The 284,491-nt window shown below is 37.9% G+C and overlaps 2 protein-coding genes and 1 long non-coding RNA gene across 6 annotated transcripts; 2 read left to right on the forward strand and 1 right to left on the reverse strand.

The window, feature by feature from the left end:
• Positions 1-13,923: 13,923 nt before the first annotated feature.
• LOC116422584 lies at positions 13,924-25,046 on the reverse strand. The gene is made up of 3 exons (XR_004233247.1): positions 24,814-25,046; positions 14,505-14,606; positions 13,924-14,014 (listed from the first exon to the last, which is right to left on the reverse strand). It is a non-coding gene; the product is annotated as an uncharacterized LOC116422584 (long non-coding RNA).
• A 78,172-nt stretch (positions 25,047-103,218) lies between these two features.
• On the forward strand, positions 103,219-241,141 carry HRH1 (histamine receptor H1). Of its 4 annotated transcripts, XM_031955233.1 has the most exons (5): positions 103,219-103,612; positions 104,653-104,762; positions 177,569-177,678; positions 190,343-190,450; positions 238,984-241,141. In XM_031955233.1, exon 5 carries the CDS (start codon positions 239,049-239,051, stop codon positions 240,501-240,503), a length of 1,455 nt encoding a protein of 484 aa, XP_031811093.1. In that variant the 5' UTR covers positions 103,219-103,612; positions 104,653-104,762; positions 177,569-177,678; positions 190,343-190,450; positions 238,984-239,048; the 3' UTR covers positions 240,504-241,141. The 4 variants fall into 4 exon arrangements, with proteins under 4 accessions (XP_031811093.1, XP_031811100.1, XP_031811107.1 ...); XM_031955240.1 differs by lacking the exon at positions 177,569-177,678; XM_031955226.1 differs by lacking the exon at positions 190,343-190,450 and having other exon boundaries at positions 103,220-103,612.
• Positions 241,142-256,292: 15,151 nt separating this feature from the next.
• On the forward strand, positions 256,293-273,352 carry LOC100933118 (zinc finger protein 420). Its single transcript, XM_023498186.2, has 5 exons — positions 256,293-256,611; positions 260,082-260,208; positions 260,814-260,909; positions 266,524-266,630; positions 267,017-273,352. The coding sequence occupies exons 1-5, from the start codon at positions 256,582-256,584 to the stop codon at positions 269,138-269,140; spliced, it is 2,484 nt and encodes an 827-aa protein (XP_023353954.1). The 5' UTR covers positions 256,293-256,581; the 3' UTR covers positions 269,141-273,352.
• The last annotated feature ends 11,139 nt before the right edge of the window (positions 273,353-284,491 follow it).

Genomic DNA, 284,491 nt, shown 5'->3' on the forward strand with positions numbered 1-284,491 from the left:
TGATCCACACTTATAGAACCCCATCCCCATTTCTTTCTTTTTTCTTTTTTTTTTTTGCTGAGGCAATTGGGATTAAATGACTTGCCCAGGGTCCCACAGCTAGGAAGTGTTAAGCGTCTGTGAACAGATTTGAACTCAGATCCTCCTGATTTCAAGGTGCTGTATCCACTGCATCACCTAGCTGGCCCTCCCATCCCCATTTCTAAAAAGAAAATTTACATTCTACAATACACGGTTTTGGCACTTTACAAGGCAGATTTTTCTTCCTATTTTACTGTTGTAGAAACTCAAGGCTAGAAGAAAAAAAATAGAAACTTTTGCCAAAGTTTACATAGTGAGTTGTTCATAAAACATGGACTCCAACCCGGCATTCCAACTGCCATCCTGGAGCTCTCTGTGAGTGACTCCAAAGCGGGTACCCAGCAGAGACTCTTCAGGAGATCAAATCAGCCCTGCTTAGGCTGCTCCTTCCTACCCACCATGGGGCTGCTGCTGCTTCCTATAAATCACAGTGACTTAACTTACTATGAAGAGAAATCAGAGCAGGGTGCTGAAGGGTGAGGGGAAACTCTCTCCCTACCGTTCCAGAATCGTTCTGCCAAGGAGGAAGATAGACTGTGCCAGGAGCATATCAATCCAACTAATGGAACAAAAGAAAAGCCTCACTCAGGGCAGAACTGACTGAGTCTGAAATTCATCTTTCCCAAGTTCTCCAGGGGCCAGCCAAGCCCATTGGGTATTTAATGAGGGAACAAATGAAGTTGCAGCAGGTTCTTGGAATACCAGCTGTTGACTTTCCCTCTCCTAGCCTGGCCTGCTTTATGAGCCATGATGAATTGCAGTTCTACTGCCTTCTCCAGCTTCATGGACCACCTGGGAGACAGGCAGGGCTCTCCAGCTGCCCTTCTGAGTGAGGTTATGGCACCAGCAACAGAAAGGGGGCATCAGAAGTTCACAGCTCCCCCCCCCCCGATAAAGGGAGCTCTCACCCCTACCACTGCCAACTTGCTGACTGACTCCATACCATCTGTTCTTAACCTAGAGTTCACACATGTTTCAAAACATTTTTAATAACTATATTTCAAAATAAATGATTTTCTTTGTCATCCTCGATGTTTCATTGTATGCATTTAAAAACATTATTCTGAGGAGGGGTCTGAAGGCTTCACCTGCCAAGGGAGACATTGACAATAAAGTTAGACCCTCCTGACAGAGAACCTCATCTCTCAGAGTATCTCCCAGAGTCCCTCTATTTCCCAAATCTCCCTATACCCAAGTCCTCTTCCCCATTCTGTATTGCTATGTTGACTTCCAAAGCACCCCCAACTCTAATAGACATTCCATCCTGAACCCTACCCATGACTTCCTCCACCTAAGACTGTCCCTCTCAAATCTTCTTCTCTATCTAGGATGCTGCATAGAACAGCAGTTATCAAACTTTTTTCTGTAAAGATCAGCTATTTTAGGCCTTGAAACCAAAAGACAAAAATCAAAAATAGAATGAAGATACTTATAAAACAGGAAAGAAAGCAAAATTTCACCAAAAAGTTTACTAATAAAATTCAAAATATAGTAATGATATATTTTTGATTATATATAAAATACAATAATGAGTACAGTTTTTAAAATACAGGACTGCTAGTGAAAATTGAATTCTTTTCATGGAATATTTCATGGAATTAGAGTTTAATTATCAAAACTAATTATCAAAAATGATTTACAAATGTTCATCTGTTAATGCTCTTATGTCATGACATTTTACATATTTGACATTTTAAAATATCTTTTCACACAGATTGGTACTGCCAGCTATTGATATCAACTCATGAGTAAGTGATTTTGTTTTGTTATATTCATCATTTATGGAACTGCTAGATTCTTCTCTTGATATTTGCTTTTTAGCATGTCCTTACATTTCAGATTGATTATTTGAATTTTAATATTTTGATATTTTAATTCAATATCAATTGAATTCAATAATTTGAAGGCAGGTTAGGTGAAGGCTTTGTCAAGTGAATTGTTAAGTGGATTTGAAATATAGAAGTTTGTTTTGTACTTACATTGAGGGCTGAAAATATGCTATGAGAACTGTAGTTTGAGCTCAGAAAATGTATCCTTTTCAAATTTGCATGGAAATGGAGAGCTAGCTTCTTGTTTCAACTCCAGCAGCACAGGAAGTACATAAAACAGTAAAATATTAATAATAAGTAAAAAAGTGTATAAATGGAGTGAATGCTAAAAATTATCTTTACATGTATTTTGAAAAATAAAAAGATATTACTATTTTATATAAATGGCATTACTTGTAATTCAAACAATTAATTATCAAATTGACTTTGCTACACTATGTTTCTCATATAACTATCATTGTAGTAATGTAATTAGAAATGCTGAGAGAGGCAAGTGGCTTGTCCCATTACTCCTTCACTTAAAAACAAAATCTTATATTTGCTTAATTCTTTGTTTTTCTCACCTTTCCTTAATATCTCCCTTCCATGTTCCTTGCTCCCTCAAGTTCAAGGACATTTTTTAGTATCAATCCTGCTAAAGTGCAGAGGGTTTGGGGTTTCTCTTTAGATGAAATCTGTTCAGTTTAATTAAAAGGAAAACATTTATTCAAAGATCCCTCTCCTTCCCCTTGTAGAAGCCTTCTAATTTTAAGTAAGAAGCATTATCAATTTTGCAGCAAAAGCTAACTTCCAAATCAGTCAGTGTTCATAACAAGACAAAAGCAGATCTTCATATTGAGAAAAAATTTCAGTCTCAGCCTTGAGCTCAAAAAAATCACAATAAATCTTTTTTTCTCTTATTTTCTTATTTTGACATGATGGGTTTGCACAGGTGATTTTTAAAAAGTAATATAAAATGTCACATTACAATAGCTATACTTGGGGCACTCAGCACTATCCAGTTATAATTACATCACTATGATTTGGAGGGCACCAAGCAGTAGTGCAATGTAAAGAGAGCACCATATGTGACCTCTATTGAAACTACTCATTTTTGCCATTGTAGCTCAAATGTAGTCAAAGACAATAGGGAAACAATTGAACATGGCTGTGTTCCAAGAAAACTTTATTTATGGACAATGAAATATGAATTTTATTTCACTTTCATGTGTCATGAAATGAAATTCTTTTTTTTTTTTATTTTTCCAATGATTAAAAAATGTAACAAACATTCCTAACTCACAGGCCATACCAAAAAAAAAAAAAAAAAAAAAAAAAAAAAAAGGTGGAAAGCCTTCTTTGCCCCCATGAGTTTGTCAACCTCTGGTATGGAGGGAAAGCACTGATTTGAGAATCAAGAATTCTAGTCCTGCATCAGCCCCTACTTTAGCTATGCAACTAACTAAATTGTTTCACTAATCTGAAGCTCAGGTTCTTTGTCTGTAAAATAAGAATGAGACTTAAGGTGGGAATGCTTAACTTTACTCTCAATGTCCTCCTTGGCAGGTGAAGTCTATAGACCCTTCCTCAGAATAATGCTTTTAAATGCATATGATGAAACACAGAGGATGACAAAGGAAATGGGATTATCTTGAGGAATAAATGATAATAAGATTATAGAAAAACTTGGAAAATCTAATTTACTGTGCAAGTGTGATGTTTTTAACCATCACAGAGCTGGGATTTGGCTCAACTCAGACCCCCAGGAAAATAGACCTTTGGATGGCAAACCTTGTAGGTAGAGAACAGAATCAAAGTTGATCAGGAGACAGTAGGTACAATCTGGTTTTCCTGCCCATTGACTACAAGCAAAAGGCTTGGGACAGATATTGGGCCTGATAAAGTTAACATCATTTCCTTTTATCATCCTCTCTCCCCAGAGCTACTGGAATAGTCCAATGAGAAATTCACAAAACATTAGGTCTGGAAGGGACTTTAGAGATCATTTGGCCAAATTCTTTTGTTCAATAGAAAAGAAAATGAAGGCCCAGAAATGGCGATTGATTCTCCCAAGATCACAGAGTTAGGAAGTAGCAGGACCTTCGAATGCAAAGCTTTCTTTTCCACTGCCCCACAGATACTTCCTCGTTGCCTTCTATGAGTTTACCATCTCCCCTTCCAAACCAGCCTGATCTGGGATAGAGGTGCCTAAGGCTTGGAGCAATAGGCCTGAAGCTAGCGGTGCCAATCCCAACACACAGAATCTCACTTTATTTTTATCCCCATCCAAAAAATCAATCAGAACCAGAGAAAGGGCCCTGTTCTCTTGAAAAGAAGAAAAAGAAAAAAAAGAAAAAGAAAAACACCATATTGTGTCTCTCCTCATTACCTTCTGAAAGGCAAGCATTGGAGCTCATCTGTAACTTTCAATTAACCAGACCATAGGCTCCCAAGGAGTGATTTATCAAACAAAATGATCCTTCTGAAACAACTGCTCCCAGATGGGGAGGGGAAGGAACCCCCAGATGAACGTTTTCTTTTTAATTAAACCGAGAAGTAGATTTCATCTAGAGACAGCACTCATTTCTTCTATTTCTCAGAATTGATGCCAAAGGATGCCCTTGAACCTGTGGGGGCAGGGAATATGGAGGGAAAAATACCAAGGGCAGGTGAGAAAAACAAAGGATTAAGCAAGCTCAGGTCTATTTTTTTTTTAAGCAGAGGAGTGATGGGACAAACCACTTACCTGTCACGGCTTTTCTAATTACACTCCCACAGCCCTGGTTGTTCCATAATTGCATTAAAGAATGGCTGTTGATTCCTTCAAATAGTGCCCGTTAATTAGCTCTCAGCATCATTGTTAATAATAGCTATTAGCATAGCTAGGGAATGAGAACTCTGCCCAGCTCCTGAAGTCTGGGCTGTTGGGGCTCACTCAGATAACCCCCAGCTTCCACCCCAAATCCAAGTGAACAATGGGTCTGGTATTTCAAGTTCCGTATTCAGGAGGAGAGGGGGCAAGGAAATGTTGAGAGCAAATTCAGCTGTCCTCTGCTTCGTGTTTTTGGAAAGCTTCCCATAACATTAAAGGAAGTTTTATACGAAGGAATGGATACAATTCTGTTTCCTATTTCCCTCTCAGAAAAGCCAAGTTCACTATTGGAAAAAGACTCCATACTGCCAGTGGGGACAACAGACACTACTTGGCTACTGTCCTTTGGCCCTTGTTCCCAACATGGAGAGGAAGAGGAGAGCTTCCAGAGGAGGGTGACCAGAATGATGGAAGATATCAAGAGCTTACCACATGGGAATGAGTTGAAGAATGAAGAATATTTAACCCAAAGATTAGGAAGGTTTTTAGTAGGAGAGTATTTGAAGGGTTTTTAATGTAGAAGTGGGATTCGGTTTCATCATTATCATCAATGTGCAATTTTTAAACTCTTACTTTGTACTAGGAACCATGTTGAGTGCACAAGAGAACAAATAAAGGCAAAAATGTAGTTCCTGCCCTCAAGAAGCTTATGTTCAATGAGGGCGAAAGCACATGTTATTTACACATGGTCCATGGTCAGCTAGGTGGTACAGAGCATAGAACACTGAGCTAAGAGTAAAGAAAATGAGTTCAAATCCAGCTTCAGATATTTACTACTGTATGACCTTAGTGAATTACTTCACCCCATTTGCATTGGTTTCCTCATCCATAAAATAAGCTAGAAAAATAAATGGCAAACCACTATAGTATCTTTGCCAAGAAAACTCTAAATAGGGTCATGAAGAATCAGACACAATCAAAATGACTGAGTACTAATAACAATAACAAAATAAGTAACTATGATAGATACAGTATAAATGGAAAGTAATCCCATAGACAAGGCACAAGTCATAATAGGGTAGGAGGAACTGAAATCTTTTTACAAAAGGTGGCATTTGAGCTGAGTCTTGAAAGAAGGCAGGAATAAGAGGTGGAAGTGAGGAGAAAGAGAAGACAGAACTAGGATAATAGGTAAACATCATAGGAAAGTAGGTTTGTCCTCATTACCAAGAACAATGTCCTACTAGAAGGCAGACCGGTCCAGATGGATAGTACTCTAGCTCTGGGATCAAAGAATTTGCATCCAGATATTACATGTGGTGTTTAGTACTCCATGCCCTAGAGACAAAATAGATGCCTGTAGAATCCCTTCTGGCTGGATATCCAGGATCCGCTTTGCAGAAGGCAAATGGGCTATTTGGGGAAGGGGGGTTCTCTCTCACAGGAGACCCTCCAGCAAAGGCTGAATGACCAATTGTCAGGTATGGCAGAGAGGATTCTCATTTAGCAATAAGTTGGACTCGATTTCCCATGATTCTGGGAAATATTGGAGTTTGCAATTGGGGCTTGAAACTATCTTCATTGACAACTCTTATGAATAAAAACAAAATTGCTTTTACCCTGCCCTCCCATGCCTCTAGTGTCCCTTTACTTCATAAATCTTCCATGTTATACTCTGAGACCAGCCCTCTGAAAAACTGGAACATCATCATGCCTCTTATCACCAGGGTACCACATCCTCCCCGTCTGGAGGCTCCTGGCCTTGGAGGCTCTGCCACTGCCCTGCCTACATGTAGAACTTGGAAGAGACTTCCAAGATCAGACACAGAGGCTTAGACTCCTCAAGAAGGTTTTTCTTTTCCTCAGTCTGGACTGAGCTTTCTCACTCTCTACTTATCAATGACATCATCTTGCTTCAAGTACCATCTTCCTCCCTATCCATGATCCCAAGTTGAACTCCCTTCCCACCTCTTATTAGAGGAGTCTCTCTTTTTGCCAAATTACTGTCATTCCTCCTCTGTTCCACTCAACTATTCGACTCTCTACTCAATTAAAACCTGATTAGAAAACAGAACCAAGGAATTTAGGGGTAGAGAAGAACAAGGAATCTTAGAGAAAGATAAAATCTTGGTTTAGTAAAGTTAAAACTAGATACTTCAATCCCATATTCCCTTTGGCTCTCATAAGCAATATTTTCTTTTCTTTCCATGGACTAAGGGAAATAAAATCACAAAAACAGAAAAGATTTTAGAAGCCAGCTAGTCCACCTACACCTGAAAAATAAACCCTTACAAAATATCCTTAACAAACAATCACTCTGTCTCTGCTCAAAAGCCTTAAATCCACATGATAGCACTTGAAGACAACTCTCATGAGTTCCTCGACCTTCTCTTCTCTGGGCTAAGTACCCTCAGTTCCTTTCCCAATGCTTCTATATCGTGATATGCAGAATCTTCACTATTCTTGCTGCCTTTCTCAGACACATCTCAGCTTGTCTCCATCATCACCTATGCTACAGCTTCATTAAAGGGCTATTTACCTCAAGCATATTGAAGACTTCCCTCCACAAAATGGGTGCTTGAGAACAATTTGCTCTAATAGCCATGAAGGTGACTGAAACAGACATTGTAGTGGGCTTAGAGCTTAGTCTGACATCAAGGTCAGTCACTGCATCCTAGGCCCTCACCAGTCACCCTGACTTTTATTCTGCCCCTGGACTTCAATGCTTCTAAAGAGAGTAAGTCTGGTGACTTTGCATAACTCTAACTCCCTTTAATCCAATTCACATGACACTCAGCACATCACTTGCAATGTCATCAGTCCTTGAAAAAGAAGGACCAACAATAGCAACAATCATCACCCATTTGCTACTACGCTACCTGCCTTTTATCACACTCTAGCCCCAAATTTCCTCCTAGGACTATTTAGCTAAGAGCATGCTTTTCCCTTTTCCCAGGGTAAACTGGGCTTTTGTTAGTATTCCCTCTTTAGCCTTCTATCTAGAGAATGAGACTTTCTCACTTACTCTCTACAAAAGAAATTATTACACGGTGATTTATTACTGCAAGATCTCAAATGTTCCTATTTATTTTTCTTCTTTATCATCAAAGCACTTGTGTACCTACCACTCTTTAATTTATGTTTGTTTCATTCCCTGCCAGAACAGGTTTTCCTTCCTCTTCCCCCTCCCTATCAATGTCATTAACTAGGAATAGTCCTTCTTGGTTCCCTACTCCCTGTTTGGAGATTCTACACTCCCTTCCCTTGAAAGGGGCAATGGTATAATGAAAAGAAAACTGGACTTTGAGTCTGGATTGAGTGCTGAACCCAATATTTCCATGTATTATATGACCCTGGGCAGGTTGTTTTAATCCTCTGTTAAAATGATGATACTAATACTGCCTGTCTCATGATATCATAATAAAAATGCTCTGTAAGCTTTATTGTTATTATTTAGTCATTTCAGTCATGTGTGACTCTTTGTTGACCCCTCTGAGGTTTTCTTGGCAGTGATATACAAGAATAGTTTGCTATTTTCCTCTTCATCTCATTTTACAGATGAGGAAACTGAGGAACACAGGGTGAAGTGACTTGACCAGCTAGTAAGTGTCTGACACTGGATTTGAACTCAAGTCTTCCTAACTCCAGTTCTAACACTCTAACCACTGCACCACTTGGCTGCCCCTATAAGCCATAGTGTCCTATATAAGCATGAGCTTTTATTAATCCAAGAATATTAGACCAATGGCTATCTCCCAAAGAGATCTTGGCACTGGGTGATCAACCCCAGGTCAGTGGTAAAAAGCCCTGGAAGAGATCTGAGTTTGAATCTTGACTTTGCTACATAATTAGGTTCATAATCTTAAATAAGTCCCTTTGCCTTTGGGTGCCTCAGTTTCCTCTTTTATGAAATGAAAGTTTGGACTAGATAATGCCTCGGGTCCCTTCCATTAATGGGAATCTTTGATTTTTAAATAGTAGTGATCCTTGAGGAAACAGTTGGGCTTTTAATGATGGCCCTCCTAAGCCACCCAGCTCAATTTTGTGTGTTATAGATGGGGAAAGTGAAGTACAGAGCGGCATACCCCAGGCTACACACTATCCCTAGTATGGATACAATGTCATCTTAAGAATCACTTTATTAACTCTCTACTTGTTTCAAAATAATTTAGATACAAGGTGTCCTAAAAATCGTGGTGCAGTATTAAGCTACTGAAATTTATATCCACACTAATATTTTTGGGACACCCTGTAATCTAGTTAATGGCAATCTTCCTTTATGTTGACCATAGAATCATTAGACTTGAAAAAGAGCACAAGTGCCATCTAGTCCAATTCTCCCATTTTCCTAATGAGAAAACAGAGGCACAGAGTGACTTTGCCTAAAAGTGCACCTCATTAGTGGAAAAGGCAAAACTAGAAACCAGACCTCCAACTTTTTGTCCAGGGCTATTTCCATCATGCTTTACTTCTCTCTTCATATTTATTGATAGCAAGTTGGGTGTTAAGGTGGCTAAAGCACTGGACTGAAAATACAGAAGATTTGAATTTGAATCCCGCCTCAGACATTTACTAGCTGTGCCAATCTGGCCAAGTCACTAAACGTTTCCCTATCTCAGTTTACTTGTCTGTAAGATGTAGGTAGTAAGGGCCAGCTATGTGAATTGTAGATAGAGCACCAGCTCTGAAATCAGGAGAACCGGAGTTCAAATCTGACCTCAGACACTTAACACTTCCTGGCTTGTCCAACCCTGGGCAAGTCACTTAATCCCAATTGCCTCAGTAAAAAAACAATAATAATAATAATGTAGGTAATAATAGTGCCAACTTCACAAGGTTGTTACAAAGCTCAAATTGATATGATTATTTGTAAAGCATTTTGTAAGCTTTAAAGTGCCTTATAAATGACATCAAATATATTATCATTTGTTTCATGTATATAAGTATATATATACACACATATGTGCATATATATAATACACATACATATATATCCTCTTCTCCCCTTCCTCCCTCCAATCCCTCCATCCTTTATCTCTCTCTCTCTCTCTCTCTCTCTCTCTCTCTCTCTCTCTCCCTCACCGTCTCTCTGTCTCTGTCTCTCTCCATCTCTCTGTCTCTGTATGTGTGTGTATGTCTCTCTCTGTCTTTCTCTGTCTCTCTCTCTGTCTCTCTCTGTCCCTCTTTGTCTCTGTCTCTCTGTCTCTCTATCTCTGTATCTGTGTATGTCTCTCTCTCTCTCTCTCTCTCTCTCTCTCTCTCTCTCTCTCTCACACACACACACACACACACACACCCCAATTTCCCCAGACCATTCTCCCAGCAAGGGTCCCCCCGCCTACCACTTTCCTACAAGCATGCCCACAACACACTTCTCTGCCTCAGGGATGTGATATGATGTGCACTTCATGCCCCATCAATTTGCATTATGCTGGGCTCAGGACCCTGCCGCCTCCTTATCATCACGTGCGGCCCCTGGGCTGTGCCCGTGCAAGAAGGTGAAGTTGGAGGATGCAGACACAAGGGGAGCTAGCCCAGAGCCTGGCGACTCAGCCGGAACAGGAAGTGGGGAAGGTCCAAGTGCCATTCCAATAGATGCCTCCCTTCTTCTTCCTATTCCCTGCCCCCACCCTGTTAGAATCTTTTCCTTTTACTCAGTAGAAATGCTACACTTGTAGTCACTTTGATGCTATATTTGAGGGAGCGTGCCGAAGTAGAAACAGTTCTGAACATGTAGTCAGCAAATAACTGAATTGGAAATCTGCCTCTGACATTCACCAGCTGTAAGACCATGGACAGGTCATAACATCCTGAAAGCGGGGCTGGAAAAGTTCTTGAAAAATTCAAATTCTTCAGTTTAGGGATAAGGGACTGAGACCTAGTCATTTTACCTATCTAAACCTCAGTTTCCTCATCTGTCAAATGGGGATAATAAGGTTTATAACATCTGCTTCACATCAAGGTTGTGAAGATAAAATAAGATGGTGTGTGTAAAGTGCTCAGCAAATGATGGATCTGTGGTTTCACCTATAGTGGTACTCCCCCCAATGGTTCAGATAACAACCCATATCTGTCCCTCATTCTTTGTGGCTCTCACAAAACTAATCTCATAATTCCTCCAATGGAGACACATGCACCTCACTGGAGACCTTCTCCTATAAATTTTGGTGTTGTCTATATATCATTGAAACATGTGGACTGCCCATAGGTTATCCCTCAATATTTATAAATCACTTAGCAAAGTGCCTCACACATCACAGATTCTTACTAAATGCTTGTTCCCTTTCCCTCTTGCTATGTGACTGGGCTTCCTCCTTTTCCAATCATAAATTCTTTGTATTACACCACTTCTCCCATAAAAATTTAATGCGACAACATATTGCGGTCTACCCACATCCACCACGTACCTTTCCATTTCCCAAAACTAAACAGTTTTCTGAAAGGAAATCTAACTTGCTCTCTTTCTCTTGTTCAAATCTGGGCACCCATTTCATTGTCCCTCTATAGTGTCTGTGCAAAAGGTACATATAGAGGGACAAGCTTTATAGTACATCTGTAAATCTGCATTCCTTATCCATTTATTTTTTTCTGAATTATTGTGGAGCTTATTTAAAAGGCTTCATAATATTTCTGGGGTTTAATGCAATTGATCATCTAAAAACAGAAATTTCTGGAAAATTTTACTATCTATAAGAAATTCTTCTTTCATTTTGTCTCTGCACTAGGCATCCTCCATGACAGAAGATTTCTCTAGTGATCTTAAACCTCCCGGATTTATGCCTCACATGTCATCAACAATCTTCAAGCAAAAATGTCCCTTTTGTCCCATATTTCAAGAAATTTCACAATCTCTTTATCTACAGCTCCTTCCATGTTATCTTGGGATAGGTCCAGATCTACCCCCATCTTTAAAAAGCTTCAGTCTATCCCTTCAAGCTATTATCCTGTATCTTTTCTTCTTCTAAGCTAAATTTCTAACTTAAATACATGACTTGTGTTTTCTCACCACCCACCCATTTTTTACCCCTTTACAATCTTGTTCAACTTCACCTCTAGACTTAAATTGCTCTCTGTAAGGATACTTATGATCTCTTTATTGGTAAATTCAATGGCCTTCTTGAATTTTTTGAGCCTTTGACTATCCCCTCTTCATGGATGCTCTCTTTCCCTGAGTTGTCATGATCCTACACATTATGATCCTCTTTCTACCTATCAAACCAATCATTCTTGATTTCTTTTATAGAATTAGTATCTATATTCCACTGTCTGCACAGGATTCTTCTCTGGGTCTTCTTTTATTTTCTTGACTTGACTCTCTTGAGTAATTTCATCAGTTTCTATGGATTCAATTTTGATCTCTAGCCAGATAACTCTTAAATCTACCTGTTCAACCTTCATTTTTCTCCTGAGCTTCATTCTAGCATTACCAATTACCTGATTGACATCTAAAATTGGATTACTAAGGGCAATTTACATTCACTGAGTCCAAGAATGGATTCATCATCTTCCCCCCTAAACCCACCCTTCTTCCTCATTTCCTTATTTCCATCAAGGCTAATACTTTCTTTTTTTTCTTTTTTTTAAATAGCCTTTTATTTACAGGTTATATGTATGGGTAACTTTACAGCATTGACAATTGCCAAACCTCTTGTTCCAATTTTTCCCTTCTTTCCCCCCACAACCTCTCCCAGATGGCAGGATGACCAGTAGATGTTAAATATATTAAAATATAAATTAGATACACAATAAGTATACATGACCAAATCATTATTTTGCTGTACAAAAAGAATCGGACTCTGAAATATTGTACAATTAGCCTGTTAAATAAATCCAAAATGCAAGTGGGCAAAAATATAGGGATTGGGAATTCAATGTAATGGTTTTAGTCATCTCCCAGAGTTCTTTCACTGGGCGTAGCTGGTTCAGTTCATTACTGCTCCATTGGAAATGATTTGGCTTATCTCACTGCTGAGGATGAAGCCTAATACTTTCTTTCCTTTCACCCAGGTGTGCAACATCAGAGTCATCTGAGACTTTCAATTCTCCCTCACCTTCCCAAGATCCAACTAAGCTGATTTTACTCCACAGCCATCTCTCAGTTCCTTCCCCTATCTGTAGAATGTAAACTCCTTGAGGACAGAGATTCTCTCACTTTTGTCTTTGTATCCACACACTAAACATAAAAACTGATAAACAATGGATATTCAATATTCAATAAAAAGCTTGCTGACATTAATTGATTAAGCAAGGAAAACTTCCTGAAGGGAGGTTTCTTTGGGCTCAAAATTGGTAACAATGATGAAATCTTGAAATGCAAATGGCCCCCATTCCTGGGCTGCCAGTCTGTCAGGATTGGTCCCATCTATAGGGATGCCACATCTATGTGAGTCTCATGCTGTGGGGTGCTGAATGAAGCAATAGTATTTGGAATATACACTAATGTCTTCAGACTTGTACCAAACAATGATTTTTCCACCTACTCACCAGCAGCCATGAGAGGAGCTGATGTAATTTTCAAGGCCTGTAAATTTTCATTTTCAGTTTTTAGTGATTTTGTCAAATTGAGTGCTCTCTCTTTACTGATGCAGATTACAGCCAATCCCTCTATGACTTAATGATCCTTGAGAGTTGCTGGGAAGAAAATTCATTCCCATAGGGTCAACTTCAAAATTCACACCTCCAAACACAACTAAGTCAATCCTAGATGTGTTCAGCATTGACACTGGACCCACAATGCTGAACACATACCTGAAGCCCTTCCTATTTGGTAGGATCTTTCAGGGCCTGTGATTAGCTGTCATGTGCCAAAGCATCCAAGGTCACCTTCCCACTAGGAGGAGCCATTAGAGGAGGACTTTAGTGAAGGGAGACAAGGGCAAAAAACAGAGTCAACACTTTCTCCTTCATTTCCCCATCATTTCATTCTCTTCCTTCCTTTCTTCCTTGTTTTTCTTTCTATTCTTTCCCCTCCTTCCTTCCCTTTTTTCTTTCCTTTTTTTCTTCTTCTTCTTATACCACCTTTCTGTTCTTTCTCTTGTTCTTCTTTCTCCTCTTTTTTCCTTCTTCCTTTTCTTCTTCCTCTTGCATTTCTTCCTGTTGCCTTTTCTCTTTTCTCCTTTCTCTCTTTTCTTCCTCCTCTTTTTCTTTTTCTTCTTAATCTTTTATCTTTTTCCTTATCCTCTTTCTATTCTTTCATCTTCCATTTTTTCCTATTCTTCTACCTACCTCTTCTTTTTTACCTTCTTCTTTCTTTTTTTCCTTTTGCCTCCTCTTCTCTTGCTTCATACTTTTCCTTCATCAGCTTGATGTTTTCCTATATTAATAAAATCAAGCATTTATATAGTGTTTTACAATTTTCTAAACACCTTAAACATATAAACATTACATATAAACACCTTACATATATAAACATAAACAGATAAAATGCTTTGCAAACCTTAAAGATCTATATGATAAAAGCTAGTACTTTGCAAAAAATCATCGCATTTGAGCCTCACAACAACCTAAGGACTATTGTTGTCCCCATTTTACAGGTGAGCAAACTGAGGCTAAAAGAAATTATATAATTTTCCCAAATTCACTGAAGTAGTAAGAGTCTGAAGCTGTATTTGAACTCTGTTCTTCCTTTTTCCAGATTCAGAGCTCCTCCCTGTGTCACCTAACTTCTGCCTGTTTGTTCACTGTGACTTATTCAAACCATTGATACTTTATGCTCCTAATTTCAAAGGTCGTCTTCAACTCAAAATTGATCTTCACTTCTTTTTTACTCCCTCTACTATCTTTCTGCCCTCTTCTCCACATACCTATCCGCTCTTCACATTTGAGCTTCTGCCACCAGTTGGAAATGTTTTTTCTTAGAGCTTGGCTGCCATCTGGTGACTATCTCTGAGGACTGCACACAGGACCTAGTTTGAAAAAATTACAAATTCATAGCAGAGACTCAAAAACACATCAGGAGATATGTGGAGAGGGAAGGCACAAGGGAAAATTGAGGACCAGAAGGATAAATAAATTACCAATAGGAAGAAAACTCTTCAAATGTTAGAGTCAAGATGGACCTGAGAATCCAATCTCTTCTTTTTAGAGTTGAGGAAAATAAAGTTCAAATACATTAAGGGAATCACAAAGTAAAAGCTAGAATTAGAGCCTGGAATGGACGATTCAGTTCATCAAACTGGACAAAACTAATTGTAGCCTCTTTCTCTTAACATGAAAGTCTCTGGTTTGCTTTGGGGAACTTTTTCCCCCTACCCAGATGATCTGAAAATTTCTGTGTCTGAAATGTCCCCTTCTAATCACATGGGCTCACAAGGCTTCTAGATTTATTTAGATATATAGGGGAGCCAGTAGAAGCTGTCAGATATGGAAAATAACAATACCTACCAAAGAATCAAACTATCCATCCCCTTCCCTCCCTCTACTTCTCTCCATCCCAAATAAGCAAACATTAGATCCCTCCCCTGGCCTCATCCTCTTAGCATCTCAAGTACTTCGCTTACTTCCAGAACTTCAGCAAAGGATATTCAGTATAATTCATCAAGCATCAAAGAGACTACTCTGTACCAGATATTGTGCTAGGCATTGGGAATTCGGAAATAAAATGAACCTTGTCTTCAGGAAGCTTAGATTCTTACAGGAGGATGGTGGACTGGGGAATATTCAGATAAAAATATACAAATATATCAAGGAAAGACACCAGCAACTAGGGGCTTCAGGAATGACCTAATGTAGGAGATGGCATTGGGGCTGAATTTTGAAGGGAGCAAGGGATCCTGAGAAACGGAAGTGAGGGGGGAGAGAGTGTGCCAGATATGGGAAGCATCAGCCTAAGTAAAGGGAGGGATGTGAGGAGTCATGCATACAAAATAGGGGAGCTTGTCTGGAGAATAGAGAGAGAGGAAATAACAGGAAATCTGGAAAGTCTGGAAGCTTGGAAAGATAGGCAGAGCCAAGACCTTTCATGCAAAGCAGAGGACCTGGGATGTGGGAGACAGAAATGTAAGGCTGTATATATGGAGGATCATCATCCGGTCAGGTTGTCTAGAAAGGAAAGTTCTTGAAGCAGTGAAATGTGAAGGAAATCTGGAGACAAACTGGGATTTTTTTTATGGGGAGGGAGGCCTTCAAATATCAAACAGAAGAGATTGTATTTTATTCTAGAAGCAAGATGGAGGCAGTGGAGGGAAACTGGTTTAGGAATATTCATTTAACAGCTGTTAATTGATGGTTCTGGAGAAGAGGCAGGGAGGAAAATAAGGAGGCTTTTCTAAGCTTGAAAATAGGGAAGAAAATAATATTGATATAATACTTACTGTGTACCAAGCAATAGGCTGTGCTTTTTACAAATATTATCTGATTTGTTCTTCACCACAGCCCTGAAAAGTAGGGGGTATTACTATCCCTATTTTTTCATTGGGAATCTGAGATAAACAAGGTTAAGTGACTTGCCCAAAGTCATACAGCTAGCAGTTATCTTAGGAATACAGGTCTTCCTGACTCCAGACCCAGCGTTTTATCCACTTATATGTCCTAAATTTCACCAAAATTAGTGATACCTAAAAAGATGCACATTCTGCAGGTAGGTAGTTCTAGTAAAGAAGAGTTATGGCTATCTCTGGAGCCAGATATATGCCCAGATATTTGTTTAGAGGGTACATCTCTTAGACATGGATAGAGTAACAGCTTCAAGACCCAAACGGGACCTACTTTGGTGGAATTCTCCATCCCCGCATCAGGATACAAGCTTTGGGGTTTGGAGGCATCACTATTGATTAAGAAGGTGAAAGTCTTATGGAAACTGGCAGGTTACCATAAAACGTACATATCTGGACCCTTAACTTCTACAGATTTGTGCTTGTGCTGCTCACATAGAACAATACAGGTCAGAATTTTTGTACCCCTTTATTCTTGAAAAGTTTAAGAATAAATTGATCAATCTAAAGTGTCATGATGTAAATGACCAACCACAATTCCAGAAGAGCAATGATGAAATATACTACCCAACCTAGAAAAAATACCAATAAAGTTCATATGGAAAAACAAAAGGTCAAGAATTTCAAGGGAATTAGTGAAAAAAATCAAATGAAGGTGGCCTAGCTGTACCAGATCTAAAATTATATTATAAAGCAGCGGTTACTAAAACCATCTGGTATTGGCTAAGAAATAGGCTAGTTGATCAATGGAATAGGTTAGGTTCAAAGGACAAAACAGCCAATAACTTTAATTATCTAGTGTTTGACAAACCCAAAGACCCCAGTTTTTGGAATAAGAATGCATTATTTGACAAAAATTGCTGGGAAAATTGGAAATTAGTATGGCAGAAATTAGGCATTGACTCACACTTAACACCATACACCAAGATAAGGTCAAAATGGGTTCATGATCTAGGCATAAAGAATGAGATTATAAATAAATTGGAAGAGCATAGGATAGTTTACCTCTCAGACCTGTGGAAGAGGAAGGAATTTATGACCAAAGAAGAACTAGAGATCACTATTGACTACAAAATAGAAAATATTGATTATATCAAATTGAAAAGTTTTTGTACAAACAAAACTAATGCAGGCCAGATTAGAAGGGAAGCAATAAACTAGGAAAACATTTTTACAGTCAAAGGTTCTGATAAAGGCCTCATTTCCAAAATATATAGAGAATTGACTCTAATTTATAAGAAATCAAGCCATTCTCCAATTGATAAATGGTCAAAGGATATGAACAGACAATTATCAGATGATGAAATTGAAACTATTACCACTCATATGAAAGGGTGTTCCAAATCACTATTGATCAGAGAAATGCAAATTAAGACAACTCTGAGATACCACTACACACCTGTCAGATGGGCTAGAATGACAGGGAAAGATAACGCAGAATGTTGGAGGGGATGTAGGAAAACAGGGACACTGATACATTGTTGGTGGAATTGTGAACACATCCAGCCATTCTGAAGAGCGATTTGGAACTATGCTCAAAAAGTTATCAAACTGTGCATACCCTTTGATCCAGCAGTGTTTCTACTGGGCTTATATCCCAAAGAGATACTAAAGAAGGGAAAGGGACCTGTATGTGCCAAAATGTTTGTGGCAGCCCTGTTTGTAGTGGCTAGAAACTGGAAAATGAATGGATGTCCATCAATTGGAGAATGACTGAGTAAATTGTGGTATATGAATGTTATGGAATATTACTGTTCTGTAAGAAATGACCAGCAGGATGAATACAGAGAGTCTTGGAGAGACTTACATGAACTGATGCTGAGTGCAATGAGCAGAACCAGGAGATCATTATATACCTCAACCACGATACTGTATGAGGATGTATTCTAATGGAAGTGGATTTCTTCGACAAAGAGAAGATCTAACTCAGTTTCAATTGATCAAGGATGGACAGAAGCAGCTACACCCAAAGAAAGAACACTAGGAAATGAATGTAAACTGCTTGCATTTTTGTTCTTCTTCCCGGGTTACTTATACCTTCTAAATCCAATTCTCCCTGAGCAACAAGAGAACTGTTCGGTTCTGCACACATATATTGTAACTAGGATATACTGTGACATATTTAACATGTATAGGACTGCTTGCCATCTGGGGGAGGGGGTGAACGGAGGGAAGGGGAAAATTGGAACAGAAGTGAGTGCAAGGGATAATGTAGTAAAAAATTACCCTGGCATGGGTTCTGTCAATAAAAAGTTATTAAAAATTATATATATATATATGCACATATATATATATAGACTACCCAATTCCTGACAGTTGATCAATTCAGGGACAAGATAAAAAACTTAAGTATGTGTGAATGTGTATATATACACATTGTACACATACACATATGTATTTATTTATGTGAGTATATATATTCATACTTATAGTTTACATGCATGCAGGTATGTGGGTGTATATATATTTTGGACATGAACAATACAGGAATCTGTTTTACTTGACAACACATATTTATTACAGAGCTTTTGTCTTATTTTCTAGTGGCAGTGAGGGTAGAATGGGAAGGTGAGAAGAGAAAATAGATCTTTTGTTGCTGGAAAAATACATTAATTTTTAAGTGTTATAATGTAGTCTATTTAATAATTAATGAAATTTTGATGTTTATTTGCAGCATAACAAAGTTATGCTTCAAGCAGTTACATCCCATAAAATCACAAGGGAAAATTAGCAGTCATTTAACTGACATATAATTTGTCCCACTCTCTCTGGTCAAATATGATCTGGCTCTCTATCCACTCATTTTTTGTGTTTTCTGAGGACAACAATATCTCAGAATAGTACTCTATCTCCTCACTATAAATCCAGGCAGCAACCTGTAGTATAACATTGTTGTTCCCAGTGTTGAGTCCATGGAAAAGAAATAGCTGTCTTTCGACTGGTCTCTCTGTCAAGTGATATATTACTGATCATCAGTCTCTAGATCTCCCAAGGCTTCTGCTGTGCCAAAACAGAGATGAATGGGTAGTTGAGATTTTCCCTTAAATATTATCAACAGAGTAAAGTGTCATTCCTAATAGCATTAAAAGTATGTGTCATAATTGCCACATGCTAACTGCACTGAGCTTTGACTCTGACCACAATGCTCATCATCAATATAGTCTGTGTGTCCACACCTCCCAAAACTATATAGTTCAAGAGCTCCAATAAGTAAGCTTACATTCAATAGTCAGGTAGTATATAAATTAAAGTAAAATCACTGATATAGCAAGAGTAGTAACTACAAAATACCTTCTAGCCTAACCTGGGATACATTCTCAAATGCAACACCAATGAAAAGATTGACCCACAATGTTTGTAAGCTGCACATGTGTGGAATATATATATAGCCGTGGCAACTAGAACTACAGGATCCTAATGTCCTATCTCTTCTCGTGGAATCCTTAAATTGCTCTCCTCTGAACTCACTAGTGTTTTCTTCCTGTCTTGAGCTGTGCAATTCTCTGAACAGCTCTTTCCTGTATGAGATCCTTCTACTGAGTAACTCAACTGGAAAATAACAAGGCCAATGGGAAGAGAGGGGAAGAGGGAGAAGGAGAAAAAATCTCTTCTTTTCCTTGATGATCTCATAAAGACCCAGTCAGAGGTCACATTCCACAAAACTATTCCCTCCTCAAATGCTGATTTTTTTGATTAGGTTGACAACTAGAATTGACAATTTTTAAAGACAATTGCAAGCTCCATTTATAGAATGGAGCTCTATTTCTACATTTAGTTTAACCTTTGTAATCGGTCTCTTACTTTCTGTGAATACATCTTGATTACCCTTTTCCCTCTACACATAAACTGAGAAATATTTCTAATACTTTTCCCAGATGGGTGGGTGAGTATGTGTATGTAGTAAGTGACAATGATGGTGGAAGAAGACTGCCTGAGTGCTAGGAGATGCAGACTGTGAGGTCACCATGTACCAGAATGGAACTGGGCAGAAAGTACTGCTTAAAAGATACAACTTGTCATATAAATGATATTCTAGAAGACAGTGAGGGGGAATAGTGTCTCCCCCAAAAGTTCCTTTGACTTTAATAAACTTAATGCTGAAATATGATTCACTCTTAGTGACAAGCTTCTCAGGATGTGTCTGGATGAATACTGAGACCATAATTTGAAAAATTCAGGCTCTAAACCAGTTCAATTCAATTTAATAACATTTCTCTGACAGAGATCCTACCCTCAAGAAGATTACCTTCTCCTCAACTTGGGCAATTATTCATACAGATAAGCAAATACAATTTGTGGGAAGAGAGACAGGAAATTAATAATTAAAAGGATCAAGAAAGGATTTCCATAGGAATTAATCCTGAAGGAAGAAAAGAATCTTTATATAGAATGAAGAAGGAGGAAAGGGAGGGAATAAGCATTTATTAAGTGCTTATCACATGCCAGACATCATACTAAGTACTTCATAAATGTTATCTCATTTGATCTTCATAATAACCTGTGAGGTGGGTGCCATTATTATCTCTATTTTACAGTTGAACAAACTGTGACAGACTTTCCCAGGTCACAGAACTACTAAGTGCAGCTGGATTTAAATTCAGATCTTTTTGACTTTAGATCTAGTGCACTTCTTACATTTTCACTTAATTATTAGAAAGTATATTCCATCTAATTGTGTAGGACAGCCTACACAAAAGCACAAAGGTGGGAGGCATAAAATACTGAGTTCAGGGAACAACCTAGGTCATTGTGACATATTTAAAGCACACAAATGGGAGAGGGAAAGTAAAATAAGTCTGGAAAGGTTAGATTGAACCTAACTATGGGCTCAAGCTGGAATCAATGTGTGAGCCAAGAGACAGTAGGGAGTCAGTGATGATTCTTGAGCAGTAGAGGGAGATGTCAGTTCTGTGTTCCAAGAGTATCTTTCAACAGCAGAGAAGAGAATGGATCAGAAAGGAAGGAGGCAGAAAATAGAAACAGAATCAAGACTTTATTGACTAGGCCCCAGGAAAATGTGCTAAGTGCTTGAAGGCAGAACAGTGGACATATAAGTAAAGAGGAGATAGACAAGTGAGGGAGGATGACATAGATTATGATCTAATAGTCTGGACAGTTTAGCCAGGAATTACAAGATAATGTGCTTGGATGATCTAAAAAAAGAAATCCCTATTTTCTGTAGGTTCATAAACAATGTCAATACAAAATACAGCAAATAGAAAACCCAGGCTTTCTAAGGCTGCCCACCCAGATGAGAGCCCCTTGATACATGCATTCTTTCCATTGACCATTAGAGGGCACTACATTTCATCAAAGAACATTGCAAAGTGGCCCCAGGCTCCTTCTTCCTCCCCCATCTTTATATTTACAATCAATTCCAGGAGCAGGTTAGACGTAGAGAAACAAGAGCCCTCAACAACGTGACAAAAGCATGCCCCAGTGAAGGAAATGCCAGGCTCAGGTGGAAGGAGTCCATTACCACCTTGCTGTGGCTGTGGCTGTGGCTATATCCCTTGTTCCTGGCCTCTGTTACCTGTTTCTGCAAAAAGGTTAAGGTGAAGGGTGGGGATGGAGGCAAGAGGAGAAGGGAAAATGGAAGGGAGGAAGAGAAAAGAAGAAAAGAAAGAAAGAAAGGAAAGGAAAGGAAGGAAGGAAGGAAGGAAGGAAGGAAGGAAGGAAGAGAGAGAGGAAGAAAGAAAGAGAAGAAAGAAAGAAAGAGAAACAAAGAGAGAGAGACGAAAGAAAGAGAGAAAGAAACAAAGAAAAAAGAAATCCGAGAAAGAAAGAAGAAAGAGAGAGAAAAAATAAAGAGAAGAAAGAAAGAGAAAAGAAAGAGAAAGAAAGAAAAAAGAGAGAAAGACAGAGAGAGAGAGAAAGAAAGAAGATAGGAAGGAAGAAAGAGAGAGAAGAAAGAAAGAAAAAAGAGAGGGAGAAAAAGAAAAAGAGAAAGAAAGAGAAAAAAGAAAGAAAGAAGAAAGAGAGAGAAGAAAGAAAAAAGAAAGAGAAAGAGAGAAACAAAGAGACAAAAGAAAAAGAGAAGAAAGAAAGAAAGAAGAAAGAAAGAAAGAAAATAGGAGAGAAAAGAAAGAAAGAGAGAAAGAAGGAGAAAGAAAGAAAGAAAGAGAAACAAAGAGAGACAAAAGAAAGTGAGAAAGAGAGAAGAAAGAAAAAAGAAAGAGAAACAAAGAAAGAAAGAAAAAAGAAAGAAAGAGAGAGAGAAAGAACAAAAGAAGATAGGAAGGAAGAAAGAAAGAGAGAGAAAGAAAAGAGAGAAAAAGGAAGGAAGGAAGGAAGGAAGGAAGGAAGGAAGGAAGGAAGGAAGGAAGGAAGGAAGGAAGGAAGGAAGGAAGGAAGGAAGGAAGGAAGGAAGGAAGGAAGTCTTGGGTTTGATTGTTAGCCATTGTGGGCTTCAGTTTCCCCAACTGTAGAATGAAGGCGTTGGACTAGAAAACCTACAGATGCCTTCCAGCTTTAGACCTCTCATCATATGACAAAAGAGACCTGGTTGTTTTTATAGCAAAAAATTAAAAATAAGTAAGGGTGACATGGGGCATGAGCCATGTCTGTCTTCACTAAATTCAGAACCTATTACGGGAAATGACTCCTGACTAATAGCCAGACCCCATCTCAGACCACACAGACATCACTCTAGGGTAATGGGTCCTTGTCACAGAGGGTAAGGAGATAGCCATGGGATGAAAACCAGCCCCCTTTGCCGAACACACTCAAGAAAGGTAATACTGATTCAACAACTCACTCTCATCACCTTAAACTCCCCCTGGACAGTCCATGAGCCAAGGGCAGTGTGGTTGGCATTTCTCCCAAGGCTTAAAGGACATGTAAAGAAATGAAAAGTTTGAAATCAGGCAACCTTCTCCTGGGCTCTGGGCGGTGTGGCCTTAGACACATCCCTCAATCCCTCTAAATCTCAGTTTCTTGATGTGTAAATGAAGGACTACAACTCCAAGGTCTTTTCCAACGCTGGGACTCTATTAAGTTGACTGGAGGAAGATTTGTCTCCAAATGAGGGGCCACAAGGTGTCACTATTGCCTCTGCCTTCATGTAAAAAAGTGCTAGAAGCCAACTGGAGAGTGGAGAAACCTCCCTACTTTTCACCTACCACTTTTGAAAAAAGGAAGAAATATTTGGAAACTACTAGAACTATATTTAGGTTTCCCCTAAGAGTGAAATTAGCTTTGGACTGGAAGCAGATGACCATCCATCAGGGACATTGTAAAAAGGGGTTCATATACAGGGCCAGGGGTTGCATGAGATGTTTCATTTCTTCAATTCCTTTGATCATTGCCTCTAATTTGTTATGGGATGGCAAATTACTTCATTTCTTGCCTCTCAATTTCCACAAATGATTGATGGGAAGCATCTTTTCTGACCCTCGGGAGAAAAGTGATAGAATATGGATGAAGAATGACCATGTATTTTTACACAAGACCTCAGGGATGATTTGTTTTGTTTGCTCTATGAATTTGTTACAAGGGTTTGACTGGGGATGAAGGGAACCACTGGAAAACAATAGTGATGCAAAAAAATAGACCTTCCATAAGATATTTAAAAGATAAAGGAAGAGCCTTTCAAATGAAGATGGGTTGAAAGAACTAGGAGAGAACCATGACAGCTATCATCATGTATCTAGAGATCAGAATCTATAGCCCAAAACTACTTAAGCTGTAGATTGCAACTCCATATGGGGTCATGTAACTGAACATGAAATTATGATTTATTATCAGTAAATGTTTGATTGATATCTCTTTTACATATCTATATATCTGAGGTTGCCTAAAAGTTTCTTGGGTAAAAAGATATCATGTGTAGAAAAAATTTTAAAAGTCCCATAGACCATAGGACCATAGAATTAAAACTAGAAAATTTCTTAGAATCCAATAATCACATTTTACAGATAAAGAAACTGAGACTTAGAGAAGTTAACTGATTTGCTCAGGATTATACAAAAAAAATTGCCAATCTGAGGCACACATATTTGAGTCCAGGTCTTCGAGATTTTAAGTCTAGTGTACTATCCTCTAAATTAAATTATCGCTCAAGATACCAAGACGTCGATGGAAAATGCTGGAGCTTTAAATCCTTTGACCTAGACAGTAAGATTTCCTAGGTACAAGGAAATCAGATAAAAATAAGAAAGAAAACCAAGAATCTACAGTCGGGGATGGTCTGCCAGTCAATTGAAACCTCAAGGAGAACATAACTGGGAGTCTGGGAAAAAGAAATTAAGTTTGAATCCTATCAACTCTCTCTTAATGAATCAGAAACTTAATTGAATCACAGAATCTTGAAAACAAAAGAGATAGCCAAATCTACTTAGTCCGACTGCTATATTAAAACATTTTCTCCAACAGTTCAGTGCAATGGAAAGAATTTTGGCTGCAGAGAAATAAAACCAAATCCCAGTTCTTCCCCATACAGTGACCTTGGCCATTACTTGACCTCTCTGACCCTAGTTTCCTCACCTCTGAAATGAAAAGAATTGATCTAGATCCAGTATTCCTAATTTTTTGTGTCCTAGATCTCGTTGGCCATTGGATGAAACCTATGGACCCTTTCTTGGAATATTATTAACTATGTAAAATAAAATACAGAAGATTACAAGACAAACTGGCTATATTAAAACACAGTCATTGGAATATCTTAAGAAAACAAACTTACCATTCTCTCCCAGCTCTAGTTCTATGGTCTGATGACAAGGAGTTATCCAGCTTATGATGACTTCCAGAGATAGAAAGATTCTTAAAATTATAGGATTTTAGCACTGGAAAGTGTCCAATAGCTAAGGAAATCAAGTCTTGCTTAAAGTCACATAGGTAAGTAGCAAAAGCCAGATTGGAACCCTGTTATGACTCTACCTCCAGATGGATGCCATCTGCATCTAGAGAAACAAAAAAATGATAAATAGAAATATGTATACAATGACATCATCCATCCAGTACCATCCAAAACCATGCTGTCTTCCCATATGATACAAATGAGGAAATTAAAGTTCAAAGTCAGGAAATCACTTATCTAAGGTCACTAAGGTATTAAGTAACAAAACCAGGATTCAAAACTCATGTTCTCTAACTACAAATCCAATGCTCTTTTTATGACCTCAAACTGTCATCCGCTACCCTCATGCATTCACAGCCAACTCACCTTACATCAGATGGAGAAAGATCAGACTTGGCAGTTTAATTAGGTATTTATCCTAACTTACAGATTCCCAGTTCCTGTCTCAGATCCTAAATGTCTCCTACTGTAAATTACCACACTGTGCCCTCACATCCTCAAGGGAATGCTTCTTTTCAGTCTTCCACTTCTATAATCCAAAACATACATTCTGTTATTTAAGAACAGAGTTCAAATCCTACCCCCAATCCTGACATTCCCAGTCCGTAAATTTTCTGTTCTCTGAATCCTTATTGTTCGCATGTCTGTAGCACTCATAATACAATGCAATAAACATTCATTAAATGCCTACTATGTGCCAGATACTGGCATTTAGAATTGATTGATTAATTCTGTTATCTAATTCCTTTGTTTAGTATTTTCTCTTTATCCAGAATGTAATCCAGGACCATGTTCTTTTTTTAATTTAAAAAACAACACAAGCATTTCCATAACATAGTAGAATTTTTTAAAATGACAATTCTATATAAAACTGAAAATCTATTGTGTACAATTTGCTATTCTTTTAAATATATAATAAAATTATCTTGTCATGTTCATTTTTTTCTTTTTTTCTTCCCTCCTTTCTCTCCTGTCCTGAAGATGGCTACCATTAGACTCATAGATATAAATTGATAGATATAGATATAAATGTGTGCATATATGTATGTGCATATAATGTGTATTATATGTGAGTGTATAAAATAATTCTATACATACTTCTATTCATCATTTCTTTCTCTGGATGCAGACAGTATCTTCTTTAATATGTCCTTTGTAATTAATTTGAGTATTTGTAATAGGCAAAATGACTTAGTTGCTCAAAATTGTTTTTAAAACAATATTACTGTTACTATATATAATCTCTTGGTTCTCATTTTTCTCTTCATTATTTCATGCAAGTCTATCCATGTTTTTTCTAAAATCAACAAATTCATCATTTTTATAGCACAGTAGTATTCCATCTCTATTATATACTACAACTTGTTCAGACAGGGACCATAATCTAAGCTTCTCATATATTCCATTTATCTTAACACAGATCTGCATAAACAGTATAGACTCAATAAATACTTTGTTGTTTTGGTTGTTTAGTCATTTTCAGTCATGACTGATTTTTCATAATTGTTTTTGTAGGTTTTTCACAAAAATACTAGAGAGGTTTGTCACTTGCTTGTCCAGCTCATTTTACAGATAAGGAAACTGAGGTACACAGGGTTATATGACTTGCCCAGGATCACACTAATAAGTGTCTCAGGTCAGATTTGAACTCAAGTTTTCCTGTCTCCAGGCCTGACACTATCCACTACATCCTCTAGCTGCCCATATAAACAATCAGAACATTAGAACTAGAATTTGGAATTGCATCGAAATAAATTAGGACTCATTCCCTAACAACTAGAGCTATCCAAAAATTGAATAAGTTGCCACAATGTGCAAAAATTCCTCTTCATTGGATATCTTCATGCAAAGTCTGGAGGGTCATTTATTGGATATGTTATAAAGGATAATCTCAGTACAGTATGACTTGGACTAGAATGTTTCTGAAGTTCCTTCCAAGTGACAACCAATTTTGTCATTTTGTAAATTCCCCTTTGAGTTCTTGGAACACTCCATTGGAGAGCTCCTGCGAAGCCAATCAATGAACCTCTAAGTCTAACCTTTCAACCACTTCTGAACACATCTAATTGTATTGGAAGGGAAGGAGTTGCAATGTCTCCAATCTAGCCCACACTTTTAAACCTTTTCTCCAAGAATAACATGGAACACTCTATCAAATGAATTCATGTTATATCTTTGATGAAGATTGATTGGCCTGTTCATGACAAAGTCAAGTAGACTCTTTGTCACCCCTGCTTCCTTTTCTAAATGTTCCCAAAAGGGAACATTCCTTTAGTGATCCATTTCATAATTTTCCCAGGAATCAAAATTAACTAGAAGTTTGTAGGATCTATCCTATTCTCTTTTTTGGAAAACTAGAATATTAGCCCTTCTCTAGCCTTTTTGATCACATCTACCAGTTCTTTCAGCCCCCAAAAAACATAATTCTCCTGACCACATGACTTGAATTCACCAAGGTAGAAAGGTGGTCTCCTTCTACCTTTTCTGGGTATCAATTCCCTGGACACAGATAGCATCTTATTTAATATATCCTTTGTAATTAATTTGGGTATTGATAACAGGCAAAATTATTAGTTGCTCAAAATTGTTTTTAAAACAATATTACTATTGCTGTTATACAGATCTGTATTAGGTTAAATGGAATATATGAGAAGCTTAGAACATGGTCCTTATAGGAACAAATTGTAGTACATAATAGAGATTAAATACTCCTGTGCTATAATAAGTGATGGATTTATTGATGTTAGAAAAAACCTGGATAGATTTGCGTGAAATAATGAAGAGAGAAATGAGAACCAAGAGATTGTATATAGTAAGCCATCATCCTTCTTGGCAGAGATAACAGAAACAGAATATTTGAGTTATTCTACGTGCTCTGTTGTCCATTATCAATGTCCCATTCTTACCAAGAAGTAGTTCTCTTCTCTGATCTTCCTCCTTTTAAAAACTACCTTTTTTGTTTTCTTGAGCTTTCTTTTTTAACCTAAGCTTATTCAGAGCTTTAGCATTTCTGACACTACTCACCCAGAAACGTGCCATACTTCTGTATTTATACTCAATTATCTGACCTTGCTTCCATCTCTTGTATATAAGAATAGGAACAGGATGTGAGATTTCATTATTTTAAGGAACACTCAAGTTGGGAAACCCCTTCTACCAAAACAGGTCTGTGCTGACATTACAACTTATTCAGGTTACCCAAAGAACTAAACAGTGAAGTGACTTGCCAAAGGCACACAGTGTGTGTCATAAACAGGAATTGAAACCTGGTCTTCTTGGATTGGAGTTCAGGTCTCTGTCCAGTTACACTTTGCTGCCTCTAAAACTCCAAACTTCTAAAAAGCTAATTTCCAGTGAATTTCCAGTTCATCATCAGTTTCTTAAGATAATTGACTTTTTATCTCTTCTTTGAAATTATTTCCCTTTCTGTACAAAATTTCATTCTTGTGAGTTTCCCATCCCTTTTTGTCTGACTTCTCCTATAAAATTTTAGTCCATTTAGTCTATATATCTTTCCTTTGAATCTTTTGAAATCTACTTTCCCAAAATCTAAGGCACATATAAGAGAATACCAGGCTTTCCTGTCTTTCTCTGTCAAACTCTCAGAGGCTGTCATCACTTTGCTCCAAAGTTCCCATCTTTTCCACCTTTGCAAATTGTTCCTTCTTATTGGTGTAAATTAGAGTCAGAATAGAATTCTACTCTTTTTTGGCTCCTCTAACCTGTTGAAGGATGAAATTATCATTAAGGCCAGTCAAAAACTAATTAATTAGCTGCTCTGATTTTGGCAGAAAGAGTGCTTCAATATATATCTGGATAATTGAACTTCCCCATCACTTGTGTATCAAGTATCTGTGCACACTTAGAACTCATTTATTCCCCATCTTTCTCTCTTTCTGTGTAGGTTTAAGATATTTTGAATGAATGTCAATCAAAAAAGAGATAAGACAATTGCTTAGGATCAATGGGACAACAATCACTGCCAAAAGAGCAAAGGAGGTAGACTACTAAAGAGAGTGACCTTGATATTAGAAAAAATACAACAACAAAAAATGGCTAACAAGGTATTGATCACCCCAAGATAAGTCATGACATAGTAAGAAAGCACCTCACTGATGAATTCCAATCACCTGGTCAATGTGAACAATATTCCAGTGACAAAATCATTTCTTTTTTCCTTCCATTGATAGTCACCCCAACACTCTATCATGCTTTCCTTTCTCATATTCCTGGATTTTTTTTCACATGATTATGTCTCCTGAATATGTAATGTTATTTAATTCCACCCTTTTACCAATATCCTGCTTCTTTTCAATAAGGTATAACCATCTAGGACAGGGGTAGGGAACCTTTTTTTGACCAAAGGCAATTTGGATATTTCTAACATCATTTGCAAGCCATATAAAATTAACAACTTAAAAACTTAAGCAGTGGGAGGTTTTATACCTAACTTTCAGTTCTTCATCTCCTGCAATTGCCTTGACAGAGAAACACACAAATGTTATGGCCCACAAGCCATTTGATCCCCACCCTTGATTTAGAGGCTACTGAGTGAAGAGAGCACTGGGTTTCTAATCAAAAAGTCTCCGTTTCATGAGTTCAAATCTGTCTTCAGACATTTACTAGCTGTGTGAGCCTGGACAAATCACTTACCTCTGTTTGCCTTGGTTTCCCCAGTCAACCCCAATAAAATAAACTGCAGGAAAAAATGGCAAACCACTCCAATAGATCTGCCAAAAAGCACACAAGAAAACGGAGTTACAAAGAGTCTAAAACAATGCAACAAAAATATCTATCTAGAGTCACTGGCCCCATTCACTCATTAGAGTCATCCCACCAAGCATCAGTGATACTTTTGTTGTCGAATTTCCCTCCCTGTTTTAGGATGGCTTCTTTACCTGCATTGCTGTCTCAACTTTCAGTATTTGTGTTTAGACATTTGAAGACATGGTTTTTAAAGTTTACTCCTTTCTTAGATGCTATCTCTTCTGAGCTTCTGGGTGTCTCAAATGCCATTCTTCTTTATTCACTCGAGTATTTGCCTCATAAGTGGTTTTCTGCCTCCCCTTTTCAGGAGATAACTAGATGATGGAAGAGATAGAGGCTGAGTCTGGTGTCAGGAAAATCTGAGTTCAAATCCAACCTGAGACATTTACTAGCCATGTGAACAAGTAATTTGATATCTATTTGCCTCAATTTGCTCATCTGTAAAATAAGTGTGATAATAATAGCACCTACCTTCCAGTATTCTTGTGAGGATTAAATGAGATAATAATTATAAAGTGCTTAGCACATTGTCTGGGACATAGTAAGAGCTATATAAATGCTTATTTACAGTGATAGTAGCATAGTAGTAGTAATAGTAGTAATGGTGAGGGTGGTGGTGGTGATAGTGTAGTAGTATTGTCATTTTCAGCGTAAAGCCTTTTTGGATAGATTTGCAAGAGGCCAGTCAAATACATTCTGGTCAGCCTTCGTTAGATACATTCTGTCTCTGGCAGAAAGAGCCTTTCATACTTATACTTTAAACCATGATTCCAAAACCTGAGTCACAGACACCATGGTTTTTGTAGACATTTTCAAAGAATAAAATTCTGAAACCTGAGAAACATGATTCTTCCTGTCTGTTTTGTTTTAAAAATTTTGTTCATTCTTGTTTAATGTTGTATGACCACCTTTTATTTTCATATGGATTATTTCTGGAAATACTACAACCTTCTCCCCATGCATTGTCCCCTCCCCTTCCCACTCCAGAATGAAACCCTGCTTAAAACAACATTAAAAACAACTAAAAACCACAATTACCAGAAACACTGGATCCAGTGACCTTGTCTAATAATATATATACCTTTCTGCCTTTAGCACATTCTTGTCTCTCTGCCAAGAGAAGGGAGGCATATTTTATTATCCATTTCAGGACTATTACAACTTTTTCAGTTAGTCAAAGTTTAACTTTTATTTAATAAGCTTCCTATATTTACACAGTTCTGGTCATCGAACAGATTGTAAAGGAAATCATTCTGATGAGGAGGAAAATAAGGAATTGGCTAAATAATGCCCATGTACAGAAAACTCATCAACTTGCTTAGATTTCAAAAAGACTTGTATAGAAAATGGAAGCAATCCTCTAACAACACAAGCAGATGTGGTAAAGTTCAGCACAGAATGAGCTGGTGGGGTCAAGAATGGAGGGGGAAGGATAGTGGGGTGATGTTTTACATCAGATTTTAGATCTATAAAAAGATCAGAGAATAGATAGGACTGATGTTAAGGATGGATGGGACAATATTTAGAAGGGAATATAATAGATATCCAGTTCAGTCTCTTATTTTGGAAGAGGAGAGTTTATGGCAGAGAGATTAACTGTCTTGCCCAGGGTCACACAGCTGTCAGAGGACAGACTTGGATTGAGTTCATCCCAACTCTGTGTCCAACACTCCAACAGCTGCATTCTTTCAATGGCCTAACACAGAAAATATTTATAGAAGTAAGAGACAGAGACAGAGACAGAGACAGAGAGAGAGACAGAAACAGAGACACAGAGACAGACAGAGAGAGTGAGACAGAGAGGCAGAAAGACAGAGAAAGAGACAGAGAGAAACAAAGAGAGACAGAGACAGAAAGACACAGAGAGACAGAAAGACAGAGAGAGAGAGAGAGAGAGAGAGAGAGAGACAGAAAGACACACAGATAGAAATAGAGACAAGAGAGAGACAGAAAGACACAGAGAGAGAGACAGAGAGAGAAAGAGGAAACAGAGACAAAGACACACACACAGAGAAGTAACATATAGATAGATATTGATAGAAGTAACAGATATAGCTAGATAGAGAAAACATAAATATATAGAGAGAAGTAACATAAATATATAAATAGAATTAACAGAAATAAATATATACAGAGTTAGAAGTAACATAAAAATATGTAAATAAACATAAAATATTAATAAAAGTAACATATGTTGATAGAAGTAACACAAATATATTACATATATATTTTATTGAAATAACATACATGTGTATGGACATATATACATATACATAAGTATAACAAAAGTTCTTTAGGATCTCAATAATTTTTTAGAGTGCAAAGGGATCCTGGGACCTAAAGATTCAAACCTGTACATTAGGCTGGGCTTGCTCAGGGCTAGCAGGAAGAAGGCAAACTGATCCAGTCTTTTGTTTTCTATGCATTGTGAGAATGAATGTCTAGAACAAGACACTTACTAGTTGTGTGACACTGGATAAGTCACTTCATCATGTTTGCTTTAGTTTTCTCATATATGAAATGAGCTGGAGAAAAAAATGGCAAACCATTCCACAATCTTTGCCAAGAAAACCTGCTACGGGATCACAAAAAGTCAGACATAATGGAAATGACTGAACAACACTCTATATTTCTGCTCTACCTACATATTTGCTTGTTGTGTCTCCCATTATAATCTCTTTCTAGTTTTATTGCACATTGCTCCCCTCAGCATATGCTACATTCCATCCAAACTTACCTTCTTGCTGTTCCTGATCCATGATCCACCCCCAATCTCTCACAATCTCCATGCAAAAGCATTGACTGTTCCCCACGCCAGAAGCACACTCTCTCCTCGCATTTATATTTTAGAATCCCTAATTTTCTTCAAGGATTATTTGAAGAACCAACTTCAACCTGAAGCCTTACTAACCTTCCCTTCCTCAGTTGCTAGTGCTTTCTTCCCAAATTGTCTATTTTACATATCCTTAACTCTGTCTCTTATAACTAGATTGTAAACTCCTTGAGACCAGGGACTGTCTTGTATTCCCAGGACATAGTTTAGACCTTGGAACACATTTAGTGTTGGACAAATACTCATTGATTGGTTTTTCTTACCAAAAGTCTTTAAGCAAAGTCTAGGTAATCAAGATACTACCTAGTAACCACTCGTGTATATTTTGTAGAAGCAATTTCTGTTCATATATGAGTTGGACCAGATGACCTTTTTTAAAGCTGCCTTTCCTGTTTCTCCCAGCTGCTAACATCCTCCCCATCTCCAAATTGCTTTTTTCATTTTTCACATATAACTTCTCCACCTCTTCAGGATTGCTCTTTGTAGAGACCAAGACTTGGAAATTAAGGGGATGCCCATAAATTGGAGAGCAACTGAATAAATTATAGTATATTAATGTTATATGATATGATTGTGCATTTAGAAATGACAAAAAGGAAACTTTCAGAGAAATTTGGCAAAACTTGTATGAACTTTAGGGTTGTCAGCAGAACTAAGAGAGCACATTCTACAATGACAGTGTGTAGACAAACAAACTTTGAAAGATTTAAGAGAATTTGATGATCTAATGGCCAGCTACAATTCCAGAAGTCCTATGATGAACTATACTAGTGGATCTCAAACTTTTGTTCTCAGCATCTTTATAGTATTAAAAATTATTGAGAATCTGTCCAAGACTTTTTATGTAAATTATATTTATAGATATTTATCATATTAGAAATAAAACTTAATTTTGAATTTATAGACCCTCTGAAAGAGTTTCAAAGACCCAAGGATTCTCTAGAACACATTTTGAAAACCATTGAAATATACTATCCATTTTCCACCAGAAAAGTGATGAATTCTGAAAGCAAATTTTTTCAAACATAAACAATGAGAAAATTTGTTTTTTCTTATCATGAATAATTTGTTATAGAGGGCTTTTTCTTTTTTTTTTAACATGGAACAGAAAAAAATAGATTTTTGTTTGGAAAAAAAATAAAAATTAAGCCTGAATGTTCATTTGGACCTGAATTCACTTAGACAACCATGCAGGTCAGGAAGAGTAGTGTCCTCTGCCCTGTGATATGACAAAGGGGTCATATATCCAAGAGAATTCCCAGTCGAGGGATTAAGCTGAAGGCACAACAGACCAGTACAGTCAAAGGCTCACATCTACAGCCAAAACTTCACTGATATTTCACCAAGGAAAGAAGAAGAAACTAGCTTCCATCTCTCTCCTTGTGTTCAACTGTATTAAGGATTCTGGAGAGATTGAATCAGTCAGAGTCAGGCTGCAGAAGAATGGAGTTGGATACCCAAAGGTAGTTGCCATGGCAATGCAGGCACTGGAAAGCCACCATTACTTCTTGGGCTGGAAAGAAAAAAATCTGTCCTTGGGTGCTGTTGATTTGTTCCTTTCAAATAAGGAAGATGTGTTGTACAAAGTAGAGGCTGGGGGCCTTGAGGGATATCAGATATTAGATCTAGATAATAGGGGCTTAGTTCTCAGGAGAGACACAAACAATCACTTCTAATCAGGTGGGCCCATATCCCATGGGCAATCTAAACCAAGTTCCCCAGAGCAAGCAGCTCTAGTTGACCTAGCAAAGCTCTTATGATTTAAGAGACACTGCAAACCTTCCTCCTTCTTCATTCAAAATATCTCTTCTATCGCTTTGTCACATAGTTCCTGAAATTCCCCTATTAGAAAGTTATTGCTTCTGGTTAGGCGTTGGCTTTTTTTCCTCTCCAGGACTTTTCTTAAAATTGAAATGTTTCTAGACGTATGTCTTTCTGCAGAAGGCCCATCTCCTTTTCTCATGAAGCCTACAGGCTAGTATGAAGTCAAGACACCAACTAAGATAACATATACAGTACTACACGATCAAATTTACAGTTTAAAAATTAAATGGCACCTCAGTGGTCATCTATTCCAATCCAGACCCAAAAAAGGTTTCCCATAGTAAGTCTGCCCACTGGTCATCCAGCCTCTGTTTAAATACCTCCCATGAGGGGAAAACAATTAAATATCAGGCAACACATTTTACTTAGGGATAACTCTTCATTGTTAGGAAATATTTTCCTGATATCAAGCCAAAATTTGCCTGATTGCAACTTCCCCCCACTGCTCCTCGTTCAGCTCTCTGGAGCCAAACAGAATAAGCTTAATGTCTTTTCCACATGACAGTGTCTTCAAATCTCTGAGACAGCTATTACGTGCCCTGAGACTTCTTGTCTCCAAACAAAATATTCACGACTTTTCCAACCTATGTCCAAATATGCAGAATCAAGTCCTGTCTTCTTTCTAGTTGTCCTTCTCTGGATATTCTCCAGCATATCAATGTTTTTTCTAGAATGTGGTACCTTCAGATATGATCAATCCAACCAGCACAAACTATCAAGACTATCATCTCCTTATGCTGGATAATCCTAACCCTAACCTGGTCCTCACAGGCTACCCTCTCCCCAATTTTATCACCCTTCTCCAAAAATCCCCATGAAAATTTAAGCTCCTTAATGGTACAGATAGTCCTTTCTATATTTATATTCCCAGAAGGAGGAAAAATACTTGATAAATCTTTATCTATCTCTCCATTTATCCATCCATCCATCTATTCATCTATCTCTTTCCATTCATCTACCTCCACATCCATTTATCTGCTTCTCTATCTAGTCATCTATTTATCCATCTACCCATCTATTTATCTGTCTATCCATCCATGTATCTACCCATCCGTCTCTCCATCCTTTCATCTGTCTATCCAGTCAGCCATTTACCAATCTATTTATCTACTTATTTATATCTATCTTACTGTAGTGTAAGATTGCATCAGGTAATTTGGCTACCACATCACATTGTTGACTAACATAGATCTTGTTGTGAACAAAAGTCCCAAGATCTTTTCTAATATCACTCTCTACTCAGGCATCACTAACTGTGTATTTATGAAGTTGATTTTTTCATCCATTACATTTATCACTATTAGAGTTCATCTTCTTCATCCCAATTAGTCCTTCAAGACTTCTTTGGATTCTGACTCTGTCACCTTGTGCAAATTTGATAGCTATGTCCTCTATATCTTTATCCAAGTCACTGATAAAAATTATTAAGTAGCTCAGCACCAAACAGAGATCCCTAGAGCACTCCACTGGAGACTTCTTACATCAAATAATCAATAAATACACTTTCATTTCCAAATTCATCTAATTATATTTTTGTCTAGCTCACATCTCTCCATAATTGCTACAAGAATATAATGAAATATTTTATCAGACACTTTGACAAAATAATATTCACAGCATTCTTCTCATCTAGACTAGTTTATTGATCTTGTCAAAAAAAGGAAAGAGACAGACACAGGCAAAGAAACAGAAAGAGTGAGGAAGGGAGGAAGGAAAAGAGGGAGAGAAGAAAGAAGGAAGGAAAGAAAAGAAATAGACAAATGACATTTTTGTTATTTGGCAAATAAAATTTATTCTGAACTTTAGCACTCCAGATACTATTCTTATACACTCTTCCTGGAATTTCTCTCCTGTGAATTTCTAGATGTCTCAACCACTACTCTTCTTCCTATTTTACAGTTACTGTCTGTGGTTTCTTGCTTGGTGTAGATCCTGTACATAAGCAGTTTCTTCTTCTTCCATCTTTTCTAGTTTAAAACTATTTTGCTTAAATATGCAAGGCGCCAAACCAATACCTTTTAGTAGCTATTGTCAGGTGCCCTCCAGTCCTTGTCAAGGACCTTTCACTACTGCATTTTGAACCATGGTCCTGAAAGGCAGCTCCCACTCTTATCCCATCACCAGCTGTCCCATGTCTCCCTATTGCTTCAATTCTTTGTCCAAGACTTGATAGTCTATGTCAGTGCTTTCTGGTACAGTAGAAGGATACAGAACAAAGAAGTATTTAAGGAGTTCTTAAAGGAAAGGAAAATAAGTAATGTATCCCTTATTAACATAGGGATTGGTTTTAACAGTGTAGGCTTCTAAGTGGAGATGCCATTTTATTTGAGCTCTAAAGGATGGGAAGAAATTCAGCCAGCAAAGATGAGGAAAAGAGACATTCCAAGCATGGAAGACACCCTGGACAAAGGCACACAGATAACAAAGTAGAAATTAAACTTTTTAAAAACAAGGATTTATTTCATTTGTTAACTTTGCATGGTACATTGCCTTGCACATCATAGACATTTAATCAATGACTGTTAAGTTGAATTTAAGTAAAAGCACAGAGTGTGTTCCAGGAGAACAGCAATCAGGTTTTCCTGGCTTGGAACATGAAAGACATGGAAGACGTGGGGTGTAAAGGAACTCTGGATTCTATTTTTCCTTTGACTAATACCAGACTCAAAACCACAAGTAACACCTAACTGTGAAGTCTTAAAAGCCAGGGAAATAATTTAAACTTGACTTGATAGATAACGGGAAGCCATTGGAAATTTATAAGCAAAGAAATAGCCTGACTGAACTGATACACAAGGAAGATGAGACTGACCATGAAGGATAAGTTGAAGGAGGGAGAAAGAGTTAAAGCAGGGAGACCCATTAGATTGCCCAATATCCCCTCCTTCTGCTCCACAAATGAACTCTCCTACAGAAGAGAAACCCAGAAATGAGTTGAGAGAGTTGATGCCCATGAACAGATAAGTTGTTATCTCTCATTATCACTCATGCTACCCTGATCTTCACTGGGTCATGAGGGCAGGGGTGCAAGTAAGCCATAAGCCCTAACTGAGATTTATACTCATGCACACACAGCCCAGTCCAAAACATGATGATCATAGCCCTGAGCTTCTAGCCTCTACCCTTGTCTACCACACTCACTCTCTGGTCTCATGACAAAGTCTATCACTACTGCTTCTCCTTTTACACTCTAGTGCTAGCTGCTGCCAGGCTGACATCCAATTACCCTTTCACTCATATACCCACAGCCCAACCATGACCATCCCCATGCCCAATGAATTGTGGGAGGTGGAGGGGGGAGACAGTGCACATGGGAGAGATAGAAAAGCTTCTCATGCAAGCTGCAAGTTGACACAGTTGTACCACACTTCCCCTTTCAGCCTTCCTGACAAATCTAGGCAGGTACTGGTAATGACCTGAACTAATAAATACTTAGAACTAAGGTATCAGCTATATTTACTCAGATATTCCTCAATGGGGAAGAAGGGGAAAAGATCTTCCCCGGTTGCTAGGCTCTCTATTTCTCCCTTTTTTCACTTCCAAACTTTCTAATGCATCTACACCAGTGAAAACAGTCATTTTCGGTCAAATCTGACGCTTCACAATCCCATTATATTCTAGTTGCTTATGGCAAGGGTGTCAAATACTCTGACCCATGCTGGGGGCAAGAATTCTGAGCACAGAGAGTCAAATTAAAATATAACTGGAAGATACTTAACAAAATCAATAAAATTTCAATAGAAAACAGTTAATGTTAACATGTGGGGTTTTTTTTAGTAGATATACAGTCCTCAAATATCCTTACGTATGGTTTGGTGGTCCCTCACTTTGACACCACTGGGATAGTTTAATGACTTGCCCAGGGTCATGGTCAGCATATGTCAGATGTATGACTGGAACCTGGGGCTTTTGACTTTTAAAATTTTCTGCTTTTACTTTCTGGGCACTATGTTGTCTATCATCCCTGGCTTTTGGGCTAGTTCTGTATGGTGAAAAAGAAGGAAAAGGAAAGACACAGAGGTAGAAAGAGAGATAGATAGAGAGATAAAGGGACAGCTAGAGAGAGGAAGAAGGGGAGAAAGACAGAAACAGAGTCAGAGAGAGATAGAGACAAAGACAGAAACATAGAAAAAGAAAGAAACAGAGAGGAGAGACAGAGACAGAGACAGAGAGAGACAGACAGACAGAGACAGAGACAAACAGAGACAGAGACAAAGAGACAGACAGAGAGACAGGCAGAGACAGAGACAGAGATAGAAACAGAGAGACAGAAACAGACACAGAGACAGAGATAGAAAGGACTGGAACCTGGGTTTTCCTGGCTTTTTGAACTTAAAATTTTTTACTTCCTAGGGGATATGTTGTCCCCTGGCATTTGGACTAATTCTGTATGGTAAAAAAGGAGAGGGAGAGACACAGAAATAGAAAGAGAGACAGAAAGACAGAGACAGAGAGAGACAGAATGGGGCAGATAGAGGAAGAAGGGGAGACAGAAACACAGAGAGAGACAAAGACAGAAACACAGAGAAAGAGACAGAGAGGAGAGAGGCAGAGACAGAGAGGAAGAGAGAGAAATCACAGGGTTATAATTATCAGGAACCTCAGAGGTCATTATTTTATAAAGAAGTAAACTGAGGCCTGAAAAGGGAATTTAAACTTGCCCAAAATCACAGAGGTAGAAAAAACTGCAGGTCTTCTGATTCCAAATCCAGGTTTTTTCCATGAATATATTATGCTGCCTCATAGTTTCTTCTTTAAAATGAAGATTTTGGACAAGTCAGAAGGAAAGCAATAAATTGAGTTATCATTTTAACATTTAAGGGTTCTGATAAATGCCTCATTTCTAAAATATATAGAGAATTGATTCAAATGTATAAGAATCCAAGACATTATCCAATTGATAAATGGTCAAAGGATATGAACAGACAATTTTCAGGTGAAGAAATTAAAACTATTTCTAATCATATGAGAAAGTGCTCTAAATCATTATTGATCAAAATTTGATAAAAATAAAATTGATCAAAATCGATCTATTGATCAAATGCAAATTAAGCAACTCTGAGATACCACTACATACCTCTCAGATTGGCTAGAATGACAGGAAAAGATAATGATGAAGGTTGGAGGGGTTATGGGAAAACTGGGAAACTGATACATTGTTGGTGGAATTGTGAATGGATCCAACCATCCTGGAGGGCAATCGTTATGCCCAAAAAGTTATCAAACTGTGCATACCCTTTGACTCAGCAGTGTTACTACTGGGCTTATATCCCAAAGAGATCTGAAAGAAGGTAAAGGGACCCACACGTGCAAAAATGTTTGTGGCAGAGAATGGTTGAACAAATTATGGTATATGAATGTTATGGGATATTACTGTTCTGTAAGAAATGACCAGCAAGATGATTTCAGAGAGGCCTGGAGAGACTTACACAAACTGATGCTGAGTGAAATGAGCAGGACCAGGAGATCATTATATACATCAACAATATATGATGATCAATTATGATGGACGTGACTCTTTCCAACAATGAGATGACCGATGCCAGTTCCAATGATCATGTGATGAAGAGAGCCATCTACACCCAGAGAGAGGACTGCGGTTACTGAGTGTGGATCACAACATAACATTCTCACTCTTTTTGTTGTGATTCGTTTGCGTTTTGTTTTCTTACTCATTTACTTTCTTCTTTTGATCTGATTTTTCTTGTACAGCAAGAAAATTGTATAAATATGTTTATACATTTTGGATTTGACCTATATTTTAACATGTGTAACTTATATTGGATTGCTTGCCACGTAGGGGAGAGGATGGGGGAAAGGAGGAGAAAATCTGAAACACAAGGCTATGGAAGGATCAATGTTGTCAAATTATCCATGCATATGTTTTGAAAATAAAAAACTTTATTAAATTTTAAAAAAACTAATAATAAAATAAAATGAAGATTTTGGAGTAAGTATTTTTCAGACTTTCTGGTTTTCTTCCTACCTATCCAACCATTCCTTTTCCATTTTCTTTGCTAGGTCCTTCTCCAGATCATGGCTTCTAATCATAGGTTATAGTCACAGCTCTCTTCTGAGTCATCTCTTTTGTCTCCATACTACTTCATTTGGCAATCTCATCCAAACATCCTTTAACTCCCAACTCACCAAACTCCAGTGGCTCCCAATTGCCTCTAAAATCAAAAACACATTCAAAACCCTTTTTTATCTAGCCCTTTCCTTCCTTCCAGTTTTCTTATACCTTCCTCCCCCACATGCGATCTTCAGTTCAATGACACTGGCTTGCTGGTTGTTCCATGAATAAGCATTCTTGTCTGTCAGTTCTGGGCACTCTGTTTAGCTGCCTCTCACTATTGGAATATTCTCTTTCCTCATCTTCAACTACTGGTTTTAAGTCTCAACTAATATTTCACCTTATAAAAAGCCTTCCCCAGTCCCTCTAAATTCCAGTGCCTTCTTTCTGTTCATTATTTCCTATTTAACCTGTATTTAACATGCTATAGACACACACACACACATACACACACACACACACATATATATATATATGTTAAGTACAGGTTAAATATATATGTATATGTATCTGCATATTGTCTCCTCCATTAGATTGTAAACTCCTTGAGATCAGGAACTGTCCTTTTTGTATCCCAAGCATAGTGCTTGGGACATGCTTAGTAAATGCTTATTAGTCTGAGGATTAATTTACACACTTAAAAATTATTTTGGATCACCCCCAAAGATTTTGCTTATGTGGGCTTTATCTGTCAGCATTTATAATATTAGAAGTTAAGATGTCTTTGTATTATTAGAAAAGTAGCTTTGGCCTTGAAGAACTTCTGAAAGTGTTTTAGTGATGCTGGAGATCCAAGAGAATCTCTAGATTAGGTAATCTTCAAGATCCCTTTCAGCATTAAATCATAGGATGCTATAAGTGCAGAGGCAGCCCTGATCTTGGAGTATCAGAGAATGCAGCTAAAGATTATCTGGACCATAAGAAAAAAGCTTTATTTGGATAGAGAAGAAAGAGGGTCAATTTTACTCCAGAGGAAAAAAATAAGAGATGGAAGTAGAAAGATATTCTATAAAATACTTATCTAATTTCCTCTCAAGAACAAAATTTAAATGGAGTTTTTAAAATCAGGTAAATATTTTACATGAAATAGAAGACTTAGCATGTAGAGCACCATTAGCTTTGTTAAGCAGTCGGCTGAAGGTTTAAAGAATCCTTGCCTGTCAAAGCTAGAAAGAGCTTATTCATTATTTAAAGGACCTTACCTGAGGTTCCACACAGGTGGCTTTAGTCAGGTGTCCTAAACATTAGAATGCGATCTCCTTGAGGCAGGTACTGTGTTTTTACCTTTCTTCATATCCTCATCACTTTGTACAGAGCCAGTACACAATAGGTATTTAATTAATGCTTATGGACTGCTTATGGAAGAAAGACTAGTCATGTCCCTTTTCAGGGTCTTAATTACCATGTCATAAGTGATAGTGGTGTTATCAATAATATTATCATCATTAAAGATAATAGTTGTCATTATTTCACACATAAAGTCCCTCCTCTGAACACAATGGCTCTTTGACTCTAAACAAGTCACTTCACTTAGTGAACACTCAAAGACTATGTTACAGAAAATATAAAGGCTTATATTGGTGGAGGAGATTTCTTCATCCTCAAGAGATCCTGAATCACAGGTCCCATTCCTGTCCCTTTAAGACTCACAAATTGTTTTGTATAGAATATGTCAATCAAGTCTTACACCAACACTATGAGACAGATGCTATTATTATCCCCTTTTACAGATAAGTAAACTTAGGCTCCTAAAGGATGCTTGCCTTACCTAGGGTTACACAGCCTTATGAAGTGTCTGTATCCCAATTCACACCTGCCCTCTACACCATTCTGTACCTCATATAACAAGAGAGATCCACTAAGTCATCTCTGAGGTATCTTTCAGTATAAATCTGACAGTATAAATCTTTCAGTATAAATCTTCCTGTCCCTCCTGAAAAAGGATCTGCCAAATTTCCTTCATTTTCAGTGTAGCCCACACCTTTCCAACACTCCTTTCTTCTCCTCTGATCTGTTCCGCCATGTTGCGTGATTAACTTACCAAATTATCACCTCAATTTCCAGTCTCAGGGAGAAGACCAAGGTTGGTCGCTTCCATCCAGCTGGACTCTTTGGAGTTCCTCTCTGTGGCCTGCCCCATCTCCTTCTTTGGAACCTATCCATTAGGGACAAAACTGCCTTAATCCAAATGGCCTTGCTGGGAAACAGAATAGGAATATTCTGGACAACTCTAGAATTTGCTTTAAAACTCCCTGAAAAAATTTTCCTCTAAAATGCTATAAACCAATACTAATAGTTGGCATGTATATAGTGTCCTCCGTGTTCGATATATTTTATATCTAAACCTTTCCATAACTTTGTAAAGTAAATAGGGCAAGTATTATTATCCTCAGTTTTACACATAAGGAAACTGAGGCACAGAGAAGTTACCTATCCACACAGCTGGCAAATGGCTGATGAAACTCTGGGTCATTGTAATAAATTTTCTTTGATACTCATCCACTGCCTTTTTCATAGCTTCTTTCCATCTTCTGCCAACTCTACCGCCTGCTTCCTGATCTCAGCTGCCCAGGATCTTTATGTTGTTTTGTGGCTGTCAAGCAGCCCTGGGCAATCCATCAATCAGTCAATAGGCATTTGTTAAGTGCCACCATGTGACAGACCCCATGCTAAATGGCGGGTACAAGACTGTCCCTTCCCTCAAAGAGCTAAAAGTCTAGTGAGAAAGACCACATGCAAACAGTGAGATAGAAACAAGTCATAGACAAGATAATGAGAGGTAATCAATGCAGAGAAGGCCCTGGCATTCAGGAACATTGGGAAAGGAGTCTTTTTAGAAGTTGAATTTTTAGTTGGGACTTGAAGGAAGCCAGGGGCAGAGATGAGGAAGAGGATTTCAGAATTGAGAGATGGCCAATGAAAATGCCCAGAGTCTGGAGGTGGAGAGTTTTCTTCCAGAGATATGGGTGAGGGGTTGGAAAGGAGAAAGTAGAGTAGGATATAAAAAAAATTGGACTGAAAAGACAAATATTACAGGATTATCCACATTTTACAGATGAGGAAACTGAGTGACTTGTTCTTGCTTATATCAGGGGCAGGATTTGAATCCAAGTTTTCCTGATTCTAAACCCCCCCACCCTGTTTGCTCATTCTGAACAAACATCCTAACTGGTTTATATGGCATTAAACTCCAATTTTGTGTTATGTTTTTAACCAAGAGCAAGTTTGGAAAAAGTTAGGAGAGAATTAAAGCCTAAAAGAGAGATGAAGAGGAAGGGAGCTCTCCCAAAGGGAAAGCCAGGGGCACTGAGGAGACCCTGGCTGATGCTCACAATCAGCTCCAAATGATTAAAAATCAAGAGATGGTTTCTTAGTGAATGCCAAAGGTAATAAATATGCTCCAGGAAGTGTTTGTTGGGTCTGGAAAATGAATCAGCTCATGCAGATCCCAGACAAGCCAGAGAGCTTACTTTCATGTTCCTTCCTCTCTGCCAAAATATTATTCCCTGGAAGGAGAGATGGTTAAGGGGGACCTTATCCCTAAAGACAAGATAGAGATCTTCCCCAGATGAGTCCACCAACAGCATCCTTAATGAATCCAGACTTAGCTGTGTACCATGGGGGAGGAAGCCATGACTCGTCATGCTCTTATGAAGCAATCTCTGCTAGGCAGCAGATAGCCTGTCTGCCCTATGAATCATCAGTCTGCTGCCTACCTGTTGGTAAAAGAGAAGTGATATATCTCCCAGTCCAAAACTGTGTACGATGGGAGGAGGGAATGTAATCTCTGTGTGATAGGAGAAAGGAGGCTCAATGCATGATGGGTAAAGCAAAATCCCTGTGTGATGATCCAAAGAGGCCTTTATGGTAGAGAGAGAAAAATCCAATTGCCCATCTGGAAGATAGGGTGATAGAGTCAAAAGAGAAATGGATTTGGAATCATGGGCTGGGACCCCTAGCTTAGTGGGCAAAATATTTACTTTCTCTATGATTTTAATACCATGGCTATAATAGAATGCTGGACTTGGAGTCGGGAAGATCTGCATTCAAATTCTGTCTCAGACACTTTCTTGCTGTGTGATCATGGGCAACTAACTTAATCTTTCAACCTCAATTCCCTCATCTGTAAAATGTAATTAATAATACTTCATAGAGTTGTTGTGAGGACCCAATGAGATCAATACCTGAGTTTGAATCTGGGATCCTCCATTATGGTCTTGAGCAAATAAATCCCTAAAACGGGCAGTCCAAAGACCCATCTGATTCTATAATCTTAAATCTATTTCTAAAAGACTGGGAAATGGAGGAGCATATGTGTGTGATTGGAGGAGTCATCTGCCACCCTAAGAAAAGAAAGAGGAAAACCCTATTGCCTGTGTATGTTAGAGAAGAAATTCTGTTTATCCTTCTGTGGCAGGAGAAAGGCAATATCTCTGAATCTAGTTAAAGGCCCCTTAAAATGATCACAGCTGTCGTTCTTTGTATTGTCAAGGGAGTAGCTGCCAAAGTCTCTATAGCTTAGAGGGACAGGAGGAAGTTTCACTTCCTGGCTTTGTCTGTGACATACCCAGGAGCCAAAATGATTCCATCTGGCTTCCTCAAACAAGCCAAATCCAGGCTCTGTGCTGGTTGGGCAATCAGAAGCCGAGGCCCTTATCTCTTGGCTTAGTAGCCCACCTTTCTGACCACAGTTGACAATAAAGGCTGGACTGTCTCATGCTACATCACTACAGAAGCCTATCAACAAAGAACTAGGGTCTTTGAGCAGCCCTCTTTAACACTTAACCCCTTGCTAGAGAGAGTATGGGTAGAGAAGAAAGGAGAAAGGAAGGCTTCCCAGATTATTCTGGCAAGCATTTTAGGAGATTCTGCATAGTTGGAAGGAAAAAATGGACTGATAGTCAAGGTCATTGGAGAATCATAGGTTTTAAAGCACTTTCTATGTGCTCTAAGAGATGACTTAATGTTCTAGTCCAATCTTTTCATTTATAAGTCATCATGGAATAGTAGAGATAGTATGGAACTTGTCACAAGACCTGGGCTCAGGGGCAGCTAGGTGGGGCAGTGGATAGAGCACCAGCCTGAAGTCAGGACGACCTGAGCTCAAATCTGGTCTCAGATACTTAACACTCTCTAGCAATGTGACCCTGGGCAAATCACTTAACCCCAATTGCCTGGGAAGGTGGTGGGGAAGAAGGTCTTGGCTCAAACATTGGATCTACAATTCACCATCTGTACGTACTTGGACAAATGGCATAATCTCACCAGACCTCAGTGCTCTCATCTGTAAAATGAGGAAGCCATACCAGATGTCCTCTAAGGTCACTTCTGGATCAACTCCTGTGATTCTCCTAATGAAGCCCTGAGTAGTGAAAAGATTTGTGTAAGTTAGGCAGAAAGTAATGGTCAAACCCTGGTCAAGTCAATTCATTTGTTAAAAAATATATATATATTATGATAAAAGGTGAGAGCCCTGACTTATTTCTTATCTCCCACTATTGTTCAACATAGATGCTCTTCATGCTGGCCAGTCTGTGCTAGCCTCCATATATGTGGTAGATAAATGGATGGATGGGTAGATGGGCAGATGGAAAGATAGATAGATAAACAGACAGATACATAGAAAAGAGATTAATTAGCAAGATGATGGAGTGATAGAGTGATTGATGAGAGAGAGAAAGAGAGAGAGAGAGAGAGAGAGAGAGAGAGAGAGAGAGAGAGAGAAGAAGAGAGAGGAAGAGAGAGAAAGAGGCAGATAGATGGATAGTTGGATCAATAAATAGAGATAGAGATAGAAAAAGAGACAAAGAGATAGTCCTGATTCCCCATTGAATTATTCACCATCCCACACCTATCCCTTCTACCTGGACATCATAACCACACCCATCCTTCAGGACTCGCTTAGTTGTACAATGGATAGATTTTTGGACCTGAAATCACAAAAGACCTGGAGTTCAGATTCTACCTTACAGAGTGATTAGCTATGTAACTATGGACTACTTGCTTAATATCTCTTAGCCTCAGTTTTCTCATCTGTAAAATGGGGATAATAATAGCACCTACTTTACAGGATTGTCACAGAAAATCAAATAAGATAACATGAATCCCTTTCCAAGTCTTAAAAAGTTCTATAAATGCTAGCGATTATGAAGCTTTTTTCAGTAGGTATAACCCACATTGATCTCCCTGCCTCCCCCATCATCAGAGTATTTACTGTCCTTGTTATACATACAGAATTTGATTTATTCCATTTGCCACTTTCTTCTCCATTGTCTTTTAACAGTCTTTAATTGAGAGATAGCAAGGCATGGAGTTCTGTGCCTGAAGTCAGGAAGATCCGAGAATCTGCCTCAGATACGTGCTGGCTTTGTTATCCTGGGCACATCATTCACTGCTCTGTGTCTCAATTTCCTCATCTGTAATATGGAAAGTATTAATGATACCAAGTGAGATAATGAATGCAAAACTACCCTGAAATATAATATTCTTATACAAATGTCAGTTTTTAATATTTCTTCTTTTAATATTTCTTAAAAATATTTAATATTTAATAAAAGCATCTTCAGATGCTTTATGTGTCTTCCTAGAAATACCATGAATTTTTTAAGGGCAGGAATTCTGCTATATAATAATAATAATAATAACTGCTAATGATAGTTACATTATCCAATAATAATTACATCAACAATAACAAAGGCAGCTAGATGACACAGTGGATAGAACACCTAGTCTAGAGTCAGGAAGACTCATCTTTCAGAGTTCAAATCCAGCTTCAGACACTTTCTAGTTGTGTGACCTTGGGCAATTGCTTAACACTATTTGCCTCAGTTTCCTCATCTGTAAAATGAGCTGGAGAAGGAAATGGCAAACCGCTTAAATGTCTTTAATAAGAAAGTCATACCACGGTCATAAAGAGTGAGACACAACAAAAACGACAACCACAAAAACTAGCAACAACTAGCATTAGAATAATACTTTAAGATTTTAGAAAGGGTCCATAAAGGTTGCCATATTTAACCTAGATCTGACTGCTTGCTGTCTTGGGAAGAGGCAAGAGGGAGAAAAATAGAGAACATAAAGTTTTACAAAAAAAATGAATGTTGAAAACTATCTTTACATATATTTGGGAAAATAAAGTACTATTAGAAAAAAGGGCTTTATAAATGTTAGTTCATTTTATCCTCACGACAACCATGGAAACTTTTTATTATTCCCAATTTACCAACAAGGAAAATAAAGCAAATGAAGGTTAGGGCCAGCCAGCTAGTGAGTGCGGGAGGCCATATTTGACCTCCGGTATTTCTGACTCCATTCATTTCTTTGTGTCCTATATAGCCATTAGCACAAGGCTGGACTTGATCGCTCAGGGAATGAATGTTGGCTTGGGACCTTGGAGATCACCTGCTTTGATCCCTTGATTTTATAGGGAGGAAGCTAAAGCCTAGAGCAGGAATGCACTTTGCCCAACGTCAGTAATAAAGGAGTAGCATTGGGGTGTGGAGCAGGTTCTTCGAATCCAAACCCAGCATTTCCGACATTGCTCCTGCACTTCTAATAGCGAGATGGCAGGAGAGGAGAGTTTCCTGAACAAGGTCCAGTTCCCCAAACAGCATCACATCAACAAGATGCTATTTCCATGTCTCACATTCAAGTCACAGCTCCTCTCTCTGCCTCTCTCAGTCATTCTATAAAAATATCATTTGGTCTCGTCTTAAAAACACCCCTTCTAATCTACTGCAAAGTGAATCCATCTAGGAGGAAACTGATCTGGTCTTTAAGTTTCATTTATCTGCAATCAGTTAATTGGCAGAATTGAAGAGTCAAACACTTAATTCAGTGTCATCTAAGGGTTTCACAACCTCCCAAGATAGAAATGAAAATTTCAGCGCTGGAGAAAGATCTGGTCAAAACCCAGGGGGACCTTTCTGAAAGAAAAGCATAGAGGTAGCTAGGTGGCAGCTAGGTGGTACAGTGGATAGAGCACCTGCCCTGAAATCAGGAGGACCTGAGTTCAAATCTGACCTCAGACACTTAACACTTCCAGACTGTGTGACCCTCGGCAAATCACTTAACCCCAATTGCCTCAGCAAAAAAAAGAAAAGCATCACCTTTTTACCCTGTCTATACCCCAAAGCTGCCCAGAGGCAAAGAGTGCCTCATTGCTTCCAGTCCTCCTAAGTGCAAAGATTCCCCCAAGTACCAATAATGTCACCCTACTAAGGGATGAGTGGTGCACAATTGTTGTTGAGCCGTTTTAGTCATATCTAACTCTTTGTGATCCCATTTACGGTTTTATTGGCAAAAGTACTGGAATAGTTTGCCATTTCCTTCTGCTCATTTTATAGATGAGAAAACTGAGGTAAACAGGGTAGTGAGATTTGCCCACTTTCAACGCAATTAGTAAATATCTGAGGCCAAATCTAAACTAAGATCTTCTTGATTACAGGTCAGCGCTCTCCCACTGAACCACCTAGCTGCCCACAATAAACTTGGATTCAGGAGAGCTGGATTCAAATCCAGACTCTTCCACTGACTAGCTGTTAAACCTATCCCATCCTTCTTCTGAGCCTCCCTCTTCCTATCATGGGGACCATTATCCTTCCAGTCAAAATCACAATCTTATTGTCATCACAGCAACAAAAGCAACCAAAGTGTGGTAGTGGCTAAAGCATTAGACTTTAGTCCAGTCAAGAAGACCTCTGGTTTTAAAAACTTATTATCTCGGTGACCTTGATGAATCACTCAGCCTCAGTTTCTGCATCTGTAAAATGGGAACAATCACAGTAACCACCTCCTAGGATTGTTATGAGATTTAAGTGAGATAATATATGTAAGGCACATTGCAAACCTTAAGAAGTTTTATTGATAACACTAGCTATTTTTATCTGTGATCTTTTAAAACAACTTCCCCTCCCTCATTTATCTAATCATTCAGCATATTTTTTTTCATTTCTATCTTCACAAAAACTTTCACATCCACCCCCTTCTCACTACTTACCCAGCCATCATGTAAGGTCAAGCTCTCATTAATTCTTGCCTGGACTATTGCAATCTCCTTGTAACTGGTCTCCTGTCTCATCTCTTCCTACTGCAAACTATATCTAAAGAATAATCTGGTTGTATCCCCACTCAGGAAACTCTAGGAATTCACTGTTATATCCAGGATCAAATATAAATCTCATTGTTTGGATTCCCAGTCTGGACCCAAACTGACTTCTCAGTATTGGGACTTTCATGGGATTTTCAGTGTTTCCTTATAGCCAATCAGCCAACAGGAATTTATTAAATGTTTTCCATGTGACAAGCACTCTACTAAGAAGCAAGGATGAAGATATCCTCAAATTCTGCAGCTGGGCTTAGAATATATGACCTCCTCACTCCTGCCTTAATCCCCGGTATCCATCAAGACTCAACCTAAACACCACCTTCCATATGAGACCCTTTCTGGATTCCTCTCAATAGGTACTGCCCTCCTTGTCTAAATTCCATTATATTTATTCTGTTTATATCTATATGAGTAAATGTTATCACCCCTAATAGAATGTTAGCTCTTGAGGATAGGGACTATTTCCCCTATTTGTCTATCTCCAACACTACCACAGTGGTATATAGTTGGTGCTTAATAAATGCTACTTGATTGATTATATATGGACAAGCTGTGATCTCACTGGACCTCCATTTCCTCATCTATACATCGCACTGGGCCTCCATTTCTTTCATCCATAAAATGGAAAGGATAAAATTGATACTGCTTACCTTACAGGGTGATGTATAGACTGTACTTCACAACCGAAATTTGTTGTTGTTGAACCATTCAGTTATGTCCAATTCTTGGGGACCCCACAGATGTCCATGGGGTTTTCTTGAAAAAGATAGTGGAATGGTTCACCATTTCCTTGTCCATTATGTCTTCATTCTACAGAAGAACACTTGAGGCAAATAGGGGTTAAGTTACTTGCCCAAAGTCACACAGCTAGTGTCTAAGGCCAAATTTGAACTCAGATCTTCCTTACTCCAAATATAAAAAGACAAGTTGTTAATTGTTCTAATATCAAGGAACTCACTGGACTCTTAGAGGTTGGCAATCTGGGCCACTTTCTGTTCTGTACCCAGGTATGCAGTTCGAATGAGGTTTAGTTGCAGGGATCTTGTCCTCTGATGAAAGAGAACTTATTCTTTGATTCATTAAATCACATACCTTCCTGGTGTCTATTGAGTCAGTTTTCTGGATTTTACCTCAGCTTCCTGGAGAAATTTTAATTATAGTAAATTGGGTTATAGATCATAATTCTAACTCTGAGTTTCCCAAAGAAGGGGAATAAAAAGAGATATACAAATCAGGTATGGGATGGCTAATTTATTATTATATACACAGGAAAGGCTAACTATGAAAAGAAAATTTCACAAGCATGCAATAACGGAATAGGATTCAGCAATTTAATCTAATCTACAGCCACAGTTACAGTCTACAGGGAGTCTAAAATTTAAATCTCATCAGTACATAAAGCAGTTCTGCAAGACTGCTAATTAGGTATTTTACACCTCATCTCAGATCTGCACTGTCACTTCTCTTCAAATCTGAATTTCCTCTGAATTCTGCACTCAACTCCTTCCATAGTCAGCAGTCCCTAGAGCTGTCACTGCTACAACCCAAACATTCTGGATATTCAACTGTTGCTGTGGATGCTGTATTCTACTCTCTTGCAACACAAAGAACTTTCAAATCCATAAGGTCACTTCCAAGTCTGGATGTCCAACTTAAGTTTGAAAAGTAACACAAAAAGGCAATTTTCCAGGGACTCTAACATAAGCTTGCCTAGCTGAACATTCTGATGTCTCCATGACTGTCAGTAGAAGGTTGAGAAAGGCTCCATCCTTCCCCAATCTTCACTTGAGTCACACAATGACACCTGGAGACTAACAGCCAAGACATCCCAGATGGAAACTGTCTCTTCTTTTCAAAACTCCTCTGATTATGCAGTCAATAAAGAGACTCATCATGGACATCCATTAATTGGAGAATGGCTGAATAAATTGTGGTATATGAATGTTATGGAATATTATTGTTCTGTAAGAAATGATCAGCAGGATGACTTCAGAAAAGCCTGGAGAGACTTACATGAACTGATGCTGAGTGAAGTGAGTAGAACCGGGAGATCATTATACATGGCAACAACAAGATTGTATGATGATCAATTCTGATGGACATGGCTCTTCTCAACAATGAGATGATTGATGCCAGTTCCAGTGATCTTGGGATGAAGAGAGCCATCTACACCCAGAGAGAGGACTGTGGGAACTGAAGGTGGACCACAACATAGTATTTTCACTCTTTTTGTTGTTATTTGCTTGTTTTCTCATTTTTTTCTCTTTTTGATCTGATATTTCTTGTGCAGCATGATAATTATGGAAATATGCATAGAAGAATTGTATATGTTTAACATATATTGGATTACTTGCCATCTAGGGGAGAGGGTTGGAAGGAAGGGAGGGGGAAAAAATTGAAACACAAAGTTTTGCTAGGGTGAATGTTGAAAAATGCATATCTATGCACATGTTTTGAAAATAAAAAGCTTTAATAAAACCAAAAAAATGAGGAGACTCATCTCAGAAGCCTTGAGTTGCACATCACTGGTCATGGACACACAGATCTAGAAAAGAGCACCTTAGAACCTTTTTCTTTGTTTTTGTCATCATTACTCTTGAGGGAGCATTGAATGTTAGATAGACCCTACATTCCATGCATAATCTCTGTGGCTTCACCCTTCTTTGGTCACTGCATCTAAAAATTTGCTATCTCCTCCTATCAAAATGTAAGCTCCTTGAGAGCAGGAATTGTTTTATTTTATTTATGTCCCCAACACTTAGTATAAGGCCTGTCCCTTAATAAATTGTGTTCATTTTATGTGTTCACTCTAAAGGCCCTCCCAAGATGAAGCACTGAACAGTGGAATGAGCACCGGGTCTGAAGTCAGAAGATTCAAGTTCTAAACCCTTTCTGACATTACTATTGTGTGACTATGGGCAAATCACTAAATCTATCTGGGCTTCAGTTTCCTTAGCTATAAAATAAAGAACTTGCACACTCTGTTAACTTGGAGGAATAGAGGGAAAGCCAAAGTAGATGGCCCTTAGGTTTATATTTAGACTATTTCCTGATGCTTGGGTATTGGAGTGATGAATGAAAGAATGGTGGGATGAAAGATATGAGAGGAGAGTCCTTCAGAAAACTGAACCTGCTCAATATTCTATATAATCTGACCTTTCTTCTAATACTAACCAAAGTCTTATCCAACAGACTTGGACTTTCCTCACCCCTCATCTTCTGGACCCCTTCCTTGAAGCCCTATAGTGAACAAAGAGGAATGATAGAAATTTAAAGACTGTAGCAAGCCAGTGGAGAAAACTTTTGGTGGAATGGAGCTGACTGGAGTTCCTTACGTGCTAACCCACATAGTAGCTGCTCACTGCCCACATAGGAGTATGACAACTTTTCTCTGACACTCCATCCCTGTTCTGAACTCACATTATTTTTCTTCCCATGGACTTTTAATAGAACACCCCCAAAAAAATGACTTTCTTGTTTGTGCAGCCCAAAGTTCTAATAGCAATAGGTGGTCATCTGATCTCTGCTTGAACTCTTCCAGGGACAGAAACTCAACTGCCTCATGAGGCAGCCCAGTCTGTTCCATTGCTGGACAGCTCCAATCACTAAGAAATGCTTCATAATTGGGAGCAGAAATTGTCCTCCATGTTAACTTCCTCTGATTAGTTCTAGTTCTGCCCTGTGGGGAGACAAAGAACACCAGGTGAAAAGGGGACCAGCAGCCATGGAGTGTAATTAGAGAAAGACAGAAGTCAGTTCTGTTAGAGGTCAGTACCCCAGGAAATCTGTTGAGAGAAGTCATTTTTAGAAGAGGCTGAGGGAGTGGCTAATGAGAAAATAGAGAGCATTCAGGTAAAAAAAAGCCAGAAAACTGACTCAATAGATAAAAGACTGGAGCAAAACAGTTCACTTGTCCGGATGTGTTGTATATATGTGTATTGTCTCCCACAATAGAATCCATATCCCCAGCACCTGTCAGTGCCTGGCACACATAAGGCAATTAATAAATGCGTACCGCTTGATTGGCGTTGAGAAATACTCAAAAATATCCAAATAATTAATTGACATTTTGCAGTTTTCATCCTGGTGTTCTGCAGCCCTGTGGGAGCAGTCTCGGGTCTCACATGGTGCCAAGTTGAAAAAGCTCAGCAGTCCCAGCAGAAACCATCTGCTCCTGCCTGAGCGAGCTACATTTGGGAACTGTGTGCTGTCCAAATGCCCAGACAGTTGGTAGCAATTCTAAATCTGAACCAAAAGAGCATGATTTTGGCCTCCTCTCAGGGGAGGGAAATTAAAAAGCGATAGCTTTTTTGTGATGGAATTGTGAGTTTTGTTCTGGTACATTGGAAAAACACTAAGATTCTCCACGGGGTGAGGGGTGGGAGGACAGGGGGAGTGACTTGTACATGATTATATGGATGGTGAATGAAACTGCAAAAATTTCTAACTGTGGCATGAGGGATCATTCTACCTCCCAGGCTGCCCTGGCCCCTTGTGTCTGCTTTAGTCCTTATGGTCCTCACTCAGACATGTCCTGCTTTCTGCTGATACTTTTTCCACAGTGAGGGAGGACTTCTTTTCCAGGGAGACTCAACCTCTTGGAGAGAGTATCTGACATTGAGGTGATGGCAAGAGATTATATCCTCCCGAGTGAATAGCACACAACTGGGAACATAGAAGGAGGGAGTAAAAGCTGGATGATCTGAATTCTAAAAGAGGAAGCGAATCTCCCTCATTTCCTATAAAGAGCAGAAGGGGAGTAATTAGAGGGAACATAGTAGTACTCTTTAGAGATCTGTGGCCTTCAAGACAAAAGCTAAGTCAAGGAATACTCAAGACATTGTCCTATGTCAGGAAGGCAAAGACTCTGGGACACTTGAGACTGGTTCTTAGAAGAGAACCAAAACAGATCTCATTTTGCTGAGATATTGCCACTGGACTAATTATTCTTGCTAACCAGGTAATAAAAACATATAAGTTCCATTAATACCCTCTCAACTTTTATGCTCTTGAACAAAAGTTCTACTGGCACCTGCCAAATATAGGTCAGAACCTTTATAATTTATATGGCTAAAATAATTTCCTAAGGCACTGAGAGGTTAAGTAACTTACTCAGCATGTGTCAGAAACTTAAATCCAGTTCTATCTTGGCTGGAGCTGTTATTATACATAGGAGTAAGCTGAGGTAAATTGCCCAAGATCACACAGCTAGTATCTAAGGCTAGAGTTGAACATAGGTTTTCCTGACTGTCGGTCCAGTACAGTACTTCATTACTCTGCTGTGACAGCTACCCCCATCAAAACCCAAACATAAACCAAACAAAATTTGCCTTCATTATACCATGAAACAGAAGCAGCTTAGGAGTCTTTGTTGCCTTCTGATCCTTTACAAGAGTGTGAGATCCTAGTATGTAGTTAGGCTGAAAACAGAGAGATCACCAGTTTCTAAATAAACACCCCAACTGCTTCCATTTGGATCAATACTCGAGGCACTCAGAGAAAAGCACTATTGTCATTGCTCCAAGTCAGCCGAATAGAGCACTATCACCACTGGGGCTTTCTATGTCCAGAGGAAAGGATGTTTACAAAGGGTATGGAGACTTGTAAAGGCTATGTGCCAGGAATTGCTTTCACTCTTTAAGTCATTTAGAAGGAATTGACAGAAATTCCTTAAAGGGATAATTATTCTAAGCCCTATGATTGGGACAGTGATTCCTTATATCTTGCTCTTCAGCAGAGAAATGGTCTAGTCATCACACAATGCCCAGTGTCTGGCAAATTGTGGGTACTTAATAAATTTGTATTGATTGATTGGTTGGTTATTACCATGTCAGAGAAGCAATACTATATGGTGGGAGGAAAAGCCCTTCCTTATACTAGTCAGATGGCCTGGTTTTTTTACACATTTCAACCAATGACTTTGTGCCAGGGACCTTGTGACCTTGAGCCAGTGATTCAAATTCTCTGGGCTTCAACTTTCTCATCTTGAAAAGTGAGGTTTGCCCATTGCCTCGGAGGACTGTTGTGTGGGTTATATGAGATCATGGCGTAAGATTGTTTGGGCAAAGAAAATGCAAGGGATAGTTCTCATTTTTTCTTTATAGCAGTTGCTCTGCTGGTTTTCAACCCAATTCTGACTAATGTAAACACAAAAGAACCAGGCTTCTCAGTTGAATCAATCGATTGATCACAGTATAATCAAGGTGTTAAAAAAAAATCAATCAATTTGAGAGGAACAAAGTACTTTAATCATTAAATGAAAGCACACAAGCATCTTGATGCTTTGATATTTATGTGGGGGCCAATTAAGAATTCTCAACTATCTTTTTTGTATTCAGAAAGGTAGGCACTATCTTGTGACTGGCTAAAAAGACTCGGCCATGTCTGTGGAGCTACAGAGAAATAGCAAATCAGCCCAGAAGTTCTACCATTGCAACAATAGGCCAGATAAAGTGGTAGACCAGATGATGACCTTGTCAACCTGGAAAGATCAACAGCTTTCCCTCGAGTGACCATGAGTAGCATCCCCAGAACCACAATGACTGGCAGCAATATACATCAAGAAAGAGGCATCTTCAGGACTCTTCCAACTTGACTCTTGGAATCTAGCAGAGAGTTCCACCCAAGGGAAAATCATGAAAATGCTATGAAGAGAAAGGAGAAATTCCAAAAAATGTCCTTTGAAGGTACTCTTCAATCCAGTGATACAGGCTTCCTGACTATTCTTTGAACAAGGCATTCCATCTTTTTGCTCCAGGTAATTTTCTCTGTCCAACTCCTATGAATTAGTCCAAGCATTCCAGTGAACAATTTGGAATTACGTGTGCCCAAAGGATTATAAAGCTGTATACATCCTTTGATCCAGAAATACTGTTACTAGGTCTATTCCCAAAGAAATCAAAGGAAAAGGAAAAGGAGATATAGCTATAGATAGGTATAGACATATATAATATGTATAGTCTAGATAAATAGATATACAGATATAGATATAGTTCTTTTTATAAGAACAAAGAATTGAAAACTGAGGGGATTCCCATCAAATGGGGAATGACTGAACAGATTGTTGTATATGATTGTTAAGGGATATCATTGTGCAATAAGAATGATGAAGAGGAAGGTTTCAGAAAACTCTGGGAAGACTTAGAAGAGTTGATGCAAAATATAATGAGCGTAGCTAGGAGAACATTGTTTACATCAATGATATTGTTACTGTATGATGATGATAATCAACTGTGAAAGACTTAGCTACTCTGATCATTACAATGATCCACAACAAAACAAAACAAAGAGACCCAAGTTAAAGATTGAGAACTGATGAATTCTGAGTATAAATTGAAGCATATTTTTATTCCTTTATCCTTCTTGCTTTGCCCCCTACAACACAGCTAATGTAGAAATATGTTTTGTATAATGAGCATTGTATTTCTTGCCTTCTTACCTGGTGAAGGAAACAATAGAGGAATGGAGGGGGAAAATTCAGAACTGAACATTTAAAAATCAAATCAAGTAAAGAATTGCCCTGAACATCAAACTCATTTATTACATCTCGGTTTAGCAGTTATACAATACATTTAATAAAGGTCTTTTATGCTTCCAGAATTTTGCTAGACAATACCAGTGTAACAAAGACACAGATCTACCCCCAAGGAATTTAGAAAGTTATTAGATAAGTAAGAATCAAAATTAAAAAATAATTATGTATCCTGTTATGTGGTTACCTAATTGTTTCATGATGTCAATTCACTGGAAGCAACAACTAACTGTCTTAGTGTTGACCATGGTTTTGGTATGTACTATCAGTGCAGGTGGAATCTAAAGGAAGAAATTTTGGCTACTATATTCAGAGGAAGCTTCATGGAGGAGGTAAAAGCAAAGTTGGATCTTGAAGGATAGATTACATTTGGATTACAACAGCCATATTTCGTTTTATTGAACTTTACAGATATTTCTTTTTTTAAAAAATTGAAGGTCTGTGGCAACCCTGCATTGAATAAGTCTATTGATGCAATTTTCCCAGCAGTATGTGCTCACATCATATCTCCACATTACATTTTAGTAATTCTCACAATATGTCAAACTTTTTCATTATTACTACATCTGTTGCGATGATCTATGATCAGTGATCTTTGATTTTACTATGTTGTTACTTCAGTGTGCCACAAACTACACCCATATCAGACAGCAAACTTAACTGATAAATATTATATGTGTTCTGACTGGACTATTCCCCATCTCTTTTTCTCTTTTTCAGCTTTCCTATTCTCTGATACACAACAATATTAAAATTGTGCCAATAAATAACCAGGCAATGGCTTTTAAATTTTCAAGTGAAAGGAAGAGTCAATCCTTGCAACAAACTTCATTGTTCTCTTATTTTTTTAACTGTCATAGACTCCAACCTTCGTTAGCCATTGCCCAGATCAGTCAGAAGTCATCAATGTTGAGACAAGATCCTTAAACAGACAAAAAATTATAGCTCAAGGGTAAGATGATGGTTAACATTTTTAGCAATAAAGTATTTTTTAATTTAGGTGTAATCCAATCACTAGTCCTCTCTCTGCAATTGAGAAAAAGAAAAAAGAAAACCCTTTTAACAAATATGTATTGTCTAATCAAACAATTCATTCCCATATTGGCCACATCAAAATTTATGCTTCGTTCTGCATGTTAAGAACATGATCTTACTCTCTCTCTTAGGAAGTGGGTAGCATCATCCTCTGGAGGTATGAGTAATAACCCTTTAACTTAGAACTTTAAAGTGTCTACTATGTGCCAAGAATGTGTCATGTCCTAAGGATACAGAAAGATCTTCCTACATTGTGCATCTATAATTTGCCAACCAGAACAAGTCTATATACTCAAGTATACTATATACTATAGTATATACTCCAATATTATCTATCTACCTATCTATATCTATATCTAGGTACAAATACAGATATAGATATATAAAACTATATCAGGACAAAGTAATTTACTGCATTCTGAAAACATGGCAGAATCAATATATCTGTTGACTTGCTGCTGAAGGAGGATATGAATATTCCCAAGAGCATGGAAAACAACAGTTTTTCTTCACCACTACCCATCTCCAATCCTGTATGTAGCCCAGCCCTAGTCCCCCAAAGCTATATTCTTCCTGATCCTGCCTCTTCAGAAACTACAGCTCCAACCTTCTCAGCAGCCGCAGCAACTGAAAAACCTAGGAAAGAAAGTTACCCACACTAAAATCCTTGACATTGTGAAAGAGTTTCACATCAAAAATGGATATGAGCTTTTTAATCGGAATAACACTAAATAACACTTTTAAAAAATGTATCGTGTGAAATGTACACATTTAAAAACATTTCCACTCCAATTATTCGCGTGGACTATTTGTGTCCAACCTATGGTAGAACCTTCCAAGCTCATTATTAGATTGATTAGTCATAGTCAGACACACTGTACCTTCACTCTAGACAGAGTGATGTCATTCTTTGAAAATAAAAGACAACTATTGCTGTACCCTCTGGACCACAGAGTCCTGCTGTATCATCATCATCACCACTACCACAATCATCATCATCATTATCATTACCATCACCACCATCATTGCTACTATTTATATAACACTGTGAGGTTTGCAAAGCATTCTTCAAATGTCATCTCATTTGATCTCCACAATAACTCTGGGTAATAGATTAGAGTATTGTCTCTGTTTTACAACTGAAAAAAACTGATGAGAGAAAGAAATCCATCTCACTCCCCACCAAAGAGTTCCGCCATAGCCAGCTTGTCTCTCTACAGCCAAAGCTGAGTTTAAATTGGCTCATAGGGTCTTAGAATTTGAGTTTAAAGAGATCTTGAAAGCCATACAGTTTATTTCCCTCTTTTTCTTGATGAATATTTAAAGTAGTCAATACTACTACTGGTAAAGTAAATACTTATAACCACTAGTGAGTGTTTGAGGCTAAGTTTGACCTTAGGTCTTCTTGACTCCAGTCCCAATACACTGTACAATTCATCACCAACTGCCAAGAATTATCAAACTTTCAAATTGAGGCAGGAGCTGCCAAGGCTCAGGAATACAATCCAATTTTCTGTGCTTAGGGAAAGAAACACAAAACAGACGAAGCAAATAGGAACTGAAGTCCAATCTCAGGTTTGTTTAAGCAAGCCCACAATCTGGTTGCCATGTATGTGTAGCTGCCATTAAATTGAGGTTGAACATCTGCTGAAGGGGGAGAGAGAATCACAGTGTGAAAGAGGGAGGAGCAGGTGGTATAGAAGACTATCAAGTGAATAACTCTTCAAGTATCATCAGGATCTTCTGGACACACATGTCCTTTAGCAAGGGACCAGAATCCATATATCACTGAAAACCCCCAAGCACACTCAAGCCCATCAGTCTTATTGCAATTTTTTTAAACCAGATCTATTATTTCATTGGTTCAGAGAGCTCCTGGGAAAGACCTTTTCCTCCAGCAATGCAAATTGATTAAGCAGCTCACCCAACATTGCAAAGCTTCTGTGAGGTTTGTCTTTATACCAAGGTCTTCCTGATTCCAATGAGCTTAATAAATAGTACAGTGGATAGAGCTCTGGACCCAGAATCAGGAAGACACAAGTGACAATCTAGCCTCAAACATTTATTATCTGTGTGATCATGGGCAAGTCACTTTTCCTCTATCTGCATTAGTCCCTATCTTCCAGGACAGGATCAAATGAGAAAATATTAGTAAATTAATACCTGGCACACAGAAGTTGTTTAATAAATGCTTGTTTCTTTCCTTCCAAATCTGGCTTTCTATTACTATACCATGTTGCCTTTTCATAGAAATGTCATAATAATTATTATGTATTATTATCCCCAAATACTAGAATCACTGTTCAAAGATTAGCACTTGGGCCTAGGATCTTTCTGGCCAGCTTCACAGGCAAGGAACATTTACTTCTAAATGTCTAGCCCTGGGATCCACTCATCCCACCACATCCATAACTGAACCCCCTGGCAACACAGAATTCCCTCGAAAATATTCTGTTCTTGGCAATCTGCTCTAGATCAGAGCTTCTTAATCTTTTTCCATTCACAATCTCTTTTCACCCAAGAAATTTTTAAGTGACCCCTGGTCTATAGGTATATAAAATAAGTATACAAATCAAACATTTATTGATCATAAATCATAATTTCACTACATTCAGTTATGAGACACCACAGTTTAAGAAGCTTTGATCTAAAGGGCACACTCTTGTGTCCATCCTCCCTCTACTCATTCCCTAGTATCCTACTCCAATTCTACAGGGACTCAATAGGGCTTTCTGTGTGTGTGTGTGTGTGTGTATATGTGTGTGTCTATCTGTCTGTCTGTCTGTCTCTATCTCTCTCTCTCTCTCTCCTTTTCCCTTTCCCTTTCTTTTTCTCTCTATTTCTCCATCTCCCTTCATTTCTCTCTTCTTCTTCTTCCTCTCTCTTCCTTCTCTCTTCTTCACTCTCTCTTTTTCTCTCTTTCCACCCTCTCTTTCTGTGTGTGTCTATGTTCCCCTCTTCTCTTTCTCCCTTCTTTCTCCCCAGCTCAGTGCCTATTCCATGGTCCATCACAAACCCAGCCAGGGACTAAATCTTGACCTGCTATGACAAATAAGAAAGAATTTCAAGAGAAACTCTTGACATTTTGATATAGCTTTGGGGTTCTATGAAGATTACAAACAGCTACTAGCATTTCATTCCTTCCCAACTGTCTTTCCATAGATTTCTCAACCCCAACAGAAGGAAAAAAGTGATGGTTCTACCCACAAGAGAGTCACAAGAGATCATGGGAAAAGAACGTCTCTTCATCCTTCTGAACAAATCTTTAAGTTATTATACCTCTACACCTTCTTTTGTTTGCATAATGATTTTGGGAGATATCTGTAAATTCCAATCCTGCCTAGAATGGTTTTTTAATCATTTTTATTTGAGGGATAAAGTCAGTTGGATGGCATAGGAGAGAAAGGAGAGCCATTGAGCTGAACATTCAGGTCAATTTTAGCAGGTTCTGAACTCTCACTTTGACTGTGGAAAAAGAATTTTTGAATGAACTGGTTCTTAAATTATCTAACACATTGAATAAAAATTTAATTATTCATTCCTCTTTCAGATGAGTACATTTGCCCAGGAAAAGCTGAGAAAAGGCTTTTTAAAAAAATCAAATTATGTCTCATCATTTTGGCTCCTATTTTGTGTTTTTCTGTATTTCACTTCTCTAGTATGGGAGTGTGTGTGTATGTGTGTGTGTGTGTGTATGTGTACACAGCTCAGGGCCTCACAATCTAGAGCACTACTGGACCTGTGAGAGAGTCTACCTGAAGCATTATCATAGTACACAGAGTTTGATATCTGCCAATGGTTGCTTGGGTGGAAAAATCCCAGGAAATGAAGAATCACCAAATGCTAATTTGTCCATTTTTTTAATTCCCAAAGGCTTCTGAATCTACTCAGACACATTGCTGCTCTGACTAAGGTTTTCTGGCCCATTCCAATTGAAAGCACCCACACCCATCAAATCATAGAGTTTGGGGTTTTGAAGCATTTGAATTAGTAAACAAAGGCTCAAAGCAAATAATAAGCTAGTGTACTGGAAAGACTGTTTCATTCTTTCTACTTGTATCCCCTGTGCCTAGCATAGTGCTCCGCAAAGAGACAATAAATGCTCATTGAATGATTAATAAATGTGTAAACTATATATCTGTGAGCCTCTGATCCCAGAACCTCCCCCTTAACTTAACAAAGAAAGGATTCCCCTTCAGTTCTTTGATCTCTTTTCAAGTAAGAGCAATAACTCTGGACCCAAGATCTACAACAATATTTATAACAAAAACACAAAAACTACAACAGCAAAACTAGATTGTAAGATCATTGAGGGCAAAGATGTACTATCTAGCTTAGTATTTCTCCCAGTCATTCAACAAGCATATATATTCTTCACTATATGTCAGTCTTAGAGCTAAGGACCAGAAAGGCAAAAACACTGTTCACCATGCAAAGACTTTTGTAGCCAACCAGCCCACTAGACCAAGAAGCTCAAATCCCCTTAAGTCATTGTGTTAAAGGAAGACCTCCAGGACCTTTTCCACTACTAAGGAGTTTGAATTTCAACTAGCCATCAATCAGTACCCCAGAAACACCCCCTGCCACCTCCCCTCTCCCATTTTGAATTAACACAAGCCATCCAGGGGTCTTCTAAGGCCCGCGGGCCAGATGCGGCAGCTGAGGACAATTATTCCCCTCACCCAGGGCTATGAAGTTTCTTTATTTAAAGGCCCACAAAACAAAGGTTTTGTTTTTACTATAGTCCGGCCCTCCAACAGTCTGAGGGACAGTGAATTGGCCCCCTATTTAAAAAGTTTGAGGACCCCTGGCCGACTCAAATCTTCACCTGCAGGAGCTCGAGCAAAACATCAAAATCTAAGCTGAAGGGTTTGCATCTTGAGATCAACAAATTTTTATTAAGTACTTCACAAAGAAATCCCCTCAGTTGGCCACTGAACAGGAAGAGCTGGTGACTCAGTTCATATTTAAGTTGTTTCCTGACAATTCCCATTCTCTTTTCTTCCTATCTTAAAAAGCATGATGGGAGTCTTCAGGCTTCTCTCTAGATGGGTGAGAATAGAGATGAGGTGAGTGTTCTTCTATTGGCCTGGTGGAAACTTCAAAAACGTGGAAGCTCCAGCAACTATGAAAACTTAGTTGATCCTGAGTCATGACTACTGCTCCTATTATATTTCTTTCCCAAATACAAGTGAACAAACAGCAAATCGAAGAGGCTTGTGCCCAACCTTAGAAGCACTTGTGAAGGAGAAGTTTCTTCATCAGAGAATGACTACCAGCAGGCTAAAACTCTTATCCTTTTATCTAATTGTCAGAAGATATGGGTGTGAATAGGGCTGTTTAGACAGTCAAAAAAACAAGGTAAAATATAAAATGCCTATTCAGCACTTCCACAAACTGTATCATCTTTACATCTCAATTTCCCAGAAACTATCACAATAGTATGTTATTATTGATGCTTCTTAAGTTATTTTTTTCTGAATGCTTATCTTTTGTGTTTAATACTTCCTGTGTTTAAAGGAAATATATAGCTGATTTGTATCTGATCTATGCTGTACAGCGAGTACCTTTCTGCTTTCATCCTTCAGGAGATCCTACCAACAAGTCAAAACCTAAGATTTAAGCCCCAAGAACTGAACACCAGAGTGGAGGTGTCAAGGGCAAAGGAGTAAGAGAAAAGGGATCCAACTGCTCTCATTAAAAACTAAGCTTCCTTAGGACTGAACATATTTCATATCAGAAGATCCTCTTTGTGGAGAGGGTAAGATTATGGAATTCTAAGCCCTTATCCTCAACAGGAGGCATTTTTATTGTTAAACTTATCTCCCCTGATAGAGCACAAGCTCTTTGAGGGCAGGAACAGTTTCATTGTTGACTTTATATTACCAGTGCCAAGTATAATGCCTGACACGTAATAGACAATTAATAAGTATTTGATTGGTTAATTATGAGACATGGATCATCATTTAGAAAAAACAGGATACCTTCTCATAGGATGTAAATAAGCCTGCTAGAAGGGTACTTGAGGTGGGGTTAGAGACAGGGTCTGCCTCTTATGAATTGGTTCATTAGAAATCAGTCCTTTTGGGGGCTTTTTTCAACAATGAGATGATTGAGGCCATTTCCAGTGCTCTTGTGATGAAGAGAGCCATCTACACCCAGAGAAAGGACTTTAAGAACTGAGATGTGGACCACAACAGAGTATTTTCACTCTTTTTGTTGTTGTTTGCTTGTATTTTGTTTTCTTTCTCATTTTTTCTTTTTGATCTGACTTTTCTTGTGCATCATGATAATTGTATAAATATATATATATATATATATATATATATATATATATAGGATTTAACATATAACATTTTAACATATACTTGTAACATGTTTACTTGCCATTTGGGGAGGGGATGGGGAGAAGGGAGGGAAAATTTGGAACACAAAGTTTTGCAAGGTTCAATGTTGAAAAATTATCCATGCATATGTTTTAAAGATAAAAATCCTTAATAAAAAAAGTTTAAGAAACCATGAGCGTATGGACTCCTATCAATCCTTTTTACCTCATGAATTTTCTTTAGTGTGAAATCTAAACTGTCCTATGCCCAGAACCCATCAAGTACCCTGAGTGCTTATATAGAAGTTAAGAGCCCTATTGCTCACATTTAGGGAAAAACTAGATGTGAGCTATGCTCAAGCTTTATTTGGGAGATTTCCTCACAAAAAAATTCTTTTGGTGATGACCTTGGAAAAGCTTGTCATTGTCAGCTGAAGAAATAGGGCTGAGATACCAAAGGTCACAGGCTATTACCATTTCCAAAAAATGCCAAAGTTGAGGCAACACTGAAGAGTGGATTTGAAAATTTCAAAGAAATGTGAAGGATACTAGTTGAATCGGGGAGATCTAGTATTCTTGAATATCCATGAATAGTCTCCTTTACTATGCAGACTAAGAAGATTCAGACCTGTTTCATACACTCAGTGGTTCTGAGACCCTGTACCAGTTGCTTGCTCAGTTTATTCATCTACAAAATTGGGATGATAACACTAACCCTACCACACTTTACAAATCTACAAAATAGGGATGATAACACTAACCCTATTTCACTTTACAAATTAAATCCTGCTTCATACATTCAGTGGCTCTGAGACCCTGTGCCAATTGCTTAAGGTCGCTGAGGCTCAGTTTATTCATTTACAAAAATGGGATGATAGCATTAACCCTGTCTCACTTTACAAATCTTAATGGCTCCATAAATGTCAGGTATTATTATAGTCAACTATCCTGCAAGCTAGAGAAGATGTGGGAAAGGGAGCATTTTGTCGTGTTATATATAATGACATTAAATGTATTTTTTCTTTGTTTCATGAGTTGAAGGGTATGATTAGGTTTTACCCGATGATTCTAGAGAAAGTAGATTACCCACCAGAGATTTCTCAGATTCTCCCAAGTCTTAGAACATTTTCTGTTAACCCTGTCTGCTCTAGGCATGGAGAGGGCGACTCTGAGGAACACGGTGTACTGGGAACCTGGCCAGTGATTGAATGGAAGAGAGTCAACAAGCCTACGAGAAAGGACCATGATCCAAGTGTAAGGCCCATTCCAGAGATTCAAGTAATCACTAAGTAATTCCTAGGTCAAAGATCAGAAATTTTTTTTAAGGTTTGTGAATTTCAATTATTCTACTTTATTTCTCATTACTCATCCTTATTGAGGGTATTTCAGGCCACTGGATACATATTCTGTTTCTTAAGGTGCTTGACAAACATAGGAGCTGACCCCAGGAAAGATGGTCTGGGGACAGGAGTCCAAAGCCAAACAAGAGAAAAATCAGGAGACCTTGGAGGGGGAAGAAGAGAGAAGAGGGGAAGACTGGGACCAATAACCATTCTTTTTTCATGGGGGCTGTTAGCCACACTCCCTCTGCCTCAAGTGAAAACAATGCATTGCTCACATTTGCTCTTGGGAAGTTTTTCTTTTAGCGTTACAGATCACACACAGCTCACACTCCTTCTGGTTGGTTCGTGGTGTGAGTTTACTGTCAAATAGGAACGACACCCTTAGCATCTGCAATTCTGGACCCAGCATGTCTAAATCACCTTGCCCTGTTTGGTACTAAAGTGCCAGACAGATCCCTGCTGTCCAGCTAGATTCCCAGTCCTGACCCCTCCTTGCCATCCCAGGCTTCTTGGCACCTACCCTGGGGTGTGACTCAGTGCTTCCAGATAACAAGAGTTTTCTCTCAATCAACTAAATAAAAGAAGGAAGCCACACTCTGAAGAGTAAATTCCTCTAACTTTGAAGATCTGATTTCTCATTCCAATTTTGTTTCCAAGAAGGTATCCCCAGGGGGACTCACTGCAATCAGAATTAGCTGACTCGGCTTGGCTTGGCCAGGAAAATTCTCAGTTAATCCAAAACTGAAATAAAATGGTAGGACAATGCAATGAGTGCCCTTGGGGAATAATGGTAGTAAGGCTGATAAAGAAATTGCTGTCCTGTTAGGAAACTAAGAAAGAGAGAGATGTAAACTGGCTAACCTCCTCGTAATCCTTTTGGGGGTTTGGTTTGGTTTGTTTCCTGGGACTTGAATTGGATGTAGTTAAGGGGCAGTGGAAAGAATGGATTTGGAACCAAAGGATCTGGGTTAAAATTCTCTTTTATTTGCTTTTTTTTTTTTTAACTCAAGGGCATCACAAAATTTCTCATTTTCTTCATCTGTAAATAAAGAGATTAGACCAAATGAACTCTAAAGAACTTTCCTACTATAAAATAGATGTGATCCCATGAGGGGTTTTTTTTTGGGGGGGGGCACAATAAGGTTCTAAGGAAGGGAAACTAGGTGATACGGTGGATAGAGTTCTGGAGTCAGAAGGACCAGAGTTCAACTCTGTCTTCAGACACTAGCTGACCCCGGACAAATCACTTAATGATGTTTGCCTTAGTTTCCTTGTCTATAAAATGGGCTGGAAAAGGAAATGGCAAGCCATTTAAGTGTCTTTGCCAAGAAAATGGCAAATGGGATCATTGAAGAGATGAACACAATCAAACAACTCTCCAACAGATCCCATGTCTCTCTGCCAGAGCCTAGTTGAAGACAATCAAATCAAAAATAAGAAAGAGGAGAGGTAGCTAAGTGGCACAATGGATATAGAACCAGCCTTGGCCTCAAACATTTGACACTTACTTAACAGTGTCACCTTGTACAAGCCCCTTAACTCCAATTCCCTTACAAAAAAAAAGGAGTAGCCAAAGCTGATAGATTTTTTAATACCTCCAAAGACAATCAGCACCCACTACAATAGGCAATTAGCTGAGAACTAGATATTAGTCCACAAATGCTCCAGACTTTCCAGTGTACCTCTCTTACGCATCATCATGATTCTCACAGAAGCACCTTATTAGTGTCCTCCACATAGAAAAATTCCATTTGCTTCTGAGTATCCTCATGGGAAGAAACCACTTGAATACTCTCTATGTACACCAGATCCCAATTATGAGCACATTCCTTCAAACTGTGTGACCTCATAACTAATGGACCTCCTCAACTCAGAATGAGGAAGGCAATAATACCACTGTATTCTTTTCTGGTCAGACCTCTTGTAGGGTAACACAATCAATTTGGGGCACTGAATTTTAATACATCGTTTGATCTTTACAACAATCCTAGGAAGCAGATGTTTATTTTTTTATTATTATTACCATTATTATTATTATTTCACTGAGGCAATTAGGACTTGCCCAGGAACACAGGAAATGTTAAGTATTTGAGGCCATATTTGAACTCAGGTCCTCCTGACTTCAGGACCTGATGCTATCCACTTCACCATCTAGCTATCCCTGGGGCTGAATTGTAGAAAGGATCTTGATAACCTGAAGAGAGACCAGAGAGGAGCAACTAGAATTGTGAAGAGGCTCAGAATGGTGTCATAGAAATGGATTTTTAAAAACTAGGCTGGAAAAGAGAAGACTTATAGATGACAAAGTTGCTATTTTCAAACATTTGAGGGGCTGTGTTTAAGTACTTTGTATATATTGGTATTTATTAATTTTTTTATACTTATGTGTTCATTATCTCCCAGATTAGAATGTAGGGTCTTTGTGAGTAGGATTTCTTTCATTCTTAAATTCACATCGCCTGTTCTAGCATTTGTATCTCATAGCACAGTGATTGACATATGAAAGACTTTCAATAAAGTTTTCTAGATTGGTTTTGATTGATCGCATAAGAGAGAATTAGGAACTAACAGTGGAAGTTGCACAGAGAAATCTTGACTGGGTAGTGAGTCCATCCTCCACCCATCTGCCAAATTAGTGCCAGATGTCCCAAAAGTATTAGTGCCATTTATTTTAGATTACACCTTAACCTAAAGTTTCAAATGAGACCCTCTGAGTTCCTAAAACACAAACTTGACCGTATCGACTCCAATCAGGCAGCACTCCAGTACCAGTCATTCCCAGGCTATTAAGCAGTGGTATTACTGACAAGCCAGCCACATATGAGTTTTGTCACTGGCAGAGCACGATGGGGAAGCAATCATGCTTGAAGCTGCCAGGTTTATTAGAACCAGGGAATAGGAAGAGAAAGGAGCATGAAGCAGAAAAAAAATTCTTTCATTGTTCTTTTAGGCAAGTCATCTCCCATGCTTTTCCCCTTCTCACCCCCAACATAATAATAGCAACTATTTCCATAAGATGTTAAGGTATCCCTCATCAGAGCTCCATGGGGAGAAGGAACATGGCTGATAAAGACTTAAAATGGATGTGATTTCTCTTCTTTTCCAGGAAGCTTTGCATGGTCTTCTAGGGTCTCATTTTATTCCAGTTCTGAATCTGGAGTATTATAATCCTTCTCTCAGGTCAAAACTAAAATACTAATCAGGCTTTATCATCCTTCCTTCTTCTGTTCCTAGTGTTGTAAGTGACTAGATGGTTTCTGGTCCATCCTTCCCAGCGGACGAAGAAATCCATTCTATTACAACATGTGCTTCTTCAGCTTTTGTTAAAATAGTTCTAGCAAAAAAATGCCTGGCATCATACAAAGTATTTTACAAATATCTCATTTGATCCTCGTAACAGCCTTAGGACATAAATGCCATTATTCCCATTTCACAGTTGAGGAAACTGAGGCAAGCAGAGGACTTGCCCAGAGTCACATAGCTAGTTCATGTCTGAGAATAATTTGAATTCTGGTCATTCTGACTAGAAGTTCTGGCTCTATCCACTATGCCACCAGGATACTTCACCTAAATCTTCTTTTAACCAAGTTAAGCATCCCCAATTCTGTAATCTATTCCTGAACGACAAAGTTTTTAATTCTTTCACAAGCCTAGTTGTATTCTAAGCTGGCTAATGTCCCTCTCTTTCCCTATTATTCCTGAATCACTCCTTTCTTCCTTTTCTTCTTCTTCTTTCTTTTTTTTTACAGTTTCTCTTCTTCCTCTTTGAAGAGTAAAACTCAGATCTGAGGTCTTCTTCATGCAAATAAATTTGGCCAATGGCTTATCCTGTTTAAAGAAAGAAACTCTCTTTTTATGAAATTTGGAGGAGTAACCTGTGTATCAAGTTGTATCTCTGTGACTTTCAATGTAAACAGGTAAACTTTCATGGATCACTCTCTTTTTCCTCCCTTCCTTTTTAGCAAAAGGAAGATAGATGTCTTGATAAGCTAGATTGAAAAGTAACAATTTGAATGGGTCTTCAAAAATCACCTATTTATTCAGTAGGTTTCTTCATCAGCCTGGGAGAATCAGAGACATAGGAAAGATGAATGAGTTTGATCCAATGAATGAAAGCTAGCAAGTCCCCAAATGGGTCTGGAAGTCATTTAGGGAAGAGGATGCTATTTTTTATTAGGGCCTTGAGGAAGTTGAAAACTTGCATGGACAATCATGGACCAGGCTAGAACTATAAGACATTACTTAAGAATTAAATTCAATTTCAAATAATATATCCCTCTTGTTTATGCCTTGACTAGCTTGGTGAAGTGCTTTTTTTCAGTTTAAAATCTTCAATTTAGATAGAGACTTAATGGTGAGGGAGAACAAAAGAATTTAGAAATGATGGGGTAAAATCAAATGATATCAATAAAAATCTGGAAGGAAAGATTTTTAGGTTCAAAAGTTTCTGTGCCACTTCTACTGAAAATGAGCATGAAATCACAATGTGGAATCATATTAGAAACCAAAGAGACCTTAGAGATCATTTGCTTCTTTCCTCCCCATCAGCAAGTTTGGGGATTGTCCACCCCAAGCATAGAAAGACTTTCCCTGGCAGAAAAGGCAGAGGAGAACAATTTGTTCCAGTGTCCATGACCTGAAGCAGCTGAGGTGGAGCACTCAGAGCTTGGCCAGACATCTAAGATACCAGGGTCATCCACCGCATCCAAGGCCATCATCATATATCTTGATCTTTGTCTTGTCACCGGACTTGGATGACTCAGGGAGAGAGAATAAGGCTGACGCTCTGAGCAACTCTGCCTCACTTAAATCTAAATCGAGCACAAGTTGAGACATCACTCTGCGATGACATTGGTCCTCTGAAAAAATGAGGGACAGAAATGTATATTGTCTTTTTCTTATAAATAACTCCCAGAAAACACATTTTATGATTGGAGTGTATGAACAGAGTGGGTGGAGGAGAAAGAGAAAAATATGAATATTAAGAAATACTAGCAGTAATCAGGCAAAGTACCTGGGGATGGAGTACAAATCTACGAATCCACAAGCTGGTTAGGCTAAGGCTCCCCAGCATAGCTAAATATGCCCTGCTTCTGATGGTAGTAGGATCATTTAGAGCTGAAAGAAAACTTAGAAGTCATCTAATCGAACCAGTATTCTACAAAAGAGAAAACTGAGATTCAAAGGGGTCAAATAACCAGTCAACTAATATTTATTAAGTACATATTATATGCTAGACATTATGCTAAGTACTGAGGATACAAAAAAGTACAAAATAATCCCTGCCCTCCAAAGCTCATATTTTAGTCTTGAGATAATTTGCAAGTAACTGGATGCATGCACAATATGGAGAGGGGAAATAGAAATTAATCTCAGAGGGGAAGACAGCAGCTGAGAGGACCTTACTGGAAATGAGTCCTGAAGGAAGCTAGGAAGTCAAAGAAGTAGCCATGAGGAGGGAAAATAATACAGGCATGAAAATCCAGCACAAAGGCATGGAAATGGAGCTGTATGTGTGTATGTGCATGTGTGTGCATTGTGTCTGTCTGTGTGTATTGTGTGTAATGCATGTTTGTGTGTTTTATGTATATATTTGTGTGCACACATGCATGTGTGTATTGTGTTTGTGTATTTTGTATGTTTGTATTATGTTCTGTGTTTGCACACATGCATGTGTGTGCACATGGGTTTGTGTATCGTTTGCCTGTGTGTTCATTGCATGTATGTGTGTTGTGTGTTTGTGTGTGTTGTGTGTACACACATATGTGTGTGTATTATTTATGGGTGTGCACGTGTGTGTGTGTGTGTGTGTGTGTGAAAGAGGGCAAAGAACACCACCAGAATTCTAAGCCAGGTCCTTTGAGCCAGTCCGGCACCATTCAATGTAGACTGATCAGGAAAGGTTTAATGAGAAGCAAGAATCTCTGAAGGGGATGTGTCCTGGGTGAGGTCCTAACACACTGAGGGTGGAATCCTTTCCTCAGAAGCTGGGAGCAAGTCTTTGCATCCATACCAAAGGAACTCAGGATGCTCTTCACCAGCCCCCACCCCCACCCCATCCATTGTCTAAATAGAAATAAACATCAGAGTGATGGATGGAGGCTGGTGGGTGTTGTTATGGCAACTGATGAGCCTTTTTGTATCTCTGAAGGCAACTGGCACTCTCTGAAAAAAAGAAGTTTCTACTAATTCATTACAGGGGAACCAGGAGGAGAGGAAGAGAAGAAGGGGAGAGGAGGAGAAGGGGGAATGGAGGGAATTCCATGAGCATACTGAGCAAGAAATCAGGGGGTTTGACCAAAGTGAAAGCCAACTCTGACAGAGGTGACTCCCTCTCCCTGATTCATAAGTGACCAATCAGCTCTTTCTTCCAAATGAGTAACCCTCAAAAAGTTAAACCTTATCTTGTGTTCCCAGAAGTGAATGAAGGATAGGATGAGAGAGTCAGCCAAACTAGGCTTCTTGCCTTGGTAGGTACACACCATTTCATTTCCTGCCTCCCTGCTCAGAACCTACTCTCTCCTCACCCCTGCCTCTTGGAATCCTGCTGCCTTCAAAGGAGTAGTTCAAGTCACTTCCTGGACTAGGTCTTTCCTGCTCCCCCACATCGTTAATACTCCTTGAAAAAATGCTTGTTGATTTGACTTATTAGTCACATCTCTCATTTCCCTCTGGTCCTCCTTTCTCCAGAAAAGGCAGGAAGGGATTATGGGTTAGAGACTAAGGATTCTACTAAAACAGGGTGTCCCAGATCCCTTTGGAGTGACTTCTTAAATGCAACCCCTCTTAATTCCGGTGTCTTCCCTCAGTTATTTCCTATTTATCCTGTAGACAGCTTATTTTGTATATATCTGTTTGCATGTTGCCCCCCCCCCCCTTTGAATTGTAGGCTTCTTGAAAACAGGCATTGTCTTTTACCTTTTTTTGGATCCCCAGCACTTAACACAGTGCCTGGAATGTAAATGACAATAGATGTTTATTGATGGATTTAATTGATTAATTAATTGAAAGTAAAATGCTTAAGATTATTTAAAAAATTATATTGAAAAACAGTTATTAAAATATATTTTTAAAACTCAAGTTTAAGGACTCCAGAGCCCTTGTAGAAGAGCCTGTCTCTTGTATAGAGAGTCATTGATCCCTCTACTTCTAGTAAGTGCATTATAAAATTAGGCTCAGGGGGAAGGGATAGCCTTCTAAGGCACAATGAATGACTCTAAGCACAGTTAGGAACACCAGGATCAGGGCATGGGATAGTCAGATCTTAGCAGGCACCAAGCCCCCAGACAAGGGTTCCTCAGGAAGTGTCTGAGGAAAATAAATATTTCACCAAAAAAGGAACATTTATGTGAAAGTCCACAAAAATAAAGGTTGCAGGAGACCTGAGTTTCTTGTCACTCACTTCTTGTACAACTTGGAACAGGATTTTGCCTTTCTCTGGCCCTTACTTTCCAGTTTGCAAAATGATCTTACATGATCTCTAAGAACTAGATTCCATGAGAATTGAAACCCCACTTTGAACTAGTGTTCACTAATCACTGTTCCATCCATCTCCAAGGACTTTGAATTACCTAACTCTTCTGAGACAGGACTATCCCAAAGGGAGTCTTCTGCCCTATGTTTGCCTAGCCCTCCAAGGCTTAAGACAAGGAAAGGTTTTTGTGAAATTGTTAGCCTTGTCAATGGTTATTGGGTAGGAGGGATTCTTTTGATGATTTCCTAACTGAGCCTTGAATTAAGTCCTCCTGTAGCTCTAGACATACCTTCTTTGATACCTGGGAAGGGCAAAGTCCCTGTTGAGCTCATGAAATCTTCCCTTAAAAGAGAGATGAGCCTTGGGCATCTACTCAGAATAATCAACCTATCAATCAAAAAATATTTATTAAGCACCTCCTATGTGCCAGACAATGTATTTGGTACTGGAGATAAAAAAGTATCAAAGAACCAACCCTTGCTTCCAAGGACCTTGTATTCTACAGGGATGAACTAACATTTCATGGGGCATTTTTAATTTTTAAAAAAGGAGGAATAAAAAGAAGGGAAAAGAACCCACATGTGCAAAAATGTTTGTAGCAGCTCTTTTTGTGGTGGCAAAGAATTGGAAAATGAGTACATGTCCATTAACTGGGGAAGGTGAATAAGTTATGGTATATGAAAGTAATGGAATATTATTGTTCTATAAAAAATAATGAACAAGCTGATTTTAGAAAGGCCTGGAAAGATTTACATGAACTGATGCTGAGCTGTATTGTATACAGTAACAGCAAAATTATGCGATGATAAACTATGAAAGACTTAGTTCTTCTCAGTGGTTCAATGATCCAAGGAAATTCCAAAAAATTTTGGATAGAAAATGCCATCTGCATCCAGAGAGAAAACTATGGGGACTGAATGTAAATCAATACATGCTATGTTCATTTTTTCCCCTTTTTATTCTTTTTTTCTTCTGTGGTTTTTCCCTTTTGTGCTAATTTTTCTCTCTCAATATGATTCATAAAGCAATGTGTATTTTTAGAAAATAAATGTAACTGTATGACCAGAAAAATGAAAATAATAAAAAGGGGAAACATAAAAATTAATTTATAGTTAAAATAAATAAATAAAAAGGGAGAGACCAAGAAGCAGAAAGGATGTGATTTATTGATGTAGGAAATTCAATCATTGAAGAGACAAAAAATATGATAGCAATTATACATATAAAATCATGTAAAATGTTAAATATTAGCCATATTGGTGGTGGAGGAAGCAAGAAAAATAGAGAAAAACAATATCCTTCAATCTGCACTAAAAGTTCATTGGATCTCTATCTAGAGATGTACGACATTTTTTGTCATGGGTCCTTCAGAAATTATATGAATCATTGTACTGATCCAGGTTGCTGTTTTTCACAGTTGATCATTGTTATAATATCACTATTACTGTGTATAATGATCTGGTTCTCTTTGCTTCACTTTGCATCATTTCATGTCTTCCCAAATTTTTCTGAAATTATCCTATTCATTTCTTATTGGGCAATCGTATACTATAACTTGTTCAATTATTTCCTAACTAATGGCCATTCATCAGTCTCAGATTCTTTGAAGACACAAAAAAAAATGTTATAAATATATTTTGTACAAATAGGTCTTTTTCCCTTGTCTTTGATCTGTTTGGGATACAGACCTACTAGGGATGTTGATGATCAAAGAGTATCACAGTTTTATAACCCTTTGGGCACAATTGCAAATTGTTCTCAGAACTGGTTATACCAGTTCACAATTCCACCAAGAATGCATTAATGTACCTGTTTTCCAAATTTCCTCTAGCATTTGCCATTTTCCTTTTCTGACATCTTAGATAAATTGTGAGTGTGAAGTACCTCAAAATTGTTTTAATTTGTATTTCTCTAATTATTACTGATAGATTTGATTTATTCATCTGAAAACTATTCATATCATTTGACCATTTATTAGCTGAGTGGCTCCTATTTTTGTAAATTTGACTCTGTTCTCTCTACATTTGAGAAATGAGAACTTTATCAAAGAAATGTAATATAAGAATTTTTTTCTAGATTTCTGAACTCCTCATTTTGGCTGCATTAGTTTTGTTTGTGCAAAACCTATTTTAATTTAGTAGACTGCCTTCTTTCACTTTTATATTGATGCTCTCAATTCTTGATCATTTGGTCTTTCAGTTAGATTTTTTATTGTTTTTTCTAGCTCTCTAAAATAATTTTTTGGTGATTTGATTGATATGAATGTCAGATTTTCTATTCAGCTCTGGCATTTTCATTAGAAATATTTGGAAGTCCTCCATCTCATTACATATTAAGTTTTTCCTTGTAGGATTACACTCAGATTTATTATTTTTTATTTTAATCCTAATTTCTTTCATAAAATCACTTTTTAAATGGTTCCCAAACCACTCATCCATCTTAGTTACCCAAATTTCTTCCCTTTTCTCATCAAGCTCCCTTTGCTATATCTTAAGCCCCCTTTGCTATATCTTCAGCCTAGGCAGGAAGGAACAGCCTCCCCCAAAAGGTTAATCTTGACCAGCAAAGTGTCTCAAAGAAAAGTCTTCTAGTGCCCAGAATCTCTGCTCAAACCCCAGAACTCCTTAACAAATTGTGTCTGCCAAAGATCAGCCAGTATTTGCCCTCTGACCTCTCTAAAAGTCATATCAATCTTTAGCAAAATGGGAAAGTAGGACCCAGCTCATAGAGAATATCAAAAGGTGGTAGTACACAAAATATGGATCTCTTCTGATACAAACTTGGGGATGGTCATCACAACCAATACATCAGTGGGCAGCAGAAAAAGCAATTGCATTAGGTAAATTAGACGAGCACTTATTAAGCATCTGCTATATATACTAGGCACTCTGTTGCTATTAATCATAACTAGCCATTTTGCTCCTGTAATAAATTGGGGAATAAAGTAGGCTCAAATAAATTGTGGCTACTGAGAGAGATAGCCAATGTATCAGGATACCCCAAAGTTTCAAAGCTACTAAAGAAGCAGGAGAGGAATAAGGGGAGGTTATCACTGTTATGTGGGCAAAGCCAACTAAAAAGGAATAGCAGCCTAAGATGGAGTTATAAATTTGTCACCTTGGGCAAAGTCCCCATCATCTCATCCTAGTTATGGTTTTTTCTATGGATCTTTAAAAAGACGTTGGGCCATTCTCTTTCAAGGAGCCATGTGTACCTCACATGGTCGTTGTAGGGAAAACACTTAGTAAACCTTAAATTGGTTGTATAAGTGGGAATCGTTGTTGCCAAGTCAAATGCTTGTTAGAAATCAACAATTAACAGATACAGTGGGTCTTCTATTTGCTATGGCTGAGAAGATAACACTTGATCTCCTCGCCAAGTGGAAAGACACAGCAGCCAAGGACAACATTGATTTAAAAGTACAAGCTCATTTGCAAAACATTACAAAAGCAAATGAATTCAGATTACAAGAAATATTACTTCACAAAACAGCAGAAACCAATAGAGGGGAAAATGAGCTTGCAGAGAGCTTGGCAGGAGATCCAGATCATTTCAAAAACATTTGCCCCCTCTGTAATCTACTAAACTCTACTTTCCTAATCTTCTCCTCCTACAAAGGTACCTTAGGGTACAATGGCAGAAGAGGAGAAACATGGGCAGAGCTGGTACTCAATCCCAGTTCTGTCAGGATATCACAAAGAGTCACACAGGCAAGGGAAGGTATATGGACTACATGGTAAATAGATGCTTCTCCCCTCTCCTGGGGACTTCTACAACAAGGCAGCATAGCAGTTGAAAGAGCATTGGTGCTGAAGTCAAAGAATCTGGATTCAAATCCCACCCTTTCTCCAGTGAAATGAATAAACGGTTTGGGTTAAATGTTCTCTGATATCCTTTCCAGTTCTAAATCCAGTCATCTAGTGGATAGCAACCCAGATTTCCTGAGCCTCCACATCCCATCCCAATTTACTCAATAGTAGATTATTAATGCTTCTTGACTGATTAGTTGCATCCACTTTCCAGACAAATTTTCTTTATGAATAGATTAAATCATATCATTATTCTACTCAAGGTATTTCAAAAATTTCTACTACTAGTTAAGATCCAGTTCAAAATTCTTTGAAGACCCATCATGACCTAGTACTAACCAATTTCTCCAGTTTTACGTACCACTATCCCTTCTCCTCTAAATTCCAGCTAAATTGGATTATATTAGGTGGTTTCTCAGATCTCTGATAGTTCTGGAGATCCTTATTTCATTGCTTTTGTGTGTGTGTATGTGTATAAGAGGGGGGAAGGAGAGAGAGAGAGAGAGAGAGAGAGAGAGAGAGAGAGAGACAGAGACAGAGAGAGAGACAGAGAGAGAGAGAGAAGAGAGCATGCTTTTGTATTAAATCTAATTTGTTGTTATTCAGTTGTGTCTAACTTTTCATAACCCCATTTTGGGTTTTCTTTGGCAAACTTAATGGAATACTTTGCCATTTCCTCCTCCAGCTCATTTTATAGATGAGGAAACTGAGTCAAATGGGGTTAAGTGACTTGTCCAGGATCATAAAGTTAGTAAGTGTCTAAAAGGTGTGTCTTCTTGATTCCAAACCCAGTGCTCTATCCACTGAGCCCTCTAGCTGTTTGATTAATTCTAAAGAATAGAAATTTGAACCTTTAGAAAGCCTAAGGTCTTTTTTTTTCTGAAAAGAGATATGACAGTGGTAATGGGGGAACATGCATTTTGATTTGATTGCTAGTACAATCACACACACACACACAAACACACACACATACATGGAATACTAGTATGAAATAAGCTAGTAATGAGCTATATAAGATCATACTCTAACAGAATTTAAAATAGTCTGCTGTATTTGACTGGATCACATTCTCAAAGTAGCTGGGAGAAAGAGGGATGAGATAGGATAATCTAACTCCAGTTCCCACCTCCTTTTCTCTGTCTGTACTAGGTTAATATTGCCTCAAGCCATCTTTCTCCTGTGTATCCATGTCGCCTTGAGTGCCTTTCAAATGAGATAACATATTAGCATTAAGCATGATGCCTGACATATAATAGGTGCTAAATGTATGTCTGTTCCCTTGTTTTCCCTCCTCCACTTCCTCTGTTCCCCCTATATCCCAGTTTGTCAAGTTACCAAAGGAAACTATTTCTTTCCCATCACTACCAATTCTTTCTCTTTCCTTTTCTTTTCCTCTCTCTTTTTCCTTAAACCAGATAAATATTGAGTCAAATCATGGCAGATAAGCATGAGATCATTGTCAATGGCATCCTGGACTGAGGGGAAAGAGAGTCAAAAGTTAAGAAGTAAAATTAGAAATAGTTCCCTCAACCTTCAAGCTCCTATCAAGTACTCATAATTGCCCTCCAGATTCTCCTCAAAGGTTTCTCTTTCTCTCTTCATCTTAAACAGTCTCTTTTTATAGGTCTAACCGAGTGCTATGATAGAAAGAACAAAGGATCGAAAATCATATAACCTGGGTTCAACTCTCACTTTTGATGCTACCTGTATCAACTTAGACATGTCTATAAAATGATGGTATTGGACTCAGTTGTCTTCAAACTGACTTCAATTCAAATCTCCCCTGATCAGCTCTGGTGGATTATTGTTTCATTATGAGGAGCTTGAGGCAGTGGATAAGACATCTTTGTGGCAGGTAATTGGAATTATAAGAATGACATCATTTCCAGGAAAAATGAGGTCTGAAAACCAAATTAGAAATTATGTTGGGGAACACACATCTTTCAAATAGTTTGAGACAGTATGTACTTGGAAATTCGAGAGTTCCTGACCTCTCTTTTGAGCATGAGATTAAATTGCTTTGGATGAGATGACCCAGTGTGGGTCATAATAAAGACTCATAATTTGGTAGCCCTCTAAGCTTTGCAATGTGCTTTCCTCTCAATATTTCTCTGCTTGGAGCAGCTAGGTGGCACAGTGGATAGAGTATAGATAGATAGATAGATAGATAGATAGATAGATAGATATCTGTTGTTTGTGGTACATGGATCTAAAACATTTTAGAGATGAAGAAACTAAAGCTCAGAAAGCTTGGACAATTTATTCAGACTGACACAATTAGTAAGGGATTACTCAATCAATGAACAAGTATTTGTTAAGTTCTTACCATGTGATGGGTGTTTTATTTTCTATCATGCTACAATCCCCTGGATTTCTTTACTATACCCCCAGAAATCACCTCATGTGAGAAGAGCATGTCAGTCCTAGAACCTGGAAGTAACTTCTGCCCCTGGGGCCTCTTCCTTTGATTAAGAAGGCTGTTTGAAGACCTTCAATTCAAAGAGAACAACCATGTAGAGGACTGAAACTCTTGAGTCAATGCACTGAGGTCTGTTCAAGCACTTAAGGCTTATTACCAATTGGACAATACTCTATGAATATGTGCTTGGGGAATGGCCCTTCCAAGTATCTTGTGCTGGCTTGATAATTTGTGTATACAGAGAATTGTAGGAGAGACTAGGGGGTGGAGTAAGATAAGCCAGAGTCACTTTGGCAGTAGATGAGAAAGAATTCTGCTTCCATCTAATTCAATCCTACCTCTAAAGACCAAGAAGAAAGACAAAGGACTTTTGCTTATCCTGACTCCGATTGATTCTAAGGTATCCAGGGTGCTAACATGGTCATCACACAACCAGACTAGCCATTGTTTCACTTCCCAACAGTGGAAATGATCTGGATTTCTCCAGCATCCCCACACGCAGAGTATTTCCTCCACCCTATCCCAACTTTTTTCAATTTCTTTTTGTATGTGACCTTCCTTGCTAGAATATAAGTTCCTTAAAGGTAGTAATTGTCATTCCTTTTGCTTATATTTGTATCTCTAGAGTTTATCCCACTACTGGCACAAGATAAGTGCTTAATAAATGCTTGTTGACTGCTCCCTTGGAGAGAGAACGCAATAAATGAAAAAATTCCCAGTAAGTGATGGAACCAGGTTCAAACTCTCTTGCCCAAGTTATTCTCTTTCCACTCTACTCATGACTTATTTTGGTGCTTGCTTCCTTGAGGTAGCTAGGTATTGCTGCAACAGATAGAGTACCAGTCCTCGAATTAGGAAGAACTGAGTTCAAATTTGACCTCAGATACTTTCCTACCTATGTAACCCCTAGGCAAATCATTTAACTCTGCCTCAGTTTCTCCATTTGGAAAATGACCTGGAAAAGATCATGGCAAGCCACATCACAGAGTCAGACATGACTGAAACAATTTAACATTCTTGTGGTGTCTTTTTTAGTGTAATGGTTTATTACTCTGCTATAAAAATGAATGCGATGAATGCAGAGAAGCATGTAAAGACTTAAATGAACTGATGCAAAGAGAAGTAAATGGAGCCATGAAAACCATATACATGAAGTATATTGCAAATAGGAAGAAAACTTCCACAAAACAATCAAAAATGAAATGTTGCAAAATTATAAATAAAAACTTGACTCCACAGAAAACATTTTCCCTTACTCCTTTACAAATATGCAATATTCCATAGCATTGGATACTCTCCACCTCTGTGTATATGCAGAACATTACATATAATTTCATTTTTCTTTTAATGTGTTGATTAGCTTTACTGATTTTTTTCTCGTTTTTTAACCATGTGACAAGAGATGGCTCTCTGAGAAGGACAGAGAAATAAAATAGAATTCAAGGCAATGTAAAAACAAAAGATAAAAACATCTATTCTTATAAGAAGGTTAGTGCAACAATCTATGCAGAAGGTGACAAGGACCTGAATTAAGGTGGTGACTGTGTGAGTAGAAAGATGTGAGAGAGTCTGTGAAGGTAGAACTGATTAGGTTTAACTGGATGGTTATGTGGGTTGGGTGAGAATGAAGAGTCTAGGATGATACTGAGGTTGCTGATCTGAGTAACAGGAAGGATATTGTTGATCTCCCCAGCAACAATAGGGAAGTTCAGGCTAGAAACTTATGTAGTTCTTCAAACTTGGGGAAGGGCAGAGAAGGGTCAAAATAAGGAGTGCGTGTAAGAAAAGTATAATATATGAATAAGGGTAAAAGGAATTTGCTTTTAACTGACCACAAAGGCTTGAGAAATTACAATCTATCTCTTTTGTATTATTTATATTTCCATTCTATGGAAATGCAAGAGAGAACTGAAAAGTTAGAAAGAAGAACTAAAGAATCTACAATATACAAGGCATTGAGGAAAGTAACCATCATATCCTATATTTACAATCAAAGCTTCCAAATGAAATAAATATACAGAGAAAATTTTCGTGGACTTCAAGGCAACTAATATTTTGTCCCTGTGCTCTTCGCATGAGAGATATTAAAATTGCATATAACATATAGTCCCTGCTCTCAAGAAACTTCAATTGTGGTGATAGAAAGAAATATAAAATGTACATATGACCCCTGGCCTGATGTGCTCCTTCTCTGCTCTGCCAAAGATCTCAGATACAATATAGACTATATTTTATCCTGGGGCCATGGAAGTTAGTTTCTCTCTTAGCTCTTATCTTAACTTGGATTTCTCTGGGGGAAAAAATTCTAAACTAAAATTAGATATGGATCATATCTATGGTTTCCCCAAAAGTGGTTAACCAATACTCCAAATTCTAATCAATGTACTCTTTGAGCATCAGGTATGAGACCCCTTTTTATTTCATCCACCATAGAAAATATATAAAAGCCACAAGAAACATAAGCACAGAAAATGTAATACACTAAATTGTCCATTAGACTCATTAGCCTCTCCCTACCCCAGTGGAATTGTCAAATCTACTCATTCCCCTCAGACCTGCAATATCCAAACAACTCACAACAATATCATGTAGAATTGGCAAGTTATAGATTTCCTGCCCTGCCATGACATGGGTCTGGTCCTCCATGTGCTGAGCAGTTGTCTTTCATCTCCAATTTTCATACTGTTGAGGCAATTCCCCCCTGGGAGGTCAGAGCCTAACTAAAACTCAGAAATTCTCAAACTCAAGGGATTACCTTTGAGGTCACCACTAAGGTAGGAAATGTCCATTCTCAAGATTGTCTCTCATTTATGCTAAGAAAAAAAATAGAAAAGCAAAAGTAATGAGGAAACAGAGGCTCCTTACTTACGCTTGCTTTCATGAGTATTAGTCAATCACTATGCCCTTCTGGGATCCATCATTTTCTGTCTCTTGGTGAGGGAGATGTAAAGAATCCCTTCTCCTCATCCCAAGACTCTCCCCACTTTGTCGTGTTCTGGTGATTATAACCAAGGTGAAGATATCTCCCCCCCCCCGAAAAAAAAAAAAGTAAAAGATATGGGCAATGTCACAACCCAGTTTTATAGAGCAAATTGAGGCAGGTTCTTCCATTTTGAAGCATCAGACAACTAGCATCAGGATCCAGGCTCAGTCTCTAAGGACCAACTAGACAATATAGAATCATCTGCATCTTTTCTACAAGAAATATAGCAAGTTCTATAAGAGGAGTCCCTTTCAACAAAGCTCCTTTGTTAGTTGTCCTTCAGTCTTGAAAAGGACCCAAATGACATCACTAGGGTCAAGTATGTTCCATTGTGGAGGATCAGACAAATATAAGTTCAAAAGGCTCTACCACAGGATGGGCACAAATGATCCATATAAACATTTAGAGTGAAGCTGGCTCTGAATTTGTACATCTCACTTCCATTTGAGTTTGTAATATTGCTATGTCTATAGAGCACAACACTTTCTTTGAGATGGATATGCCAGTGACTCCCATGTCTCACAATCAGTTCCAAAAATTACAACAATAGAAAGCATAATGCAATAAGAGAGCTGGTAAAGGTGGGACAGGAGAGCTCCTTACACCCCAGAGGGCTTTGTAAGAACATTCTCTGAATGATGGAAGAGCACTAAATTGTGTCCAAGAAGCTCAGTTTTAATACCACTTCCCACCCTATCAAGTTGAGTAAATGTTGATAAATCTTTCAACTCCTCTATGACTCAGCTTCTCCTGTCAAATAAGGGGACATTCACTCTTAAAGGTCCTTTTCACCCATCATGAAGTCATGATGATTCAATTGGACAAAGCTGGGAAAACAAAGGTAGAAGAAATTGAGCTATTATAGACAGAGAACAAAAACATACATCAATGAGATTGGGTTCAGAGAACTGGAAGTGGAACCAGAGGAGTGGGAAATAATTTTGAAAAGATAAGTGTGAATCAAGTCAAGGGGGCTGGGCAGAATGCTGAATACCAGTTCAAGGAGGTTGGTTTTAATACCTTATCCGCTACTGACTAGTGGTGTAATAAAGAACAGCTCACTTTATATCCCTAATCTTCATATGTGAAATAAGGTTGGACTAAATAAACTCAAAGTTCCTTCCAGCTCCAACACTTATGATTCTATCATTTCAGTGAGATATGCCCTCCCTGAACCTGACCTAGATTGAGGAAAGGAGAAGAGCTAAACAGCACTCTGGAAATTCTAGGAAATCCCTCTAGTACCTGATGTTTGAGTTGATGAGCAAAGATAAGAACTATATCTCATGGTAAGATACCCCCTAAGTAGGATGTGATCATCTTATTTGTCTTGAGCAAGCTTGATTGCCAGACAATAAAGAGTAGCTTCTGAACCTCAAATGGACATTGGTCAATGATCGAAAAAGACTCAAGTTCCTATCACCTCTTATGCTTCTATGGGCAACCCAAGAGTTCTCAACAGTGCCTTCTTGAGATGAGCCAAGGCTGAATCAAATCAAATCCAACCTTCTCTTTCAGTCTTTGTCTTAGAAGCATCCACAATCTGATCCCATCCAAATCGATTTTGTTTCTATTATCTTACATAGCTCCAGTCAGTCAGGAGTACAAACAATAAAAGCTCATTAAAGGCAGGAATTATAAATTTTCATTTATTTTAATGTTTCCAATGCCTATCACAGTGTCTAGTGTACAGTAGGTACTTAATAAATGTTTGTTTAGTTGAATTAAACTGCAGAATCAGAGCCATAGATAATGAAAGCTCAAGGAGACCTTAGATAACAGAATGTCAAAGTCAAAAGAGACTTTATTGTTGAATGTAAGAACCAAAAGGGAAACTTAAAATATCGATTGCCAGACCTAGAGAGACCTTGGGCCACAAAATGTCATAGCTGGAAGCAAAAACAACTTGGAACTTAGATGGTTAGCACTGAAAAGTACCTTAAAGTGTAAAATATTTCAGGTAGAAAAGTCTTTGGATTATTGAATTCCAGCAATAAAAAGATTGTTTTTGAACTAATTTTCAATTTCCAATTCTTTCAAGAATGGGAGGACTAAGGATCTCATTTGAAGCAAATACAATAAATTTTGTTTTGCCCCACATAAGGTATGTGATGTTTATATTTCTGCCAACATCAAGTGACTATTCTTCATGATTCATGAGTAGGGTAGTCTCCTTCCGAGAAGAAAAAAAATGTTTAAATTGAAAAATGGTCTCCATGCCCCAAGTTACCAAGGAAAAATGATGTTTTCCTTTTTTAAAAATGAAAGAGCTTCAATGTGAAAAAGAAAAAAAAAAGGAACTGGAGTTGATTTCTGGGGGAAGGTTAGAGCATGAAAGAATGTGACAAAGAAAAGAAGGGGAAAGGACCAGTGACAATTTGGAGTTAAGCAATAGATATAATATAATAGGCTTTTCTTGAAATGACAGGCAGAAACTCTGAGAAGGAAAGAGCTTTTTGACATTCAAAGAATGGTGATATGGATTCACAGGTGGTGCTAGAGGACAGCTCTTCCGATAAGGGTCAGAGGAAGAGAAGAGAAATAATAGTGGTTAGTGTCTTTCTGAGAAAAAATGCTAAGAAAACTCTTTGTACCTGATAACAATCAAGCAGTCTGCCGTCTTAAAGAGGCATATAACCAGTTCATGACAGAGAACCTACTAAGACTCATCAAACCTCATAGCTATTACTCACTCCTAATGATTCTCAGGAGCACAGGTGATACTGCCAAAAGGAATCTGGAGAGATGATTGGCAAGAAACTGAAGATCTGTGGGACACAGATGGTGTTCTCATCTCTGCTTTCAAATGAGAAGGCAGGAACTATAAATTTCTAAACTATAAGTTTCTAAAGAGAAAGATAGAAATCAAGCTGGGGAGCTTCCTTCAGCTGAACCAACTCAGGAGACATCCTCAATGCATGTATATTTTTAATAACCTTTTATTATGGCTATGTAAATAACCTTTTGTCTACTGTTTAAAAAAATAAAGAGAAGGGCGGGAGAGATATTGGAAGTAAACAGATGATTACAAGGACCGTATCTGAGGGTAGGTTTTGGATTTTCATATCTATCAAGCTTAATACCACAGAGAATATCTATAGTTTGGGAAAGGGAGTAGTGAAGACACTCCAATATTCACAGGAGACAAAAACCAAGGAAAGTAGATAGCAATTAAAACCATTATCTCAGTAATGTATAGAGAAGTGCATTAAGTATGAGTAGCATTCAAAATGAATTAGACAACACAAAGAGGTTCATAGTTATCACTGAAATGGGCTAAGAGCCATAATCAGAATATGATTCTGCAATAATGTACCTTACTAAAAACAAATAAAAAAAATAAAAAGGGAAAGGGGAGGGTGGAGTAGTATTTTATGTTAAATATTTTTGTTACATATTAAAAATGTAAGAATCAGAGATAGTGAATGTTTGGATGAATATCAATGGAAAGAGAAAGAGAAACAAGGTAGTCATTGACAAAGATGTCCCATTAAAATGTGAGCTCCTTGAAGACAGGGATTTATTTTTACTTTTTTAGGTCTCGCATGGCACATAGGAGACATAATAAAAAATTTTTTCTATGTGTTTCTTTCTTTGTTTTTATTTTTGTTAAGGCAATCAGGGTTAAGTGACTTGTCACAGTCACACAACTAGTGTCAAATGTTGAGGGCGAATTTGAATTCAGATACTCCTGACTCCAGAGCTACTGTTCTATCCACTGAGCCCTCTGGCTGTATTGACCGTCATAAATTTTTATGGATTCAAAAGTTTATTACAGACCATCTACAGAGAAAAAGATAGTTTGGGAAGGAAATCACAAGCCATCCATGGAGGCATAGTATCCACAGTGATAATGCTGGCACAGAGATTTCCTAATGGAAGATCTCTCTCTAACAAGGTAAATGAGCTATTCATTTGTAGATTATTATCTTAGAGAATTTCTTAAGACACTGAGTGACTTAAGTGACTTGACCATGGTCACATAGCTAACATAATCAAATATCAGAGGAAATAGCTTAATTCTTGTCTTCATGCTTCCAAGAACAGCCTTCTAGGACATTGCCTGTCAACAGAAGTGAGGAGCTATTTCAATTATCTGACTTCTGATGGAGCTCTTTCTGCTAAGAGCAGAGCAGATAAAAATTTCTTGACTTGTATTAATGATAATTGTATCCTTCAAAAGGCAGAAGGAAAACCAAAGGAAATCTCTTTTGAATTTGCTTCTTATCAACAAGGAAAAACCAATTGCTGAGATGTAAATTAGGGAAACTTTTTGAGGGAAAGAACGTTCTTTTGTTAGAATTTGTAATATGGAAGAAAAATGTTCTTTTACCCTAGATTCTGGAAAAGCAGATTTCAAAACATTAATAGAAAATAGTTAACATAGAAGCTTCTGGTGTAAAATTTTACAGAGAATTTGAGAATGGAATATTGAAAAGTTGATTGGTGAGTATCTAAAATGGAAAAATCACAAAAAGCCAGCATTGCTTTTGCAATAACAGGCCCCCAGCCTGTAGGTTACTTACTGTTATACTCATATTTTGCCTAAATTTAAGCAAAGCAATTGATGATGTTTCTCATACTATTTGGGATAGGGAGGTAAGAGAAGGAATGGAAATTTGACCTAGCGAGTCCTTACTTAGGTGAACCTAGAAGTAGCTAAATGGCAAGACCCAACAAGTAAAAACCATTTGATGAATAAAAGCATTTCTATTGCAGATTTGACAAAACTGGGGAGGATAGTTCATAATGAGACAGTCAGGAACCAAAAAGATCTGTTAGGCTAGAAAAACTGGATCAAATCTAATAACATTAAATTTAAACAAAATAAATGTAAAGATTTGTATTTGGGTGCTCACTTTGGTATTGAGATCGTGCCAAAGATACCTTCCAATTGGTTGTAATTCAGGGGAGCAAGTGATTTGAGTACTCAAAGAAGACTAGTATCTCTGCTGTAAGGGCTTGCTAAGATCTTTCCAAAAATCTGTAGTTTGTACAGTGACCACACCCCAATAGACCATCTTGGTGAATGGGTTAAGATAGATTGAGGGTAACCAACCAACATTGGTGGATTAAAAGTGTGTCTGCCCTAAATATGTGAAGACTTCCTCCAGTGAAATGGCTGGATGACAACAATTTTTTCCAATGACCATGAAGCACTTAGAACTTGGTCAGACATCAAAGACACTGAGGTCATCCACTGCATCCCACGTCATACCACCAGTCATCTTGTCTTCTGTTTTACCACTGAATTTTGATGAATCTAGAAAAAAGAGTAAGGCTGAAGACTTTGTGTAACTCTCCCTCAATTAAATCCAAATCATGCATGAATCTAGAACTTACCCATGATGTCATTGGTCCTCACTGAAAATTAAGGACAAACAGCAATAATTTGGAGCATGCTGTGATAATTCAACATCTTCACTTGATGAGAAGATTATCATTGGAACGAGTCTAATGCATTCCTGTTTCTTTCTTTCTTGCCTCATTGCTCTTATACCCTATAACCCAACCAAATCTCTTCTCTTATGTTCATTACTCACAACACTATCTCTAGTATTTGTGACTTTATACTGGCTATCTCCTATTCCTTGGATATACTCCATCCTTATATCTGTCTTGTACAGGCCTCCTCTGTATTCACTATTCTGCTTGGGCACCATCTTTTATACATAAAGCTCTTCCTGATTCCTCCCAACTGCCAATGCCCCGCTTCTCAAAGTATTTCATTTTAAATTACTTTGTGTGTGTGTGCACACAAAATAAATATACATACATGCATGTATGTGTGTATAAATAATATATTTATGTGATATATGTGTATATATACATATTTGGCACTCCTATTAGAATATCAGTTCATTTAAAACTAGGATTGTTTCATTCTTTTTACCTGTGTTTCCAGTGCCTACCACACAATAAATTCTCAATAAATATCTCAGTCAATATTTGATTGATATATAAATTAATTTTCTGCCAACAGATGGGTTTCTCGCCTTCTCCCACATTCTTGGTCCCCCTCCTTTTCTCTCCCCAACTTTCTCCCTCATCTTCTCCTCCCCCACTTTCTCCATCTCTTCACAACCTTCTGGGCCTAACTTGAGTTCTATTTCTTCCATCTATCTTCCCTAACTACCTCAACCCAGAATGATCTCTTTCCCCTGAATTTACTCTTTAGATACTTAATCATATAGTATTATTTAATTTTTATTTAACTCCTTAGTGTATTTATGTTTTATGCCTAGGAAAATAGATGAATAAGTAGATAATACAGAACTTAATATTAGTAAGATCTGACAAGTTACTTGACTTTTCTTAGCCTCAATTTCCTTATCTGTAAAATGGATATCATAAAATAGTATTTACCTCAAAAGGTTGTTTTGAAGACCAAATGAGATGAGATGTTTTTTTAAAAAGAAACATTTTTGTAATTTCTAAGAACTACAAAAGTTCTAGTTACTATTATTTTCCAATTAAGACTAAACTCCCATAAGAGCAGAGACCATGTTTTACATGTCCCAGCCAGACCGCCAAGCACAGGGCTAGGTTCATAGCATATACTTGTTAGTAGATAGATTTATTGAAGACATATGAGCCATGAACATCATGAATCAAAAACATCAGATTTAATGGATGATGAGGATGAAGGAAAAGACCAGCCCTAGAGCCAGGGCATGTTAGAATTAAGTGGTCATTAATCCAGTCATCCTATTTTAAAGACGAGAAAAGCGAAGCCCAAATGGGGGAAATTGATCCAAGAAAGTCAACAGCAAATCCAAGATTTCCAAAACAAATGTATAACCCCTATGTTGACCTGATGCTTCCAAGTAATAAAAAGAGAATAACAACCATATTAAAAGATTAATAGTATGCTTTAAGATTTGTAAAGTTCTTTTCATCCATTATTTCACTTAAAATAGATTTCCCCTCTCCCTGCATCCATCCCATTTCCCCTTCTAAGAGAATCATGCCTTATAACAACAGTTATCAAACTTTTTGATTCAGGAACCCTTTATACTCTTAAAAATTAGTGAGGATCCCTCTTAAAGAGTTTTTGTTTGTATGAATTATATCTAAAGATATTTATTCAAAATTGAAACTGGTACATTTTTTAAAAAATTATTAATTCATTTTGAAATTAAAATAATGAACTCATTATATGTTAACATAATATATATTTTCTGGGAAAATAGCTAGATTTTCCACAGCAAAGAAATTAGTGAGGAGTATCATTATTTTACACAGTTTTGCAAATTTCTTTGGCTTAATGGAACACAACTAGATTTTCTTATCTGCTTCAGCATTCAGTCTGTTGCAATATGTGGTTTTGGTTGAAATGCAGGAAAAAAATCTGATCTTAAGCAAATGGTATTTGGAGTGTTTTAAAAAGCAAATAATGTCTCAGTAGCATTATGAAAATGGTTTGAGCTCATGAATCCCCTGAAAATGTATCAGTGGCCCCACTCCCATCCCCATGAGTCCATGGACCATACTTTGAGATGAACTACCCTATAACAACAAGAGAAATTTAAGAAAAAGGGTGAGAATAATTACACAAAACCAGTCAACATTTTTAAATATAGCATTATACATAATTCTCCATACCACTGACTACATAAACATACACGTATACATCCCCCTACAAAGAAACAGAAGGAAATATCTTCTCATATCTCTTCTTTGGGGTCAAATTTGCTCTTCATAATTTATCAACATTCATTTTCTCTTATTTCATAGTGCCAGAGTTCCACAGAACAATTATTTCATGGTTCTTTTCATTTGTATTGTTACAGTCATGGTACTTATTGTCTTCCTAGCTCTACTTACTTCCTTTTCTATCAATTTGTATAAGTCTTCCCAAGCTTCTCCATGTTCATCACATCATTTTTTATAGTGGATAATACTCCATTACATTCATGTTCCAAAATTTATTTAGCCATTCTCCAATTGATAGGTGTCTACTTTGTTTCCGATTCTTTGCTACTACCAAAACATGCTGCTATATTTTGGTGTGTATGGAGTCTCTCTGTCAATTACCAGAAGAACCTTATCCATTAATTCATTTTAGCTAGATAAGAAGGCAAGTGTTCTTAAAACTTCTTTTTTAAAAAGCTCTTTTATAATTTTATTTCAATATAATTGCTTTCCATTGCAATTTAACATATTTTTACTTTTTGGATTTAAAGCAGCTATTCTATGAAGTTCACAGGCTTCTCCAGACTATCATGACACACAGAAAAAAGTTAAGAATCCCTGTGGGACACAGTATTTTGTACTCTCACTCCCACTCTCAGCTAAAAAGACTTAAAAGCGAAGCATTTAGTAGATTCAAAGAGGACCCAAGTCTAAGACATTATAGGCATCAGGAAAAGATTGGCAATAAGAAGAAATGGCAGTTTTACTTAGCAAGTCATTAGAAAAGCCTTTCAACACATATGAACATGTCGCATATCATATATATACCTGAATGGGATATATCTCCCCCCACCAAGATTTGCATTCCCCTTTATGAGTTTTGTTCCCCTCTCACGAGGATTAATCTTATCCTCACAATGATAAAGTAATAAGGAGGAACTGAGAGCTCTTAACCCACCTCCTCATTAAAATGTCCACAAATTGAGATTGATTTACCTTTGCCAGGGGAGATCCAAATGAGATACTATCAGACCAATCAAAAGGAAGATACACCCTAGTTTAAAAGACACTGTTGGCTCTCACTGTGGGTCTTTTGGCATAAATAGATACAGATTATTGACCCCTTTACTATCAAGTTCCATTCTTTTGTTAACAAATTATTTCTTGCTCAGAGAATTGCCTCAGTTTGCTATTTTGTTGAATTTTACTTGTGAGAATATCTAGTTCTAAATAAATGCTCTATCTATCCATCTAATTGCATGCACATGTTTGCATATGGATCTCTGTGCATCCACGTGCATTTTATAATCTTTTACTATCAAGTTGCATTCTTTTGTTAACAGATTATATCTTGCTCAGAAAATTGCCTCAGTTTGCCGTGTTGTTAAATTTCACTTGTGAGAGTACCTAGTTCTAAATAAATGCTCTATCTATCCATTTAATTACGTACATCTGTTTATATATGGATCTCTGTGCATATGTACAATCCATCATTGTACTGGAAGGTGAGTTTCATCTCCAACCTCCCTTGGGTTTCGATTGACCATTATAGCATAGAATTCAGTCCAGTACACCAAGCATTTATTAAACATAACATATGCCAGGCCCTGGAGACACAAAGACAAAATGAAAAGCCATCCCTATGCCTTCAGGTAGATATGTAAACAGGCAAGCAGAGAAATGATTGTCTGATATGAGAGAGCCATTTTTCAAGGGAGAAGTCATGGATTCCAAGGGTCTAGGAAAAGAAGCAAGCATTCCAGGTATAATGAACTTTCTAGGCAAAAAAAAAAGTCAGAAATGATGAGTCCAGATCTCTAAGTTCATTCACTGCTCACCTGCGAAGTGCTCCAACTAAGGCATGGCTCTTCCCTACAATTCAATTTCCTTGTATGTAAAATGAGGGAGTTGGATTTAATTCTCCCTAAGGTCCCTTATAGTTCTAACATTCTATGTATGATTCTACAATTCCTCTGTGAGTCTCGTGATGCAGGACAGGGTATCGGTCTCTCCCCCATTCTCCATTGTCCCTCCCCTAATACACAAGATTGCAGAAGAGCCAGGAGTCAGCATCACATTACTCTATGTATCAGGACAACCTCTGTACTTGTCAGAATCATACACAATCACAGCTCCCTGGTGTACCTCCCATGCAGCCATTCATTCAGACACCAGTAAGGAATGAATTTTCTGGCAATCATCCATGATCATTAAGCTTCATCTTCTTTCGAAAACCAAGTATGTACTTCCTCCCTCACATCCTCTCACATACTCATTCAAAAATTATTTCTATCTAATCGTGCTTCAGTGACAAGATGATTGCTATCATCATGAGTCTAAGTGTTTTATAATCAACATGTGAATCATTCAGTCTATGTATGCAATAATCACCATTCATCATTCATTTTCAATAAATTATATTTCCACGGGCAGACATCAGTTTCACTTATGCCCACTTAAGAACTACTGAATGTTCAAGCTGGAAGGAATCTTAGAGTTTAACTCATCCAATGCCTTCATTAAACAAGTGATGAACTGGGACCTATGTTGACAAAAGGACAGCCCAAAAATCCCAAATCCAATAATTCAGTTCACTTCAACAAATATTTATTAAGTACTTTTTAAATTGTTTTTTTAAAAAATCAGACCTTTGATTTTATCCACTATGTGGATCTATATATAAGAATTCCCTCTACCAATGAAAATCAATAACTGTTTGAAATTTATAGTCTTAAACAATTGCTTGGGTGATTGAAAGATTAGGTGATTTACCAAGAATCATGCTTGCCAGTATAATCTTTTCCTATTCACTCTGCCAAGCTGACTCTCAGGCACTGGAAATAAAAAGACAATAACAAAAACAGTATCTTTGCCTTTAAGGAGCTATCATCTATTCACAAGTATTAAGCCTTAGATTTTATCCCAGTTCTTACTCCCACCAATATGGTGTACTCTTAATTATACCACAATGCCTCTTTTCAGATTTTTAGATATGCATAATCCCACACTAAATAGACCGCAAAGTCTACAAAGATGCATGTGTCTCCAGAGATACAGAAAACAAACTACACACTTATATGTATAACCTGAGCCCAAAACTCATTTGTAGGGAACTCTCCTCACTGGGAGAGATCAATGCTCCAGGCTTCATAAGGGTTGGGGTAGAGTTAATTGAGGAGAGATACCATCTTTTAATTTCTCCAGGTTTTACTGGCTTCAACATAAAGAATGAGATCATAGGGAATTCCAGTCTTTCTTCAGGACCAGGGAAAGAGATTATTCTAGGAAGAAGCTGACATGTAGACTCCAGTCACGTCCTTATCCTCAGCTTGCTACACTAAAGATGTCAAGCAATTTTCCCCTGTATATTCTCTAGAACTCTTTCTCTTAATTGAGCTGAGTTCCCTCATTCCTAAAGGGAAACCTCATTCATTCTGTACTGTTTGGTATATATTCTTACATGTATACTTTCTCTGATTTTAGTTTTGCTCCCATGATCTTAAGGAATTTATATCCTGAGGAGAAATAACACATATACAATTAAGTAAAATAAATACAAGCTCTTCTAAGGAGCAGTACAAAAGTACAGGCAACTAGGGAGCTCAAAAAACTTTATGTAGGAGATTGTAAGAAATTCTAAGAAAGAGAGGTAAGGAAGAAAAGCATTCCAGGAATGGGAAACACCTGGTACAGTTTTAGAGAGACTAGATACAAAGCAATTACAGAAGTTTAGGACTGAAACAGACTTTAGAGATAATTTTAGTCCAATCCCTTAATTTTGCAAAGAAAAAAAAGCTTTTTTGCCAAGAATCTCTTTCTGTAACAGTAAAAGATTCAACTACACAGCTATATCAGCTGCACAAGGAGTCCACAAACTCCTTTGCTTCTAACCTTCCCCAAACCTCTAAAAAATTAATCACTCCATCACCAATTATTCTCTAATTCAGTTAATATACTTATTTCATTTAAAATAAATACCTTCTATTTGAAACCAGAGTTTTATTATTTCAACTTAATTTTTTTCAAGCTACATCCTCTCTGACTCTCCTTTAAACAGATTTGATATCATCCTTTCCTAAGAAAACACTCATAATTCAAAGAAGGGGTCAGGTTGACTACCTAAAGTCCAGCATTTTGATCCCAGTCCTCTGACTCCAGAGGCAATGAGTTAAGGTGAGGTTCTGAACAGCGATTTCCCCCCTTGAAAAATGTCTCCCCTACTGCCTGAAATTCCCCTGTTTAGGGACTCCTTCCTTTTTAGTTTGGAATTATTTTCAATTATTCTGAGTTTCCAATTAAAAGAGAAGTTTCTTTTTTGAAAAGGAACCACTTTAAAAATTATCACTCTTTCTTTAAAGGGGATTGATAGATTTCAAGATATTAAAGGAATCAACATTGAAGGTCACAAAAGAAAAAAAATTAAAAAGCAATGAAGGAACATGGTGATGAGCCCTAATGAGCTGCAACACAGTGTCAATGATTTCATCAGAGTATGGATAGTGAATGGGGATGGTGGGGGGAGAGAGGAGTTAGTGACCGTCCCACTGTCCTTTGCCCTTGTCAAACCGTATTTAAAGTCTTGGGTTCACTTCCTGATGACTTTTAAGGAAAGATGTTGGCAAATTAACTCATGCAGTAAAAGGCATGAGGGGTTTTGAGGGGTTACAACAACCCCCTGTGATGGCTTGTTAAAACTAGAATCCCTAGTTTTCTTGAAAGTGGTTACCTCTCACACAAGATCTTTCCTGATTACTAACCTCCAAGTTGTTTGTTCCCTTCCCTTCCCTTTCTCTCTCCCACCTTCCCTCATTTTCCTCACTCCCTCTCTCTCTCTCTTCCTCTTTCTGTTTTTCTCTATATCTCTCTGTCTTTCACTATGTCTCTCTTTGTCTCTCTTTCACTCTCTCTGTCTCTCTGTGTATCTCTCTCTGACTCTTTCTCTATCTCTCTATGTCTCTCTCTGTCTCTTTCTCTCTCTCTCTCTCTCAATATATATATATATATATATATATATATATATATATATATATTATATTTCCCTTCACGGAGCTCCAGCCAAACTGATCTTCTTCTTGTTCCTCACCCACAACATGCCATCTCTCATCTCTGCAACTTTGCACAAACTGCCCCCCATATGTGTAATTTAATTTATTTTCAGGATCCTTTGTTTCTTTCAACACTCCATACAAATGTCATTTTTCATATGAGGACTTTTCTGATCTCTCTAGCTGATAGTTCCTTTGCTATCTATCCCCCACTCTCTACACACACACACACACACACACACACACACACACACACTGCCTTGTATTGATTTTTATGTACTTTGGGGGGGTTATGTTGTTTTCCCCAATAGAATGTAAACTCCCTGAGGTCAGAAACTATTTCACTTTTGTCTTTGTGCTCCTGTGATCTAATACAATGTAGTGTACATAGTAGGTACTTAATAAGTTCTTAATGATTTATTACTATATTCTTTAAATTAGTATTGAGCTTGATGTAACAGAACATTAGTTCTAGACTTGTACTAGACTTGGAACCAGGTCATGGCTTTGCTGCTCCCTTGTTAAGAGGCCTTCGGTGAGATACTCCATATCCTAGAGCCATAATCTATTCATCTGGAAAATTAGATTAATAATGATGCTACTACCTAACTCCCACATATGTTATGAGACAAGGGTTTGGGAACCCTAAGAAGCATAAAAGTCCTCATTGAAGCTGTTAATTAATTCCCAACAAAAATGGACAAGGAAGCTAAAGTGAGATAATAAATTATCCCATTTCCTTGGTTACACAATTTCAGTATTCTTCCATAAGCCACACTGCAAAGTCAACTTTGTCTAAGAGATTATCCTTTCTATGTCAACCTATAGATGGTCAGCATCTCTGTCAATAACCATAAGCACTATATTGACCTCCTTACTCTCTGACACAGTTTCTCCTGTCTCTCAGCTAAGTATCCTCGTATAGGCCCAGAAGAGTACTTCAGTCATGACAGCTAAGTTTCAGGATTTCTGGCATGATATTTTCTAACATTGAGTTCATCCATTTGGTTTCTTTAGAGATGGTTATTATCAGAGGCCAGAAGGGAGCAACTTATACTCAGGAAGTGAAACCTTTGAGACAAATCCTAAAGTACAGAGTTCTTACTGAATTGTACAAAGACTCAAAAAAGGAGGGGTGGTGTGGTGAGAAAAATCCAAACAAGTAACTTTTGAATCTTTTTTTTTTTTTTCACTTCTGTAATCTCTCCACAGCTGCACATTAGAAATGAGCTCATAAAGGGATCATAAAAAAGGGAAAAGGATCCACATGTGCGAAAATGTTTGTTGCAGCCCTTTTTTAGTGACAAGGATGTGGAAATCGAATGGCTGTTTATCAGTTGGAGAATGACTGAATAAGTTATGGTATATGAATGTTTAGAATATTATTGATTTATAAGAAATGATCAGCAGGATGATTTCAGAAAAACTTGGAGAGATTTACATGAACTGATGTTGAATGAAGTGAACAGAACAAAGAGAAGATTGTACACAGCAGCAACAAAATTATACAATGATTAATTCTGATGTTCGTGACTCTTTTCAACAGTGAAGTGATTCAGGCCATTTCCCAATGATCTTATGATAGAGAGAACCATCTGCACCCAGAAGGAGGATTCTGGCAATTGAGTGTGGCTCATAATAGTATTTTTGTGCTTTTGTTGTTGTTGTTTGCTTGCTTTTTGTTTTCTTTCTCATTTTTTTTTCCTTTTTGATCTGATTTTTCTTGTGCAGCATGAAAATTGTGGAAATACATATAGAAGAATTGCACATGTTTAACTTATATTGGATTACTTGCTATGCAAGGGAGAGGGTAAGGGAAAGGGAGGGAGAAAAAATTTTGGAAAACAAGTTTTTTGCAAGAATGAATGTTGAAAACTATGCATATATTTTGAAAATAAAAAGCTTTTTAAAAGATAAATAAAACTATTGAATGTAAAAGAAAATAAACCTGAAGCTTACAATAAAAAATAATGATGCAAAAAAAGAAAAGAAATTAACTTCCCCTAAACCTCATAATACTTATGATATATGAATCTAAAATAGTTCAGGCAATTCCCAAGACTGCATTAAGATATCAAATTCAAGATAAATATATAGATTGACATAAAGATAAAGAGGTGACTAAATTGAAAGATGATAAATGATAGAATGATTGAAATTGAAAGATTATAGATAATAAAATAGCAAAAGATAGATAGATGCATGATAGATAGATAGACGGATGGAATGGTAAATAGAGGGAGAAATGGGATAGAAATATAAAAAAGACAATCTTTCTTCAAGGAGCTCACATTCTAATGATGGAGAAGGGCAGGAGAATAACCCATAAAGGGGAGATGGAAAGGAAGTGTTTGGAAGAATACTCTCACTTATGGCAAGAGAAAGAAAAATCCAGAGATAAAGTTCAGGTGTAAGTGAGATGGAGCATAGCGGGAGTCTTTCCTAAAATGGTTGCCATGGGGAGAGAGTCACCAATCAGGAGAAGAGGGTCTGGAGGTGGTGATTTTCAGGGTGGCAATGCAGCAGTTAGGAAGGAAGAGAAGCCCATGTTGAGATTCTAAGACCGAGAAATGATGCATCTATCAGGGGAATAAGGAATTAGGAATAACATTAATGGATTTTTGTGATGGTTATAATCTAATGCTTATATTAGCAACTGGAGAAAATAATTTGTCAAGATAGCTAAAAGCCCAGAGAAACAATGAAAATTACTTGGTCTCTAGTGTGCCTAGAATTCACTTTGGGAATGATCCCAAACAACAAATAAAGTCTTTTAGTCAAACAAGATTGTCTAGGCTTTAAAACTGGACCACACATCAAATATGACAGCATTAAACTCTAAATGGTCATTACTAATGTCCAACCACATTAGACATTACTCCCCATCTTAAAATCTGAAGTCCAACCAAATTGGCCTTTGTACCCACCTCCTCAACAACAACACCCTACCTCTCATTTCCACGCATTTACCCTAGCCGTTCCAGGTGCCTGGAATGCACTCCCTCCTGACCTCAGCCTCACAAATTCCCTCTCTTCCTAAGGATACAGATTAATCGCCATTTGATGTATAAAGTCCCTCCTGATGCCCTGAATATACATATATATATATATATATATATATATATATATATATATATATATATTCATTTTATCTGTAACCTCAAAACCAAAGCCCATTGGTATGAGATTCTCTCCTTTTTTGGAGATGAATGCCCTGTCCTTCCGAATGGAAAAGGGCTAGCCTTCTTCAGCCTTTTTTTGTACTCCTCAAGTTTCAAGTCTTAAGTTTTGAATTGTTTTGGACTTCTGGTTTTCAGCTTTGGGAGAGGAGATGAAAGAGGTCAACCCCACTTCTGGGTGCTGAAGGGAAAGGCATAAGAGGCATTAGCAGTCTCCATCATGTCCCTATTCCCAGCTCAGTTACACATAGAGACTTCAGAGAGTTTTCTTTGGGTGAAATGGAGAACAATCTCTTTTGGTTGAGTTGAATTATCTCTCTTAATGGGAAAGTGCTTTCATTCTGTATTCAGGGGTATATGTTCTATTTAGACTCTCTGATTTTCACTCTACATATAGGCCTCTCCCTACACATGGGAACTCCATCCTTAGGAATATAATTGTTTTTTCTGTCCTGTACGTCTTCAATATTTCATTCTCTTACGACTGGCCCATTGTGTTTTAAATGGAGTCATTTAGCCCAAATTGCCTCGGGTCAAATAAAAGCCCCCCCCCCCCACCATGTATAAGGAAGATTCCCTGTGTAGAAAGGCTTCTCTTTGTCAAGGACTATCATTGTGTGGCTCTGAGGAAGGCACAATAGATATCTCTAGCCCTCTTTCCTCCCCATCCTTCTCCAAAGACCAAATCACCAACTTTCACTGGATTTGGAAAAAGCAAGGGAATTCCAAAAAAATCTGCTTTAGTTATTGACTACATTAAAGTCTTTGATTGTGTGGATCACAACAAAATGTGGCAAGTCTTCAAAGAAAAGGGAGTACCAATTCATCTCACTTGTCTACTGAAAAACTTGTATGCAAGTTAAAAAACAAGAAGAAGAACTAAACATGGAACAACTGATTAATTTAAGATCAGGAAAGGAGTACATCCTTTGGATGTATATCGTCCTTATTTATTTAACTTATATGCAGAGTCCATCATGTAAACACCAGGCAGGATAAATCAAAAGCTGGAATTAAGGTTGCCAGGAGGAATATCAACAATCTCATATATATGCATATATATACTCTGATGATAGGAAGTGAAGAATTCAGAAGCCTCTTGATGAGGATGAAAGAGGAAAGTGTAAAAGCTAGCTTGAAGGATAACATTAAAAAAAATAATAATAAAATCTTGTCAACTTGTCACATCACTTCCTGGTAAACAGAATGAGAAGAAATGGAATCATTGTCAGATTTCATATTCTTGGGCTCAAAGATGACTGCAAATGGCTACTGGATTCATAAAATTAAAAAACACTTGCTTCTGAATCTGAATAGCATACTAAAGGGTAAAGACATCACCTCACCAACAAAGGTCCATGCCGTCAAAGGTGTAATTCTTTCCAGTAGTAATGGATAACTATGAAAGTTGGATTATACAGAAAGCTGAATACTAAAGAATGGATACTTTCAAAGACTTGTCAGAGTCCTTTAGATAGCAAGGAGATCAAATCAATCAATACTTAAATTAATTCACTGGAAAGACAAATTTTGAAACTGAAGTTTCAATATTTTGGCCACATGATTAGAAAACAGAATTGTTTGGAAAAGACTTGGATGTTGAGAAAGATAGGAAGCAATACAAGAAGGGGATGGCAGAGGATAAAATGGATAATGTCAATGGAAGCAATGAACATGAGCTTAAAGTTAAGGAGAGGGTGAAGGGTAGAAGAGTACAAGGATGCAGCATGCTATGGTCTATGGCATCATGAAAAATTAGAAACAAATAAACATTCAAAGATTATAAGGCTATTATTTAGGCTTATTTATCTGTTTGATGGCTTAGAATGAGTATAAATAGTTGTGTTCTACCTTAATCTGAGAAACTTGGAGGATTTTTGCTCTCGGGCCATTTATTTTGTAGTGATGAATCCTAAATCCTTCTTCTTTGAGTCACTGTTTCATATAAATTCATTAATGCTGGAAAAATCTGGGTTTTTTATTTAGAAAAAATTTTTCTGGTATCTTTCTGTGGTCAGTTTTGTTTCAGATCTAGAATGTTAGCTTCTCCTTCTTGAAAACACTTTTTGTTTGCATTCTTTGTTTTATTTTTTTTTCTTCATGGGAAGTAGAATTTTTTAGAGCCACAGACATAGTTTCCATATATAAAGAAGACTCCCATTTATAGAAAGGTCTACCAAGGATTATCATTGTATGGCTTGGAGGTAGGCAGGATAGACATCTCTCTCCCTTCCCTCCCTCTCCCATCTTTCTCAATGAACACTTTAATTCGCCAGGAGAAGAAGGAAGCCAGAGGATACTACTCTGCTCTCCTCAGAGAGATGGGGTACATGCTTAAAATTATATCTGTCAGAATTCTTAAAATTTATTAGTTTAGAGGATATAATCAGGTTCCATCTAACTACTATTTTTATCTTATTATTATTGAAGGAAAAAGAAACCCACATCTATATTCAAGGCTTGACCTCTTCACAAAATAACAGTTCCACCACAAACACACATAATAAATAGCAAAGAAAATCCATTTATCCAAAACAGTAGTAAAATAGAAATTAAAGAAAATATAGATAGGAGAATGTATATACCAACAATATAGAGTGACGATTCTCTCCCACTGGAAGGGAGATAACTCAACCCAACTAAGAGAGATTGTCCTTTATCTCAACAGAAGAGATACTCACTGAAGTCTCTAGTGTAGCAAGTTGGGGACAATAACACAATGGAAACTGCCAAGTCTTGACATGTTTGCTTCCACTCAGAGTTTTTCCTTCAGTAACCTGAAAGTAATTGGCCTCTTTCACCTTCTCTCTTGAATTCCCTGAAACAACTCACATCTGGAAGAACTGAAACTTGAAGAGCCCCAAAGAAGACTGACAAAGGGTGGAGCTCTACACCCACTCAAGCAAGCATTCATGTCCATCAGAGAGTCCCAGACCAATGTGTTTTAGAACAAGAGTTGTATATTTATATATGTGTGTGTGTGTGTATATATATATATATATATATATATATATATGTTGTATATTTACACATTGCCTCAAAGTTTGGTGATAGGAAAAATTTTTCCTGATTTTATTCATTATATGTGTATAATATATATAATTATTATTTATACTATGTATTTGTGCTTGCAACTTTTCTTCCTTAATTGAATAAAACAATGTAGTAAGCATTTATGCCAGGTACTATGCTACACAATGAAGATAGGAAGACAAAAATAAAAGTCCTTGTCTTACAAGAGCACATACTCTTCTAGTAAAATACAAGATGTACATAAATGCAAAGTAATTTTTTGGAAGGAAGTAGGGAAAACTAATAAAGGGAAATCAAGAAAGTCCTGATGTAGAAGATAGCATCTGAGCTAAGTCTTAAAGGGAGTTAGGAATTCCAAGAGGTAGAAATGAGTAGGGAAGGCATCCCAGATAACTAACTATGCTCAAAGAAACAGAAGAGATGAATGAATGAACAGATGAAGCATTTATTAAGTGTTTACTACGTGCAAAGCATCATGATAAGCACTGGACGGAAACAGAAAAGTCAAATAGTCCCTGACCTCTCAGAGCTCACATTTTAATGGAGCAGATGATACATAGGGAAGTATTCAGCTGCAAGTTAGATGAAAATATTCCATGTTCCTTAGTGTACAGTGGCAAAGCAGAAGTAAATAGTATTCTTTTGATGTCACTTTCACTAATACAAACTTTCTTTCTGATGTTGAATTATTTGACTGTGACAAAGACTTTAGCAACAAGAACTCTCCTTTCTGGGTCTTCAGTAACTGTGGCAGTAGCACCTATAGAAGTAGTTGCCAGACTATATCTTCACATTTTCCCAGGATGATGGCTGAAAGCACTGAGCTGGAAGCATTATTCTTCCCAGAGCTCTTAGGTTCAGGGTTCTGAGGTAGTGCTGCTGGTGCTGGTGCTGGTCTGGTGCTAGTGCTGGTTTGGCTTGCCTGGCATATACTGCCTCTCTTTTCTCCCTCAGGGTGCCATGAAGCTTCAGTGAGGCTGGCTTGACTGCCCAGTGCGTGGTATGAGTAAACATTCTGACCAGGTCTCACATGCTTTCATCTCACAGTCCAATAATGAATTGAAAGTTAAGGTTACTTGGGTCCTGAACAAGTTCATTAAGGTTTCTGACTAACGGTGACCATGGAAACCAGACTAAAAGTGGAGAGCAGGAATTTCACTGGAGTCTTTCTATAGAGGGGGAGGGGTCTTCTCCCTATATTTCTCCTTCCCTATATTTTTTCAAATAAAAATCTATACGATAAAAGGAATCAGTCACCCAAAGACCAAGGGGAAAGGAAGAATCATTGAGTTAAAAAGGATCTCTGAGATCCTTTAGGATCATAGGATTTGGAGCTGAAAGGAACTTTCAAGATCATCTAATCCAATTCCCCCCTCCTTTTGGAGATGTAGAATCTGAGATAATCTCCCTTACCCCCCAGCCCTTAAATGATTTGATACAATGATGTAGGAGGCAAGATCTTTCGGTTTCAAATCCAGTCCTCCTATCACTCTACCTCAGCCACCTCACAAACAACTTATGGGGAGCATGGATTCCCCTACCATCCCAGCAGGTAGCCACCAAGTCTTTGCCTGAACCACCCTAAGAGGAATTCAGAACCTGGGGAGGCAGGCCTTGCCACTTTTGAACAGCTCTCTGATGGTTAGATACTGCTTTGCCCCCAAGGATGGAAAAGTAAAGAAACGCTGCTGGGGGGCAGACTAAAGAGACAGGTCAGTCAAGTGTTAAAGGCCAAGCCACTTCTTCCTATTTTTCTGTTCCCCTTTTGCCCATTCTCTCCTTCATGCCTTTTCCTCTGCGGGGTTCTTTATCCCTCTTCCTCTCCCTCCTCCTAACTCCTCCGCGGCTCCCCATTGCCCTCCTCCTCCTCACTCTCCCTCCCACACTTCCAGCAACGCCCGGCAAGGCGTAGAGAAGAAATCCTCTCATCTCCTGCCCCCTGATCCAAGGAGATCCTGAGTGGCCGCTGCTGGCATCGGGGCCCCGCTCCTCTCTACCCAGGGCCCCGCCCCTCTCCGCCTAAGCCCCCGCCCCCCCTGCCCAGGGCCCCTCCTCTCCCCCCCGGGTCCCCGTCCCTCCCCTCGCTTCTCCTGCGCACCCAGCCTGATCCGGCGCCCAGCTCTGGCTCGGGCTCGCCGCGCTGGCGTTGGCTCGGGCTGTAATCCCGCTCCGCTCTCGGCCGCTGCACAGACAGAGCAAACGGCCCAAGGAGACTCGGCCGAGCCGGGAAACTTTTCCCGGAGCCCTATCCGGCCCGGGGCCGCTCGGGTGAGTCGGTTCTGTCCCGCCGCCCAGGCACTTGCGGAGGCATTTGGAGAGGGAAGGAGACTGGCTTCGGGCACTGGGCCACCTTGGGTGGGATTATGAAGGCGCCCATTCCACATTTCCCTTACACACACACACACACACACACACACACACACACACGCTCCATCCCGGGTTTGCATGTACTTATAGACCCGGTCCCGGAGGGTCTCCAGGCTCGCGCGGGGTGGACAGAGCCCAGAAACTGGGGGGTCCATGGGGAATGGGGAAGAACCCCACTAGTTGCGGAGGGGAAGGGGGAGGACAGGGAGGATGCTAGTGAGCCGCAGCTGCATTCCAGGATCCTGGAGATCTGGACCGTGGGAGGAGGGAAGTGGCGCCAATAAGAGACTGGGGTACCTGTCTGCAGAGCAAGATCCGGGGAGACGCGGCGATATCCTGCCCGAGTCATATAGCTCGGGACGCGCGGCCGGAGCAGGGGGCCTCCGCATCCAGCTCCCGGGGCACCTGTGGATTCACCCAGGATCTATGGGAGAATATCAGACAGCCTCGAAAGCTGCAGTAACCCCTCCGGCTGAGGAATCTCAAAGATCCTACCTGCCTCTTTGGGATCCTTATAAAGGGTGGACTAGATAGTCCTTCGTGGACCTCCACGGTCCTGAATTTCTGAGCCTTCGGCTCCCTAAGCAGCCGGGGGTAGGAGGTGGGTGGTTTGTTAACAGGGGGACAGGTAGGAATGATAATAATAATAACTATTACAGCACTTGAGGTGCTTCACACACAGAGAGAGAGAGAGAGAGAGAGAGAGAGAGAGAGAGAGAGAGAGAGAGAGAGAGATGGGCGGTTTTAAGGTAACAGGACAAAGATGTGCCAAAGACTGGGAAGGCAGATGGAATAGTAGGGAGAATATTGAGATCTGGTAAAAAGGGAAGGAAGACTAACTATGATCCCTTGGAGTATGGGTTATTGTATACTGTGAATGCTCAATGCATGTTTGTTAAATAAATACAGAGGAGTTTTGATTCCGATCTCTTTTGTGGCAGGGTCTGAGATCCAGAAGCCTGAGAAGGGGCTGAAGTCTAGGGGGAGAAATTGATATCTAGAGGAGAGAGAACTGTGAGAATATCTGCTTTAGATTGCCTTTGGAATCCTGGTAAGTCTCTTCAAGAGCCCTGCACCTTCAAACATATCTGTAAATGGGAAGAATATTAATAACTGGTCCATCCACCTGTTGAATGTCATTTGAGAGTGGCAATGAAAGCACTTTAAAGAGTACAATGATATAGGAAGGGAGCAGCAGAATGGTGGTATCGTGTTGTTGTGTTGTTGAGAAGGGCTATCTATCCTTTCCCTTACATCCTCTCCCACCTCCTACTTTACCTTCCCAGATCCTTCTCCCACTCTGACCTTCTGTAGAAATGGTTTTCCATTCAAATAAGTCAGGGAAGACAATGGAAAGGAGGGAAATTATCAAGAAAATGATAGGTATTTTATCATACTACTCTCAGATTATCAGTTAATCAACAGGCATTTAAAGGCTTGCTTCTATATCAGGCACTGTGCCCAGCTCTAATAATATAAAGAAAGACAAAAGCAAACAAAAACAAAGTAGATAAAAAGAAAACACCAGTGCCTTATTTCAAGGAGAATATATTCTAATAAGAGAGACGATTTTAAATAACTAGGGATATACAAGATAAATACAGAGTATATGAAGATAATTGGAAAGGAGAAAACATCATCTGGGGAAGGAAGGAGCAAGGGGAAGAGCACAGTCCAGAAAAGGATTCATTAAGGTAATGTTCGTGCTGAGGCTTAAAGAGAACTAAAGAAACTAAGGAAGAGATAAGGGGGCAGAGCATTCTAGAAATGGAGAATAGCCTCTACTTCCCCCTGCATCTAGACTGCTGATTTATTATCTAAGAAGATCCTGCTCCATATTTTATCCTACCAACACTCTGGGAAGTCATAAAAATGAATTAATAGTTCTTTTTGCTCTCCCCAGCTAAAGAACAATCTCTTTGTTATATATAGAAATATATATATATATATATATATATATATATATATACACATATGTGTCTCTGTGTATGTATAGTAGTAGTTTTTAAAAAGTTTTTTATCACACATATATATTTTCCTCTTGTCTTTCTCAGCTAAGTTTATGCAGAGAAACATAGATCTGTAAAATTAATCACATTTGTCTTTGAAAACTGGTTTTAAGGCAAAAAGAAAATAAAATAAACAAATGTGTAAGAAACCTATTTGAAGAGATAATCACACTTCCTGGAAAAAAATGAAGCAGAGAGAAAAATGACGTGAGTGAATTAAATCATCTACCTTGATATTAGCACATGGCTCAGTCACAGTACCTGCCCCTCCCCCTCTCTCTTTCTGTCTCTGTCTTTCACCCTCACTCTCTCTTTTGCTCTCTTTCCTCCCCTCTTTTTTCCTCTGTCTTTTCTCTACCCCCATTTTCCTAACATAATACCAGTCTTCACTGTATTGCCCACCAATGTTCATGGCTCCTCTGATATCCAAGCCATAGCCAATTTCATTCTCAATCTTCAGTGAAACTTGCCCGGGCCATGTATATACACCAGTTTATGGCTTCTGACTTTTCTTTTCTTTGAGATAGGAGGAATAACTTATTAATCATAGTCTAGCCTTGTCAGTATAGGTCAAGGCTAATTTCCTAAGAATCAAGAAGGGGAACAAATCAATAAGCATTGGCCTATAAAATCCCTTGACATTTCTCCCCAGAGTCATAAATTTTCAGCCTCTTGCAAAATCAGCCAAATTATACTTGAGATCTCTAATTCTATATCATGCCATCAACATACCTATCACCACTTAATAGAACAAGGATGATTAACCCAGCATTTCATATAATCATCTCAGGATCCCATTCTCAACAAATACATATCATCTGTATAGACATATCACATAGACATATAGACATATGAAAAGACATATCGCAGTGACAGGCTGCTTCTGTGACTACAGATCAAATACAGGAAATATTGTAGGTACATATCAGAGTAGTATCTGCATATCTGGAGAACACAAGAAAATATGGACAACAACCAAGGAAAGACACCACATCAATAGGACTATAGAACAATAAAATGTCCATAATCAGAAATATACAAGCAAAAAAATCTTATTTAATTACATAGCTGAAATTTAATTGTATCAATGGCAGAACCACAGCAGCAAATAAAAAAGAAACAAAAAAATACTCAAAATAAGTTCTAATTGGCTTGTTCATCAATAATATGTAAGTATATGCAGGACACATATTAACAAGGATAAATATTATTGGTTACATTGTAATTACTTCTACAGTTTTCCCTGTAATACCATAAGTTAGTCTGGTCAGTGATCACATAGACCTATCTTAACTGTGATCTGCTGGCTAGCCTGTTCCTATAGCTAAGTTGCTTGAGGACCCAAGCTTACCATAGTCTTCAAATCTGACTTTTTAATGTGAACTTGAGGCATAGGGAACAGGGAAGGGCCAGAACTGACAGTGTTACTATGTTCTGTGGGGTATGTCTGTATCTGAGGAATCTCAGTAGCTGAAATTCTAGCCAAGAAAGTTATTGCCTTTGGATTCAATCCTTCCTTCTATCAGAATTGGATGCTCATTTGAAATATCTGTTTCTAAGCTATAGTTTAGTTCTGACAATTTTCACACAATTGGTTGGCAATTTCTTTTAATAAGTCTACTAAATTAAGTGCTCAACAATCTTTATCTGCTCATCAAGAAATCCAACTAGGTTTCCTATAAGCAGTAAATTGTTGTCATAAATTGTCTTTACAGAGTCCTTGATAGTCTGTGGGATTATTCTGTAAATGGAAAATTGTCCAGTCTTTCCATGACTATCCACTGATTGGTTAACTTGGAAAGCCAAGACCTCTCAATAAAACTCTCCTTAAACATCTTGACAATAAATTCAGGCATCATATCCATGTTTATTTCTATCAGAACTCTTCTGGGTTAAAGTTATAGTTTACTTAAGGGACCTTTTAATTTTTTTGCAACATCCTTATAATGTCTTTATTTTTATTCTTTGTTCATTTCTAAAATTAAGAGATTCCACTTCCTTATGAGGGCTCTAAGTTTAAAAAAGTCACTAAACTTTTCAAGCAACTTATATACCAAATGATCAATAGATTGATGAGTAATTGACAAAACCAAATGCAGCAGTATATAAATATGATATAATCAAACAATACTCTAAGAAAGTGATATATGGAAAATGTAGAGGGAAAAGGTTTTAAGTTTTTTCCCTCTCCCTTTTCTCCCTCCCTCCTTTTCCTTCCAGTTTTCTTTGTACCTCCTTCCTTACCTATTCATTCCTCCCTCTCCATCCCTCTTTACTATGTTCCTCTCTCTCTCTCTCTTTCTCACACTTTCTCTCCTTTCCCTCCCCTCTCTCTTCCCCCTCCTCCCCCCTCTCTCTTTCTCTTTTTCTGTTTTCTCCTTTCCCCCTTTGTTTTTCTCATTTTCATTTGCTCAAGTATATATAAAAATGCAATTGTCAACCATATGTATCTTAGAAAATGAATTTTTTTAAGGAAATAAAGCAAGCAAACTTTTTTTAAAATAGAGATTTGGGGATAGGCACACTTTTCTGAAGAAGAAAAAGGAAAGAATAGAAAGATGAGTGTGAGAAATCTCCAGCTTTGAATTTAGAAATATAAACAAACCCAGCAAACTTAGAACCTACCAGACCTGGCACACAGCTTGATTCTATAGTTCCCACCCCATACATAACCTGGCATTCTCTCCCCCATTTCTTTCTCAGGGGGGCATCTGTTCTACAGCATAGGTGCTCTAAGTGGCCATAGCAATGGGGATTCCTCCACTTCCTCCTCCCCAAGGCACCACTGCTCTTGTCTCATTCTTAATTTCCCATGTAGTTCCCAGGTTATTTTTTCTTCCTTTCACTCAAGATAGGAAGCACAGTTTGTCATTGTCTGTTGAAGGCTAATTCCCTTAGGGCTAAGGAGAGGAAGTGGGGGAGTTTTTATACCTGCTACTGGGCATTGACCTCTAGCATCTTGTTCTATGTAAATGACAGAGCTTCATACCAAAATAGCTTCCACCCTTCCCATGCTGGTTCCTTGCCGAGAAGCTGGCATGCATTCAGTGGCAGATGGCTGGCCCCTGTCATTCACTCAGTTGGAGTCAGTCAGTGGATCATTGGACTCTCGCTGATTGTGCTGAGAAAGAACATGATCCCTGGGCTCTTCCACGAAGGCTTTGCACCATGGTGCTCGTCTCCTACATGGAGTGGAAGACTTATGAAACACAGGAAAATCCCCAGCAATCCTACATAAACAAAGGACAGAAACACCCTAAAATGGATTCAAACAGAGGACCCCGGTTATTCTCAATGCTTTTACTAATTACAAAGGAATAAAAAGGGTTGAGGGACCTGGGGATCAGTTGGTGAGTCAGTAGAAATGTTAATAGATTTCACAATTTCTCCTCAGAGTCCAGAAGGTATCTGGGGGAACTGTCAATTATCTTGATTCAGAACCTGAGGTGGTGAGAACTGCATGCTAAGTGATCCCCTGGCAGAGACTGGCATTCTGAAGAGAAGATTAGGAATTTCTCTAACTCTTTCCCTTCCCTTTCCTCAGAGCCTAAGGAAGGAACAATTTATATCTGAAAGATAACCCCTATTTTCTCTTCTTGTCCATAGCTCCACTGTTGAGAAAGTATATCTAACCTAACCCCTTCAGAATGGAACTTCAATATACTTTTATTTTGCATCAATAAAAAGAGAGCCCAGTTGGTCTCCATCAAACAGAGTAGTGGTTGATATGCATTGTTTCCAGGCAGGAATCTGGCCCGGGAAAAGAGTTAGTTTGCTGCAAGAATCAGAGGTATGCTGGAGCCAGCTCCCTAAGATTCTTGAGAGCCTATTGTTAAATTTTCAATGTGTCTGTAGCTCAGAAATTGGCAAATACTCCAAACCAGGGCTTGATTTATTGGTCTGTTGATTGTCTAAACTTAAAGCATGGCACTAGATTTTAATGATTCGGATTAAGCTTAAAAATGCTATCTCTACTTTCATTTCTTGAAGAGCCAAATGTTAAACATTTACCATTCCTCTGGACAAGCTAGTTAATGGAATCTACTACTAGGGAGAATCTGGAATAGAAGAAATCTCCAAATTCTTCTTCCAAATCTATGAATCCTGTGAATTGGCTTGGTATGATGGAAAGAGAAATGGATCTTCACATAAACTGTCTAGTTTCAGATCCCAACTCTGAAACAAGGCATTCTCCCTCTCTGTGCTTCTCTTTCCGTATCTCTAAAATGAGGGGATTAATTGACTGAACTTGAATTTCTAGCTCCAAACCTGTGATCTTGTGGGCATAGACCCTAGACTCAAAAAGAGATTGAAGGGGCTGAATTAACCACTAGAGGAGCCCCTAGAGCCACCACTTTGTCTGCTGCCCTTATTGCCTTTCACTGATTTAGGGAAGAGGTCAACAAACACATGGGGGAGAAATAGACTTACCAGCTAACACACACACACACACACACACATTTGTAGTATGCATATTTTATATTTATTATATCTACATTTATTTATATATTATATGTATGTATATAATATAATATATAAAACATATATGTATATACCCATAAATAGTCATGCTGAAATTTTTAATTGACAATATCCTCTTTCATCCTCAATTTCCTCAGGTATAAAATGGGTCTATCTTCCAGAGTTGTTGTGAAGATCAAATAAGATAATATCTATAAAATGCTTAGCACAGGAAATGCTCCTCCCCTTTCCCAAACTCTTCCCCTGCCCAAACCTTACAAAAGAGAGTGTTCATGCTCATTTATACATACATACAGATACAGTTACCTGCTCAACTACAATGTCTTTTTTCCTTCAAAGCTGCCCTTGATATCAATTTAACTGATTTCACTTAGATAATTGACAATAATTAATAATAATAATAACAGCTAGCAATTATATACAATTTGCAAAGCACTTTCTATATTGTTATCTTATTTGATCTAACACCCTGTGAAGGTTTGGGGTTTTTTTTAGTATCCTTAAAAATAAGGATATTGTCAATTTACAGATGAGAAAATTGAATCTTAGAGAGTTAAGTGACTTTCCCAGGATCACACAACTAATAAGTATCTGAGGTTATATTCAAACTCAGATCTTCTTGACATCTTCCCAGTCCAACATTCTATCCACACTGCCACCTAAGTGCTTCTATATATACATTACAGGGAGTGGGTTATGGAGAAAGGGATTGAATGTATAATAAAACATGTTGGATTCAAAATCTGGTTTAGTTCCTTTAAAAATAACATATATAATATATTTCTAAACCTTAAAGCCTTTGGACAGAATAATATATATTAATGTTTATATAGAATATATTTATTCAAATTGAAAATTATATTATAAAAATAATATTCAAATAGATTTTGCTATATAAATTTAGAAACAAATATAAATATATATAATGTGCTATATAAATATATAAATGTTATCTATGCTGTATAAATATATATAGATATGAGCTATATAAATATGTATTATAATGTTGTTAATTAGTTTTTGTTTTTGTTGTTAATATTATCATCATTATCATATAATCCCTCACGGGGACTCAGTTTCTTCCTCTAGAAAATAAAAGGGTTGGACAAAATACTCCATGAAGTACCTGAGAAGGTACCTATCTAGTCAATATCTCCAAGAAATCACATACCAAGGGTTGGCTCCATCCCCAGTGCAGTACTATAATAATGAGGCATTTATAATTAATCACCCCACAGTAAGTATTCTACAGAAGGAGTGCTGGAATTGGAATCCCCAAGTCCACATTCAAATCCTGGCTCTGCTCTCCTGCTGGTTACCCATGTGAGTGTAGATCTCTGAGGCTCTCTCCTCATCTAGAAAATGCAAAGAATGATATCTGATTCATCTGTCTCCTGTGACTGTGATGAAGTCCAGGTGTGACAAAGCATGTAAAGAAATTTTTTTCAGATATTAAAATTCTAGGTAGATGTGAATTGTGGCTTTTGTATTATTTCCCCCAAGAAGCTTTATCTCTGAAACACATTAGGCTGAGTGTCATCTAAGGCTCCAGTTACCTGAAATTTTCCCTTCTCATAAAATCACTGCACATTGCCGAATCTCCATCCCTAATTATAACAAAGCTCTTCCTCTTTATTTATAAGTGACTCACTTCTGCCAGGGACCATTAATGGTGATGGAGAATTCTAACTCACACTCATTAGGAACAATAAAGCTGATGGTCTAGAAAGCCAGGACACCTTGCCTCTTTATCCATTCATCTCCTGAGATGTAATTCTCTGTATTTAATGCAGGAAGGTCACAGTGGGGCAGATTCAGATTGAGGCTGACAGCACCCAATTTGTACCTGTAGCTTGAATGACTTTAAAAGTGCTCCTGACAAAATTTGTTAGAAATCATTTCATCAAAGGAGAATGAAAGCTAAATGCATTTGGTATCAAGCTGGAGTTGGAGAAGTCTAGAGAAGATAGATGTCTGGCTCATTGTAGTCCAGGACACAGATTTTCCTCCTGAAAGTCCCTTAAAAAAAAAAAAAAAAAAGACAATTTAAAGTTACCTTTCAGGTAGATTTAGAGAATCCATCAGTTGGTGATAATACATGTAAAGTACTTTGCAGACTTTAAAGAGTTATGTAAATGTGGTTTGGTATTATTTTTATCATTGTTCCCAGGGCATTAAGCAACTGAGTCTGAAGAACATGGTTTAGAATGGGAATGGTGTATTTTCAAACTCTATTTAATTTTTTTACTTCCCTGAATCTGGGTTTGTTTCAGACTTGGACTTAAAGACACATGGAGGTAGGTTAGGCAGACGAGAGATATAGTATGAGAGTGATTTATAGACTACCAAAATGACAGAACCACCATTACTGGGACCCATTCAAGACTAGGAGAATCCTCAGGAAGACCTAATCTGGCCTCTCACTATTAGCTTTTGTGACTCTGGGCAAGTTATTTAAGCTCCATCTGCCCTAGTTTCCTTCACTATAAACTGGGGATAAAAATAGCATCCATGTCCCGGAATTGAGAATCAAATGAAATATTTGTAAAGTGCTTAGGACAGTGCTTGACCCTCACAAATGCTCATCTCCTTTCTTTTCTCTCCCCCTTTTTTCAAGAAGATACTGCTCAAGTACTCACTTTCCACTGAACCTCCTAAAGATGATGATGATAATAATCATAGTTCGTATTTATTTGGTTCTTCATAAACAAAGCATGGACAGAGAGACTTGAGAAGCTAGACAAGTATTGGTTGTGTGACTTCTATGTCATCCTTGACTGCTCATCCATTCTATATCCATCCAACATCCATATCCAGTCATTTGCCAACATTTGTCAATTCTATCTCGACGATATCTCTCACTTATGCCTTTTTCCCCAACTCATGCAGTCCCTCTCTCAGCCCCTCATCACATTAATTTATAGCAATGAGTTTCCAATTGCTCTCTCTGCCCCAAGTTTCTCCCCATTATGATTCATCCTTCATTTAATTCTTATTTTCCCAAAGAACATTGACCATGTCACTGCCATCACCACTACCACTCCACAAACTTGAGTGGCTCTCTATTATTTCTAGCAACAAATATAAACTCCTTTGGTTGCCACTGAAAGACCTTCATGACTTGCTCCTTCCTATTTTTGCAATCTTCTTAAATACTATTGCACCTTCATCCATTGTTTGAAGGAGCCATCCTGGTTTATTTGCTATTGCTCACACATTGTACTCCATATCCCATCTCTATCCCTCTACATTAGCATCCTCTGCCTGAAATATTCTCTCTCTTTACTAGCTTCCCTAACTTCCTTCAAGTCTCATCTTAAATGGTACCTTCTCCTGGAGGCTTCTCAACGCCACTAGCTGCTAATGCTTTCTCTTCTAAGTATCTTCCACCTTTTCTGTATCTTTCATATATATGTGTGGGTGGGCATTTATGCATTGTATATATGGTGTGTGATTACATGTAAATATGCATATGTGTCCTCCATTAGAATTTGAGCTCTTGGAAGACAGAGGATGTTTTTGCTTTTGATTTCTGTTCCTAGCACTTAGCACAGTGCCTGGCACATAGCAGGCACTTAATAAATTCTCATTGATTGACTGGTTGATTGAGCAAGGCACAAACTTTACAGTGCTTCTGGGTAGTTCTCCAAAACACAAGTTGCTGGCTGAACAAGAACCAATCTGCCTAGAGAGGGAGTTTCCTTGCCAGAAGTTCCTCAGGCTAATACTCACAACCAGTTTTAAAGATGGGCGTGTTAACCCTAAGAAGTAGGTACTAGATTTTACAGATAAGGAAACTGAAATTCAGAGAAGTGACTTATTTGGTTTCCACAACTAGTAAATGTCTGAATCAGGATATGATCCAGATATTTCCTTGTCTCCAATTCCATTGCTATACCTCTCCTTGGTACACAAACCTTTCTTTCCCTTCCTTTCTTTTCCCTTCCTTTCCCTTTCCTTCCCTTCCCTTTCCTTCTTCCCTAACTTTCCCTTCTCCTACTTTTTTCCTTTTTTCTTCCCCCTTTCTTTTCTCCTTTCCTCTCTTCTCTATTTTGCCTCTTCTTCTTTATTGTCCTATTTTGTCTTTTCTTCTCTTCAATTTTTAAAAATTTTATCTATTTTTCCTATCTTTCTCAATTTGAGAACTGGGCACTCTTAATTGAGCTATTTATTATCAGACCTCAAGAAAGTTTTGCAAATTCAGGGGTTTAATCACCAAAAAAAGAAGGGAATTTATAAAGGATACTGATGATTCTGATCAGAGCTGAAGAACATACCCTCAAAGAAAATTGTCCCTGGGACTCTGTGCCACCTCCTCCCTCTGTCTCTGTCTGTCTCTCTGTCTTTGTCTCTCTCTCTCTCTTTGTCTTTGTCTGTCTCTCTCTCTGTGTGTGTGTGTGTGTGTGTGTGTGTGTGTGTGTGTCTGTCTGTCTCTCTCTCTTTCTTTGTGTGTCATGTGTGTCTATCCATCTTTCTGTATCTCCTTTTCTCTTTCTCTCTGTCTCTCTCTTATACCATACCAAAGACACCAGTAATGTTAATTGATTCCCTATCAATACCCCTTAAATATTCTGAGAAGCCTAAGGGTGGGTGGGAAATGCACTCTACAATCCCAGAGTAACAGAGATCTCTTGCTCTCTTCGATTTCCGAAACATTATTAAACACCGAATACATACTGTAACATTGTTGACCTTGTGTTCTTTTTCACCTGGTCCTTCATCCCATAACTCAAGATCAGAGCATGACTTCTGATCAGAGATTTTCTCCCCAATGTCATCTCTCAGTCATTGCCACCTTAAAGTAGACTTTCTGATTCGAAGAGAATAAAGTTCCTAGTACATCTGATCTACTCACTTTACTGATGAGAAAACAATGGCCCATGATGATTATGTGGCTTGCCCTGGAGCAAGCCCTGGAGTAGTATATGGCATATGTGGAAGTAGAATCCAGCTCCTCGGACTCTAAAGCCAGCCAGCAAACTGTGCTACCTCAATGAGATGTCTCTTGTATTGTGTGACTTTGATCCAATGACCTTATCTAGAGTGTAAACCCTCTTTGCCTATCTACCATGATTCCTCAAGCTTGCCTTCTGCTTTCCAATTTTTCCAATATGAAGACAGTTTTTTATAATAATTTTTAAATTAAAAAGCATTTCTTTTTTCTCTCTCCCACCCATATCCTTGTAAGAAATAGGCACATTCACATACCAAACCCATTTTTATGTTGGCCATATCCAGTAACATGATGAGATCATCTTTTAAATACAAACAGTTTTGTGAACTGCCTACATGATAATCTGTTTATATCCATTCACTGGAGAAATACATGATGACCAAAATCTAAGAATGCAATACACATTAAATGACTTTGTCTCACTAATCCTAGCAGTAGCTACATGTTGTTCAGTCATTTCCAGTAATGTCTGATTCTTTGTGTCTTCATTTAGGGTTTTCTTGGCAATGATCCTGGAGTAATTCACCATTTCTTCCTCCAGCTCATTTTACAAATAAGGAAACTGAGGCAAACAGGATAAAATGACTTGCCCAGGGTAACATAAGTAATGCATGTCTGAAGCTGATTTTGAACTTATGAAAATGAATCTTCCTGATTCCAGGCTCAATGCTCTAGCTACTATGTTACCTAGCTGTCTGATCACTGCATATAGCTCAATGATAATAAAAATAAATTTATGTTCAAGACATTCAATCTCCAGAAGGCACATTTACTTCTTCATATTACTGAGTCATTTATGAGTCAATTGGATTTAGTTTCGTACTCTAACAAATTTGTTTGGTCATATCATCTTATCTATCTAGTCCTCAGCTTCCTTCTCTGCAAAATGAGGGGGTTGAACTAGATGACCCCTGCTTTTAAACATAATCAAGCCCCCCTGATTTAGGTTGAGAGAAAACTTTTCCTTGACCTTCTCTCACTATTTCATGCCTTCTATACCTGAACTTTGTAAACTCTGTGCATACTTTCTCCATTTTTCTTTCCTACACAAATCAAGCCAACAAACATAGATTAAGAACCTACTATGTGCCAGGTGGTATAATTTTCCCTTCCTTAAACTGTATAATCTGGTTTCTTTTCCCACTGATCTCTGTCATCAGTTACCATCTACCCTAGAATCCTGTTGTATATTTTATTTTCTTTTTGGATTTTATTGATTCCTTTCTACTTTGGACACATCAAGGTTCCTTATTACATCAGAGGCATTCTTCCATTTGGCTTTCTATTCCTTCTACCCATTCTTCTTAGCCATAGCCCTAGTCTCTGTCTTAATTCAGATAAATACAGTTTTCAACAGGACACTGGCTGAAGAGCCAGTAGATGGAAATTTTACTTCTAACTGTCACTTGTTAAACAACATTGAACAAGTTTTTTAAAACTATTCCATTTCTCCTTCCTTGTCTTTGCATGGGGCTAATTGTGAATCAGATGGTACTGGGAATGCAGAAAACCAGATCTTAGGCCTGATTTTTGTCTCTGATTTGCTGTGTGAGTTAAGGCCAATCATTTCCGGGAAGGCAATGTGGTATGTTGAATAGAGGCTGTGTCACAAAAACCGGTAGAGAAGAATGAAAGGAGGTGCTTTTATTATCTCTGATGTGGTGAAAGATATGTAAGTAAACAAAGAATAGAAGAAACCACAGATGCAAAATAAACAATTCTGATGATATGAACAAAACCCACTCAAGTAGAATAAGAAGAGAAACTATTGATTGGGGGATAGGGAGCCTTTCCCATCATATATTTCAGATAAAAGTCTGATAATATATATTGGAAACTGATATGAATAAATGACCAAGGACTATTTCCCTTTAAGTAAATAGTCAAAGGATATGAACATCTTCATTCCAGAAGATGAAATGATCAATAACCTCATAGAAAAAAAAAATGTTCCAAATCAGTAAATAGAGGAATGTATTTAATTTGGGGACCTGTATTCAAACATGATCTGAGACACTTAAGAACTAACTTCCAGATCACAAATAATTCATTTACATCCTTAGAGATTCTACTTTCTTACCTATAAAATGGGCATAATAATGCTTGTACTATTTTGCAGATTTCTCACTTTAAAGTGTTATGGAAATGGGAGCTGCTATTTTGGGGCCCCTCTGGTGTTCTAGCTATGAAATGGCAAGATAATAGATCAAACCACTCCATAGTCTCTTTTTTGATTTTTTGTTATTGTTTTGCAAAGCAATTGGGGCTAAGTGACTTGCTCAAGATCACCCAGCTAGGAAATGTTAAGTGTCTGAAGCTGAATTTGAACTCGGGCCCCCCTGATTTCAAGGCCAGTGCTCTAGTCACTGAACCTTCTAGCTACTCCTCCCATAGTCTCTTGCAGATCTTCAGACATAAGATTCTAATTCTCAGATTCGTTGTAAGGAATAAATAATGCTATGTGAAAGAGTCTAATAAAGGTAACATAAGGTATTATTATTCTTTTTATTAATAACAATGTTATCGTGTATTAGTTGTATTTGTTGATTCTTTCAAGAAAGGTCAGCTTCTCTGACTCTAGCTTCCTGTGGCACCTGGACTACCTATCCTACTATATTTCAGAAAGATAACCTTTACTTGATTTTTAATATAACCAACTACACCATTGAGTTCCTACAGGGAGGAAATTTTGACTCAGTTTCCTACTAAATAACTCCAGCAATTAACTTGGCCACCATGTTAGACAGTGAGTTCTCTTTCACTGGACATATTCAAGAAAAGCTTGTCAAAGCTTGTTAAAGAATAGTTACATTTCCAAAGAGGATTGGACATGGCTTAGTGTGTCTCCTACAACTCTCAAGTAGTATGATTTTATGAACTGACTGGAACTGGATCCTGTTTACTTCCTCTGTTGAATGGCTGCATACCCAGGTTCACTTTAATGTCAACACTGGGCAGCAGGCCCCTGCCTGATGCAAGTAGTACAATCACATTGATCCTGATTTGTGCAGTTTCACATAGATGATTACCTTTATTTTTTCATTGGCTGTTGGCCTCTTACTTCCTTGATTCTTATATTTTAATAAGCCAAAATTATATTTAAATAATTTAGGCTAAGTCTAGAATAATAAAAGGTTAACAGTCCTTCATTTAGCCTTAAAAGCAGAACTCCAAAGAAACTTTGGGAAGTTGGGCACTACATCTAGAATCTGTAAAAACAAAATTATGTGAGCAAACTACTCTAAAGTTCTAAAGGAAGGATCTCTTCTTTAAAATATCAATAGAGGAGGCAGGATGGGGAACAATCTGTTCTAACTTTCACAGGATTCTGGGATCAGAAGAGTTGTTGACCTTATTGCAAGACTCAATGACTATTTTTTAGCCACTAGGCTTTAGATCATATCATAGGTAATCCATTTGTAAAGCTCACCTCAATATTCCAAGGATCCATGACATCCCAGGATTGGGTCTTCCATGTACAAACACAAATTGTGGCTCTCTCCACACTTAGAAGATTTTTTTTTTTTTTTTATGAATTGATTGAACTTAAAAAAAAAAAAACTCATTACTTTATGGTCAATTCTCTAGTGATTATGACAAGAGCAAGCAAATAGTCCTAATTTTCTCAGCAAAAGCAAGAGGGAAAAGGGAGATAGGATGTGAATGATTTGAGGGAAGTAGAAATTTGGAATCAAATAGGAAGAGATAAAAGGAGCCCCTTGCTGTAGTGAGCACTTAATTGAAGTTAGATAACATGAATTACATAAACACTAGATTATCAAAAAACAGCCCTTCTTGCCAACAGTCCTCCTAAATGTGTCCTTGATCTTCTTCAGTGGATTGCATTCTCAGCCATTCCCATTCTCCCTTGAGTTTTCAATTTCTTTGTTCCTTATTGCCTTTAAACCTATCAAGTCTCTGCCATACTTAAAAAACCTCCCTAGACCTGCTTCCATCCACTCCAGCTATCATCTACCTCCCTCCTCCATTTCTCAGCTTTTGCCTCCACTTTCTCTTTTCTCACTCACTACTTCTAGATCTTTGCAATCTGACTGTGGACTAGAATTGTTCTCTCCAAAGTTACCCAGGATCTCTTCATTGCCAGATCTCAATTTTCATCTTGACCTCTCTGCTGCATTTGATACGGTTGATTGTCTTCTTCTTAGAAAGACTTTTTACTTACAGAGCATAATAAGGATAATGAGCTAGCAAGGGAGAGAGAGAGACAGAGACAGAGACAGAGACAGAGAGACAGACAGACTATGGAGTGGTTGGATTGGTAGACAAGAATCAAGAAAGAGTGTCAAAAAAAAACCACTTTGAGTGTCCCCTGGAATTTTGTTTTGGATTTTCTTCAATTCTCTCTTCATTTTCTTGGTGATCTCATCAGTTTCCATGGATTTAATCATCATTTCTATACCAGTGACTTTCAGATTTCTATGTCCAATTTCAGTTTCTCTCCTGAGCATCAAGTCCATATTACCAAATGTCTCTTGGGCATTTCCAACTGGATATTCTGCATACATCTCATATACAACATATCTGAAATAGAATTGACCCAACACTATCCCCAATCTTCCCTCTTACAAACTTCCCTGTTTCTGTTGAAGACATTACCATCCTTTTAGACCCTCCAGTTCTTAGTATTGACATTTTCTTTTTGTCTTCATTCTTAACCCGTATTTCCAACCATTTGTCAACTCTATTTCTATCTTCACATCGTTTGCATCAAATCCCTTCTCTTCACTCATGCAACTTAGTCTAGACTCTCATCATCTCTTATCTAGAGTATTACATTAGCCTCTCTTGGTCTCCCACTGATCCAGTCCATCCTATCCACCAATGCTAATGTAAACTTTTTTCAGCATAGATGTGACCATGTTACACTCTTACACAATCAACTCCAGTGCCCCAGGAAAAAATATGATCCTTTCAGTTTTTAAAACCCTTTACAATTTGGCTTCAACCTAGTTTTATTCTTTGTACTTCTATTCCCATCTAGCACAGTGCTTGACATATGTAGGTATTTTTAAATTGCTCATCAGTTGATTCGATGAGGAGCCTTTCTGAACATTGCTAGATTCCAATACCAATACATGGAAATTTTCCCACTTAGTTGGACTTAATAGAGCTTCATTCCTCTGGGTTAGCTTCAGTACCACACCATAAACAGGCATCACAATAGAACTATACAGAGAAACATAAGATGTCTTAATACTAATGCAAAGTAAAATGATCAGAATTTGGAAAACAATATATGCAGTGATTTCAATGATGTAAATGAAAAAGAAACCTGACACTGTAACCATAGCAACCAATACTGGCCCTGAAGGAGAGATGAAAGCATATATCCCACTTCTTTCTTTGCAGAAGTGGGGGACTTTGGGTGTGGAATATTATGTATTCTGTTAGATTTAGTTGATGTATTGGGTTTTTTTTTGTTTTGTTTTGTTTTTTTGCCAAACCAGATGTTCTCTTTCTTTTTCATTCTTTATCACAAGGGATGGCTCTCTGGGTGGGAGAGGATTATATTCAGAAATAAAAGTGATGGAAAAAACAACTTTTTAAAAGACAGTTTTAACAGAACAGTGTTTCATAGAAATAAAATGTTTATGGTCCCTAGCCAACTGCCCTCCCTTCACATACATAAAAACACATGTTGGATATATACAAAGAGACAGTTTCTTCCTCCAAAGAAATAACTGAGTATCTCATAATGTGGGAAGTTAAAAAGAAGCCTTCTTGCCCTTAAGGGAAGCTTTGGTATTTACCATTTCTGTCTCAGATCTCCAAATCTGAACTGAACTGAACAACAAGCACTCCTTATTAAAGAGTTAACTTTATAAAAAGGCACTAGGGAGATATAAGTGAAACATGACACAATCCCTGTCCCCACTTCCCAAGAATCCTACAGCCCCTTAGGGAAGATGACTTGTGCCTAGATAACTATAACACAAGTTAAACTTTGATACTTTAGGTACACAGGAAAAACCCAAATAGAATGGCATGACAGATTCCAAGACAGAATCTACCTTCACATTGGTCTTCTCCACTCACTTCGAGGACCAAATGGACCCCAAGACGGCTTCAAGCTCTAAATCTATGATCATCTAAAATTTTGAACAAGGGAGTAATATGAGCAGAATTGTGCTTTGAGAAGATTACTTCAGTCACAATGGAAATTCAGTTTGTTTGTTTCTTTGCCTCAAGTGTGTGTACAGGTTAAGCAATCACTATGAGGCAGGACATTAGCTACATAAATGTTATCTATTATTGTGCGCACCTACGGTTTGACCATAGTTCCTGTATTGAGGCCTTTAGTTGGATTAGAAATGAGGAAACAATGATGGAGGGAAGAATTTCTCCAGGAATGAGAAGAGTACCTGGCATTTACAATTATTCCGTGGTGGGAAAAAAGCTTCCAATTCAGAGATTGTTGGGGGTTTGGAGGAAGGGGCATGAAATCCTACCCACCAAACTCAACTAGGAATAAGTGACCTTGCTAGTGATAGCAGCAGAAATGTTGAGAAGATGGGACCAGTGCCATCATTATTCTGGGAGCTACCAGAACTCAATCCAATTCAAAATAATCAGCCTGATGGTTCCATTGGCACATGGTCCTCCCTTCTATCTGAAGTTCTGGCTCAGCTTCCTGAAAATGAATTAACTGAATGATTCTTTGTGCTTGGGTTCCTTTCCAGCAAGAGCTCAGTACTCAATGACATCCAGAAAACTCTTTTTCAGTAGAGAAGATAAGAAACATTAGATAGGGAGAAAGAGTTGTGTTATCCTAGAGAACAGAATTGCAAGATGAACTTGAAGTTACATAGAGACCTATTTCAGGTCACTATTTGGAAAAACTTTCTAACAAAAGTATTCCAAAAACAAAATGGGCTTCCTTGAAAGGTTGTAAACTCCTCATCATTGGAGGTATTCAACTGGTAATTGAATGACGAACCACACAAGACTATTGTGAAGGAATAAATGCTTTGGATAAGAGTGAGACAAGATCTTGTTTGATATCTAGAACTCTTCCAAATTGTTAAGAAGAATGGTGCAATAGGAAGAAGAGTAGATTTGGAATCCAAAGATGTAGGAGAAAATCCTGCCTCTGCCAGTTACCTGTATGACTTTGGGCAAATCTTAAAATCTCCATTTCCTTATCAGCAAAGTAAAGATTTGGGACTGAATGACCCTAAGATTCCTTCTAATTCTAAATCTATGATCCTATAAACTTTTAATATTCTGTTATTCTGGTTAGTAGTCCTGCCTGTAGCTCAAACCAGAGTGAGTCACAGGAACCTGGTTTCTTTTATAAGGCTTGGAAGGCAAAGCTTGGCGGTTTCCCAAACCACAGAAAATTCAGTACATCATAATTGTAGTCCAATGGTACAGATTTGGCTCTCAGATTTATAACATAAGGTTTTACTGGCATTCATCATCACTCTGACATTTTTAAATTTTGGCTGATCTCTCTCTCTACAGATTTTCTCTTTTATTTAAAATATTTTCCTGATAACTTTCTGTTTACATCATTATCACTTCTCAAGCCATCTCCAATATAGAATGCTCCCTTGTAACAACATTAACTTAAATACACCAACATTCTAACCCTATCTGGAAGTGTATGCTTCATTTTGCACCTGTAATATACCACCTCCTTTTTGAGGAAAAAAAAAAAAAAAAAGCCGTGGTTGGTCATCAATCTTTTGAGCAAAAATTGATCACTGCATCAGTCTTCATTCTGAAGCTTTTCAGTACTCTTTTCCTTTCCTTTTTTGAATTATTATATATTGTCCTTATGATATTGCTTACTTTGCCTTGTATCTTCCCATTTGTCTCTGGACTTTTCATAATCATTATCTATCACAGCCCAGTAATATTCCATCACATTCATAAGCCCATAATATGTTAAACCATTACTCACTTGCCAAATATCTGCTTTGGTATATTCATTGCTTCTGCAAAATCAGCTCTGTAAGTATTTTGGTACCCATAGGAACTTTACAAATTTTTCTTAGATTATTTTAATCTCTCATTTTCCCCAATCACATTCTACCTTGAAATCATATTTATCTCTGTACATATGTTTCAATACAGAATTTTAAACCCCTTGAGGGCAAGAACTGCTATTTCCTGTTCCTAGCACAATGTTATGCACATATTATTTCAACAGAGATCTATTTTGTGGGAACACTCCCTCTACCACTGCTGATCTGAGCTTCTTCACGACTTCTTATGGTATGACTTTTGTTCTTGTTTTGGCTTTGGTTTTGGTTTTTTGTTTTTTCCAACAAGCCTCCATAGAAGATAAACCCAAAGTATCAAAAGACTTCATCTGATAATTTTAATAGTCATGGGATGCTTATCTGCATATTGATTATTTTTCACTCTCAATTCATGAGTCTCAATTTTTCTTCCATGTCTTCTATACATCATTATTAATGCTATACTACACTCTACTAACAACCCCCCATGCATCCTCCCATTATCATTTGGACTATTTTCAACTTTGCCTATTTTAAAGGATCATGCTGTTCTGTGATTTTTCAGCAATATAGTAGGCTTCTAGTATAAAAAAGACAGGCAGTAAACATTCTAAAATATTGCACCATTTCCCAAATCAATTAATCAGTACTTTTTGGGGATGTACTGTGTGCCAGGCCCTGTGCTAGGTGGTGGGGGAATGAATCAATCCCTAAATTCATTGGGAGAAATAATTTGCACATATACAAAAAGATGCAAAATAAGCATAAACAGAATTACTACAAGGTAATTATGAGAAAGAAAGGCACTAGCATTTGGTGGGATCAAGAAAGGCTGCCTTTGATCTATTCCAGTGACTCCTATTTAGTAGTTTATAAACCCCTTGATGGTTTGAGACAATGGTCCAAGGCATTTGTGCTAAAAATTCTTAAATGGCCCCTTTAGCAGTAAATAATTGCCCAATTATGTTACAAATATATTTTTCCTCTGTGGCAACAATGATGTGCATGTTTGAAGTATTATAGATTTGTTTCTGTAGTAATTCAAATTATTCATTATCACGGACACAATAATTTTGGTGCTCTTGCAGCAATTACATCAATCTCTGACCACTTCTGACTAGATGAAATATATTCTTGCAATTTCTTAATCAAATTGTTTACAAACCATCACAAAGGTCAGATGCATGCACACACTCTTATTTCCATTTCCATATTGCACCAGAGAAGCTCTTTCATTTCCCTCTGTAACTCGGTAATTTCTCCTCATAAACTATTTACTCTCATGATCAAGATGTTATGAACATTTGTCTTCTTGTAACACAAACATCAGGCTATTGAAAATCATGATCACCAGGTTTTCGCATTATAGGTCATTTTGAAATCACAACAGACCATCACAAACATCCAACAGAAACAAACTTTATATTTCCTGTCATTGTAGTAATATTAAAGCTGTTTTCCAATTTAAACTTAAATTCTGCTCATGTTACTAAGCTTCTGTATCGCATATTTTCAAATGAATTGGTTCCAGAACTGGGCAGTTTCTCTGTAGAGTATAACTAGTAAACTATTGGGAGAAGAGAAGAAAATTACATCTAAAGAGATTCTTTCCTCCCAGGGGTTAGTTCACATATAACTTTTGTTGAAAATGAATCAATATACACAATTGAATTTTAAGTCCATTTATTATTTAATGTCAACATTTTTATTGGTTAAATGGAAAATTGACTAATTAAATATTAACTTTTCTATTGGCTAAAGACATGTATTTGTCTTAAGCTAATATAAATATTAACTTTTCTATTGAAAACTTATTATTTTAGCCAATAGAAAAGTTATTATTTTCAGACACATATTTGTCATTAACCAATAGAAAAGTTAATATTTTCTATCATAGCTACCTATTCATTTTCATCAGTTAGGTGGCTAAAAATTTTTAAATGAATTTTCACATTTCAGCAAAAAAGCTTGTAAAATTCTCTCACCATTTTCTACCCAAATATTTATGTGAGCATACATTTTCACTTTATTCTTGTTTGAAATCAAAATACAGAAATTAAGTAAAAACAGAACCCAGATTTAAAAGTGTCTAATATTGAGCAAAATATTGTAAACTTTTTTCAAATAAAAAAGTCAGTATTGAAATTAAGTTTATATATGATTATTATATTAAGTATCTTCCAAGCTGTAACTTATTTTGTTATAAATGCATTTGCATTCAACAAAATATATAAAATGAAGAATTTAAAATGAAGTCTTGCAAATAATAGTAAGCATGTGAGATCTTACTGAATTACTTTTTTGAGGTCACAAAGGATGTCCCACATAAAATTTTCATAATTATTTTACAGCTGGATATTATAATTTTGTATTTAGAGCTTGGGCAGCCAGGTCATATGGTGGATAGCGTGGGGGAGCTGGAGTCAGGAAGACTCATCTTCTTGAATTCAAGTTCAGCCTCAGACACTTACTACCTATATGACTCTCGGCTAGTCATTTAACCCGGTTTGCTTCAGTTTCCTCTTATGTAAAATGAACTGGAAAAGGAAATGGTGACCCACTCTAGTACCTTTGCCAAAGAACCAAATGGGATCACAAAGAATCAGACACCACTGAAAAAAACAACTATTTACAGCTATCATAATTAGTAGTAGAATAAATTTTATAATTATATAATAGAAATTTCAATTGTGATCTTTTGGGAACCAAGCCTCTTATTATAATTATAAGCATTTAATAAATATATCTCAGAATAGTATATTAAATTACCCTGGGATTTCATAACACATTTCTTGTTGCTATTGTTAAAAGGAGTTCATGGAACAAAAACACTGGGAACCACTGATCAATCCTAAACTGCTCCTCCTTTTTAATTTTTATCCCCTCTCATTGGCCACAACTACCTAAAATGTTCATTCTGATAGGACAAGTCAATAAACTGTCTCCATAACAGTGTGTTGTAATCTGCATAGCATGTGTGGATTTTTTTTTAAATCTATTTTTTTTTCCTTTATGGCTTGTTGTTGGGTCTTTTCAGTCACGTTCAACTCTCCATGTCCCCATTTGCAGTTTTCTTGGGAGAGACACTGGAGTGTTTTGCCATTTCCTTCTCCAGCTCATCTAACAGATGAGGAAATTGAGAGTTAGTGACTGGTCCAGGACCCCACACAGCTAGGAACTGCCTGAAGCCAGATTTTAACTCAGGAACATGACTGACTGATCCCAAGCCAAATGCTGTATTCACTGTACCATCTAGCTGCTCTCATTGTAGATGAATAAGCCAAAATTCTTTCAGTGAATATGGATTTCATTGAAGAGGCTTTTTAAAAAATATTGAATGAGATGGCTCACTATAATTAATCCATTAGAACTTTAGTGGTGAATCTTTCCATTTGGATTCTACACAGGACATACTCTGATAGCAGACTAGTAAGTATCTGTCTCCCTGGTTTATGCTTCACTTGCTGTTTGTGCTCAGAAGATATTTGAATGACAATGAAAAGCTATCAATGCAGTTCTGTCTATAATGGAATCCTGAATGATTTTAATAGAAGCATAGGAGACACCTTGTTAGAAAGGCAGTCTTTAAGATTATGCTTTTTTGACCAACTCAGATGCTTTTAAAGAAAAGACCATGGTGATGATGGTGGTGAGAGCCATCTACACCCAGAGAGAGGGCTGTGGGAACTGAGTATGGACCACAATGGAGCATTTTCACTCTTTTTGTTGTTGTTTGCTTGCATTTTATTTTCTTTCTCATTTTTTCCTTTTTGATCTGATTTTTTTTTTTGTGCAGAAAGAAATACAAATATTATATATATATATATTGTATTTAACATATATTTTAATATGTTTAACATATATTGAATTTCTTGCCAACTAGGGGAGGAGATGGGGAGAAGAGGAAAATTTGGAACACAAGGTTTTGCAAGAGTCAATGTTGAAAAATTATCCATGCATATGTTTCGAAAATAAAAAGCTTTAATTTAAAAAAGAAAAGATCAGCACATAAAACAAAATGCTGCCCTATAATTTTTGCCCATAATCTCCAAACCTTTGGCACCTTTGGTCTCTGTATTTCTCTGCTTGGTTAGAGTATAAGTTCCTTGAGGGAACGGATAGCTTAATTTTTGTCCTTCTCTCATCAGAGCTTAGCACAGGCTTGTATCATACCATTGATTTGATTGGCCAGCTTCAAGTATTTTCTATTTGATGTGGGATCTTTTGGCTTTCTCATTGTGATAACTTTTGGTTTGGTTTGAGTTCTAAGTAATAATGATGGAAAGAAATACTATTTTCCATTTTTGTCCATTTCTCAGGCTTGGTTAGAGAGATTATGATAGTCACTACATGCAGTGACTTCTCATCTTTTTTCTTTCTTGTAATTCAATATTGATTGATTTTGAGAGCCAAAGAGAAGAAATGGCATATACCCAAGAGAGGCTTGACAAAGTCCTATTATGCAATTCATCTGCTTTCATCTCTATGTATACAATTTTTGTTTAGGTGGTGGTGGACTGAAATAGGCAAATTCAATAGCCACATCAGGTGTTATTCAGAGTAAGGCTGATTATTATCTAATTAAGTGAGGCTATAAGAACCTCAGTTTCTTCATCTTTAAAATGGGGACTCTATTACCTGTAAATATCTGCCTCAGCATTTTGGTGAGGTTCAAATATGATAATAATCTCCCTCTTCTCACTGTAGTGACCACAGTGTTCTCAAGCCCACATTGTACAAATATCTTCGACAGAGCCGTGTCCCCTCAGGTTTCAGAGTTTTAAAAGCTCAGTTTGGTTTGGAGTTTGAATTTGAAAACTCGGCCAATGCATTTGGGGATAAATGGATGGGGAAAGGGAGGGGGAAATGCAGGTAGAGAGAGCTAGAGTGATTGACAAAAATGTGGAAGCGCCATCCCTTTCTTCAAAGAAATTCTAACAAAGCCTGAACTGACTTCCTCACAGACAGGGACCTGGGATTTGGTTACTTTAGACTGGAACATCCATCTCTCTTTATCCATCTCAATGTCAAATTTCACAGCCCCAAACCTCTGCAGATTGTCCAGCAATTGGGCTCATCTGTGTCGAGCTGACTTCCTAGGAGCAATTACACAAGTAGACAAAGACCAAGCCCCAGCAGGAAGCAGTGAGACAGACCAGGATGTCTCCTTCTCTCCTTACATGCGCAAGTTTGTCATGTTAGTTTGTATATTATTCGAAAAACTTGGTGGCTAGATTTAATGAGTGGAAGGCTTTGTCTCTGTTCCTAAAAACCCTGCCTGGCACTTAGTAGGCATTTAATAAATGCTTGATTAATAGATAATATGAGGCTCCATAAGGAATGACTTTGTAACTACAGGCTTTAAAATTTTGTTCATCCACTGTTCTCATCTTGCAGATACCCATTTTGTAACTGCTCAAATTCCCGTGTTTCCACAAAGCCTCCAGTGGTTAGTAGTAACGCAGCGTCGGTACATAGTTATGAATGCTTCATTCAGAAGTCTGCCGAGCGAATTTTGCCAGATGAGGTCATGTTGCCCTGTTCCAGTCCCACCTGCCTGTTTTTGCTACACTGGCACACCATCACTGCTGAATGGAAATATATCTGCCACCCCCCTCAGCTCCTCCACAGGGCTTTTTACATAGCAGGTGTTCAATCAATATTAAAATGAATGAATACGTGTTTATTGGAGACAGCTAGTAATCTCTCATTTCATCTGTTGCCATGAAGACTGAATAGTTACCTAAGACATAGCTAGAGCTAAAAGATATATCCCAAAACTGTTTGGTCCCTGATCTCTTTCCTAAAACCTAACTTGAGCTAAGCAAATAAACAATGGGATTCATCCTTCATTGCACACTGATCCTCACCCTTACATTTTGTCTGCTTCTCCCCTCCTTCTCATGGTTCCCAGTTGCCATCTCCATCTTCTTCTCCAGTGCCCAGCCCTATTTCTCATGCTCAGTCCAGATTCCCATAGGTTACCATCTCCACTTACCCACCTCATTTAGGTCTGGTTCCTGTTGTCCCTCCCTCCCCATTCATAGATCCACCGAGTTTCATCACAAAGTGTATTTCTGTCCCTAGTTCTTATTCTAATCTTCTTGGAATTTCGAGCTCCCTTCATTACTTTTTGCCATCTGCAAGGGGTCTTTCCTGATCCTTCTAGTTCTGAGTATTTACCTCTCAGAATTGCATTCTTATTGCATAATATTTTTTGTTCACCCATGTGTGCATGTGGTATCCCCTCAGCAGAATATAATCTCTCTGAAGATAGGGACTCTTTGTTTTTTGGTTTTTGTCTTTGAATCCCCAGCACCCAACACAGTGCCAGACACATAGTAAGCACATAATAAATACTCATGGCATAACAGATCCAGAACTGAAAGGGAGATATAGTGGCCAGATAGTCTAATCTGTTCATTTTGTTGCTGAAAAAACTGTGAGTGATTTAACTAGGGACATCTAGATTTGAACTCAGGTCCTCAGACTCCAAAGCTCTTTAGAGTGTCATTTTGACTTGAGGTCCATGCCAAATCTTAGCTCTGTGATTCTATATTTCTTTTCTTTTTTCTTTTTTTTTTTTTTTTTTTTTGGCTGAGGTAACTGGGGTTAAGTGACTTGCCCAGGGTCACACACCCAGGAAGTATTAAGTATTTGAGATCAAATTTGAACTCAGGGCCTCCTGACTTCAGGGCTGGTGCTCTGTCACTGGTCCATCTAGCTGCCCTATGATTCTATATTTCTGGGACACTTTGGGATCTAAAACTATACAGTAAACCAAAAATCAGGAGAGGTAGAAAGAGAAGCAGATGCTCCCCGGTGGTAGAATCCTGGGTAGGATGCCATCTCCTCTGCTCCCTAGCTGATCTTGGCCATTCATGGAGGAATCAGAAAATGGAGGAGATGACTAGAGGGATGTTCTGCTGGGAGGAGGAAGGGAAGATGAGACAGCCAAGGGAACAAAGAGGCTGCTAGCTTTGCTCATAGGGTAATGAGCATCATGATGACACACGAGCAGCTGATTATGCCAAATCATGGCTAGCTTCATGTCCTCATGCAGAGCAAGAAGGAGAGGGGAAATGCAGGGAGTGATTCATTTGCTCATATGCCAGAGTTACTCAGACAACACCTTTTCTCAAGCAACATTCAGAAACCAAATCTTTTATTATCCTCCAAAAGATTATCAAAGTGCTTCTCAACCCAAGATTCTCGGGGCACCCCCCCAGGATAAGGAACAAGCAACATCTCCCTTTCTATCTTACTCCTTTCTCTAGGGTCCAAATGGAATGAATGTCCTTTGGAACCACATCCAACTGAATGATCCTATTCTCCCCTCTGGGATCAAGCAGGGAAAAAAATCAAATCCTTCTTCCATATACTCCCCTTCAAATACTTGATGATTACCATCGGGTTCCCTACTAAATCGTCTCTTCTCAAGGCTAAACACTCCTAGTTCTTTCAGCCATTTAAATGGCATAAGACCCTTCATCATCCTGATTTAACAGATTTAGAACCTGAAAGGACCTTAGGAATCATTTGATTTTGAGTTGTAAAGGACTTCAGAAGAGGACATTTCTTTCACTGAGGCAATTGGGTGGCAGAGTGAATAGGACACTAAGTGTAGTGTAAGGAAAACCTGAGTTCAAATTTGGCCTCAGATACTTATTTACTATCTGTGTGACCTTAGAAAAATTATTAATTGCTTTTACCTCAATTTCCCCAATTGTAAAATGGGGATAGTAACAGCAGCTATCTCACAGGGTTGTTATTAGCATCAAATAAGATAGCACAGTACCTGGAATGTAGTAGCCCCTATATCCTTTCCTCCTTCATTTTACCGATTAGGAAACTGAGCACTAATGAGGGAAAATACTTTTGTCAACCCAAAGATCCATAGGCAGGTAGAATTAGAGATAGAGAATTTACACTCACGTCCTCTACCTCCAAATATGGCTCTTTCTATTGCACTATGTAGTCATGTCCCCAGAAATTTAGACAGAGATGCTGAGGACTGAACAGATTCCCAATCTTGGGGAGCTTCTCGAGGAAGAGAGGTATAGTTTGCATCTACCTTCAGGTGGAAAAAAATGCCTCTTGTTCCTTGGATAAGCAAACACAATCAACCAACAAGACACTCAGTCTTCAACAGGAAACATTCTTTGTACTATCCCAAGCATTTTGGGGGTGTTCAGATGAAAGCGCATTGGATAAGGTGTTCATAATACTCCATCGAGAGAACAGACTTGGTTTGTCTCAAGTCTGCCAGTGACTAGTTGCATAATCTTGAACAAATTACTTTCCTGCTTGCAATCTGTTTCCTCATTTGTTAGGAGGAGTTTGAGTGAGACGATCCCTCCATTCTCTTGCAGATTGAAGCAGATGGCACATAGTTGGAGCTTAATAAGTGCAGGTTTCCTTTTATCTTGAAGTAGAACTCACAATTCTCCTGAACTAAAGTTTGTAATAACAGTCAACTTTATACAGTACCTATTGGCTTGAAAATAACTTTATAAATTTGATCTCACTTGATTCTCTCACAACAACCTTGTGAGATATGTGCTTTTATTATCTCCATTTTACAGTTGAAGAAATTTAGGTCGAAAGTGTTACATCACTTGGCCACAATCACATATGTAGTAAATACTTGAGTCCATATTTGAAATGAAGTCTTCCTCACTCCAAGTTCGGTGTTCTAACCATTTACCCCCACACTGCTTCTAATCTAATTGGAGAGAAAATGGCAATATCCATGAAATCATTAAAGTACGTGACAATACATGCAATTGGATACTAAATTATAAAGTAGTAACTAGGTGAGGGTTTTGGACCACATGATGTCCAAGGTCCCTTCTAATTTAAACCCTGTAACCTTCTAAATTCTGAAGAAGTTCCCAGAAAAGGAACCCAAAAAGAGCTAGAATAATCAGAGAAGACTTCATGGAGGAAGCAGAATTTAAGCAGATCAAGGTAGGCCATGGAAATGACCTAAGCCATTGGCACAAATTTGATTTTTGTATTCCCAGAATAGGAGAAAGGAATATCCTTTCAATGAAATACTGAGTTGGGAAATAGGATTTCAAGATAGTCACCATGGAAGCAGCGAGACAAATGTGTCATTCTCCTTCCTGTTCAGCTTTCTGGGGAAAGCCAATAGGAACCAGGAATCTGCCATGTGCCAAGGGCATCTTCAGTAGGTGGGTCCTCAGTTGGGGCACGGAAATTCATTTGCCCACCAATTTGGCAAGATAACCCTGATCTCCTTCCCCCTGAAACTTGAGAGCAGCTTTTTACATGACTAAAGAACAGACCCTCCACTGAACACTCTCTAATGCTTCATTGTGCCTTAGAAACAACCTTGGGTGCTTATAAGCCATGAGAACAACATTACAAGGGCGTGGAGTGTCAGGGTAGAGGGAGTGGAGGGCACCAGGCTGCCTAAAGAAGAGCAAATTGCATGTTAAAGCTTCGATGTTGATCAGTCTTAGGACCTGGGAGTGGCCACTGGGAGTATCCAGCCTGAGCCAAATAAGGCAAACCAGTCAAAAAAACAACAACAACCCAAAACCCAACCCTCTCCCAAATCCCATTAAAAACAGACCCAAAGCCAAATGCAGTCTTTTATAAGTCTCTTAATAGTCCAAACTTAACTTCCTCTCTGGTTTGATTTTTCTGTTCCAGGAAGGATCAGCTTCCTTTCACAAAGGCTGAGTAGGCTCAGCTGTCTGGAGGGTATGTTCTTTAGTCATGTAAAACTGTTGTTTCAAGTTTCAGGGGAAAGGAGATCAGGGTTATCTGGCCCAGTTGGTGGGCAGATGAATTTCCATGCCTCAGCTAAGGACCAGCCCATAGAAGATGCCCTTGGCGCATGATCTGGGTAAATTCTAAACTTTGTAAAGACCCTTGATTGACCTTAACCTCAACTACTAAATTCCAGCACCAGCCTCAGTTTCCCCACTCAGAAGCCCTAAGAGTATGAGCCACCACACTCAAGCTTGTTGTTATTTATAAAGCCAACCCTCAGTAAATATTCTCCCTTTTCTCAAAAGCAGCCATACCCTCTGAGCAACAGCAGCAACTAAAAGATAAAAGGATTGTCTTAGAAACAGAAACAACAGTGCCCAACCTCCAGAGACGAAGGAACCCAGACAAAAGTGGAGATGGAAGCAGGGGAAAGCTCTATCTAAACATAAGAAATCTTTATAGAGATTTTGAAGGAAATTATTTTAATGATCAAGGTTCTCAGAAATGCTCTGCAGAGATGAAATCCCCTGAATTAAAAAACATAGAATAGTTAAAGGGAGATGAAGCTCTCTGAAGTGAACCACATTGATCTGCGTCATCCTGAAAGAGATTGTGGATTCAGAATCAAACGACCTGGATTCAAATCCTGGCTCTAACACTTACTAGCTGTATGACCATGGAAGTCATGTAACTCCTCCATTCCTCAGTTTCTCCCATCTGCAAAAGCAGAATAGATATGTGATTCAGAAAGTGATTCTGAAGAAAGTGCTTTGTAACACTTAATGCCATCTCCAAAATTATAAGCGTCTAAGATAAAATTTATTATTGTAATGTCATAAGTTTTTTATTGTTTTTATAATTAGAATTAGAGACAATTGGTACCACAGTGGATAGAGAGCTGAGCCTGTAGTCAGCATAGATCAGAATGCAAATCTGCCCTCAGATACTTACTAAGGGTGATCCTGGGCGAGTTCTCTAATCTCTGACTCAGTTTTCTTGTAAAATGGTAATAATAGTAGCACTTACCTTGAACAGTTGTGAAGATCAAATGAGACAATATTTATAAAAGGATCTTAACACAATGCCTGCCACGTAATAGGTTCTATAAGAATGCTTATTCCCCTTAGGATCCAACAGGGATTGTTCAGAGGAACCAAGAGAACCATTAAACCTCAGAATTAAGCTCAGAGGAGCCTCAAATTTCCTGGGAAAGAATTGTCACCATCCAATTATGAGAAAAGGACATTTGAGTTTTTTCCCTTAGACTTAATATCAATTGCAACATTGCATGAAAGCTAGGTTTGGGATTCAATAAGTCACCTAGAAAAAAAGGCTAGAAATGCTTTGGTGAATTTTTTTAGACCACTGAATATTTCCTCTTATTTCAGCACCCTATTTTATTTTCATCTTCTGCTTTTTGTGGGTTTGTGTCCAGTCTTAACACTGCAAATGCGGGAAGTAGTTCCAACCACTGAAAAGAGCTAAAAATAGGAAATCGGGAGAAGTGAATGCAAACATTAACTTAGTCACTTAACTAGTTTTGTGCTAATGGACTAGCGACTTCATATCTTGGATCCTCCATTTCCTTTTCTGTAAAATGGGGATAATAAGAGTTAGCCCTAGAGCTTTTGTGAGGAAAGGTCCTTGAGGAGCTACTTGTTATGAATAGGGTACAACACGCCCAATAATAAAAATAGGAGAACTTGAGGAAGGAGAGATTCCTAAGCCTTGTGGGCTTCAGTGAAAGTAGGACATAACACTGTTATGGTCCTTCAAGAAACAGAAAGTTTCTGAGAAGCAGAAATGAAAGACTTTTTCCATAGACACATGATTTGATGGTGAGCTCAGAGAATTCCCAGAATTTAGATAACCTGGAGTAAGACTGGAAATGGGAGGCTGGGACCAGACAGTAGAAGTCTGATGGGCTGAGGAATGTGGGTTTTCTCAAGGCAATAAGGAGACATTGAGGTTTTTTGAATATGGAAGTGATGAGTTCAGATTTCTGTCAAAGGAAAATTACTTGGGCGGTTATGTGGAGGGTGAATCAAAAGGGTATTAAGGAAACTAGAAGCTAATTAAGAGGTGCTTCTAATCACCATTTAGGTGGCACAGTGAACCCTGGAGTCAGGAACACTTATCTTCAAGTTCAAATCCTGCCTTAGATACTTATTAGCTATGTGACCCTGGGCAAGTCACTTAGTCCTTTTTGCTTTAGTTTCCTCATCTGTAAAATGAACTGGAGAAGGAAATGGCAAAGCACTCTGATGTCTTTGCCAAGAAAACCCCAAATGAATTCCTGAAGAGTTGGAAACAACAATAACGATGGTCAAGATGAGAGAGAGCTTGAATTTAGTCATGTGAATTGAAAGTAATGGACATGAGATGGTGTGGTGATGTCAGTGACAAGATCTGACAATTGAATATAAGGGAGAAGAAAGAATCTAGGTTGATTAACTAGGCTACAAAGCTGGGTCCCTGGAAGCACATGATGATACCCTCAACAGAAATTGAGAAATTTGGAGAAAAGAATGACAGTCATTTATGTGGTAGACATATTGAATTCAAGGGACCAATATGATATGCAGGTAAAGGTGTCCATCAGGCAGCTGATGATAGAGGAGTGAGGTTAGGACTGGAAATACAGGTTTGAGAATTGTTTTCATAGAGACAATAATTAACTTATGGTCATTGATGATCATGGGATCATCGAGAAGGGACCAGGAAAGAGCTCTAGAATGTCAGAAAAGGGATAATAAATCAGCAAAAGATTTGGGGAGAAAGGACTGATAGGTAGGAAGAGAACAAGAGAGAGAGACACAGACATAGACAAACCATTGGACAGACAGAAACAGAGACAGATGGAGAAACAGAGAGAGAACAGTGTCCTGGAAATCAAGATGGGGATAAGATGAAAAAGTATACAGAGAGTAAATGGCAAACAAAGTCAAAAGTTGCAGCAAGGATGAAAAATAAGAAATGCCATTCAAATTAACATTTAAGATATCAATGGTAACTGTGGTTATGTAGGATGGAAAGAAGTCTGGGCTAATGAAAAGAGAAGTGGATGGGGAACCAGAATAATGTAGTCAGAGTCAGAGTCTCTGGTGCTATTTCCTGGCTCTGTTACTTGCCACATGTGTCTACTACTTTCTCTCTCTAGGCTTTAGTTTTGTCACCTCTAAAATGAGGGAGATTAGACTAGATGGTCTCCAAAATTCCTGATAGCTCTATCTAATTCTGAGATCTTTACCCATAGAATGGTTGTGTGATCTTAAGCAAGTCTTTTTAATCTCCAACTCACAGTTTTTTTCGATTGGAAAATGGAAATAAAGATACTTGCCCCACAGTATGGTTGTAAAGGCCAGATGAGTTAATATAAAGAATATCTTGAAAACCTTAACATAGTATTTAAATAGGAGCTACACTTATTAATTATACTCATATATTACATATTATTGCATATTATGTAATATCTATTATAGAATTATGGTTATTAATTATAATTATTACAGTCATGTTGGTAGTATAAGGATTTGAGGGTTGATTGTATATATACAGTGAAATATAAGAAAAATATACAAAAATTCTAGTCTCCAAATTACTAAAGTTGTCATATTCCCAAAGGGCAATGATCTTTACAATCACTTTTAGCTCTACATCTTATGTTCTAACTAGGACAAGTCCTAAAGAGGATGGCCAAGAGAGTGAACTCATGAGTTTGGAAGCCGTGTGCATGATAACTAGCTGTCTTTGGTTATTTAAAGAAAAGTCATGTGGGAGAGAGGTTAAATTTGTTCAATTTGATCCAGAGGATAGGATAAAGAGCAGAGAGGCAGGCTTCAATTTAATATAATAAATAACTTGTTAGCATTCTGAACTGACTAGAAATAGAATGGGCTATCCAGTAAAGGGCCAAATTACCCACCACTGGAAATCTTCATGTAGAGTCTGCTTGGCCATTTGTTAGAGATACAGTCTCTAGATCTAACATCTTATGCAATATGAAGCTCATCTCTTGGTTTTTTGAACCAGATGACAGTCATCTCTTCCCCCCTCCCTGGCTGCCTCCTTCAGTCACTACCCAGGGGCTCCTGCCAAAGCCACAATACTTGCTATCCAACCCTCTTGCTCCCCGGGAAGGAGCTACCTTAGGGCTCCTCTGGAGAGCTAAAATTCTAAATCGTCCCCAAAAGAAAAAGGGTTGCAAAATCTCTTCAGGTCCCTGCTCTGATCAGATGTCTGGTGTCTAAAGAGAACAACACTGTTCCTTAGGAAACCTGTGATTGTTCTCCCTTTGTGCCATAGGAATGAATCAGGTTTTGTCTGATTACTCAAGTGTGCTATTTGAGATTTTCTGTGGGGTGTCTGAGTGCAGAGGATAGAGAAGACGAAAAAGACCCCTGCTGTATCTGCTACCTGCACAGGCTTGTTTGAAAAATAGAGACACAGACGTGAGAAGCATGATCAAACAGCCAAGGGAACATGGTGAGCAAAGTGATCCTGCAGTTCCTTTCCTCAGGAAGAACAATAAGAACCATAACCAATGGACAGGGCCCATTTAGTCCAATCTCTATCCTCACCTGGAGTCCCTCCTTTATCCAGCTGTTACTGGAGCAGCTCCAGGGGCAAAGAATTCACTATTTTTCGAGACAAGCCATCCTCCTGCTGGATTTCATCCCTGTGGGTTATAGATACTTCTAACTTTCTTTGCTTGGTATTTAAGGCCCTCTAGAACATGACACCATCCAACATTTCCAGCCTTATCTCATATAACTGACCTCCACAAATTCTGCTTTCCAGTCAAACTAGGTTAAATCCAAATAAACCTAATAATTTCACACCTCTATTTCTATGCTAACACTCTTCCTATACCTGCAATATCCCTCTGCCAATATAGCTGATATGTGTGTCACTTATTGTGAAAAAATGAGTGGGAAAACATTAAGTACTGCTGTATATCAAGCACTGTGCTAAGTAGTGGTGGTCTCTGGAGGGACTTACCCCGAGGATGGCAAATTAGAACAAATAATGTTCTATGAGTTCAAAAAAGGAAGAATTTAATTAGTATCTGATTGAAGGAAGAGCGTAGAGAGGATCAAAGAAAGTTTTATAAAAGATCTTGAGAAAATAAGCAAAAGTAATGATTTTCCCCAAATGAAAAGAGTCCCATATCAAGGATTCAAGCCCTACATATAACATTTACTACTTGTGGGACCCTCCTCTTTCCAAATGTATCCCTTCTGTAAAATGAAAGGTTTTAAATCAATAGTTTCCAATGTCCTTACAGAACCAAATCTGATAGGAACAAATCATCCTTATAAATGCTCAGAGATTTTCAAAGGTTTCAAAAACCCTTCCTTTACAACAACCAAAGGAGTTTGGGAGCACAAATATTGTTCCTAGAGGCAGAGATCTGAAGCTAGAAGAGATCTCTGAGTCCATCTAACCCAACCTCCTCAAAGGAGTGTCTGAGGTATGATTCAAATGAACCTAGATGTATCCTGACTCCATGTTTGGCATGAGGATGCTTCTTTTTGTTCAATTTTTTTAAAAATATCTCTATTTAAATCACTTAAAGTTTTAATCATTCTCTCCCTCCCCTCCCCAAGATGGTAAACAATTATCTTATATATGTGTTATTATATCTATGTTTCCTTATTAGTTCTTTTGTACAAAAATACTTAGATAAGAGAAAAAAAGAAAGAAAGTAAAAAATAGGATACTTCAGTCTGTATTCAATCAAAATCAGTTCTTTCTCTGGAAGTGGATAATTGCTTTATCATCAGTCCTTCGGTATTGTCTTGGATCATTGTATTGCTGAAATAGCCAAGTCATTCACAATTCTTCATTGAACAATATTGCTGTTATTGTGTACAATGTTCTGGTTCTATTTACTTCATTGTGTATCAATTCATATGTCTTTCCAGATTTTTCTGAAATCATTCTGCTTGTTATTTCTTATAGAACGTAACGTAATATTCCATTATAATCATATACCACAGCTTGTTTAACTATTCCCCAATTGATGGGCATCCCTTTGATTTCCGGTTCCAATTCATAAGTACCACAAAAACAACTGTTAGAATTATTTTTATACAAATAGATCCTTTCCCTCTTTTTGATCTTTGGGATTTAGACCTAGCAATGGCATTGCCTTATCAAAGGGTATGCACGGTTTTTTAGCCTTTTGGGCATAGTTCCAAATTGCTCTCATGGGGGTGCTTCTAACAAGTGGGTGGGAGAGATTGTTGGGAAGCAGGCAGGAAATTGTGAGGAAAAGAAGGGTTTTTTGCATGTTGATGATTTGAATTTTTATACCACGAATACCAGCTGGACATAGGATATTTCCAGAAGGGAGATGACATTTAATTTAAACAATTCTTTTCTTAGGAAACTTGCTTAGTTGTTAGAGAAGACTATTTTGAAATTATTAAAGTCCATCAGTATTTCCATCCTTTTCTTCCTGCTAATGTGGATTTGACTGAATCATAGGATTCTAGCTGAGAGGGATCTCAGAGGTCATCTATTCTTAGAAGAGAGAGCTAGGAGGGATTTTAAATGCTACCTAGCTCTACTCTAGCATTTTACAGGGGAAGGAACTGAAGTTCAGAGAAATTAAGTAATTTATCCAAAGTCACAAAAGGAATAAAAGTCAAAGCTGGGATTTGAACAGGTCTTTTACTCCTTGGATTGTACCATAATGTTTCTATGATGCTGCCATGTAGAGAATTCAACTGGCTATCAATATGCATGTGTCCTTGCCAGGAGGTCAGCTGATGAGCAATTTAAAGTTACTATTTTTATGCTAAATTGAAAGGTACTAAGTTTATTGTATTAAAGCAAGTTCGTGACTCAATGGGTAGAGAACTAAGCCTGGTTCTCCAAAACTACTCCCTAGGACCCCAGTTGAAATCTGGCTTTTTAGCTTTATGCCCCTGGGCAAGCCATTTAATTCTGTTTACCTCAGTTTCCTCCATCTGTAAAAAGAGCTGGAGAAGGAAAAAATAAACCATTCTAGTATCTTTGCCAAGAAAATTCCAAATGGCATCACAAAGAGTTAGGTACCACTGAAAAATGACTCAACAACAGAAAAAAAGCATTGTATCGCATTGGACAACAGACATCAATAGATCTGAGAGGATGGCGCTTCCTATTTTTCTCCCTGGCAGGGCAGTGTAGTACAGTGCAAAGTGTGCTGACTTTGTAATTAGCAGATTTTGGTTCAGACCCTAATTTTACCATTTACCATCTATATGATCTTGAACAGATCCCTTCACTTCTCTGGAATTCAATTTTCTCACTAATAAAATGCAAGGATTGGACTAAACGACCCTAAGTTTCTTTCTAGTACTAAACTTATGATCCTAAATTTGAATGACATTGTGACATGAGTAATTAAGCAGAAAGACTAAATGTATATTTAAATATGCATATTTTAAAGTGCAGCTAAGTTTCTTGGTCCATGATACATGATTAGCATATTTTGGTAACATTCTGGCTTAAGAACTTGCTAACACCTGTGATGGATGGAAGAATTAAAATTCGAAATAGCTCTTAATAGAACCACAGCCTTGAGTTTATATTTGTTGCAATTAAATTTCATCCTATTAAAATCTTGTACTTAGGTTTAAAAAATCAGTTGTTTAGGAATAGAATGAGGACAGGGGGCAGATGAGAAGTGGCTAGACAACAACTCATATGACAAAGGCCAAAAAGTGTTGTATTCTCCAATCTCAACATGAGTTTGTCATAGCTGCCAAACAAACTAATGTTTTCTCTTTTTGTCTTGGTCTAGATTTAAATTATAACAATGTATTAGTGTATGGGAAAAGATCCTGATTAAGAAATCCCTCCTACCAATGCAGGCCATCAATCTTATCTGCGACCTACAGACTTAAAGAGTTACCTGGGTCACTGCTAGGTAGAAAGTGCAGGAAGACTTATTAAATAAATAAATAAATAAAATAACTGTCAGGAAGACTTATCTTCCTGAATTCAAATTCAGCCTCATATATTTATTAGCCACGTGGCTCTAGGAAAGTCATTTAACTCTGTGTGCCTCAGTTTCTTCATCTGTAAAATGAGCAAGAAAAGGAAATGGCAAACCACCCCAGTATCTTTTCCAAGAAAATCCAAAATGAGGTCACAGAGAGTCAGACAAGACTAAAATGAACAACAACAGGACCACTGAGAGGTCCCCTACATTATACAGCTGTACATGTTAGAGGCAACACTTGAACCCAGGTCTTCCTGACTCCAAAACTACTTTCTATCCTTTATGCCAAGGGTTCTGAGCATTACTGATCACATCTGGAATATTATGCCCACTTCCATATTTTAGAGAGTTGTAACAAAGATGGAATTCATTGGAGGAAGGAGAGCATGCAACTCTTCCATTTAATCTTCATGGACCTCAGTTTCCTTATTTATTAAGTGTGGGAGTTAAATAATGTAGTTTTTAAAATTCCTTACTGTAATCTTATATAAAAATTTCATGAAGGAACAGGGGATGGTTTGCCTAAAGGAAACTCAGGGACTGTCTTCAGATATTCAAAAAGTTGTCAAATAGAAAATCCTTCTTGGCCAGCCCTCTATTCACTATGCCAGGCTGCCTCTCCCTTTACACACAGTAGACAATTAAAAAATTCTTGTGGAAATGAAAGTCACTTCACTTCTGCCTCAGTATCTTTAACTGTAAAAATAGCATCTATCTTCTTGGGTTGTTATGAGAATCAAATGAGATAATATTTGTAAAGTATGTAGAACATTGTTTGGCACACAGTAGACATTTAATGTTTATTTTCTTTTCTTCCCTTTCCCCTAAGCATTTATTATCATCATCATCAACATGGACATTATTATTCCATCATTATCATGATGGCTCTTTTCTCAAAATAATTTATAAATTCTTACTGTCTTAAGAATTGCCTTAAAAATCAGTTTACAATATACTTTAACATATAACATGTATTGGACTACCTGCCATTGAGGGGAGGGGATGGGGGGAAGGAGGGGAAAAGTTGGAACTGAAGTTTTTGCAAGAGTCAATGTTGAAGAATTACCCATGCATATGTTTTGTCAATAAAAAAGTTATAATAAAAAAAATCAGTTTACAGACCAGCAGAAAAATTAGTATTATTTCATAGATAAAACCTGATTTGGGAATTTTTTTTGGTATCACCTACATACCAAATGTGGCTCTGAATGACTTCCTGCTACTTATAAAAATCAATTCCATAGAGAAAATGAAGCATCTAGGTGACACAATGGACAGAGAACCTGACTTGGAGTTAGGAAGAACTGAGTTCAAATCCTTATTCAAACATTTGCGAGTTGTAGGACCTAAAGCAGTCAAACCTCTCTTCATTGCCATTTTTTTTTTATCTATACCCGGAGATAACAGCACCTACTTCCCAGAGCTGTTAGGAGGATCAAATGAGAGATTATATGTAAAGTGCTTTACAAATCTAAATGTTAGCTGCTGTTCTAAAAGAAGACTTGTCATTCTTGAATACACCAGGATATTCCAGATTTAAATGGAATTCTCAAATCAGAGTTCCCAAATCATGCTGAACATTAGCCAGTCCTCCAATGATTTCAAGGATTTAGAATGAGATGGCTTTTTGGGTCATCTGGTCTACCTCCTTTAATTTTTTTTTTTTTTTTTTTTGAGGTTAAGTGGCTTATTGAGGTCACACAAAGAGTAAGCAATAGAGCTTGAACTCCAGGTCCATTACACCATGCTGGTCAAGCATTCATTTGAATGTGTAAGGAGTAATACAATTTTTAAAAGCTAACAAGTTATCAAGTGAATAGTCTGGCCTCTAATTACATTGGTAAACTGGCTCTAAACACCCATGGGCATAATTCCACCCTTATTAAATGAAAAACGCAGAATATTCTCTAAGATCCATAGAGAACAAAAGGTAGGAACCAACCCAGAAGGCCAGCAGCTTTGGTGAAGGAAGAGCTATGGTTTCTTTCTTAATGCCAAGAGTTCTACATAGAGAAGACTGCTTGAATGTTTATCAGAGGCCTTTTAATCATAACAAAGTAGAATTTTGTATTATTAAAACTTACAACAGTTGCAAAGCCTAAACCCCCACTAGCCACAAGACTTAAACCCTTGTATACAGGGGAAGGCTTACAAGCAAAAGCAACAAACCCAAAAATCAATAACAAAGATAATAAGAAAATTACCATCATTCAGTGGCACAATGTCTCCAACACGGTCCTTGGAACAGTCTTGATTTTCCAAGCTGAATAATCTAGGTTAACCATGGGAGTTGGACAAGATGTTGTCTTCCTCTTTTATAACCCTAATATTTCTAGGATTTTAGATTCAAAAACTTAAAGGAGTCCCTGGAGATCATTTAGTCCAACCCCTCACTTGACAAAAGGAAGATATGAAACCAAGAAAAATGTTGGCTTTTTTTCTTTGCAAAGCATGAATTGTATCAAAGACTAAAAGTATTATAGACATAAACTCATCAGTCTACTACTTGAAGGGACTGCAGTGACCATCTACTTTCTTTTTTTTTTTTTTTTTTTTTTTTCTTTAATAGCCTTTTATTTACAGGATTTATACATGGGTAACTTTACAGCATTAACAATTGCCAAACCTCTTGTTCCAATTTTTCACCTCTTACCCCCCACCCTCCCTAGATGGCAGGATGACCAATAGATGTTAAATATATTAAAATATAACTTAGATACACAATAAGTATACATGACCAAAACATTATTTTGCTGTACAAAAAGAATCAGACTCTGAATTATTGTACAATTAGCTTGTGAAGGAAATCAAAAATGCATGTGTGCATAAATATAGGGATTAGAATTTAATGTAATGGTTTTAGTCCTCTCCCAGAGTTATTTTTCTGGGCATAGCTAGCTCAGTTCATTACTGCTCCATTAGAAATGATTTGGTTGATCTCATTGCTGAGGATGGCCTGATCCATCAGAACTGGTCATCATCTAGTATTGTTGTTGAAGTATATAATGATCTCCTGGTCCTGCTCATTTCACTCAGCATCAGTTGTGTAAGTCTCTCCAGGCCTTTCTGAAATCATCCTGTTGGTCATTTCTTACAGAACAGTAATATTCCATAATATTCATATACCACAATTTATTCAGCCATTCTCCAACTGATGGACATCCATTCAGTTTCAGTTTCTAGCCACTACAAAAGGGCTGCCACAAACATTCGTGCACATACAGGTCCCTTTCCTTCTTTATAATCTCTTTGGGATATAATCCCAGTAGTAACACTGCTGGATCAAAGGGTATGCACAGTTTGATAACTTTTGAGTATACTTCAAACTACTCTCAAAATGGTTGGACCGTTCACAACTCCACCAACAATGCATCAATGTCCCAATTTTCCGTATCCCTCCAACAATCATCATTATTTTTTCCTGTCATCTTAGCCAATCTGACAGGTGTGTAGTGGTATCTTAGAGTTGTCTTAATTTGCATTTCTCTGATTAATAATGACTTGGAGCATCTTTTCATATGACTAGAAATAGTTTCAATTTCTTCATCTGAGAATTGTCTGTTCATATCCTTTGACCATTTTTCAATTGGAGAATGGCTTGATTTTTATAAATTAGAGTTAATTCTCTATATATTTTGGAAATGAGGCCTTTATCAGAACCTTTGACTGTAAAAATATTTTCCCAGTTTATTGCTTCCCTTCTGATCTTGTCTGCATTAGTTTTGTTTGTACAAAAACTTTTCAGTTTGGTATAATCGAAATTTTCTATTTTGTGATCAGTAATGATCTCTAGTTCTGCTTTGGTCATAAAGACCTTCCCTTCCACAGGTCTGAGAGGTAAACTATCCTATGTTCCTCTAATTTATTAATAATTTCATTCTTTATGCCTAGGTCATGAACCCATTTTGACCTTATCTTGGTGTACGGCGTTAAGTATGGATCAATGCCTAGTTTCTGCCATATTAGTTTCCAATTTTCCCAGCAATTTTTATCAAACAGTAAGTTCTTATCCCAAAAGCTGGGATCTTTGGGTTTGTCAAAGACTAGGTTGCTATATTTGTTGACTGTTTTGTCCCTTGAACCTAATCTATTCCACTGATCAACTAATCTATTCCTTAGCCAATACCAAATAGTTTTGGTAACTGCTGCTCTATAATATAATTTTAGATCTGGTACAGCTAAGCCACCATCATTTGATTTTTTTTTCATTAATTCCCTTGAAATTCTTGACCTTTTGTTTTTCCATATGAACTTTGTTGTTATTTTTTCTAGGACCGTCTACTTTCATATCCTTGTATTATTGACAAAGAAACTGATATCTAAGTAGTTCAAGTGGTTTACCAAGGGAATAAGAGAGCTGTTCTATCCCAGGTCACAGACTTACAGAATCACAAATTTTGAAAGTTGGAAGGAACTTCAGCCTAGGCTAACCCATATGCAAAAGAGATCTTCTTTATAATGTAACTGATAAATGATCATTCCCTCCTCTGCCAAAAGCTTTATGAGAAGAGCACCTTCCTTGAGCAGCAGGCCACCACAGCAATATGTAATCTGTAATGGATAAACAAAACTATAAATATAACTTCAAATGATTGTACCTATCCTTAATAGTTCAACAAAAAGACATTGTCTGAAAATCAAATAATCTATTGTGGCACAAAATAAATATTATTTTATCTGGGATCTTACCACTACTTGAAATAGCTACAAGGAAGGAGGGAGAATCTCTCACCTGTTAAAGCAGGCTTTTTTATTATCGGACAGCTATAATTCCTGAGAAGTTTTTGTTTGTTTTGCTAACACCAAACCTAAATTAGTTTCCTTCTAATTTCATTATTCTTGGTTATGCCCTGCAGGGTCAAACAAAACAAACCTCATCTCCATGACAACCCTTCAAATAACTTGAAGAAAACTATGGTGTTCCCTTCCTCCAACAGTCCGCTTTTTGCAAGCTAAAAACGACCAATCTTCCAATTAATCCTCATAGGTCCTTCACTATCCTTCAGAGAGTCACCAATTTCCCCAATGCCCATCCTAAACTATGGTGCCCAGAACTGAGCACAATATTCCAGGTAAGGTACAACAAGAGCAAAGCATAATGCAACTATCACCTGAAGACTCTGCCCTTCAATTCAACCCAAAATTAAATTAGTTGGTTGGATTTTTAAAATTGGAGAATGGAAGAGGGGATGCTATACTGGCTGTGGACTCTTAGAATTCAATGGGCAGTATACAGAATCTTCAGATCTCTTTTTCAGAACAATTGCTTCCTCTCTCTCCCCATTACTCACCCATCATATACTTGTGAAATTGATTTTTTGGTACCTAAATGTGTTTTCCTATTGAAGTTCACATATTTGATTCAAACCAATGTTCCAACCTGTCATGATCTTTTTGGACCCTGATCCTATCACCCAGTGTGTTAGCTACCCTTCCTAGATTTTTATCATCTGTAAACTTAATGAGTATAACGTTTATGCCTTTATCCAAGTCCTTACTAAAAATGTTAAACAGCACAGACCAAGCACAGATCCTTAGAGTATCCACTGGAGATCTCTGTCATATGAGCATTGAACTCTCTGGGTCCAGTCAGTTTGCCGATTTTGAGTCCATCTATAATCATTGATTAAGCATTTATTATGTGCCAAGCATTGTGCTAATTGATAGATACAAGTAAAAACAAAAAGAAAAACAACCCTTGACTGCAAGAAGTGTACAATCTAATAGGGAAAGAGAATGCATAAAAAGAAGCTGAAAGAGGGGGAGCCCTTTTCTCTAGTTAGAGGTCCAGTCAGAAGAGCAGAGGGCATTAATGAAATGTGAGTATCAAGAAAATTCAATCTTTCAACATAGTCAGTTTTTTCCAAAAATGAATTTCTTGAGGAAGGAAAGCATAATGGAGAATTCCAAAGAATTTCAAAAGCAGTGTAGCTCTTGAAAAATGGGGAGGAAAATAGGCCTGAACCCCATCTTTAGAGAGAGACCCTGGAGTCCATGGCCCTATCCTTCAGCATTATTCTTTAATTCATTTATCTCCATCTTCTCCACAAAAAAATAATCAGATAATCTTATGGAAATCATTGCTACAGTCTAGGCAATTTATATCCACAGTATTTTCTTCATCTACTAGTTTAATAGTCCTATTAAAAATAGAAGTGAAATCAGTCAAGCATGACCCAATTTTGATGATGCCATATTGGCTCTTAGTAATTGCTACTTCCCTTTCGAGATATTGGACAAAAATCTTCATGGTTCCTTTGAGGATTTCCCCAGGAATTTATGTCAGGTTAACTGGCTCTAGTTTACAGCCTCTTTGAAAATCAGAAAACTGTCTCCAATCTTGAAGCGCCCTACTTATTTTCCATGAAATCTCATTGACGGTGTCTCAGCAATGCTATCCAGTTCTTCCAAGCCCAAGGATTAGGTATCTTATTGGAGTCAGGAACTTGAATTCATCAAGGGCATCTAGGTCCTTTATTCATACTATCTTACTTATTTTTGTTGTGAAATTACCATTAGTCATTTTTGCCTCATAATTTCCAATATAAAGGTCATTCTCCTTTACGGAGAAAATAGAAACAATATTAAAGCTGAATAGCCCTGCCTTCTCCCCATTGTCTGTGTTCAGGAATGGCAGCCCACAAGGGTGGGAAATGATCAAGAATGAAATTCCAAGACACACAGGGAAACAATTACAGTGAGTAGGGAAAATAAGTTTTAGCTGAAGAAACCAATTTGGTTGCACAGAGAATTCACCAAGCAATGAAACAAAATGTAAAGAATATGGAAGCAAACCCAGACAGCTGCATACCATGCAACCAAATAGCTTTCTTCAAATAAATCTCATTTTCCTCTTCACTGGAATTATTTCCCCGTATGTTTTTGAATTTCATTCTTGATCATCTCCCATCGCTACTGGGCTGCCTTCCCCTGACACATGTTTACTCTAGGGTATCCTTCCTATCTTTCATTGAACCCTTAGGAACATGCTTTCTCAAAACCTAGAGAACATGTCAGCCTATGTCTAAATTTCTTCTCCATTTCTAGCATACACTGTAGGAGAGAGTCTTCACTTTCCCCCAAAGTTCCCATCATTTCCATCTCAGCAACTAGTTCCTTTCTATTAGCTCAAACTAGATCCAGAATAGAATTTCCCATTGTTGATTGCTCTACTTTTTGAAGGATGAAATTATCAGTTAAACATTCAACAAGTTGACTCTTCTACTTTTGTCAAAGGAAGGAGAGAGAGCCCAGAAAATATTGAGTAATTCAACTCTCCCCCACACCTCCATCATTCCCGTTTATCACTACCATATCATGTTTCTATGATAGACTTTTGATCTTCTTTCCAAACTCCTCATCTATTTCCTCTTCCTGTTCACGTAGACTGTAGAATACTCCAATTTTAAAAAACACTTCTTTTTCTCCTTTGATTTTCACTCAAATTCTCTCCACTATGTTTCTTCTCATGTTCTAGACTTTTTCATGTGAGTATGTATCATGAATATATAGCACAATCCAAACCTGTCTCTTACCTCCTTTTTCTTTTGAATATGATAACTTCTCCCAAAGCCATAGTCTCATCATGTTTTTCATCCCACCAAATCTCAGTGATAACCATGAGACCAAACTTACCTAGTTCCCCTTGTTCATTGCCTGAACTTTTGGCACATGTGTATAAACACTTGAGGTCATGGGTTTTACTACTTTTACTAGTGACTCCTTTCTTTGATTTTTGCCTCTTGTGAAATTCTGGGTATCTCAGCTACTTTTATTCTTTCTTTTTGTGGCTCCTCTGTAGAGTGTCCATCTTGGGAGTTAGTTATATGTAAGCTGTCCTCTCCCTCCCCATCCTATTTAATTGAGAGCTCTTTTGATTAGATTGCATAGTTAGTCCTCTAACTCCAAGTCCATCATTATTTCCTTTTTATCTTTCTGCCTCCAATTTTTACTTTTTAAGGTAAAAAAAAAAATTTCTTCCTTGGTGTTCTTTTAAAATGTTACTGTGGTGTAATGCAGATGGTTCTCAATTATCATATCAATGGGATTATTGGCAAATATAGAAGGGACCAAAGCTGAATCCAAAAGAGTGAATGATCCCCTAATTAGTTGTTTTTGGCTTTATAATTGCTTTCTATTTTTTTCAATAGATTTTTGTTCATCATTATATTTAGTTCACAATTTATTATACTGAGTTTGCATCACACTAACAACCTGTTTGCAGATTCTAATTTAAGAAACTTGGGGGAAGGGACATAGGAAACAGCTTTGGCTTATTTATTGTCAATAATCTATAAAATGGAAATAGTGCAACAGGAAAATCAGTACGCTAAACCTGGACAGTTTAGGCATGTGGAAAGGGCATTTGATTTGGAGTCAGAAGTCTAGGGGTCAAATCCCACTCTGACCACTTCACTGTGGAACTTTGGTCAAATCAATCTTTCCATTTTCTCTTCCACAAAATGAGAGAATCCTTTCCACTCTTAAAAGTTCAAGGACCCCATTGGCCTGGTGTGGATTTTAACTTAGCTCTGTGACAATCTCACTTTTGTTTTGTCTCCCAAACACCTAGCAAAATGCCTGGAACATAGTAGGTGCTTTATAAATGATTGCTGGTTGATTTATTGACCTTAGGTAAGTCACCAAACTTCTGCAAAATGGGAGGAAGGAGGGAGTAATAAGTCTTTGTGTGCAAAGACTACCTTACAGGTTATAAGAATCAAATGAAATAATGTGCTTCATCAAGTATGCTCCTTATCCAGAAATTTACATGAGGGCTAGTTAACTGTGTGTAGTGAAATTGTAAGACTATTGGTTGCAGCTGAACTGTCCTGGCTTCCTATACACATCATACATTCCCAGATTTCCCCCACCCCAATCTAGGACTTTTATTCCAAAAAGTACATTTTTGCTCCCTAGAGAGTTTTAATTAAACAACCAAGGAAGGGGAAAGCATATGTCATCTGGGCTGTCTTCTCATTTGTCATCTGAATCTCAGAATTGGAAGTCCAGAGGCTATGTAATATGTGAACAGGAATTCTGAAAAATGTCATCCATCCAGCTGTCTTTAGAAAAATTCCAGAGGAAGGGAACCTACCTACCTACCAGCCTTGAAAGAAGCCAAGTCTACTTTGGGACAGCTTTAGATAGAAAGCTTTTCCTTTTAGAGGCTGAAAGTACTTGACTATCACTTCCATCTATTTTTTCTATCCTTCCAAATGGTGGCTCTTCTAATTCTAGAAGTTAGCTTTCCTCCAACCCTTAGTCTTTTCTCCAGATTAAACATCCCAGTTCTTCAACCAGTCTTTGTAGGGTGAATCCACAGCACTCACTGGCCTGTTGGGTTAAATTTAATTCAACAAACATTCATTAAGCAGCTATAATACACAAAGTTATTTATACAGAAAATGTACACACCTCATAAGAATAGAGGAGATAATGTTTGAGGAGGTATTGCTTAAGAAAATTAATGTTGTCCTGATATTTGTAGTCTAGGGAGCTGCTATGTGACATCATGAGAATAAAAGAATATAATTTAGTGGAAAGAACAGTTCGTGAGTGAAGTGAACAGAACTAGGAGAAAAATTGTACACACTAACAGCAAAACTGTGTGATGATCAATTATGATAGACTTAGCTCTTCTCAGCAATGTGGTAATCCAAGACAATTCCAATAGACTTGGGATGGAAAATGTCATCCACATCCACAGGAAGAACTATAGAGATTGAATGCAGATCTAAACATATTATTTTTGCTTTTTTTTTTTGCTTTTTTGTTGTTTGCTTTTTCTTTTTTGTGATCTTTTCCCTTTTGTTCTGTTTTTTTTTTTCACAATGTGACTAATATGAAAATATGTTTAAAATGACTGTGCATGTATAAACTATTTCAGATTGCTTGCTATCTTGGGGAGGGGAAAGGGAAGGAAGAAAAGGAGAAAAAAATTGGAACTCAAAATCTTTTTTAAAAAATAAATATTGAAAACTATCTTTACATGTAATTGGAAAAATGGAATACTATTAAGGAAAAAAATAAACACCAGTTGAAGGAATCAGAGGTCCTGGGTTCATATCCCCCTCTGACAAGTTAATTGCCCTCCTTTCCACATTTATAAAATGAGGAGGTTGAATTATATGGTCCACTCTATCTCCAAAGCTCAGATCCCAAACCCTGCCTGTTTCTGAGTACAATTACATGAGCATCTTTTCCTGTAAATCGGGTCAAGTACAGGCCGAAACGTGCACATTTTCTCACTTCTCTCCTGAGTGTAAGATGCACCATAGAAAAGAACAAAAGAAAGGAAGTAATGTTCCTGTGACAAAAAAAAAAAAAAAAAAAAAAAAAAGTCAGAGAAAACTGAAGTGTATTCATTGAATTCTATGTGAAAGATAACAAGGACCTGCTGAAAGCCCCCAAGAATGGGAGAAGAGTTGGTAAAGAGAGGTGTAAAATAGACAGGGACAGAGATGACCGGTGGTCCTCGACAAACGTAAATATCTTTGAAGTGTTTCTAAGAAGAACACCAAGTCTCCATAGTGCTTTAAAAGCCAGCTTTCAGATGAAAGTATGTTACCTGGCTACATACAGATCCTCCATAGAAGGCTGTGTGCCCCAGTAATTCAAGGGGCATCAACAAGCATTTATGAAGCCCCTACTATGTGTCAAATGTTAGATGCTGAGCCCTGGACTCATCAGACATGAACAAGCTGCATAAGTGTAGTATAGTGGAGTGTTGGATTTAGAGTCAGAGGTCTTAAGTTTGAGTGGAGGCTTTGCTATCATTTGGGTGAGCTTTAGCAAATCACTGACCCTGCCAGAGCCTCAGCATTGGGCAGATTGATTCTAAGCTCTAATCCTATTACCTTATATCTAGGCACAAATTCCTCTGACTCCCACCTACCCAACCACCCAATGTTGAGTGTTCCCCATACTTCATTACTTATCACTCCTCCATAGAAGGGTCAGGGGAATGGCAGCATTAGGGTGTAGTGGAAAGAGAACTAGACCTGGAGACTCAACTGCTTGTACCTCAGTTTCCCCATCTGTAAAATGGAGATTATACTTATATTACCTTCAGGGTATGCTGGAGTCAAAAGCCAGTTGTAAAATTTGCAGCATAAGTGCTTACGTAATACCATATAATAATGTAATAATGTTCTGATAAGTGGGCAAAGGCTACAAATCAGGCCTTGATTTATTGTTTTGTTAATTGTCTAAATTTAAGAAAGTGATAGAGAAAAACTACATAAAAGAGATTTAACTAAAAATGTGTTATGGACATAGTTTCCTAGATCGTCTTAATTAACTATTTAATTTGTGGGGAAAGAATTTTGCATACCTTAAGGTATCATGGAAATGTGAATTGCTATTTGAAGGAATAATCTTTAAAAGAGATTTGGAATTTTTTTTTCAGCTATCTCTCTGCTGGGCTGTGAGAGATGCTAAAAGAGAAACCATAATTATCTAGCCACTCCTTGAAAACCTCTCCCTCTCCTTGAAGAGATTATAATCTAGTTGAAGAGACAGGATATGACTATTCTGGGAATCAGTTAAATAGCAACTCAAAACAAGGGAGACATAACATTATATTAAAACTGATTATATAGAAAAATAGATGGCACCAATTATGATGGTAATGGGTATTCAAAGAAGACAAAAATTGCCAAGAGTTTGAGTAGTTGAATCTTCGTGGAAGGATTTAAGTTGGTTCTTGAAGAATGGGCAGGACTGAGCTAAACAGTACACTCAAGTCAACATAAATTGATCAAGCATTTTCCATGTGCCAGGCACTGTGCTAAGCCCAGGAGATACACAAAGAGGTAAAAGATAAGTCACTGTCTTTGAGGAGCTTAAGGGGAGAGACGACATATAAACAAATATATGCAAAACAAGGCATATATTGGGATAAATAGGAAAATTAGCAGAAGGGACATGTTGAAATTAAAAAGTAGTTGAGAAAGGCTCTCTATTGAATGTAGTATTTCAGCTGAGGCTTAAAGGAAGTCAGGAAGGGGAAGAAAAGGCATTCCAGGCATGGAGACAATAGGAGAGATTGCCCAGAACCAAGATAGGAAGTCTCTTGTATGTGGCAAACAGCCAATAGAACAGTGTCGGTAGAGCTGAGAATAAAGGTTAGGAAGTAATGTGTAAGAAGTCTGGACAGGTAGGAGGGGATAAGGTTATGAAGGGCTTTGAATGCCAAGCACATCATTTTATATTTGCTCCTGGAGACAATAGGGAGCCACTGGAGTTTATTTGGGAAGGGAGGACATGAGGAGGTGACATGATCCAACCTGTACTTTAGTGCATTATTTTGGTGACTGAGTAGAGGATGGATTGGAGTAGGGGGAAATTTGAGATGGGCAGCTCCACCAGCAAACTATTGTAATAATCCAAGTGTGGGATGATAAGGACCTATACTAGATGAGTGACGGTGTCAGGGGGAGAAGGGGACATATTTGAGATAAGATGCAAAGGTGAAATCAGCAAACCTGTGCAATAACTTGGATATGGGGATGAAGATCATGAGGAATCCAGGGTGACTCCTAGATGATAGCCTGAGGGACTGGAAGGCTGCTGTTGCCCTCTGTAGTAATAGGGAAGGTAAGAGGGTTTGTGGGTTGTCCTCTAATAATAAGGAAGGGGAAAGATGAATTCTGTCTTCCACATAATGATATCTCCCTAAGTGGAGGAAGTTCATCTAAGAGTAAAAGAGGAAATGAAGATAGACTACGTGAGGGAACCCATAGAGGGTTCTAATCTATGATGGAAACCATAGATTCATGACAAGAAGAAAACAGGGGAATTTGTTTCCTAACATAATAAAGTTACTGTGGACTTCTTAGTGAAGCAGCGTAGTATAAACCTGCTACCTCAGGACATTGGATCCTAGATTTTGAACTAATACAGAACCTCAGAAACAGCTAGGCTACTTCCCTCCCTATTTTACAAATGAGAAAACCTAATCATGGAGAGGTTCGAGTCTTTACTGTGTGCACTTGGCTTCCACTGTGCATCTCCTATGATGTTAAGAAAAACAATTTCATTTGATTTTGCACTCTCCTTCTGGACATGGATTTGATTCAATTCAACGAGCATTTTTAAGTATTCACTGTGTGTAGCAAGGTTTCTTAAGCTTTTTCCTTTTTACTTGAGAAAGTTTTAGGCAACCCCAGATATACAGGTATATAAAAGAGGTAAATAAATCAAACATTTACTGATAATAATCATAATTTTACAACCCTTACATTCAGTTATGTGATCCCATATCGGGTCGAGACCCACAGTTTAAGAAGCTTTGGTATATAGGACACTTTGGTATCTGGAGGAAAGAAGAGAAATACAAATTTTAGCTAACATACAAAATAAATACATTTTAGAACGATTGGTTATCATGCATAAGGAAGGAGCAAAACAAGCTCTAGAGCAAATGTATATATAGGAAGATCATTGTTAAATTGGTATAAGATACAGGAAAGCTTCCTGGAAATTCTTTTTCAGCTCACCCATTGAACCAAGGGAAACACTAGCTATATTAATCAGCTTCCTGCTACATATATCCCAGCCATTCACTATCATGAGGAGGTGTCATTTCATATTCTGGGAAAAGGCTTAGCAGTCAAGATAACTGTTTCTGGAAGAATGGAATCAAAGATAGATTTATTTTTCCCTTTTTCCAGATGAGTGGGATAGCTTCCTCTTAACGATATCTTAGACCCTTAGTCCAGCAGCTAGGGTCTTTCCCAGAGGCTCTTTGGTGGCACTCAGAAAAACCTGAGCAAAAGGAAATAAGGTAGCAGAGAAAAATCCTCTTGTCTTGAAAGTATTTCAGATGCTGCAGTTTATCTTTGGTAGTTACCTTTTCAAATATCCATTTTATCTACTGTGACCCATCTAGCCTTACTCACAGATGGGTTGGGGAATCCCTGTTAAAGTGATTAGCTAATTAATTTAAGATAGTATCCCTCTCAGAGTTGTTTGCATTTAACAAGAGGCTCTCAAAGATGGAAAGAGGAAAAGGGGAGGAGTAGGAAATGGAACTCAAAGGAAGAAATCTCTAGTGGTAGTAAGTACTCCAAAGGCGCAGACAATGAAATATTTTGAAGCAGAGATCCCTTCAAATTAAATTAACTGCTAACTCTGTCCATGCATAAATCTATCCCAGTAGTTAGTAGCTACCTATGCTCTTCCTATGGTCCCACATACACAGTCTCCAGCTGTGTACCCAGTAGGTTTGGTAAATGTTTATTTCATAGAATTGGCTTAGGTCCATATTTTCATGGGCTCAACTCATTGAGTTGATCCCTGAAGACTAATCCTTCTAGCAATCACAAAAACCTCCTTTTCTCAAGAATCTGTACTTTAAAGCCATTTTGGGCTTCTCTCTACTTTCTGCTTTCTAAATCTAATCTAGTAGTAACCGTAACAACAACAACAAAAAATTGTGTGTGTCTGTTTTTATTGTTTCACTTTGTTCTCTAATTCTGACAAGAATTTCCTTGTTCCTATTCCCCAACCAGATACTGTGCTAATGAATTTCCTCCCATCACAAGAACTCAGCCCATTTTAAAATTCTATTAATCTTTCTTCAAGGTGAATGTCTATAACATATTCCACTTAGTGAAGAGTTTCATCTTTCTGAATTCTTCCTAAGGTTCCACCTTGGGAATTCTCTACCCTTTGGGTGTGAAAAGCAAATCCTTAGATCTCCATTAACCAAGTGCCTGGATCCTGATAGATCAGAAGGAGAAAGCGAACACTAGCCAAGCTCATAGGATTGTAGGCTTAGAGCTGTGAGGACCTTGGACACCATCAAATCCAATCCCTCATTTTGCAGATAAGGAAACCAAGGCACAAAAAAGTGACTTGGCCAAGGTCACAAACTTAACAAATATTTGAAGCAGGATTTGAAGCCAGGCCTTTCTATTCAAATCCAGTGACCTTATGAGATCTATATGTAGACCTCAGGTCAACTGACTAAAGTGACTGACATTCATGAAAAATCCAATAGAATACAAGTTCCTTGAAGACAAGGTTACTCATTCGTTTTCTGTCTTTATATCTAGTGCCTAGCAGAGTGCGTTGTACATTGCTTACTCTTAATCACTAAAAACAGTTCATAATGGAGATTCGGCATTTCCCATGCAGTCTTATTTTTCTGTTGATGTTTGGTAACATTTGTCAAGCTCCTTAAAAATAGATAATAATAGAGAAAGATAATTTTTTATTTTAAAAAAATCCTTTGGATTCAGCCTTGTTGAATAGAATGTTTGGGAAATGAACATGTGATAAACAAGGAATCCTTTGACCTTTTGCATGAAGAAGAAATCCAACCAGAGTAATTCAATCAGCATTTATTTAATAAATACCTGCAAAGTGTCAGACAATGTTATAAACTCTGGGCTTGCAAAGACAAGATTGAGTCCTTTATCTAAAGGAAGTTATTTTCTACAAGGGGATGCAACATGTACAGAGAGATAGAAATACAAAGTGATTTTAAGAGGGATAAAATCTACCTAGAGGAGGTAGCACCTGATCAGAACTTTGAAGGAAGTAGCTAAAAATTCATAGCCTCATAGAGGCAGAGGAGAGGGGATCTAGTCAGCAAGCAGGTGGGAATGGAGAAAACAGCTAGACCATCAGATTATCCAGGAAGTAGAATTTGTCAAAGGAAGTGATATAAATGAGGCAGGAAGATGAAATTGGAAGCAGATTCCTAAGGGCTTTTCACCCCAGAATGAAAAGTTTATCTTTTTGTCCTAGGAAAAGCCAAGAAGGTTTTTTGTTTTTTTAAGCAGGGAAAGGCCCATAGAACTCTCCCCCTCACTCCAGCATACATGTCATACTGTATCATAAAGAATAAAATTAATCTGAATGTACAAAAGGTTAGAATGAGCTAATTTTAAAATTTTTTTTCTGTCACCAAGAATTAATTCCTCTTCCCATTGGAAAAGGGAAAGAAAACCCTTAAAATGCTTAAAGAATAAATAGAGTTAAGCAGAACAGCTTTGGTGACATTAGCTTCAGACTCTACACACACACACATACACACACACACACACACACACACACACACACATCCCATCACAATACAAGTACACTTGTAATAAACAAACATAAGTACTCATCTAAAATCTATAAAGAGAGTATGGAAAGGCATACAGAAACTGTTTGTGCAAATATAGTGCTTTTACTACCCACCCAGTCTCCCAAGACCATAAAATAATTAGTCAGTTGTGATCCATTCCAAGTTTTGCCTCTCTCCTTCAAGAGAAATGCCTCAAGACTACTAATGGTGTTATTTCTTTGTACCTTGGACAGCTGCCATGATAAACCAAGGAAACAATTATTTTAATGTTCCTGGGTAGAAGAGGGGAGGGAGAGAGAGAAGGTGCAAATGTCTATCATTCAATAAGCACTTATTAAGCACCTATTATTTTCTAGACATAATGCCAGGCTCTGGAACTACAAATAATAATTACTCTCAAGGAGTTTGCATTCTAATAAGAGAGACAAGGACATATCTAAATAAGTTAGGTAGAGATGAGAAAGTACATCAATCAAGCAAGTGTTCCTTCAGTCAGAAAAGAATGTGTATTTAATGGAATCACAGATTTTTAATAGGAATGTATTATGGGAACAATTTGCTAGTGGCTGCTGGGGATCTAATTCTGACCAGCAGAGTAGATCCCTTCATGTGGGAGGATGATAACGATATAAGGAGACTGAAAGGCAGTTGCAGTCTCTGACCTCTCTCCTTTTTCCTCTTGCCTCCAATTTATTTCATTACCAATCCACAAGCAACATCTGCGTCAGAAAAGGCTGTTTTGCATTTCCTTCAAGTGTGTTATGATTCACATCTGTGGGGGCTTTCCAGCAAACTGAACCACCCCTTCACACTTAGGCATAGTCCTTAACAAGAAGGGACCTCAATACTTATGTAATTGGACTCATACACCAAAGTAATCCATACTATAACATAACTCAGTGGTCATCCAACCTTTGCTTAAAGACCTTCAAGGTGGAACTCACCACCTCTCTAAGCAGCAACCCATTCCACTTTTGAACATCTCTAATTGTTAGGAAGTTTTCCCCAAAATCAAAACCTAAATTGGCTGTTCTGCAATTTCCATTCTTTGCTTCTAGCTTATTGGGCACTTGATATGTGCTGTGTTCTCTAGCCAATCAGCCAAATACTTCTTCTAAGTAGAGAATTCCTCCTGAATATCTTGATGGCACCTCCCACGTGACTATCAGCATCTTGTGGGAGGAAACCAAATAAATCCCAGTCTCTATCTCTGAAAATGCTCAGATTCTAAGACAGAGAAAAGTTCTTGTCTTAGATAATGTTTGCTGAGTGCTATTCTAGGAATTGAAGAATATGTGGAGTTTAGTTTAAGATACTGTCTCTGTTTTTATGAAGCTTCTACAGTCTAGGAGGGGAAGAAGATGAAAAAACAGGTAACTATAATGCACAATATCAAATAGGAAATGCATTAGACATAAAATAAAGTGCTATTCAGGCTAGTTTTCTCTGGGATTAGTCCACTTTATCCTATAATCCTCAGCACTTTGATGTAATTAGCATAGGATGTTAGATCATGAAGGAGAGAATAATAAGGCAGGAAGAAATTATAGAATGGAGAACACTGAAATTAGAATGGCACTAAGAATACAGATAATCCAAACTAAGAAGGAACTGAGAGACAAAGCCTTTCATTTTATACAGGAGGAATATGGGACCTAGAGAGACAAAGTACCTTGACCCATATCACAAAGTATTAACTAATAATTAAGAGGCCAGTTGATAAATTGAGAAAGTAAATTGGATAGAAGAAAAAGAGCATTGGATTTGAAGTCCAATGACATGAGTTCAAATTCTGGCCCTGATATTTATTCACTATATGAATCTGGATGTCATCTTCAACTCTGTCCTTATTTTTCTCATCTGTATATAGAGACTGACCCTTTCCTTTCATATATAATAAAGTCCCTAGAATAATCCAGTTTTAAGAGGCTCTGTGGGTCAGTACGAACTTAAAATTATTATTTTCCAAGTACTCTCCACTTTGGTTAATTCTTTTTTTCCCAATCAGCCAAAGGGTTCTGTTCAAAGCAAAAGCAGTTAGGTAATATAATAAACTGAACAGAGGACTTAAGGTCAGGAAGACCTGACTCTTTCAAATCCTGCCTCAGAGAATATGTAATTTACTAACTTCAAAAAGTTACTTCCTCATCTGTAAAATGGTGATACTAATACCTCTCTCATAGAATTTTTATGAGGATCAGATGAAATAATGTATATAAACACTCTGCAAACCTTATAGCCATTTAAATGCTATTATTATTATTAATGAAATAGCATATTTAAGAAAAGTTACTCTCCCCCTCATAAACTAGGGATATACTCTCCCACCATCACGGAGAAGAGTGAACATGAACAGAGACCACAGTATGTGGGATACACAAGTATCATGGAGTATGACAATAGTGCCTTTGGTGATGTCTTTCTGCTGTTTCCCCCTAGGTCTGTTCCCCACTGAGTACATTGTATCTGTTTCACATTGCTTCATGCTATCAACTTCTGGGCTTGGTTTAAAGCCATCCACTGGCTATCTCAGCATCAATCTTTTAGGAGAATAGCGGATCAACAGACTTGCCCTTACATATAGCACTGGAAAGGCAGCCACAAAGCAACTAAGCTAAAGCTTGTCTTTCCCACTGTCCCAAAAAACTATCTCACTTAGTACTAGATATTCCCAAGATCCTCTCTGACTTACCAGGCAACTGGACCAGGACAAAGGGTTAGGCTAGGAAGGCAAGGTCAATGATCTCTACCTGCCTAGCCCACATTCCTTCTGTTCCTTTGTCTGTTTTCCATCTTTGAGGTTATATTTTGACCAGTGAAAAATCTCTGGCTCTGTTCTTATAAAATGGGGGGGGAAAAAGGTTAAACTACCTGTCTCCAAGGACCCTTCCAGCTAATGCAGTAATTCTATAACATAGCATCACAGCCAACAGTTAGCGGAAAACAAGATCCTGTGGGAATTAATCAAAGATAATCCGTGAGGGAACCGGAGCCCTAGCAAACTTTGCAGTTTTGCTGAGGGCCCAGCCCTGCCTGAAAGTGACTTTCCAGATAATTGTGAGATGAAGCCAGACCACCTGCAAGATATGGAAGGAATACAAGCCATCTCCTGCTGTTTCCTTTCCGGTGTTTACTTCCAGGAAAAGTGTTGCTGGCTGAGAGAAAGAAGCTGAGCTCATGATTAACAAACCATTTTATGTAAATATAGTCCGGTCCCACCCCAGAGAAGCTCCTTTCCAAGATACAAAGACTACCTGGCTTCTGGCCACAGTCCTTTCTCTAAATGTTTCAGTCAGATGTTTCCCTGTGCAGAAAGCTCATAAAGAACCTCTGCAGGATAAAGGAAAGAATACTTGAATTAAGGTCAGAAGAGTTGAATTCAAGGACTAGTTCTAAAATGTACTAGATATGTGACCACAGGAAATTCACCAAGCATCTCTGGGTCTCTATTTCTTCACTTGTAAAAGGGAAAGAATGTCTCGTTACCTTCCTCACCTGGTTGTTGTGAGAAGACCTCAGAATTCTATAAGGATGTTAATTATTACTTTGTTGTCCTGAAGATTCAGGGCTTGGATATTGGTAGAACCCAAGAGGCACAGTGAACTCCACACACAAGACCAGCCAAGACTGTTGCAAAGAAAGGAAATTTGGGTGCAGACTTGGGATAGTTTGAGTTACATCCTTCACTGATCTTATTCATCTGAGACCTAGCTGGGGCCCTTTTGGCAAGAAAAGTATACAAATGGTTTTTTGGACTTTAGAGGAGGACTCTTGAGATCCCAAAGAATCTCATTGCCAATGGCTTTTGTTTTTCTGAAATGTTTTTAAGCTCTTTGGGATTGCTTCTCCATGAGGTTATTGAACATTTTTTAGTAAAAGGACAATCCCCTGTGCTCTGAGTCATTCATTATACCAGCTGCAGAACAGAGGCCTAAACAAGATTTCATCAGAATAGGGAGGGAAGTTCTGATAGGGAAAAGTCCTCTTTCCCAAGACAGATCAGTGCCTCTCACAAGATATAATCTGAATGGCAACTGCTGGGATCTTGAAAATTTAAGGGTCTTTTCCAGAACTATGCAGTCAGCATGTTTCAGAAGTGGTGGTTGGTATTCCTAACTTTGAAGCTGCCTCATACTTAGGAGTGATGATGATAATACTCGCCTCACATGCTATTTCTTTCTTCTTGAAATTTAAGAAAAAAAGCATTTTATTGTTTATAAATAACCAATAGATCATAAAGCAGGGAGGTATATACTCACCAAAGGTGTTTACCTTTGGGATGCCATGGGAAATGTACTATTCAGAGACCAAATAGAAGAATTTCACGTAATCTGAGAGGTTTGCTACAGCTTCACATTACCCCAAGAATGTACAATTCTTCCTGACCTCATGGACAGCAGGCCCTTCTCTCCTTTGTCATCTTTCTAAGTCTATCCAAGTTCATGTTCATTGCTTCCACGATACAATCTATCCATCTCATTCTCAGCCATGTCCTTTTCCTTATGCCTTCAGTCTTTCCCAACATCAAGGTCTTTTCCAATGAGTCCTGTCTTCTTCTTCTTATGTGGTCAAGGTATTTGCAAGAGACTCCTAAATGAGATCCTGGATGATCCCTAAGAGATCAATCAATTCATAAGCATTTATCAAGCATCTATTTCATGCCCAGTACACTGCTAGGTGGTAGAGCTACAAGAAGAAAGAAGGAAACAGTCTTTCCAAGGAAGAAGCTTACATTCTAATGGACTCTGATCAAGTTAAGTGTCCACAAGTAGATAAAGGATAAGCCCAAGTAGATAAAGAATGCAAATTGCCTACACTATTATAGATAGTTGGCAGGACAGTCCTTGTGGTGCATATCTTGGAGAGACACCAGATCCAAATGGATAGTTTTTGACTAAGAGAAGAATGGACTGCTTAACATTTGAGAAATGATGCAATGCTTTTAATGACCTCAAATATCTCTCTAAACAAAGGACTTTCTTCTGAACAGTTTTCTCCTAATGATTCAATATATCTCTGACCCATAAAATAATGCAATCTGTGAAAAATTCCAGTTATAGTGACTCAAAGGCACTGAAAAAGTTGTAGCTGGGTGAGTCAAGGGATAAAGCACTGGCCCTGAAGTCAGGAATATTTGAGTTCAAAATCTAGCCTCAGACACTTAACCAGCTGTGTGGTCCTTGGAAAGTCACTTTACCTGAATTGCCTTCCCCAAAAGGCATGGTGAACCTAAGTCAGGCTGAAAATATTACCAGTGAAAAGCTGTGCCTTAGAAATATTATTAACGATATTATCAGAAAAATGGCCTTGAGGAATGACAGCAAGAGTTAGATATGTATAAGAGTTTGTCTACTTCATTAGTCAAAATCCCTCCCAACTCAAAAATTCTGTGATTGTTGAGCAATTTAGAAGAAGGCCCTTTGCATGTTGTATGAAACTCCTTAAGAAGGATTAATGAGAGTGTATAATTAAGACGGTGGACATGAAAGCAGAGGGTTGGGATCAGCAGAACCTTTAGAATTACCTACATCATGGGATCACAGTTCACTTGAAGTATCTGGCCTGCTGTCTCTTAAACTCTATAGTAAACCCTGAAGTCTTTGTGAAAAAGGGCATGATTACTGGCAGATCTAATCTTCAGGTATTAGTGGTGTCTCTAATTCTGTCCTCATAGCCTTATGGGTAGTGGGCAACGATATTCCCTCATACTTGTACTTCCCTTATTTCAATAACAAATGTCTTTGGATGGCATATCAGCAAGATACTGATTTTTGTGCCATAGCAGTGTTCTTCTGAAAGTATGGTATATCCATCACCAAGAAACTTATCACACCTCATCAATATCCACCATTTGCTTCTGCTCCTCTGAATAGAGGACTGGAGGGAGGAAAAAAAGACTCTTCCTATGTCCTCCCTTCATAAAGGACTCCAAATCCCTATCAACTCTTCACTGGCCACCAGCTTCTCTGCCTGATTTCAACTCCATCATCAAGATTCCCCCTCTGGCACCTTCCTCTTTTAAACTTCCTTTTTTTGTTGTCTTCCCCTATTAGGTTGGAAGCTCCTTGAGCTTGCTTTTTTTTTTTTTCTTATTTGCATATCCATCACAGAGCTCAATGCCTAGCACATAGTAGGTGCTTAATAAATATTTATTATATTCCCACCCCACCTTCTCCCTGAATACTATCCTTCTTAGATCTCTGTTGATCTTTCATCCTGGACTCTGAAAAACTTCCCATTCTCCCAGGCTGTCAGATAATTCAAGGCATCATTTCAACTCAATTCAACAACTATTTCATACTTACTATTTATTATTAGCTATCTATTAGCATTACACTAAGTATTGAGATACAAAGCCAAAAATCTTGAAACAGACCCTGCCCTTTAGGAGTTTGTTTTCCATTGCTTATTGACTTAGGGAGAAAAATGGTATTGTAAAGATAGTAAAGAATGCTGGATTTGGAGTTAGCAATATTGATTCAAATCCAGATTTTGATACTCATTACTCTACCCTACCTATGTGATCTTGGAAGAGTATTTTTATCTCCAGGCCTCAGTTATTTTATCTGTAAAACAGAAACTGGAAAGGATGGATAAATTATGTTCCTTTTAAGTAACTCCAGGCTTCAAATATATGAGCCTGGGAATAGAGGAGATTTCCTACTGCAGAAGCCCACATATGCTAACAGGAGCAATTTTGTCTTATCTCCAACTTATAAACTTTTTTGGAAGGGTTTCTTGCTTATTTTTGTTAGTATTACAAAATCTATATTCAAAGATATCTAAGCCCAGAGGCTTATTACTGGGAAGGGACCTGGACTAGAGGATGTTGAATAATCCCAAATGAGATCATCACTACTGGCATGAACTTTCGGCAGCCAATACACATCTCTGTGTTGCTTAACAAGGCGCTAATATAATTGTTTCATCAAATCAGAAGTTTTTAGCCCCCTGTAAGTCTGATTTCAAGTGGTCTATAAGCTGGAATCCAAATTAAATAGGAGGAGAGATGGCTGGATTGCTTTGAGGAAGTTGTAAAGTTATTTCATGAACCCAAACTTCTCCCTCAAACAAAAGCTCCTTTTTTTTATATCAGTTTTCTGCTGGTATTATATAGTCCCAGCCCCAGCACATTTAGTATATGCTAGCTTGTGGGAGAGTTATGTACAAGAGGCATTGATCGGTTTATATCTACATCCATCATTGGAGAGAATGCCCACATCAAAGAAATGATGGCTCCTCAGCATGTTTGTGAAAAAGGGAGCTTCATTTCACATTAAAGTGGGACTGTCTTTAAAGAAAACTGAAATAAGAAGGAAGCGGAGAAGTATATTCTTTTGGGGGGGACTAGTCCACATTTGAGAGTTATCTGTCTTTCTGTCTGGCTGAGGAAGAGCAGAAGAAGCTCATATCTGAGGCTTATAGGTCTCAAACAATTGCCAGGAATTTGCTGAGGGATCTTAGATGAGTCATTTCCCTTTCTGGACCTGCTTTTCCCTCTGTAATATGAGGGAGACAGATAAGATGATTGCTCAGCTCTCTTCAAGCCCTAGCAGTGTGAGAAGCTAAGACTGAACATTCTTCACATTGGTATAAAGACTCCATGGTGCCATGAAGAGGAAGTCTTGTTGCCACCAGGGTAAGGGGCAGTTCTTCTCCATTCCTATCATTCCTACTTTGGTTCCTTCTTATACTCTCTCTGAACTAGAGCAATAGTCTTCTTGCCTTAATGCTAATTACTTGTCTCTGAGATTATTTCCAATTTAATACATATATATGCATATGTTTATATATAATATTTATATGCATTATTTACATATGTTCTCTCTCATTGTATTGCAAACTCTTTGAGGCTAAGAACTATTTTGACTTTTCTTTGAATCCCTAGCACCTAGTCCAATGCTTGTCATATACTAGGTTTTTAATAAATGTCTGCTGATTGAGGCTGTATGCATGAATCTGATTGTACTTCACCTCCACTCAAATCTCTCTTCACCCCCCCAAACCCGTCCTGATGTCTCCTCTATATTATGACCCTTTTTCTATTTTGTCTCTCCTTCTTTTAAAATGTTAATTTGCTACCAGTATCTTTAAAGCTTAGGGAAAGCATTGCCTTTTCCAGGAAGACCTTCCTGACCTCCCTAATGGACCTTACACTATACTTTGGTCTGTGACTTTCTAATGCACTTATCACATCATACTTTGTATTACAGTTATCTGAATTGGTGTCTTGTTCCCCCCTCTCCCCCAGCTCTATGAAGGCAGCCACTGTGAATTACCTAAACTTTATCTCTTCCTCCATGTTTGGTCACCGGGCTCTATATGTAATAGGTGCTTAAGCATTGTTGTATTGTGGTATCAGGGTATCATATTGTATTACGTGATTTGAGAGTCTCTGGAAGGTCTCTCTGCCTAAACTATTTCCCTGAGGGACGTCCTTTTCCAGAGTGATTGTTTTGAAAAGGCATACTAGGCCATCCTTTGCCTCAATTCTTACTTAGCCTTTAACTACTAAATGGGTGTTGCCTGGGACAAACTGAGACCTGGAAAAGACCTTGGTTTCAAAACCCTAGGTCTTCCACTACATCCAGGGTCATCACCAATTGTCCTGACCTATGTCTTGCCACTGGACTCAGATGACCCTGGAGGAGAAAGTGAGGCTGATGATTTTGAGCAACTCTCCTTCACTTAAATCCATTCCACGTCATCCTCCTGATGCCATTGGTCCTCTTTCAGAACAAAGGACAAAAAGCAATAATCTCTCCCTGACCTCAATAGATGAACCACTGTTCACAATTTCTTCCACTTACATAGCTTCATATAGAAAGTTTCATTTTCTGAGCCAAACCTACTCTCCCATTCTTTTCACATATTATTCCCCATCATACAGCAAATTGGACATTGAATCACCATCTCTTATCTCCATGTCATCTTTGCTTCTCCATGTCCTGGGATGCACCTTCTCCTTGCCTCTCTCAGAATCCTGAGTTGCCTTCATGACTCAACTCAAGCACCAAGTTCTACATGAAGCATTTGTGGATCTCCTCTACCGAATTATCTTGTATCTATCCTGTGTATCCTTATTTATATGCATACTGTATCCCCCCAGTTAGACTACAAACTTCCTAAGGGCAAGGACTATTCACTTTGGTCTCAATTACCTTGATTTTTCTTGCGTTGGTTTAAGACATTTGATTTTTGGAGAGTCAATCAGTTGTCATTTGGACATTCAGACCATGGAACCTATTAGAACAACCATATGGCCATATATATCACTCAGTGTCTTTAGGACCCAATTTCCATATAAGTGATGTTACCTTACTTTCTGAGCATAAAATGAAAGATTACACCTCAAATCTAGACATAATCATATAAACACAGACCATAATTCTTGTCATTATATCTCTGTACTATATTTGTGTGTCTGCCAGTATGATAGAAAGATCACTAAATTTGTAGGAAATAAAAGTAACTCTTCAAATCACATCTCAGATACTTAACTAACCATTAAACAACATTTTCACAGAACATTGATCTCGACTATCTCAGTTTCCTCCTCAGATAACTTTGGCAAATGTATAAAAAGATCTTAGATTTAGAACTTAAAAGGATGTTAAATTCATGGGTTGGAATGGTTATTTCAAGAAATGAAGGTGATATATAGACAAAAATATAAATAAAAACAAGACTAGAAAATAGAGCTGGAAGGGAATTTAGAAGTCTCTAATACACACACACACACACACACACACACATATACCCATCTTACAGACAAGGAAACTGAGGTCCCACCACTTGCTAAGAGTCACATCACCATTATGCGTCCAAAGCAGCATTTGATCCTAGGTCTTCCTGATGCAAAAGCCAGCTGTCTGTGTATCTATATATGCCTTATCCAAAGTTTGTGTCTCCGCTAATGCTGATCCCAGTATAAAAACAAGCAGGTGCTGGTTGTCTTCTCCCTTCCTAAGCAGTTTTGCAAAATTAGAATTCAAATGATGGGATTAACCCTCCCAATTGGGCAGAAGAAGTTCTTGCTGAAATAGAGTTGCCCATAGTAGGCTGCAGATTTGGAAGAATTGAGACAACCATAGACATGATTTCAAAAAATCATTTTTACCTGAAATATTCAGGAAACAGAAAAGATCCCTTGACCTCAGTCACTTCAGGAATGACTTTAGATCTCATCCACTCACATTGATATAATTATTGTCCATTGGTTGAACAGCAGCCACTTCCCTATAGAACCTGCATAGTAAAAAATACACAAAGTAATAGAAGTCATGAGCTTTTTAAAATCTATATTTTACTTGAACATGGATCTGGATGCTTGGGGATTTGATTGGAGAGATAAAAACATTGAAATCTAAGGAGGACAAGCAACTTATCCAAGATTGCACAGTTCTAATGTCAAAGCCTGGAATAGAATCCAGGATTCATGGTCCAGAATGATCAATTTCTATGCCCTTGAAAAGTAATAATATCACTTAAAGTTTGCAAAGCAATTTAAATGCATTATCTCCTGTGGTTCTCACAATAACCCCATGAGGTAGAGACTCTAGAGAGTGGACAACTAAGAAAATATATTCAAGGAGGGTAAGTGTTTTTCCAATGGCACATTCAAGTGTCAGAACAAAGTGAAGAAAGGATTTTCTTGACTCCCAGTCTATCTACCATCCTAAGTTGTCTCTCCTCCCTCAAGCACTTTATAAGCCAGTAGGAAGAAATGCAGGGATGTTTTGCCATTCTCCATATGAGAGCAAAAAACAAAACCAAAAATTCAGCTAACTCCCTAATGTCAATGATATTCAGTCATAAGTATTCATTCATTTTGATTGAGTTTAAGGTTGTCTCAAAGCATAATTTGAAAGTAGATTTTCAAAAGTAGATAGATTGGAATGAGGGGCAATGGGGGAAAGATATGAAGAGGGAGATTTAGATGGGGATGTAAAGCAAAACTTGTTAATAATTGGAACTGTCCAAACATGGAATGGGCTGCCTTGGGGGACAGCAAGTTCTTCCTTGCTAGATGTCTTCTAACAGTAATTGAATAACAGTAACAGTAATTGAAGCATTTAAAGAGAGGAAACTTAACTATGGTGAGGGCAGAGACAGTCTCATTTGTTTGTCTCTTTGTTTTGACTTGTCCCCAATATCTAGAAGGATGCTTGAAAAATAATTGTTGCTAAACAAACAAATGAAGGAAGGAAGGAAGGATAAATAGTTGTTCATTACCTTGAGTTACAGGTTGGACTAAATAATCTCTCAAAGGTCCTTCCAACTTGGAGATTCTGTGATTCTAGTGAGAAGCAGCTGTTCTGAGCCCTTTGGGATTGCTAAGCAAAGTATCTGAAACTCCGTCTCCACACGAGACTGGTGGGATAGAATGAATGTCAGAACTTCCTTTGAATGAGTCATCTGCAGTCCACCCCAGTATTCCTTTGGATCAGACTGACCTCCGATTGATGTCTACCAGGGTCCAACTCATGACTAAGTCAGTGATGAAAGAGAAGTAGCATCTGTATCAATACTCTGATGTTCTTAGAAACAGTTATTCTTTGACAAAGGCAATTTCTGGAAGTGAAAACATCAGCAACAGAAGAACTGTATGGTTACAGTGATTGTTGCTGTTCAATCATTTTCTAGTCATGTTCATCTCATCATGACCCTGAGATTCTTCACCTGTAATCTGAAAAATGGGAATAATAATGCTTATCCCGTATATCCCCAAGGGGGTCAGCAATGAAAAGAAAGACCCAAGCACACCAAAGTACGTATATCAAAACCCTCATACATTTTCAGATGAACTTCCAAACTGCCATGATTTCCCCTTCAAGGACCTGAGAAGCTGATTTTTTTTCTTCTTAGTGTACATTTTTAATATTTATAAACTCTTTTGATTATCATCACAATTAGATTTAGCCCCATGCTCTGGCCTGGCAAAACCCAGAAAGAAAGAGCTAGAGAGATTTCTCTCAGTACCTCATTTTCTCTGAGAACACACAAATAGTTCTCATCCCCTGGGGTTTCTTTGACCTTAGCTACATCACTATGCAAAGACTGACAGCTTGAGAGCTCCATTCTCACTTAGTCATAGAATGTCAGAGCTGGAAGGGACCTTAGAAATAATTTAATGAAATGACCTCATTTTTCAGAGGCTCAGACAGAACTAGCCACTTGCCAAATGTCACATGGTTATTTAATGGCAGAGCCATGCCTCAGACCCAGGTCTGCTTATTCCTAATCCAGTGCTTCTTCTCTACTATAAAAAACACAGACTGGACAATGTGGTATCCAATGATGGTCTCTGATCAGATTTTAGGACTTGGTTGACCAATCTTAAGCACCAGCAGTGTTCGACTGTTAGGACCTGTGACTCTTATACCCTGCAAATAATTACTAGCCCCACAGTCTACGGTTCAACCTATCTACTCATTATTCTCATTTGTTTAGGCAATTGACCTCAGCATCATTCATTTGTATGAAGACCGAAGCTCAAGTTAGTTATTCACAGAATCTGAGTCTGAAACCAGGAAATTGGTGACCGTAGTAAATGGGCAGATAAAATGAAAAGTTAAAAAAAAATCTGAGCTGAATCAGTCCCAAGAGCCAAAAAATCAGAAAAGTTTCAGGCAATTGGTTGTACTGGGCAGGTCTGGCAGCCAATAGCAGGGGCTCATAGCAAAGAAAATGAAGTTCAAGGGCAGGAAATTTGGTCTCTGGAGGAATTTGGGTAGAGCAGGTACATGGAAATAAAACTACTATTTGGTGAATTGCAGTACAAGGTAGAAACCTGGTCACATAGGAATAAGGCAGGGACAATAGGAACTGAAACAATAATAGTGCACATTTTTATCACTTTAAGGTTTACAAAGTTGTTTTCTCACTCTAAACTTGTCAGGGAATGAGTAGAAATATTATTATTCCCATTTTACAGATGAGGAAACTGAGGTTCTGAAACGCCACATGATTCCATAGATCATAAATATCTGAGATGGAACTTAAAGCCAGGGTTCCAGATACTAGCAAGATAGTCACCAACCTAGAGAGCTATAAGGCAGGAATCTAGTAAATGGGAAGTTGGGGGTATCAAGGTTAGAGCAGGAGAAGTGATATTGACTTACTTATTCACAAATTTTGAAAAGGATCATGTATAAAATCTAACTAGCTTGGGGTTTTTTTATATTAATTATTTCTAGTTATACTTCCCTGCCCTCCCTCCTACCCTGTCATTGAACCCTTCCTTATATCAAAGAAAATCAATAAACCAAACAATACAGGAACTTTTGCTGGCAGTACATGTAGTCTTGTATCCCATAGTTAGTTCTCTACCTGTCTGCCAGGAAGACTGAGTTCTGTTTCATCATCTACTCTTCAGAACCAAAAGTCTAACTTTCTTTTAACGTTCACTTCATTTATGTATTATTGTCATTATGTTTGTTGTTCTCCTGTTTCTATTTGCTCTATTTTCCAGCAGTTCATATAAATTTTCCCATGTTTCTTCAAATTCCTTGTATTTGTCATTTGATGATAAATGATGATATTGATGATGATATTTCATTATACTCATCTTTATATCTGCAGCACATAGCACAATGTCTGGCATATAGTAAGTATTATATAAATTATTACTGATAGATCGATCAGTCATTCCCTAATAAAAGTCTGTCACTTTGCAAACACAAAAGGTGCTGCTGGGTATTTTGCTCTTTCATGGGTCTTCCTTTTTGTCTTTGGCTTCATGTCAATGTCCCCCTTACCCAAGATTGACATAGCTAGTTAGTGGAAGAAATGAGACCGAACCAACCCTAACCCTAACCCTAACCCTAAATTCCATTCCATTGTGCTTATTCATAGTTGAGTTGATAAGTTACTGATCTAGAAGACCCTTTGTGTCTCCCTGATCCAGGGGTCAGACCGGCCCTAGATTCTGCAATTAGTGAAGGCTAAATGCATCTAGCCTATGAAAGTGCAAGATACAGAGTCAGGCAGCCCATCACAGACAAGAGAGAATTAGTAGTGAATGTTACAAACTCTAGGTTCAGTGTCAGCTCTGGGAGACCTGTTGCTGTATATATCTCATGAAAATTTGAAAGACTGGTAATGGTTAATTAGCAGGTGATAAATTTTTCATTGATTTTTTTTTCTTTTAAAGTTAATATACAGTGAACAGAGGACATTTTTCTTTTGGCAGAACTGACTGAATCAGAAACATAAATGATTACTTGGGTTTAGAGTCAAAAGGAACCTGTGGAGATTATCTAGCCCAGGGGTTCATAACTTTTGACAAGCAATCAATCGATAAACATTTATTAAGTACCTACTGTGTACCAAGCGCTATGCTAAGTACTATAGATACAAAAAAGAGGCAAAATGAATCCCTGCCCTTAGAGAGCTGAAAATGTAATGGGAAAATAACAAACAAGGAAGCTATATATAAGATAAATAGGAAATAATTAAGAGAAGGAAGACACTAGAAATAAGAAGAATTAGGAAAGATTTCCTTTAGAAGATGGGATTTTAATTGGGACTCAAAGGAATCGGGGGAAATCAGGAGGCAATTATGAGGAGGGAGAGAATTCTAGGTATGGGGGAATGTCAGAGAAAATGCAGAGGTTGGGGGGGGGGGCGGGAATCTTGTTTGTGGCCATATCTCTGAACTGAAAAGAATTTCTGGTAACTTGAGGTGTAAAAAGAATGGAAAGAAAATGGGAACCACTTGGCTATGAGGGAGGAGGCTGGGGGTGAATTATGAAGGGCTTTGAAAGCAAGCTATTTGCACCTGGTAGCAATAAGGAGCCATTGGAGTTTATTGAGTAGACAAGTAATATGATTAGGGTTGCACTTTAGGAAAATCATTTTGCAGGCGAATGGAGGATGGATTGGAGTAGGGAGAGAGAATTGAGGAAGACAGACCTGCTAGCTGTGGCAATAATCCAGGTATGAGGGGATGAGCACCTGCACCAGGGTGGTGGCAGTGTCAGAGGACAGAAGGGGGCATATTTAAGAGAGATTCTCAGAGGTGGAATCCACCAGCCTTCACAACAGCCAGGATATGGTAGATGAGAGATAGGGAGGAATCCAGGCTGATTCCTAGTTTGTGAGTATGAGGGATTGGGAGGATGGTGTTATCCTTGGCAATAATAAGGAAGGTAGGAAGCATAAAGAGTTTGAGTGTCTGGTAAAACCTACAAGCTCCTCCTCAGGGAAAAAACTGTAAATGCATAGAACAAAATGATAGGATTATATAGGAAACCAAGTCTATTGAAATGCAATTATCAAAATATTTTTAAAATAACTTAATAGGCTCCAGGTTAAGAACCCTAACCTTATCATTTTACAGAAAAGACTACAAGAAGTTAAGCAGCAGTTCAAATTCATCCAGCTGTGGGGGTTAAATTTAAAACTAAGCCTCCTGATCTCAAGCCTGGAGTTTTTGCCAGTATACTCATTATATTATGAGGCTGCTGCCTCATATTTTCCCATTGCCCCTGTTCTCCTGTCCCTTTTTTTCCCATTAGAGAAGAAAAACAATAATGGTTCCTTTAAAATGCAACCATCTTCTGGTTAAATTTATAATATTCAGATCAACTGTTTGTAAACCAAGTCCCCCTTGTGGAGATTATAGAAACAATAAACATTTGGGAATGGTGTTTGCTGAATAATTCCTGGAAGGAGCTGTCAAAGCTGCTTTGTGCCCTGAAGTGCTGCCATATTTAGTCATGTGTACTTATCCAAAAACTCAACCCAATCCCCAGAGAAACTCCTGGGCCATTCCCTACATTTATTGGCTGGGAAGTCTCCCTTCCACAGTGTGGAGAGAAAGCCAGGTCATCCTACTCTAACACAGCTCAAAGTCAATATCCATTCGTTAGACTGTGCCAAAGTTTAAGCCAGGATTGAGAATAAATTACGATTTTTATGACCTCTGAGAGTATTCACGGTGGGAAATAAAGGTGGGGAAGAATTTGAAGAGAAACAACTTTATGTTTCTTTTTATTTTTTTTTTAAGAAAGCTCTGTTTAGGTGTGCAAAAAAACAAAACAAAACAAAAAACCCCACCTATTTGGCTAATGACAGAATCGAGATTTAACTATATGCTTTATGCATTTCCAAATTTTCTTGTTAGTGTGACATTATACGTGTTTCCTGGTCTAAATGTGTACAGACTCCGAGGCACTACAGTCCCCTTTGTTCCCTGGAATAGGTCTCCAAAATGGGAGCCAAAGCTGGGACAGTGGAAAGATGGGTTGTATCCCACCTTCTCTGTAATGGCCATTCATGAGAATGGTCTTTAACACAACCATTCCTACCCTTATCCAACTATATTCTCTCTCTCTCTGACCCTCCCTTTGGGTTGCCATTGGACCCAGATGCCTCTGGAGGGAAAAGGGAGGCAGGGGACCTTGCACAGCCTTCCCTCACTTCAATCCAACTCACTTGCATGTCATGGTGTCCTTGGAGAATGAAGGACAAACCACAATAATAATAGTGCAACCTCCCTCTTCCTGATGGGCTTAGCCAAGCACAGGACCCTTGGGGCAATGATAAGCTGTCCAGGCAGCTACAACAACAGTTGCACAGGTGTCCACCCAACCCCTGTCTCCCAGTGTGCCCCTGTTGGTGCCCTTTGAAAGTGGGCTCTGCGCTCTGGGGGTGTGACTAGTGACCAAGAGCCTGTTCCCCCTCTGTCGATAGGGTGAGTAGAATTTCCCAGAATGACCAGGCATTGATAGATGGCGGACTTGTTAGACTTCCCTGTTCTTATCAGGGGCAGCGCCAGACTTCCAGTTGCCCAATTTCACCATCCTGATGTGGGGTCTGATAATGAGCTGTTATCCCCTCCCCCTACTCAGGCAGCCACTCCTGAGGCTGACCCCTCATTCAGACCCTCATCAGCTCTTACCTCTTGCCTGGACCTCTGGGATTTTTGGCAAAACCAACTAGACAAGTCGGTATTTGAAGTCTTTCTTCCTAGACGGAGCCCTCCTTACTTCCCCTTGAGCCCTCTCCCTTCACAAACACACTGCCCTGCTTCCTCTTCCTCATTTATGACCCCCATCTCCCACCTCCATGGCTGTGAGTGCTGTGAGTCATTTTCAAAGTGGGCTCCAAGAACACTTGGGGCTCTCCAAGGCCTTCTCAGGGGCTCCACAAAGATGCTTTCATGTCCTAGCTGCGTGACCCTGGGCAAAGTCACTTAACCCCAATTGCCTCAGGAAAAAAAAAATGTTGATATTACTGGCTTGTTGATACACTGATACACTTACTAGTTGTGGGAATCTGGGCAAGGCACTTAACCCTTAAGCCTCAGTTTGTTCATCTGTAAAATGAGCTGGAGAAGGAAAAGGAAAAACCTTCTAGTGTCTCTACCGAGAAAATCCCAAATGGGATTACAAACAGTTGGACATGATTGAATAATAATAGTAGTCTAGGTGTTTTTCCAGGCTCGCACCCTGCTACCCCCAATATTTGTTCAAAATTGCTCCCATTTACACTGTATATAACTTTGTTTACATAGTTATTTTCATATTGTCTCCTTATTAGACTACAAGCTTCTTGAGAGCAAGGACTGTGCCTGGGACATGGTAGATGCTTAATAAATGTATGCTAAGGGGAATATTGTTCCTGCCCTCAAGGAGCTTACATTTCACTTGAAGGGAAGAGAGAGAAGTACATAAACAAGAATAATACAAAGAAAAATGTTAGAGTTGTGGAAAATACTGAAAAGTTGGGTTTCCACAGAATGTCAGAAGCTTCAAGGTAATGTAAGATACCACCTGTAGCTACCACTGACCAGTGGATTTTCAGAGTGTGAGAAATTAAGGAAGATTAAGTTTCCACAGAACAATTAAGCTTCAGTGTCTCAAAAAACTTGAGCAAACAAGGAATTGTGGGGTTAGGAAGGAAGGCACAGGTGAACTCAGCAAATCCCAAAGAGTCTTGTGGATTTGAGAAAACCACAAGTTTAAGATAATAGCTGATCCAACTCAAACTGGGGGGGGCCAGTGATCTGACTTGATCAAATTGCTATTGCTTAATAGGTTAATTGAATATTAATATTAATGAATAATTTCATCCCCTTGAAGGAGTTTTCCCCCATTTTTTATATATGACAAGGGAGGGGGGGCATGCTTACACATATTTGGGGGAAACATACAGTGGGTATATCAGAAAGATTGTAACCCAGAAGGAAATGGACCAATCCATTCTCTGAAAGGAAGGACCACCCCCAGCTAATAGGTATAAAGCTTCTCTTGCTTTTGTGCTCAGCACTTCCTCTTCCAGCGGAGCCCGCTTGTGGCCCGAGTTGTTAAGACAATTCCTTAAGACTCTTTAATAAATTTTACTGGCTAGCTGATTTTCAGTATCAAATGTGTTTCTAACAGAGTAGCAAAATAGGCAAAGGTGTTCTCAGAAATTCGAGGAGAGAGAGGGTGGAAAGGGAGAATCAGGGACTTCATGGAGAAAGTTGTATCCAAGGTGGATCTCAGGCAAAAGAAGGGATTTCTTTATTGGAAACTTGAAAGGGACAGTGGAGTCATGAAATAGAAATATTGTGAAAATGCTAAAATTCTGGAGATCATAATGAACATTTCAAGACCATTTGCAAATCGCTATTCTCATGCTGTTTCAGAATGATTAACAGTTTCCATCTCTACCAGGTCAAAGGACATTAAGTAGTTTTGCAGACTTAGAATCACAAAAGTTTTGGAGCTAGAAAGAATCTGGGAGATGATTTAGTCCAGACAGTCAGGCAACAAATATTTATCAAGCACTTATTATGCACTAAGCCCTGTGCTAAGTGCTGTCCCTACAAATATAAGCAAAAACACACAGCCTCTGCCCGCATGGAGACACTGTCGAATCAATAGCTCCCTATTGCCAAAAGAAAAATCAGGAATTCAAAGTTTAGATAACAAAACCCATAGCACCTATCAGAGGTCAATTGTAAAGACCAAATGAGATCTCAGTGGCTTTCTAAAATTTGGGGCTTTGGGAAATGTTCATTGTTAGTAGCGGACTATGAGGTAGAAGAATGGATAGAGTAGGAAGCTTTGAGTCAGGAAAACTCATTTTCCTGAGCTCAAATCTGACCTCAGACACTTCCTAACTGGATGATCCTGAACAAGTCACTTCAGCCTATTTGCCTCAGTTTCCTCATCTGTAAAAGGAGGCAATGACAAATCATTCCAGTATCTTTGCTAAGAAAACCCCAAATGGAATCATGAAAGGTCAGACATGATTGAAAACAATTGAACAATAGTTAATAAAAGAATGGTATTATTCCTGAACTGTGACTGCCAATATTTGCCAAGTTTTGTAGTCCTTGGGAGGAAGTTAACAATAGCCCTGGACTTGGAATTAGGAAAACCTGACCTCATTTAGGCACTGTGCTGAGCATTGAGGATATAAAAATAGACAAGAGATAGTCCTTGCCCTCAAATAACTTACAAAATAATGGGGGAGAAGGAAATGGCCAACACTTGAGTATCTTTACCAAGAAAAACCTCAAATGAGGTCACAAAGATTGGAAATGGAAGAAATGCTGAATAACATTATGCTGTAATCCTATAACTACCCCACGAATGACCTTGATAAACCCACCTCACCCACTTCCCTTTCCTTTATCTTCTCAACTTCTTCTTCTCCCTCCTCTTTTAATTCTTCTCCTTTTTAAGCTTTAATCATACCAGAATGGGAAGTATCATTATAGATAACAATCAATATTTATTAAGCACCATCTCCTGTTGCCTGGCACCCTGCACTGGGGATCCAAAAAGAGGTAAAAGACAATCCCTACTCTTAAGAAGCAAGGAAGCCATAAGTCAGATCAGCCAGGTCAGAAGTGTGCCAGCCATGCTTGCTTATAGTTCCTCTGCCTAGAGCAAGATGACAGTAGCATTTGACATTAATCTTCCAAGTTACAAATGGATAGAGAAAAAGAAATATTGCTGTCTCTGGACCTCTATTTTTTCATCTGTAAAATGAGGCAATGGGACTAATTAGTCTCTAAAGTCTCCCATGCCACTAATATTCAATATGTTATGTCCAGAGATCCTTCTGGTATCTCTGATATTCTATATTTCAAGGTCCCTTCCAACTAACCCCCCTCCCCATATTAATGTTCTCAGGTCCATTTTAACTTAACGTCCTTTTGTTCTAGGAGACTCTTTTATTGGATATCACTGGCAGAGCCAACAGGAGAATCAAATAGAGAATCAGGAGACTCAGATGATTAAGTGATAGAATCAATAACATTTAATAATAACAGCTCACAGTTAGGCCCCTTTAAGGTCTGCAAATCACTTTACATACATTAATGTCATCATTGATGTCATCAAAGAATTCTAAGTGGTAGGAATATATATGAGTGATTGTGTGTGTGTGTGTGTGTGTGTGTGTGTGTGCGTGTGTGTAATTCTGTGCCTCCTATTGTGAGGCCCTGGAGCATTTGTACTGTAGTTGGTGCCTCAACAAATCTAATTAACTTGATGTTCCTCTGGGTGATTCCCAGTCTAATCTTCCAGGACTCACTTCACTTAACATTCAACAGTTACTGACTTCACACACACACACCTACCTTCTCTCCTTCTCAGGTAGCTGGGGTGCTGCTTATCAACAGTCACACAGAAGTGTTGCTCATTAAACACAGACGATCTTGGGTGACGTGGAAAAGAACATCCTGGAAGACTCTGGTTGTATTCAGGTAGGAAGGACAACTGATGGAGAACTGTGTCCTTGGGGTTTTTGTCTTCATCCTGGTTGGCCAATCAGCCAATCTGTGAGGGTTCTACAAGTGATCTATTCATTAAGACATCTTTCAAAATGATCAACTTGAAAAAGACTTATTTGAATAGTTGTGCCTTGAGTATCGTGATGATAACAGACCTGTGGCTCAGGGGACTTGGTTTCTAGTTCTAGCTTAATGATTGAAAAAACTGGGAGTTTGAGGGCAAATTAATTTATGTCTCTGGTTTTTTTCCCTTGTGATATTAGGTCTGTTTCATTATTCTAAATCCTGATTACCATGATACAGTGAAAAAAGCAGAGGACTTGAAATTAGGAGACCTGGGTTCAAATTAATGTTCCATCATTTATTATGTGGTGACCATAGGCAAGCATCTAACCTCTATGAACTTCAGGTTCCTCATCTGCAAAACGAGATTATATTTGCACTATCTACTTCAAAGGGCTGAAAAAGAGTTTTGTAATCCTGAAAGCCTTGAGCAAATGGGAATTATCACCATCGCCTACAATAACAAACAAACATTTGTTGAACATCTGTTATTTATTTAGCACCATATAGGTCACAGGAAGTATAAGCCTTAGACTTTACTCTCAAGAAATTTATAATCTGACAAAGGATGACACTAACTGGCTGATAGATAGATAGATAGATAAATGGATAGATAAGAAGAAAAAAAAAGAAAGAGAGAGAAAGAGAAGAATGAAGTAAGAGGGAGATAGAGAGATAAAGATAGATAGATAGACAGACAGATAGATAGACAGATGGAAGGATCAATGACAGATATGAATAGATGACACATAGATACATGGATGGCATACATAGCTAAAGAAAGAAAGAAGAAGGAAGGAAGGAAGGAAGGAAGGAAGGAAGAGAAAGAGGGAGGGAATGAGGGATAGAGGAAAGGAGGGAAGGAGGGAAGAAGGGAGGAAGAGAGATGGAGAGATAGAGATAGATAAATAGAAAAGTAGATAGATGGAAGGATAGATAGATGGATAGATCAATGACAGATATGGATAGATGATACATATATACATGGATGACGTACATAGATAATACAGTGATGCATAAGACACATAGATATATAGATACATAGACACGTAAATACATAGATGGGGGCAGCTAGGTGGTGCAGTAAATAGAGCACCAGCCCTAAAGTCAGGAGGACCTGAGTTCAAATCTGGCCTCAGACACTTAAAACTTCCTGGCTTTGTGACCCTAGGCAAGTCACTTAACCCCAATTGCCTCAGCGAAAAGAAAAGAAAAGAAAAAGAAAGAAAAATACATAGATAGGGTATTCATCCAGCATTTACTATGTATACCAGGTGCTAAATTCTGCCCTCAAGGAACTTAACTTCCAATGGGAAAAGATAACAAATATAAGGACTAGAAAAATGGTGGGGAAAAGAAAGGTATCTAGCTGAGGGAAACATGACAGACAAGGAGGAGGAGCTGGAGCCCACAGAAAGTCATGGTGAGACTGAGGTGAAGTGTGGTTAAAGTCCTTCCCAAAATGATGGCCTCAAGGAAGGCATTTACCAATGGGCAGAGATTTTCCATGTTGGCAATACAGCAAACAAACAGAAATTGAAGTTCACAGAAAGTTGAGATGCAAGTGAGGTATACAAGGCAGTGCATGCTAAGTGTCAAAGACCTTCCATAGAAGGTCAGAGGATGAAAACAGATCACATGGCCTGGAGTTGTCAGTTATGATTTCCTAGAGGAGGAGATATATCAATTGGGCTCTGAAAAGGATGGTGAAACATTTATAGGAAAAAAAAAACCATACGAATGAAAACCAAAATTGTCTGAATAATGGGTCAATCAGAACATCTGAATTTTTCTTTGTATCCTAGAGCCTCACACATAGTAGGCACTTGATAAATAGATTGACTGATTTATGTAGGGGAATAGAATGTCACAGTGTTGGAGAGATTGGATAAGCCTCAAATGGATGGTTAAAAATTTTGAACTTAATATTGGACTGCGCCAAGCAAAACATTATAGGAAAATTACTTTTGCCCCACTCTGAAGAATGGGTTGGAGTGAGAAAAAACTAGAAATAGGAAAACCAGTGATGGTGCTGATGAAATATACAGGGAATGGCTGGGTGTGTTGGAGCACAGTTGGAATTTATGCTTTTGGAGAATGTTGAAGTTGGTGAATTGACATTCTTATCTTCGATAGTTTTTTTCTAATAGAAAGACACACACAGAAAAAGAGAGATAGGTAGATACAAAGAGATGATATCATTTGCCTAGGGGAGCTATAAGGGAAACACAAAGCTTTCATCACTCACACTGTAAAACTCTAGAGCTAGGCAGTTTGGTATAATGTAAAGTATGGCCTCATCGTGTCTTCAGGGAACCTGGATTCAAATCTTGGCTTTATCACCTACTGTCTGTGGAACAGTCCCTTCATCTGTTTAATTTCAGCTTCTCCCTTTGTAAAATGAAGGCACTAGATTAGATGATCTTTAACATTACCTTCCAAATCTGAATCTTTTTTATATTTTTATGACAAAAAGTTTCCCCAGGCTCCAGTATAGGGAACAGAAAATCAGGCTGAATTATCAGTAGTTCTCCAAATTCCCCCCCCAAAAAAAATAGTTTTGTTGTGAGTTCAGAGTGTTGATATTATTATTTCATAGAGCTTATGGATCCAGAGAAACATTCATTTCTCTGACTTTCCCAGACAAATCAGCCTGCATCCTGGTTCCCAAACTTACCCATTCCATCCCCTGTCTCCATGTCCCTTTCCCTCCACTCCAGGCTTTGTGTAGATCCTGTTACAAATTTCCACAAACCTAAGATCTAGCTCCGTGGGGAAAAGCAACTGCTTCAATTTGATGGAGAGGAGGTGAGACCCTGCCTAGACAGGAAGTTTGGGGGCACCGAGTAAAAGGAGTAAGATAAAAAATCTCCAGCCAGGAAGCCTCATAGGAGGGAGGAAGGTGAGTCAAAGAAACAGGGCAGAGACTGTTTAATGAAGTAGAAAACAAGCCAGACACCCACTGAGGCAGACAGAATCATCATCCACAGGAAGCAAGTGGAACTTCAGAGTTCAGATTGGAGGAAGGTGTTAACTAGTAGGGAATTTCACCCCAACTCCTCAGCTTCAACAGTCAAGAAATATTTTTCTCTTTTTCTGTCTTCTGCCTCCATTTGAAAAAAAAAAAATCACCAACTCCTTTGCTTCACTGCTACTGATGGTATTTTATTAATCTAATTCTCTTTTCATATATGTTTGTTTCCATTACCTATGAACTTGCCATGACTTGAGATCAGAAAATATATAGAGGGTCAGCCACAAGGAGTTTTGTATTTCACAAATTCTCTACACTAAAACCCCACAATTTTAGCATGTGAATTTAAGACCTCCCTAGAGACTAGTGAATCACAATTTATTAGAATTTTTCTTTTCTCTTACTAGGAATTTTAATTTTTTCTTTCTTTTTCAATTACATGTAAGAACAATTTTAAACATTTTTTAGAATTGTTTGGAGTTCCAAAACTTACTTCCTGTCATAAGAAGGAAAACAATTTGATATAGATTATACATGTGAAGTCAGACAAAACATTTCCATATTGGTCATGTTGCAAAAGAGAACACAGAAAAAAAATAATAAAGAAAGCTTAAAAGATATGCTTCAATCTGCATTTAGATTCCATCAATTCTTTCTCTGGAGGTGACTGGTCATGTCATTCAGCATTATCTTTTTTTTTTAAAGAAAAGATATATTTATGTTTACATATATAGATATAGACATACATGCACATGCACATGTATACACTCTACATAGACGCACATGTCTTTCCTATCTTAACTGCAATACTTTTGGATGAAGGATTGTTTCAGCAATACAATGACTCAAGACAATCCCAAAGGATTCATACTGAAACATACTGTCTCCAGAGAAAGAATTGATACTATTTGAATAAAGACTGAAGCATGCTTTTTTATTTCTTTCATTTGAGTCTTCTCATACAAAATTACTAATATGGATTTAATTGCACATGTATAACCTATCTCTGCTTACCACCTCAGGGAGGACGATCAGAATTTTCTTGAATGATTATATTGCCCAGAAGAGTTAAATCTTTCACAGTTGATCACCCTTGTAATATTGCTGTTACTGTATACAAAGTTCTCCTGTGCTGTTCACTTTACTCAATAGCAATTTCAATCATGAGTTTTTTGGAATTGTCATAGATCTTTGTATTATTGAGAAGAATTAAGTCTTTCACAATTGATCATCACACAATGTTGTTACAGTGTACAATGTTCTCCTGGTTCCGCTCATTTCATTCAGCATCAGTTCATATAAGTTTTCCCAGCTTTTTCTGAAACCATCCTACTCATCATTTCTTTTAACATAATACTATTCCATTACAATCATATACCATAATTTGTTCGGCCATTTCCTCCATTCATGACTCTCCCTTCAGATTACGAGTCTTTGCCACTATAAAAAAAGCTCACTGTTTATTTTATTTTATTTTATTTTAGGAATAATTCAAATAACACCAAAGTAAAACCCTAACATTTGAACTTGGGGCTCCCTTAGATTTCCCCTCAAAGAATGAGCCACAGGACCATGGTTCCCCTGATCTTGGGAGCAATGGCTAAAGTGGAATGGAAGGGGAAGTTCTGAAAGCACCAACCTCCTACTCCATGGTAGTGCTTAATATTACACTCAGAATGCAACCCCATCTCATTTTCACCTGCTAGAATCCTTAACTTAAAGGATCATTTTGGCTATACCTACTTTGTGGAGTCTTTCCTGATTTCTCTAGTTAGGATTATCTCTTCCTCAAATTATCTGGTATTTACAACAGCATATAAGTTAAATCAGTAAGCAGAACGGAAGCTCCCAGATTTATGGTTTGTATAATAACCACAAGTATAGTACTTTAAGGTTTACAAAGCACTTTACAAATGTCTTTATTTTATCTTCACACAAATATTGTGAGATAGGTGTTATTATAAACTCCATTTTATATGTAAGGAAATTAAGTTTAAGTGTCTTCCCTGGGGCCACATAGCTATTAAGTATCTGTATGGATTTGCTTAGGTCTTCCTTATTCCACTTACTCCACTGCTGAACCATTTAGCTACCTTAAGCTGGAGTCTCCTTCCAGATTCACATGACCAATTGCCTATTGGGCATTTCAAATCGGATACTCCATAGGCATCTCAAACTTCACATATCCAGAACTGAAGAATGATCTCCTTCCCTTCCAAACCTCCACTTCTCCTGAGCTTTCCTCTCATAGTAAGGGTACAACCCTAGTAATCTTTCTAGTTACCCCAGACTTCTTCCAAACTTTACTCAAATGCTCCTTTCTGAAGGAGGTCTTACTCCCCAACTGCTGGTAGCCTTACTTCTGAGGTTGCCTTGTATTTACCCTGTATTTTCTATGTACATATTTTGGGGTACATTGTCTTCCCCCATTAGAAAGTAAAACTTCTTGAAGGACAGAGGCTATTTTTCTTTTAATGCTTGGTGCTTAGTATGATGATCATCACGTAGTAAGCATGTAATAGATGCTTATTGACAGATTAATTTTTATTATTTTATTTTTAAGAGTTTTGGGAGGCTAGGCAGTTGGGGTTGAGTGACTTGCCCAGAGGCCTACAGTTAAGAAGTGTTAAGTGTGTGAGGTTGGATTTAAACTTAGGTCCTCCTGACTTCAGGGCTGGTGCTCTATCCACTATGCCATCTAGTTGCCTCATTGACTGATTCATTGATTGAATGATAAGAACTGATTTTTATTCTGTTTGCATGTGGGCAATATGCAGAAACATACAAGGTGCTTAATAAATGAATGTTGATTGATTGAGTGAACATTTTCAAGAGAATATGAAATGGAGAATCACAATGAAGACTTACCTTTGGGAGAAGTAACTGAGGTACAGTAGAAGTGGAATCTAGAATGAGTTTCAGTCTCAACTTGGCCATTTTGTGAATCGGTCTCCCCTTGTGATAGTGAACTCTCTATTTTTGATATTATGATGATTATTCAGTATTATTGTTTGTTATGGGCATTGCTTGATGTTATATTTGTAATGAGAAAATTCCAATACAGAGCCACTTAGGTTAAGTTTTCCTGGTGCTCCGAGAAGCGTAGAGGCCAAACAGCCAGCTTGTACTTTTCCACTGCTAATTCTATGTAGGCAGCTAAGGTTTGCAGCTTTTTTTATTAGATGAATTTTTGAACTGCCACAGGGGCCTCAAATCATCTTCCTTCTGTTGCCTTAGTTAACATTAGCTCGTCTTACCAGCTTGTGGTCCCAATAAAGAAACCTCCCCTCCTCAAGCTTTACCCAAGCCTGGTATATCAATAAGGGACACCCACCCCAAGAACTTTTCCACCACATCTGGGACTGATTAGGAATGCCCCCTCCTACATCTGCCACCAATTATCTGATCCAACTTAGATCTTTCTTAGAATATATAATATTGCCACCTGAACTCCAAATTTGAACATATTCCTCTTCATCACATCTCCTGCCCCTTCAGGTGGAGTAAGTTTCTTGCATGTAAGACAAACCTGCCTTTTTATATCAATGTATATATGGTTGGTTTGTCTGCTTGCTGCTTTACATAACAATAGAGCTCCTGATTGTATCATTTCCTGAATATCAATCTTCTCAAAATCCCAAACCCAGATATGTGCTTTAACCCAAAGCCATGAGACCAAACACAGCACTTTGAAATTCCTTTTCTCCTTCTGGATATGTTATTTTTGACTGTGACTCCAACTGATCTCCCATGTTCCTAATCAGGACCTTCTCTGTGATTTTCTCCAAAACTCAGCATTGATCATCTCCTTCAGACTTTATCTCACACTTCATTTTTAAGGTTTTTAAGCTTTCTAATATAATCTCTTGTATTATAGCTTTCACTCTTGCCATTATCACCCTGTTGGACTAGTTAGCATCTTGAGGACAAGGACAATGGCTTATCTTTGTATTTTCCCTACTACCTAGTTAAGAATAAGTAGAATAGATATATACTATAGGCAGAATATACTATATGTTATATAGTATATTATATATTATATAGTACAGTAAGCTTTTAATGATAGCTAGCATTTGTATGGTCCTTAAGATTTGGGAAATGCCATATATGTGTTCAATCTTTTGATGCTAACAAATGACACATGGGATAGGTGCTTTTATTGTTTCTAGTTTTCAGATGGGCAAATTAAGGAAATAAAGGTTAAGTAGCTTGCCCAGGTTACAAAGCTAGTAAATGTTTGAGGCAAGATTCAAACTCAGATGTCCTTGATTCTAGAATGTTTAAGTGTTTATTTGCACTGATGGTGAGATGACCTCTTGGATATTGCCACTAACTCACTGTAGAATTTTACTTATTATCCTTATCTTAATTCTTAAAACAAGGAGATTAAGCTGAATAATACCCAAAGTGTCATCCAACTCTGTTGTTCTTTGCCCCTTGTTCTCAAAGAGAACAATGACATAAAGGAAGTGATGTTATGATATGTGAGTGAATTGGATTTAAATAGGAACAGGCTGTCAACAGCCCCACTTTCTCCTCCAGGGCCATCTGAATCCAGTGGCAAGATGTAGATCAGGATGAAATGGCCCAGAATGCAGTGGGTGGGAGACCTTGGCCTTTTTAAGTTAAGGAGTTTTATCAAGTCTTGCTTGACTGTGGTGATACTCATTCAGTGGTTAAGACTAAGTAAGAATCGAGACAAAGAATGGCCTCTTTTACCTAGTCAAAAAAAAAAAAAAAAAAATCCAACCTGAGAGGGATTTCTGACCAAAATAAAAACAAATGTTATTTACCCTCACTCTGGGTCTATTTGGGCCCAAACAGTGACTAATTGGGGTTTGACCTGTGACCTACTGTCGGGCAATCAATGGGAGTCAGAGTGACTTGAGTTGAAGTCATGTTCCTTAAGAAAAAAATCTAACCTATCATCCCAACTGTAACACTGCAGGTTGATGTGGTCTGAAAAATCTTTAATGAGGTGGGTATCTTTTTGTAGGGGTATTTTAGGCCAAGTCCTGGCTCCGCTAGTATATGCTATTCCTTAGACTGAATAGATTTCTGGCCTTGTACTCTAGGCTGTTTTGATCAAAGGATAGAATAAAAAAAGATCTTTCTTGAGATGGACAAGCAGCAATTCCAGGGAGCTAAATGTCAGGACCTGTGTCTCTCCTTTAACTGCCAGAAACAAAATTCCCTACTGGATCCCTTGCCAGGCTCCCTCATTATGCTGGCATCACATTTAGTCCTGCAGGCCTTCTATCCTTTCTATGCTATGGTAACGAGAGTCAAACATTGGGATTCGTTATTATCTCCATTAAGGCTAATTAAGATGTAGATTGGCACAGCTAATGAAGAAGCTAATTATGGGGCGATTTCACCAGTGACTACTGACTGTCATCAGTCTAAGTGTGTGTGATTGCAAGTGGTTAACATTCACCTAGAATGGTGACCCAACATGTTTTATAGAAAACTGGCCTCATACTCAGAAGGTCTTGGGTTCAAGTTTGTCTTCTGACACCTGCTGGCTCTGTGACTCTGAGGAATCCACCTAACTCCCAGCACCCTACTCATCTCTCCAAGATGATAAATTGCAAAACAACTGTCCATATACATTGGTAGAGGGAGTTTCCTTACTGGAAGTTCCCTGTATCGCTGAAATCACAGATTCAGTCTAAGAAAGAATCAGCCCTCAAAGCACAGAACTCCAGAAAGCTACACTCATCCTCTCTGAGTCCAAAGGCAGAGATCACTTGTGTAGAGAAGACTGCCATCACATCATATTCATTAAGCGGTCTTTTGGGTTACATACAAGGGACATGAGCCATAGAACAAAATGGAAGGCAAATCAGGGACCTGAATTCATATACAACCTGGCTAATTAGGAACTCACCGTGCGTGATTCTGGAAAAAAATCATTCATTTACTCCCAGGCTTCTTCCCTCCTTATAAAATGAGAGGATTGCACTGTATTGGGAGGCTTAACTTGAAGTACTTCACGTCTCAACTAATTCCCTCCTTTGCCAAGAAGCTTTTTTTCTCATTCTCTTTAAGACCAGTGCCTCTTTCTAGTGATTCTCCCTAACTTCTTGTGTCTATATCTTGTTTGCATGTTGTCTTCCCCCATTAGAGAGTGAGAAAAGAGAGCATGGACTATGGGAATGTGAGAGCAGAGTTGTGATTTGGGGTCATTTTTGTTATTTTGGCTTTTTTTTGTATTCCCAGAATTCAACACAATGCCTAGCACATAGTAGGTGCTTTGGACTCTGTGAATTTGTTCTGTTTAGGAATCCTTTTTATTAAATTGTATGTATTTAAAATCATTATTCTGAGAAGGAGTCCCTAGGTTTTACCAGATGCCCAAGGGGGTCAGGACACAAACAGAGATTAAAAACCTCTGACCTAAACCATGTCTAAAGTCTGTTCAAGATTTGATGCTCTACAATTCAGTGAAAGGTGAGCTTATTTCCCTCTAGGAGTCCATAACCTAAAAAAAAAAAAAAAAAATGAGAGGAGGAAACCAAAGAAGAGATAGACAGATTCACAGATAGAAACATAGATGAATATGGAAAGATAAGATAGAAGAGATAAATTCATAGATAGACACAGATGGAAAGATAGAGGAATACAGATAGATAGATAGATAGATAGATAGATGATAGGTAGATATAGATAGATTCACAGATAGACACATAGATGGATACATAAATAGATGGATAGATAGATAGATTCACAGATAGACAAACAGATGAATATGGAAAGATAAGATAGAAGAGATAGATTCACAGATAGACACAGATGGAAAGATAGATGAATATAGATAGGTAGGTAGATAAATAGATAGAAAGACAGACAGACAGATAGATAGATAGATAGAGGATAGGCAGATATAGATAGATTCATAGATAGACACATAGATGGATACATAAATAGATGGATAGATAGATTGATTGATTGATAGGCAGATATAGATAGATTCACAGATAGACACGTAGATGGATACATAAATAGATGGATAGATAGATAGACAGATTCACAGATAGACAGATGAAAATGGAAAGATAAGAGAGAAGAGATAGATTCACAGATAGACAGATGGAAAGACAGATGAATACAGATAGATAGATAGATAGATAATAGGTAGATATAGATTCACAGATAGACAAATAGATGCATAGATAGGGGGAGCAGGGCATGTTAGTAGCATAGGAGCTGTTTTGTTTTGTTGTTTTTTTTTTAACCATCAGAGTCCTTTTCAAGATCAGAAACCATGATTTTCCTGTGGTCTTATATTCTTTCCTAAATGGGATATTGGTGGTACTCAGTGTATGATGGCGATTCTCCAAGTTTCTCTTGATGTTTTAGTATTTGAGGGTTTCATGTGGCCAGTATCTCTTTAGTCACTGGGCTTTATACCTCCTCCCCAAAGATCATCATTGATGTGCTATTATAGAAAAAGTACTGGTCCTGGAATCAGAGCTCTTAGATGTACCTAATAAGCTGTCCGCAGGTTGTGCTGCAGCCAGTCCTTAAGCTGATTATTACATTTTGTAAATTACACTAATTAGAGCTTGATTTATTTTGTTGATTGCTTGAACTTAAGAAAGTGATGGAGAAACTGTTGATAAAGCAAATTAAACATAAGAGTTTGTTGTGGGGTACATTTGTTGTTGTTTTTCCAGAGAGCTGGTTGTTACATATTTATCAGTATACTCTCTGTAAGTGTGATTTTGGATAAATCCTTTCACTTCCCTGGGTCTCAGTTTCCTCATCTATAATATAAGGGAGTTGGTCTAGATTGGCTTTGATTAATAATTCTATGATCTTCTAATCCTGGGTGTCTTTAAAGTAGAATTCTGCCAGCAGAGAACTTTGAGGGTTCTTGCCATGGAGTGTTATCTTATTTAAATTCATGAGTGAAGATAAATAAAAGCAAATTAGAACCAAGTATAAAACAGTGCAACTCTTGCAATTGAAACCAAAAATTGAATATAACTATGGATTTAACATTGACACAGAGCTGAAATCCCAAGCAGACATCCAGAGAATATGCCTGAGGGTCTTTCTTTTCAGAATGGAGCTTAGTTGGATTGGGAAAATAACAAGGGCCAGCACAATAATGTGTCCATCTCCTATTTCTTCTCCTTTCATGATAAAATGAATGTTATCCAGACCCCACCAAAAAAGCCAGATGTTATATACTGACGTAGGTAGCTATAACCCACTTCTGGGAAACTAGCCCATTTGCAAATTTAGAATCAGTAATTTATCACAAGTAGAAAAGCTTAATTATGACTTGGAAACCAATATATACTTCAATGAATCCATAAAATGGATTAAATCCAGTAAGCAAAAACAGATCCCAAAATGTGTTGGCTTAAAAAAAAAAAAAGTTAAGAAAGTCCCTGTACTGTCATCAGTAGGCAGAATACTCCTGAATGAGGAAACTTCCTGTGCCAAAAAAAGTTAGCATCTTCTTCATACCTTAGAATCTTAGTGCGAGGGAATAGGATAAGTACTGAGAGTTTAAATGATTTGCCCAAAGTCACACCTATTAAATTTCATATTAAAATCATCAAAGTAACAGAAATTGCCATTAATATTTTCTTTTTAAAGTGTACACTGATCTTTGCAAAGATATTTTAACATTCTCTAGATGTGAGGCCAAATTGCCCAATGAGTACTCAAGACACATGACTAAAAACTCTTAAGATTTTGCAAAAGTATTTGGCAAACAGAAATAAACCACCCCACTTTCCTTCTGCCCCAGTCTTGGAGCCCCAACTTTTAGCACCTATGCGTTAAGGAACTAATCCAAACCAATAAGCATTTATTGAGTACCTACTATGTGTGAGAGAGACATGGTATCCATACCAGGGATACAAAAACAAAGTGGAAAAAAGACCTTATATTCAAGAAAGGGATTAGGAAAAACTGATTTCAAATCCAGCCTAAGAAATTGCCCTGGCAAATTATACTATCTGTCTGCCTCAGTTTCCACATTTGCAAAATGGGGATAATAATAGCACCTACCTCCCAGGGTTGTTGTGAACATCAAATGAAATAACATATGTAAAGTGTTTTGCAAACTTTAAAGAGATATATCAGTTATAATTATCATTATTACTATTACCTTGAAGGAAGGTAATGTAATGGGAGGCACTAGCCAATGAACCAGTGAACCCTTCCTTATGAGTATACTAAGCTGATGCAATTTTCCTGTGGAGTTCAGAGCATGAGGAAGTTTTATTTCCAGTCTGCTTAACACATGAAGAAACGGAACCTTTTGACTGGCTTGGGAGCCAGAACTGAGATGCTTACAAAAGGTACTGACAATAATTTGGGTTATCTTTCCTGGGGTTTCACTAGAGGGAGAGGGGAAAGAGATCTTGAATCTTGGATCCAACATCTGGTCACAGCAACATGGTGTCTGTTTCTTCTGTATATTTGTTCTTTCCCTTTTGAATGAAGAAATATGGGCCTAAGCTATGCTCTGGAAGACTGGGAACTCTGAGATTTGCCACTTACCAGGTAAGAGATGAGAGAGAGCAGGAATCTCACTTTCTTCTTGCTTCTGAATCTCCATTTCCTGGTTTTGCACAGGTCTGCTATTTGATAGAACACCTGCTGGGTGTGACCCAGTTTCCTCTTTCAGTTTGAATACTCCTCCTGGCAGATCGCTACAGGAAGATCTTTTCACACTTATCTAAGGTAGGGCTTAAACTTTTTCCACTCAGGACCCATTTTTACCTGAGGAAATTTAGGATCTATAGGCATATAAAATAGGTATACAAATCAAACATTTGCTGATAATAAATTGCAAAGAAATTTATTTTAAAACAATTCTTTGGGATACATATAATTTTACCATTTACTAAAGACCAAAGGAAATTTACACATTAATAAGATATATGCGCATATTTATATATAATAATTAAATCTTAGTGAAATATTTGACACTTTTTACCATTACCAAATTTTTCTTAATCCCCATATTCAGTTATGTGATCCGATATGGGGTTGTGACTCATAATTTAAGAAGCTTTGATCCAAATTCTGAGAAGTTGATTGTGGTTTATTCTTCCCTCCTAAAAATACCAGAGCATGTTTTCTCTCTCTCTCTCTCTCTCTCTCTCTCTCTCTCTCTCTCTCTCTCTCTCTCTCTCTCTCTCCCTCCCTCATTTCCCTACACTTTTTCAAACTTTCTTCTCAATAGTACTTTTTTCAAATTACATGTATAAATAGTTTTGTAAGTTTCTGAGTTTCAACTTTTTCTCCCTCTTCCCTGAGACAGCAAGCAATCTGAATATAGGTTATACATGTAATATATTTTCATATTAATCATATTGTGACTAAATATCTGTTATACATGTAATATATTTTCATATTAGTCATATTGTGAAAGAAAAATCAGAACAAAAAGGGAAAAATGAAAGAAAAAAATCAAACAAAAAAAAGGTGGAAAGGTGCTTTGATCTGCATTCAGTCTCCATTGTTCCCTCTCAGGACACACTTTCCATCCCAAGTCTATTGGAATTGTCTGGGAACTCTTGCTGAGAAGAGTTAAGTCTATCATAGCTGATCATCACATCATTTTTCTGTTAATACATAAAATGCTCTCCTGGTTCTGCACACTTTACTCAGTATCATTTCATGTAAATCTTTCAAGTTTTTCTGAAAACATTTCTTATAGAACAGTAACATTCCATTACATTCATATATGATAACTTATTTAGCGATTCCCTGGTTGATGGACATCCACTCAATTTCCAATTCCATGCCACCACAGGGAGTTGCTACAAATATTTTTTGTATATATGGGTCCTTTTCCCTCTTTTATAATCTCTTTGAGATACAGACCCAGTAATGACCATGCTGGATCAAAGAGCATGCACACTTTTATAGCCCTTTGGGCATGGTTCCAAAGAAGCATGTTATCTCTTAATTTCAGTGATTTGTTTGATGAACACCACACCCTTACACAAGAATTCTTAAGAAATAAGAAGGAAGTTCATTCCAAATACCAGACAATCCTTGAAAAGGCAGAGAGGCCAGAAATTACATACTGAGTTCTGAGAATATTAAGTAGGTCAGTAAATGAAGTAATCTGAGATAAATTTGGAAAAACTAGAGCAAATTTGTGAGGGTTTTAAATGGCAAGCTAAGGTGTGATCCTAAGCAATCAGGTGACATTTTCATATTTTAGAAACCTTTTTTGGACAGGTATCAGGAGTATAGATTATAAAGAGGAAAGACAGGAAGTGGAGAGACTGAAGTAAATTATCTCTAAGTTTCCTTTTACTTCTAACAGTTTATTAATTGATTGTGTATTTTGATTTTGAAATATATTTTAAGCAGGGTTTTTTAACCTAGATAAATAAAATAATGGAATGAAATTGTTTTCCATTTTTACAGTGTTATAATCTTTTGTCCCTAAGTCTAATAATTTTCAGCTTCATTTTTGTTGTCTTTTTTATTTTATTTTATTTTAAACTTAAGTATAAAATAAGAAAAGAAAAAATACCATGTTCACAACATCCATTTTTTTAAAAAACATGGCACCATAGTTTTGAAGAGGATTATTTCTTTCTTTTTTCTTTCTTCCTTTCTTTCTTTTTTCTTTTTTAGAAAAAAATCATTACAGCCTTTGATGAAAGGCTGCTAGCAAATAAGTACCTAGCATCTAGACTAGAAGTATTAATCCATTACTGTATTGTGAGCATTCAGACAGATATCTCACAGACACACCTGGCTTTTCTCACTTTTCCCTATAAATTTACCTGTTGCTCCTTGCTCTTTACTATCACTTTTTTGGAATTTAGCCCACTTTAATTGGTGTTAAAATTATATTAAACTTTGTCCCTTTACTTGGAGATAGGTCTGAGCCTGCATATTCTTTTGAGGCACCTCGGACAACAGTCTGAAACCACAACCTTTTAGGATCACGGGAACCCCAATATTTTAGGTTCATGAAAACCCCAACATTTTAGGTTTCTCTTGAACTCCATTTGGAGGGTGTCCTTCACCCCAACATGACCATTCCTTCTCTTTCTATTTCCATAGCAATCCTCTTAAATATGGATATATCCCAGAATTCCATCCTGAGTCCTCTCTTAGTCTCTCTCTACATTCACTTGCTGACCACACTAGTTCCTATGAGTAATTATCATCTCATTCTAAATAAATCCCAAATCTTTATCTAATCTCTTTCCTGAACTTCAGTCTCACATCATTTACTCTTCCTTAGATATTTCAAACTTGATTTTCTATAGAAAAATCAAATTCAATATTATCCTAAACTCAACATGATCTTTCCCTCAAAACTTTTCTCCCCTTATACTTCTCTATTTCCATAGAGAAATCATCCTCCCATCAATGGCATTATCACTGATGTCACACTGGCCTTCATTTTATATATCGATCCATCCCTGCAATGACTGCAACAAACCCCTCTTCTCTCTTTTCACACAGACCCCCCCACCCCAAGTACAGATTGTCATCCTATTTCACCTGGACTACTGCTAAAGCTTCTTAATTGATCTCCCTACCTCAAGTTGATCCCCTTACCAACCCATTGTAACTACCCAAGTGATTTTCCTAAAATGTCATTTCCCTACTCAATAAACTCCAGTGGTGTTCATTGATTTAAGATAAAAATCTTCTCTTTGGCTTTTTCAAGACCTTATAGCCTAGTCCTGAATTTTTATTCCAACCTTATTCTATATTACATCACTTCCAGAAAAACTGGCCTGACATTAAATCTCCCATCTTTGCACTTTTGCACTGACTTGTCTCTCATTAGTGGAACATCGTCTCATTTCATCTCTTCTCTTAGTATTCTATAGTTTCTTCCAAACTCTGCTCAAATGAAATCTTACATGTAAAGCCTTTCCTGATTCTTGCCCTTTCTCCAGCAGGTAGTGTCCACACACAGACACACACACACACACTGTATTGTATTTATTTCTCTGTGTGTTTTGCATATAATTATTCATGTGCATGTTGTCTTCCTTATAGAATGTAAGTCTCTTGAGGATAAAGATTGTTTCATTTTTTGTCTTTGGATCTCTGACTCCTGGTACATAGCAAGTGGTTAATAAAAGCTAAGTAGCACAGGGAATAGAGTGCTGGGCCTGGAGTCAGAAAGATGAATTCAAATCCAGCCTCAGATTTATTAGCTGGATGACTCTGGGCAAGTCACTTAATCCTGTTTGCCTCAGTTTCCTCATCTGTAAAATGAACTGGAGAAGTAAATGGCAAACCTCTCCAGTGTCTGTGCCAAAAAATCCCAATTGGGGTCATAAAGAATGAGGCACACCTGAAACGATTCAATAATAACAGTGATTGACTTACTGCTTAATGATTTGCCTAAGGTAGTAAGGCAGCAGGGGCCAGACCAGATCCCAGAATCCATGACACCTAGTTTAGTTTTCTCTCTTTACAGCATACCCCGCACTGTCTCCTCACAATATTACTCACCATCCAGAGTATCACAAGGTTAAAGAGAAGTGAGAGAAAGAGATAAACAAAGGCAGAGAGAAAGACACTGATGGGAATATTGAGAAGAAAAGAGAGATGAGAGAGAAAGAGAAAGAGCTAAAGAGAGGCATAGAGACAGAGAGACAGAAACAGCAGAAACAAAGAGGGAGAGACAAAGACAGACAGAGACAGAGAGAGAGGCACAGAGACAGAAGCAGCAGAGACAAAGAGGGAGAGACAAAGACAGACAGAGACAGAGAGACAGAAACAGCAGAGACAAAGAGGGAGAGACAAAGACAGACAGACAGACAGAGAGAGGCACAGAGACAGAGAGACAGAAACAGCAGAGACAAAGAGGGAGAGACAGAAACAGAGAGAGAGACACAGAGACAGAGAGACAGAAACAGTAGAGACAAAGAGGGAGAGACAAAGACAGAGACAGAGAGAGGCACAGAGACAGAGAGACAGAACAGCAGAGACAAAGAGGGAGAGAGAGACAGAGAGAGAGGCACAGAGACAGAAGCAGCAGAGACAAAGAGGGAGAGACGAAGACAGACAGAGACAGAGAGACAGAAACAGCAGAGACAAAGAGGAAGAGACAAAGACAGACAGACAGAGAGAGGCACAGAGACAGAGAGACAGAAACAGCAGAGACAAAGACAGAGAGACAGAGACAGTGAAACAGAGAGGGGGGAGGGAGAGCGAGGGAGAGAAGAGGCAGGGGGATTAGGAGAGGGAAAGAGAAATTTTGAGAGACAGAGACCTCTAACTACAGGTCCAAATTTGTCCATTCCTTTGTGCATTATTTCAGCCTTGGAGACAAGAAATAAATTTTTTCTTCCTGTCATGCTGTCTGTGTGTGAGTGTGTGCGAGAACGAGTGTGGGTGTGCGATAGTTCTTTCCTCAGATCAGAGGAGGGTGGAAATGCATGCTAGAATGGATGTGTCATTTTCAGATGAATTTTTTTCCAGCCTGGACACAATTTTCATTTCTCTCTAGTGACTCATGTAAGACGGTGCCTTTCATTAGCACTCTGCCTCTTGGCAAAGGGCATGTTTTCTGGAGGTAGCTGAGACTCCGCAAAGTAACACAAAGTGTTAAGTCATTCTTTCTCAGGTCTGGTCTTCTGGCTTCAAGGAGGCAATTACCAAAAAGCCCCTAGATTTGACTGCCTATTATGGTTACTGATACAGAGCATTACTCGTAATTGTTATGTCAGGGCTCGCAGTATCTATTGTCAAGATGTATCTCTTCCTCTGTCATCTTGTTCACAGGTCATTTCATCAAGAAAAGATCTCCCTCTATGCAGTTTTCATTCAGTAATATCCTCTGGGGGTCCTGCCCCCTGCTGCCAGCCTTGAATGCTACAAAGAATTCTATAGCACAAATCCTGGCTTTCCCGGTTGTACAATCCCGCTAAAGAAAAATAGTCAGTACTTACTTCTTGTCTCTGAGATATTCTAGGGACCCTTGCAGGACTTGGCTAAAAGCACTACCTACTACACAAAATCTTACAAAGACAAGATCTTTCCCGATTCCCAGGCACAGCAAGTGTCCCCCTGGGCTGCCAACAGACCCCCACTGGGGGCACCTGGAGAACCCCAGCTATATCTGATGCCCAGTGGAAGCTTCTATTTTCCCATCACAGACAGAAAGAGACAGAGACAGAGAGACAAAGACAGAGACAGAGACACAGAGATGGAGACAGAGACAGAGAGACAGAGATATAGAGAGAAACAGAGAGAGAGACACAGAGATACAGAGACAGAGAAAGAGAGAGACATAGAGAGATAGAGACAGAGAAAAAGAGAGAGAGAGAGGGAGAAACAGAGAGAGACAGAGAGACACGGGGGAGGGGGGAAGAGAGAGGGAAAGAGAGAAGGAGAGAGGAGGGGAAGAAAGAGGGAGGGAGGGGGGAGAGAAAGAGAGAGAAAAAGAGAGAAAGAGGCTGATACCAGATCCCATCTAAGAGTATCCAGAAGATAGGTACCAGAGTAGATGCCCACCTCCCCACCTCCCTCCCCACCTCCAGAAAGTATTCCTAAGTTCCCTGTCAATGCTGTTTTACCTTTTTTTCCTACTGGCAGGACATTAAACAGGACATTGCCAACCCTGCCAGATAGAACCCAGAATCTCCTTTCCTCCCTGACCCATTCTCCCCTTCCCATTAATGGGGGTCCAGATGCATCCTAAGGACTTCTAGGCTTTAACACCAGCCTTGTAGCTGCATTTTCATGATCTCTGCCCTCTTCTATCCAGTTTGTAGCTGAATTCTCCTATGTGTGGAATCTTCCCTAATTAGTGTGAGTTCTCTGAGAGGAGACATTTCTATTTCTATCCCTAGCACTTAGCTTTATACATAGTAAGCACTTAATAAATACTTTTTCCTTCTTCATTCATTCATCACCATAACGTCTACCGATTCCTCCCCCAAAAAAGAACCTTGTATCTGTCTTGATCTGACAATCCCTGAGAGAATGAAAGCTTCCTGGGGACAAAGACTATTTCCATTTTCTATTCTCAACACCTTGGACAGTGTCTGGCACACAGTAGGTACTCAATAAATGTTTATTGCTTGTGTTCATACACACATAAAAATTAAAATAACAATATCAGAAAAGGCAAACTGCCACAATCATTCCACAAACTACAACTGCCTACTCTGTTCTAACCTATGGGGAAGATTAAAAAAAGAAATTACAAAAGGAGTTCCTCACCTCAAGATATTTACAGTCTAACAAGGGCTATCTTAATTTCAACTAATAGTCTTGTCTCACTTCAAGGCTTACAAAACATTTATGGGTGTTGTCTCATTTGAACTTCTCAACAATTCCTTTACAACATTACAGGTGAGGACACTGAGAAGAAAAATGACTGGCCCACAGTCTCACAACTTGTGTCAGAGGTTCAAATCCAGTTCCCTGCCAACTCACATTCAATGTCCTTTCCATGCTATCACACTGACTCTCAAGATGTACCAAAAAGAAAAAAAATTTAAATTGACTCTAAGTCAGAGGTTCTTAACCTGGGGTCCATGCAGGGTTGTTTTTTTTTTTTTTTTTATATATATTTTATTAATTATATTTCAATACAATTAGTTTTCTTTGTAATTCCATGTATAAAAACATGATTCTAGAGGGGGTCTGCAGGCTTTGCTAAACTTTCAAAAGGGTCCAAGACACAGAAAAAGCACCTCTTGCTCTATACATGAAAACATCAAAATGATGAGTATTCAGGGGGCAAAGAGGTTCCCTCTAGTCCTAGAGGCAATAAATGTTTTGAATTTCATAGACTTTCAAATACCTAGAATCTGAGAAGTCAGAGAAGCTTCTTGGAAAAAATAAGTCTTGTTCATTTATTTCAGTCATATCCAACTCTTCCTGACCCTTTTTGGGGTTTTCTTGGCAAAAATACTGGAGTAGTTGACCATTTCTTTTTCCAGCTCATTTTACGAATGAAGGCTGGGCAAACTGAGTTAGTGACTTTTCCAAGATCACAATGCTAGTCTGAGGCTAGATTTGAATTCAGGTCCTCCTGATTTTGGGACTGTCATTCTATTCACTGGACCACTTAGAATGAGGCGAGCTCTGTCTTAAAGGAAACTTATGAAAATAAGGAGGCAATTCCTTTTGACAATCACTCAGGCACTGTGGTGTTGAGTGACCGAGAACCTGCCTTCACACACAACCCCAAGCAGTTAGAAAGAAAGCCAAAGTAGGCAGGACTACAGAACTTTGCCCAGAGGTCTTAACTCCACAGGGCACAGGCAGTATCTTTATGAGGGTGAAATGAAAAGTTTAGCATGGAGCTGAGAAGTGAATGAGTGCATTCCCTGCCTTGCTCTACTCTGCTCTGCACATCTGAATTGAGTTAGCATGGTAGCGTGACTCATCCCCTGGGTGCAATTGTGATCTTTGTGCCAGCCACCGATATTCTTAGTTCTGGCTCTCCCTGTAGATCAGGAAAGACAGAAATGGGGGGCCTGTCATCGCCCCTGAACTGACTTGGGTGGTGAGTTCAGCCTGAGTTTAGGGACATGTTCAAGGCAGCCTCAGCCCCTCAACATCCATTGTCCATCTATGAGCCCATCCTTGAACCCTGATGGACTCTATAAGGCTGTTTTTCTGCTTCTTATATGATCTATCCATCCATTTGTGAAGCAGTGCTAACACCCCTGAGAGTCCTTAGGGATCTTCTCTAACGGATAGTCCCATCCCCTGCCCTGCCAAAGGGAAATCCATCTGAAGAAATGCTATTCTGGGGTCAGGAAGAGGAAGAGAGGAAGCAACAAAGGAAATGGTTGCCATAACAACTCTGGCCCAGCATTTATCCCCTGATGTTGGACTCAATTGTCCATCACATGAACAAGTCCTACACAATCACTTCAAATTCACCCTAAACCTGAGAAGGCAAGTCAGTCAAGGAGCCATTTGTAGTGGTAGGTTGAGCAGAACTGTTCTCATTTGGGCAACATTCATTTCCACTTGTCTCTAAAATGTGTGTTTTGAAAACACTCCCAAAGTACAAGTTCTCAGGCCAACATACTGAAGCATTTAGGTCCTCCAAAAAGCACAAGTCAAAAGTCTTGGGTTCAGATCTCATTTCTTTCTTTCTTTTTTTTTTCTTTTTCTTTTTTTTTTTTTTTTTTTTTTTTTTTTTTTTTTTTTTTTTTTGTTGTTGTTGTTGTTGTTGTTGTTGAGGTAAATGGAATTAAGTGACTTGCCCAGGGACACACAACTAGGAAGTGTTAAGTGTCTGAGGTCACATTTGAATTCAGGTCCTCCTGACTTCAGGGCTGCAGATCTCATTTCTGATCCTTGTTAGCTGTGTCATTGTGAGCAAGTTACTGGCTCTCTCTGACTTTCATTTTTCTTATCAGTCCCTCTTTCCCAAGTTCCTTATGAATTCCAATGAGATAATGATTATAAAGCCTTTTGCAAACTTTGATTCTCTATGTAAATGTCAGTTATAATTAGTAGTAGTGTTATCATCATTATTCCACATACTGAACTCCAACATTCTGGGAAAGGCTTAGATTCTGAGGCAGCTGAACAAAAGGCAGAGAGATGCTTATCTCCGATCACTCCCTAGCTTGGCTCTTCCTCCTTCTTTCTCTAATTCATCTGTTGCACAATTGTAAAATAATCCCAACAAACAGGTGTGGCTGTGTCAATTCCCTGCTCAAAAATTTCAGTTGCTTCTTGATGCCACCGGAATAAAATCTAAATTTCTCCTTGGTATTTGAAGCACTTCACTGACCAACTCCAACCTATATTTTCACATTTATTTCATGTCACTCCCCTTCAGAGTCTATGTTCCACCCAAAGTGTTCTCCTTCCATTTCCTAATTTTGGTGTTGCATCTGCTGACCTCCATGCCCAGAATGCTATTCTCCCACCCCATAGACTCTCCGGCTTCCTTTAAGATTCTTTTAAGTAAAAGGCCGAAGTTCCAAAGTTCCAAAGAAATAATTAACTTAAAATCAGTCCTCAGTAAAGTTTATCTTTGTATCCCTGTCACTATATTTTTTTTTTCCTGTCTTCCAACGTCATCTGAACCCTGCTTAGTTACTTAATGATGTCCAATCTCCACCAAAGAAATGTTTGATAAATTCACTTCCATTCAAGTGTCCTGAGATAGAGAGGATGCTGAAAGGAAAAAAGCTTCTCGAGATTGTCAGGAATGGCATCAAAGGCACAAGTAGGAACATTGACATTGGTATAGGGAGAGATCCTTTGGTTGTCAAAGACTCAAGCAAAATGATTGTGGTGGTGGTGATGATTTGGTGATAATGACGATAACAATGACAATGATATTGATGATAATTAATGTGGCAGAGTCAATGGATAGTGGGCCTTGGAGTCAAGAAAATCTGGGCTGAAATCCCTCCTCTGAGATCTACTGGATGTGGTCTTAGGTGATGGACCAACTGATCAATGCACCCAAACTACTCAAGCTATACATTACAGATGAGCTGCAGATTTCTATCTGGGAAGGAAGTTTCCACACCAGAGAGTTCTTTCCACAAGGGAAACTATAGTATCTGCTAATATTATTATAACTAACAACAATTGTAACAATAATAATAATAATAAATAGCTCCATTTATAGGACACTTAAAAATTTTCAAAGATCTTTATTTCTGTTACCCTAAAAGGGTCTGTTTAAGAAGGAGAATCTGGCTTATTTCTGAGGACTATTTCAGCTATAATCATGTATGACTTAATCGAAATAAAACAGATTATTCTGGCGGTTCTATAACAGACAGCTTCTGAGTTTTGCCTCGAAAAGCTCAGATTTGGGGGTTTATTTCCTATAATGTAAGATGTGCCTAATTTGATCTACCACTTTATTTCTTAGCCAGTACCAGATTGTTTTGATAATTAACTGCTTTAAAGAGTGATCATTTTGTTTCCTCATTGCCTATTCTAATTTCTTTGATTTCCTTTTCTTCTCCTATGCTATAGCTAACATTTCTAGCACAATATTAAATAATGGAGGTGATAAATGGCATCCTTGCTTCATTGTTTGTATTGGGAAGGTTTCTATCTTTTACCCAGGTAAACTGGGTAGTTTTTGCTGATGATTTTAGATACTTTGTACTTATCATTTTTAAGGTAAGCTCCCTTTATTCCTATGATTTCTAGTGTTTTTAATAGGAATAGGTGCTATATTTTGTCAATTTTGTCCATTTTTTCTTCACCTATTGAAATAATCATATGATTTCCATTGGTTTTGTTATTGATGTGGTCAATTATATTGGTAGTTTTCCTAATATTGAAGCAGTCTTATACTCCTAGTATAAATCCCACCTGGTCATAGTATATGATACTTGTTATGTATTGTTTTTATCTTTTTACTAGTATTTTATTTAAATATTTGCATCAATATTCATTAGGGAAATTGGTCTATAATTTTCTTTCTTTGTTTTGATTCTTCCTGGTTTGGGTGTCAGCAGAATATTAGTGACATAAAAGAAATTTTGTAGAACTCTCTCTTTGCTATTTTTCTAAATTGTTTATATAATGTTGGGATTGATTGTTCTTTAAATGTTTTGCAGAATTCATTTGTGAAACAATCTGGTCCTGGAGATTTTTTTCTTAGGGAGTTCTTTGATAGCATGTTCAATTTCTTTTTCTAAGACTGGGCATTTTAAGTATTTTATTTGTTCTTCTGAGAGTTGGGGTAATTTTTATTATTGTAGATATTCATCCATGTCATTTAGATTGTCAAATTTGTTGACATATAATTGGGCAAAATAAGTTCTAAAATTATATTTCCTCTTTATTGATGATGAATTCACCCCCTTCATTTGTTCTTTTAAAAAAAAATAAAATTAACCAATACTTCATTTTATTGAGTTGTTTTGTTTCTTTTTATAAAAAATAAGCTTCTAGTTTTGTTTATTATTTCAACAGGTTTCTTGTTTTCCACTTTATTAGTCTCTTCTTTGATTTTCAGGATTTCCAATTTGACTTTTATTTGGGGATTTTTCTTTTTTTTACTTTTGGGGGGTTGCATGCCCAATTCATTGATGTGTTTTTTTCTCTCTTTTATTGATATAAGCAAAGAAAAATAATTTTTCTTCTAAGTATCCTATAAATGGCTGCATCCTATAAATTTGGTATGTGATAACATAAGGTGTCATTTTGTTTAATGAAATTATCAAGTGTTTTTATGATTTGTTCTTTCACCCACTTGTTTTTCAAGATGGGATTGTTTAATCTCCAATTATTTTTAATCTCTCTTTCCATTGTCCATTATTGAATGCAATTTTTATTGCATCATGATCTAGAAAGGGTACACTTACTTTTCTGCTTTTCTGCATTTGGTTGTGAGGGGGGTTTTGTCCTAATAACATGGTCAATTTGTCTGTAGATGTCATGTACTTCTGAGAAAAAGTTATGTTCCTTTCTATTTCCATTCAATTTTCTCCAGAGATCTATCATATCTAATTTTTTCCAGAATTTTATTCATGTTCTTAACTTCTTTGTTTATTTTTTGGTTAGATTTATCTAACCAAAATTTATCTAGTTCTGAGAGGGGAAAGTTGAGGTCCACCACTAGTATAGTTCTATTATCCATTTCCTTCTGTAATTCATTCAATTTCTTCTTGAAAAAAATTATATACTATACCATTTGGTGCATATATATTTAATACTGATATGACTTCATTGTCTATGGTACCTTTCAGAAAGATATAGTTTTCTTCTTTATCTCTTTTCATTAGATCTATTTCTGCTTTTATTTTGTCTGAGGTTGTGATTGCTACCCCTGCTTTCTTTGCTTCCCAGGAAGTATAATAGATTCTGCTCTAATTCCTTTCCTTTATCCTGTGTGGATCTCTCTGCTTCAAATGTGTTCTTGGAAACAATATATTGTATGATTTTGGTTTTTAATCCATTCTGCTGTCCACTTCTCTTTTATGGGTGAGTTCATCCCATTCATGTTTATGGTTATGATTAATTATGTATTTCCCTCCATGTTATTTCTTTTGTTTATATCTTTCTCTCTCTTATCCCCCAAGTATTTTACTTCTGTTACCTCCTTCTCCAATATACCCTCACTTTTATCAGTCTCCTCTCCTCTTTCCATTGTCCCCATCCCTTTTTACTTCCTTATAAAGTAAGATAGATGTCTGTATCCAACTGAGCATTTTATTCCCAATTTGAGCCAGTTTTGAAGAGAGTAAGATTTAAGCTTTGCCTAGCACTCCTTTAGCTTCCTCTTCATTATAATGGTTCTTTCAAGCCTCTTTTATGTGAGATAATTTAACTATTCAATCTCTTCCCTCCTTCTTCCAGTGCAACATTCTTTTTCACCTTTTTATTTTGTTTTTTTTGGGATATCATCCCATTGAAATCACCTTATATCCACACTGTCTTAATTGCTCTTATTGTAATAAAGTTCTTAAGAGTTATAAATATGATATTGCCATATAGCAATATAAAGTTTAACCTTATTGAATTTCTTTTTTACCTTTGTAAAAAAGTTTTTTACTCGAGTTTTATATTTGAAAGTAAAATGTTTTATTCAGTTCTGGTATTTTAGTTAGAAAGATTTGAATGACCTCTATTTTTGTTAGCTATATATTTTTTTTCTCCCTGAAGGATTATATTCAGTTTTGCTTAATAGGTGATTTTTGGTCACTATCATAACTCCTTTGCCTTCAGATGTATCATATTCCAAACTCTCCAGTTCTTCAACATGTAAATTGCCAAATCTTGTGCAATTCTGACTTAGCTACATGATATTTGAATGGTTTCTTTTTAGCTCCTTGCAATATTTTTTCCGTGATCTCTGACTCTGCAATTTGACTATAATGCTCCTGGGAGTTTTTACTTGAGATCTCATTTAAGTGGTGATTGGTGGATTTTTTCTATTTCTATTTTGCCCTCTGGATCTAATATATCAGGACAATTTTCTTTGATAAATTTCTTGAAAGATGTTGCCCCAATTTGGGGAGCTTTTTTTGATCATGGCTTTTTGATAGTCCAATAATTCTTATATTACCCTCTTCTGGTTCTATTTTCTAGGTCTCTTGTTTTTCCAGTGAGATACTTCACATTTTCTTCTACATTGTTATTTAACTTTTTTAATTTTGTTTTATTGTATCGATGTCTCATAGAGTCATTAATTTCCACTTGTTCAATTCTAATTTTTTAAAGAATCACTTTCTTCAGTGAGCTTTGGTACTTTCTTTTACATTTGGAAAATTCTGTTTTTAGGGAGTTATTTTTCTCAGTATTTTTGTATATCTTTTTCCATGCTATTCACTCTTTTTTCATGATTCTCTTGCATTATTCTCATTTCTTTTCCCAATTTTTCTTCTACTTCTCTAATTTGCTTTTTTAAATTCTTTTAAGCTCTTTTGGGCCTGAGAGTAAATTACATTTTTCTTTGAGCCATCATATGTAGCCATTTTGTCACTTTTGTCCTCTTCTAAATTTAGGCCTTGATCCTCCCTAATATCATTAGGAGTTTTCTATAATAAAGCTCTTTTTGTTGTTGTTGTTGTTTTTGCTCATTTTTTCTAGTTGTTTTGAGGGGATTTTGGGAAGGCTCCAGAGGATCCTTCCTCACTTCACCATCATAGCACTGGAAGTCTAATTTGATCATTTTATTAATAATGCCAACAGGTTATTAATAAAAGGATGATCACTTGGCCATCTCTCTTAGATCAAAAACAATCATGGCACAGACTTACAGTTTATATACACTTCAAAAGACCAGATGGTCAATGAGGGGCTGAGAATGACTGTTGGATGGAAAAAATATCTCTACCCAGCACCAGCAGCAGCCTTGGGCTGAGCTAGACAGAAATACCTGTCTCCATGCCAGCTTGTGTAGAACACAATGGTTTTTTCCACCCTAGAATAAATTCCTTGTAAGATTGGATGGTGGCTGACCAAAATGAGCATCATGAATGCAATCTCATCATCAAGAGATTGAACTTTCTAGACTTTGGAAGGAGGAGAGAAAACTGAATCTCCCCAAGGTATTGGTCATTAATAATCATTTGCTTCTCAATGTCCCCAGGTCAGCAGAGCAAGTCAATATTGGTGGAGGAAGTTTCTTCATTAAGAGTTCTCTATCTCAATACAACCAAAGATCCTGTTCAATACACACACACCCATACCTACACACACACACACACACACAGAGTAGCATGTGCTGAAGCACTACACATCTCCTTTTGATTACTTTATATATTTTCAGGTTAAATAAAGACATTTATGGCTATAGGTACATACTGGATAAACCACAACATAATATAGTGAGGAAAAGAGAAGTTTTAAACCTAGGAATGGGGGAAGGGAGAATCTTGAAGAGTGGCAAAAAAAATTAAGAGATGAGTCAGAAAGAAAAAAAACTGTTGATTTTGTTAAGACAAGAAGAATTAAACAAAAACTGGATTAGCAGTTGAGGATTCAGGCATCAGAGAAGAATGAGTGCTGAAAAAAGACATGTTGGATTTTCCAGAGGGGTATGGAGGTCAGGGAATGGGGCTGGACTCTTTAACTGTCCAGAGTTTTTAATCTATAAGGATATTCACTTAGCAGGAAAAGAAATTCTCCCTCAATACCTGGCTAAGTGAAATGAGCCCAAGGAGAGGAAATTGTGAATTAGGGGAGAACTGAGTTTCCTCGGGGAAGGGTTCTCATACTCCCTCTCTGACTCACACACCTGTTCTGACTAAGCCTTGGGGAGTAGCGATGAATGAGCTAGAGAAAAACAAGAAGCATTCTAGGAGCCCTTGCCTCTTTATCACAGCCCTGAAGAGTATTTTGGCAGCATTAACCTATGATTTTCTTGAACTATGTACAAGGTATGTGTTCTTGTCAAAAGTCCCAGAGAGTGCTCATGTCTCCCTAGTCATATGTCAGCCTGGAGGGTCATGTCAGGAAGCAACAGGAAGTATGGGTACAGAATTACATATCCTAGCACACACCCTCTAGGAGATGAAAATTTGTTATAACTACACAACTGAGAAAGCAAATTGATTCTTGCAGAGGGGGCTCTGGAAGGTGAGAAAGTGGTACTTTAACTCCTTTCCTCTTGTACAGTTAACTATATATTGTGCTTACCTGCTATAATCTTTATTGCATTTTTCCATGCTTATAAAATATTAAATTTTGCTAGTATTACCAGTGAATACACAGTTCCTGCTCTTCATCATCACAACAATTTTTGGCATCACAGGAAAAATAACAATAATTAATAGCATTTTAAGATTTTTTTAAAACCATAAAATGCTTTACAAATTTCATGTTAGTTTCACAACAACCTTGGCGAGTAGATGTCCTAGGCTCTTTGTATCCCCTGACATAATCCCATAGGGACATTGGACCCAAGGCCAGTCTGAATTCAGCTACTACACAGCCATTTGCAAAATGTTGGGGCCTGGTCTCCAGTGTCATCATAGATCAGAAGGGAGGGAAGAGTTGAAAACAGGAGACCCTTGACAAAGAAACATGCAAATCGGAGTCATTTTCCAATTTATATTCTTAATGTTAAATTGATTGTTTTTGCAAGTAGAAGAGTGGCTTCCCACGTGTAACTGCAAAATCCCAGTAGCTACTTGGAATTTTTAACTACAATTAGTAGAACCTAATGGCATTTATTATTCATTCATTTATTCAATATTCATAGTGCATTTCCTCCTAGGATTTCACAGCACTGTTTAAATCATTTCTAATGAATGAGCATTTTAGTAAGTTCTCCAAGTGAAAAATAGCCAAACTTAAAAAATAAAAAAGAATATACATGGAGAAAAACAGGAATTTTTAAACACATCTTGAGAAAAATCTGAAAAAGAATCCTTAGCAGCTAGCTTCTAATAACAAGAGGAAAGAATGACAAGGGAGGATCAAATAACATATTATCTATGAAGCACTTAGCAAAGTGACTGGAACATAGTAGGTTTTAAATAAATGCTTGATTCCCTTTTTTCTCCCATCCCTCATAATCAAAGTTGTGGGCTTGATATACAAAGAAGCTAGACCCAATCTTATTCATAAGCACCTTTATGAATGTGGTAACTCACACAGCAAAATTACAAAATATTAGGAAGTATCTCTTTGTCCAAAGATTTATTACGGATTTATTATGGGCAAAGCACTGTGCTACATAATCCCTGAGGACATAAAAATAAAATAAACAAACAGCCCAGACCTAGTAGCAGCTTACATTCTAGTTACATGATATAGCCTATGGCCTCTCCACAGATAAGTAAATTTCCTTTTTTGGATCTTGGTGCTTCATTAGAGTTCATAGTCTAGGATGCTGAATGTCAGAGCCAGAATACAATTCAACAAATATGCATTAAGCACTTGCTATATCCAAGAAGTCCCTGTTCTAAGCACTGGGATTACAAAATTGAAAAATAACTCAGTCCCCACCTCACCAAAGGGGTTTATAATCTAATAAGGGATATATATAGTCTTACTTCATATACCTTGTACCTATTCAATTAGGCATGAGAAAGAATGTGATAAGGGCAAAAAAGTATGATAAAGATAAAGATGTGAAGGAGATGGGTACTTTTAGTTGCAAGGTAGGTTTAGAAGCCAGCAAGATTTTATTGAGGAGGGGGCACCTGAGCACCATGAAGAAAAGATTTTTCAAGAGATGATGATTTGAAAAGAGTGCTTTCCAGACATGAGAAAAACTGTGTTCGAATGCAGGGAAGGTGGGGGGAGTTCTGGCTATTTGCCTAAAAACTAAGATTAATTAAAGACTGCATACCTTTAAAACTTTATACTTAATAAAGTTTTACATGTAAAGTCTGTACATTTTTCTTTGTACATGGAAATGATCATGCTTATTGATGTTTGCCAGTTCAAAATTTTAAAAAGAAAAGAAAAAAATATATAGCTCAAATAGAATCAATAGCATTTGGCAACTAGTCAACTACTGGAGCTAGCAAAAGGCAAGAATCAAAGGTGACTCTGAGGAAGGAATTGAGGAAGTGACCAAATCACAGAACTCTATGTTTCAGAGTCTCAGTTTTCCCCATTTGCAATATGGGAATACTTGCACCACCCACTTCAGAGAGTTGTTGGATATCAAATATATTGAAAGCCACAAAGTACTACTCACAAAGGTGAGATATTATGATTGATAAAGTTCTATAATCAGTTGGTTAATAATCCTACAATCAGCAGGTTTGATTAGGCCCTTCTAAAGAATTGTGTCCCGTTCCAGGTAAAAGAAAACTGGAATTGGTCCAAAGAAAGACAACTGGGTTAGAGAATGTTAGAAACCAAGCATTGTGAGGATAGTTGATGGAACTAAGAATGTTTAGTCTTCTAAAGAAAGTTTTAGGGACAAGTGATAATCATCTCTAAGTGTCTGAATAATATTAAATACTGTCATGTAAAAGAGTAAGTAAATTTGTTCTGCTTGATCCCAGAGAGCAGAACTAGGATCAACAAGTGAAAATACTGTATCCAAGTCCTTTTTTTCTCTCAGCAACAATCTCAGACCATTCACTAGAAGGTCAAATACTGAAGCAATAGCTAAAATACTTTGGCCACATAAGAGAAGACAGTTTCATTGGAAAGGCTCTGATGTTGGGAAAGACTGAAGGTGAAAGAGGAAAAGATGAGATGATTAGATAATATTGTAGAAACAATGAACATGAGCTTGCATAAACTTTGACAGTCAAAGATAGTCAAGGCATATTATGTATGGTTCATGGGATCCCAAAGAGTTGTACAGGAGTGAACAACAATAGCAACAAAAATAATCTCCCAGGACCTCTCTTTACTCTTATCATACTAATTTGGACCTGATTTCATCACCCTTTGCCTGGATTATTGCAATCGTTTTCTCACTGGTCTTTTTGTCTCTTCCCTCTACAATCCATTTTAGACACAGCTGCCAAAGTGATCTTTTTTATTGTAGATCTGACCTTGATATTCCATCCACTCAACAAATTCCAGTGGTTCCCTATCACCAATATGATCAAATCTGACTTTTCCTCTGACTTTTTAACAACTCGTACAACCCTGACCCCAACATCCTAGACAGCCTTATTCTACATTCCTCCCCTTTCACAGAATATAGTCCTACCAAACTTGTCCTTTGATGTCCTTCATAGACCACCGCTCTCCATCTTTCCTCTCTATTCCTTCATATTATTAACTTTCCCCCATGTCTAATAATGCGCTTCTTCTTCACATCATCCTCTTAAAATCCCTTCTTTTCTTTAAAACAGCCCAAGTGCCTCATTCTGCATGAAACTCATGCAGATTCTCCCCAGCTGCTAATGCCCTTCTCCCCAAAAATCTACCTTATATATATTTTGTACAAAAAAACAATTTTTTCCCTCAAGATGTTTACAGTCTACTGAGTAAAAAAAATATGCATAAATAATTATATACAAAATTATCTCCTTTCTTATAACAACTTTAGGAGATAGGTTATTTCTCTATTTTATAGAAAAGGAAACAGGCAGATAGTGATTTTTTTTTTTTTTTTTTTTTTTTTGGTTTTTGTCTTGCTGAGGCAATTGGGGTTAATTGGCTTACCCAGGGTCACACAACTAGGAAGTGTTAAGTGTCTGAGGTCAAATTTGAACTCAGGTCCTTCTGACTTCAGGACTGGTGCTCTATCCACTGCACCACCTAGTTGCCCCCTAGATAGTGATTTAAAAAAAAAATAGTAGTTTAATCATAGTCACAAAGCTAGGAAGTGTCTGAATCTGAATTTGAACTCAGGCCTATTTCTGATTCCAGGCTCTGAACAATATCCACTGAACTATCTAATTTCCCTAGCAGAACAGGGTTAAAATGCAACAGGAATAATTTAAAGCTAGACCTTAAGAACCCCCAAGATTTAGGTACCTTAACTGACAGAGGTAGATAACTCTCCTAAGATGTATTTAATAAGAAAATATGGAATAAGAAAAGAGATGCTTAACTGTCTAGACTAATTGAGGAACAGTTCTACTTAGAGGAAGAAAGAAGGCAGTCAGGATAGGAGCTATATTCTATGGCATTAAATGTGACTTGTACAAATGAACATACCTTTAAAAGAAACCTAAGAGCCCCTCATATCACTATTCCAAGGCCAAAGTTTTACCTTAAGTCAAGATTGAAGCAGAAAAAGATTAATGTCCCTTTCTCAACAGTTCTGCCTCATCTCAAACTCCCAATTGAGAAAAAAATTACCTTTTTTTAGGCTCACTAAATTTTGAACCGTTACTTGTGTTTTCTTTTCTTATGGTACATTATACCCAAATTCCCAAATAGCATTTTATTTTTTTAATGTTATTCTAGTGACATCATTTGTGTTTAGATCACCTTCATTTTCAAAGATATCCTTAATCCATCCCTATCCCCATTAATCCTTAAAAAATAAAAAGGAATGAAATATTTCAACAAAACCATCCATATATGCAATATTCCACACACCTATGTAAGGTACATCTTTTTAGTTCTTCTCCAAGATCATTGTAATTATTCTGTATGTAATTTTATTTTTTCTTTTTGTTTGCATTGTTGTAGTGATGTTGTATATTGTTTTCTTGGCTTCCCAGACTGAACACAGTATTTGGTACATAGTAGGTGTTTACTGTTTATTGGTTAGTTGATTGATTTATTCTGCTTACTTCCATCTGTATCAGTTCACAGCAGTCTTCCCATGTTTTTCTGAATTCATCATATTCATTATTTCTTCTACACAGTAACATTTAATTGCATTTGTGTCAAAAAGTTGTTTATCCATTCCCAAATCAATGAGCATCTTCTTTGTTTCTAGTTCTTTGCTACCATAAAAGTGCAGCTATAAATATTATAGTGCACATGGAAACTTTCTTTCTTTGACTTCCTTGGGATGTATGCCTGGTAGTGGGATCTAGATCAGAGGGTATGAATGTTTTGATCACCTTTTTAGCATAATTCCAAATTGTTTTCCAAAATGATTAAATCAACTCACTATCCCACTAACAATGTATTAGTGTGTCTATCTTTCCAGGATCCTTCAATATATTAACTATTTTTATCTGTTATCATTTTTTCCATTCATATGGCATTTTAAAGATCAGCAGCTGCTCATTGGGAAGGACTCACCATCAAAAGAGACAGAAGCCTTTAAGGCTAAATGAGAAATAGGCAGTTATCAATAGTGTGGGGACAAAAATCACCCTGAACAGCAAAAAAGAGAAACTGAGATAGATCCCTAAGCAAAAGCACTAAAGGGACCGGGACCTCAGACTTTTATCCCAACCTCAGTTGCCCCTTCTTCCAGTGCCTTATTTATATAAGTTTTGAACCAGATTTATTACTTAACATTTATAGGCACTAAAAGTGCCTTAAAAACACAGAATCCCACTGGTTAACATGACATATAAGTGAAAATAAGCAAAAATGATATGTCATCACAATCACGGGTTGGGTGAAGCAAGACAGATTTCTGCTGACTAGGTGATCACAAGATGGATAGACTCCTCCTCAAGTTGGGCAAGAGAAGATAATACAATCTATATATAAGCTCTAAGAACATATGGGGGCGGGGGAGGAACTTTCCATACCATGCTTGATTTAGTTATGGAAGGGAGATATCCATGTCAATATTCTTGCCGACACACAAGTAAGCTCCATGGCTAGTAAACAAATAATAAACAATACATTAAATCTGAGACCTATTGTAGAGTCCTCCTATTAAGATCTATATTTCTATGTGATTTATACAAAATATGGGTTAATGTATTGCTCATGCTTATTCTGTTACTGACTAAATATGTATTATTAAATAAGTATATTAAAACAATTGCTAACAATCATTACCCCTTAAAGAATCCTGATGAACCTTCCGTTCACAACATATTGATTATGTGCCATTTGATTAAACAGTAACTCATCATATATTAAATGTAATAAGTGTCTGAGATAACACTCTCACTAACCAAGAATTATAAGGGACAGGAACTTCCTAGTAAAATATGCCCTACAAGATATTTAAATTGGGGGACCCTAGAGTATTTACTCAAGGGCAGCAGCACAAGCATTGTTTGCCTTACACATAGGTTCTGAAAATCTCTCAAATTTTTGAAAATGATTCACACAATTTTGACAAACAACCCATTTATCATAGTAATGAAAGGCAACATCCCTGCAGACAACACAAATAGTCCTAGATGACTATAACATGGAGAGTGGAGGAAAAGAAAGAATACATTTATTTCCACGAACAAAAGAATTCTGTCACTGCTGGTGGTGATAGAGCAAAAGCCAAAGGAGACTGAAAAGGAGGATTTTAAAGTTCCAGTCACTGCACATTCAGGAACAGGTGAATTAGGAACCATTTGTGGAGAGGATGATGATGATGAAAACAAGCTGCTTACTAAAACAGAAAGTGGGAGTGTGAGGAAATAGATTAGAATCAAGACATCTCATTAAAATTTCCTGATGCTCTAAAAATGACACTCTCCTATGGACTCCAAGGTACATGCCCCTCAAGATAGCTAGCACATTTTTAGGTGACATGCAACACAACTACCTCCCTCAAAATTATTGAACAATTTTTATTCAGGAGACATATGGGGATATATGGCTTCCTTAAACAGTCTTTAAAAACTTCCCTTATTCCCATAGCAATAGCTCACAGCAAACCCACCACAAATTGCACAAAGAAAAAGCAATTCCTCTCATTCCAGTTGCAGATATGGGAGGCAATAATGAAGAATTAATATAAGATAAATCAAGGGAAACACTGAGTGAAACAAAAACATTAGGATCTTCTTTAGTGTTGGAAGAGGATGGCTGCTTAAAAGAGTTAGAAGCTCTAGCCAAGAACCTTTCACAAGAGTGAGAGAAAAATTTGGCTCTATCCAGTTTGGCCATATCCAAGACTGTTAACTTTCTACCCACACTGTTAACTGCAGTCTGCTGGCAGAATATCATCCCCTGATGTAGGGAATAATGTGACATTTGGACTTCTCTCTACACATGAATGGCCTTTTCCTCTTAAGATGGCAGCTAAAGAAAGTGGCAAAGCCCCACAAGTAAGAGCTCCATAATTATAGCCAAGAAAGGAAATATTCCCACAATCCAGACAAATACTTTCATGAGAAACAACAGAATAGCATTCAGCAGTGCTTTGGGGTAAAGTATATATGTTTTCTGCTATATCAAGGAATAAAAAGGAAGGACTGATTGAGTTGGTGGGAACTGGCAGTTTCTGATTCTGATTTAAGTCCTCTTTTAGAACAGCAGAGGGAAACAGTTTTTCACTGAGATCTTGAATCTGCTCATCTTCAGACATATCTAAGGAAAACAGCAGGGAACCTTTCCTCTGTGAGGAAATCATACTGGATAAGTAGCCCAGTAAGACTGTGAAAGCCTAAAGCAATAAAGAAAATGAAAACTTAAGGGTCAATGAAAAAAGAAAACATCAAGTTATCTCCAGCTGTCTAAAGCTTGACCAATTTCCGTTGCAAAGGTTGTGGCCTACTGAGATAAAATATCTAGTTGGTCCTTAAAAAGAAGTATTAAATTTTTCAACAATCCCAGACAACCTTTCGATTTGGAATGATAATTTACCAGTTTCTTCAGCTAAACCAGAAACATTGGTACCCCATTTTTTCTTTAAGCTTTAAAAAAAATTGAGATGGCAATAAAGGACTTGAGCCTCTGATCTTTTTTTTTTTAATTTGACATCCCTAGCATGAAGTATTTCTTCAGGCAAGAAGATAAATATTTTCATATATAAAAGAGAGGACAATTATTATCAGAAGAAAAACATTTAAAAATAATGTCCCTTTCTGTGCTCTGCAAAAGAATATCTTACAGCTGTCACAAGTATAGTGCCCATAATGGAAGCCATAATCCAACTCTCCACAAATATCACAAATAACTTTCATAATATCAAGAGGAGTTGAATTATAGTTTGGTCTCTCAGGAAGCATTAGAGGAAGGGTGAATGAAACACTGACTTTTGTCCTGCATACGGGGAGTAGAAACTGAGGATGAATCCATTAATGGCTTTAGAAATAGGAGAAGAAAAAAAGAAAACAATCAACGATAAACTTTGGGTGCACATCTGGTACCAATTTGGAGGCACATGTTGTATAGCAGGCAATAAGCATATCGAAAAGAGAATAATAATAGTATACAAAATATCTAAGGCCTGTTTAGGAATCAACACAAAAATTCTACCAGTCTGACAGAGAGAAGACTCCCCCAAGAATATGTCAGTCCCCCACCTTGTACCATTTGTAGGCACATGAGTCTCCTATGCTATTTGTTCAGGGTATTCAGAATCTTCCAAAGTTCATCTATGTTAGCAATGATATCATCTGAATGATTTACATAAGAACAGCAGGACTGATTAATTAACAGCACAGGCACCTCCCTGAGCAGCAGTCAGGATATTTAAAGCCATTCACTTCTCCATTGTTCTATGTGACAGTTAATTTCTACCTGCAGCCCTGAAATAACAGCAGTGGTATGTTGAGTAATAGCCGAGGTGAATTGGCAAGATTCTCCAGTGTAGTAAGAGAGTCTATCCCTGGAGTCCCACCTATATTACAATGAGAGCCCACAAAAAGCAACAATGAGCACCTCACTTTATCACAGGATTGTGATTCCCCCAAAGATTATTTTACTTGCTGGGATATCACCATGCTACCATGTTGCTGGTTGTCCTTATTCTTACCAACTTGTGGAGTAATTAATTAGAGTCACAGGTGGAATCAAATAAGCTATCCCACAAATCTCCTACCATCTGATGGGCAGGAAGAAAAAGGCAACACTGGCAGAGATAAAAAGTTGTCCAAGGATTACCAAACCCCATGGCAATTCAAGGATTTTGACAGCTCCATTAGGAAGGTTGTGCCAATTATAGATGACAATTGCAAAAAAAAAATTATGATTGGTTTGCAAGCTTTTGGTCAGTGCACATATAAAAGAGGAAACATTATTAACATCCAGAATAATGAGAGGAAAATTACATTTCACTGAATTGCCCACATATATTCAAGAATTTGCAATTTTTTGTTTATACAGAGAGTAAAATTTGGCATAGGGTAAGTTACTGTCAGTGGAGGAAGTCTAGTTTTGAGGGTCACATTCTTTTGAGTCAAGATATGAAATTTCACCTTAAAAAATCTAAGAGGCCTAATTCTCATGGGAACTGGAACATCCCAATTAGTGGATCCCAGGAGCCATCTTAATGTAGGTAAAAGGAGCAAAAGACTCAGTAAATAAGAGGAAATTTCCTAACAGTTGGGCCATAATATTACCTACCTCAACTGGAACTATCACCCAGTGTTCACATGAATTCTTAGAAAAATGTTGACAAATCCAGCATCCATGTGTTCTAGTCACATGCTGCAACTTTTGACCTATTTTACCATACATTCCAATAATATAGTTATTCAAAACCCATTCACTTTTGGCTATATAAGCAACCTCCATCACATGTGGGATCTTGGAAGTATAGGTATAGTTAGTCCAAGAAAACTTTTCCTTCTTAAAGTATAATTTAACTGCCAAACAACTCCTGTTCTGATCAGGTTTTAGATAGCTCTAAGCTCCTTAAGTCTCCGACACCAGCACAAATAAAACCTCTAGCATTTTTACAAATCATACAAAATATATGATAGAATTTTAAAGATTCTGTTCAGCAACAGACTCCTCATTATGATGAACAAATTCTCTTTTCTCTCTAAATAAGGAGATTGCTTTTTATGACTTAGAAAGGGACCGCTTTTGTAGTATTCTGGGAGGGATTAGGAATTCATTGTTTCCTAAAATAAGTGGGAGAAACAATAAAAGAGACTGTCCTATGGAGCAGGGAGTATAATGCCAGGCAATTTCACTTCTTTTGGACAGGGTTCTTACTGCCTTTCAAGATTCTTGCTCCTCTACAGCTTCATCTTCCAATCTTTTCAGTGTAGATTGTCTCTCTAGTTTCACTAGATCTCTTTTTAACCTCAGGGCTCTAAAGACAGCAAATTTCATCTGACTTTTCATCTTCATTCCCTAAATTCAAAATTTTCAAGGTTTACTTCACTCACCACAAAAGAATTCTCATTAGTATGATCATATTTAAGAACTACATGAGAATATGACTGGCTTAAGATCACATCACTCTTAGCTGGATCAAGAATATGCTCAACCCATCTTATAAAATGTCTATGGCAATTATAAATCCCACGGCTACCCAAAACCTATGATCACCACTAATGCTAATTCAAAAATCAAACTGGGAGAAATATATTTTCTCAATTTCCCAAAAAGACATTCTAAAGAGAAAAGATTTCTGCTTCTATTGTTTGCAGTAAGATTAATTTTCAAATTAGCAGGATTATCATAAAAGAATCCAATGTTGAATTTTCATGGGGAAACTCATTAGAGGATAGGTTATACAAAGCAAGTGAGTCAGACAAGTTTCTAATCATAATGAATTCAGGAATAGTTGTAGGAAAATTGTTACCAGTATTATTGTTGAAGCTTGTATTATAACCAAGGGCTTGCTTAGGCATAATTTTTAATGAGGCAATATGAGTATTTGTCTCTGGCATGGAAATAATGAACCCACCTATCAGTGGCTGTTTAAAAGAAAAAGAAAGCTTGGTATCATACACACACTACCTGCTCCTTGAAAAAACTGGCATTATCACGGATAGGTTATAGTAACACTATTAACTGTGGTTTCCTCATCAGAGGAGAAAGACTTTCTAGAACAGCAAAAAAGAAATCTGTCATTTTATTTCTAGCATATTAACTTAGGATCACAAATAAGACTTCCATCCTTTTCAGTCTTACAGTTAGTGGGCTAGAAGCTAATGGGCTAGTGGAAAGCAGAGTTTTGAACCCCAACTGGCCCTGGATGTATGTCAAGGGAGGCCTATGGTTCTGAGTAGCTTTTCTTGATCCCCATTTCATGGTGAAAAACAGCAAAAAGTGTTGAAATTACTAAGCAACAGACAGTTTCTACTGAGAAGGAAATAAGAAAGTTGCCTTTGCCTTCCCTTCATAAGGGCAAATATAATTTAAAGGGAAAATATCTCCATGACAAACATGAGGTAACAGCACTAAAAAATACAACCATGGTGTGTGATATGGTCTTTCTAATGCCATTATGAAATATAAAAGCACAAAGCTAGTAAATGCTAAAATAATGAAAATCATTCATACTTACTAGACTAAAGTGATTCTTTAACATTTAAATGAATCTTATTGAGAAAACCCTCAGAAGATTTTCCTAGGAACATTGATTAGAAAATGGCATAGATTTTATGTGTGAGCAATGAATCTATGAGTCCCTTTCTCCTGTCTTCATGACTGTTGGACTTATAAACAGGACTTGAAATGGTCCCTCCCAAGCAGTTTTGACTCCATTGGTTGAATGAAAATTTTAATGTAAATATAGTAATGAAAGTCATTGAGGAAGAAGATCAGTGGGTCAGTCTGTACCATCACTCCTATTTGCTGAAGTTTCTTTAATCTATGCTGTAATTCCCAAATGTAGGAGGTAAAAGAAATATCCCCTGCAAAAGGGACCCATATGTGCCAAAATGTTTGTAGCAGCCCTTTTTGTAGTGACAAGAAACTGGAAACTGAGTGGATGCCCATCAGTTGTGGGATGGTTGAATAAGTTGTGGTGTATGAATTTTATGGAATATTATTGTTCTGTAAGAAAGAATCAGCAGGATGATTTTAGAGAAGCCTGGAGAGACTTACATGAACTGATGCTGAGTGAAATGAGCAGAACCAGGAGATCATTGTACATGGCAACAACAAAACTATATGATGATTAATTCTGATGGAAGTGGCTGTTCTCAACAATGAGCCGATTAAGGCCAGTTCCAATGATCTTATGATGATGAGAGCCATCTACACCCAGAGAGAGGACTGTGGGAACTGAGAGTGGACCACAACATAGCATTTTCACTTCTTTGTTGTTGTTTGCTTGAATTTTATTTTACTTCTCATTTTTTTTCCTTTTTGATCTGATTCTTCTTGTGCAGCAGGATAATTGCATAAATATGTATGCCAATTGTATTTAAATTTTAAAAAAGAAATATCCCTTCTAAACAATGAGGTGTGCACCAAAGAAAATGTTTTTATTTCATAGGAGGATATCCAAAAAGCATTTCATAAGGGATTATATACATTCATCCCTTGCTCTTCTTAAATTGAACAGAGCCAAAGGGAGAACATCATTTCAAATGAGTTTCAGAACAGTTTGCCAATAAAGGATTTTAATTCCCTTAAATCATATGTTCAACCTGACCAGAACTGTGGGGATGATACGAAGTGTGGAATTTGGGAAGGGATAGAGTCAGTAAAGAAATAGTTATATACTTAGATAGTTTTCAGTAAAGAAAAAGTTGTATTAGTCAATATGAGCAAGTGGGCCATATCTGAGCACAATTCTTCTAAGCAACATTTTAGTAACAAAAGCAACAGTAGCTTTTGAAATAGAGAGACGCTTTTTAAAATAGAGATTATTAATAATTAATAGATATTTTTAAATAGAGAAAGTTTCTTACACAATGAGTTAATTGATCAACAATGTTTTAAATGTCCTGTCTTGGACATGTTTACAAAGTCTATTTGTAAATGCTCAAAAAGTGTATAAGTAAGGAGACAGCCACCAAAAGTGATACTCTTAAAGACATGTTGATTAAAGACCAGACACTGGGAAAATTTGAAGTTATATGGGCAGCAACTGAGATGATTCCAGGAGGTAATGGGTACAGGAGGTAATACTACCCATGTCTAATTGAATTGACTATTTCCTGCTTGCCATAAAGACGCCAGAATGAATTGAAAGACAAGTCTGATGATAAAAACTCCAAGGAAGGAGTGGTTCACCTACAGAAGTGACCCAGCCCCCAAATACCTGTTCCACATTCCATTTCTCCACTTCAATCTCTTTGTGGGGAAGATTAAGTAGCATCAGGATTGTTTCAAGGCTTCCCTGAAGATGATAAAGATTCTTGAGGAAGGAAAACAAAAGCAGCATTCCATAGCTGAATATTTGGCAGCTGCATCCACTCGGGCATTTCCAAGGGAAATAGAATCACTTCCATTTGTATGAGCAGAACAATGCACTATATAGCAAATACTATGAACGGTTTTATGGCAGAAAGAAGATCTCTAAGTTAGAATTGACCATAACTATGGTGGCTCAGCAGTATCAAAGCTAAAACTGTATTAATTAAAGCATCAGTCATTAAAACCATTTGGTATTGGCTAAGAAATAAGAGTGGTGGATCAGTGGAAGAGGTGATATATACAAGACACAATAATCAAGGCCTATAACAATCTGGCATTTGATAATCCCCCAAAGTCCAGCTTCTGGAATAAGAACTCATTATTTGACAAAAATTTCTGGGAAAACTGGAAAATAATATGTCAGAAAGTCAGCATAGAATACATTTACCTCTCACACTCTATACCAAAATAAAGTCAAAATGGATACATGATGTGGGCATAAATGATAATACCATAAACAGAATAGGAGAACAAGGGATAATTTACTTATCATATCTTTTGGAGAAGGGAGGAATTTATGAACAAAGAGGAACTAGAGAAAACTAAGAAAAGCAAAATGGAGAACTTTGATTACATTAAATTAAAAAGATTTTGCACAAACAAAACCAATAGAAATAAGATTAAAAAGGAAGTACAAATCTGGGAGGAAAATCTTTACAGCCAGTGTTTCCAATAAAGGTCTCATTTCTAAAATATATAAAGAATTGTGTCAAATTTATAAGAATACAAGTCATACCCCCAACTGATAAATGATCAAAGAATGTGAACAGATAATTTTCAGATGATGAAATTAAAATCATCTAAAGTCATATGAAAAAATGCTTTTAAATTACTACTGATTAGAGAAATGCAAATTAAAATAACTTGCAGGTCCTACCTCATACCTCTCAGATTGGCTAAGATGACAGGAAAAGATAATGATAAATGTTGGAGGAGTTGTGGGATAACTGGGACACTAATACATTGGTGGTGGAGTTGTGAAATGATCCAACCATTCTGAAGGGCAATCTGGAACTATACCCAGAAGGCTATAAAACTGCATATAAAACTTTGATCCAGCAGTGCCATTCCTGGGTCTGTATCCCAAGGAAAACATAAAGGAAGAAAAAGGACCTACATGTGCAAAAATGTTTGGAGCAGCTCTTTTTGTGTGAATTGGAAAATGAGTAGATGTCCATCAATTGGAGAATGGCTGAACAAGTTATGGTATATGAAGGTAATGGAATATTATTTTTCTATAAAAAATCATGAACAAGCTGATTTTAGAAAGGCCTGGAAAGATTTACATGAATTGATACAGAGTGAAACAAGCAGAATTAGGAATACATTGTACATAATAACAGCAAGAATGCATGATGATCAACAATGAAAGATTTGGGTTTTTTTTTCAGTGGTTCAGTGATCCAAAGGAATCCCAATAGACTTTGGGTCAAAAATGCCATTTGCACCCAGAAAAAGAACTAAAGAGACTGAATATAAATCAACACATGCTATGTTCACTTCTCTTTTTGTGTTTTTTTAAATCTCTCTCCTGGTTTTTTCCCTTTTGCTCTGATTTTTCTCTCCCAACATGATTCATAAAGCAATGTGTATTAAAAATAAATAAATTATAAAAGATAGGATTAGTCATAACTTTACCAAAAGAAGTTAATCCTCACTGTAAGCACAACATCCCAATTGCATGGCACGGTTTTCCAAAATCATAATGAGTTGGTATATAGGGTGACATTCATGACAGCAGCAAGACAACAGGCCTGGGAGACAATTAGTTCAGCAGTCTGAGCACTGAGCACTGTAAGCAGAAACAACTGTGATTCCTATAAAATATTCTCTATCCTTCATAAAGGAGGGGCCATCTCTATAGAAGATCAAATCTATATTGAATAGGGACATCAACAAGGTCACTATGAGGCTTCCCATCCAAGTCAACAACAGAGGGACAGTCATATAGACTCACCTGGGGTAGGGAGGTCAGGGAGCACCATTGCAGGGTTAAGAACAGAGCACTTCTGAATTATAACATTTTCCTTCCTAAATAAAGGCATTTCATACCCAACAAGCCAGAAAAAAAATTGGGTATGGAGACATAGCGGCAAAGTCTCAACCTTGTGAGGACACTGAATGGTTAAAGGATTTTCCCAGAAGATCACAAGTTTTCTCCACTAAAAGGGCAGTAGCTACAAAGTCAGGAGCCAGTGTGGTGCATTAGAAGCCACTCCTTAAGAGCTGAGCTGAACAATAAGCTCCAGGGCAAGTGGTGGGTCCCAGTGTGAGGAGACCCAAAGCCACCCTCCTTTGTTCATACACAATAAGAGTGAAGGGCTTATTGTAGATGGAGTCCTAGAGCTGGAGCAGATATTCATGCTTTTTTAAGTAGTGAAATGCTCGTGATTAAGTTGCAGAGGCTCTGGAATTTATTCTTTTGTCAAAGCAACAAGAGATTTAGTTATTTCACCAAATGATAGAATTCATTGATGACACTATTCAGCAGCTCTAAAATAGCCTGTACCTGCTTCTTCGTTGGATTGCCTGTATGCGTTTTGGGGGAAAGGGAATGTGTACCATCAGATAAAACAAATCCAAGCTACTTTACCTGAGGCTTACCCCACTGGATCTTTGAATACTGAGGGAGACCTCAGGTGCCCTGTGGTAGAGCTGAGAGAGAAGATGATGACTATTCCTCTGACAGACATTAGCAATAGGTCATCAATATATTGGACTAAAACTGAGTCTGTGAAGAAGTAGAGCCTAAATCTTGCCATAGAATTGGAGGGGACTCAACATAGCGAGACAAACAAGTTCATCTCCATTGCTGATTATTTATTAAAACTTTTTTATTTTAAAAACATATGCATAGTTTTCAACATTTACCCTTGCAAAGCCTTGTGTTCCAAATTTTTTCTCCCTTCCTCCCCCCTATCCACTCCCTTGGACAGCAAGTAACCCAATATATGTTAAACATGTGAAATTCTTCTATACATATTTCCATGATTATCATACTGCCAAGAAAAATCAGATCAAAAAAGGGAAAAGAAAGAAAGAAAACAAAATGCAAGCAAACAAAAAGAAAAAAGTGACAATGCTATGTCATGATCCACACTCAATTCCCCCCAGTCCTCTTTCTGGGTGCAGATGTCTTCTCCATCATAAATCTACTAGAATTAGCCTAAATCACTGTTGAAAAGAGCCACATCCACAGGAAAAAATAATGATGAATGTTGGAGGGGATGTGGGGAAACTGGGACACTAATACATTGTTGGTGGAATTGTGAACTGATCCAATCATTCTGGAGAGCAATTTGGAACCATGCTCAAAAAGTTACCAAACTGTGCATACCCTTTGATCCAGCAGTGTTACTACTGGGCTTATACCCCAAGTAGATACTAAAGAAGAGAAAGGGCCTTGTATGTGCCAAAATGTTTGTGGCAGCCCTCTTGGTAGTGGCTAGAATGAATGCTATAGAATGTTATTGTTCTATAAGAAACAATAACAGGGTGATTTTAGAGGTGTGGAGAATTAAAGCCAGGATTCAAAGATTGTGGAGAACAAGAGAGGTATGCAGAGGTCTGGTTGAAATATCTTGTTTTCAAACAATCAGCAAACTATAGGTGAAATAAAAAAAAGAGAAATAGCATTCCGGGGGCAAACAGAAATTTGGAAATAAATGGAAATTGTTATTGTTAATGTTCGTAACAATATAAGATTAGCAAATTAACTATGATAACCAACAACTGTCAGAAAGTATCACACTATAGACCATCTAACCCAATGCAGGTCTCATCATGTCACCCTCATCCACCCAAGTATACTCCAATGGCTCCCTATCAGCTCCGGGATCTAATACAAAGTTCTATTTGACCTTCAAAGCCTTTTATAACCAGTCCCCTTCTTACCTTTCTAGTCTTTTTTTTTTTTTTTTTTAATTTAATAGCCTTTTATTTACAGGTTATATGTATAGGTAACTTTACAGCATTAACAATTGCCAAACCTCTTGTTCCAATTTTTCCCCTCTTACCCCTCACCCCCTCCCCCAGATGGCAGGATGACCAGTAGATATTAAATATATTAAAATATAAATTAGATACACAATAAGTATTCATGACCAAACCGTTATTTTGCTGTACAAAAAGAATCAGACTCTGAAATATTGTACAATTAGCTTGTGAAGGGAATCAAAAATGCAGGTGGGCATAAATATAGGGATTGGGAATTCAATGTAATGGTTTTTAGTCATCTCCCAGAGTTCTTTTGCTGGACATAGCTGATTCAGTTCATTACTGCTCCATTGGAAACTGGTCATCATCTAGTATTATTGTTGAAGTATGTAATGATCTCTTGGCCCTACTCGTTTCACTCAGCATCAGTTCGTGTAAGACTCTCCAGGCCTTTCTGAAATCATCCTGTTGGTCATTTCTAACAGAACAATAATATCTAGTCTTCTTAACATCTTATTCTTCAACCCATATTCTTCCATTCAGAGACACTGGCTTCCTGGCTATTCCACAAACAGGACACCCTTATCGCTCAGCTTCTGCTATTTTCTCTGGTTGTGCCCCAAGTCTTGAATGCTCTCCTATCTCCACTACAACTACTCATCTCCCTGGCTTCCTTTAAATCTCAACTAAAATCCCATCTTCTAGAGCAGGGGTGCTCAAACTACAGCCCATGGGCCAGATGCGGCAGCTGAGGACGTCTATCCCCCTCACCCAGGGCTATGAAGTTTCTTTATTTAAAGCCCACAAAACAAAGTTTTTGTTTTTACTATAGTCCGGCCCTCCAACAGTCTAAGAGACAGTGAACTGGCCCCCTATTTAAAAAGTTTGAGGACCCCTGTAAATCTAGAGGAATCCTTCCCCAACCCCTCTAAATTCCAGCATATTCCCTCTGTTAATTATTTCCTATTTATCCTGTAGAGAGCTTGCTTTGTACATATTTGCTTCCATGCTGTTTCTCTCATCAGATGATAAACTCCTTGAAGACACTGACTGATTTTTGACTCTTTTTGTAATCTCAGTGCTTAGCATATAGTAGGTAAAAACCTATTATAAATGTTTAATGAATGAATGAGTGACAGACCTAACAAAGGCTTTCTTGAACATGGTTTATAATCCATGATGTCAGCTTCTATATAAGAGACCTGTACAAAACATTCTAATTTCCCTTAATCCAGTTAATTAACCATTATGAATTAAAAAGCAGTATGTATAATAGACAGGGCAATAGACTTGGAATAAAAAAGACAGGTTCAAATCCTACCTCAAATATTAATTAGCTGTGTAACTGTGGGAAAATCATTTAACTCTTCTTTGCCTCAATTTCTCCATCTGTAAAATGAGGGAGATAAAATTGATGGCCTCCAAGATATCTTCTAATGATCCCATTATCTACTTTCTATGAGCTCATCTACAGTTTTTTTAAATGCTTCTCTTTTCATCTTGAACAACCAGATTATCTACAATTACATTTTTCACAAATTAATTGCCTGCTCCATGAAATGGGAATTCCTTTTATTTGTCCTACATTCTTCTGGTTTGAAAGCTATTTCAACAATAGCTATTCATTCAACAATGCTATTAATACTTGGATTCTAAGATTATATAAACAATTCCATCTACATCACAACTATTCCCTTCATATTTTATATACTTCAATTTCATGAATTTTCTTCAAATCAACAAGCAATTAAGTGCTTGCTTAGGTGTAGACATTATGCTAGGTGGCAAACGTACAACATTCTTTCCTCAACAAACTTATATTCTACTAGAATAATAATAATAATAATAATTGTTAGCATTTATATTATCACCTCAAGGTTTGCAAAGCTCTTTACAAATATTATCTCACTTGGTCCCACAACAGTTCTGAGAAGTAGATACTATTATTATCCCTAATTTATATATGAGGTAGACAGAGATTAAGTGACTTGTAATGTTATATCTAAAAAGTACCTGTGACTTGATTTGAATTCACTTCCTCTTGACATCAAGTCTAACACTCCATCCATTGGTCTACTTAGAATGACACAACATGCCCATACATCAGGTAATGCAAAATATATGTGGAATCATTTCTACAGAGAAAGAGTTATTAATAACTCAGAGGGATCAAAAAAGATCTCATAGCAGGAGGATTTCAGAAAAACCTAGAAAGACTTACATGAACTGATGCTGAGTGAAGTGAGCAGATCCAGGATAAAATTGTATACAATAACAGTAACATTTTGAGTGATGATCAGCTATGTTAGACTTAGTTCTTCTCAGCAATACAATGATCCAAAACAATTCCAATAGATTTGTGATGGAAAATGCTCTCTACATCCAGAGAAAGGACAATGGAATCTGAGGAGATCAAAGCATGCTGTTTTCACTTTTTAAAATTTATTGTCTGTTTTTTTTCTTTCTCATGGTTTTCCCTTTTGTTCTGATTCTTATTTTACAATATGACTAATATGGAAATATGTTTAACATGATTGTACATATTTAGCCTATATCAGATTGTTTGCTGTCTTGAGGAGGGAGGAAAGGAAAGGAGAGAGAAAAATATAGAACTTAAAATCTTATAAAAATGAATTTTAAAAACTATCTTTACATGTAATTGGAAAAAATAAAATACCATTAACTGCAATAACAGCAACAAAAAAGAAAATGCAGACCAAAAAAGAATAATAAAGTTTAAAAGGAAGGAAGGAAAGAATGAAAGGAGGAAAGGAAAAAAGGAAGAAGAAAGGAAGAAAAAAATCTCATATAGCAGATGACACTTTAATTGAGCCTTGAAAAAACTCAGAACTCCAAGAGATAGAATTAAGAAAGCATGAAAAATGGCCACTACATGGTTTGTCATATGTAGGGGACAGCAAAAACATTGGTTTTACTGGAACATAGAGTAGGAGGAGGAATATTCGTGAAGTTTGGTATCTCATAGAGAAAGACTTTAAATGCTATCCCTCAGCCTTCATCTTTCTGGAGTAGGGTAATTTATTTAATTTTGTAAACTCCCAAGAAGTTGTCTCTTGCCTCCTTTCATGATCCCAGTGCTTAGCATAGTGCCTGGCACATAGCATTTAACAACTATTTATTTATTGAATTTATTTATGAATTTATTGAACTATTTATTGAATGATTAATCTTTCACATTTACTGATTGACTCTTTCATGAAAAGCCCTATACAAGATAACTTTCTTGTCCTCAAGGAAGTAATAGTTTTATTGGGAAGATGAAACAAGTACACAAATAATTATAATAAAAGGCAGAATGTGATAAAGAACATCATATTATGAAGGTTCAAAGGAGAAGGGAAATCACATCTAATCAGGAGGAAATCATGGAAATCTTCTGAAAAAGACAGCATTTGAGTTTAATTCTGAGTAGAATTTTGACATGTAACCTCACACTTCAACCTCTTAAACCCTTTATCATTTAAGTTACTCTCTGTAGTCAGTGGGATATAAAAGACTGCCAGAGTTAATCAAAGGACCTGGGTTCAAAACTTGACTTTGCCTCTTCTTCCCTATACAGTTTTCACAAATCCATTCCCTTACATATAAAATTGGAAAGTTAGACTAGATTACCTTCAAGGTCTCTTAATCATAAATGACAGATTGGCTTTCCTATGATAATTTACCTTTTCTACTCCTATCAGTTTTCCTGAAGGGTCAAAATTCTAGATGAACAAACTAAAGTAACTCTCCTGTCCTGTCTTCTCCTTTTCTTTTCTTCTTTGGCTATTCCTTTCCTTTTTGCCATGAGAGTAATTTTCTTTCTTTCTGTTTTACTTGATTGAATTCCTAACACCAAAATCCACAAGACACCCCCCTCCAGTTGGAGAACAAGACCCTCATCTCTCCAGATGGCTAGTTAACAACTCAGCTTTTGGCCTGGGAGCTCGGGGCTGAGATGGGTGTGTTGAGGGTGAGTCTCATGGCCCCATCTCAGAAGAGCCTGGCTAAAATTGGAGCCTTCTTCTTTGTGTGAGGTCTGACTGTTTCCCCTGGGACACCAGGCCCTTGAGTTGGCCAACAGAAGAGAGGAGCTAACAAACCATAAAAGTAGCTATGCTCTCCAGAACAAACAGACTTTTGGAAGACAAGCATTTCCCAGAAAGCTTTTGTTCCCTTTGTCCAAGGTCCAAGACAATCAATGATGATGGTGAGAATCCGAGGCTCATCATCTTTACCCTCTAGAAGCTGAAGCAGGTCACCCAGGCGGAAGACACCTGCTTCCCATCTCCATATGCATTGGACATCTTTCCCCTGGAGGGATCATAGATGCGGGAATTCTTCCTGCAACCTCTATCTCCTCCCCCCCCCCCCCCAATCATCATTCTCTCTCTTAATCATCATCCCTTATGTCCATATAAGTTACCAGTTTCAAAGTACTTTCATATCCACTAATGAAGTTGAATTTCACAACAATCCTGTGGAAGTTAACAGGGTAGATGCAATTATACATATTTAACAAATGAGGAAATTGACTTTCAGAGAAATGTCCATGGTTGTGGAGGTAATAAGCAATAAAACTAGACCAAGAGCCCACTTCTCCTAACTCCCAATCCACCAGATGTTCAGTGTCCAGGCAAATGCCCAGGTGAAAAAAAGTATGTAGGGCACACTTTCAAGCTTATTCTATATTATTAACATTTTTCCATCATTTTATCAATTCTAAACAATCAAAAAAATGAGTCAAAACTTGATGTTTTAGTGTCAGCCAATTTCCTAGATATGAATAACACCTTAAAAATTTAACACATGGGGGCAAGCTAGGTGGGCGCAGTGGATAGAACACCAGCCCTGAAGTCAGGAGGGCCTGAGTTCAAATTTGATCTCAGCCATTTAACACTTCCTGGCTTTGTGACCCTGGGCAAGTCACTTAACCCCAATTGCCTCAGCAAAAAAAAAGAAAAAGAAAAAAATTAACATTTGCCTCTAGGAAGTTCCACAAGCCAGCTCCACCCCACCCTCAGATCTTCCTTGCTGGCTTCTACCTAGATTTGGGGAAGGGAAGTCCTTTATATTGCTGAGAACAACAAGGGGAAGAGGTATAGAAACCTCAGGGGCAAACAATTGTGGGATGCAGGCAGTATATGCTGGAGTCAGTTCTTACTCATTAGAGAGATGGTTGTTAAAGTTTCAGTGTAACCTCAGAAATTAGCGAACACTGCAAATCAGGACTTGATTTATTGTTTTATTGATTATCTAGACTTAAGAAAGTGGAAGATAAAATGAAGATTAAGCTTAAAAGTCTGTTATAGACACATTTCCCCCCACCTTCTATTCCCTGAGATCTTGTTAAACATTTACATCCTTAGTTGCAAGAGTGATTGTAAAACAAGTATTAACAAAACTGGATTCAAGCAAATTGTAAACAATCAGCATTTATGAAGTTCCTCCTTTGTGCCAGGAACTATCCTAAGCTCTGGGGATACAAAGATAGACAAAAGACTGTCCCTGTCCTCAGAAGGTGTTCAGTCTAATGGGAAAGACAGCATGCAAACAACTAGGTACAAACAAAACATAGTCAGGGTGACTAAGAAATAATTAACAGAGTCTTTTAACATTCAGAGGATTTCAGGAAGGGCTTCTTATAGAAGATGGGATTTTATCTGAAACTTGAAGAGACCAGTTCTTGGATGAAGGCAATGAAAAAGTAGGAGGGGTCACTTTACTACTTTAGAGAGTCAATATTCCTGCTGATTTAACGACAGAATTATATAATAAAATAAATAAATAAATGCATGAAGGAGAAGAGCAAACTGCTCTATAGTTCAGAATTTGAACCTCATCTGAACCTAATTTATTATGGCCTATAAGGAATTGAGGACATTTAGCCAAGTAAAGAATGAGGGGTATGATGATAACAGTTCTCAAATATTTGAAGAGCTATCTTATGGAAGAGGCTGTAAACCGTGTCTAGAAGTTATACTGAAAGCAGATTCAGCTAAATATAAAGAATTCATACTTGTAATTAGAACTGTCAAGAATAGAATTAGCATCCCAGTGAGATATCATTAACTGTCACTATAGACATTCAAGGGGAGTTTGTCTATATTCCCCTCTGTGGTGTATGTCCCTGGTAAAGACATGTGCATTAGGCACATCTTTTAAGGAGTTTAATAAATTTTTATTGATTAATTTATATTAGCAACATGCTTCACAAATTCTGCTCCATATATTTCCCTTTTTTCTTTTTTTTCCCAGTTTTTAACATTTTAATTTAAAGTTTTGAGTTCCCAGTTCTATCTCCTTCTTGCCCTCTCCCCATGAGATGATAAGCAATCTGACATAGGTTATACGTATGCAATTATGTTAAGCATTTCTATATTAGTCAGTTTGTATAAGATTCGAAAGAAAAAAGAGAAAGAAAAAATTAAAAATAGCATGCTTCCATCTGTATTCAATCAATATTAGTTCTTTCTCTGAAGGCAGATAGTATGAGAATGACGGATCATTGTATTTCTGAGAATAGCTAAATCATTCACAATCATCGTACAATATTGCTGTTACTGTTTACAATGTTCTCTTGGATCTGTTGACTTCACTATACATGAATTCATGTAAGTCTTTCTTGGGTTTTTCTAAAATTATCCTGCTTGTCATTTTTTCTAGCACAATAATATTCCATTACAATCATATATCATAGCTTGTTTAGCCATTCTACAACTGATAGGCATCCCTTCATTTCTAATTTTTGGCCACCACAAAAATAGCTGCTATAGCTTTGTACAAATAGGTCCTATACCCTTTTTTTGGCTGTCTTTGGGGGATATAGATCTAGCAATGGTATTGCACAGGTTAATAGCCCTTTTGGCGTAGTTCCAAATTGCTCTCCAGAATAGTTGGAGCACTTTATAATGCCACCAAAAGTGCATTAGTGTCCCAGTTTTCCAACATCCAACATTTTCCTTTTTTTTTTTTTTAATTATATAATCTACTCTGGTAGGTGGTACCTTGGAGTTGTTCTAATTTGCATTTCTGTTATCAACAGTGATTTAGAGCATTTTTTTCATATGATTATAGATAGCTTTGATTTCTTTTTCTGAAAATTGCCTGTTCATATCCTTTGACCATTTCTCAATTAAGGAATGACTTGCATTTTTATAAATTTGACTCTGTTCTCTATATATTTGACAAATGAGGCTTTTATCAGAGATACTTATAAAAAAATTTTCCCCCAGCTTTCTGCTTTCTTTATAAATTTGGTCTTGTTTCTGCAAAACGTTGTAATTTTATATAATCAAAATTATCTATTTTATATTTTGTAATACTCTGTATCTTTGTTGGTCTTAAAATCCTCCCTTATCCATAAATTTGACATACAAACTATTTGCTCCTTTAATTTCCTTATGGTATCACCCTTTCTGTGTAAATCATGTATCCTTTTTGACCTTATCCAGGTATGCAGTATGAAGATGTTGGTTCAAACCTAATTTCTGTCACACTGTTCTCCAGTTTTCCCACCAGTATTTCTCAAATACTGAGTTTTTGTTCCAAAGGCTTGACTCTTGGGGTTTATCCGATACTAGATTACTATGGCCATTTACTAAAATGTAATTTGTACCAAATCTATTCCACAGATCCACCACTCTATTTCTAAGCCAATACCAGATTGTTTTGATAATTACCACTTTATAATGTAGTTTAATTTTTTTAATTGATTCCCTTGATATCCTGGAGCTTCTCAGCTTTGTTTCAGATGTTATTTTTTTAACGCTCTATAAAATGATTTTTGATAGTTTGGCTGGTATGGCACTGAATAGATTAATTTAGGTAGAATTATCATTTTTGTTATATTGCCTCTGCTTACCCAGGAGCAATTAATATTTCTCCTATTATTTAGATCTCACTTTATTTATGCATATAATTCCTGGGTTTGTCGTGGCAGGTAGATTCCCAAGAATTTTATAATATCTATAGTTATGTAAATGGAATTTCCCTTTCTTACTAGACTTTGTTGGCAATACGTAAAAATACTAATGATTTATGTGGGTTTATTTTGTACTCTGTGACTTTGCTAAGCTTGTTAATAATTTCAAGTAGTTCAAGTAGTTTTAATTGGTTCTCTAGGATTTTCTAAGTGTAACATCATATCATCTGCAAAGAGCAATAATTTTGTTTTCTCATTTTCTATTCTAATTCCTTTAAATTCTTTTTCTTCTCTGATGGGCATAGCTAACATTTTTGTTACAATATTAATAGAAGATAATGGATATCTTTGTTTCATCCTTGATTGTACTGGGAAGACTTCTAGCTCATATCCTTTACAGATAACATTTGCTGATAGTTTTAGATAATCTGTACTTATCAATTTAAGATAAATTTATCTTAGAATTTTATTATCTTAGAAATTTATCTTGGAATTTATCTTAAAATTCCATTTATTCCTATGATATCTAGTATTTTTAATAGGAATAGGTACTGTATTTTGTCAAAGATTTTTCCCGCATCTATTGAGATAATCATATGATTTCTGTGGGTTCATTATTGATATGGTCAATTATGCTGATAGTTTTCCTAATATTGAAGAAGCCCTGCATTCCTGATATAAATTTCACCTCGTCATAGTGTATGATGCCTCTGATGTGTTATCTCTCTGCTAGTGTCTTATTTAAAATTTTTGCATCAATATTCATTAAGGATATTGGCCTATAATTTTCTTTCTCTTTACCTCTTTCTGGTTTGGGTATCAGCACCATATTAGTGTCATACAAGAAATTTGGTTGATTTCCTTCTTGCCTATTTTTCCAAGTAGTTTATATGGTTTTAGGATTGATTGTCCTTTAAATGTTTGGTGGAATTCACTTGTGCATCCATCTGGTCCTGGAAATTTTTTTCTTAGAGAGTTCATTTATGGCAGGTTCAATTTCTTTTTCTAAGACCAAATTATTTAAGTATTTTATTTCTTCTCTTAATCTGGGTAATTTATATTTGTGTAAATATTCATACATGTCATTTAGATTATCAGATTTATAGGGGTATAATTAGACAAAATAACTCCTAAGAATTGCTTTAATTATCTTTTCATTGGTGGTATGTTCATGCCTTTCATTTTTGATACTAGTAATTTATTTTTCTTTTCTTTTTAAAATCAAATTAACAGTGCTTTATCTATTTTATTATTTTTTAATAAAAGCATTTTCTAGCTTTATTTATTAGCTCAATGGTTTTATTGCTTTAAATTTTGTTAGTCCTTTCTTTGATTTTCAAGATTTTTAATTTGGCATTTAATTGAAGACTTTTTAATTCTTTTTCTAGTTTTTTTTAGATACATGCCCAATTTATTGACCTTTTATATATATATATATATATATATTAATGATATAAGGACAAAATAACTCCTAAGAATTACTTTAATTACCTTTTCATTGGTGATATGTTCATGCCTTTCATTTTTGATACTAGTAATTTTTCTTCTTTTCTTTGTAAAATCAAATTAACAGTGCTTTATCTATTTTATTATTTTTAATAAAACCATTTTCTAGCTTTATTTATTAGCTCAATGGTTCTCTTTTTCTCTTTTCACTAGATCTATTTCTGCTTTTGCTTTATCTGAAATCATGATTGCTATCCCTGCTCTTTTTTTTTTTTTAAGCATAATAGATTCTGCTCAGTCCTTTACCTTTATGAACCTCTCTGCTTCAAACGTTTTTTTTGGAAACACATTGTAGAATTCTGTTTTTTAATCCATCTTGCTATCCATTTCTGTTTTATGGATGAGTTCATTCCATTCACATATTTCCCTCTGTGCTATTTTTCTCTTCTTGGTGCCCCTCTCTCTTATTTCCATTCTTTCCTTTCTCACAAGTGTTTTACTTCTGGTCACTGCCTTCCCCAATATACCCTTCCTCTTATCATTTCCCTACCTCCTTCTATTATCCCCATCCCTTTTTTTACTTCCTTTTAGGGTAAGAGAGATTACCATACAATTGGGTTTTTGTTATTTGAACAGATTCTGATGAGAATAAGGTTTAGGCTCTGCCTAATACCACCACTACTACATCTTCCTCTCCATTGTGTGATATAGTTTATCCTCCTTCCAGTGCAATTTACTTTCTCACTTCTTTATTTTGTTTTTTTTTTTTTTTGGATACCATATTAAAGTCTCCTTATATCCATACACTCTGTCGACATATACTCCTTCTAATCATTCTTATAGTAATAAATGTTGAGTTACTTACAAACATCTTACCATATAGAAATATTGAATTTCTTTTTTTCTATTTATTTCTTTTTTTACCTATTTGTATTTCTTTTAAGTCTTGTATTTGGAGGTAAAATTTCTTATTTAGCTCTGATCTTTTAATTAAAAATGCCTTTAAAGTCCTCTGTTTTGTTAAATTTCCATTTTCCTCCTGAAAGAATATATCCAATTTGCTGGGTAGGTAATTATTGGTTGTGATCCTAACTCCTTTGCCTCCTTGTATATCATATTCCAGGCCCTTCACTTTTTTAATAATGTAAGTTATTAAATCCTGTGTAATCCTGAGGTAGCTCCATAATATTTGAATTGTTTCTTTTTGGCTATTATGCCATACTTGTTGATTTATGAATCTGGGATTTGGCTGTACTGTTCTCCAGAGTTTTCATTTTGGGACCTCTTTCAGGGAGGGATAAGTGAATTCTTTCCATTTCCATTTTGCCCTCTGATTCTAATATATCAGGGCAGTTTTCTTTGGTAATTTCTTGAAAGATGTTTCTCATGCTTTTTTTGGGGGGTGGGGGTGGGGGTTAACTACCAGGCTGCTAGTAGTTTAATAATTCTTATATTATCTCTCCTGGATTTTCTTGGTCAGTTGTTTTTCAGTGAGGAATTTTCTTCTATTTTTTTTTACCTTTTTGATTTTGTTTTATCATATCTTAATGTCTCACAGAGTTATTAATTTCCATTTGCTCAATTATAATTTTTAAGGAATCAGTTTCTTCAGTTACTTTTGTACTTTTTTTTTGGGGGGGGGGAGGGAGTTTTTTTCCCCTCAGTATTTTTCGTTTATCTTTTCCCATGTTATTGACTCTTTTTTCTTGATTCTCTTGCATTACTCTAATTTCTTTTTGAAATTTTTCTTCAATTTATCTAATTTGCTTTTTAAAAAAATTTTTTAAGTTCTTCCCAGAATTCTTTTTTTTTTTTTTTTTTTTTTTTTTTTGGTCTGAGACCAAATTACATTTTTCTTTGAGGCTTCACATACAGTCATTTTGACACTACTGCCCTCTTCTAGAAGTTTATGTCTTGATTATCATTAGTAAAGCTCTTTTGGGGTTTTTTTGCTCATTTTTTCTGCCTTTTTTGAAACTTGGTGTTTTTATGTGAGTTGGGCTCTGATCCTGCACCATCCCAAACTGAGGCCCAGAGCTGAGGTTCTGGTCTTAGTTCTGGTTTTCACTCAGTGTCAAGACTTAGCTGCTTGCTTTTTCTGGGGGTAGACTCCCCTTTTGGCTTGTGCTGGGGGTAGGGCCTTCTCACTAACCTCCCCTGAGAGTGAGGTTTAATGCCCCAGGGGTGGGGTCTTGCTGCTGACTAGCCAGAGAAGAAAATTTTACTACTACTCGACAATGAGGGTCAAGGCCTGTCTGGTGGCTTGTGCTGGGGTGGAATGGTTGGGGTGAAGCTTTGGTGAGCTGCTTCCCTGCTCCTAGATCAATTCTGATGTAGTTTTGTAGATGTTTTAAAGGGAATTTGGGAGGGCTCCAGAGGATCGTCACTTTCCCACCTTGGCACCAGAAGTCCCATTTTTTAATTCTAATCAACAAAATTATAAATCAAGACAATGTGTAGTGTCGGCCAATTTCCCAGATATGAATGCTCACCTTGAAAATTTAACACTTGGTTCTAGGACACTCTACAAGCTAGCTTCACCCCAGCCTCTGCTCTCCAGGTTGCTGGCTTCTACTTGGACTTTGGGGAAGGGGAATCCTTTAAATTGCAGAAGACAGCAAGGGGATAAAGCTGTAAACCTCAAGGGCAAACAATTGTGGTATGGACCAATCACACTTAGAGTTTGGAGTGTTTTGACTGTGGGAAAGGAAGAAAAGGAAGGGATGAAGACAGTATATGCGGGAATCAGTTCTTACCCATTAGAGATATGGTTGTTAAAGTTTCAGTGTAATCTCAGAAATTAGTGAACACCACAAATCAGGACTTGATTTATTGTTTTGTTGATTATCTAGACTTAAGAAAGTGGAGGATAAAATGAAGATTAAGCTTAAAAGTCTGTTATAGACACATTTCCCCCCACCTTCCACGCCCTGAGATCCTGTTAAACATTTACATCCTTGGTTGCAAGAGTGATTGTAAAACAAGTACTAACAGAACTGGATTCAAGCCAATTGTAGACAATCAGCATTTATGAAGTTCCTACTTTGTGCCAGGAACTATCCTAAGCTTTGGGGATACAAAGATAGACAAAAGACTGTCCCTGTCCTCAGAGTGTGGACAGTCTAATGGGAAAGACAGCATGCAAACAACTAGGTACAAACAAACATAGTCAGAGTGACTAAGAAATAATTAACAGAGTCTTTAGCATTCAGAGGATTTCAGGAAGGGCTTCTTATAGAAGATGGGATTTTATCTGAGACTCGAAGGAGACCAGTTCTTGGATGAAGGCAATAAAAAAAGGAGGGGTCACTTCATTCCTTTAGAAAGTCAATATTCTTGCTAATTTAATGACAGAATTATACAATAAAATAAATAAATTCATGAAGGAGAAGAGCAAACTGCTCTATAGTTCAGAATTTGAACCTCATCTGAACCTAATTTATTATGGCCTATAAGGAACTGAGGACATTTAGCCAAGTAAAGAATGAAGGGTATGATGATAACAGTTCTCAAATATTTGAAGAGCTATTTTATGGAAGAAGCTGTAGACTGTGTCTAAAAGTTATATTGAAAGCAGATTCAGCTAAATATAAAGAACTCATAATTAGAACTGTCAAGAATAGAATTAGCATCCCAGTGAGATATCATTAACTGTCACTATAGACATTCAAGGGGAGTTTGTCTATATTGCCCTACATGGTGTATGTCCCTGGTAAAGGCATGTGCATTAGGCTGCATGTCATGCTACCTGAGTGAGGTCTTGGGACTAGGGCACTGATGGCTCTGTATCACAAGGTCAGAAAAATCTGTATCTTGTATCTTTCTTTAACAAGCATGAGAGAGACATCAAAAATAATAATCCTCTGTAAGGTTTACAAAGAGCTTTGATTTCTATGTTAGCCCTGTGACATAAATAGTCCTGTTTTTATTCTCCCCATTTGCCAACAATCAAACAACTACACAGAATGCTGTCCCTCATTTATTCCTTAAAGGCATAGAGATGCTAAACTTGGAATTAAGAAGAGCTGAGTTCAAATACAGCCTCATATGCCTACTGGCTAACTGTGTAATGCTCAATTTGTTTTCCTCAATTGCCTTCTCTATAAAATAGGAACAATACCAGCATCTGTTCCCCCTCCCCTCTCCAGGGTTGTTTTGAGGACAAAGTGAGATATTTGTAAAGCACATTGCATACCTTAAAGCACTGACTACCAATCATGATGGTTGTTGTAAGGAAACTAGCCTTTTGGTCCTTAGGTTTATGAAAGCAGCATGTATCTGTACTCCTATATGGCCAGAAATACTGAGGGACTCTGGATAGACTTCTGTGTCCAGAATTGTCTCCTCATTCCTGAGATACTTTCGGATCCCATCAGGACTTCACTCCTTTGGATTTTCAAAGTTTTTCAGATTTCTGGAGTTTTCTATGAAAAATACAACTCCTCCTGGAAGGAATGGTAGAATTATCCCTAATGGAGTCAGTCCAGTACTGCAGGCTCCAGAAAAGCCTAGACCATATTACAGGAAGCTTAAGTGAAGCCCTAAGGACTCCTGGATAGCAGTTGCCAACATGTGTGGTTCTCCTTTGGAAGATTTGGGGATTCATAAGTTGCCAAGAAGAGGTTGGGTAGAGGACAACATCCAATGAACAGTCAATAAGCCTTTGTAGTCATGTAACTACTAAGTGCCCTAGTTCTGCCCCTGTCTAGCATCTGATTAAGGGCAAAGCCCTGAATACATTCCTACACAGGGGCCACTGTAGGCAGAATGGTGATCCTATCAGTTAGCCTGAGAATTGGTCAAATAGGGAAGAGTAAAAACAAGAGAAAGCAATGTCAGGAAAACCCAGAGAGAGAGAGAGAGACTGTTTCAGAGAAGGGAGTCATTATCAATATTAGAGATGCTAAGAAAAAGTCAAAATGGATGAGAACTAAGAAAAGGCCAGTGTATTTAACAATGGAAAGATCACTGTTAATAGAATAATAAAATTTAAAACTGGGAAGGACCTCACTGGCCATCTAGTCCAACTACCTTACTGTACAGATAAAGAACCAAGGTCTTCCACCAAGGAAGAGCCACAGCAGAGCTCAAATTTGAATGCAAGACCTATGACTTCAAAAGCAGTACACTTTGGACTGTATCATACTATTTCTGTGGATCTTCCTCAAAGGGGAAAGCAATTGATTGGTAGAAATGGAATAATAACTAAAACGGGTGGAGAAATAACAGAAGGTGGAGGTGATGAGTTTCAATAGATAACTTTCTTTAAAAGGAAGGAGAGCTACAGGATGATAATTTGAGAGAATGGTAAAATGAAGAGTAGAAGAGGTCTGGGCATATTTGGAGTAAGCAAAAAAAAAGGAACCAATGGAAAAGGAGAAATTGAAAAATAGGGAGAGGCAACACAGGATTCAAGGAGTAAGATCTTGAAAAAAAAGAAAGGGATGGGGTCAAGGGTACAAGTGGAGGAGTTGGCCTTGGCAAAGAGAAGGACCACCTCTTCCTGAAGAACTGTAACAAAGGAGTCAAAAATGAAAAAAAAAATTATATTGAGATTTTAAGGCTAAATTTGAGAAAAAGAAATAACTCATATGTTTCCTACCTCCTGACAGGAAATGATGGATTCAAGATGCAGAATGAGACATATATTTTTTTGAACATGACCAATATGGGAATTTGTTTAATTTGATTATCCATATTTTTATAAGAGTTTTGTTTTTCTTTTTTCCCAGTTGGAAGAGGTAGAGGATGAAAGCAAAAAAAAAAAAAAAATGAATACTTGTGAACTGAAAAATGTTTTAAATGGAGAGATGAAGGGAAAAAAGCAAAAAGGGAGAGAAAGAGGGAGAAGGAAAGAAAAGAAAAGAAAGGGAGATAATAGCAAGAAAGACAGAGTTGACAAATGATTGTCTCAATTTTTTAGAAAAGTATGAAGCATGGTTCTCTGCTAAGTGGGTCTCAGAACTTCTCCTGGAGTAGCCTGTGGTACAGTTAGATTACAAAATGTGAACATAAAAAGGTAACCTCATAATACATAAAGTGTATAATAAATCAAAATTGATAAACAAACATTGTACTTTTAAAGGACAAAGAGATCATTACTAAATGGACTTGCCAGAGAAGCTTGCTCAATAACTATGGAGAAAAATCAAGGTTTAAAGTATAAATTTAGGAGACTCATTCATAAAAACTTTAAGTTATGGAACTTGATTAATTCCATAACATAATAAACATAGGCAGCAATTATACTTTGTGACATACCCATCTTTCTGGGAAGGGAACTTAAGTTTTTAAAAACTTTACAAGTTTAAGTTTTTAAAAGAGAAACCAGCTAAAGAATAGTCAAAAAGGTAAGGGGAAAATCAGGATTATCATAAAAAAAAAATCAGCATTTTAAAATTAGAAGAAACATAAGAAATCATCTAAACTGAAACCAATTTTTTGACAGTCTTTGACAATCTGATAAAGGCAATGAACCCCTTTTGAGAATGTCTTTAAATAAGTGAGTGAAATGATAAACTTCACTTAAAGTTAGTTTAAAAAATTTTTTTTTAATTCCTGGACTCCTAATATGCTGTTCTTATTCGTTGCTGCTAGAACTCCTGATCTAATCTAGTCTCTCCAAGTGAGATAATCAATAAGATAATATTTATAAAGCACTTAGCACAGAGTAGGCGTATAGAAAAGTTTATTCCCTTTTCGTCTTCCCTTTCATTTTATAGTCAAGCAAAGGTGATAGGATGTGTCTAAGACTTCACGAGCCAGCACCAGTCACACATCTGTAACCCCAATAATCAGAGATGCGCTCTGTTCTAACAGACACCTCTTTCCATTAAACAGATGGTGATGCCCGAGGACAGTTGTAAATCCTGGTACCGCAGCTGTGCCATACTGTAAATACCCTCCAAAGCACTCACTGATTTCACTCTCTGTCTTCTTCCAGAAAGTCACCGGAAGAAGTGAGAGCTTCCTCTTCCTCCCATCTCCTACCGGCTCCAAGAAGGAACCATGTGTGAGGTCAACAGGACTGATATTGCGAATAAGCCGCACTTGGTGCCCCTGGTGGTGGTCCTGAGCACCATTTCCCTGGTTACGGTGGGGCTCAACCTGCTGGTGCTCTATGCGGTGAGGACGGAGAAGAAGCTGCACACTGTGGGCAACCTGTACATCGTGAGCCTTTCCGTGGCCGACCTGATCGTAGGCGCTGCGGTCATGCCTCTGAACATTGTATATCTGCTGAAGTCTCTGGTGCGGCCCCTCTGCCTCTTCTGGCTCTCCATGGACTACGTGGCAAGCACAGCCTCCATTTTTAGTGTCTTCATCCTGTGCATTGACCGCTATCGCTCTGTCCAGCAGCCACTCAAGTACCTACGGTATCGCACCAAGACCAGGGCAACAATCACCATCCTGATCACCTGGTTCCTGGCCTCCCTGTGGATCATCCCTATTCTGGGATGGAGAAGCTTTTGGTCAGATAACAACACGAGCAAATCGTATGATAATGTTTTTGGGGACAAGTGTGAGACCGATTTCTACAAGGTCACTTGGTTCAAAGTGATGACTGCCATCATTAACTTCTACTTGCCCACCTTGCTGATGCTCTGGTTCTATTCCAGGATCTACAGGGCTGTCCGGCAGCATTGCCAGCACCGAGAATTCATCAACGGGTCCTTCCCTTCTTTCTCAGAGGGTACTGTGAATCACAAAAAACACAGGATCTGCCTCCCAAAGCAGGGGAAAGATGCCAGCCTGGAGGCTTTGAAAAGGAAACCAGAAGACAACTTCTATCCAATTAATAACAGCATCCCTCCAAAGACCCAGGACCCAGCAAGAGAGTTGTCTCCAGAGGAGAAAGCCCCTAAAGGTTTTGAACAAGAGGAGGGGGAAGTGGTGGTCAAAGATCACTACTACCATGTTGATCTTGTGCAGGCTGAACCAGGGATGGAGGAGACTGAAAAATACATGTCCATTCACGAGAGCCAATCAAACTCCAAGGAGTTATCTCCAGCCACTCAATATGCCAGTGAGACATCTGAGGAGACCATATTTGCCGAAGCACCCTCCAACCCAATAGACTCCAATGCTATTGCTGAATCAGCCACAGTCATGTCTGCTGAAGACCAAGCCAAGACCAAAGCAACCTTTGGTCTGGATTACCTGACATTCACCTGGAAGAGACTTCGCTCCCATTCCAGACAATACATAAAGGGGTTGCATATGAATCGGGAGCGGAAAGCTGCCAAACAGTTGGGCTGCATCATGGCAGCCTTTATTCTCTGCTGGATCCCATACTTCATCTTTTTCATGGTCATTGCTTATTGCAAAAAATGCTGCAATGAAGATGTCCAGATGTTCACTATGTGGCTGGGCTACATCAACTCTACGCTGAACCCCCTCATTTATCCCCTCTGCAATGAGAACTTCAAAAAAGCTTTCAAAAAGATTTTCCACATTCGCTCCTAAAGGGAAGCTTCAGGGGTGGGTGTAGAGATGAAAATGACTTTGAAGGAAGAAATAAATGAGGGCAGAAGGATTTCTTAAGATTTCCAGAGTCACCAAACTTTCTAGGGTTTCAAGAGGAAGTACATGCCTGGAAGACTTGGCAATCTCCTCTTGCTCACTGGATGTAGCACAGATGAGTGGTTGACATTGGATTGAATTAGAATTGAAATTTAAAAGTTCACGGTATTTCAAGCAAAAACAACGTGGGGTTCTTGACCCTTTCAGGGCCTCCACTGAATTTCAGGATTTGAACTATGACTCTCAAATCTGGAAGGTAGATTAAATGCCTTGTTTTCTATGGGCTCAAACCCAAGTGAAGAGGTGACCAGAACCCTAGAGGAGCTCTGAGATGATGTGACTGGAATAAAACTACACTGAGTGTTAGTTAATACTGGAACTTGCATAGGTATATGAAACTGTCACTTCACCTGGGGAGGCAACCCATATCCTCATGGGGTTGTGATTGCGCCAACAATTTAGAGACTTCCCTTGGGGAGTTGCCGGATGACCTCTAAGAACATTTCCCAATTTAGCTTAAAAAGGCCAAGGTCTCCCACTTCATCAAGGGCCATCTCCAGTCATCTTGAACTATATCTGGCCACTGGATCCAGATGGCTGTGGAGGGGAAAGTGAGGCAGGTGACCTTGCCCAATTCTCCCTCACTTAAATCCAATTCATTTGCATGTCATGGCGTCATCTCCCTGATGACATGGTCCTCTTTGAGAATGAAGGACAAACAACAAGAAGAATGCTTCCAGCTCAGAACCTGTAATCATCTTTAACTAGTTTACACGCTACTCCAAATAATTTTTTAATTAGTGGTGTTATTTTAACATCATATGCAGCTTTCAATCCTCCCCTATCCTCACATAAAATCAGGATTCCCCAGCTTTGTTCCAAAATTGACTCCAAATGGCTTTTGGCTTTTTGTTTCCAAAAATAAAATCCATCTTCTAAAAATAATAATAATAAATTGATGGTTCTTTAGCCTTTTAAAGGTTACAAAGCACTTTACTCATACTTGCTCACAAAATTCTTTGAAAAAGGTACTAGAGATATTATCATTCCCCTTTACACATGAGGAAACTGAGATTAAGTTAAGTGATTTGCCCAAGATCATGTAGCTATAAACATGAGAAACAGAATCTGAGCTCATCTTCCTAACCTCATCATTGAGCATGCTGTCCACTCTACTATCCTGATTCTCAAGGAATGAATATGCCACCTCTGAAGGAATCCCAAAGAACCATCGGCTCAGAATGACATTACAGATGAGTCCCCAGACATAATGAACAAGGGTAGTCTCATTGCAATAGGCGTGTGACTTCCCAATGAGACTAACGGGGACAACAATCCTCTTGAATGTATTAATGTTAATCTATTTGTTTAAAAAAAAAAAAAAAAAAACAAGCCTATCGATTGTTAAAAGTCAGTCAGTCAGCCAATGAGCATTATTAAATGTCTGGATGTGCCAGGTACTATGCTTGGTGCTGGAGATTCAAAGCCTATGATAGTCTCTACTGGTAGGGAAGAAAACATGTAAATAACTTTTTTTAAAACTATAGACAGGATAAATAGGAGATAATCAGCAGAGGGAAGGGACTAGCATTGATAAGAGTTAGAAAAAGCTTCTTAAAGAAAGTGGCATTTTGGCTGGAACTTAAAGGAAAGCCAGGAAAACTGTAGGGGAATGGCAGAAATGATGGGGAAGAGAATATTACAAATATCAGGGACAGCCAGAGCTGGAGAGAGAGAGAGAGAGAAAAAAAAACACAGACTTGTCGATTTAGAGCTGAAAGGGACTTCAGTCATCAAATCCTACCTTATCATTTTACAGAGTAGAAAACTGAGGCCCAGGTTGGTAAAAATGACTTGTCCAAAGTCACATAGGTAATAAGCAGTAGAATCCAGATTCAAATCTTAAGTACATTATTCCAGTAAAGCAATGATTACTTTCATGTCAGAGGAACTGGATTCGAATTCAAGTTCTCCCTCTTTATAGCTATCTACCAGTTATATTTAAGGTTTGCAAAGCAATTTAAGTGTTATCCTTAAAACAATCCTGCAAATTAGATGTTACTGCTATCTCCATTTTACAGAGGAGGAAACTGAGGCTTAAAAGAGATGACTTAATTAAGATCACATTGGTAGTAATGGCCGAAGCAGAATTGAATTCAGGTCTTCTTATCTTGAAGTCTGGTATTCCATCCCTTTCTCACCTAGCTGACTTTTGGAAAGAGGACTTAATCTCTCAGTCTCTTTTCCTCATCTGTAAGATGGGATGAAGAAGGGTTAAACAAGATGGTCTCTGAATTCTTTAAGTTCTAAATCATGATACTGTGGTTATTCTTAGAGTTTCTATTAAGGGACAGAAACTATTAAGGAATCAATAGAGAACCATCCTGACAGTTAAGAAAATCCAGGTTCAAGTCTAGCCTCTAACACATATTGAGTGTGTGCAATTGTGCAAATCACTTAACTTTTCAGTGATCCAGAAAACAGTTTGCTAATCTACATCAATACAATGAGGTTTCCATACTGGGAGTTGCCTATACTAATGATCTCACAGGACCAGAACATCCCACCCACCCCCCCCACAAAAAAAAAAAGTTGCCATCTAGATGTGATTTATCATCAGAAAGCTCTTATTAGGATGTAATAATACACACTGAAAACAGGAGTCATCTGCAAAATCTTGTGTTTTGTTTCTTGTGCTCGTGCTTAAATGCTTATGATACAGTGCTTATATAGTTTAAATATGAAGTTTAAGCTATCCTGTTACAATGCCTGTTTATTTATTGATATTTAGTGGAGTTTACCTTGTACTTCTGAGGGACGTCAGAATGCACTGCCAAATGCTACAGGGTTTGTGTCCAATTTCATTTGTAAAGTTCATTTAAAAAAGGAATTATTTTTTATTAAAAAAAAAAAAAAACTTCTCCTTCCTGCTCTGTTTATTTCGTGTCTATCCCCAAATGTACTTCTCCCAAAATTGGAGAAATATAAGAACTCCCCAGCACCTTGTTCTGGATATTTTCCAGGATACTAATGGTCTTCCCAAAAAGTCTCCCTCTAAAGTGCTGGTTCCCAGGATCTTAGGAGCATATAAAAGAAATATATTTAGTCATCATTCTATTTACTGATTCACTCATTAACCTGTTCAACAAATAACTATTAACTACCTACTGTGTGCAAAGCTCTGTAGAAGGTATTGGGAGGGTAGAAAGGACCACAAATGTATCCAGCAGGGATATTGATATTACCAGCAAATGTGTCTTAGAACAAGTATTTTGGGGCATTCATTGTTTTTTATTCTCTCCCCCCAATAGAAAGAAAAAAAGATGAATTCTTAATAAACCATACATTTCTCTTTCCATAGCCTTCCCTTGGAGACCAAAAAGATTGACCTCTACTTTTACTCCATCTCTCCCCTGAAGAAGGAAAATGTACTAAGACATTAAGACACCTGGCTTTAGTTGCAATATAATTCATTCATGAACTAAGCATGAATTGGTCCTTGTTCCTCTTTCTCCATTCCTTTTGCTCCATCTCTCTCTCTCTTTTTCTCTCTCTTTCATCTCTCTCTTCCTGTCGTCTTCTTCTTCTTCTTCTTCTTCCATCTTCTTCTTCTTCTTCTTCCATCTTCTTCTTTTCTTCCATCTTCTTCTTCTTCTTCTTCTTCTTCTTCTTCTTCTTCTTCTTCTTCTTCTCTCTCTCTCTCTCTCTCTCCCCACTTCTATTTTTCTCTCTTTCCCTTTCTATTTTTTTATCTCTTTCTCTGTCTGTCTCTCTCTCTATATGTGTGTGTGTGTCTGTCTTTGTCTTTCTCTCTCCCTTTTATTCTCTCTTTTTCAGAACTTTATTAATAAAAATTAATAAAAATCATCATTATAAGGTCCTTTTACCATACTGCTCACAGACCACAAAGGGAAAAAAGCCATTTTGAATAAACATCTAGATCTCTAACATGAAATTTCACAAATTTCCAACTATGCACTATTGCCCTCCAATGCCCTTCTCTGGTATAGAATAAATATATAGATATTCAGTTCAGAACAGTTATACTCCATGACTTGAGAAAACTCATGTAAAGAACCTTCTAGCATCAGGAATCAAATAGAGATGGGAGAGAAAGGAGTAAAATCTTTCATAGTAAGTAGCATTTTTAAAGGGACACCTTCAGTCCAAGTTCCTTGTTCCACTGAGTAAAGGTATTGCTCACTAAAGAGTTCCTAGTACTACAATCATTTTTCAAGTACCTAATATGTGCCAGACACTGTAGCAAGCGCTAAGGATACAAAGAAGCACAAAAATAGTCACTGTCTTCAAGGAGCTTACATTCTAATTGAAGAAACAACATGCAAACAAGAAGCATTATCATCATAAATTGATGATGATGCTCCAGCATTACAGGAAACTGGGGAGGTCTTTTTTTTTTTTTTATAAATCTTTTTTTTTTTATTTAATAGACTTTTATTTACAGGATATATGCATGGGTAACTTTACAGCATTAACAATTGCCAAACCTCTTGTTCCAATTTTTCACCTCTTACCTCCTCACCCCCTCCCCTAGATGGCAGGATGACCAGTAGATGTTAAATATATTAAAATATAAATTAGATACACAATAAGTATACATGACCAAAACGTTATTTTGCTGTACAAAAAGAATCAGACTCTGAAATATTGTACAATTAGCTTGTGAAGGAAATCAAAAATGCAGGTGTGCATAAATATAGGGATTGGGAATTCAATGTAATGGTTTTTAGTCATCTCCCAGAGTTCTTTCTCTGGGCATAGCTAGTTCAGTTCATTACTGCTCCATTAGAAATGATTTGGTTGATCTCGTTGCTGAGGATGGCCAGGTCCATCAGAACTGGTCATCATATAGTATTGTTGTTGAAGTATATAATGATCTCCTGGTCCTGCTCATTTCACTCAGGATCAGTTCGTGTAAGTCTCTCCAGGCCTTTCTGAAGTCATCCTGTTGGTCATTTCTTACAGAACAGTAATATTCCATAATATTCATATACCACAATTTATTCAGCCATTCTCCAACTGATGGACATCCATTCAGTTTCCAGTTTTTAGCCACTACAAAAAGGGCTACCACAAACATTCGTGCACATACAGGTCCCTTTCTCTTCTTTATAATCTCTTTGGGATATAATCCCAGTAGTAACACTGCTGGATCAAAGGGTATGCACAGTTTGATAACTTTTTGAGCATAGTTCCAAACTACTCCCCAAAATGGTTGGATTCGTTCACAACTCCACCAACAATGCATCAATGTCCCAGTTTTTGGGGAGGTCTTCTTGCAGAAAATGGGATTTTAGTTGAGAATCAAAGGAAGCCAGAATGAGGGAATAAAGAGGGAGATAATCCTAAAGAAGAGGAACTGTCAATGAAAATGCAGAGTCAGAAAATTGAGCGTTTTATGTGAGAAACAGCCAGATTGCCAATGTTCTGGCTCATATAATACATGGAGGGAAGTAAAGTATAAAAGAGTGGAGAAATAGGAAGTAGACAGTTTTTTGAAAGATTTTAAAAGCCAAACAGATAATTCTATAGATTTTATCATGAAAATCAAATGGAGATGGAGATGGAGATGCTACAGAAATGGAGAGCTACTGCACATGCCTTAGGAAGATCATTCTGACAGCCAAGCAGAGGAGAGGCAGAAGGGATGAGAAACTTGAGGTAGGGAGCCCAACTAAAGCCGTTGCAATAACCTGCTAATGAGGTGACCACCTGTATCTCATAGGGTAGTGGCAGTATCACAGGAACAAAGAGAGCATGTGCAGGAAAAGTGGGGGTAGAATAGGCAAGACTGGGCAACAGATTGAATGGGGGGAAATAGAAGGAGATGTCAAGGTTCTGGGCATGAGTGACTAGGAGCATGGTGGTGTCCCACAAGGTACAGGGGGGACTATGGAAGAAGGGGAGGGCTACAAGAACACTCACTTCTCAGAACCATCTCCACTCTCTCTGTGTACCATTATGTCCATATCCCCTGCTCATTTCTGGAGAGATTCAAAACTCCTAAATCAGTGGAATTCTGTCTCCATTTCCAGCCTTCAAGAAAGGCCCAGTCTATGACAGGAGGGGACAATGTGCCTAAAGGGCTGCAACTCTCAGAATTCCCAGTTAGAGTTTCAAACCCCTTCCCCTAATTGAAGGCAAATTAATCTGGATGCATCAGAATGCTGGTTATACTAATAAATAAACTATGTAGTTTCTGACCTCATGGAGCTTACAGTCTAGGAAGAGAGAAATTGCATATCCACAAATTACCACACTACAAATATATAATAAGTGCATTGGAGAAATACAAAAGAGGTTCTGGAAGAATTCAGAGGTGGAAAAACTTCCAACTGGCTGGAGAAATCAGGGAAGGAAGATGGGGCACTTGATTGGGACTTGAAGCTGGGAAGACTCTCAGTTGTCAACGAGGTAAGAGAAAGAGCATCCTAGTCAGAGGGCACTGCAAAAATAAAGACACAGAGGCCACAAATCAAGAAGCTACCTACTATGCTACAGGCTCTGTGCTCCAGATACAAATACAAAAAGGGGGCAGTCTCTGTCCTCAGAAACTTGCATAAAACATGATCACAGATAAATAAGTATGAGTTTGCAGACACATATATAATACACACACATATATGCATGTATAATATAATGGTTAACATTTACATAGTGCCTAGTATGTTCCAGGCTCTGTGCTCCAGATACAAATACGTAAGGAGGGCAGTCTCTGTCCTCAGAAACTTACATACAACCTGATCACAGATAAATATGTTTGTATACACACATATAATACACACACAAACACACCATGGTCCTATAAACCACATATATATCACATATAAACATACATTGCATATATAGTGTTTATTTTATGTACAAAATAAGTATACAGTGATTTCTCCCTCCTGCCCCTTCTATTCAGACTGACTTTCATCTCTGACAGTCTCTAAAGCTATTATTTTATTTCCTTCGGAGGAAGAGAGAAGCTTGGAAACACTGATCATTTCTAAAATAGGAGGAGGATGTGTGTAAAAAGATTCAAGAACATTAGTCTTCCAAGCAGTCCACTGGGCAGGGGAAGGATGTGGCACATCTGAGAAGCTGTACTTTTCTAGCCAAGAGTGGGCCTTGCTCCTGGGCTCAGGCAGGCAGAAGGAACAAGTGCAAAGAAAACTACTTTGACCCTTGTCCAAATTTATCTCACACTGTATTCTGGGAAATGAAGGATTTGGCAATTTCTGCACATGGCAGAAAACCTAACAGCCAAGTTCATGGCAGGGCATGGGAGGAAAAGAGAGAACAGGGGCTGACTGCAGTCCGAGGCCCCACCCAATGGGGCTCCCTCCCATTTAAACACAGCCAGAAGCCCTTCCCTTGTTTCTTTGGCTCCATCAGCCTCTGTCAGTTGATGGGTAGCTGCTGCCCTCCTAAGGTGTGGCCATTTCTGGAATTGCAACTTTACAAAGACTCCTTCCATTTCCCCCTCTCCCCTCAGGGACTCCAGCCCTGAGCCTTCCTCCTTCCCTGCTAACCCTTCCTGAGGTCCTTGTCTTTCTGCAAGGTGCTCAGAGTGGCTGCTTTGCCCGAGATGCACTGGCTCTCAGAGGAACAAAGCATTGACTGTCATAATGGAAGAGTATCTTTTAGTCCAATCCGTTCATTTTACAGAGAAAGAAATTAAGGCTCTGAGGAGAAAGAGGTTTGCCCAAGATCCCAGAGACTGAATGGCAGAGCTGGGGCCCAGGACTCCAGTCTCCTGACTCTGAGATCATGGCTTTACATACACCATTTTCCATAATGGAATCTTTTTGTGATGAAGGGACTGGACAAAAAGGACCCAAATCTTATAGCACGGTTGTATTTGCCCTTCCTGATGGGTAATTCAGAGCATGTGTAGACATTTCCTGCTTGTTTTCCAACCAACATGTGGACCATAGGTAGCCTATTTTTAGCTGTCAGTGACTGATCATGTTTTCTAGCTGGCTAATAGTCAGAAGAGCAGATGGTTAAGGAGGTCCTGAGTCAGAATTCTGTGTACGTACAAAAACAACAATTTTCCCATCTTCTGGCATCTTTCTGACATGGACTGAAGCAAAAACTTTTGTAAAAAGCTAAGTGTGGTGAAGACTGCCCTAGTTCCTTCTCAATCATCATCTGTCTTATCAGTACATGGAACCCCTGTGTTTCCTTTAAATTTATGCTTTCTTTATGTCAAATGAATGAAAACTCCAAAGTAGATTCATGCAAGTAACTGAATGGATTCAAGAGATCCAGAGCAGTCATTAGAGGTCCCACCAGCAAACAACCAAAATCAATAGCAGAGCCCATTGGAATTAATATCAGCTGCTTAACAAATGCTTAATTAAAATGTTTGTGCATAATTAAAATTTTCTCTTAAAATGAGGCTCTTTCTCCAAGGAGCTCTCCTTCTGGGGATTGGTGCAATGTTTTACACAAGAGATTAGCTGAAAAAAACTTTTAAAAATTGATTTTTTAGAAAAAGAGATTAACTGAGTTTTCTTATAAGGAGCCATATACTTTGAGAAAAGGGAATTTCTTTAGATTAGAATTGCTGCCCAAAGCAGAGGATGACAATTCATCCACCATCATAGAATCATTGGTTTAAAACTGAAGGGACTTTAATCCAATCAGGGATATGAACTCTCTTCCCTCTGCCTCCAATTTATTTCATTCCCCATCTACAAGCAAGACCTGTATCAGCAAAAGCTGCCCCATAACTCCTTCAGATGTTATGAACCACAGCTGTGGAGGCTCTCTGAGAATTGACCTGTCCCTTGACTTAGGTATGGTCCTTAACACCCATTATATATATATATAATATTATATTATATTATATTCCCCAACTATGTAAGTCCAAGATATACACAGAGTGGAATCTGAAAGTCACTCTAGGGAGACTAAGAAAGACCTTCTAAATCTAAATGGGATTTTAGTTGAGCCCTGAAGATCAGAGAAATGAGGGAAGGTCTGGCAAGTCATAGGAATCCAGGAGTTGGCATCTGGACTTAAGTCTCACAGCTACCTCAGTATTAATGTCTCAAAGAGCAAGGAGTGGTCTTTATAAGGACCCTTGGATCTCTCATGTACTGGAAACAAAAAGCAAGCATTCAACCAGGTACTGACGATGCCTTTGGACATGAAATTGGTAGAATTAGTACTTGGAACTTAACTAATTTGAGCCTGTTCCCTAAGTATATACCATGGTGTAAGGAGTAGCATGCATTCAAGGTTTAGAAGAGAGAAATGTTTGTTCTTGCTACACTTGAATTAAATATTCCTTTGTAAAAGTTAATGTTAAATTGTTTAATAGAAGTGGGGGTTAGTCACTAGCCCAACTAGTCCAACCCTCTCCTCCAATTAAAATCCTTTTCTTCCAAGCTTCTCAATCAATGTCATGAGCATCACTGCCCTTCCAGTCCCAAGTTCACAACATTCTTGATTCCTTTTTCTCACTTGACCCACATATTCAGTTTGTTGCCAAATCTTGTCATTTATACTTCTAACAATTGGGGAGAACACAACTGAACTGACCCCGTAAAATAATGGGGAACCGAGATAAGACAATTAAGCTGATTGCAATAGAGGAAAGATGCACTCAAGATAGCCTAGCAATCTAGTGGGAAGATATAGACATTCACTTGAGAGAACAGGGCTAGAGTTTGTGATCCATAAAGACTGCATATATGCTAGACCACCATTACTAAGAGACAAAGAGAGGGAGCAGAGTATTCCAGGCCTTCTGGTCACCTACTACAAAGGAAGGAGATGAGAGCTGGTCTGAGGAAATGCTAGTAGGCCAGAGTTGATGGAAAATAATGTGTGTGGAGGGAAGTAAGGTATCCTAGCTGCTGGAGAGACTAGGGTTTTATATATATATTATATATATATACACACACACACACACACATATATTTTATATACATATATATGTCGTGAGTGGCAGAACTGGAATTTGAAAGCAAGTGCTCACACTTCATTTCAGCATGTTATCACAAAGGCGTGTGCTGAGGAAGAAAACATTAAACTCTTGTTAAATAATACACAACTATGCTCAGCACCTCAGGGGGCCACTAAATAGTAATTTTGCCATTATAGAAAAAATAAATCTTTCATTTATTTTTTCCCTTCTTGGCAGTACAACTGAAGCATTTGTCCTTCTACCATATGGTTTGGGAACAGCATAACAGGCTTTCATTCAGTAATCAACTGCCAGTACAAAGCCCAGCCAAAATCAGACTTTCTGCTTGAAATCCCATATTAACATCTGCTAAGATATAGGTGGTAATGGAAGGAAATTTCCTTTTCATTTGTTGCTGAATACTGCCACAAATTCGGGAGTGACTCTGCAATAAGGTGCCTGGTTGAGCCTATGGCAGACAAACGGCATGGTGGAGAGTCACGGAATGGATGGAGTCAGCGGGACCAGCTCCCATACTAGCCGTTTGATTCTGGACAGATCACTTAGCCTCTGTGGTGTCAATTTTCCTCTACTGAAAAATGGGAATCATCACAGCACGTGACTCCTAGGATTGTTGGCAGGACCAGAGTAGATAATAATTGTAAAGTCTGTTCCCTTCCCTGTATGAGAGCCGGCTCTCAGGATAATGGGGTTAAAACCCATATTCTGTGTGGATCGGTCACCTGGAGCAGGGGTATTAGGTGATGCTGCAGAAACAATTAATTTCTAGCCAGCTGATTTCCCTGTTTCTTACAACTCATAGGAAAGCTAGCTGGCATTGTATTAATTAAATAATCAGCTACAGAATACAGTGAACCTTTGGCCACCAGAGGGCATTCACCATACAAACAGGCTGCACCCTATCCAAAGCTTACACAGCTCTTGATGCTAAGGAGCAAGCCCTATTTCACAGTGATCAAATCCATCTCTCTGTAGCTATACAAGAATAATATGAAATATTTCCCAAAATGCTTTGCTAAAATCTAAGTAAACGATAGCCACAACAAAACCCAGCATCACACGGCTAGTGACTGAGATTGTACTTGAATTCTAGATGAAATCTTTCAGGCCAGCCTCTATCACACCACTTAGTTGCCCTCTAACAGAGCTAGATGAGTTGCATTCATAAAGGGCAAATAGGTACTTCTTATAATGTCTTTATTCCTTGGGTAGCACTTAGCACAGTAACCTATTTAAGTAGGTGCTTAATAAATGTTAACTGCTTGCCTCGTAGGTGTAAGTTCCCTATTGTGATTTTTGTTTATGGAAGAGATAAATCCAGGTGACTACTGCTCCAGGTCTCAGTTCCTTCTCTCCTGGAAAGCTTCAAGGATACACAAGTTTCTCTCCAGGGAACTCCACCCAAGCTTCTTCCGAGCCTCCATCTCTGAAAAGTAATGTGTCCTCTCTTGGTCTGTTTCTGCAACTGCTCCTCAGACCTGGAGGTCACTCTCCCTAGAAGTTCTGTAACTGTTTCTCCTCCATGTGAAATTCTGCCTTCCCCAAATTCTTTGTTTCCTATTAAGTGCTAAGCCAAGGTCCAGTTTAAATGTGTGAGCATCATCAAGGTAGTGTTCACCTCAGTGGTCCTCATCTTTTTGCAAGTCTGTAACCATGGACATTATTATCAGTGCCGGTATGACAGAGCATTGTCTCTTGGATGATTTTCAAAATAATGTCTTAGAAGCTCAGAAAAAAAAGGTATAAACCAAAGGGACAAGTACCCACATCTACGTGATGTCACAACTTTTAGTAAATTCACCTTGTAAAATGTTATATACTTTATTCAAGTGAGAATAGGAGTGGGGAAAAGGCTTACCTTCCCTTTGAGCATCTCCTGTGCAGCATTCTTAGGCATGCCCATTACAACAAGGAATAGCTGGAGATCTTGAAAAGTTCAATCTTATTTATTCCAATGTATAAGCTCTAGATTCCTCTTGTCCCTGGACCTATTTACTGACCAGAAAAGATCATGTTCAGAGGAAGATTTTTTGGTTCCTGACCCTTATACAATGTTTCTGAGAACTGCCCTAAGGAGAAGAGAAGGGAAAGGATACAATAGGAAACTTAGTCAATGCAAAAACAAAGATATCAAGAAAAAAAATTTTATGGTTTTATTTATTTTATTCTGAACTTAAGCAATAAAATAAGCATTCTCCTAACATAATAGAATAGAAAAAAATGAATGTATATGAAAATGCAAATTAGATACAACTTGCTAGTTCTTTTAAATCTATAATAGCTGTACCATTTTTCCTCCTTTTTTTCCTTCCCTCACCCTCCCCTACCTTAGAGATGGCAGCTGTTAGAAACAAATAAATATGTATGTATACATAAAATTATTCTATACATACTTCTATTTATCAGTTTGTAATCCGAATTCAGATAACATCTTCCTTCATACATCCTTTGCAGTTAATTTGGGTATTTTTAATAGTCAAAATGACTTAGTTACTCAAAGTTGTCCTTAAAACAATATTGTTATTTATGTATACAACACTCTCTTGGCTCTGCTTATTTTTTCATTATTTCATACAAATCTATCCATGCTTTTCTAAGATCATGGAGTTCTTTCTTTATTTTGTGATATCCCATAACATTCTTTATTTTCTGTTTTGTTAACTATTTTTATCAATGACTTTAAATAAAGCTAAAAACATATCTTAAAATATATGGATGGCATAGAATTTGGAAGGACAGCTAATTAGTGAATAAGCACAAGAAGACCCAAGAAGATCTTGGAAGTTTAAATGGGTCAAGGATAAAGTCTAACATGGAGTTAAAAATAATTAATTTTTAAAATGTGAATAAATGATGCATCAATTACATTAAGGATTTTAATTCACTATAAGTTCAGTAAAGAAATGTGATATTCAAAATGGACTACATGAAGTGTGAGCTTATCATTTCACACAGATATTGTGCTGTATGAATCAGCACCATCATACACCACAATTTGTTCAGCCGTTCTCTAACTGATGGGTATCTTTGTAATTCCCAGTTCTTTGCCACCACAAAGGCAGCTCCTATAAACATTTAGATCACATAGATTCTTTTCCTTTTTCCCTATTCACCTTGGGAAACAAATTTAGTAGTGTTATTGCTGGGTCAAAGGGTTGTAAGAATCCAACTTTCCCTTTTAATTGAAGTTCTCTTCTTCTGAACTTTACTTCCCAGTGACTGTCACAGATCCTTCCAGTCACCTAGGTTCACAATCTCAATATTATTTCTGATTCCTTTCTCTCATTTGATCCACATATCCAATTATTTGCCAAACTTTGTCATTTCTATCTTCACAATTTCTCCAGCAGGTCCTCTTATCTCTACTCATACAGCCAGTTCCCTGGTTTAGTCCCTTAAAACTTTTTCTTCTGGACTATCACTGCTTCAAGTCTCTACCCAATCCAATCTTATAGCTGCCAAAATGTTTTCCCTAAAGCACTGTTTTGATCATGTCATCCCCTGGCTCAGTAAACTGGGAGGGAGTGTCCTTCTATTATTCTACATTAGCTATTTTATTCATTTTTCATCTCTGGGGAGGTGGTCCTCTGTAGAGGTCTCAAGCAATCTCACCTTGCCATGCCCTGTCAGAAATCCCAATCATATTAATACATTCTTGGTGGAATTGTGAATACATCCAGCCATTCTGGAGAGCAATTTGGAACTATGCTCAAAAAGTTATCAAACTGTGCATACCCTCTGACCCAGCAGTGTTTCTACTGAGCTTATATCCCAAAGAAATCTTAAAGAAGGGAAAGGGACCTGTATGTGCAAGAATGTTTGTGGCAGCCCTCTTTGTAGTGGCCAGAAACTGGAAACTGAGTGGATGCCCATCAATTGGAGAATGGCTGAATAAACTCTGGTATATGAATATTGTGGAATATTATTGTTCTGTAAGAAATGACCAGCAGGATGATTTCAGGAAGGCCTGGAGAGACTTACATGAACTGATGCTGAGTGAAACGAACAGGGCCAGAAGATCATTATATACTTCAACAATAATACTATATGATGACCAGTTCTGATGGACGTGGCCCTCTTCAACAATGAGATGAACCAAATCAGTTCCAATAGAGCAGTAATGAATTGAACCAGCTACACCCAGAGAAAGAACTCTGGGAGATGACTATGAATCACTTTATAGAATTCCCAATCCCCCTATTCTTGTCCTCCTGCATTTTTTATTTCTTTCACAGGCTAATTGAACACTATTTCAAAGTCCGATTCTTTTTCTACAGCAAAATAACTGTTTGGACATGTTTACTTATATTGTATTTAATTTATACTTTAACATATTTAACATGTATTGGTCAACCTGCTATTTGGGGGAGAGGAAAAGTTGGAACAAAAGGTTTGGTAATTGTCCATTGTAAAATTATCCATGCATATATCTTGTAAATAAAAAGCTATAATATAAAAAAAAAGAAAGAAAAAGAAATCCCAGTCGTGTCCCTGAGGTTAAATTTTCCCTATAAAGTCTGCTTATGCCACTGCCTTACTTTAGGTCAGTCTGCCATAGCACTCTAATTCATAGTGCCTTTTTCCTTATCCCTCCCTAATGTCACATGATATCTCTCCTAACTCCACTCTGCTTTTCAACCCCACTTCTCCTCCTTATAACTAACTCTTTTAGGGCAGGATTTAGCCTGCCAATTAAAGGCATGGCCCAACCTCATGGAGTGCTCCCTTTCCACTGGGTAAGTTTGAACTTCACTGAGGAATTTGTCTTTCATACACTCTCCTACTCTATTTTATATTTACCATTCCTGATATCTAATGTATCCCTTCATTTTGCCTGTAACCTCTTCCCTATATAAATCTACCTTTTGCCAAAGAGAATGGTCATTGTGCATTCCTCATATGACCAAGCCCCAATTTTTGGTGCTTACTATATCTGGTGTCTACACCACCCCACATCATTTTATTATCCCATTATGATGATCAACTGTGATGGACTTGGCTCTTTTCAATAGTGATGTGAATCAAGGCAATTCAGATAGACTTGTGATGAAAAGTGCCATCCAGACTCAGAAAAAGAACTAGGGAAACTGAATGTGGATCAAAGCTGAATATTTTCACTTTTTTGTTGTTTGTTTGCTTGTTTTTTTTTTCTTTTCTCCTGCTTTTTTGCCTTTTGATCTGATTTTTTTTTTTTTTTTGGTATAGCATGGCAAATATGGAAATAGGTTCAGAAGAACTGCACATGTTAACTTATATAAGATTGCTTGCTATCTTGGGAAGGAGGGAAGAGAGGGAGAAAAATTTGAAACACAGTTTTGCCAAAGTGAATGTTGAAAATTATCTTTGGAATTTATTTGGAAAAATAAAATACTATTAAAAAATGTTAAACTCCTTGAAGGCAAGAGCTGGTTTTGCTTTTCCTCCGTATTCCCTAACACTTAGAACAGGGCCTGGCATTTACTGATTGTTTACTGATGTTCAGGGATGGGGGTGGAAGAGGGAGGTAGAGACCCTAAGTCAAATACAGAGGTCCAACTTTTCCTAGACAAAGAATCCAGTAGCTTGTGGAGACGGCGCAGATGTATGGCTGGAGAGGGACTCGTAGGAAACTAGGGAATCACAACCTGGGGCAAAGCCACTCTATAGTGGCAGGTCCCTGAGGGAATGCGGCTTCCCTCCTTCCTCCCTCCTTCCTCCCCCCTGCCTGAAACCGGCTCTGGGTGCTTGGACAGGACTGCTGGGATATGAATTCAGACTAAAGGGACAGGACACCTCTCAAAAAGTCTCGGAAGGCTCTAGGATCTCTATTCTCTCAGGCATCTAAACACAAAAACTGTTCCGAGATACCGAACTACATTTCCCAGAAGGCCTTGGCTGCGGGGGACGGAAGTAGGGAGACTGTTTGCCCAGATACAGGAGCGGTTGCCATGGCAATACCTGCGGACCTGAGGGACCTGCTAGGATGGAGGGAGGAAAGCGATCTCTCACGTGATTTCCGCTTCCTCCTACCGTTCCTCGTGCTGTTTTTCGGTTCTCCGGGTCCCTTCCGAGCTTGGGGAGACACAGAGGAGGATGGGGACGAAGCCGCCGCTGAGCCGGGAGGTTAGCGGCCCGCGTGCGTCCTGTCCCGGCCTGAACCGCCTCATGTCCTTCCTTCCCAATCCCTGTCTTCTCCTTCCCCTCCCCCACTTCCATTTTCGAAAAAGGGAGCTTTCCCTCACCCATCACTTCGGTTTTTCCCCTTCTTTCCCCCTTCCTTCCGCTTATTCCCTATTTTCATCCCCCCCTTCTTCTTCCCCCTTTCCCCGCCTCCCCTTCCTCTTATTTTCGGCCCCTCCCCTTCCTAACCTCCCCTCTCCCTTTTCTCCGCCCCTCCCCCCTTTTCTCCGCCCCTCCCCCTTCTTCCTCCGTCTTTCTTTTCCCGTACTCCTTCTTCCTTCCTCCCTCTTTTCTACAGTCGCCCTTTTTCCCCTCCCCTCCCCCACCTCCTTTTTCTTTCTCCCTCCCCTTCCTCACACTCCTTTCTCCCCCACACCTCCTTCTCTACCTCCTCCCACCAAGCGCTCCTTTCTCCCTTCCCTTTCTCCCCCCCCCCCTGCTTCCCCTCTTTTGAGGTGATTTGGCCCCGTCAGCAGCCGCTGGGGGGAAGCTGGAGCACAGACGGCGCGTGTCATGCCGCTCCATCCCCCCCTCCATCCATCCCCGCGCCCGCTCGCGCTCTCCCTTGGACGTTACTTTGTCCCCCTCCAGCCTCCGCCCAGAGTTAGCGGGGCCGCTCTGCCTCCCATCGAGTGCGCGGATGTTTACTAGCGCCTCCTCTGAGCCGGCACGTGCCGCGGCGGATGCCGGGGGGGGGGGGGGGGGGGGATCGCTTTTGTGGGGGGTGCAAACGGCTGCCCGAAAGTAGTGGTGCGAGACCGAAGGTCGTCCGGGGGCGGAGCCGAGGAAGACGCCGGGCTCCCCCGGGTGGTGTCTTTGAGGGAAGGAAGGGGTGGGCTGGAGTCGGGGTAAGGGGGGGCCGAGCGGCTCGGGGGGGGCTACAGAGGGCTTCTTGTCTCTGATTCTGGGGCTGACAGGAAGCCCCGGGGGGCTTGGAGCGTTGGCTGAGAATTGGCCGATGGGGACCCCCCCCCCCAAGCAATAATCCCGGCCTGAGGTGGTGAGGGCCAGGAACAATGTGGCGGCGGCATCCGAGCGTTACGTGTTAGTCAGACAGAAAAGAGAGAGCTTGGCACCAGAGGGAGGGTGGGGGTGAGAGGGGGCACAGTGCTGCGTTATCGAGGGGAGGTGGGAGTCTGGGCTCTGATCAGAAGGGGAGGGGAGGGCGAGGGAGAAAGAATCCCTTCGGCTTGTTTTGCTTACGGTGAATTTAAGGTGTTTCCAGTTGGAGATGGCCAAAGGGCAGTGGAGATGCAAGGCTGGTGACCTGCAAGGAGGTGAAGGCTGTATAAATAGATCTGAGATCCTTTATAGGGAGAAGATAATGGAATCTAGGGGAGCTAAGGATACCACCAAGCAAAATATACAAAACTGGGACGGGGCGGGCAATCATATGATCGCTTTTGTGTGGCCTGCAATTTAGGGATGGTTTCTACCAATGTAAACAAAGTTTTATTATATTTTAAAATGTAAAAATGATGTCTAGCTCACCTGTTGTACAAAAACAGGATTTGGCTTTCAGCCATAGTTTTCTGATCTGTGGTATATATGAAGAAAAGAAGAACCAGAACAGTCTTGGAGATGTCTATGGGCAGCATCCATAATTGGGATGAAAATGCAGAAAAGGAGACAGAAGAAGCACTCAAATAGAAAGAAAGCCCAGGTAGAACAGTGTCCTGAAAACCTAGGGAAGAGAATACTAAAGAGAAGAATGAGTGATTAACAAGGACAGGCTGCCAAGAGATCAGGGATAGGATTAGGGAAAGGAAATTTCCCTCTTAGCCTATCAAACTCTGCCCTTGATTACTCTTAGCATGTTTTTTTTCATCTTCTGTTCACTATTCACTGAACAAAGCTAAATGGTCTTTCCACAGTTCTGACTGAGTTCATTGCAAATTCACTTTATCTGAACCCCATTTGGGCCCTCATCGCAGCAAAACAGTCTTTATTCCTTCCTAATTCTCTATTTCATTCCTCACCAATGTGTTCAAAATTTTCCTTTCCCTCTTCAGGCTTTTCATATTCCACTTCCAAAGTAATTTCTTACATTATAGAGAAAATAGAGGCCATAAAAACTGAGGAAATGAGCTCCTCTTCTTTTCACTTCAAAATTCCCTGACACTTTCTATTCCTTAATTCTAATCCGACAAGCCCTTAACATGTGCACTTGTTGCATCTTCAGCCATCCTATTTTAACCTTTTAATGATTTCTTAATTGCTAAATCTAATGGCCTTTTCCCAGTCCTTATGCTTCTTGACCTCTACAGCCTTGGACGTTTGTCTTTGCTGTCTTCCCATTGGATGCTCTCTGCTTTATAGGTTTTTGTGACACTGCTGTCTCTGGATTCTTCTATCTGTCTGAACACCCCTCAGTCTCTTTTACTGGATCTTCATCCAGGTCACAGCCACTATGATTGTCCCCTGGGGCTCTGTCCTGAGCCCTTTTCTATTTGTTGGTGATATTGTCTCACTTGGTGAGCTCATCTCCCATGAGTTCAATAATCAGAATTATAGTCTCTTTGCTAATGATACCCATACCTATATATTCAGCCTCAGTCTTTGTTCTGAGCTTTAGCCTTTTGTCACAAACTGTCTCTTAGATATGTAATGCCCTGTAAGCATCTCAGATCAACATGTCCAGAAAAAGAACTCATCATTCCCCCCCTTCTATCCATAGCTTTCTTCTCTCCTTGCTCATTACTGTTGAGGGTATCAGTGTCCTCTCAGCCTATAACGTTTCAAATTTCAGTGTAATCTTCAGTTACCCCACATATCTAATCTGTTATAAAAATCTCAACCTCTGTTCTGTATGAATGCCCCCTTCCCTTCATTAACAGAGCCACAATCCAGACGGTTAAGAGGAGCCTTCAAAGTTGTCTCTTTTCCTGTTACAATCCATCTTTCAACTCAGCTACCAAGCTGAGTGATTTTCTTAAATTCCAGGTTTTACCATGTCACCGTTAGAATTCATTCAATGAACTTCAGTGATTCCCTGTTACCTAAAGGATCAAATACAAAATCCTCTATTTAATCTTCCCTCTAAGGTTACTCCCTCTCATCTACACTACATATATCTTGTATGTCCCTAGTTATTTTTCCTTTAAAGTCTTCACAACCTAGCCTCTTCCTATCAATTTGGTATTATACCTCACACCCCCTCACATACTCTGCAATCCAGAAATGTATTTTATAAGTCAAAAAGAGATAGATGGGAGTTGTTCATATTGTGTTGTCACATGATTCAAAATCCATTACAAACTGAGACACAGTACAGATATTTTACAGACATTTGATGTAGAACATTCTGAAGCCTGAACACTGAGAACTGCTCCCTGGTTCCTGATCCTTTTACTTCTCACAGATCCATGGGAGAGATGGTCCCTGGTTTGGCACAAATGTATTTGATATTTCAGGAATCACTGACATTCAAGGATGTGGCTGTGGACTTTACCCAGGAGGAATGGGATCACCTGAACCCTTCCCAAAAGGAATTGTACAGAGATGTGATGCAGGAGAACTATAAGAATCTGGTGTGCTTAGGTAAGGACAGATTCCTCCCATAAAACAAAATCAGTCCATTGAAACTCATCTTCATCCTTTACCAAACAAAAATATTTATTTAGCACTTATTGCCAGGCATACATAGACCAGAGAGTACTACTGGTTTTGTAACCATCAAGAGAATTTATACTACCTCCTTCCAGATGAAAAGTCTTTGTTTTTTATTGCTATTGCATTGATTCTATTTCCCCTGATATTCATAAAATCTTACATCTGGAGTTTGATAGAACCTTAGTTTTATCATCATACATATGAAGCAACTGAGTCTGGGACCTGAAGCCAGAGCATTCAGACTACAAATATGGTGTTAATCTTAAAAGACCCCAGGTCCAGGTTCCTTCTATATGGACCCACTATAAATACCTGAAAACATGAAAAGCGTCCAGTGCTAGCTTTTTTTTTTTTTCCTGAGCCCAGACCCATTCACCTATACTTAATGGGAAAATAATATAAAGCACATTGAGAGATTCTTTTTAATAATGATCTGGACCTCCATATTAAGCCACTTTTCCCCAAAATCAGAAGTGTTGGGATTGAATTCTGAGATTCTTCTTTCTCACCAATTTCCTATTTTCAATGAGCAGGACTTGCAGTTTCTAAGCCAGAGGTGATTTACCATCTAGAGCAAGGGGGAGTACCATGGAGGGCTGAGGAGGAAGTCCTAAGATGGAGTTGCCCAGGTGAGTGAATAGAAATCAGGTAGAGGTGTTATTGAAAACAATAACTTAGCTTAGCTGGTTATTTAGGATTGATTTAAGTCAACTTAAACTTTAAGTCTGATGGTGGTTTTTATATTTTTATGGGTGCTTTATTTTTATTATTTATTATTATTTATAAATAATAATTTATTGTTATTATGTATCCCTTTATCTCTCCAATCCAGTGAGACATCACTTCACTGAATATTTATTAAATGAATAGTATGTGCTGAACATTGTTGTTGGGTAATGGGGACAGAACAAAAATGAAATTGTCTCTGCCCTCAAGAAAGTTTTTAAAGTTTTACTAATGTCTTATGTTACTATATCACAATCACCAAAAGACTTACAACAAATAAAAAGCAAAACAATAAGAAAAATATGAACTAAGATATCAGCCACATATGATTACATATTCATCATCCCATACCTTATTCCTTTATCTCTCCAGAGAAAAGATAAATATATGTCAACATTTCTTCAGCCGTGTTGCAATTATACAGTATTCAATTTCATTTGATTCTTTCTATATACATTAGTCCAGTCTTTGTATCAGTTGTTTTTCTGATTCTGTTTACTTTGTTCTACATTATTTAATGTGGATGTTATGTTTCTCTGCATTCTTATATATTGTTTCTTAAAACATGGTCATTTTTCCATGATGTGCTTAGACTACATTTTGTTTATTCATTCCCCAATTTTCCCCCTCACTTTATTTTTAGTTCTTGCTACCACAAAGAGTACTTCTATGGTCAGGCTATGACAATATAATAAAAACATCTATAACTATTTTTATGAATTGGGAGGTTTAGTGCCTACCAATTAGACTGCCAAGGACTTTCTTTATGGAACTGGACAAAATAATAAAACTTTTGAAGAGTCAGAAGATCTAGAATCTGAAGGGAAGTAATAGAAATATAGAAATAGTTAAAGAAGAGACAGCACTCCCCCATCTCAAATTAGGTTACTTTTTTCTAAGTTTCTTTATTATGTTTCTTTTTTCTATTTGTATCATTAGTCCACTTGGAACTTAGACATACTCTAGTGTGAGGTGTAAATTTAATTCCTTTTGCATTCAAACTGCTTTTCATTTTCTTTTAAAAATCTTTTTTTAAAAAAATTTCAATAGTTTTCTAATTTTCCAAAAATATGTAAGAATAGTTGTCTACATTTATTTTGGCAAGAGTTTGTGTTCCACATTTTTCTTCTCCCCCTCCCTCCCTACCTCCACAAAACAGCAAGTAATCTCATATAGGTTAAATATGTGTTGTCCTTTTAAACACATTCCCATATTTGTCATGCTGTGCAAGAAAAATCAGACCAAAAAGGAAAAAAAAAACATGAGAAAGAAAAAATATATAAAAACAGAAAGATGGAAAAACTATGCCTGAATCCATATTGGGTCTCCATAATTCTCTCTGGATATGAATAGTACTTTTCATTTTAAGTCTCTTGGAATTGCCTTGAATCACCACATTGTTATAATCACATAACTTTGTGGTTACTTTGTACAATATTTTCTTGGCTTGTGTTGACTCAGCATCAGTTCATGTGAAAATCTTAACAGGCTTTCCTGAAAAATCAGCCTGCTCATCATTTCTCATAGAACAATAATATTCCATTACATTCATATACCATAATTTATTCAGCCATTCCCCAGTTGATAGGCATCCACTCAGTTTCCAGTTCCTTGCCACTACAAAAGGGCTGCTACAAACATATTTGCACATTTGGGTCCTTTTCCCTCTTTCATGATCTCTTTAGGGTACAGACCACATAATAAGACTTTTGGATCAAAGGGTATGCCCAGTTTTATAACCCTTTGGACATAGTTCCAAATTATTCTCCAGAATGATTGGATCATTTCGCAACTCCACCAACAATGTGTCCCAGTTTTTCCACATCCCCTCTAATATTTATCATTATCGTTTCATGTCATCTTAGTCAGACTGAAAGGTATGAAGTGGTACCTCAGAGTTGTCTTAATTTGTACTTCTCTAATCAGGAGTTATTTAGAACATTTTTTCCTGTGATCCAAAATAGCTTTTAATTTCTTCCTCTGGAAATTGTCAGTTCATATCCTTTGACCATTTATCAATTAGGGAATGACTTGTATTATAATTTGTTTTAATTTATTTAATAATATAATAAATATTTTATATATTTTTTCATTTATTATATTTCCCCAGTTACATGCAAAACAAATTTTTTACATTTGCTTTGAGATTTTTGAGTTCTAGATTCTCTCCCTCATCCCCACTCACAATTAAGAAACCACATATGAAATTATGTAAAACATTTCTATAAGTCAAATTGTGGGGGGAGGGGAGGAATCTTCCATCCTAATGAAAACAAAAATCCTCAAGAAAAATTATGTTAAAAAGAAAGAGAAAGATAGAAAAATAAAGAATGCTTTGATCTGTATTCATACACAATCAGTTCCTTCTCTGGCTATAGATAGCATTTTTCATCATGAATCCTTCAGAGTAGTTGTGGATGATTTGTACTATTGGTCATCCCAGAACATTGCTGTTACAAAGTATATTTCACTTTGGTCATGGAGGACTTTCCAGGTTTTTGTTTTTTTTTTTTTTCCCTAAGAGCATCCTGCTCATCATTTCCCAGAAAACAATATTCTGTAACAAACACATACCACAGTTTATTGAGCCATTCCCCAATTGATGTTCATCCCCTCAATTTCTAATTTTGTTTTTGTCCTGAGAAGCAGTTCTCTATATATTTTTTAAATGAGATCTTTATCAGAAACCCTGGCTATAAAAAATTTTTCCCTAGCTTTCTGTTTCCCTTCTAGTGTTGGCTGCATTGGTTTTGTTTGTGCAAACCTTTTTTAATTTAATGTAATCAAAATTACCCATTTTATATTTCAAAATGTTCTCTAGTTCTTTGACCATAAATTCCTTCCTTCTCCACAGATCTGATGAGAAAACTATCTCTTACTCTCCTAATTTACATATAGTATCATGCTTTCTGTCTAAATCATGAAACCATTTTGATCTTAACTTGGTATGGGGTATTGGATGTTTATCAATGCCTAGTTTCTGCCATACTATTTTCTAATTTTCCAAGAAACTTTTGTCAGATACTAAGTTCTTATCCAAGAAGCTGTAGTTTTTGGGTATATCAAATACTAGATTACTATAGTTATTGACTGTTGTGTTTTCTGTACCTAACCTATTCCACTAATTCACTACTCTTGTTTCTTAGCCAGTACCAAGTGATTTTGATGACTGTACTATATAATATAATTTTAGGTCTGGTAGAGCTCTGCTATTCATTTTTTCACAGTCATCCTTAATTGAGTAACCACCTCTTTGCTCAATATTTTATAATCTTTGGGGGTTTTTTCCAAGTAGCAATCTGTTTTTTGCCTTGTAGCCAAATTTCAAATTACCTGTTTTGGGGCACTAATCTTTTTTTTTCTAATTTTCAATCAAAATTGGATAGCTTTGATAACTGCTGCTTTATTATTTTCCAAGTAGAAATTCACCCTTTCTCTAATTTTTCTCCATAATGCCTTCTGTCATTCTTATGTTCTTTCATATAAATTGTTTTTACTTTACTAGCTATACCTGCATATAGACAATCAGTATTTCTATATTTATCTCTTGCTATTGTTATTTCTGTTTTTTATAGCTGCCTTTATATGGGTCTTCTGTAGGTCTAATAGAGGAATGCATGAGGGATTGATTTATTTTGTCATTACTGTCATCATTTCTTTTCCTATAAATTTATTTTTAAATTTTAAAAGAACAGACTATGAAAAGAAATGATTTTGAATGTTTAACTTATATCCTACTATCGTGTTGAACCATTTACTTAGGTTGAATCTCTTAGGTTTTATTTTATAATTATATATAATCAGTGTATAATTGTCATCAAATACAATGATTTAAACCTTTTCTTTAAACTTTTCTCCTTAATCTTCTTAATATTATAATAAGTGTGTTAAAACCATGTATAATAGTAATGATGAACTTCAGTGCCTTAGCGTTTATTCTTCACAAGTTAATCAGTATTTTACCACATTCCTGTGGGTAAGACATTGAGATTTTGAATACAAAAATGCAACAAGCAGTGCCTTACTAGTAACTTATATTGGGAACAGAATGTGTATTCTTAATAGGAATTTTTGTTTTTAAATCAAATCCACTCCTATGCTTTTTTTAATTGTTTATATCTTCCTTGATATAAATATTTTATCAGTATATGTGTTTTTTAATGTATGACTTTATTTTACTTGCAGTCATTTTACTATTTTATTACTCACCAAATGATAAACACTAAAACATTTATTGGGCTTGCATAATGTGCCAGACACTGCTTGGCACTGGGGATACAAAGACAAACATGGAAACAGTTGTTTCCCACAAGGTGCTTACATTATAGCCAGAGGAGACAATTTTTACATATGGAAGAATTATCCAGAATAAATATAAGATGCTTTTTAGGTGAAGGTATTCACATCTAAGGTGGTACTTGAACTAAGCCTTGAAAAGCTAAAATTTTGAGGAATAGACAGGAATAGATTGACTTCCAGGCATGAGTGATGTCTCATGCCAAAGCACAAGAGAAGGTTGGTTTAGCTGAAGCACATTGTGAAGGGCAGTAATGTAAAGTTGGACAAAGTAGGTTGGAGCCAGATGGTGAAGGACTTTGAATGACAAATGAGAAAGTTTATATTTTATCTGGATGTGATAGGGAACCACTGAAGTTGAATGAATAGATGAGTGATGTGGGTCAGACTTGCACTTTAGGAAGATCACTTTGACAGTTGAGTGGAGGTTGGACTGGAGTGAAGAGAAACTTGAAGTAAGGAGAACAATTAAGAGACTGTTGCAATAGTCCAAGCTAGAAGTGATAAGGGCCAGATCTAGGATGGTAATTGTGAATGGAGAGAAAAGCCCAAGTTTGAAAGATATTATAGATAAAGAAATGACCATGTATTGAAAAGTGAGGTGAATGAGAGTGAAACAGGTTCTAAACACTGGTGGTTAGGATGATAGTGTTGGTACCCACAAAAAGAGGGACATTTAAAGATGACTTTATGAGAAAAGCTGCCAAATTCAGTTTTGGACTTGATGAGTTTGAAATGTTAATAAGACATTGAATTAGAAATGTCAGTCCAATATTTAACATATATAGGGCTGACTGCTTGCCAGATATCTGGGGGAGGGGGTAGAGGAAGGGAGGGGGAAAGTCAGAACAGAAGTGAGTGCAAGGGATAATGTAAAAAATTATCCAGGCATGGGTTCTGTCAATAAAAAGTTATAATTATTAAAAAAAGAAGAAGAAGAAAGAAAGAAAGAAAAAAGAAATGTCAGTCCAGAAGCATTTTTCAAGCATTGCTATGTTTTGGATACTGTACTAAGTGCTGTAATACAGTAAAAGACAAAAACTGTCCCTGCCCAAAAGGAGCACATTCTAATAAGAAATAAGTGAAAAATGACCAAGTACGTGTAAAATATATGCAGTGAAGATGGAAATTTATCTCAGAGAGATAACATATAGTAAAAAGTATAGAGAATAGATGGGATTGGGTAGGGAGGAGGGAATGTTGATTTTTTTTTTCTTTTAGTTTTGGACAACAAGCCTGAAGGCAGTGGATCACCTCTAAACCTGATCATTTCACTGGAACGTTCAGCCCAAGAAAAGCACACAAGGCCTGGTCTCTCTACCTCCAAGGTAAGTAGAGCTCAGGAATATGTTACCAGGTGAGAGGGGTACCATACTAATGCCAAAAATTTGAACCAAGTAAAAATAAACCAAAGGAAACTTCCCTATAAAGTGAAAGATCAGGAGTATAATAAATTTTAGAAGCTACAATCAGGAAGTAGTCTTTTTTCCTTCAATAGCAAGTTTCTGCACAAGACAAGTTCCATAGTGTGTTAGATTATATTCCGACCCAAGTAAGTGTAAAAGAACATGCTCAAAGGGAATTTTTTCTAAAACTAATGCGATAGATATTTTCAGAGATAATTTAATTCTCATTGAAAATCAAAATAATTTTGAGAGAAATTATATAAATATAAGAAAACCTTCAACCACTGTTCATTAATTATTGCCACTAGACAAGTCGGACGGGAACGAAATCCCATAAATGTAATGAATGTGGGAAGGCCTTCTGTAACAAGTCAGCACTCTCTCGACATCACCTTAGTCATACTGGAGAAAAACCTTATGAATGCTCTGAATGTGGAAAAGCCTTCTCCCGGAAGGCAGGACTTGCTCAACATCATCGTCTTCATACTGGAGAAAAACCTTACCATTGTCTTGTATGTGGGAAGACCTTCTCATGGAATGGTGAACTTACTCAGCATCAGCGGATTCATACTGGAGAGAAACCTTATGAATGTAAGGAATGTGGGAAGAACTTCCGACAAAGCACACAGCTTACACAACATCGGCGTGTCCATACTGGAGAGAAACCCTATCGATGTAATGAATGTGGGAAGGCCTTCCGTCTGAGCACACAGCTTACTAGACATCATACAGTTCATACTGGAGAAAAACCTTATGAATGCAGTGAATGTGGAAAGACTTTCCGCCAGGGTACACAGCTGACTCAGCATCTTCGTATTCATACTGGAGAAAAACCTTATGAATGTAATGAATGTGGAAAGGCCTTCCACCTAAGCACATTGCTTATTCAACATCAGAAAATTCATACTGGAGAGAAACCTTTTAAGTGCGGTGACTGTGGAAAGGCCTTCCTCCAGAGTATGCAGCTTACTAGACACCAGAAAAGTCATACTAAAGAGAGATCTTATGAATGTAAAGAATGTGGAAAAGCCTTTTCTCAGAAGGCAGAACTAACTTTACATAAACGTGTTACTCATACAGGAAAGAAATCTTATGAATGTAAGGAATGTGGGAAGGCCTTTCACCTGAGGACATTGCTTATTCAACATCTCTATGTTCATAGTGGTGAGAAACCTTATGAATGTAATAAATGTCGAAAATCCTTCCACCGAAAGACACTACTTATTCAACACCAACGTATTCATATTGGAGAGAAATTTTATGAATGTCTTGAATGTGGAAAGTCATTTACCTGGAGTGGAGAACTTACTCAGCATCAGCGTATTCACACTGGAGAGAAACCTTATAAATGTAATCAATGTGGGAAGACCTTTCGACAGAGCACTCAGCTTACTCAACATCAGCGTATTCATACTGGAGAGAAACCTTATGAATGTAATGAATGTGGGAAGTCTTTTTACCTGAGCACACAGCTTACTCGACATCATACAGTTCATACTGGAGAAAAACCTTATGAATGTAATGAATGTGGAAAGACCTTCCGCCAGTGCACACAACTTACCCAACATCAACGTATTCATACTGGAGAGAAACCTTATGAATGTAAGATATGTAGGAAGGCCTTCCGCCTAAGCACAATGCTTACTCAACATCAGAGAATTCATACTGGAGAGAAACCTTATGAATGCATTACATGTGGGAAAACCTTCCGACAGAGCACACAACTTGCTAGACATCAAAAAATTCACACTGGAGAGAGATCATATGAATGTGGTGAATGTGAGAAAGCCTTCTCTCAGAAAGCAGAACTTGCCATACATAAACGCATTCATACTGGAGAGAAACCTTATGAATGTAATAACTGTGGAAAGACCTTCCGTCTCAGCACACTGCTGACTCGACACCAGCGTATTCACACTGGAGAGAAACCTTACAAATGCAATGAATGTGGGAAAGCCTTCCGCCTGAGTACACAGCTTATTAGACATAAGAGAATTCATACTGGAGAGAAACCCTACAAATGTAATGAATGTGGAAAGGCTTTCCGTCTGAGGGTGCTGCTTATTCAACATCAGAATATTCATACTGGCAAGAAACCTTATAAATGTAATGAATGTGGGAAGGCTTTCCGACAGAGAACACTGCTTACTCGACATCAGAGAATTCATACGGGGGAGAAACCTTATAAATGCAATGTATGTGGGAAGACCTTCAGCCAGAGTGCACATCTTACCCAACATCAAACAATTCATACTGGGAAAAAACCTTATAAATGTAGTGAATGTGGAAAGACCTTCCGCCTGAGTGCATTGCTTATTCAACATCAGCATGTCCATACTGGCGAGAAACCTTATAAATGCAACAAATGTGGAAAGGAATTTCACAAGACCATACAACTTAGGAGACATCAGTGCTCAAGAGGAAATTTATGAATGCAATGACTGTAAGAAACCCTTCACCATTTGATCATCTCCCACCCCATAATTCATACTAAACATAAACCTTGCGAATATAGCAAATAGAAAAAACTTCTTTGTGAACATTTGTCTTCTTCAACATAATAGGATCATACTGAAGGCAAATCATATATTCTGTTAGGACACACACCTCTGTAGCCTCTCTAACCTCTTTAAGGAGTAGGCTTCTTAAGCAAGTGAGAGACTTATGTCTCTATCTAGGAATCCATAATCTGGCCCCACCTATCAGGCAGACAGGAAGATTATTGTTTTATTGGAGGAGAAATGCTACTCATGTTGGATTATATTGGTGTGATCTTGAATATCCTAAGAATTCTTGAGTGTCAGCAAAAAGATCAGCACTATGGATCTGATATGTATGTATGTATATAACTGCCAAATAATAGTGGAGTAGCAATATTGATTGGAATCAGCTCTATCTTATTCAATATATTGACAGTGTTAAAGGCTCCAAACCAGTCAATACCTGAATACCCTGATGAAGCATACCTCTTAATTAAAATTTTTCAGAAAGATAAGAGGCCAAATGTGGCAGAAAACTTCAAAAAAACAGACACAGAAACATTCACCTCAAAAGCAAGATATAAGGAATTAAAATTTTAGTGACTTTTTAATGTCTGTGTAATAGAAGGATCCTCTGAGAAAGAAATTCAGCATGAACAAATGTTCTCATTACAGAAGTAAAATGGAGGACATAATCAAATGTCTTCTGATGTTTTAAAAAATGATCTTGAAATACTGCTTTTTATGAGATGGAAGACATGAGGAACAGAACTGTTATGTCAATGGAATTCTACAAAAACTAGTCCTCCAAAAAATTGGTGATCTGAGTGTGCATGGATTATTGGACTTTGAAGGAAGAAACTAAGAGAAGTAAGGTAGATCAGTATGCAATGCTATGAGTTCAAGATACTCCAAATGTGGCAGTTAATATCAGAAATTTATGAAGAATTATGCCATCATCGTTAAACTTCTCAATGATCTTGTTAGGTATATGATTAAAATGAATAGAAAGCAGGAGGACAATAAGGCCCAGTGTGGCAACATTTAAATACTGTTGGGATGAGAAATATGAGCAAGCTTTCAAACAAAAGTCATGTTTCATGTAACATCACATATGCACTTTTGTTGGCTTTTGGAAACCTAAAGAAGTCCTTTGTTACATAATTGTGCCAACTTAGAAGTCCTGGAAATCATTTTATTCAAGAAGAGCAGTAGTAAACCAGAATCGACTGTATATGCTAAATGAGGACTTACTGAGTGTAAGATGTGCTCGTATATAAATTGGAATTCTTGCCTATGAAATGACTTTGATAAGTATTCAAACTGTGTGGCCCCATTGCACAGAAAATAATCCATCATCTTAATGTTTTTGTAAATGCTATATGATATATGTCTACCAGGGTTTAATAGATATATGAAAATAGACTGGACTAAATGTCATTGGCTCCACCTACTTACACAGTTTCAGAAAATGGCATCCCTTGAATGAATTTTATGGACTTAATTTAGCCGGGGGGTCCTAGTGGGAGTTGAAAGCAATATACTCACACCCCCACTTTAACATCTGAGTTCAAAGGAGTAGAAATCAAAAGGGAGTGGAAAACAAATTAATTTAAGCCTTAGATTTCTGTGGACTGGCTTAAGTATCTAAAAGTTTGATTCACAAATGACAAAATAACTTCTGAAGCTGTAAACCAGAAGAGCTGAGGTACCAGCCCTTAGAAAGGAGGCCACTGTGGTCCTGCCTTTCATTGAAGAACCAGAAGTTGGCCACCAGAACAATAATACAATTTCATCATTGGTACCAGAGGAAGGCCAAATCACTGAGGGGAACAGCCCATATTTTGTCTAAAGAGTTCATTTTGTTTCAGGACTATCACACCTTGTTCAAGAAAGAATAGAGTTTAATTCCCTTTATCTCCCCTGATGTGGTGAATAGATTGCTGCTCTTAAAATCTGGAAAATTTGGGTTCAAATTCTGTCTCAGTCATTCATTAACTATGGGACTCAAAGCAAATCACATAACCTCACCTAATCATACTACTTCATGCTGCTTCTTCTTGATATTTGTTCTTCATCCTCATAGAGACCTCCATTCCCTCTACTCCTCAATACTTTTTCCAGTCCATTTCCCTTCCTCAGATTCCACTTTCTACCTGTTCCAAACTCAACCCAATCGTTAAGTCATTTCAACTCTACATTATCCCCTGCCTTACTGGCTTGTTCTATACATGGTTCTTTTGTCAAACTCCATCCTTGTATTATTCCCACTGATCACCTACTCAGCAGTCACTGAAGGAAGTCTCATAGCTATGTTGACTTTAAATCCATGTTATCAATTTTCAACTGGACCCTCATTACAGCAAGGCAGTCCTTTTATTGTTCCCCAGTATCTCACTATAGAAACAAAAGTTTCTATAGAAACTTTTCTGATCTTTCTCTTTCCTCCTCAAATCCCCTGTTTTTTCTATTTCTTTTGTCAGCTGTGAATCTTATCTCTTTAATTTGAAAATGAAAGTCCTTCATTTAATTTTCTTCATCTCAGCAACCCTTGACATCATTGGCCCCTCTGTTCTTTTCTCTGTTTCCTACAAAGAAGGGTCCCTGCTTGCCAGAACCAATCCCATCAATATGTGTTTGATTCCATTCCCCTTTAAAGAGATTAAAATTGCACCCTAAATCTCTTCTTTCCCTTAGCTGCTGGCTCCTTCCTGATTACCTTCAAGTGCTCAAGTCTGTCCTGTTCTTAAAAAAAAATCTTTACTAAATCCTGTCAGTCCCTTAAGCTATTATTCTGTATCTCTTCCCTTTCTCAGCCAAATTCCTTGAAAAAGTGTCTGTACTCATTGACTCCCATTTCCTCTCCTCTTACTCTTTAATCTTTTTGACCTCATCCCTCAACTAAAATTTCTCTCTGTAATTCTAATCTCTTAATTGTCAAGTCTGATAGATTCACAAAACCTATTTATTGCATTTGGCTCTTCTAACAACTTTCTCTTTCTGGGTACTCTTGTTTTTTCTAGCTTTTATTGTCACTTCACTCTCATGCATATCCTCTTTCAGTATCCTTTAATGGCTCACCATCCCCATCACAACTCCTAACCTCTGATAGTTTCCTAAATTCTATTATGAATATGCCTTTCCTTCATCCTCTGTGTTCTCACTAAGTAACGAGTGTACCTAGATAAACTAGGTAACTAGATATACATCTAGTCCCAGAGTCTCCCTTGAGTTTCTGTCCAACATCACTAGTTGCCTTTTAGACATTTCAAATCAGATATCCCCAGAGACATCTTTAACCCAACTTATTTAAAACATATTGAACTTCTCTTTCTCCCTCCACCCTCCATCGTGACATTCTGAAATAGTCCACTCTCCCTCACCCCATAAATCCAATGAATTGCCAAGTCTTACATTCCTATCTTTACTACATCAGAGCCCTTTTCTCTATTCACAGAGATACCACCTTAGTTCAGAGTTGTCCCTCTTCGTTTCTTGTAATGTAAAAGTCCCTTAACTCGTCTTTTAGCTTTAAGACTTTTCTTATCTCCGTCCATATTACATTGTTGTTAAAGAATTTTCCTAAAGGCAATATTGGCCATGTGACTCTCCTTAACCAAATCTAGTATCTTCCTATTGCATCTAGTATAAAAAAACAAACTCTTCTGTTTAGCTTTTAAAAACCCTTCACATCCTGTCCTCAACCTCTATTTCACATTTCCCTGAACATTATTCTTCGTCTTCACTGTGTGGTCTAGCCAGAATGACCTTCTCTTTTCTTCACTCACTGCACTCCATCTCTATTCTCCATGCCTTTTTATCAGTCATCCTCCATAGATGGAATTCACTGTTTCCTCACCTCTGCTTCAGAATCCCTATTTTTCTATAAGGTACAGCTCAAGCATCATCTGCTGTCCAGAGTCTTTTCTGACTCCCCCAGCTGTTAATGTCTTCTCTTTCAAATTGGTTGTATTTAACTGCTTTCCATGTGCATATTATTTCTTAACTTTATATTTATGCTGTATATATTTGTGTGTTGTGTCTTGTATAATGTAAAGTCATCAAGATTTAAGTATTGTTTTATTCTTTGTGCTTGTATATCTAGTACCTGGCAGAGTGCTTGTTACATAGGAATTGTTTAATAAATAGTTATTGATTGATGGATTAGACTGTTTCCTCTTTTGTAGAATGGAGATTAAAATAGCATCTGCCTCACAGTTATGAAGAATAAATGAGATAACATTCAAAGAATATTACTCATTTCATTTAAAATGCAATATTATAAATGTAGGCTGTTAAAATTTTTATAAGAAAAAGTGTCCACATCTTGTCTGTACACTTAGAAATCCTCAACCATCCAAGTACACCATAAACAGTCTAAGATAAATAAAGTCTAACACAGTGACTTTCCAGGAATCATGTCATAGTTGGACCCAACTCCTGAAACAGGAATAGGGAGGTATCGTTTGTTAGCTGTAAGTACTGATACAACTTCCCTCAGAGAATGACTCACCCAGGACAGCAGGAGACAGTATGAGGCACATAGCTCAGAGAGTTTATAAGGACTTGGGGAATCTTAAGGGGATGATATATGATATTCATGGCCGATACCAAGCCACATTCAGTAGATATTTTTAAGCACCTCTTATATGTAAGGAGCTTTGCTAGGTGCTAAGGATAAAAGCCAACTATGAATTGATCCTTGATCTCAAGGAGATTCAACTTTCATAAAAATAAGGGAAAACAGGGTGTAGACTTTAAAGCAAATAAAAAGTCGTTTCAGATTGGTTGGATTGAAGAATGTTTGAAGAAGAGTAATATGAAATGACTAAAAATGTAAGTAAAGTCATATCGTGGAAGAAGCCACAGTGCACTACTTAAGATTTTTGACCAGAAAAGTGACACAAGAGCTGTGTGTTAGCATTTCAATTTATCAACTACATAGAGAATGAAAGGGGGAGAAACCAAGGGGATATTATTGGGCTATCAATTAAAGAACTATTGCAGTAGCCATGTGATGAGGATCTAAACTAACAACTATGTGAGTGGTGAAAGATGTTGTAATAGCATCAGTGACTCCTAGCAGTTGACTGACAGGGATAGTGGAAGTGGAAGGAGAAGAGAAAGTCAGGACTTAAAGGTTGCAAGCCTGGATGACTGGAAAGATGGTAGCACTCCAGGCAATTAATAAGGGATTAGAGTTAATGAAATGGATTAGGGCCAACAGGTAGATCTGGCAATCATCTAAAGAGAGATTATAATCAAAGCCATGAGAGTTAATGTTATATAAAATATAAAAAGAGCAGGGAGCAGGCCAAAGGAAGCTTGTGAGTTGTTATTGCTGAACATTGTGGAAAAGAACAGGCCCAGGGGCCAAAGCTAAAGCTGCATCTGGGAGGAATGGTACCTCATGAGGAGAAAGGACACAGGTAATCCCAGCAGTGTGAATGCCCTTGGCCATACATTTCCTAAGGATGTGTTTACCCTTGGGGACTCTTGTGTGTTTGTCTACTCTTAAACAGACACTGTGTAGTAGGAGAATACATCCCAGATAGCATGGTTCACAAGCCAGTGATTCAAGAGCGAATTCTGCCTGACATGACTCCTTAAGAGAGGTTCGTCTTCACCCCAGTTGCTTAATTTCTTCTTTAGTAGTATGTTCTCCATCTCTAGTGGTATATTACTCAAGTGTCATAGAGGTAGCTTCAATAAGCAACAGATTTTTTTTTTTTAATTATCCTTTGTCCCGTCATGACCATTTTCTTAAAAAAAAAAAAAAAAAAAAAAGTATATGCCCTGCCTGGATCGCTGCCTTGTGGCACAAGGGCTTGTGTAACTCAATACAGCTATGACCTGTCCCATGCAGTTACCTGAGATGGATAGATCATAATGGAGAATTCTGACAAAAGAGGATCCACTGGCAGAGTAAATGGCAAGCCACTCCAGAATCTCCCCCCCCCAAAAAAAAGTGTAATATTAAAATGATAAAAGATGATATTGGAAGATGACTCTCAGATCAGAAGGTATCCACTTTGCTATGGGGAAGAAGGGAGGGCAACTATGTCTTCTCCAGTACTAATGAAGCCCAAAGGAAGTTAGTCATAGATATGTCAGGTAATGAAGGTCCAGTGATGTAAATGCATGGGAACCTGGAATATACTGTGATGTTAGGAAAGATTGAAGGCAAAAATAAAAGGGCACACCAGAATGTTATGCAGGGTTATATTCATTCATATATGGGCTGATTTGGGGCTGATTTACCACTTGGGCTTAGAAAATTTGATAATTCATGACTGAGCCTATGCCCCCAAAACATCCAGTTAATCCTGAGAGAAATTATACTCATATTAATAATAGGCTCAGCTTCTATAAAGTTTCTGTTGAAGGGATGTTTGATGGGATTATTCCTAGCCCTTAAGGTACAGGATCTTTAATCTTGGGTGGGACCATGGGATCTCACCCAAATAGAAAAGTCTTTAAATTGAGGAATGGAGCCCTTGCTGTGTTCCCTCCATTAGAGTTTAGGGTAACAACTCACAAAGAAGAAAACCAGCCAGAAAGTTCTAAATAGAGATGAATTTCCCTGCAGTGCTGAAAAGAAGCCACATTCTCTAGAGGTGCTGAAGACTTGTAGCCCACATTAAATGTCCACCAGTTAGGGTTGATTTTCACTTGCCAGGGGCATTCCCTTTTAGGAAGGTATTTAAGGTTTTTAGGATCTCTTATCAGGGGTCTTAGGGAGAGAAACCATTGATCATTAGCTAGCCTAATAGTTAAATTACCCAGAAACTCTTGTCTGAGGGTTTTTCATTTGTCACAATCCCTCAACATTTGGTGTTTTAACTTTCGTGACTTAAGGCATTGGGGTGTTTTTGTTATTAACCTCATTTTCACATTCAGGTTGTCCCATCACATAGCAACAGTAGAGAAAAAACGAGACAGTATACCCGTTTGTGAAGCACCTGGTATCCTACTAGATGCTTCACCCCACCTTTGTAGAACTCCCTGGAATGCCTCAGGTTATATCGAGAAGTTATATGTAGCAGTATAGTATTGTCTGAAATCATGGTTTTGGTTTTGGTTTTGGTTTTGGTTTTTGAGGGTTATCCCAAAAGTTTATAGAATTCCAAGGATTTCCTAGTGATAAAAAATGTTTTGTACTTTACATAGTTCATTAAGAATATTGCACTTCTGGGGCAGCTAGATGGTGCAATGGATAGAGCACCCGCCCTGAAGTGAACCTCGGCAAGTCACTTAACCTCAGCAAAAAAATAAAAAAATTGCATTTCATGGGTTATTTCATGGGACTGTCTCAGGAAAATCGCTTATTAGAACTAATTGGTTGATTAGTCAGAATTAATCTTAAAGAATTACATGGCGAAAGGTATTTTCAAGCAATCTCTAGCAAAAGATTAGTTTTTGTGGTCACAGGAATCTATAACCTATTTCCCTTAGGTTCAGTGTGACAGCACTTGCACTCTTTTTTTTTTTTAAACTTTGCGCCATTTCTAGGATTGTTACTTCCCCCACCAAAAAAAAAAAAAAAAAAAAAAAAGCTGCCTGCAAAAAACCTACAGGATCTGTATGGGAAACTGGCAGAAGAAAAACCAGGGGAAGTAAGCCGTTCCACATTCCGGCCTTTACTAACCCAGGTTCCCGTGGTCTTCCACGGGCCCCTCAAGGCTGGGAGCAAAGAGTCTGAGCTCAGAACTCGGAGCTGACTCTGAGACCACCCGTGGAGCAGGGCCCCCATTCGGAGGGAAGTGAGGGGGAGGGCTCTGCTAGGAGAGGGCCCCGCGGATCCGGGATATATCTGAGCTCTGTCTCCCGCCCCGGACCATTAGGGTAGGGAACGCCCGACAGGCGCGCGCACCCATCCATAGGGCGGGGCATTCTGGAGACTACTGGAGACGCCAGGTCCTGGAGGAGAGCCGACTTTTCCTCCCCATCTGGCTCACCTCTAAGCCATCCCTGGAAGACCCTGGTGGGAGAGGTGGGGTTGTGTCGGGCATGCGCAAAAGCATCCCCTTCTCAGCACATTTCCCAGAATTCTTGCGGGCCTCCTGGGATACGACACGGTAGCCATGGAAACCCCGACTGACCGGCTGGGAGGAGCGGTCCCTTTGTGGTTCCCACCGAGCGGCTGGTTGAGGCCCTGGAGGGATCCACTTTTGCTCCGACCACCGCCTTCCCTCCGCCGCTTAGGGCGTGTAGGTGTGGCCCTCCTTGGGGAGGCCGCCAGAAGCCGAGTCTGGTGCTGAAACGCCCGTGTCCCCTGTGCCTCAGTTTCCCGCCCCGACAACTCGGGATTGGAGCGGGCGGCCCCTGCCCATGTCTCACCCTCGCCGCCTCTCGCCTCTTTCTCCTACGCAGGCGCTCCTAGAACCGCAAAGCCCCCTCCCCATTTTAGGGGCTGGGTTCAGGAGGTCCACCCTAACCTTATCTAAGTCTCTGCCCCCTCCACACTACGGGACAGACTTTCCTGGGGTCTTTGTCCCCCGGGTCACCCTCTCCGAAGCCCTTATGAGATTGATGATGGAGGTCTCCCCCGGCCCTTACTAGGGGGCGATCAGCAGCCCCGACTCTCCCGCACTGCCCTCCAACCGCTCCCGCTTCTCTAACGTGGGGTCCGTCTATTAAAGTGCCTCCAAGCTATTCCAGGGGAGATAATCCTTGGTGGGGGAGGTATCCCCAGCTGGAGGTCACCCCCGTAATGGAGCTGGTCTCTGGCTCGGTCGGCGGAGAGACTGAAGTCCAGGCTGAGAGACTGAAGTCCAGGCTGAGAGATGGATGAGTGTGAGCAGCAGCTTCGCTGACCCTGTGGAGGACGAACTTGGCAAAGCCTGACCCAGCCTGGGAAGAAGAGCCAGCTCTGCCTGGTCTGAGACGTTCCCCGACACCCCCACAAGGTCTCCGCTTTGGTGGTGGCCTCCCCCAGCCCTCTATTCTCACAGAAAGCAGCACCTCCAAGAGACAAGACTTTTTTTCTCCGTTTTTGTACCATTTCATTGATGGGAATTCTCATTTTTCCAAGTTTTTATTCAAAATGTCTTTAGTGTATAAATTTTCCTGATTCTCATTTCATTCTGTGTCGATTTATAGGTTTTCCCAGATTTCTCTAAAATTTCTTAGCTAAATGATATTACATTCATAAACTATAATTTGTTCATAATTTGCCTGATTGATGGGCACTGTCTTAATTCCCCATTTTTTGCCCACAAAAAATTGTTAAGGTGTATATACACATATTTGTAAATATTCTTTAGTATAAAGGCCAAGGGTGAAAGGGCATGCAGTTTAGTGATTTGGGGAGGCATAGTTCCAAATGCCTCCATTAAGCACACTAATTCATGTTATGTTCCAACAATTGCCATTTTCCTTTTTTGTCATCTTTGCCCATCTGATAGGTTCAAGATGGAATCTCAGAGTTGCATTTATTAATGATTTGGAGCATTTTAAAAATATGTATGTTGATAAATTGGATTTCTTTTTTTGAAAACTGTCTGCTGTTCTTATCTTTTGACCCTTTATCTAATAGATAAATAAAAGCATTAGCTCTTCTTATAAATTTGAATCATTTAATTATCTTGGATATAAGGACTTTGTCAGAGAAACTTTCTGCAGTTTACTGTTTCCATTTTAGTTTTAATTGCATTGTTTTGTTTATGCAAAAACTTTTTAATTATATGAAATCATTCATGTCCTTTGATCCCAGTTTCACACAACTAAGTATATTTCCTTAGACAAAGATAAAAATGGAGATCCCACATACTCCAAAATATTTGTAGCAGAAAAAAAAAAAGTAGATGCCAATTGGTTAAAAAATGACTAAAGTTATAAATTAATGGAATATGACTGCAGCATAAGAAACAATGAATATGATGAATACAGAGAAAACTTTGTGAATATTAACATTAGGGAATTCATGCTGAGAAAATTTTTATTGGATGCCAAAATAATAGTAGTTCCATGGAGAATACAATAAAATTTTCCAAATTAATTCATCACGAGAGTGTCTTTGTGTATAATGTGGAAAAATTTTCCAAAATTATTCATTTTACTAAGAAGCACAGCATTCAGGAGAGAAACTGAACATGATGAATATTGGCAAGACTTTCAAACAACCCTAACTTTCTATCACATAAATCAGTTCAGACTTTCAACAACAAGAATCTATTAAGCACCTATTAAATGACATTCTCTGTGCCAGAAACTGAAGATAAAATGGCAAAAGTGAAAGAGTCCTTGTTATTGGGAGAACATGCTTTCAAAGTTTTGAAAAAGAGTAGGTGAGGAGAAAGAACATTCCTAGCAGAGAAAGCCAACAAATTTTGTAAGGTTTTTGGGAAACTTTGTATACAGATAAGGGAATCTTGTACCTAAATATTAAATCAATGAGAAGAGTTCACCAAGTGAGAGTGTATATCAAAGAATGGCATAGGGCATAGCTTTGAGTTATACCTATAATTTAATGGATCCTGTGCATGGTGATCCATTAAAGGAGATGAGAAGGAATAGATAAGTCATATGGACAGGAGAATTAAGGAAGTGCTAGGTCATGAAATCCCAGAGAAGTAAATATCCAAGAAGAGAGAATATCAAATAGTTTCAAAACTTTCCACAAGGTCATGGATGACAGGGACTGAGAAATGGTCAATGATTAATGATGAAGTCATCAATCATTTTGGAAAAAGCAATATCAGTTGAATGTTGAGATTGGCAGCCATATTAAAAGGAAAATAGAAAATGTGAAGACAATTATTCTAGACAGCTTTTTCTAGGAGTTTTGCCAACAAGAAGATGGATGGTAGGGTCTCCTGAAAGGTTTTAAGGATGGAAGAAATGAGCATGTTGTGAAGCAGAAAAAGATGAGACTGAAGATTAGAAAATGGTTGATTGTGAGGACAATTGCTTAGGAATGACAGATGGTGGAACCCATGATATATATTATAGACAATCTAGCTGTAGCCATCATCACTAGGGGAGAAAATGAAAAATAATACAAAATTATGAGATGCAGAGAAAGAAGGGGGGAAAAAAGATATAGGCAAGGTAACAAAAGGAAACTCATGGTGAATGGTCTCTTTTTATCAGTAAAGTATGAGGTAAGGAAGGACCTCAGTTGAAAGGGTGGGATTTTTGTGGTGATATGACAGTCCTTGAGAGAAGAGAAGGTTAAGCATAACTAAAATGGAACAGGGTAGGGAAACAATCAAAAAATAAAAGGACAGTCTTCCTATAATAAGGAGCTAGGAGAGATTAAATGACTAATTTTGTAGAGGAAATAGTTTGGGTGTATGATTTCCTTCATATTCACTACAACCAAAGTTTATAGTAGGGTTACAAAGATACCTTAGCAATAAGAAAACAATTAGCACGATTCATCATAATATAAATAAAAACAACTGAAAGCACATAATTATACCAATAGATGCAAAAGATGCTTTTGACCAAATAGAACACTAGAAACTCTAAAAAGTATAGTCATTGGAAGTGATTTTTTTTTTAATCGATTAAAAAGTATATCTCTAAAACCAAATGCTGGAAAGAGGGAAACAGTTAATATAAACTTTCCCTGGGGGTAGGGACTGGTAACTATATCTTAATGCTCTCTGCACAATGGATACTTGATAAATACTGGTTGAATGAGTGATACACAAGACATTTTCCCTATACTGGGAGAGAGTTCTTTTTTCCACTCTAAAAAGGAGATTAAATATCTTTTTTGCAGATGACATGCACATGGTGATCTCCTTAATAAATCCTAGAGATTCAGCAAATAAACAGCTTTAGGAAATGTTGGAATCTTTACAAAGTGTTAAGCCATTGGAGTTGATTTAATCTTAGAGTTATTTTGGGCCAGAACTTGAACTAGGTACTAAGTACAACTGATGGAAATAATGCTTGTGTTCACACCTTTAGAGAGCTCATAAGTATCTAAGAACTCAATGAAGTTCACATGTTTGGAAGATTTCAGAAAGCATGCTGGGAGGTATCCCACAATCCCACTCTCAGAGAAGTAGCATAAATACAATTCCAGTGAGCGATTCAAGAGAATTTCTCCAGAACATCGATGGGGCTCGGAGACAGAATATTCTGGAAGAAAAGCCTACAAGCCCTATTTTCGAGGCAAGAGAGATCCATTGCATCTTCCAACTTGGTGCTAGCTGGAGGCTGAAGAAAGCAGAGGCAGAAGCCAAGGACTAAGCTGCAAGAGCTCAAGCAGAGAGATAGGTCTCTGAACTAACCGGGCTAATTTGGAAGGAGAAATAAATGTTTGCATTTTTACCAGCTGACTGCGATTTTAGAGTAATTATTTATTTCAACTGAGACTAAGGCTGCCTCCAGGAAAACCTTCACAAGGAAAGTAACAGGATACAAAATAAATATAATTAAACTATTTCTTTACAGCTATAATAGAATTAAAGAGGAAATGATGGAATTTTTCCTTAGGGGTCCTCAAATTACGGCCGGCGGGCCAGATGTGGCAGCTGAGGACGATTATCTCCCTCACCCAGGGCTTTGAAGTTTCTTTATTTAAAGGCCCACAAAACAAAGTTTTTGTTTTTACTATAGTCCTGCCCTCCAACAGTATGAGGAACAGTGAACTGGCCCCCTATTTAAAAAGTTTGAGGACCCTGAATTACAATATACATACAATATCTACAATTCAAATCTACCAAAACATGTAACATGTGGAAATTTAGTTTACAAATCATTCTTTAGCAAAATAAAACAAAAGGATATTAATTTTTCATGATTAAACCACAAAAGCATAATAAAAATGACTACCAAAATTAACATAGGTTTTGTTTTATGCCAATCAAGTTATCAAGGGGTTGCATTATGAGAGCTAGACAAGCAATTCATTTTTTAAAGTATTTTAAGGAAAATACTGAAAAATAGGAATATAAATAACACTTCCAGATCTCAATGTGGTCCTGATTAAAAAATATTAAAAAGTAGATCGGTGTAAAAAATAGAACTGGAAACAATCACCTACTGTAATCTACAAAGGTATAAATGCGAAAACATAATGACTTGGAAAAGGGCAGTTGAGGCTCGTCTGTGAAGGAAGGGTACCTAGCAGCCTGGGCCTATATACTACATTTCCCAGAAAGCCATTCCAACATAGGCGGTCCAATGGGGGTCGGGAGGAAATTCTCCTTTGTTACTATGGAAACGCAGGCATTTCCGCTTTCTCTTCAGCTTCTTTCCTGCTTTAGGATTCTTTCTGCTTTTTCAGACCTTGGATAGTTGTTCCCCTAGAAGCTAAAATGTCATTTTTAACTACAGTACTCCCAAAAGGGGACCCCTGCTGAGGCCCGAATTTACATCCGGTCGCAGTCAGCTAGTGGAATTACCCTGGGCACTTTATTTTGCTTTCCTCTGTGTCATCCTCTGTAAAATGGGGAGAGCAGGAGCAATTGCCTCTTCCGGTTGTCATGAAGAACTGGAAATAATGTTTTTTAAGCACCATTTAAGTGGCCTTGGCCCCTTTACCCTTTTGAAGATTGAGGCACTTAGGTGACCCCAGATCCTTTCTGGCTGTAAATTTATGAGTCTCTAATAATAGAATTTTCATAGTACTTTATGATTTGCAAAGTACTTTATATTCTTTCATTTGATCTAAACTCTGAATTAGATACTATTGATTTCCCCAATTCATGAATGAAGAAACTGAGGCTGAGAGATTACTCCACCTCCGAAGAGTTATGAGGAGGGGAACTACTATCTTGAGGCAGGATTTGAACTCAGATCATACTGACTCCCTCCCCCCTCTCTTCCCCCCACTGTCTTTCCTGCTCTTCTCTATTGCCCCTTTGTCACCTTTCTCTTCCTGCTCTTACCTGGGACCCAGCTCACACCTTCCTCCAAAGCTTGGACATATCTAATGTGCATCGCAGCAGGCTGGCTGTAAACTCTCTCAAGGCTCACCCATGTATTGCATCTCAAACTTGGCACAGAACAGTCGATTACAGATGCCTTTGGGATGTCCCTCCCCCTAGCTTCCCAGTCCGCTCTTCTCCTGCAAAGGGACCTTGCAAAGATGGTCCCCAGCGGCTCCAGCCTCTTAAGGCTCCGGCCCCACTGGGTGGGTACTCCCTGAAGATAATCTCACTTGGCTGATGAAGTGCAATACACCCTAACAACGTTAGGGGCCCAGTCAGTGTTGCAGTGATGGCAAAAGAGTTCACAAACTCAGTCTGTCTTTAAGTTAAAGGGCAAAGATTTATTCTGCTGTTAATAGCTACCTAAATTCCAAAATAATTAGCGAGGAACCAGGAGAAAGAAGATACATTAGGAAAAAGTTAGACCAGGTGTTTGTCACTGATATGCTCATTTTATGGCTTAGAGGTGGAGTTGAGGTGGGGTCTGATATACTCCTCATTGTCTCAGAAACTTTACCACTGACCAGACTGTTATATGACAGCTAGCCATATTTGTGGCACTACAGCACCCCCAAGGCCACTGGACCCTAGGGTTACTGTTACGTTTCCCCAAGACACTGAAATGTAATTTTAACTATAGCACTCCCAAAAGGGGACTCCAGGTTTATTACTACATCTCCCCTAGAAGCTTCACCCCATCACTTAGACTCCTATGATAGCATACACACACACGTTTTCTATCTTTTGTTTTTATATCACCAAAATTTCTTCCAGTATTTTCGCTTTTCTTCTATTACTACAGCCCAGCCATTGATGATTTAGGAATTCATTTTTAGAGCTCCATTTAGTTCTTAGTCTTTTGCTTGTAACCCCTGAACTTATCATTATTTTTTAATTATGCTCTATAAAAGATATTCTCTAAAGCTGCTTTTTTGAATTTATTTGCGCCAATATTTGCTCAGTTTTTAGACTTTGATATGATGATGAGTAATGTCTTGTTCAGAAATCCAGTTTGGATAATCCCTTGTCTTTTGACTCTTAATTTTTCTAGCAATTCATACAATTCTTTATTTTCCCTTTTGTCATTAGACTGTCCAAAACTGAGACAGGGACTTTTAAATTTGTAAGGAATCCTTGTGAGAAAGGAATCTTAACTCTCAGCCATGTCTGTTGTGTAACTTTTTTTTTTTTTTTTTTTTTTTTGCTGAGAACATGGTTGCAGTTATCTGATGGAAGGCTAGGGAAGCATATAAAAAGAGTCAACCACTCCTTTTGGTACCTTAATGAGTATCCTTTATTTCAGGCCTGTGTTTATCCTGGAAACCTGGTCAGCTCCTGGGGAAAACATAATCCTCCTAAAGGAATGAACAAAGATTATCTTTGGTAGGCCTCAATATGGAGCATCCAGTAC

This window comes from Sarcophilus harrisii, chromosome 1 (assembly GCF_902635505.1).
Source record: "Sarcophilus harrisii chromosome 1, mSarHar1.11, whole genome shotgun sequence".
NCBI lineage: Eukaryota > Metazoa > Chordata > Mammalia > Dasyuromorphia > Dasyuridae > Sarcophilus > Sarcophilus harrisii.

Coding starts and splice junctions, on each gene's coding strand:
- HRH1 (XM_031955233.1), top strand. CDS start 239,049: ATGTGTGAGGTCAACAGGACTGATATTGCGAATAAGCCGCACTTGGTG.
- LOC100933118 (XM_023498186.2), top strand. CDS start 256,582: ATGGGGACGAAGCCGCCGCTGAGCCGGGAG. Junction 260,910..266,523: donor CCTAAGATGGAGTTGCCCAG/GTGAGTGAATAG, acceptor TTTTTCTTTTAG/TTTTGGACAACAAGCCTGAA. Junction 266,631..267,016: donor CTGGTCTCTCTACCTCCAAG/GTAAGTAGAGCT, acceptor TATTGCCACTAG/ACAAGTCGGACGGGAACGAA.